The 216,561-nt window shown below is 42.4% G+C and overlaps 3 protein-coding genes, 2 non-coding genes and 2 pseudogenes across 7 annotated transcripts; 2 read left to right on the top strand and 5 right to left on the bottom strand.

Annotated features, from left to right (window-relative positions):
* The first annotated feature begins 3,854 nt into the window (after positions 1-3,854).
* On the top strand, positions 3,855-22,731 carry TRAFD1 (TRAF-type zinc finger domain containing 1). Its single transcript, XM_068989774.1, has 12 exons — positions 3,855-3,941; positions 7,024-7,082; positions 11,202-11,337; positions 11,450-11,503; positions 13,564-13,966; positions 14,791-14,997; positions 17,239-17,315; positions 18,742-18,972; positions 20,008-20,128; positions 20,765-21,104; positions 21,664-21,736; positions 21,963-22,731. Exons 2-12 carry the CDS (start codon positions 7,036-7,038, stop codon positions 22,020-22,022), a joined length of 1,749 nt encoding a protein of 582 aa, XP_068845875.1. The 5' UTR covers positions 3,855-3,941; positions 7,024-7,035; the 3' UTR covers positions 22,023-22,731.
* A 2,757-nt stretch (positions 22,732-25,488) lies between these two features.
* HECTD4 (HECT domain E3 ubiquitin protein ligase 4) lies at positions 25,489-191,725 on the bottom strand. The gene is made up of 76 exons (XM_068989575.1): positions 191,549-191,725; positions 140,451-140,968; positions 136,839-136,928; positions 136,078-136,208; positions 132,603-132,711; positions 131,780-131,918; positions 128,770-128,940; positions 119,001-119,193; positions 115,400-115,558; positions 109,169-109,282; positions 108,335-108,475; positions 105,994-106,226; positions 105,477-105,622; positions 104,609-104,679; positions 103,886-103,991; positions 103,175-103,295; positions 102,391-102,519; positions 100,339-100,463; positions 98,670-98,823; positions 97,791-97,891; positions 95,810-96,008; positions 93,588-93,707; positions 92,374-92,478; positions 91,082-91,245; positions 90,271-90,504; positions 88,940-89,132; positions 88,578-88,682; positions 87,921-88,009; positions 87,367-87,542; positions 85,395-85,530; positions 85,160-85,301; positions 84,746-84,912; positions 82,458-82,604; positions 81,584-81,768; positions 79,121-79,274; positions 77,947-78,227; positions 77,543-77,732; positions 76,229-76,310; positions 74,500-74,702; positions 73,525-73,660; positions 72,548-72,730; positions 71,921-72,085; positions 71,363-71,532; positions 70,340-70,455; positions 67,117-67,220; positions 65,815-65,976; positions 65,549-65,697; positions 65,084-65,163; positions 62,402-62,565; positions 60,012-60,249; positions 58,693-58,829; positions 58,092-58,218; positions 56,350-56,487; positions 54,620-54,756; positions 52,261-52,421; positions 50,332-50,513; positions 48,765-48,970; positions 48,008-48,138; positions 47,513-47,718; positions 45,588-45,767; positions 43,231-44,537; positions 42,006-42,213; positions 39,351-39,574; positions 39,113-39,264; positions 37,657-37,763; positions 36,858-36,981; positions 35,163-35,353; positions 33,937-34,083; positions 33,674-33,793; positions 32,817-32,972; positions 31,086-31,189; positions 30,753-30,974; positions 29,491-29,657; positions 29,060-29,255; positions 28,281-28,503; positions 25,489-27,755 (listed from the first exon to the last, which is right to left on the bottom strand). Exons 1-76 carry the CDS (start codon positions 191,723-191,725, stop codon positions 27,619-27,621), a joined length of 13,257 nt encoding a protein of 4,418 aa, XP_068845676.1. The 3' UTR covers positions 25,489-27,618.
* Positions 109,944-110,091, bottom strand: LOC138094177 (small nucleolar RNA SNORA79). The gene has a single exon (XR_011146213.1). It is a non-coding gene; the product is annotated as a small nucleolar RNA SNORA79 (small nucleolar RNA).
* On the bottom strand, positions 110,609-110,884 carry LOC138094025 (large ribosomal subunit protein eL36 pseudogene; annotated as a pseudogene).
* On the bottom strand, positions 130,117-130,188 carry TRNAY-AUA (transfer RNA tyrosine (anticodon AUA)). Its single transcript has one exon. It is a non-coding gene; the product is annotated as a tRNA-Tyr (tRNA).
* An 11,799-nt stretch (positions 191,726-203,524) lies between the features above and the next one.
* Positions 203,525-208,541, bottom strand: RPL6 (ribosomal protein L6). Of its 3 annotated transcripts, none has more exons than XM_068989777.1 (7): positions 208,526-208,541; positions 207,365-207,598; positions 207,177-207,275; positions 205,694-205,837; positions 205,149-205,197; positions 204,168-204,352; positions 203,525-203,709 (listed from the first exon to the last, which is right to left on the bottom strand). In XM_068989777.1, exons 2-7 carry the CDS (start codon positions 207,596-207,598, stop codon positions 203,557-203,559), a joined length of 864 nt encoding a protein of 287 aa, XP_068845878.1. In that variant the 5' UTR covers positions 208,526-208,541; the 3' UTR covers positions 203,525-203,556. The 3 variants fall into 3 exon arrangements, with proteins under 3 accessions (XP_068845878.1, XP_068845877.1, XP_068845879.1); XM_068989776.1 differs by lacking the exon at positions 208,526-208,541 and adding an exon at positions 208,366-208,497; XM_068989778.1 differs by lacking the exon at positions 208,526-208,541 and adding an exon at positions 208,008-208,030.
* Positions 207,780-210,555, top strand: LOC138093562 (endogenous retrovirus group K member 13-1 Env polyprotein-like; annotated as a pseudogene).
* The last annotated feature ends 6,006 nt before the right edge of the window (positions 210,556-216,561 follow it).

Below are 216,561 nucleotides of genomic sequence, written 5' to 3'. Positions count from 1 at the left end.
ACCGCTGAGCCCTTGCGCGGCAGCTGTTGAAGCCTGAGCACCCTCCAGCCTGTGCTCCACAAAAGAGGCCACTTCAGCGAAGAGCCCTCTCACCGTGGGCTGGGCGGTCTTACACCTTCACTGTTCTGTTTCACCCCCAGGTGGGTGTAGCCCCTGCCTCCAAACATGAACAGACTCAGTCCCTGTGACATGGTGATAAAATAAGAAATATTTGGTCTTTGTCCTAGTTCCTGGCCTAAGAGCTTCTGAGACCCTTGGAAAATCCCCTGAGTGTTAGTGGTGAGAATTCTTTGTTGCTCATATAAGCTCCTTTCAACCACACCTGAGTTTATACTAATGAGGTGACTCTTGGTGTGTCCCTAGATAGCTGGTTACCAGGTAAACCAACCAGGTGATTAGAGCATTAGAATTCTTGGTCTCACCCTTTGCCCACCTCCTAGAGAAGGGAGAGGGGCTGGATATTGAGCTTATCACAAATGGCCATAATGATTTAATCAATCATGCCTGTGTAATTGAACCTCCAGTGTTGTGTCTGACTCTCTGCGACTCCATGGACTACAGCACTCCAGTGTCCTTCGTCCTCCACTCTCTTCCAGAGTTTGCTCAAACTCACATCCATAAAAACCTCTAAACTATGACCTTCAGGAAGGTGCCACACTTGAACTCCACAGGGACAGACATTCCTGTGCTTGGGACCCATTCAGACCTTGCCCTGTGTACCTCTTAGTCTGGCTGATCAACTAACTGTATCCTTAATAACACCCTTTATGAGAAACCAGGGGTCACTAAGTCAGACACGACTGAAGCGACTTAGCAGCAGCAGCAGCAGCAGCAGCAGCAGGAAAATTGAGTAAAGTGTTTCTCTGAGTTCTGTGAGCCAATATAGCAAATTATCAAATACGAGGAGGGAATTGTGGGAATCTTCAATTTATAGCTGGTTGGTCAGAAGCATGGTGACAAACTGGGCTTGTGACTGGCAGCAGAAGCTGGGGGAGGAAGAGCAGTGTTGTGGGACTGAGCCTTTAACTTGTGGGATCAGGTAGTTAGTGTGAGTCTTGAATTAAACTGCAGGATATCCAGGTGAAGACCAATGGGTTGGAGGATTGGTTGTCAGTGTAAGGAGAAACTCTACACAGGTGTTGTCAGAAGTTAATTGCTGTGCATGAAAAACAGATCTTACTAATCCTCAACAAGATGGCACTCATGTCAATTACTGGCCACACTTCAGGGGTCCCCAGATTAACCAGACTTCTGACCAATTGGCTTCAAATTTAGGGTTTCCCGTGACTCTCTTAGGCTTTTCACTAGAATGAAAGCAGGCTTCCCCAGTGGCTCAGGGGTAAAGAAGCCGGCTGCAATTCAGGAGCCGCAGGAAACATGGGATCTATCCTTGGGTTGGGAAGATCCCTTGGAGGAGGGCATGGCATCCCACTCCAGAATTCTTGCCTGGAGAATCCCAAGGACAGAGGAGCCTGGCGGGCTACAGTCCCTAAGGTTACAAAGAGTTGGACATGACTGAAGGGACTTAGCACAGCACAGCACAGAATGACCCACAGAACTCAGGAAAGTGCTAACAACTACTGCTTGATTGTAAAGGATAGAGACCAGGAACGGCCAAATGAAGAGACACATAGGATGCAGCCTGAGGGACAACACACAGCTTTGGTGCCTTCTCCCTGTGGAGTCAGGGTATGTCACGCTCCAGGCACACTCTAGCCTAAGTGCCAGAGTTCTTATTGAGATTTCATCACTAAAGGCAAGGTAAATGAAATCACTGGTCACCTGACTGAACTCAGCCTCCAGACCCCTCCCCTCCCTGGAGGTGGAAAATTCCAATTCTCTAATAATGGGATTGGTCTTTCTGGGGATCAGCCCACCATTCTTTTTTTTTTTTCCAATATTTATTTGTTTAGGCTGGGCCAGGTCTTATTTGTAGCATGTGGGATCTAGTTCCCTGACCAGGAATTGAACCTGGGGCCCCTTGCATTGAGAGCATGAAGTCTTACCGACTCAACTACCAGGGAAGTCCCCAGCCCACCATTCTGAAGCTATCTAGGGGTTCACTTTGAGTCACCTCACTAGCATAACATAGATGCTCCTATTTGCTCAGGAAATTCCAAGGTTTTTCTGTGCCAGGGACAAAAATCAGATACATTGTGTTCTTTATTATACCACAGCAGTATCATAGTTATTGTCATTGCCATTGTGCCTGTCTTCCTGGCAAGCTTCTGGGAAGGCAGGGAGCTTGACATGTTGTTTGCCAGTAAAGCTCCAGGATCTCATCTGGGGCCTGGCACATATGGTACCCTCTATAAATACGCTGAGCAAATCAATGAGGCTGGTGCTGATGTAGTTGTGGACTTCAGGTATTGGTTATGGTGTATTCAAAAATAGCATTTTGGGGCTTCCTTGGTGGCTCAGTGATAAAGAATCCTCCAGCCAATGCAGGAAACATGGGTTTAATCCCTGATATGGGAAGATCCCATATGCTGCAGAGCAACTAAGCCTGTGCGCCACACCACACCTGTGGAGCCTGTGTAGAGAGCCTGGGAACCGAAACTACTGGGCCCACGTGCCTAGAGCCCATGCTCAGCAACAAGGAGAAGTCCAGGCATTGCAGCTGCAACTAGACAGTATCCCCCTGCTCTCCTCAACTAGAGAAAAGCCCACGCAGCAATGGAGACCTAGCATAGCCATACAAAAATAAAAATTTAAAAAAGCATTTTGTAGCTGAAATGTCTATCCACAGGGAATTGGTTCAATAAACCATAGCACATCATAGAACGGAATGACTGCTGAAAAAGTGTAAAGACGCTTCAGATACAGGAGCTAAAAACGAATAGATCTTCAAGACTGAATGTGTAGTATTACAAAAAAATAGTCAAGGTGCAGGACAATACAGAATGGTATGTTATCTTTAACATATGGTGAAAAGTGTTTAAATCCTAACTGTATAGCCTAGTGACCATTTACTAATTAGTACATGTGTTTACCACTTTGCAGATCAAGTTATAGAACACTTCCAGTACTTGGAAATCTTTTTCATATTTTCTTGCAGATCATACCCTCCAAATGGGAACCGTTATAGTAACTTCTCTCACCTTAGATTAATTTTGCCTGATTTTGAACTTTATATCTTGGGAATCACAGAGAATTTACGATCCATTTAAGTTAAGCATTCTATCCTGTTATAAATAAACAATGCTTTGTGACCTGCTTCTCCTGCTTACCACTATGTCATAAATATCTTGCAATTATAATCTGCAAAAAATAATTACTTTGAATTGCTATATTGTAAATAATATGTTCTCTTCTATATTCAACTATTTTATATATATAATTCATGAGGGAGGAGGAATTCAGAGAATCTATTCAGGCGGAAAGTGGAGAATCTGAAACTGAAACCTGCCTGTCATGCACTCGCTCTTTCACTGTATAAAGCCAAGTGCTCAAATATGGGCAGATCCTTGCAGATGTCTTGGCACGAGGGCATTATAATAGCAACAAGAATGACTAATAAGTATTAATGGCCCATGACAAGAGAACAAATGCCGTTAGTTATCTTGATATATAAGGAATATTAGTAATGTTTGTACAGTTTATTCATGCAAATATTATTGGCCCATGTCAGCAGGGTCTAGGCTCATAGCTCAGGTCTCTGCCGCTCCTTCCAGATGTGCAGGGGTTGGGACTCCTAGGAACACTCCCCCGCAGCCCTGCGGAGCCAATCGGCACGGAGAAGGAGGGGCTCTGAGAAGGACACCAGTGCCGTCCAATGGACAGAGAATCGGGTCCGCTCCTGGCCAATGGGCGCGCTCCTCCGTGACGGTCGGAAGTGGTGAGGCGGCTTCGGGGGCCGTTGTTCAGCCGCGGTGGCTCACCGTAGAGGCTCAGTGTCGGCGACTTAGCGGATTTGCTTGGCGTCTCTCGTCTCGTCCCAGGTGAGAGAGGCGGTGGCCAGCGTCTGGGGAGCCTCCTGCGGGCTCCAGTTTTGGGAGGAGGCCGGCATCTCGAGGGTGGGCTTTTGTGGGCCCCTGGGATCGCGGGATTTCTCGTTAAAAAAAAAAAAAAAGAAAGATGCCCGCGTCGCGGAGTCTGTCCTGGCCAGTGGGAAAGGCCGTCCTTGCTCCTCTTTAGCGGAGCCTCGACAGCTCCGGCGGTACCGCCCCTTCCAGGCCTTGGCCCCGCGGGGCTGGGAGTCGGCCGTAGTTCGGAGCGGACGGTGGGCACCGCGCCCCGGGCGGGGCGGGGCGGGGCCCGAGTCCAGAGCTGCCAACCTGAGAGGGGCCGCGGGTGGCCTGGCGTGGGCTGTCGGCGGACGGACCTGGTTCGAGGCCCGGACTCAGAACCGTGCAGCGGCTGTCTTCCCCGGATTTCCTCTTGCGTGGTCTCTGAAATGGGGGTGATGACTTTTTCACCTCGTCGGATTGTGGTCTGGATGAAAAGACTGTCCACGTAAAAGCGTTTAGCCATCAGTAGTGTTAGTTGTTCAGTCGTGCCCGCCTCTTTGCGACCCCATGGACTGCAGCCCATCAGGCCCCTATGTCCGTGGGATTCTCCAGGCAAGGATACTGGAGTGTGTTACCATTTCCTTCTCCAGGGCATCTGTCCAACACAGGGATCGAACCCGGCTCTCCCTGCAGTGCAGGCAGATTCTTTACCGCCTGAGCCATCAGTAAACAGCCGGTAAATGTCGATTACGATCGGCGAAGCTGGTGCCCTCTCCACTCCCCATCGGGGATCACCCCTCCCCCTCGGGAAACTGCCTCCTGGCCTGTGGACCCTGCGGTGGTGTCCCCACCCACCTCGGGCACAAGGAAGTCCTGGGAGTCCTGGCCTTCGCCTAAGAGGGGCCTCCTTCTAAGGTTTAAAAGAAACTTCCTCTACCAAAGCGCTTCCATGCATTCGCTCCTTCACTCCTCCCAGTGACCCTTTCTGCGTGAGGAATCCAAAGGCCCAGAGAGGTTAAATCACACCGCTGCTGAACTGCAGAAGCAGAATTGACCCTCGGAGGGGACCAACTCCGAGCCCTGCGTGCCGCCCCAGCCCCCCTGAAGCTAGAGAACCGGGTATTTGACTCTTCAGAAGCTCTGACCCTGGCTTTGGTGGGATGGAATACAGCATGCCTAGGATCAGTCAGACAGCCCTGAGAAAAGTTATCAGGCTTATCCCTTTTGGGAACATGATTTAGTTTCATAGATAGGTGCTTCCTGTCACTAGTTTACATCACATCAGAGTGGATGTCGTTAATCTCCTCACTTCCTAGTTTAAAACGCTTCTGTGGTTTATTACTGAACCTGGAAAATAATCCAGTATTTTCTCTCCTACAGGATAAGGGCTTGAATCATCCCCCGTTCGTTATGCTCTTTCAGATCTACCTGTACTTTCTCTCATTGCCTGTTAGGCCCAGTGCCTGAGTGGGTTTTTCTCTGTTCCATCCTCTTATCTTCCTCTGCATGGATGGATCCTTGTGCTTCAGGTCTTTTTTTTTTTTTTTTTTAAATGTCATGTCCTCAGAAATGTCTTCCTTGACCACCCTTATCTAGAGTAGATTCCCTTCATTCAATCTCCATTAGTCTACTTAACTTTAACATCAAAATACTTGTCAGTTTCTTTGCTTATTTTCCCCTATCACTCAATTGTTGTTGTGTTAGAGATTGGACAATATATTTTGTTATTTTGTATTGTTAGGACTAGGGTACAAGTGGCACACGGTCTTAATTATGTTGAATGAACGAGTAGGTGTTTTGAAAAGTGTTAGTTTGGAAAGGTGTAAACCATTCAAGAACCCTACTAAGGCAGTATTTTAGACCATTTTTGCGTCATGGAAAGGGGTAATCTGAGTATTGTAAATACTGGTATTAAAGTTGCCAAAACTTTGCTTTCTGCGTTAACATCTTGTTTAGAAAAACGCAAAGACTTCATAGTGGCAAAATCTGGCAGACACTATTTCAGTGAAGTGATCAAAGTTAGCCTCATCTGTAATAATGACTGTTGACATCATGTGGTTTCTGATATAAATGCCCTGAGATGAGCACAACATCACTTCTGTGGTATTTTTGTCAAAAATGTATTAACCACAGGAAAACATCAAATAAATTCAACTTAAAGGATATTCTACAAAATAACTAGCCAGTAGATTTAACAAGGTCATGCACGATGAAAGACTGAAGGAATTGCTGGCGGTCTAGTGATTAGGGCTCCGTTCTTCCACTGCAGGAGGCATGGGTTTGAGGGTTTGGTCCCTAGTTGGGGAACTAAGATCCTACATGCTGCTCAGTCAAAAAAAAAAAGAAAGAATGACTGAAAAAATATCCCTGATCAAAGATGATTAAGGAGAAATAACAAATAAATGCAATATTGGACTCTGGATTGCATCCTGAACCCAAGAAAGGGTATTAGTGCATGATTTGTGAAATTAACTGATTGTAGATTAGTTATTAGTATAGTATTAGTGTTAGTTTCCTGCCCTTTGGTAATTTTACTATGGTTATTTATGATGTACTGGGTGAGAGATATGTGGGAATTCTTTGTGCTGTTTTTGCAAGTCAAATTACTTTTATTTTTTGTTGGTAATTGTTTCTGTTTGGCTGTTCTGGTTTTTCACTGCTCTGTGGGCTTTGCTCTAGTTGGCAGAGAGCGGGGCTCCTCTTTGGTTGTGGTGTGTGGGCTTCTCACTGTGGTGGCTTCTCTTGTTGCTGTTCCCGGGCTCTAGAACACAAGCTCAGAACTTGTGGCACAAGGGCTTGATTGCTCGGCACATGGGAGCTTCCCAGACTGGGGATTGAACCCGTGTCTCCTACACTGGCAGGCGGATTCTTTACCACTGAGCCACCAGGGAAGCCCTGCAAGGCAAGTTATTTTAAAATGAAAATAATCAGACCCAAGTGTGTTGGGTATTAAATGAACTGGCTTTGGTGACATTTTCTGTGCACTGGTGTGTGTGTGTGTGTGTGTGTGTGTTCATTCTTAAAACAGAAATGAAATGGAAAGATCCTACTTCTTCCTTTGTTGTTTTTTTAGGAACAGCTCAAGATGGCTGAATTTCTAAATGACCAGGACACTCGACTGTGTGACAATTGGTAAGAAATCGAAGAAATATTATTGGAATGAGGACAGTTCCGTAAACAGTTGGTTTAGTAGTTGGCAGGTTAAAATTGGAGCCATATAACATGTCATGCAAATATATGGGATTAAAGTTTTTTTAAAACAATTTTAGATAAAATTGCCTGTCTTAGAAATTCCACAAGGTGATTGGTTTAGGTAGCATAGAGCAGTGACAAGACTGATGGGATGGAGATGAGAGTTAGGAGTCTGGTTCCTACCGTGAATTAGTTAATGACTTTTGGCAAGTCACTTGACTGCTTTGAATCCTCACTTTTCTGACCTATAGGTTCAGGAATTTGTTTTTTGTCTTCCTGAAAAATATCATATGTTTTTTAAAGATAATAAAAATATAATGAAATGTTTGGACTAGAGCAGTGTTTTTCAAAGTGTATTGCAAGGACCTCCCTGAGTGGTTGCAGCGGCTGTCTTGAGGTTGAATGGGATCATGGTTTAGTGTGGACTTGGCTCTATGTGTACAGCAGAACAGCTCAGCTGTTTTTGTAAAGGATTTTACTGGAAGAATGTTCCATTGCTTTAAAAAAAACTTCAGTCAAAGTCTTTCAGCAGTCCCGCATGATTCCAGAACTGTTAGGAGAAGGGCTGGGTGCAGACTGGAATGTCAAGCTTTCTTATATTCGTGTGTTTAACTGACAAGAGTGACAAGAAAGAGCAACTCCTTTTCTGCTGAAATGAAACTTAGGAGTGCAGCTTGTAATCAGCTGATTTTCTGGTTGGGCTTTCTCAAGAACTTGGCATTTTAGGGATATCCAAGTTCCCTTACTGACAGCAAAAGAAAAAAGCAAAGCAGAACTACCTGTGCTATATTTAACTTACCAAATTGTGGTAGAAGGAGAGGCTGTTGAAAGATGAGCCTGATAACATTTTTGCTTTCTTTCTTCTTTTTTTTTTTTAATTGCCTTTTGCTTCCTCCTCAACTTCTCGGCAACATTAGGATACAATCAGAGCAACTGCTGGTCACAATATTCTTTCCCTGCATAAAATTAAGATTTTATTTCTGTGAGAATGTCTTGCCTTATAGGGTATTTTTTTGGTACTGTGCCAGCCTTATAGGGTATTTTTTTGGTACTGTGTCACTGTCCCTTTCACCTTTAAAAAAAACTATTTTAGCTCTGTTTAGGTTTTATGTATACAGTTTCTGATGCAAGTGTAATAATCAATTATACAAATAATCACAAGAAAACCTTGTGTTTTTAGAAAGAAACAGACATATTGGCTTTAACATCAATTAAGAGATTCTTATTTTTTCAGTCCACTACATTTTGAAGGAATCTCAAACCTAGGACAGTATATAAATGTCCCTATGCTAAGGGACTTTTTTTAAAAAAAAGAAAGGGTAAGTTAATGGAAAGCTAATGAAAACAAGGTTATTCAAAGCCAAAGCAATTTAAAGAAAAAAGGTAGATTAGCATGGAAACCTGACCAAGCCAGTACAATCTGCCCATCTAAGTAGCCCTGTTTAAATTCCAGGTTTTAAAATTCTGTCTTTAGAGCCATATTCCTGTTGTTCCCTAAGAAAAGTTAAGGTGCTCATCAGAGTATGCACTGTAGTTAAACTTCCTGGGCCAGGAAAAAGAATAGTTTGTTGTGATTGAAAGTGGTTGTTGTTGTTGTTGTTTTGCATGTTACCTCTTTTCTTACTGTTTTGTCCATTGATGGGAGAGTTTGAATCTCAAAAACAGAAGCTTCAGTGTTAGAAAACTTTGACTTCTTATTTTTGCATGGTTCTGTGTCATTTGGAAGCTTGCTGGGGACTTTTCTGGAAACCTTGGAAAATAAAATTTCCATTTTTTGGAAACCTCAGAAAATGAAATTTCATCTCTAACTTGGCTAGTTCTTCCTTGGGGCTTTTAGCAGTTTTATCTAGAATTGAATGTGTTCTCATTTAAAACATCTTAATTTTATCTGTAGGTAGGAGGCAAGTATATTAGTATTTTGTCTCTCTTTAGAACTTTTGGTGGGACTACCTTGGCAGCTAAATTGTAAAAAAAGTAACCATCAGGTAACCATTTTGTGTAATTATTGCAATTGTCTTTTATCTTCTTTCAAGGTTTCCCAAAAGGTGACATTGTAAATGCTCTGTGATCTTACCTGACAACTGCTTTTGACTCTTGCTTCTTTATGTCATGGTCCTTAATATTTTTAACCCTAAAGCTTTTAGTGGCATTATACATGTAGAATGAATGCTCTGTGCCAGTACATTGTCCTGAAGAGCCCTGTAAAATAAAGGCCAGACACTTACTTTCTTGACTTTGGCTGTTTAAAGAAAATTGTTGTCAAAATTACCAAAAAAGAATCTAGACTCTCAGCACTGTAAGATGTAATTGCTGGCTTTAATTTTTTGTGGCATCTGTGAACACAGGATTTGCAATCAGGACATGGCTTTGCTTCCTGCGCTTTGTCAGTATACAGTATTTAACTGTTGACTTATAGTTGAGGTATTTTTAATGGTTTTCAGTTTTTTACCATTTTATGATACTAATGAAAATCTTCATAATCCCAAGAGTGGAATTACTGGTCTTTAACAAGTAATTTAATGACAGGGTCTTTGTTTTATTAAACGCACTTTAACTGTTAATGGTCCTAGAAATAGAAATGCAGTTTTAGACTGTTTAAAAGCAGTGGTTTTATATTACCACCAGCAATCTGTTAAGAGTACTAGTTTCATAACATCTTTAATAGTAGGATTTAGTAATTTTGATATTTATTAGTTTAATAGATTTAGATGATAACTTTGATTTATAGCTCCTTCCACTGTATATTTTAATATTCTTCAGTTTTGAAAGACTTAAGCTGAATTAATTTAAAACTGACAATTTCCTTGGAAAGCTGGGAATTTTGGTAAAATAAGGAGACGTTAAGGGTGTCGAAGCGTTGGTAGTTTCCCTCTTATCCGTCTGAGTTTTCTTCCTATCTCTCACACTTGATTGTTACTCTGTGTCCCCTTCCAGTTTTGTTTTGAGAGCTGCCTCGATGACTAGGGTACGAGTGACATCAAGGTACATGCCTTGATGGTTCTACCTTTGGATGAAAATGAATTTATATATATATTTTTGGTGTCTTAGTCTTTCAGATTGGGAGTATGACTAGCTGGAGGCACACCTGTCATCCTACTTTGAAATGTTTCTTAGACTATGTCTGAAGATGAAAACTATAAAAGAGAAACGATCTGCAGCTTGATGTGGAAGAAGGTCTCTGTAGTATTCAGCTTCAGGGGTGAAACAGGTTATTACAGATTTGTTGTGTAACTGTCTGTATTTATCCTGTTCAGTGTTTTGTTTTCTGAAAATTTATCCTAGGTGACATACTTACAGGTACATTCTTTTCATGTTTCCTTTAGTTAGACTGAAACTGGAGATTTCTAATGGTCATAACCGAATGAGTAAAAGGAAGGCCTTTGAATGTTACGTGCCTCTAGTTTGAGTGTATGTGTACTCTGGGGGAGGGGATTCAGGATTTCCTTTTGGTACATCTCTGCAGTAAAGTTTATACCAACCCAACCAGAGAGCTTGTTCCCAGTTCATGTCCAGCCTGCTTTGAAAGACATGTGAGACATAAAGGGGGCAGGATCCCTTCCCCACTGACTGTCCCAAAGCTGGCGTCTGCCCTTTTTGGTTTGACTTTAGTGGCATAAAATCTAATGTGATTAAAGGTAACTGAGACTGAAAGTAAACGGTAGATGTTGTGGTTTTTTTTATTTATTAAAAAAAAGTAATCTTAGAGTGGATCGTTGTGCTTTGGAGCATGGATGGTTTTGGAAAAGCCTAGCTCAGCTAGCTCCTCATGGCATCTGACTTCATGTTGTTGGTTGTGATGAACTCTGACGTCTAGAGAGTGAGGCTGAGCTTTTAGAGGTTGTGCACAGCACTGAGAACTCAGTGTTGCTTGAAAGACTGAAAACCTCCAGGAGTTAATTCTTGGAAAGCAGGGGCAGTAACAGTCACAGAGCTTATTTGTTAGGTCCTCACTAAAGAGAAGTAATGGAGTCTGAAGATTGGACCAGACAGATTTCCCTGTGATTCCTCTGGGCATAGATATCAGTAATTCTTGCCTTTTTCTTTGATCTATTTCTGTAGCAAAAAAGAAATTCCTGTGTTTAACTTTACCATCCATGAGATCCACTGTCAAAGGAACATTGGTGTGTGTCCTGTCTGCAAGGAACCATTTCCCAAATCTGACATGGAGACGCACATGGCTACAGAACATTGTCAGGTGAACCACCACGCACTCAGATGTTCAGAAGCGGATTAGACTTGCTGTTGTGTAACAGCAAGTGAGCGTGTTGTCACAAAGCCCATTTACTCATTCTTGCTTCCTACCCTAGGTGACCTGCAAGTGTAACAAGAAGTTGGAGAAAAGGCAGCTAAAGAAGCACGAGGTTGGTTTCCCTGTACCGTGAAGGGAATCACCATGGGGCCAGTCCTGGGGAGATTACAGAGCCGCCTGCAGAGCAGAAAGCCAGGCTTGTGGAGTCTTTGTTCTCCGCCAGCGCCAGGCACACTGCCTCTCAAAGCCTGTTTGAGCCCACTTGAGACTTCAACTGTCTGCTGCCAGATCTGACTGCACGGCCGCTGTGCCTCAGGCTCAAGCCCCAGAGCCTTTGGAACCGAGTCCTTCCTGCTGGGGTTTGACTGTTGGCAGGCTCACTGGGTGCTAAACCAAGCCTGGGATGGCCAGTGTGGTACAGCCTCTTTAGCACACAGCCTGCCTTCTTTCTTCTAATTCCATTTTGACTTCTTGATCGCTTGGGTGACATGCTATTTACACCCAAACAAATTCGCAGTATTTGACAAGAGAGAACATAGTATCATTTGGTCTCTAGTTGAGATAAAATTGGGCATAGTTGGATAAGTGTGGTTTTCTTAAATTAATTTTTGGCTGTGCTGGGTCTTTGTTGCTGCACTCCGGCTTTCTCTAGTTGTGGGGAGTGGGAGCTGCCCTCTTGGGGTGTGCAGGCTCCTCACTGCCGTGGCGTCTGTTTTGGAGCATAGACTCTAGGACGTGCCCACTTCAGTAGTTGCGGCCCATGGGCTCAGTTGCCTTAAGGTACTTGGGATCTTCCTGGACCAGGGATTGAATCTGTGTCCTCTGCACTGGCAGGGCGATTCTCCACCACCTGACCACCAGGGAAGCCGTGTGTGTGTGTACGTGTATATGTGCGTGCGTGCGTGTTTGTGTATGTGAAGTCACTCAGTCGTGACTTTGCAACCCCATGGACTGTAGCCCACCAGGCCCCTCTGTCCGTGGGATTCTCCAGGCAAGAATACTAGAGTGGGTTGCCATTTCCTTCTCCAGGGGATCTTCCCAACCCAGGAATCGAACCCAGGTCTCCCGAATTACAGGCAGACGCTTTACTGTCTGAGCCACCAGGGAATTCTGTGTGTGTGTGTGTGTGTGTGTGTGTGTGTGTGTGTGTGTGTGTGTGTATTTTGAATGAACATAAACATATTCACCAATTAATAAATCCCAACAACTGTTTAGTTGGTGGTCATGCAGGAGTGTGTATATATATGTAAAAATTCATTAAGGTATGTACTTACGATTTGTGCATTTCATTCTATGTACCTGAAAAAAGCTATTAACTTATTAATTTATAATTTTCAAAGGTGATTCATAGTCAATGTAGAAAACTTTGAAAATATAAAAACAACTACTTCAAGACCCCAAAGCTCAGAGATAAACATCTTATAAATAATTTGGCACTCTTTCATTGCTTTTTCTAAGCATTTGACCTACATTTTATTAGGCTAGGGAAGTCCCTTTGTTGATGATTCTTGATTTATTTGGTTAGTTTAAAGGTAATATTGGGACTTTCCTGGTGGTCCAGTGGCTAAGACTCCACTCCCAATGTAGGGTGCCCAGGTTCGATCCCTGGTCAGGGAACTAGATCCCATATGTGGCAACTAAAGATCCTGTGTGTGGCAACAAAGACCTGGTGTAGCCAAATAAATAAATGAATAAATAAATATTTTAAAGAGAACCAAAAAAAAAGCCAGTGCTACATACAAATGTGCAGATTAGAAAAGTCAGTGTCTTTTTAAAGGACAATCACTTTTCCTCGTTGCCAGGTACTTAAATCAGAGTACTAAGGGGAAATTGGTCTGGGGGAGCTTTGACAAGCATACGGGAATTGCTCTGCTTTTGCTGTTTGCCCCTGGACTTTGCTGGCTGATTTTGGGTTCCTTTGTAATGTGTACACAAGATGACGATAGGGTGGCTTTAAGTAGTGAATAGTTTCCTCATAAGATTTTCTTTCCCTTTGTAGAATCTGGTGGCAGGACAAAGAGGGAAGCTGTGACTTAAATACATAGAAAACCATGGCAGGCAAAGCTAGGGCTGGAAGAGAATATTTTTGTAAATACTTTTTGCTTTCCTTGCCCTATGCAACAGCATGACCTCTCTTAGGAATATTAACTGCCTCATTATTCTGTTTTACAGGAGACTGAGTGTCCTCTACGGCTTGCCCTTTGCCAGCACTGTGATCTGGAACTTTCTGTTCTCAAACTGAAGGACCATGAAGATTACTGTGGTGCCCGGACGGAGTTATGTGGCACCTGTGGGCGCAATGTCCTGGTGAAAGATCTGAAGACTCACCCTGAAGTGTGTGGGAGAGATGTGGAGGAGAAGAGAGTCGAGGCTGCCATGCCACCTAATGCGTATGATGAATCTTGGGGTCCAGATGGGATCTGGATTGCGTCCCAGCTCAGACAGATTGAGGCTCTGGACTCACCCATGAGGCTCCCTCGAAGGCCCCTGAGAGCCTTTGAATCAGACCTTTTCCAAAGTAGAACCACCAACCAAAGGAGCATGACAGCCCAGTTTCCAATTCAGAATAATCTATGTGAGTTGTGTCTGGGAATAGAAACCTGGAATGGTCTCAGGATCTGGGCAAATGGGAACAGGGCTTTGGAACCAGATAGATCTTAATTATAGAAACCTGACTGTAACATGAGGAAGAATACTTAACTTTCCTATAGAACCTCTTTGCTATTGGATTATTGTTGGGTGACAGTGCTGTTCATAGCTGGCATTACTGAGTGTACCCTTGTGTGCCTAAAGGCATTTACAGAGTGCTTCACTTGTGTTAATTCATTTAGTTCTCGCAACAGTTTTCTGAACGTAGGTAAGTGGCAGAGCTGGGGTTTGAATTCAGGCTGTCTGACCTCATGCTTTAAACCGTTCTGCTATCATGTAGAAAGTGTGTTAGTCACTGAGTTGTGTCCGACTTTTTGTGATCCCATGGACTGTAGCCCATCGGTTCCTTGGTCCATGGGATTTTCCAGGCAAGAATACTGGAGTTGGGTTGCCATGCCCTTTTCCAGGGGATCTTCCCGACCCAGGGATTGAACGCTGGTCTCCCACATTACAGGCAGACTTTTTACTGTCTGAATAGAAAATACATATAAAATGCTTAGCACAGTGCCTGTTTCATAGTTACAGCTTATTTATACTACTTACTAATAAAACAATTAGAATAATAATTGAGCCTTTTATCATGGCAGTCTTAATGTTTGGATTCCTGTGAGCACTGTAGGGCTGGGCCTCTTTTGTTCCTGCACAGATTCCTGAAAACCTTAAATATTTGCTAGGCCTGGACTTGAACTAAGGGATGGGAGCATCTAACATTTCTTAAATACTAGTTGTTGTTTCTTTTTCCCCCCTCAGTGGAAGAACAAGAAAGGCAGGAAAGGAATAGAAGCCGGCAGACGGCCAAAGAACGTGGTGAAGACAGTGCAAATTTGGACTTCATGTTGGCCCTCAGTCTGCAGAATGAAGGCCAGGCCCCCACCTTGGCAGAGCAGGACCTCTGGAGGGTCATATATGAGGCAGACCAGTCCCGTGAAGGTCCCAGCACGCTGAATGACATCAGGGGTGTGTTTGTTTATTCTGCACTAGCCTCTGTCTCTATGTCACAATTCATATAAGATTGCAAGTTTTTCATGAGATAGATTTTGTTTTTTTTAATTTCATTTATTTGCTTTTCTCAACTCTCTTTTTAAAAAATTGTCAAGAATAGTAAGTACAGTGACTATCTATTAATATATGCCCCTCATTTATATTCATCAATTTTAGCATTTCCACTTATCTTTATATTTCTTTCCCCCTGAGCCATTTGAGAATAAGTTGCCGACATAACATTTTATCCCTAAATGGTCATAAGATGTATTTCTTTAGAACAAGGGCATTCTCCTATGTGAACACAATACAAATATCACTTTCAGGAAAGTTCCTTACTTATACATAGTGTCCTTGAGAGCTGTTTAATTTTGTTTTGAAATCCAGGATTATGCATTATACATTTAGTTCTTTCTAGGTTCTTTTAGTCTGGCTTCCTACCCTCTTGCTCTTTTTAAAGAACGTATCTGGTTGTGGCTGTGCTGGGTCTTTGCTGCCGCGTGTGGGCTTTCTCTGGTTGCAGCGAGCAGGGGCGACTGTGGTGGTGGCGTGTGGGCGTCTCTCAGCGGGAGCTGCTCTTGCTGTGGCGCACGGGCCTCAGTAGTTGTGGCGCACGGGTTTACTTGCTCAGCGGCATGTGGGATCTTCCTGGACCAGGGATCAAACCTGTCTACTGGTGGGTGAATTCTCAGTCACTCTGCCACTAGGGAAGCGCCCCTCCTCCTCTTTCCTTTCTTTCGGCATTTTTGAGGAGTCCAGGCCTGCTGTTTTGTAGACTCCTCCTTTCTCAATGAAGATGTGTCTGATTCTTTTTCCACGTGTAAGTTCATGTTACAGTTTTGGCAGGAGTGCCATACAGGCCATGCTGTGTCTTTCTCAAGACGTCAGTTTGTCCTGTTTGTTAGAGTGGAGTCTGTCAGATATCTCCACTGTGCAGGTAGCCTTTTTGCTTCGTATTAGCTGTGTGTAGGGTGCTGTTTCTAGATTGCTGGGGAACAGGATACTCATAGTCCTATCCAGCAGTTTTAGAATTCATTGATGTTTCTTGCGTGAATCAAGTAGTATTATGGCAGTTGTAAAATGGTAATTTTTATATTTCCTCTGTTCTGTATTTATTAGTTGTCCTTCATCTGTAGAGAACTTTGGTCCCTCACCCCCATTTAAAACCAGTTCTTTTTTTTTTAGTATCATTGGATTAAAACTAAGTTTTTAAAAATAAAAGTTGGATTATCAGCAGTGAATCACCCTTTGGGTCTCTTGTTTAGAGAACAATATGTTTGAGAAAGGCATGTCGTATTTAAAATGCTCAACTTACAAGATTTTAGGGACCTGAAAATTAGGCAGCTCTCAGTAGTGGTTTTTCTTCATGTCACTGTAAGAATAATGACCTTAAGGACAGTAGGATTAACTTTGAACATTTTGTTGATTTAGAATAGGAATTGGTCCTGGATCCAGATATTTAAGTTTGAGTCTTTCTTTTTCTTTGGCCAAGCTGCATGGCATGTGAGATCTTAGTTCCCCAACCAGGGCTCGGACCTGAGGATTTAGATTGGTGAAGAAAGTAACATTTTAATAGCGCAGTTGTGACAAATGAAGACTCTGGATTCAGTGTGGTTTACTTTCTCCTTTCTTGCTCATTTCTTAGATTGCCTTATTGACTTTGTTCTTTGTTTGCATGTTTCATTCTGGAAAGATCCTGCGTGAATGAATGGTTTGGAATTTATATTCTCTTGTAGTAGTTGCCCTGGAAATTTCAACATACTTATTTAACTTAGTAAAGTCTAAATTCAGTCCACCTCCTCACACTTCTCTTGGTTGACACAGTAAGCTTAGAATGTGGATCATCCCTTTATGACTTAAATGCCACTGATGGATGTTAGTGTTCTCTGTTGCTTTCCTTTTAACATCCTGATGTAGAGTTTTCTTGTTTATATACTCATATTTATCATTTTGTGTATTATGTGTTCACCATTTTCTTTGCTCACCCTTGCTTCCTTGTTTCTTCAGATTTCCTTTTAGGATACATTTCTTCCTGAGGTACATTCTTTATAAGTTCTACTGCAAGTATCTGTTGATTATAAAGACTGTTTGGGTCTGAAAATATATTTTGTCTTCATATTTAATAGTTTTAAGGAAATCAGATTTTCCTGTCGACCCCTCCTAAGGGGTATAAAAGGTTGTGGTTTTCACTTTGAATCTGTGTGGCCTGATACCTAGGTGCAGTTGACGAGACCATGTTGCCTTGTGAATTTTGTGAGGAGCTCTACCCAGAGGAACTGCTGATTGACCATCAGGTGGGTTGTGAGTTACTTGAGGGCTTTAAGCTTTAAGGAAGAACGTGTGCAGGCCATATTGGTGTTACAGAACATGTGAAATCTTGAGCAAACTGATACAACTCTTGTGATGAGAGGAGCAATTGTGTTTTTTCTTTTTCTTTTTTTTAGTATTTTGGTTTTTTGGCCCGTGCTGCACAGCATGTGGGATCTTAGTTCCCCATCTAGGGATTGAACCGGCACCCTTGGCCACTAGTGAAAGCATGGAGTCCTAACTACTGAACTCCAGGGAAAATCCAGTAGTAATTGTGTGTGCCTCACATGTGGGTGTGAGAATTCGGCCTCATTCTCTCTGGGCAAAGTAACGTTCATGCCAGCAGGCCCAGTTGCTGCATCCAGTCTGTGGAGATACTGTACGTTTCTTGAGACCATCTTGTAATCAGCTCTCATCTCATGCCATGTTTGATTTACAGGAGCCCTGCTGAAGTCCCTGCAGTTCCTGGGAGGGCTAGGGGTCTGTTTTGCTCTTTACTTTTTCTGCCTGGACATGTGTGGCCTTTTACCCGTCTCCTTAACACACCCAGCCACACAGACCCCTCGCTCACACACTTGGTTCAGACACGACTCTCAGGAAAGTATCCTAGGGAGTGAGTGCTCTGAAAGCTAGGCCAGAGGGCCCATCAGTGTGCTCCCCAGACGTCCTGCGCCCATCTCTCTCTCAGCCCGTCACCCTCACCCTGTGGCGTGGCCTGCTGACCCCGTTGGTCGGTACCACTAGGTGGAGTTCCTAGAGGACAGGAACTTGGTTTCTTGGTTTCTGAATCTCTTACTACGTGGTGTATGAAAGGTGTCAGGTAGTTTTTGAATGACTGAAAGTTCCTGTGCTATTTAGGAAGGATTAGAGAATAGCCTTTGTGCTGGAAGAGTGGCTCCGATGGGGGAGGGAGCGCCTTTCCCTCTCAACGTTCTTACTCTGATTTGGTTTGACCTAGTCTGGTACTTCCACGGCTAGTAAGTGGTCCCTGTGCTCTGGGTGGAACACGCATTCCCCTATATGTGGAACAATACAGCATTTGAATACATCTAGTATTTGGTTTGGGAGCAACATAAGAAAATCCATTCACAGGGATAACAAAGAATATATGGGCCTCTCTTACTGTATGTCTGTGGAAAGAATCTTGAAGCTTTTCAAATTAATTTAGAGAAAATAATCACATAAAAACACACTTAAAAAAATTAAAACAGTACAGAAATGTTTAAAGTAAAAGCAGAGTGAGTGTTTCATCTGTGTTCCCCTGACCCTTTTTAGTCCTTTTCCCAAATATTAATAAGCATTATGAAAATGTTGGGACTTCCTGAAAATATTTTTGGAATTTAGTTTGTTCCTTACCTTCTGTTTTTGTTTTTTTTCCCTTTGTTTTGTTTTAACCTGTGTTTTTTGAGACAGACAAGCTGTAACCCTTCATGTGCCTTACCTCCGCTCAATGTGGGCAGCACTTCCCCCCAAGGGGTGGAGGACCCTGATGTTATCTTCCAGAAGCTGATGCGACAGTCTGCAAGTGACCAGTTTGAGTCTTTGATGGGCTTCAGCAGCTCTCCTCCTGTGGAGGAAAGCGTTGTCATCCCGTGTGAATTCTGTGGGGTCCAGCTGGAAGAGGAGGTGCTGTTCCATCACCAGGTGAGAGTCCCTGAAGAGCCGGGCACTTGTCTTGTCCCCTTCATCCTGTGGGAGTGAACCTGAGGCCTTCAGAGCCGAGAAGGCCTCTCTGGCCTTGAAGTTGCATGCATACCTGATCTGGCTACTGGCCGTGTCCTGTTTTGTGAGCTGAGGTACACAGTAGCTCAGGCCTTTGGACTTTGCCTGCCTTCTGGCAGTGGAAACCGTTGTATCACGAGCTGCAGCTGCGGGAGCCAGGTAAGCAGGTATGGAGGGCTTGCCAGAGAGTTTAGAGGAGTCCCCCTCAGGTCCCTGACAGTTTCTGCTCTTGACCATGTGTGTTCTTCCTGTTGGGGCGGCATTTGTATCTTGGCATTCCAGGAATCTGGAAGCTGATTCTAGCTTTGCCCTAATGGTTGGCCTCCAATGGGTCCCAGCCCCTCACAGGGGATGCCTGTGAATGAGGGAATTAGACTGGATGATCTGAAGTCCTCTTTCAGCTTTCCCAGTCTGGGATTCCAGTGTCTTAGTGGAAGATATGTTTTCTGCCCAGTCTTGTTTGTTATGGGAGTGAACACTGAAGGTATTTCAGAGGCGTTTGTGTAATTGATGCCACAGAGCTGTTGCTAGAACACCACACGTTTCATTTCTGAAGTAACACTTATGCCTTTGGATCAAGCAGTAGATAAGTAACTGCTATTGTCCCCTAGAAGAGACCACAAAATAAGCAGTGGTGCCAACATTCCGTGGTCAAAATGTAGGCAGACCTTTCTGGGCTCCCAGGATCCGCCTTCCTTCATCCCTGCGCAGATCAGAGTGCCTCCTGATCTTCCTGACCAGGCAGTGCTAGCAGGAACGACTGCTCTGTTCCAGATCGCTTCCTCTTGCTCCCAGGCCCTTCCTCTCGGTGGTTGTCAAAGTCATCCTGTCCCATTGACACCACCCTGCCACCCTCCTACCCACCATCAGGTGTTTTCCGCCAGCCCGGTGTTCCTTTCCTCCCAGTGCTTCATCTCATAGGAATGACTGGGTACTAATTCTGGTTTTTCTTGTTAGGACCAGTGTGACCAACGCCCAGCCACAGCAAACAACCACGTGTCGGAGGGAATCCCTAGCCAGGATCTCCAGCCTCGAGAGACCTCATCAGAACTGCCCAAGAGGCGTGTCCGACACCAGGGTATGGGCCAGGGCTGTGCCAGGGCTGCGCCAGGGCTGCACTTCTCATCAGCTACTCTAATGGGGTTTACCTGCACCCTGAATTAGCAAGCGCAGTACAAGTTCACTGAGGACTCCCTTGGGGCTAGTTGTGGTCCTGGGTTAGACTCGGCTGCTTTGGGGACAGCCATGAGATATGCTTAGCATCAATACTTACTCAGCTGCTGGTCCCTGTCAGTACACTTAGTGGATGACTGGGAGGTAATTTTCACACCTTACCGTGGCTGCCCTGGGCCCCTGCTTCTGGTTGAAATATGCTCACCTAGAGTAGGGTGATCAAAATTATCCTCAGTATTCTTACAGTCTCGAGACTAGGCAAGTAAACTGTTTTTGAAACCCAGTCACTATTAGAAACCCAAAGCCAGTTAGAAGTGATTTGTCAAAGTTTGCTTATGCACTGCTGTTGACTAGTTGGTGAGGACTTAGGTGGTAAGTGTACAGTGTGGGTTAATGTTCTCAACCCTGTCCTGCAGACACGGGTCTCAGCATCCTTTAGGGACGAGGCAGTCATCTTTTACCCAGGATCTTTTGTTCTTGCCCCGAATCCAGCACTAAGAGCAGCCTTTCCCCTGAAGCTGGTGCTCTTTTCTCTTCTCAGGAGACTTGTCTTCTGGTTACATGGATGATCTCAAGCAGGAAACGGCTAAAGGGCCTGCCTACCCTATCCCCTCTAGCCGACCCCCTAACAATACGACAGTTCCTCCTAACCGCCTGTCAACGTCCACATCAGGCCCCAGGCCTGGGTGCCAGCCGAGCCCTCCTCGCGCTCTGAAGCTCAATAACTTAGACAGCCAGGGTGTCCGGGGGCACAGTCGAAACAGCCATAATGGGGCTCTGGCTCCTGGCCACGTCCCAGCGGCTTACCCTGCTCGGAGTCTCTACCCAGAAAACCTTGTGCCCTCTTTCCCCCGTGGGCCTTCAGGGAGATACGGAGCAAGGTAAGAAACACTGCTTGGGAGGAGAGCTTGGGGGTAGCTCAGGAGAATGGAAGCGTGGATTTCGCTTGTATCGTGGCCTGATTGATCATGTCCGTTTGCTCGCTGAGGCTTTTATTTACTCTCGGCTGTGCTGGGTCTTCATTGCTGCACAGGCATTTCTCTAGCTGCAGTGAGCAGGGGCCATTCTCCGGCTGCGGTGCATGGGCTTCTCACTGCAGTGGCGCCTCGTTAAAGGAGCACGAGCTCTAGGAGCGCAGGCTTCAGTGGTTGTGGCGCGTGGGCTCAGTAGTTGTGTCTCCCGGGCTTGGTAGTTGTGGTGCACTGGCTTAGTTGCTCTGAGGCATGTGGGATCTTCCTGGACCAGGGATAGAACCCGCGTCTTCCTGCATTGGTAGGCGACTTCCACAGAGCCACCAAGAAAGTCCCTTTGTGGTTTTTTATTCATTCCTTTTATCTTCTGGAGAGCTGCTTTTGTCTGTCTCCACCTGTTTCTGTCCTGAGTTTCCTGACTTTGGCTCAGGGGCATCTCAGGAATGAGTTTCCAATCCTTTTCTTTCAGCGGTAGGAGTGAAGGTGGCAGGAACCCCCAGGTCACCCCCACAGCTGCCAGCTACCGCAGCAGAACTGCAAAGGTGAGAGGGGTCCAGCCCGTAAAGCTCAGTGAGGACTCCGGGGGGGTGGGCTGGTGTGGTCCTTGAAGTCAGAGAAGCTGCTGGGCCTCAGGCTGATGGCAGCTGAAGGACCCCTCTCTGGCTCTTGAGGAGGTGGCTTCATAGAAGCCTGGCATTCTGGCACTCTTCAGGAGGATCGTCCTTCTTTCTTTCTGTGTAAACCTTGTTTTGTTCTGTTGTCCATCAGGCAAAAACCCCCAAGCAGCAGGGAGCTGGGGATGCAGAGGAGGAAGAAGAGGAGGAGTAACAAGTGTCCACAGAGAACTCGCGCGCTGGCTCCATCTTCTCCGCACGACTTGTCACGGTGCAGCCCTGCCCCTTGGGCTCTGTGGGCAGGGGCGACCTTTCAGATTTTAACGTTTTCTAGGTTATGGCCATTTTGTGTCTTTTGAGATTGTGCTGTGGGAGTTTGGGGGTTTGAGGGAGGGTTGGCAGGGAGGCTGTTGAGAATGTTTCAGCTTTAGCTGCTGCCTTTGACAGCACAAAAATGTACATTAGGGCCCTTTGCCCCACCAGGGCTTCATCTTTTGACAAACTGTCACCGTCGCTTCATGGTGCTGTGGGGTCCTGGGGGGAAAGAGGGAAGGTTCTGGAAAGCTGGTCCCACCAGTGAGGTGATGCTCTTCCTGTGCTGGCCTGATTTGGGACCTTGGGGGTAACGTCTCGTGTGTCCTGCCCATCCCCACTCTAGAATTTGGGCTCTGGGGTGCGTGGAGGAGCTTTGGTAAAGTGTTCAGGCCAGTTGTAGTATGTGTTAGGAACAAGGCTCTTGGAGATGAGTTTCAGGTGAGTGGACTACGGGCTTTGTTTTAATCTGCTTCTTTGGCATCTGGCATCACTGCCTTCTGTTTCTGAGGGGAGCACGACCTCTTTGTCTTCACTGCCTTCTGCTGGAGAAGGCCAGGGGCTCCCTGTGCCCTCCAGAGCCATGCTGGGTTCTGCCTTAATCAGGACTGAAGCCTAAACTCGTGGTTGGCTCTGAAAACCAAGAATCAGAGCCCCCTCCCCTTTTTATTTTACTATTACTGTTATTATTAACATCCTTGTAATAGAAATAAACTTTGTACTTGGAGTTCAGCTGAGTCGTGTGGTTCCTTCTGCTCCGCACTCTTTGGAGTGCAGGCGGACCAGGGCGCCTGGAGTCAGCTCTGCGGAACGAGGGAAGGTGCGCCTTCTCAGAGAGGGCCAGTCGAGATGCGGCTCTTCTGCCTCTTCAGAGTTAGGGGAAACTGACAGGTGGCTGCAGCTCTGGGCTGATTGGGGAGGGCTGGGGGCCACCCCCAAACAAAGGGGAGGGGAGGTTCCTCAAAAGCCTCAATCCCGACTTGCTGAGCCTTAGCAAAATTATCCATCACCCCTGGCACCTCATACTGTGCACCAGAACATCTAGCACTGTAGGCCATTTTGACCTCATTTGTTTTCCTCTCAACAACCTAATAGGAGTGGGAAAAGTAGGAAGAATTGCTCCAATTTCACATGTGGAAACGGGTGACTTGTATAAGGCTATGCCACTATTAATTCGTGGCAGCCAGGACTCATCTGGATCTGAGTTATATCGAGAAAAAGAAAAAGGAGGACCTCCCTGGCAGTTCAGTGGTTAGGGGTTGTGGGTTCCATCCCTGGTCCGGGAACTAAGACCCTGCAAGTCGTGTAGCATGGCCAAAATAAATGATTTTTTAAAAAGGTTATTCCCATATAGCTTTCTGGTCTGCGGTTACCATGAGGTTTTGATATAGTAGTCTGCATATATACAAGACTATTTTAAGTTGCTGATATCTTAATTTCAAATGCGTTTTCTATGTCCTGCATTTGTACTTTCCTTCATACTTGCTGGTTTCGAAATTCTATTTGTTCATGGATGGTTTTCTACCCTTACTGTAGGTTTGCCTTTGCCGGTGAGCTTTCCCATTCATCATTTGCTGTTTTCTGGTTTTGCCCTTTTCCAGCTAGAGACGTTCTTTTAGCATGTTATAAGGCTGGGTTGGTAGTGCTGAATTCTCTGAGCTTTTGCCTGTCTGTAAAGCTTTCAATTTCTCCACCAAATCTGAACGAGAACCTTTCTGGGTAGAGTATTCTTGGTTGTAGGTTTTCCCCCTTTTCTTCCTGCAGTGGAAGCCCGGAGTCTTGACTGCTGGACCCCTCGGGAAGTTTGGTGCCGTGTTTCTACTGGATTTACACCTAGGAGTGGACTTGCTGGTCTCAGAGGAGGAACCAGAACAACTAAAGCAGGTGTAGGGTCCATTCCCCCCACAGTGCACGAGAGTTCTCTTGGTTCCACGTCTTCCCCAACCATGGTGCTGTCTTTCTAGCCCTCTTGCTGGTGGTGCAGTATGCTCATTGTGATTTTAATTTGCATTCCCCTGATGTAACTAATGAGACTGGATATGTTCTCATTGTTGGATGGTGTAATTCTGAATATATTCGCGACAACTTTTTAAAAAGGAAATGGCCTCCACCATCCTGGCCAGCTGAAACTGCAATACTTTGGCCACCATATGCAAAGAACTGACTCATTTGAAAAGACCCTGATGCTGGGAAAGATTGGAGGTAGGAGGAGAAGGGGATGACAGAGGATGAGATGGTTGGATGGCATCACCAACTCAATGGACATGAGTCTGAGTAAACTCTGGGAGTTGGTGATAGACAGGGAGGCCTGGCGTGCTGCAGTCCACGGGGTCATAAAGAGTCAGACACGACAGTGGCTGAACTGAACTGATCCGGCCAGCAGGAGAATCCTAGATGTGACAACGGAGGTGTCTTAGTCTCTAGCTTCGTGTGTCTGATAGTCTTCTCTCTGCTGTGAGTGGCTGTGTTTTGCTGTTTCTAGCACCCTGAAGCAACAAACTGAAGAAAGGAAAGTTGCTTGTTCCTCATCCAATAGGGTTCTTAATCTTCGTATAATAAATACGTAGGACACAACCACTGTGAGCATTTATTGAGTTCAAAGAAGGTGGAGTCAAGAGAATGAGAATTAAGTGGGTCTGGTAGTCTCCTGAATGCAAACCAGAGGGCATGTATGTATATGTGCGTGTGTGTGTAGGGGGTGTGTGGTGTGGCGGGGAGTATGTGTGTGATGGACACGGGACAAGAAGGCAGAGCATTGATCTTGGATGGTAGTTCTGAGCTAAGTCTTTCCCTCTTCCCTGCATTTTCCTTTTGCACAAAGTAGTTCTAAACCCACTGCCTGTGCCCAAAGGAGGACATGTGGTCTAAGAGGGGACCAGACTCTTCCAGTGCAACTATCCACTTGAGGAAAATCCTCACACCAGATGAGAGTATAACCAGCTCCAGGACAAGGAGTGGGCAAGACCTGCAGGGGTAGGTTTACCTTTGACCTTGGATTTCCATCCCTTCGATCAGACTTCCTATATGAAAACCAGAGAGACTTCCCTGGTGGTCCACTGGTTAAGACTTCATGTTCCAATGCAGGAAGTGCAGGTTCCATCCCTGGTTGGAGAGCTAAGATCCCACATGCCAAAAACCAAAACATAGAAAAAATATTGTGACAAATTCAATAAAGACTTTATAAAAAGGTCCACATCAAAAAAAAAAAAAGCCCACAGATTTAAGGGGTCGAGTCGGGGAGCAACAGGTCGTTTATAAGCATAATGAGTTAAGAATCACACCAAGTGCAAAGAGACCATAATAATTAGAAACACTTTTAATTTCTAGCCTCTTGGTGACCCTCAAGCATCAGAGCCATTCAAGGATGTTGGCCTTTTTGAATGTTCTCAGCAAGAGTAGATGACCACACAACTCTTAAGGTAAATAAAAATTAGATGAAGGTTATTTATTGGTGTGACTTTTCCTGTCGTGAGCTTCCTTTACACAGCAGTGGTGTAAATAGCATCAAATTGAATGAAAAGTTTGTTAGATGCAACCATAAATAATTATAATAAATATACATCAAGTAACTTTACAGCACACATTTTTTAGGGCCAAGGTTTGGATCTGTCTGGACCTTAATGTGTTCTCTGGGAGAAGCAGTCGTGTTAGCAGCAGATACCTTACTCACAGCTGTCATCTAGTCAAGAGATGGGCCAACAAAAGCTTCCTCTTGGGGAGGTAGCTGACAATTCAGAGTCCATTCAAGGGATGGGAAGGATTGGGGGGTGGAGAGACAAAGATTTAAAAATACAGGGAGGAAAAACCACTTTTAGTAAATCTAAAGGCTCTTTCATTATGCAGAAATGAAATAAGAGGATCCTTGTTGTCAGGACTATGTCCTGGTGAGACCCCCCCAAGTCAAGGGGGCTATTGCCCCCGGGAGGCGGTGGCCGACCGTGTTCCTTCCAATCAGGGAAACTGCTGGCAGGCATCTCCAGACGTGACTGATCCTGCATCAAATGTAACTGATGCGACTGGAACAATTCATCCAGGTTTATCCTTTCCTTAGGTCAGGGAATCATTTCTAAAATGGTCCTTAATGCATTTCCTAAGAAGAACAGGGAGGCGGTGGATGCTAATGCTTTTAACTCTAAAATCCATACCTTTCCAACAGGCCAGGGCCACAGCCGAGAAAGGAAGAGCAAATCCTGTCTCTCACCAGCATTCACACTCCAAAGCCTTCTAGACAGCACTCACGCAGAACTTCCAATATTCACAATATTTTACAATAAATACAGTGATGTGATTTTGCATGAACTGGCAAGGTCCAAAAATGACAGGGTCCAAGAGGATGGTGTATGCTGCTCTCGAACAAAGTACCACTGGACAAGAGACCTACTAGGGCACAGATGCGCTGGGGCTGCGGCAGCTCAGCCCTGGTACACACTCACGTGGGGAAAGGAGAGGGTGCAGGGTGGGCCTGGCCAGAGGGCCGGAAGGACCCTGGTGTCTCCATCTGGACTTGAAGGTCTTAATCACTGAAGTAGACCCCAAATGGAGCAGAGCACCTCAGACAGCTCTTTTGAAAATGGGGTGTGGCCTTTCTGCTGCTCCTCACATCACTAAACACCGTAGTGAGGAAGGGCCGTTTCTGAGGACGGAAGGGGTCGGGTGGGGTAGGGGGGCAGGCCAGAGTCATGTGCTTTCATGTTCAGAGTCCCGGAAAAATGCCCCCACTTGAGCTCTGTCCCTTCAGCTCCCGGGCTCCTCTCAGCTCCTGAGCTGAGATGTACCTGGCCTGACTCTGTGGACTAAGGTCAGGAGGGATCCCTTCAGTTGTCCGCTCCTAAGCGGCACTCAGTGGGAGCCTGTCAGACTGGGTCCAGGAGAGTCGGAGAGCAGAGGGTTGTCTGGGTGGGAAAGGAAGGGCAAACCACGGTGGGCTTTTCCTTAGAAAAACCCAGACCGTAGACAAGTCTACAGCCGGAAGATCAACACACAAACCTCCCTATGTGTGTCTCCTATGTTTGGGTCACTGGCCCAACCATTTCAAGTTGGAAGGAGGCCTGCAGGAGCCATGTCTGGCAGAAAAGCCAGCTCGAGGTGGAAGGCAGGGCTGGCCACAGACTTGTCTGTGGAGACGCGAACAGGGTGCTCTGCGGGCTGAGAGCATCGCACTACTAGCTTCCTGCTGGGCGGTTCTGTGACGCAGCATCAGAACCCGGTGGCCACGAAGGAAAATGTCCAGGAAGATCAAATGAGACACGAGCTGTCTGGGAACTAAACTATCCTACAAACATACCACAAACAGGTAGCAAAAGAACCAACCCATCACGAAACGTACAAATACATAAGGTTAAGTCTTCCAGGAGGCCCTGGAGTGTGGACAAAAGTTTGGAAAAGCAAAATGTCGCCAACTCCTCACGCAGGGCCCCAGAGGGGTGTGCCCGCAGCAGCAGGCTTCCCAAGCCGGTAGAGCAAAGCCTCGGTGACAGCCTAACTTTGGCTTCCTCTCCTCAGCCACTCAGGGGGTCTTCGCGGTAGTGAATGGCACAACGTAGTTTCTCCAGCATGATTTCCAGCGAGGAGTACTGGGGAAGCTTGATCATGAACATGCAGGTCTCCACTCGGATGTAGCGAGAATCTGGGGAACCTACAGGAGAGACCAGCGTTAGAGCGAGGACCCCAGGTTTGCCTCTCTGGGCAGCTCTTAAGACAACCCCAAGGCCCAGTTATCGGCGGGGGGCGGGGGGAGGGTCTGGGAGGCTGGGGTAGGGCAGGAGGAGATTCTGGGGGAAGAAAGAGCAGCACAGGACCCAGATGGCTGACCTGTGACAGGCAAGTCTGGCCAGCAAAGAGTTTTGTTTGGAGTTTTCAAAAATTAAATTTTTTGCTGCATTTATAAGTCAAAAGATGACATTTCTGGATTTTAAGCTTTTGAAAATCTCAAAGGATATGTCAACTTTGGGCCTGTACTGCCACTTGGCGAAAAGTCAGGTTTGGGAAGCACATGACCCCCTCCCACCCCCACCACCCCTGCACCTCTCATTTACATTTGGGGTGTGGTGTTCGGGGGTACCTGTCCATTGTCCTTCCCCCTTCGTGCAGGGCCTAGCAGCCCCAGCTCCAAACAGGGCCCGAGTGTCCTTGCTTGGAATGTGACAGGGAAGGCCAGTACCTGCTGTGCCATCTGGGGGGGCAATCTTCATGGGGTACGGGGGCACATGGGCCGTGTCAGGACCCCCGTCTTTGCAGGGGCAGGTGAATGGGATGCGCTCCTGGTTGCAGGCAAACTTGATGAACTTGCACAGCTCCTCCTGGGCAAACATCTCCAGTGCCCCCCAGAAGAACTCGATGTGCTGGTCGGTCTCCATCAGCCCCACCTGGTACATGGTGTGGGCCTGTGGAGAGAGGCCCCAGATGTGAGCAGGCCCGAGCCTCTGCTACCCCAGCCTCCCGCCCAACCCCAGGCTGGGCCCAACCCCAGGGCGCGGTGATGACCGCAGGACACAGGGAGATCACAGCTATGACAAGGACTGCAAAGGCAGTGGTGGTAAGAGTCTGCGTGACTCTGGCCCACCCGCCAGGCTCGGCAGCAGGGGTTCTACCTACGTTACCCCACTGACCCCACTGGGTGGGTCCTGCCGCTGCCCGTTAGAGGTGAGGTCTCTTGGGCAAGGTCTCCCAGCTGGCATGGGTGAAAGCAGGCCACGCTGAGCAGTGGAGGGGCTTCGCCTCTGGTTGGTGGCTTAATTCACAGGCTCTGGAGGCAGGTGACCTGCCATTTCCTGGCTGGGTGACCCTGGGCAAGTGACCTCTCTCAGTTTCCGTTTACTCAGCAGTGAGATAGGGATGAGCACGGCTCCTCTCTTACATAAGGGGTACAGAGCGCCAGGACACGCAGTATTGTATAGATGACAGGCCGCATGCACCCACCAACCTGGCCCGGCCACCAACCTTCAGGAACTCGAGGTTGATGTATGGCAGGCCGCAGGTGCGCAGCTCCATCTCCAGCGGGCTGAGCGTGGTGAGCAGCTGCAGGGGGATGATGGCCCCAAGGCCCGCGCGCACAGCCGTCACACACTCCACGTTCTGCAGCTCACGCAGCCGCAGGCTCCGGATGGCGGCCGCATAGATGTCCTTGTTCTCCCACCTGGGGCATGGGCAAGGGATGACACTCAGGAGGCTGCTGGCAGCATTTCCTGGACCTCCCAGGCCAGGCAGCTCAGGGAATTCCTCTCCTGCTCTGGGTGTCACCCGCCCCAGAGCCAGTGTTCTGAATACAGTCCTTCCACTGAAGATACTCCACCATCTTTCCCGGCGCCCCGTCCTGCCTCCTGTCTTCCCCCGGGAAAGCCGCCTGGCCCCGTCCGAGGCCCTGCACTCACGCCACGGGGATGTGCCGGCCGCGGCTGCACAGCTCCACCTCCTCGCCGGTCATGGTCAGGTAGGTGAACCGGCAGCAGGGCTTGTTGGGCCCCTCAGGGCTCTCAGTGGCCAGGTGCTGGGAGGCGATCTCGGCACACAGGGCCTCCAACTCCGTCTCGTCGTTGATCTGGAAGGAGGGCATGGCAGAGCGGGGCTGACCACTGCCCTGCTCCCCAGATCCCCAGTGATAGAACCTCATCCCCGTTTGGGGACAAACATTGGGTATTTTGGGGTGGGGCTACCCTGGCCACCATGAACAGGTAGGTGGCACTGGCCTGGACCGTCAGCCATGCCCTCGATTCAGGGTTGGGCACTGACCAAGGCCTGGCTAACAAGACCAAATTACACCCTCCCTTTCACTGGTGCGGGCACGGCTGAAGGAGGGTGAGCCTTGTACTGCTGGGGCATCCTGAGACGAGTCATTGATGATGTTATTTGGAGCACCTGGATTCAGCTCTGTCTGAAGCCCAATCTATATCTATACTTTCAGTTTTAAGGTCAAATCATTTTTTAAAAAAGTTTTCCTAAGCTGGTTTGAGCTGGGGTTTCCTGTCACTTGTCACCAGAGAACCCTGACTTAATCCCATCTGTGGAAGGTACACAGGCCACCCTCCACCGTGCGGCATACTGAAGTGCATGCGGGGCCACCCAGAGAACAGCCCTGTGGCTCTGGGGCGGTGAAGGCTGCGGGCACCCCAAAGGAGGTTCGTCTGCTTTCCCCGCCAACCCTGGGGTGGTTCTATCTCCCGGCACCCTCTGGGGCCTTGCCTATGCCCTCTAGATGGAAGCCTTGGCTGGACTGTCTGCCTGGACACCGTCTTACATCCCTTGCCTGCCTCAGGTTCTTGGTGCCCACCCACGGCTCTTGGGAGGGCCTCTCAGAGCAGCGCCTGGCAGTGACTCATAACCCCCAGCCCCTGGGGGGTGTCCTGCTTTGACCCTTTAAGCAATGCATTGTGGGCCACTTTCTGCTGAGAAGTCAGCCGCCATCCCAGCCCTTGGGTTTGCAGCTCCTGTGTACCGGCTGCCCTCAAGTGGCAGCTAAGGAGATTACAGAGAACCTGGCAGCAAGAACCTGCCCCCTACCCTGCCAGGGACCTCAATCTGTGGGGGGGAGGGGTGCGGGGGGGCTCAGTTGACGCCTCCTCCAGCAGACACGGGGCAGGGGCACTGTTCCAGAGCCCCGCGGCCCCCCAGAAAAAAAAATGCGCTTTTCACTTACACTCTCAAATTTCTTGACGTAATTGTAGGTGAGTACGTCTGCTTCCTGCAGGTCTTGGTCAGGGTCCAGGGGCTCGCCCACCAGTGTCTTCCAGAAGGAGGGCAGGAGGTCCAGGGGGAGGGGGACATCTGCTCGGATGGCGATCCCTAGCAACTGGCCCAGGAAGTGCAGCAGCTGCTCCTCCCCGTAGGTGATAGGGCTGGGGGTCAGGATGTACTTGCCCTGGAAGCCGAGGCAGGGGTGAGGGATGGACCACAGCGGCTTGTGGAAGGCGCAGAGCTGAGCCCCCGCCCCTCAGGGAGCTGCCCGCGGGGCTCAGGCCCCATGTCTCACCTTGTTTTTGTTGACGGAGGAGCTGGGGCACAGCAGGAGAAGGGAGAGTGAGGAGCTCTGCAGCTCTCTGCACACCTGCCACAGGAAGTGGCGGAAGGAGCCGCCTGTGGGACAGAAGGGGACCTCTCAGAACCCCTGCCCGCAGGCCCTGTCCCCACTGGGACACCCTGACCCCACTGGGACATCAGCCACTCTGCCCCCCTGCACCAGGGCTTCACTGAGTGGAAAGAACCCGCCCAAGGGCTGAGGGACCTGGGTTCAAACCTGAGGGACCACTAACTGGCTGGCGGCTCCCAGGGAACCTCATCACTGCTGAAGCCAGTCTCCATCCCTCCACCTAGCAGATGGGGGCCATCACTACACCCACCTCCCAAGCTAGTTCTGGGGCATCCATGAGATCAAAGTCAGATCCTTTATGGGTCAGCTGTCATGGCTGCAAGCTGACACTGATATGAGGGCTTGGGGGACCTATGTCCATCCCCTGCGCTGGGCCAAGAGCAGGGCCCCCGGCTTCCTCAGCACGGCCTCCCGCCAAGCCCAGGGCTCGGCATGTTCAGTGAGAACACAGATAAACGGACGGACATACAGATACAGTGTGATGGGCAATGGGCAGTGAGCAGCTCCTCTTCTGCTGCCATTTCAAACGTGCCCCTGGGTGTCTCATAGAACTCCTGTCTGTGGCCAGGCTCCCACATCCTCCCCTGGGCAGCCAGTCAGTGCCCTCAGGTCTGGGCGTTGTGAGGAGAGCTGTGTGTGCGGAGGACTTGCTTGGGGGACAGACGCCAAGGCCTGGCCCTCGGAGCTTCCACGGAGAAGCAGGAGACTCCTGCCTGCTGAAGCCGCCAAGGGCTGGGACAGAATCGGACAGCCCTGGGTTTGAACCCCAGTGAGCCTGCCGACTGGGGAAGCCCCAGTTTCCCCATCTTTAAAGCAGGGCAGTGCTGGTGTCAGGAGGAGTATAAGCTGTTGAGCCTGGGACTGGCTTGTTCTCTCAGTGAAAAAAGCTGTCCTCAGACAGCCTCCGAGTAAGGTGTACCCAGGGGAGGCCACGGCACCGTCTGGAGGGAAGGCTGCTGCAGGAATGTCTCCCATGATCAGGGCGGGCATGGGAGATGGAGCCGCTGAACAGCTTTCCTGCCCAGGGTGCCCAGTGAAAGAACGTTATTCTCCCACCCAGGGTGGGAGGCATTTTCAGAATGTCTGAGCTTAACTGAGGACCATGAGGGAGCACTTTCTGAGTGGCTGTCCCTCATCCCTGCAGTGTGAAATGGCAGAAGGTGCCATTTTTATCGAGGGTTCCCCAGACCCCTGTCTCTTATGGGGCACATACAAGCTTTTAGCCCGACCAACCCCTCAGTCAAGGGCTCTTCCTGGAAAATAAGTCCAGTCCACACTGAGAGCATCTCTCCACTGAGGGTCCACTCTGCCAGAGATGCAACCCTAACACTGATCAGAAGCCGCATCCCTGAGCCTGCATGGCTCAAGGCTGAAGTCCCAGACCAGCAGTGGCACCACTCCCCAGAGGACAGGGCCTAGTCCAGGGCGGCTGGGTTTGGAGAACCTGGGACCACTGGTCACTTGGGGGCAGTCCTGGCTTCTGTAGAGAGCAAGGTAATGAGTATGTGGCTTCCCTCTGCTAATGGGGAAGATATTGGCTGTTTATCAGGAACCCTAGGAATTTCACACTCTATACATGGCCTCCAACCTGAACTGGCTGGGGACTCCACTTACTGGTGCCATGGACCTCCTCCCCCGTGAAGCGGATGTTGAAGGCATAGGTAGGGTCGCCGCCACTCGCCAGTTTGACGCAGAGCTGGGAGGAGGGCACTGAGGCCAGCTGCCTGGCTGCCTGGCAGAAGTAGGAGTTCTCAGAGGCTCTGATTTCCCCTGGAACAAGAGAGAGGAGTTGCTGAAACCTCTCAGCAGCCACTGGCCGCCTGCCGCCTGCCGCCTGCCGCCTCCCGCCTCCCAGGACAGGAAAGACTCCTGGCTGGGCCGTGCCTACTGCTCCCATACCCCCACCCCTGGAGCAGCCCCTGCCTGCCCTCGACTCCTGGAACATCTTCAGTCGTCACGTCTCTGTCATGGGGGCGGTCCTCTCAAGGAGCCTACGGCCCTGTTCTCCACGTGGTCAGCCCCTCCCATCCTGCCACGTGTCCCGGGGATACACCCAGGCTCCTCTCACTACCCGGCTCATGCCCCTCCTGACATCTCTCTGGTCATGTGCTGTAAGGGAGACTCCTGGCTGCCTCCCCAACATCCAGCCTCCCCTCTGCTTTGGTGCCTGAGCCTGGAATTTGGCAGGTCCACGACCAGAGTGAAGCCCACCTCTCCCGCCGTGCCCTGCACGGAGGTGCGGGCTGTGCTGCTGACACCCCTCCTCCTACCTCCCGATAACAGTGAGCTCTGGACAGACTAGACGGGGAGCCACAGGCTGGGATTCAGAGCAGGGCAGCAGGAGCACCCCCACCCACGAGGGACTGTCGAAGCAGCTCCCACATCCTCTTCTAGAGGCTTCTTTCACGTGTGAGAAATCAACTAGCCAGGTGCCGCTGCGGGCATCTTCTGGTTTGCGTGGCTCATCTCACCTCCCACGATCTCCAGCGGGTCCAGAGTGATCTCTGGTGCTGCGTGGTCGGCCGTCCTCTGCACCGTGGCATTCAGCACCCGATTCATGACGGTCACCTTTGTGTCATAAAAGATCAGCCCTGGAGGGAGGAAGGTGGGAGAGAGGCTGGGACGGGGTGGGTGGCTTCCCCCACCCCAGTCACCCCGAAGCTGTCCCCTTTGCACTGTGCAGTCTCTTCTTGGGGGGCGGGGGCGGACAAGTTGCTGGCGGCCGGGCACTGACCTTTGGCCTCCTTGAGCAGGGCGGCGATGCTGTGCGTGTACATGGGAGTCTGGCGCAGCTCCACCAGTGGCAGGAAGAAGGTCTCGAGCGTGGTGTTGAGGGACTGCAGCAAAGCGAAGCGCAGTCGCAGGCTCTCGATGGGCACGTCTGTGGGGCATAGTTGGCAGGGGTGGTCAGGCGGGGGCTTGGTCTGGTGAGCCTCAACTCTCCGTCTATCTGTGAATCCCTTGAGGGGTCTGGTCACCGGGAGGGGTAGGAGGCTGCCGGTGAGGGAGTGAGGCCAGGGGGAATCAAAGGGCAAAGCCTGGATTCTCAAGGAACCCACAGGTCCCCTCGCCCAACTCTGGGGCTGTGCCAGGGCTGCATGCTATACTGTTTTTAACTTTTAATTTTCAAATAATTATAAGCTTAAAGGAAGTGGCCAAAAAAAAAAAAAATGTAGAGTCCTAGGTACCTTTCACCTAGCTCCCCTCAGTGTGACATCACACATCAAGACCGAACTGTGATGGGGGCACACTGACTTGTACTTGTCCGCCCTCACGTGCGTCCCCTCTCTGACCGCGAGACTTATGTCGGGACAGCTTCTTGCTCATGTTCACGGTCGCAGTGCCCGCAAGAGAGCGAGGGCTCGGACATGCGGCTGATGGGAGTGAGCGGGCTGAGGGGCCTGAGGAGCAGCACATGGGCACCAAAAGCCTCGAAGCCAGCCCAGGGCTTACTGGGTCGTGGCAGGGCACCCTCTCCAGGGGTGGATTTCTGGAGTGTCTGTTTTTGTGTGTGTATTATTTTTCTGTGCATTCCTGGTTTCGATAAAAAATGCTGTTTTCCTGTCATTAAGGATCGTGCCTCCAACACAGGCTACCAGATGGCCTCTTACCCCCAACACCAGGCTGGCATCCAAAGTGGCCTCTAGGCAGGGGGGGCCTGGGTGTGATGGCGGGGGTCTTGCCTCCCAGCCACCGCACTCCTGGGTCTGCTCCTTGGCGTGGTTGCGAGGAGCAAGTAATAAGTCCTCGAAAACTTTAATTTGGCCACAATCACAGCCTCCTGTCTTTCTCTCTCTCTTTCCTTACCCACTTGGTTCACAGCAAGTGTTTCTAAGGGTTTGTTTAATGGATGTGTAAAGGGCTTTGAGTCCTGCACACCCCCTGTGCCATCATGGGTGAGGCCCCCACAGGGCAGCCCAGGCAGTGGTCCCTGACTGGCATCCCCCTGGACCCACATACTCAAGAGACAGGCCACTCTGGGGTCAGCGGCATCTGCAGGGTCCAGATACACCTCGTGGGGATGCAGACGTGCGGGCGTGATGGCCAGGTGGCGGCACAGCCGGTTGATGTACTGCACGAGCGCCACATCCATCTCCAGGGTCCACTTCCTGGAGGCCTTGTGCGCGTGCCGGACGTCGATGCAGGCACACCTGGGGGCAGGGATAGGCAAGATAGGGTGGCGGCCACAGGGGGATGCTGGGTTCCTCCACAGTCATGTCCCAGCTCCTGTTTATAAGACAGCCTTGCCTTCCAGGTGTTTCTTGGTGCTCAGCCAAGTGCTGACTGTAGACGGAGGGACTGCTCCTCTTGAGCAGAAAGCGCTCTTCAGAAGAAGCAGGCTGGGGGTGGGGTGCGGGGAGGGCAATATGCATCCCCATGTGCCTCCCTCATGTCCATGGATTACACGGTCTGAGGGTTAAAGATATGAGTGGAGTCCTTGGGTGAAATCTAGGCTACAAAGCACACCTACTTCCTGGGCCTCAGTCTTTCCCATCTATAAAATGGAGCTGGTGATAGCATGACCTTGTGCCATCAGGAGGACTAAGAACACGCCCATAACGTACACGACACGGTGCCCGGCACCTCCCAAGGGCGGTGCCAGTCACAGGTGTCCTTTACCCTGTGACTCTGCCCCAGGTCCACTTACGCAGCTCCTTGAACAGGCAGGCAAAGGTGTGTGTGTGAGGGCTGCCTCACTACTGCCACATAAGATGTAAATTATAGTTTCTAAAACCAACCAGAGAACTTGGCCCTGCCACCGTGAGCCAAGGCCCATCTGGGCATTGACTCTGAGCCTTCAATGAAGGCACAAAGCGCTGGTGCCAAGCAGTACACAATTTCTCAACTGTTTGGAAAACGGGGCTTTAGAAAAGCATGCTTCTGGCAGCCATTCCTTCTCTGAGGTCCAGAGCCTCTTGCTGTGGGTCGGGGTGTGTAGGCCTGTGTGGTGGAGCCAGAGGGAGAGGGCAGGGAGGTTTCTTCCGGTTTGCAAACATCTTGTCTGTTTGGGACTCTCTTACAGAAAGGGAAAACCATATTTAGTTTGACCCTGGAGCCTTGGTGACTAGTGACCCTGCTGTGTTCCCGCCTGGGAGGGAGAGACGGGAGAGGAAGTGTGACGCCAGACAAAAAAAGACTCTTTGGAATAAGTCATCCCTGTAAGGGACTGACCTGTCCCCTCCCACCAGTTCCTATGTTGGAGCCCTAACCCTTGCAATGTGACTGTGCTGAGACAGAGCCTTTAATGAGGGGATGAAGTTAAACGAGGTCACAGGGTGGCCCTCATCCGACAGGACTGTGATCCTCATGAGAGGGACAGACACCAGGGATGCAGGCGCAGAGGCAAGGCCAGGTGAGCACACAGTGTGCAGGTGGGGGTCCGTGAGCCAAGGAGAGCCCTCCGGAGAAACTAACCCTGCAGACACCTTGATCTTGGACTTCCAGCCTCCAGACTGTGAGGGACTGGATTTCTGTTGTTTAGAGCACTGTTTCAAATGGGTGAGAAAACCCACTTTAGCAAAATTAGAAAATAACTCAATAGGCATTAAAAACAGGCCAGATGGAATGGCTTCCCAGGAAGTCATCTCTTGGGAACTGTCTAGTGGTTGAGGACAAGTTTTCACAAGGAACTAACTGGGCTGACGGCCTCTTTACCTCTCAAAGTGAAGATCGTAGCCGCAGGATAAAATCGCTCTCCAGACACTGCGGATGTCTTGCTTGGCTCGGTCGATCACAAACTTGTGAAATCCTTCTAAGGTCAGGTACTTCTCCTCTGGGACTGACGAAAGAGTGTTCACAGAGTTAGGAATTTGGCGAGAAAAGGGGGCCCCACATGATGCTCTCAGTGCACCCTCTATTTCAGGACCCAATTCATCTAGCTCCTCGGTCTCCCGCTGTCACTCCAGGGTCTATTAGCAGACCGTCTCCACCCGCTGCTCAACTCACATAACCCCTCAACCTGACAGGTGGTCACCAAGGGGTGGGGCGCTTCCCCTCCAGTCCCATCTTCCTGTATCTCAAACATTCCTGACTAAGCAATTTTTAAGACAATAACAATTGTTTATGATAATAACAATTGTCAGCTTTCTCCAACTCTGCTTGGACCTTTAGGAAGATGAAGCTCTAATGCTCAGCTAAGTGCCCTCTGGGAAAAAATTTCTGAGCAGATTGCCAATCTTTACTTTCAGTCACGATCATCAGTTCTCTTGGGGATGTGGTGTTTCTGGAGCTACTAATCTGACCTCCACAAGTTCAGGTCAGCAGAGACGGAGGCCTGGAGAAGTAACTGGAGTCAGCCAAGGATGTGGTCTGTGTCGGGAGCAAGGCTGCCCTGCCTAGGCTAAAATGCGAGGGAGCCAGGCAGGAAGGGAAAGGCAGGGAGACTGGTTTCCAAGCTGAGCTGCCTCTGTCCAGGGTGAGACAAGCCTGTCTCAGGCCCCAAGTGCTTATTTACCTTCCTGTTTCTTGGTGGGTGACTTTTCGGGGTCCTTTTCATCTGGCTTGCTCTTTTCGGGTGACTTGGGCTTCACGGTGGGCTTCTTCTCACTCAAGGCAGTCCTGCTGTAGACCAAAGCACTGGAGTCGGGATTCCTCATGCCCTCACCCTCTCCTGGCAAGGGGAACGCAGAGCCTCACCAGGCAATGGCTCATCCTCCCCCAGCTACGGCTGATGGTTCAGGGGAGGCTGGGGTCAAGACCAGCTCTGTTCTGATCAAGAAAGCTTCCTGAGCAAATTATGGGGACAAACGGACAATTTAAAATGTGGACAATCTTGAGGTGACGCTTTCCAAACATTCTTTCTGCTTACTTCAGAGCTGCACTGCCCAAGACAGAGTCACTAGCCACATGTAACTACTGAAGTTTAAGTCGATTACAATGACAAGTCCAGTTCCTTGGCGGTGCCTGCACAAGTGAAGTGCTCCGAAGCCACATGTGGCTAGGGGCTATTGTGCTGAATTGAATAGCACAGACAAACAGCACATTTCCATAGTCACAGAAAGCTCTACTGGACAGTACTGATTCAAATGCACCATTTGCGTATCAGTAATTAATGGACACTCTTTTCTCTGATGATTTAAAGGATTCCTCTAGAGACTCTTGCTAGGTAGAGCTTTACTATCTGAATTTTAACTTGGGAGCCATAAACTTGCATCTAAAGAAGATTCTATCAGATAAGTGTACAGATCCACACATGGAATATTATCCAGCTACCTTAAAAAGAAATGGGGAGGGTCTTTTTGTGCTGATACGGAATCATCTCCAAGATCAGGAGTAAACAGAAAGAACAAGGTACAGGCTTTCTGTCAAGTTGCCAACATCTGGGTATGCTTACACTTGCTTGTGTATGCCTGCACTCACTTGTGTACACCCAGAAGGGTTTTGGGAGGCTATGTATGGGGCATTGCAGCCTCAGGGAGGGGACCAAGGATGGAAAGGAAGAGGAGTGGCTTGGATACTTTTGAATATTACACTATTTAAAATATAACAAAATAATACATATGCACAAACAAAACCTTTTGCATTTGAATGTTACAAGCAGTGGCTATCTGGGGGTACTTCAGTATCTTCCAGTATGCATGGGAGCACTTTGCAGTCTTTCTACAATAACCATGTACTATATGTGTTGGTAAAAGAATTCAGGCTTTTTAAAGAATTCTGTACATTTTAGACATTTAATTAATTCAGACTGGTCTGCTTTCCAGCCGGCATGGTCCAGATTTTACTATCCCTGTGTATCAAAGGAAATGTTCTCTTCTAACTGATGAAGGTGAGGGCAGAAAGGCCCCCGGCAGTAGAGCAGAGTCAGAATGTCTGGCTTCCCTGAGGTGCCCACAGCCTCCCAGGAAGCCTGCTGGCAGGGGGCCCGCGTCCTCCCACCAGCCTGGCTCTTGTGCTCCTCGGCCGCCCACCTGACGCTGTTGAGCACTGCCTTGTCCTTGGTGGGCGGCTTGGTGATGGGCCGCTTGGTGCTCACCACCTTCCCGGGGTGCTGCTCCTTCCCCGCCTTGCTGTACTTGCTCTTGTCGAACTTCGGCTTCGGCACACCGTACTTCCTCAGGATCTGGGGCAACCAAGAGGGAGGGCCTCAGGCTGAGCCCAGGGCACGCCTGAGGCCCAGCACAGGAGTGGCGGGGACGGGGTGGCTACCTGGGTGAGCTGGTCCTCCAGCACCTTTTTGGGGGGCCGGACATTGGTGAAGAAGAGGTGGAGGAGGTTGCCTGGTGTCTGGGAGTTGATCTGCTCTTTGCTAAGATAAATGTCCGACACTTTGATGGGCTTTGCTGGTGTCAGGCTCAGCATCTGCTCCGAGTGGGCACAGCTCTTAAATATCTCCGTCAGCACCTCTCTGGCCCCAGGCACCAGCTTCTCACCTGTCACAGGATGGAGGGAGGCAAACGATTCTGCCGTGAACACGCTACGTCGGGACAAGCCCTGCAGCACCTGATTTATTTTTCATCAGCAATTTACTTGGAAAGTGGGTACCGGGAGGTTAGTGGTGATGAGGAGCTGTCCACTGAGACCTGGTGTCCCTGCTCTGTGAGCACACGTCAGTGACACACCCAGCCTTCTCTGCCACGAGGTGTGGCCCTGGGACACGGGCCCCTCCTGGACCAACCTGCTCTCTTCGGTGCCTGTCCCCGCTGCTGGCTGCGTGGAGATGACAAGCACCCTGAATGGTGGACCTCAGGGCTTACGCTGGACTCTTACATGTGGTAAGAAATAAAACTTCCACTGGGTCTGAGTCACTGTACTCTGGGGTCTCTTCATTATGGAGGATGAACCTCCCTTAACTTCAAGAATGTGTCTATGACAGACGGACCCCAGGGAGCGAGAGGATGTAGAGGCTGCAGGAATTTTCAGTGCAAAGTAGTCAATACAGTTGTTCAATAGTTATTGTTACAGGATACATTTCAAACCTGGCACAACCAGCAGGTGGAAAAGAAAGTTCTCTCAGATACAAGAGGGACTTCCCTGGTGGTCCAATGGTTCGGACTCTGAGCTTCCAATGCAGGGGCCTGGGTTCGATTCCTGGTCAGGGAACTAGATCTCACATGCTGCAAAAGTTTGCATATCGAAACTAAAGATCTTGCCTGCTGCAACTAAGACCTGGTGCAGCCAAATGAATACTTAAAAAAAAGAGAAAGTTCTCTCAGAAACAAGAAAACTGTCCATGAGTATGAGAAAAAAAGACTTAGTTTTTTGGTCCCCAAACTTATTTTTTTGGTCCTCCTGAAGATGCTCTTATCTTTCCTAAGGGGCTAGTCAGGATCCACCCACGCGTTCCTTGTGGCCAAGGGTCCCCCCATCTGGGGGCGGGACTGACTGCTCTCTTCATCCCCTCTCTTTGGGGTGTGGTCAGGGCCACACCCAGTTCAGGGGGACGGGGCTGCGAGAACCAGAGCACAAAGGCTCCCTGGGCATCTGGGCTGAGGGTGAGGAGATGGGTGTATGGAAGGCATGACCAAGACCTAACAGGCGATTCAGTACAACCACAACTCGAAGGAACTCAAGCGAGACGAGTGCGGCTATGATGTGGCAAATTCGTTTTCGAAAGACTGAGCACCGCATGCGGAAGGCAGTTGGGAGCTAGAAGTAAATCCATATTGAAGCATGAAAAGACCGGTATAGCATTAACTGCAGCAGGAAAAGACCCAGGGTTCCCACAGATCTTACACTAGCCAAGCCCATGTGGCAGATGAGAGCTGAGGGGGCAAAGTGCCACCGAAAAGGGCACAGGGAAGAGAAGCAGACCCTTGGGAGCAAGAGTCAGACAGACTCACAGACCGAGATACACAGTTCAAGGCAATATTAAAAAATACCAAAATTAATATAGAAAACCCATGATGAGCAAAATAGTTAAAAGTTCTGTGCTGAACCATATTAAAGCCTGATGCAAAAGGAAAAGTCTTTAATACTGATCCTGTCTGTATTTAAAATTTTAATGGTTTGCTCACCATGGATATTTTACATTAATTTTGACTTCCATAAGTACTGTATTAAAATACTACTTCTGAGTTTCTTCACAGCCCCATTGAATTCTGTGGCCTCACTTACCTCATTCTGGTCCCAGCCTTGGAGCAGTATTTCAAAATTTCATGACTAGAGGATAATAATTTGGAACAGCAACAAAAACCCATACCCAATATTACATGTCCTCAGCAAACATAAAACAAACTCAACCACTCTATTGTGAAATTTCAATAATGTTAAAGAGTTGGAAAAAAGAACATAAATTAAAAAATTTGAGAGAGACTGATACAAAATAAAGACAACCACACAAAGAACTACAGTTACAAAAAGAAAGGAGAAAAACTGCTGTTGCTTCTGATGCAAAGCTGGGTCGGGGGGAGATGAGTTCTCAGCCTCAGGACCTGCGAGACGCAGCTCTGTGGGTCCTGGGTGAACAATAGAAATGGGGAAGCCAGACAGAGACACTCCCACCCCCCCAACATACGAGCCACCAAATGACAAAGGACTCTGTGGAAAAGAAACTGGGACAGTTTCTTCCTCAATAATTCATTTTAAAGGATGAGGCGTCAGCTGTCCTCAAGCATACAAGCTAAATGACTACCAGTCATGTACGCAGCACATTCTAGCTCCATAGGACACAACAGAAGAAATACACTTGAATTCAAACAAGGGGAAGCCTGACCAGACAAAAAGAGAAAAAACGACGTGAATGCAAGCCCACATTTGAAGCTGACGCAGGCTGTGGCACAGTCATTCCCGGTGGTCTCTTGGCTGGCTGAACCCTGAGGGAATAAGTCTATTCGTTTAAAAAAAACAAAATCTGTAACCCACCTTTAATTGACTTATCATTGAAATAATCTTCTAACCCTGGGCTCCCCTGAGTATCGAATAGACTCTGATTCACTACAGACACCGTGAGGATCTCTTCCGTTGACATTTCCATCAATTCATCCTCACCATCCAAGCTTGACAAACCTATCAAGTCATTGTTGTTAAATAAACTTGCTCGAATTTTCTCAATTTTGGCTCGGGACCTTATCTGTGTGAATAAGAGAAAGAGTCAGGATTTAAGTGGAGAAACCAGTCATTCAGCTGTATGACTGACCTCTCTTTCCCTCCTGTCTGTCCCAAAGCCCTCTGCTAGTCTTCAGCGTTCTGAGCGCCACCTGACCAGGGCGAGCTGGCCTTCCTGACGGAGTCTCTCTCAGGTGCCAACAGCGGTTACTTGCAGAAGATTAACTCAAGCAGACACTCCTGCTGCTAAACCCTGGCCAGGTCTGTGGCTTTACTGAACGCCCAGGTAGTTAAAGGCCATGCTTGGTCCAGGCTCTGAGAAAATCTCCAGGGAGAAGATGGACGGATGAGAGGTGACTCTGGGAGAAAGCCAATCCCTGAATCCTTGAGCTTTCCTGTCAGAGCCCATGGGGTGGGGAGCGAGGGGGTATAGGTTCTCTTCCCAGGGCCTTCCTTGCCATATCCAGTAAGGGGGAGGACAGTTTTCACTTTGCACCTGACTCCTGTTACAGAGGGTGCAGCATTTCTACACAAGGAGGCCCATGAGACAGATGGCATCATGAAGTGGAAAAGGAACCTGGCAACATGCACAGCACCTGAAACTTGGAGTCACTCGGAACAGAACAGCAAGTCTGTTCTCACATGCTCGATGGAGATCCCTCCTGCTGATGGCAATGATTAAAACAACCCAAGGCCACTCAAAAAGATGCTACTGGGGCCGGAGAGGGAAAGCACTCAATAAAGCCCACCCCTCAGGAAAGTTGAGCCCCTGGAGCCCCTCGGCCTCCCTCCCTCCCACACCCAGCAATGAGCTGTATTTCCTTCCTGACATCAGACTTGCCATCACGCTCAGAGATGTGACCTCAGACACAGATAACTAACATGATAAATCATTGCTGTTGCTAACAGCTGCCTCAGGCAGCCCCATAAGTGCTCCGACGTCACCTATTAGTCCCTAGGAAACAATAATGGAAGGCGTAAAGAGGCTGGGGGATTCTAACTGCTCATGATTTAAGTGGTGGCCAAGGCATGAGGTGCTGACCTCCACGACCGCAAAGCCTTTGATGGGGCGTGCTGCAAGGGGCTGGTTGTCCAGGGACGTGACTGTGTACATGGAGCCCATGTCTGACACTGAGGCCGTTTCTGCGTTGTCCAGTGGCTCGCCCAGGCTCCCCAGGCTCCCCAGGCTGCCGGTGCTACACAGGGAAATGTCCAGGCTCTCCTGGCTGGACACCACACGGGGCTCCAACAAGCCTGCAGGGATGGGCAGCTCCAGGCCTGCAGGCAATGGATCCGCAGAGAGGTCACTGACTGTCTGCGAGATGCCCTGGGAGCTGCAGATGGAAGCCTGGCTGGTGGACGCGGATGCGCTGATACTCATGCCGGGGGTCAGGCTGCTGGATGTGCTGACCTCCAAGCTGTCCGTGCTGGGGAAGCCGAGGGTCTTTTCCGGCTCGGCTTTCCCATCACCCCCCTCGGCCTTATCTTTTGGCTTCTTGGGGTCTTCGTCCTGCAGGGGGATGTAGATCTCGTCCTTGAAGACCCCGCCGTGGGCATTGCAGGCCTTGCGGATGGCACCCCTGACGATGCCCTCGTCCAGGTGGGTGGGGATCCCAGAGATCACCAGCAAGCGGCTGTGGGCGGTGGGACCCACCAGGGCCTGGCAGGCGTCGGCGATGGCGTCACTTGTCACGCCCAGCCCCTGCGGGTCCTTCCTGGTGAGGTGCCGGAGGATGATGAGCAAGGTCAATGCACGATGGAACCACAGCATGTCCTCGGGCTTGCTGCCCCCAATGCTCAGCACGGCGGGGTCCGAGTCCACAGAGCGCGAGGACTGGCGCTTCCCGGAGGAGGAGGCCTTTTCCCGCTTCATCTTGACTTTCTTCCTCTTGGACAGGAGGCTGGGGCTCTGTGGCGTCTGTCCTGGGGAAGACGACGAAGAGGATGATGAGTCGCTGAGGTTTGGGGCGGTCGCTGAGGTCACCCCGCTGGCGGTGACACTCATGTTGGTGGGCAGGGTCACCTCGGCCACTGCCAGGCAGCCCTCCATGAGTGCATGGAAATACGTCGAGAACCGGCCCTGGTCAGCAGCTGCTGTGGCCCCCGCGCCTCCGCAAGCACTGCCCGAGACCCAGCTCTGCGTCTCCTCGTCATACAGCTTGTGAAGCTCTGACTGCAGGGCCATCAGCATGGCCAGGCAGGGGTTCAGCTGGAGGGCGATGGACGAGGACAGGCCGGCTGGGTGCTTCCGCTGCTCTAGGCTGTGCACCGTGCGCAGGAGCTCTGCCAGGAGGTGGAAAACCAGCTCCTTCACGCAGGCCGCCATGTCTGTGGTCCAGAGGAAGTTGCCTGAGGCAAATGAAAGCAGTCATAACTTAAAACAATCACCTATACAGAGCTTACTATGTGCCTGGCACTGCTCTGACAGAGTAGACCCTCACAGCAACCACATGAAACAAACATACATCCTTCATCCTCATTTCACAGATGAAGAAACAGAGGCTCAAAGAGCCAAAGGACTCACATGGCTGCTACACAGTTACACGATCTCACAGGGCAGACCGACGCCAGGGCTGGTGGCCCTAACCCCTGTGCCACCTGACTACATGGAGTCAGTTTCTACAGCTCTGACCTCCCAAATCAGTATTTTATTTCTCATAAAGTTATTAAGTAGGTTGGTGACAAACCACTTTCCTCTCATATCATCTGTCTGAACCCCTGAGGGCATATGAGTTTGCAACATGGTTTTCCCTCTGACACTATATTATAAAAAAATACAGAAAAGTCGAACAACTTGTACAGTAAATATTTAGATGCTCACCACCTACGTCCTACCATTAACCTTTGCTGTGTTTGCTTTATTGCACATCTATCCATCCCTCTATTCATCTATAGACTCACCCTAGATTTTGATTATTTCAGAATGAATTGCAGGTATCAGTATGTTTTATCCCTCACCACTTAAGCAGACACATCATTAAAGTTCAATATTTAGAAAACTTTTGAGGTCAATTTATAGGCTAATTTCACAACTCTTTAAGTTTACCATTCCATGAGTTTTGCCTAAATGCAATCTCTCTTTAACCTTTCAGGAGCTGTTACCATGTTTGCAGGTGACAGGGGGCATGGAAGTGAACACCGTCATAGAATCAAAGTTACAATGATGGCATATGTTTGTGTTTTAAAGCAAAGTAGGATCAAATTAATCTTGTTTTCCTAGTTAGATGCCACCCTTCAAAATAACGACAATATCCTGCAGATCATGGATGTGGAAGTCTAACTTCCACTCAGTTCTCCAGGCCCACTTGACAGCAGCTCGTGAGAGGTATCGCTCCCCCAGGCCACTGTGGCCACCCCCAAGCAGCTTCCCTGGCCAATCCCGGGGATGGTGGGCCTCACCGAGCAGCTCCACCACTTGCAGGAGGACGGACGTCGGGATGGTGTCAGGCTCGTCTTCAGCTCTCCCTTCGCCATCCTCTGATTTCCAGGACAGCAGCTGCTCGGCGAAGGCCATCGCCAGGGGGAACTCAAGGGGCAGGGAGTGTAACACCAGCACGGCTCCGGGCGGGGGAGACACCCCTAGAAGAAGCACCCGGAAGGAAAGCTTGTGATTGGCAGCACCTGATCAAAACTAGCTTGTGAGAAAGACCTGCCAGGTGTGAGCAGAGAAACAAGGCCTGTCCACTCCTGCGCTGGGGTGAGAAGAAACCTCACTCCCCACCTGCCAGACAGAGTCCGCTGCAGGCAGAGGAGCCGTGGAGGATGACCTCCAAGGAGTCCGCTTGCTAGTGTGAGAACAGGACAGAGGGGATAGGGAAGGATAAACATCCCTTGGTCAGTCAGATTCCACCCAGCCCGATGGCCTGGTGTGGAGACAGAAGTCAGACTTTAAGAGATGCTTCACTGGAATGGTCCTGGCTTGGTAAAGAAACAACCAGCTCCTTGGTGTGGCTGCAAGCCCATGGGGGCATCAGCTTATCTTAGGCTGACAGAGCAGACCAGGGAGGAGGTTCCCAGACTTCAGGCACTACCAGGGCTTTGATTCTTTTTTACTGCCTTGCATTACTGCGATGATCTAAATCTGACTGAAGCTGTTTACGATGAGAGAGAAAGGCTCTGAGGCCGGAGCCCCATCATACCCTGAACTGCACCCCCACCCTCTCTGTAAGCAATGGTCACACGTAAGCTGAGGGGGACTTCTCTGGCAGTCTGGTGGTTAGACTCTGCACTCCCAGTGCAGAGGGCCGGTCAGGGAACTAAGATCCTACCTGCTGCACGGTGTGGCCTACAAAACATTAAAACCAACAAACAAATAGACAAAAACCCATAAGATGGGCTACCAGGGGTCTCTGGCCAGATCAGGAGGAACCATGCTGACGGCTCTGTACTTTGAGATGAATGTGTATTTAGGGAGTGATAGCAGGACAGAGATCCTCTATGTTTACACACAATTTCAAAACCAATGTGGGCAAAACACAGTGAAAAAAATAGACCCTAAAAAAAAGAGATCATAAAGTTGTTTAGCATTGACCAAATCTCTTAAGAAATGTTCTTTCACTTTATTCCCTAAAGATGCAATGTCCCCGGGACTGGGGCTGTGCAGAAGCCAAGGCCCAATTTTGGCTGAAAGTTCACAGACATCTTTATGACTGTCACCAGCAAGCACCTGTCTGTCTTTTTCTGTCCAACCTGCCAAGGACACGCAGTGGAAGTCTGAGAGTAGGTTTTCCTTCCTCTGTGTGCTGACTCAGAAACAGAGTCAGCTGGCCCTGGTATATAAAGTAGACAGCCAGCGACAGTTGTTAGGACTTACAGAGGAGGAGCCCTCAGCTCAGTCCAAATCTACAAAGACTTAACAAAGGATGCCAGGGAGACATGGGCCTCCCAGCCTGGCCACTAGCTTTTGTTTATCATTTACGTGGGGAGCGGACAATCACTGAGGCCCGTGCCAAAGGGAGCCACAGTATACCCGAGAGAACTCAGTTTTAATGAGAACTTGAGGAAGGGCAGCCAGGATGGTTATAGCTAAGTGATGGGACTGCTCTGTTCAGGTTATTCTAAACAGCATGTACCCAGCACACACTTGTGAAAGGAGACGAAATCCCCCGTCATCCGGGCAGCATCTGCCAGGCCTTCCCTGGGCAGGAAAGGGACAACTTTTCATTTATTGTCTCTGAAGTACCCTGCCCCAACCAGTCTTATTCTTCACCCATAGGAAATGGGAACATAGCAAGGTAGAAAATCCTTTCAATTTTCACAAGGAAGGAAAGCAGAGAATGACTTCAAATCTGTTCGTATTACCGTGAGCTAATTCAGAGACTTACCCAGTTTGATGTGGACTTTGTCCGTGGAGAGGATCACAGAAGGGTACTGGTTGGTGGTGGGAGGTGGCGTGAGCCCTGTGTTGGCCGGAGATGCATCCCGTGGGTAACAGACGGCCTCAATGAGGTTCAGCTGGCCATTTCGCTTCACTTTGTGGCCCAGCCCGTACACCAGCACCCGCGCCCATGGTGCCTTGTATAGAGAGGAACTGAAGAGGAGGTATGAAATTGACCAGAGTTCAGCCAGATCAACAGACACTTTGTTGGGAGAAGTGGGGTGAGAACTGGGCACACATGTCATCCCTACCACGTTTTAGAAGGTCATTCTTCATACAGACTAATTTCTAAAACATGGAAATTAGGGAAGAAGTGTAAATCATTTTCAAATACAGTATGCATTAAAGAATAAAAGCAATGAGTTTTCTTTTTCTGTAAGTTTCACCAGAATCTGCCTGACTTTCTCTCCCTGTCACCATCTGCTGGAGTCAGGTAACTTACTCTTTGCGGAATCCAGACTGACTTTCTTTGCAAGATACGACGACGAAAGCTGCCCCAGGAAAATTGACGTCCATGTTGACTTTGGACTCAGAAATTGGAAACTCTTCGGAGGGGAACTGCTCTGGTGCTGTCTGCAGAGACATTGAACAGGGAAAACCACAGATTCAACACAAGAGGGCATTTCACCTTCCCAGCTCCCAGGCAGGGGAGAGCCGATACATAATACACGCACTTTAACAAGATCAGGAGGACAAAAGAGCCCTCTGGGAGGAAGGACACATGGATTGGACAAGGTAGGGGAGCTGCAGAGAAAACGAGGCTAGTGAGGTGGGGGCTTGGGGAAATTAGTGTTATGTTTTAAAAATTATTTATTTTTGCTGTGCTGGATCTTTATCGCCAACGGGGCTTTCCCTCTAGCTGTGGAGAGCAGGGGCCACTCTCTAGGTGTGGGCTGCGCGGCTTCTCAGGGTGGTGGCTTCTCTTGTTGCAGAGCAGAGGCTCTAGGGCACTCGGGCTTCACTAGCTGTGGCTCCCGGGTTCTAAGGCACAGGCTCAGTGATTGTGGCGCATGAGCTTAGCTGCTCCATGGCACATGAAATCTTTCCAGATCAGGAATCAAAACCACGTCTCCTGCATTGGTAGGCAGATTCTTTACCAATGAGCCACCAGGGAAGCACCAAGAAAGTGTCATTTTTAGTGGATTTCCAATTGGAACCTGTAATCCCAGTTCAGGGCCGTCAGAGCTTTGGACTTTCACCTGCAGGAAAGAGCAGATCTGTTTGGTCAGCTCCAGAAGGCTCTCCTCGCCCTGGTGCAGGGTCCGCGTGATGGCCACGTTGAGCCACTCTCGCACGGTCTGGGAGCTGCCCTGGTAGAAGAGGTCTGTGGCCGAGCAGTTCTGGGAATGGACACAGTGCTGCAGGGACTGCGCCAGGAGGATGGAGCTGGAGCTGATGGTGCCATCTGGGGACGGGAAAGGAAACACAGGCAATGAGGATCACAGCAACCTAGGGCTGTGAGATCCTGAGTAGCAACGAGGCGTGACCCATCTGGAAAACTGGGATGAGTTAGCTTGGCCTTGCTGCTGCTACTGCTGCTAAGTCGCTTCAGTCGTGTCCTACTCTGTGCGACCCCATGGACTGCAGCCTACCAGGCTCCTCCATCCATGGGATTTTCCAGGCAAGAGTACTGGAGTGGGGTGCCATTGCCTTCTCCAAGCTTGGCCTTCAGTTCAGTTCAGTTCAGTCGCTCAGTCGTGTCCGACTCTTTGCGACCCCATGAATCGCAGCACACCAGGCCTCCCTGTCCATCACCATCTCTCGGAGTTCAGCTTGGCCTTAGGTCTTGGATAATAGATGTTACCAATCAGATCCTCCAGGGTGGGATTCAGGAATTCAGTGGTCTTTAAATGTTTGCTTTCTTAAGCTACAAAACTGTTTCCTAACATAATTATTTGAGTGGAGGCCCAGGTCTATCAAGCATGTAAAAGAGGATTCAGGGGTTCCCATAGCCTGACCTACTGAATGCCCAGGTCCACCCTTAGGAATCGCCAGCGTAGCTGAGAGTGGATTTTATAACCCAAGTTAGTCATCGTGATAAAGCTTCTTCCACAGCACTTGGAAGTTTTTCAGGTCTGTTTCAGAGCCTCTAAGTTCTTGGGGGTGGGCCAGTGGACCCCACGTGCTAAAGTCGGCTTGTGGAGATGTTGTTCACAAGGGCACTGGCTGGGACCCCAGGGCTGTGAGATGTCCTCTAGGTTTAGAATGCTATCTGCCCTCTCACTCCTGCTCCCACTGCAGTTGCTAAGAGGTCAAGGGGAACAGGCTGGAGGCCAACATGCCAGAAGATAGAAGGGGCCCTCTGGTCTTCAATCGGGCTGAGAGCAGAGTCGTCAGTGTTCACCAGGGAGCACCGCACCACAAGGGCCCCAAGTTGAGCTGATGCACACAGGCTGGCCCACCAAAACAGCTCTGTTTGAGGTTACAATGAATCAGTTAGGTCTCGGGTGGCATTTGATGGCAGGGGCATTTTCTTTTCTTTACACGGCAAACAGAACGTCTGTGACAACACTACAGTGACTAGATTTCATAGCTCTATTATTTTCCTTGATCCATGATTAGTTCCGGAAGCTCAATGAATGCTTAACAGGTTAGCAATCTTTTCATGCTGTTTATCTATATTAAGTCTAAAGGTCCTGTGATGGGACTCCTCACATGGAGGAGGAGGACACCACACACACCTCCTGCTCAGCGCCTGGCTCACCCTTAGGGCTATTCTGTCCTGGGTCTGGTGTTTGCGGTGACAGTGGCAAAGCCAAGGTTTACCTGGGAGGGGAGGAGCGAGGAGCTGATTGGACAGCAGCTGCAGGTGCTCCAGGGTAATGTCCCGGATGGCGGGGATGTGGAAGAGGCGGGTAAACAGGTGAGGCAGCTTGGGGGCGAAGATGTTGAGCAGGGCCATGCGGCAGTACAGCCTGGCCAGCGCGGCCTCGCAGCGCAGCAGCTCCCTGCAAGGGAAGGGCGGGGGGAGGCGCTGAGCTCTGACGCTCCGGCCACCACGTCGGGTGGGCCGTGGGCTCCTGAAGAGAAAGGGCCACATCTCAGGCTTCTCTGGCCTCATGTTCTGTGCTCCAAGTTAGATACTTGTGTTTTAAACAAAACAAAAAGCCACATTTAGTTGCTTTTTTTTTTGGTCATACCTCACTGCATGTGGGATCTTAGTTCCCTGACCAGGGACTGAACCCGGGCTTCAGCAGTGAAAGCACTGTGTCCTAACCACTGGACTGCCAGAGAACTCCCGAATATCAGCAATATTACCAGGCACCCTGTTTACGGTCACAACAAGCCCCCATTGGCAAGCTGCACTGGGAGGACTGGAAGAAGAGCTTCTTGGTGGGAGGTGATGGTTTCAGGGCTTTCCAGAAAACAGTGACTCTTAACAATGGGGCGTGCCTCTTGCTAAATCTCTGGAAGCTATGCTTGTGGAGTTGTTACAAAAGATGCTGGGTTCTATTTGGGGTGTGGGGCTGTTTAGTCACCACGTGAACATGGCCATGTGACGTGTATTCCTCACACCTGGGTTGTGACTGGGTGAGAGAAGAGCCCTTGAATTTCTGTGCGGGTGACTCTGACTCCTGCTTAAACACACGCACGCCACTGCCCTGTGGCATGCTGTGTGGCCCATCCTGGACCTAGGTGAAGCTAGTGCCAAGTACAGCCTATCTGGGTCTCGTGAAGTTGACTGTCCAGCTGAAACTTCAGACCACCCACATGGGGTGATGAAATATCTGAGTGGAGATGGCAAGGAGGCAGCTGAATACGTGTATCTGGTGTTCCAAGGAGAGGTCCACTCTGGAGATAGATTCAAGCTGCTTCAAAACTGACAATAAAATCAGAAGTTATAATGTTAACAGATGAATGGTATGAAAACAGCTTATGGAAACTTTTATCAGATAGCTCCATTATATTCTCTTCTGAACTGTTGTGAGAATTTTTACAGCTGAAAGAAGGAATTCATAGGTGTATGTGAGGGAATTCTGCCAGGTTTCTAGGTGTTAACCCACAGAGGGCAGACACTCTCTCTTAGAGACCCCTACAGGGCGTTGGGCACAGTGCAGGGTTCAAGGCTTTCATTGTCAGATTAACGAAAACGAGCTGGCTGCTCACCCAGTGTCTGGACTCCTCTTGGCTGTCTCTCTTTCTTCTTGGCCGTGTACCATGAGGGATCTTAGCTCCCCTACCAGGGATCGAACCCATGCACCTCGCGCTGGAAGAGTTTTAACCACTGGACCATCTGGGAAGTTCCTAGGTGTCTCTTCTTGACTCGCTTTAGTCTTTAGACTTTTTCTACACTCTTCAAATCTCCAGACGTGCTTCCATCATCCTCAGGCTAGGGGACACTGGATCTTGCACCTCTTCTTCCTAACCTGCCATCTCACTATTATCTTACTACTACTACTTACTTACTACTTACTACTACTACTTACTACTACTAGCTGCCTCTGACTTGCCCAACTTTGAAAGAAAAGTCTTCTTTGTCAATGATGAGTAACACATGTGACAAAACACAGTAAGTGGATTTCTGTGACTTGCTTAGAAAGAAGGGCTCAACTTTACCTATGCTTTTAAAAAAAAATTTTTCTGTCCACACCACATGGCTTGTGGAATTTTAGTTCCCTGACCAGGGATTGATCCTGGGGCCTTGGCAGCGAAAGTGCTGAGTCCTAACCACTGGGCTGCCAGGAATTCCCTTACCTGTGAATTTGGAGGTTGGTATTGTCCAGTGTGACGAGCCCATTGGTGGCGGTCCTTCTGTAGCCTGCAGGGGGCCTTTCCAACATATCAATAGGATACCAGTATCGGACCAGCACACCTTCACTTCGGAGGTACGTTTCTACCTGAACTAGTTCATTGACCTACAACAGAAAAGAGAAATGTCTATTTGTTTTTTGAGCACTGGTTTGTTTCCCAATTTAAAAAATACTTATGTATGTATGCGTATCAGTACCAAACTTTTATAGAAGTAAATGCTAGTTTTGTTTCATTTATTGAGCCTAAAATGCGAGTTTCATGTCATTTATTGAGTTTAAAAGTCCAAAGACACCTGGATAGTGTGTTTAGCTTCTTCATACCAGTTGGCAAATTTTTAAAAATTGTTATTGGAGTATAGCTGCTTGAGAATTTTAATTGGGCCAATAAATTAAAGAACTTTAATGTAACCATGAGTCAGAAATTTAAAGAGAATAGTGCTATATTTCTGTGACAGTTCAACATACATTGTTGCCAGGTAAAATTTATATTCATTGGTTTTATGTTAATTTTATAAAAGCAGAGAGTAGTCTGATAGCTTTATTTTATTGCTAGTAATTTAAAAAAAGTAAGCTCATGCATGTGCATTCTGGATTCCAATAGCAATGTAATCTTTCTTTGTGTGTGTTAATCATTCAGTTGTGTCTGACTCTTTGTGACCTCAAGGACTGTTGCCTGCCAGGCTCCTTTGTCCACGGGATTCTCCAGGCAAGAATACTGGAGTGGGTAGCCATTCCCTTCTTCAGGGGATCTTCCTGACCCAGGCATTGAACCTGGTCTCTCACATTTCAGACAGATTCTTTACCATCTGAGCCACCAGGGAAGCCCAATCTTTATTTAGAGATTACTATTATATTTAAAGTAATAACAAACAATACTATTACTTTTTAAAATAATATTTCTGGTATTTCTTAAGTAGTCTGATTCCCTCTGTTTTAATCTTTATTTAGGGATTACTATTAACACAAAGGGAATCAGACTACTTAAGAAATACCAGGGAGAAGGCAATGGCACCCCACTCCAGTACTCTTGCCTGGGAAATCCCATGGATGGAGGAGCCTCCTAGGCTACAGTCCATGGGGTCGCAAAGAGTCGGACACTACTGAGCAACTTCACTTTCACTTTTCACTTTCATGCACTGGAGAAGGAAATGGCAACCCACTCCAGTGTTCTTGCCTGGAGAATCTCAGGGACAGAGGAGCCTGGTGGGCTTCTGTCTGTGGGGTTGCACAGAGTCAGACACGACTGAAGCGAGTTAGTAGCAGCAGCAAGAAATACCAGAATTATTACTTTAACAAATTTCTATTTTTGTAATTTTCCTGGCACACATTTCCACTGCTGAAATATATTGTCAGTTACATACTTTCTAACAACCAGAGTCAGAAGTTTGTATCAGAAGGGAATGGGAGATATTATTGATGGAATTTTCTACTTGGAAGTTCACCTTAGTAAACCACCAGTCAATAGCTTCTCTTTAAAATGTCATGATTTAAATTATGGTAAAATGGAGTGAGTTAAAGATGTAAAACCTTTCATTTCAAAGCATCAGTGATAACTAACATTATCTGTATCTGTAGACAGACAGATAACAAAACTTATCTATGTGGTGATAGCTACTTCTTTATCTATGACTTTTAGGCTTGATCTGTGTATTATTTCTTCGCTTTTTCCTGAATGGGAAGCATAAATGCAAGCACATATATGTAACCTAAGGATCACAGCCTTCAAAGAGGACTCTGTTCTCAAAAGAAAGCTTTGGTACGGCCCTTACTTTCTTCTATTCCTTCTTCCCTGCCACCTCCAACCCCTTGAGAGGGTTCTGCAAAGCCAAGAAGAAAACAACTGATCTAGTTTAATACACACATTTTATAGACGGGGAAATCAAGGCTTGAGAGAACCAGTAACATGATATAATCAACATAACTATTTCTTCGAATCTGTATAACAATTGTGACAATGACAGATCATCCATTCAACAAGGCCAACAGGAGAATTCTCCCTTGGAACTTGGTAGATATAGGCAGGGGCAGACTGAACATGGCTGATGGAAAAAAAAACCCCAAAAAACCCTGCAGTGGCAGTGTGGTCTGAAGTTACAGACAGCACTGAAAGTTAACAGCTTACACTCTACCATCAACTCTGATCTGGGCCCCTGAGAAAATCTCAGGCAAGTCATCTGGCATGACAGCACTCAGTCTGGTTTCTTTATCCTGACTCTGAAGAGTAATCTACCTGTATAATCACTTTTAAGGTACTTGGAGGCCTGGGCATGAAAGTCTGTGTATATAAAAGGCTGTTCACTCACTGAATCAACATCTAAGACAACTCCATGAAGCCCAAAGGTTTTCAGCATCCCTCGGATAGCAAATTTTGGCAGGGCAGTTCCAACAGTGGTGCTGGCTACGTTATTGCTGTCTGGAGAGCGTGTTACTACTGTGAGACCTGAGGAAAGTAGAGGGGAGAAGATTTTTCAGGAGCAAGTAGCATTAACATGTTGGGACTCTATATATTTTAGGATACAAATAACTCTCCAGCATTTACCAATACCCTCAATTTAGTTATAGCCCCAGAGGAACACAGCTTAGTCTGGAAGATAGTAAAACAAAATGCTGTGAGAACTCTGGCAATTCAACAATAAAAAGACAAGCCAATTAAAAAACAGGCAGAAAATCTGAATAGTTTTCCAAAGAGAAAATATATGTATGAAAACATGTTCAACATCATTCGTTTTTAGAGAAATGCAAGCCAAAGCCACAGTGAGATACCACACTTCACATCCATTAAGATGGCTATCATCATAGACAGACAATAGTAAGTGCTGGCCAGGATGTAGAGAAATTGGAATCCTCATACGTGCTGATGGGAATGTAAAATGGTGTAATCACTTCGGAAAACCATCCGGCAGCTCCTCAAAAGGTTAAACATAAAATTACTATATAACCCAGCAATTCCACTGGGTCCATATATTTTCCATATATACCCAAGTGGAATGAAGACACGTCCACACAAAAACGTGTACACAAATGTTCACAGCAGCATTATTCATGATGGCCAAAAGGTAGAAATCACCCAAGTGCCCATCAATTGATGAATGGACAAACAAAATGGAGTATTATCTGTACAGTAGAATATTACTTTGCCATAAAAAGGAAGTACCAACATGAGTTATAACAAGGATGAATTTTGAAAAAGAATTCCATGTGAAAGAGGCCAGACACAAAAGACCACACATTGTATGATTCCATTTTTTTATGAAATGTCCAGACTAGACAAATCTATAGAGATGGGGAGGTAGAAAGTAGATCACTGGTTGCTAGGGGCTAGAAGGAAGGAGGAATGGGAGTGGTGAGAGTACAGGATTCGTTTCAGGGGATGAAAATGTTCTGGAATCAGAGGCAATGGTTTGGAGGCTGCACAACTTTGTGAGTATACTAAAACCACTGAAAGGTATACTTTAAAAGGGTCTGTGAAGTTTTTCTCTCAAACGAAGAAGAATCAAACAGAAAAGTAAATACATATGCCTGCCCCTGCCCATGAGGTTCTGATATTTTTGTGAAAGTCTAATAATGAGTGGCTTTAGATTTTTTTTTGTGCTTTTCTGTATTTTTGTTTCCTCAAAATCTGCAACAGATTTTAAATCAAATGAATATATACCTTCTATAAAATTCTAAAAAGCATAGTACAACTACATATTGATGGTTCATTAGCTGGGCAGCCAGGATTAAGCCTGAGAGGCCTATCTACAAACCTCCAGCCATGCCCTATTTCTCTGTCTTCAAGTGTTCTGTCTCACCCTGCTCATGCAACAGGTTCTGGGAAAGTGCAAGAGGCCCCTAGAGGCCAGACAAGCATCCAGTTTCCCCACCAGGAGCCAAGGGCCTCACGAGGGAGAGCTCAGGAGAGCTCAAATCACTCAGAGTGAAGAGAGTCACCCTAGGAGAACCAGCAGCTGCCTACTCAAACTCAGGTGGGGGAAAACTCAACTTCTCACTTCAGGGTAAGTTTCAAAGAGAAAGGAAAGGGGGGAAGCAAAACCTTTTCGAACTTTATCAATCGTGAACTTGTTCGCTTCATCTTTAATGTCTTCAATGGTGGGAAGATAAAGGTCTCTTGGGATGCCACCATTCTCCTCGTAGAGGAATTCAACTGTCTGCCGGGCAATATCCACCATGCCTGAAAGACAGAACAGAACTGGTAACCCTCCAGAGAGCACACGATCTTCAGTCCAATCATGACACTGACTCGTACCTAGCATGAAGACAGAAGGGGAATTCATGGGAGTAGGCGGCCTTTTGGGAATGGTAATTGTACAGTGTCTATCGAGTTTAAAATACTCAATGCCCTACTTCTAAGAAACTCTCAAGCCTCTCCCACAGAAACACAAGCTCAAGTGTGTAAAGGTACAAGGAACACTCCCGGTAGCACTGCTGCGAAGTATAACCAGGAAAAAAAAATGGGAAGAACGAACACAGTCCTCTTAAAAATGATTGTACATTATGAAGCGGTCATTTCATTTTAGTTAAGTCAAGAGAACAAACTACAGGACAAATGGAGAGGAAGAAGAAAGTGAGGGTAATGCTGTATTTTTTTCTTACTTTATACCTTCTTGTACTGTGTTTGATTATTGCTACAACTGACACAGGTTGCTTATTTAAGAGCAACGGGCAGCTCCATCAGCTTCTTCTATCCAGTACTGAAATTTGCTCTGTTCCTCTTTCTCAGTGGGAGAGAAAACAATAATCAAACCACCCCCAAAATACACACACACACATACATATACTGATTAGTCCTGGCACCAATCTGAGAAAAAGGAATTACTTAACTATCACTGGAAATCAGGGATTCAGTGTATTAGTTGGTCAAGCAATGAAGGTCTTTTGGTGGTTTTTCGCCTTATTTGTTCCTAGTCTCAGTCAGGACAAAAGTTAAAAGAGAAAGAGCAAGTACTGTCTCCCTACACCTTCTCTGACTGCCACGATGATGATAGGAAACCTGATCTGATGCTCCGAGAGGAGGGCGGCTGGGCCTCTCAGGAAAAGGCATTTCTGCATCTCACAAAGCAGGTGTTTCACAGATTAGAAAAAGCCTTAAAACAGAAACCAGCTATCTGCATTTAAGCCTCACTAATAATTCACTGTCTGCAGTCAAACTCTGTTGTATTCTATGTGTCCAGTAGACAAAAAATTTCTCACCATCATCATTACCGTGACATTTAATTTTGGTCAGACTACACGGCCTGCAGGGTCTCCAACCAGGGATTGAACCTGTGCCCCCTGCAGTGGAAGCTCAGAGTCCTAACCACCAGGCTTCCAGGGAAGTTCCATGGATGCTTACTATGTGCCAGAAACTGTTCTTAGGAGCTTTATCTGTGTCAGCTCTTTAATTTTTCATACCATTATTGGTTCCATTTGAAAGGTGAGGGAAGTTGAGAAAGGTTAAGTAACTCTCCCAAGGTCACAGAGCTGGTAATAGCACAGGCATGATGTCAGAGCCCAAGCTATTAACCATCAGGCCATCCAGCTTCCTGGTATAACAAGGCCAGCTTCATTCTAACAGGCCATCAACTCAAAATACTGAGCAGAACTGACAAGCAAAGAAAAGCCTGGCGAAGAAAGCAAAAGACCACAAAGTTCCATAAAGGTCCAAGAAGGAGATACTATTAAGTCTGGCCCAACTTTAGATGAGCCCCTCTTTTCTGATTTATTCCCTGAGTTTCATGTAAACACATCTCTTCAAGCCATGAAGGGGATTCCATAGGAAAACATAAAGCACCAGACCTAGTTGTAAAGCACCCTTTATCTGGTCCAGTCCTGATTTCCGCTCTGCTTCGTTGCGGAACCGTCTTCGGATGGTAGGAAAAACCTTGGTCTCCCAGGCTTTCACCAGCAGGGCATAGTGGTCCTCCTGGAAGGAGAAGACAAACGCAAATGGAGAAGGAACACCTTGTGTCCTTTCCTGACTTACTACGGCTTTCACCCCTGAGGTCTTCACCCCCCTCAAATGCCAGCAGCAGAAACACACTGTGCAGACCATCAAACTAACTACACCCTCAGAGGCCAGGGGAGGCAACAGCTGGCTTGGGGTGAGCTCTTCCTTTCCCTCTAAAGCCATATAAACACTTCACATGACCCCAAACCTCACTGCTGAATTACCATCAAAGCACTTCTTTCTCCAACATCCGGATTGCTGCTGGGCCACGGAGCCAAACAGATACAGCTATTGATATATGGTTTAGGAAAATGAATACCCCAATTACTGTCCAAACACAATGATATAACTGCACGCATAAAGACTTCAGTTTTGCATGCTCAGATCAAAATATTCCTCGTGGCTTGATTTCATCACCAGGGAGTTAAGCGACTGCTGTGGGGCTCTTACCTGTGGGATGTCGTCATCATCATCATCATCACTTTCATCATCTGCAATGGGGGGCGGGTGGGGGTCTGGGCCAGAGGTGATGAAATTCTCATAGCTGAGCTCCACTTTATAATGACAGGAAGTATCACTATCATATTCTGTAACAAAGCACAGTGACAGTGAATTCTAGGCAAGGGAAGATAAACTCATACATGGACAGACCAGATTCTCTTAATTTGTGAGAAATGGATGCGAGAGTTGGACTGTGAAGAAAGCTGAGCACCGAAGAATTGATGCTTTTGAACTGTGGTGATGGAGAAGACTCTTGAGAGTCCCTTGGACTGCAAGGAGATCCAACTAGTCCATTCTGAAGGAGATCAGCCCTGGGTGTTCTTTGGAAGGAATGATGCTAAAGCTGAAACTCCAGTACTTTGGCCACCTCATGCGAAGAGTTGACTCACTGGAAAAGACTGATGCTGGGAGGGATTGGGGGCAGGAGGAGAAGGGGACGACAGAGGATGATGGCTGGATGGCATCACCGACTTGATGGACATGAGTTTGAGTGAGCTCCGGGAGTTGGTGATGGACAGGGAGGCCTGGCGTGCTGCGATTCATGGGGTCGCAGAGAGTTGGACACGACTGAGTGACTGAACTGAACTGAAAGACTCTCAGTTCTTGGAGGAATTTTAAACCACAGAGTCAAGGAATAACTAATCATCTACAATTCCCTTGAATCCTAAAATAGTTTATATGGATATAATTCATTCAACTCAAAGAAGACTTTGGATGGTCCTTCAACAAGATACAGAATTAAACAGACTCTTAAAACAATTTTCAAACCAGTATCCCAAGGGCCAAATATGGCTGCAGACATCTCATTTCTTGAAGATCATTTTTATTCAATCTTATTATGAGATTTTTCAAATAATCAGGAATGTTTTTAGTGCACACCTACACATCTAGCACTTAGATTCCACAACTAACATTTTATTATTCTTTGATGGCTTCCATTTTCAATCAGTTTAAAAATGATTAACATTTAAAATTAGGAGATTTTATATAAAATTTGTGGTTCTTAGCTGTCTCATAAAAAGTGGACAATCTTTCAGGCCTGCATTTCCATGTGGCAATATTCTGTTGGTTCTGAGTAGTGGCAGACTTCCTCTATGTGGGGGAAGGACTCTCCAGACCACCAGGCTTCCTCCTGGCTCCCTATTTTATCTGGGCCTATTACCCCATTACCAGTGGGCAATGGAGTATGTCCAAGCTAAATGAATTTATGGAATTAACAGCATTCCCATTTCCAGGAAGCAGGTGCACCCTGAGGGGAGGCAGCTTACGTTGCTGAGCAGTGGCTACAGCAGCAATTCGGCATGGTGGCCCGTGAGTGCCCGGGTCTGACGCAATACTGGTGCCAGCATCGTTATCACTGTCAGAGGCCATGGCAAAGGGCAGGGCCTCGAAGTTAGCACTGATTTCCTCAGCCAGGTCAGTGCACAGGTCAGCAGCGTTGCGGTGGGCCTGCCCTTCAGCGTAGGCAAACGGGCGGGAGCCAAAGTTAGCGCGAGTCTTGGTGTTCTGGAAAGGAAACCAAAGAAAGGACTTGAAAGGAGTTAGGTTACTTATGTTTTCACTTTTAACACCTCCAAGTGGACTTCATTCACTGTCCCCAGCTATGGAGAGTCTGTAACCCCGGGAGAAGGGCTGGTGCAACTATAGACCCTGGTGCTTCGAGCTCGGCAAGGCCGCCCTGCCCCTCCCCTCACACTCATGCTCTTTGCTATTCAAGCTCAGTGACCCTTCTTGTTTCCAGCACTGTTCCTTTCTACCTGACGCCACTGCACATGCCATTGCCTTCACCTGCAACATTCTTTCCTCCAATTTTGTCCATTTAAACCAGTTAAAATTCCAGATCTGGCTCAAACATCACTTCTTCAGGGTAATACAGATGTGACCAGATTGGCTTGGTACTTGCTTCCCTCAAGTCTACGATTCAATCATATTGTGATGATTAATTTTATATGCTGATCTGACTGGCCAGAGGGTGCTAGATTAAACATTGTTATTGCTGTTGTGTCTGTGAGATTAACATTTGAATCGGTGGACACAATATGTCCCCAATGTGAGTGGGCACTATCCAATCCATTGAGGGTCTGAATAAAACAAGAGGTGGAGGGAGGAGGAATTCAACCCTTTCCCCTTTCCCCCTGCTTGAGTTAGGATATCTCACTCCGTCTTCTCTTTTCTCTTGCTATTGGACTGAGACTGAATCAACCCATGCCTCTCCTGGGTCTCTGGTGTGCAGATGGCAGTTCATCAGACTTGTCAGTCTCCACAGTAACATGAGCCAATTCCTCAAAAGAAATCTCTCCCACCTCTGTCTACATACACACACACACATTCTTTCTCTCTCATATAGATGTATATATGTATATACATACACATATATTTATGTGAATGTTTGACTAGTATCTGACTCCTGCACACTGGATTTAATTGCACAAAGACCATATCTTTTTTGCTCATTGTTATTGTATGTCCAGAGCTTAGCATAGTACTTGAGATACAGCACTCAACATAGGTGCTCAATAAATAAATATTTATTGAATGAAAAGAACAGGCTGCCTAAATTATTGACATCTTTAATCAGTTCACTGAAGAAAGAGAAACGATGTTATCAGAGACGTGGTACAGGGGCACATCCTACAAGATCTTCTAAGTCATTCTAAGATTTGGGCTTTCACAATATGTGACACAGGATGCCACTGACCTGTTGAAAGAAGAAGAGTAACATGACCTAACCAACATTTTTAAGGGATCATTGTAGCTGCTGTGTTGAAAAGACATGTAAAAGGGCAGGAACTCCGGGGACGGGAGGAGAGGGAAATATAGGAATACTGTAACACGCTTCCCAGAAGGTGAGGGTGGCTGGGCCATCAACTCAGTGGTCAGATTCTGGATACATTTTGAAGGTAAGTCAACAAGGTTTGCTGACAGACTGGCTGTAGAGTGGGAGGAAGAAGAGAAGTCAAGAAAGAGGCCAAGGTTTTTGGCCTTAGCGACTGGAAGAATGGAGCTGCCATTTCCTGAGACAAGGCAGGCTAGGGCAGAAGCAGGCTGGGGGTGGGGAAGAGTCAGGCTCAGTTTCAGACACGTTAACTTTGACACGCCAGTGGAATATCTATTTCTAAATGTTGTCTAGGCTGCTGAATATTTGTGTCTAGAATTTAGGATGAGATCTAGACTGGATATAAGGATGTGGGAGCTACCAGCATGTAGTAAATAGTAATGTCCCACAGAACATTAGTTGTTTATAGGTGCTCCTTAAAAACAAGAGTTCCATGATTAAGTATAAGTGTAGGGATGCTGGGTTAAATAAAGTTTAATTTTTAAATCTTTACTGAAGGATACCTCTGAGCTTTTGGTATACTAAAGCAACCCAAGAGGGCCATGTTCCAAACTTATTTAACTCATTTTCTACTGGCACTGGAAGAACACCAGTGTTCCTTGCCTTGTTGTTTAGGAAAGATGGCCAAAAGGAGATCAAAGCATTTAAGCACTCAGATTCAATGCAAAGGAAGGACCCACTTCTTCAGCTTTTTTGAGGTTCTGTCATCAGGTACCACATACTATGTCAACCAGGCCACGTCTAGTGTCTTTAATTTTTCCATTCTCGATGGGACAAATTGCTGAGGAGAATTTGGTTTTCGTTCTCAACAAGATAACCTGCCTTTTTCTGAATATGAACCACCGGCCACATCCCACCCGAGACATCTTCGAGATACGGTGAGAGGCGCTGCCCACAGTATGTGAAGTACACACGGCCCTTGGCAGGCTGCCCGGGTGGAGGAGGCGTCCCCTCGGTTCTCTCCCAGCCAATCCCTGCCACGTCACCTAGGGCAGAAGGAGACAACACTTTTTTTTTTTCCTTTTTATTGACTATTAAAATTCCAATATGTAACTGGCATGCGGTCACATACCATTTGACTATCATGGTTTTTATTTATTCATGCCATCAGTTACAGTTGAAAAAGACATGGAATACCTTGTATTGGGTTGGCCAAAACATTCATTTGGGTTTTTCCATAACATCTTATGGAAAAACACAAAGGAAATTTTTGCCAACCCAATATTTAGATACATATAAAGTAACATAGTTTCCCTGGTGGTTCAGACAGTAAAGAATTCACCTGTGATGCAGGAGACCCAGGTTTGATTCCTGGGTCAGGAAGATCCCCTCAAGAAGGGAATGGCTACCCATGCCAGTATTTTGGCCTGGAGGATTTCATGGACAGAGAAGCCTGGCAGGCTGTAGTCCATAGGGCCACAAAGAGTCAGAAGACTGAGCGACTAACACTCACTCACTCACTCAAAGTAACACAACAGAAATAAACAATTTTAAAAAGAGAAGTCAGAAACTGTTCAGAAGAACGAAAATAGTAGTGTCTACATAGTTATATAATTACACATGAAATTGAACCTTTATTTTCCAGGCAGCTAAGACAAAAAGGAAAAATATTGGATATGATTTTTTAATAGAGGAATACAAGTTTTTCTCTTTTGACATGTACAAGATTGCTTACGAATAAAGGTAAGAAAAGTAGTATTTTCTCAGCAAGTTTGCAGATGACTTAGAAAGGGTCTAAAAAATATAATTTAAAACTCCACCTACAATGTAAGCTAAACATACATCATTAACTCATATTATGACTCCTTACTTATATTTATTTACGGCATTTTTCAGGAAGTGAAGATAATACAAGCTAAGCTGCTTTCTGATGAGATGACTAGATACTGGGATGAATTTAGAGAACCAAGGGGACCATGTCCACCACATCAGCACTATAGGCTGCCTCAGGCAAGCTGCTAGTGCACATAGCTTTAGAGTTAACCCATTGTAAACTCTCCAGTCAGTGCATGAAGTTCTGTGATTCTGCTTTCGATCAGTCTCACATGCTTTTTTTTTGGCTGCACTGCACGGCTTTCAGGATCTTAGTTCTCCAAACAGGGATCGAACCAGTGCCCTCAGAAATGAAAGTGTGGAGTCTTAACCACTGGACTGCCAGGGAATTTCCAGTCTCATATGGTTTTGATACCACTAGGCTGGGTTTCCCAAGGGCTGGGGACTTGTCATTGTTCACCACGGCATCTGCAGGGCCTAGAAAAGGGCCCAGCACATAGGAGATGCTCAAAGAGTAACTGTTAATGAACAGACACTGAAGGTGTTGGTACTGAGGTTGGGATCCTGTTGTTAAAAGTAGGTTCTTAATTCCTAGCACTACACAGACACATTTCTCTAAGAAAAGAGTAGGTAGCCAGCTTGCTTGAGGTCTGATCCAAAATTTTCTCAAAAACTAACGTATGATCAAACAAAACAATCAACTGTAACAAACAAATAAACCACCTAACTATGGGTCCCCTGCTCTCTACTCCCCCTCCCTCTGTGCTTAAAGCACTTAAGTACTCAGCAGATCACAGAGTTCTGCTCCATAGAGAGAGAAACAACCTGCCAGGAAGTAACTTTCCAAGGCATAACTTGACCATAACTGAAAATACCATGCTCACTGGTAAAGTACAATTTAATAAGCAGCTCCCTCAAGGAAAAGTGATGACCAAATTACCCCCAGACAGCTACAAGAAGTTATCTGTTGGGTTCAGTGACTCAGGAATCCCTACCTAAGCATCTCAGGTCATCTATCACATTTAATAATTTCAAGTTTCATCAGACATGATGCTAAGATGTACTGTCTGAAAATAAGTCACCAACACTTTTGGCTGCTTCTAATGTCAAGAGGACAATGTCTGTATATGCTACTTCTGGAGCATTTAGGACTATTCCTCTACTATTACCGATCAAGTTATTATATGCAGGCTTAAAAAGACGAGGGGAAAGATTTTCTCTTTATTGAACCGACTATGTGACTGAAACACCTGGGCGGAAGATCTGCTGAAGCTGGACTGGATGTTTAGGCTACTGAGAGCAAAGTCTATAGCACATTGTCTTACCTACCGATAATGGATTTCTTGAGCGCTTCAAGCTGACTGGTAGGGGTGGGGTTTTTTTTTTGAAGCTATTTATATGTTTATTAATGAAAAGCTAATTAAAGACCAAACTTCAAAGTATAGCAAAATCTCAGATTTTTCCAGTGATGGAGGAATGACAATTACTGTAACTCCTACGTTACCAATGGAGGCTTTAATGACAACAGTGCCTCATAAAATGAAAGGTTCAGTGTAAACTAGGGGACAGCAATGACAAGTATTTCATTTTCACTAGAAGACAGTGTTCATTTCCATTTGTTGAGTTTCATTAATTTTGACCTATTCTGGCCCAAACCTGGGAACAACAGAAATAGATAAGGTGCAAAAAAAAAAAAAAAAAACAACCCAAAAAACCGCCCACCATACTCACCAGGAGAGAGAGTTACATCTAATCGAACGCTCTTCCACTGTAATAAACTGGAGCCATTGTAATGCACGGCTCGGCCATTGCTATTGAAAAGAAAACACAAGGAACAGTCAGAGACGAGGCTAATGGGCCAACACAGAGGAAGGTAAGCAGTGAATGGTTGGAGGAGTTTCAGTAGCAGGAGAGTAACTAGGAGACAAATCCTAAGAGCTCTTCTCTTTCATTGAACATGAGTATATTTCCAGCTGGTATTGTCTATATTTTTTAGGGTAGAGACTATAATTATATTACTATAGTTTTAAAATACCCACATCCATGTTGGGGTTTTTTTCCACACTGTGTGGCATCTTAGTTCCCTGACCAGGGATTGAACCCATGCCCCCTGCAGTAGAAGCACAGAGTCTTAACCACTGGATAGCCAGGGAAGTCCCTATTGTTTTTCAGGTAACAGTGATAGGAGCCACTTACTTATGGAAAAGACAGGTGCCCACTGGATTAGTCCATGCCCCATCTCTTTTCTCTGCTTCTGTAGCAAAGCCAAAGGAAACTATTGGTCCAGTATCATCATCTGTATCTCCATAGGAAACAATTTCAATTTCCCAGTAGAAAGACGGGGCCTGAAGAAACACCAGGAGTGGGCAGACAATCAGGGCTCACCATGGGCCCTTGAACTTCCTCTTTCTCTCACATTTGAAGGACAGAGGCAGAAGACAAGGGGTCCTGTGATTTCTCACCTGAACGGGCAGTGGTGAGGTGGCGTAGATAAATGTGCCCCGGGGCAGACCGCCCCCCGCACTGGGGTCTGCTAGGAAAGTGACAGAAGTGAGGTGCGAGGAGAACATGCAGGCTCGGACAGGTGGAAACACTCGTGAGGGGCTCCATGTAATCTCTTTGGGCTGCATTGGGGAAAAACATTTTCATTCAATAGCATTGTGAACACAAAATGGAGATATTGAGATTTCAAGTGATATTTTTTCTCTTATATATTTTTAACTGTCTTATTTTGAAATGACTTCAAATCCAGGCAGAAAATTATAAGAATACAGCAATTTTTATATACTCTCACCTAGTATAAATAAAATTTTTTGAGATAAAATTCACATGACATGTAACTTTCCCATTTAAAGTGTACAGTTCAATGGATTTTAGTATATTCACAGAATTCTACAATCATCACCACAAACTAATTTTAGAACGTTTTTGTTCTCCTTAAAAGAAACTGTACCCATTAGAAGTTAATTCCCATCCCTCTCTCCTCCCAGTCCCTGGTAACCACCTCTATGCTTTCTGTCTCTCTGAATTTGCAGGTTCTGGACATTACAAGAAATAGAATTATACAGTGTGTGGTCTCTTGTGACTGGCTTCCTTCACTTAGCATAATTCCAGTTTTATCCATACTGCAGCATGTATTAGCACTCCACTACTTTTTAAGGCTGATAATGCTCACTGTATGAACATGCCCATTTTATGCATTCATTCATCAGGGGATGGACATTTAGGCTGTTTCTACTTTCTGGGTATTATGACTAGTGCTGCTAAGAACATTCACAGATATGCCAATATTGGACATTTCTGCCTCTTTTGCTTTTGCCCCTCAAGTGAAATTTGTTTTTTCCCTGTGAGTCTGCTTTTTCGTTTGTTTTATTCACTAGTTTTAGATTCTATGTATAAGTAATATCATACATTAAATGTCTTTCTCTGTGCCACTTTTTCTTTTTAGTCACTCTATGTATACTTTTTAGTATTATTACAAGATGAACTACAGATCTAAAATTTTGAAAAGTTTTCTTTTTCTTTGTTATCGAAAATGCACAAATTATTTACAGACTGCCGAGTTCTGCTCCCCTGCTGTAATCTTTCAATATTCAGAATGTCAAGTTGATGTGCTTTGACATTCAGAGATGAGAGCATGTCACTGCAGAGCTTATACCTCCAAATGGCTCTGCAAACTTTACCCCTTCTAAAATCATGAATGTGCTGCCTGGCATTCTGTAATTCTCTCATGCTGCATGCTGCAGACACAGCAGAGGGCTCACCTGTCTCCGGTCAGCCTGCAGCGGAGGTGGCGGGGGCCGAGCACAGTCCCGGTAGAGCATCCTCAGCCGTTCACACTGCACTTCCACAACTGCCAGCCGCTCTCCTGGAGGGGAAGATGTCGAAGATGTGCATATAAATCCTACAACTCCTGAGAGGGCTCCAACTTTTTTGAAGTTGGACCCGAGCAATGAAATACTTATAGAGATTATTCAAATTCTTACGAAGAGCAAACGCCCTGAGACATCTTTGTCTCCTGTGTGTAGCTCAGCAACAAACCAATGTTGTCAAGTGCACGGACCCTGAGGTTGGGCTGCCTGGATCCAGAATCTGGTTCCATTACTTGAAATTTAACATCATACTGCCAACATGGGGGTAATAACAGTACCTGTGCCTCGCAGGGTGGTTGTGAAGATGAGACAATGCAAGTTAAAGCCTTTAGCCAAGTCCCTGACACATGGTCAATACTCAATAAATGAAAGCTATTATTATCATCTAATGAATGAAAACTATTATTTTTATCATCTAAATTGATTTTTTAAGATTATAACCTGCGGAACATCTCCCACAAAGCACAGGGCGAGATGTTGGAAAATAGAAAGTTAATATGAGCCGAAGTCCTTAATCTGGGAGGAGAGATAAGACATGTATGTGCACACACGCATATGACAAAGAACATAGTGCAAGGCTGAAGTGTATTATTATGTGACATAAGACACAAACATGGGCAAAGATGAGAGACAGACCAAAGAGGGAAGCATTACAATGGCGAAGTCTGAGGCTTAATTTATCACAGATGAAGTAAAATAATAAGAGGAATTCATTGAAAAATTTTTCACTTTAGAGAATCAATATATTATTGCTTATAAATTCTATGACACATTCATTTACGAAATTAAGAAACCTTGATATATTAAAAAGTAAAAATCAAAGAACTCTTTCTCTTTTACATGCTACTTTGAATCTCATGTAGTAAACAGCATTAATTCTCTAGTAGGCTATAAGAACCTACTGCTGTGTTGGAAAGTAATTCAGACATAGTTTTCCTTTTCTTTTAAATACAGGTAAATCAGCAAACTTAGATATCTACTTTAAACCTTAAAATCCTTTCTGGTAATCCAATATGTGAGTTATTAAGGACTGTTAAATTTGACATGGATTTCCCTGGTGGCTCAGATAGTAAAGAATCTGCCTACAATGCAGGAGACCTGGGTTCGATTCCTGGGTTGAGAAGATTCCCTAGAGAAGGGAATGGCAACCCACTCCAGTATTTCTGCCTGGAGAATTCCGTGGACAGAGGAGCCTAGTGGGTTACATGAGCCTAGTCCATGGGGTGGTAAAGAGTCGGACATAACGGAGCTATTAACACTTTCACTTTCTTGACATAGGACACTATATTAGAATATAAATTCCTGTGTATAAGCTCATAGTCTTCTATTTTGTAGCAATTAATAAGAACTTCCCACATGTTTCTTTCAACTCTTTGTTTCTATAGGGTTCTTTTCCACAGGGGGGAAAAATGGGTTAGATGGGTTATTATTAAAGCTATTTGCTCTAAATTATGATGATTTCTGGCTTATACACTAAGTACCAAAGTTAATTTCACAGAGTAAGATAAAATGTATTCTATTAAATGTATAAAGGAGACCCAGAATGAGTCCTAGAGAAAAGCAAGGGATTCATTCAGAAGGTTATATGTTTGCTAAAATAAGTCAAATAAGTCTTAGGATGCAACCTAAGCCAAGAATATTAAAAAAGCAGAAGCAGGGAACTACCTATGACACATACAAAATTAAACAACGAGCAAGTGTTTAGTCACAAGTAATTTCACTTGAGAAGCCGAGCAAGCAAGCTCCTTGTCTTTCGTTCTTGCTGCTTCTTTTGGAGGGATCTCTCTGAGGCTTTTTAATGGTTGCTGGCCCCAGACAGCTATACTTATTAAGGGAAGGAGATCTGAGAAGTGAAACAGATATAAAAATGAAGATGAATTAAAAAGCAAAAACAAGCCAAAAGAAATCACTGTCACATGAAAAAGGACAAAAATTTAAGGACAGAAAAAATTAGAGAGTTACCGAAAAAAAGGAAATAGCATGCGAGACAGTAAATAATACAGGTAACAAAAATGACCAAAAAAACAGATGAGATTAAAACCATTAAGGGAGGTAAAGATATCCATTTTTTCCTTAGTTTATTAAAACATTAGTACAAGAGCACTGGAGAAATGCTAATCTAATTGTGAACAATGATAAAGGGTAAATTTTCACTCAGAAAAACCCAGGCCAACCATCAATGTACAAGAAATTCAAGAACAAAAGAACATATTAAATGACACCATAAGATATACAAAATCCAGACTATGGAAAACTCTTCAACAAGTAAGTTGTAAGGGAAAAAAAGATACTGAGGGGAATCTGTATTTTAAAAGCTGTATTCAATAATGAATTACAATGGATGAACTCTAATTGGACTCTGATTCAAATAAACAAACGTAAAAACAAGTATGACTTTGAGAAAATTAGAAAGTTGAACACTGACTAGATATTAAATAATATTAAATTATTGTAAATTTTTTACATGTGAAAATGATATTGTGGTTTAAGAGTCCTTACTGAGATACACACTAAAATATTTATAGATAAATAAAAGGAATATCTAAAAATTTGCTTAAAAATAATCCAGGAGGGTGCAGTGTAGAAGAAACAGGATTGGTTATTAGTTGATAACTGTTCAAACTAGATGATAGAAACATGAGGGTTCATTATACAAAAATAGTCTGTTTTTGTACTTGTTTTAACTTTTCCATAAGCACACATACAGACACATAGAAACACAAACACACAAAGATGGATGTTAGTGCAAATTTCTGGACTCTGAATTCACATGAGCCAATGACAATAGTCAGAAAGTATCCAGAGCCCTAAGGGCAGGTCACAAAGAATTCTAATACAGAGATGAAACCCACTTATTAATATGAATGGGGCAAAGAAAATACTCTGACATCATGGTCCTAAAGTTAAAATGAAAAATGCTGATTTCCTAGTTGGCATATACTGCATCTTTTTATTTACATTTGCAGATTTGAAATGAAAGTCAGTTGTGTAAGTGCTGTGTCTAGAGCTTAGCTGTTGGACATGTATGTGAAAACAGTCAATATTCCATTCCAAATTGTCAGTGTGCTAACAAACCTTGACACAAAGGGTAGAAAGGAAAGCAACAGGTACTTACCAGCACTGCATTCCTGGGCTACTAGGTTAAGAACTTCAACAGCTGCAGGACACTGCTGTATGAATTCTTCACAAAATAAGCTGTCTTCTAAAAGCTGGGCCATGACCAGGCATGCTCTTAATGTTAAAAGATTTACAATATTTCAAAGTCATCAATGGTCATTCTCTAAAAAGCCAACTGTGAAAAACATTTCAATCAATTTTATCCACTAATTTAAATAAGGTTCCAACTCTCCATTCCTCTTGCTTTTTTACTGAGCTGCATTGGTTTGAATATATGTAACTAGCTTCTCTTTTCCCGCACAGTAACTGCTGACACTGCATGGACAACTGGAAAGGGGTAAATGGTTGCCATCTCCCTCCATGAAGACACCAAGTGACAGCTGTGAAATAAGCACTGTCTCCTAATACTTTTTCCTAAACTTTGCTTTGTAGGCAATATTAACGTTCTGAGAACAAGAGGGACCCAAATGCGTGGAAAATCTGTATACTGATCTCTCTCACCAGATTCAAAACATATATTAGAACTTTCTGGCAAGTTTCATTGTCAAAAGAAACTTGTTGCTGTTGTTTAATTGTAAATAAATGTGTTTTCTTTCCAATTCTGACACTTGTGAGCATTCCCTAATTCTCTCCTCAACAGTTTGGAAAGAGACCGGATAGGTACTGATGTGGTCTGAACTACTTTAAAAAGGCCAAGTGACAGAAGACTTCCTGTGATAGAACAGAGCTCTTTGACCAAAGCAAATCAGTGGGGTCTATGCATGCACCCCATATAACACTCATATTTTGATTGTTTATTTCCTTAGGGAAACAGCTAAACTTTATTTCAAGGCACAGAAGTTGGGGAATGCAACAAAAACTGTAGTAAACGCAGCACAAATGGATGGCTTCTGTTACTCAGTTTGGCATGAAGTTCATGCTGTGGACCCAGTAAACCTGGCACAGAGAGGCCCACGGAAGACGCCTGTCCCTCTGGCCTGCACCACCTCAGCACATTAGGGGGTCTCTGGAGGGCGCTCACCTTGTTCTTATTTCAGCCAGGAGCCGAACGACTGCCATCACAGGAGCTGACCCATCTCCTGTTGCAGGAAGTGAGGTATGAATAGAGAGACTTCCCTCCTGAGGAAGCAACATGGACTGGACTGCCTGTACTACCTTCTCAGTAATGGACAGTTTATGAAGAGGCAATGCCTGATGGCGGTGGGGGGGGCATGGCAAAAAGTTAAATTCAAGTAGTTAGTTTATAAGAAATGAGGGTGTTATTATCATCTGGAGTCAATTCTCAAAATTTCAATTAAAAAAAAAATTCACCGTACAGAAAACTGCAAGCTAGACCAAAACAATTAAACATACAATATACTGCAGAATATTCCTCACCAAAGAAATGAATTTGGTCATTTAGGTAAAAATCTTCACATCAACGTTACTATTAAATAATTACACCCAGTATGTAAATACATAAGTAAAATTTAAGAAAACCACGTATTTGTGCTTTAGCACTGTGCGCGTGCATATTATTCATTACAGGATGGTTACCATTTGCAGTGACATTTGAGGATACATTTAAAAATCACCTTACCTCTGATCTTGGAACACAAAGTCTAGACAATGGAATAGTCAGTGTGTCTGATGCTTGCGAAGTCTTTCTACAGTCTATGGGTGGGAATCTGACCGTAGCTATACCTTCCTGTTCGTTGATAGAAGCCACCACTCCGATGCTTCCTGATATTCCTCTCCCTAGAACCTACAGACACAGATGGGTTAGCACTACTTACCAACTCTGACGGTGTGAGCAGCGATCTGATGTGACAAGTGGGAGGAGTAAATCTACAGCTGTCATTACCGGCATTACAGCAATAGGTTCTTATAATGCAGACGCCAAGCCCTGAATGTGAGTTAAAATAATAGGTCCTAAAACCTTATATCAAGGTGATCACAGTATGAAGCAAATTCAAGCCTCAATTCTAAAACACCCCCAATATTAACACCACCACAGGACACAAGGGTTTTAGCTACTGTGCAGTACTGTACTGATGTCTGATTAATCTGCAGCACTGTGTGGATGAGAAGCCACTTGTTTCTTAGCTTGAAAAAACAAGAATTTTTGTCCAACTGGGAGGATGATATTTGTCTTACAGCTGATAGATGAATCAATGGACTTATACACATGGGAAAGCGATGACTTGGGGAAATGGTGGCTGGTTACCTGGACCTCAGACCCGATCTTGATTGTCTCTTTGAAGCCTCCAAGTGCACACAGCGCGGCCACAGCCTGGCGGGCAATTCTCTGAAGTTTGGCAAGCTTTCTGCCACTACTGCTGCCATTTTCCAGAATGCTTTCTGCATATTTCCCCAACTGTGGAATGTACATCAGTGCACGAGACAGAACCTAAACATATGAAGCAGCCCATATGACAGGAGTTAGAACTTTGGTCGTTTTGATACTAAGGGTGGGGCAGTGTTGACAACAGGGCCCCTGGACTAAAGGAACTCTGGACACGGGAGGGGTGCAGTAACGAGCAGGAATGACCACTGATGTTCTTGCCATATTGGTCTTACGTAATTGGACAAAACTGGAAATGCACAATCTTGAAATATGAGCAAACCAAACACAGTTAAAAAAAAAGAAACAAACCTAAAAAAAAGCCAAAAATTTATCTGAAGAAAGACCATAATAGCATATCACCGACCTTGGAACACCCAATTACCTTTAGGATATGATATAAGGTGTTCACAGGATGAATGACTCGGAATAGGGAAACTGATGACCAAACTCTCGTTTTTGGGAGACTGGACTAGTTTGTCAAGATGAATTACTGAAGAGCTCAGGAGTGTGAATCCGACAGAGGCCTCCTTAATACTCATCAACTCCACTTAACAAATCCAATAAACCAAGGATGCATGACTTCCTAATGTTAGTACCGATTGAACACAAGCAAGGAGGAGAAGCAAGGTGTGCCATTCTTTCCCTGAGAGTATTAGCCTGCCTTCTGTGAAATCAGAACTGGCAGTGATAGGAGATGTGGGTTAACAGAGTTGAAACCACTAAATCAAAGGAGATTTCAGGGGAAACGCAAGTCTATCTGGCTCAAGAGGGAACTCTCTCTGTTACAATGTCCCTTGCTAGAACAAAAAACTGACTTCTGTCCTGCTTCCTCCTTTAAGCAGTAACAGCGTACTAACCTTCTCTGCTGTCGTGGTCCATATCTGAGCAGCATTTGACTCAGGTGCCATCAGCAAGCTATGAAGCAAGGCGATCACCTCAGCGGCCATGCTGTTTGCTACGTGCCCACTGATGAAAGGTCGGACGGGGTCGGTCCTGCAAGTGTCAACAGGGAAAAGTGTCAAGGCCCTGTGATGGTAAAGAAGCCAGAAGAGTGGCTTTAGACTTGGCACCAGATGGAAACATTTTCTAATTACGGTGGGTTAGCCAAAAAGTTGGTTTGTGCTTTTCTGCAAGATATTGCTGAAAAAACTTAATAAACTTTTTGGCCTGCTCCATACTAGAAAAGTGGATTTTGATGACTTCTCTGCATCTGCCTCTGGCCAGCAAGCATAGAATCTCACCCAACTTATCAGGGGCAACACGTGTTCATCCTTCTGTACACAGCTGGAATGGTGACAAGTACCGTTTAGATGAAGTAAAGGAAGCAAGGCCAGAATTTACTACTGCTGCTCAAAAAAATTGTAGCTGGTGTTCCTGGTGGTGGCCTTTCTCAGAAAAACAGTCCTCCAGCTTCAGATGCGCACTCAGGCTGGAGGGCCTCCCTCTTCGTCCCTCACAGCATCAGATCCACCAAGTGAATGGTCATCACTGGTTGACTCAACTTTGAGAGAAACTACTACGAATGGCTGGGTATTTTAAGCCTCAATTCCTCACTTCCAGCAGGTCAAGGGGAGGATATAAAATTAAAACCTTTAGGACTTCCCTGGCAGTCCAGTGGTTAAGACTTCTCACTCCCAATGCAGGGGGCATGGGTTTGGTTCCTAGATGGGGAACTAAGATCCCACATGTGATGTGGCAAGGCCAAAAATAAATACATATATAAATACTCTACAAAATAAAATATAAAAAAATAAAATTGAAACCCTCAAAACAAACCCTTCACACAGGAAGTCTGAGAAGAATAGACAGCTTCTTTCCTAGGAAGGCTTTACCTGGCGAGTTCAGAGTTCCTCTCTCGGCAAATGGAGGTTTGGGCTGTCTTCTTCTTGTCCCCTGTGGACAGCCCGCTCACGGTCTCTGCGTTGAGGGACTCCACGGGTGGCCCAACACTGACAATGAGGCCTGACTGTGCCCACTTGGTCGCTTTTCGCAGAGCAGCTGCCGCCTCTTCCGTAATCACCTCACAGCAGCCACCCTGGGGGTCAGTTTAAAGATTCTCATGATATTCTTTTCACTCTTCTCAGCACTATACGTTAAAAAATCTGTGTCCTCCAATCTAGGCTCATCTTTATAAACGCAAATATTAAAATATGAGAACTGTACAAAGTTAAATCTCCACACGCATCCCTCATCCTCAGCCAGACAGAGATCATTGCTAGTCTGCCAGAATTTTTTCCCTGCAGATTCTGACATACAGAATCATAGGTCATGCTACATGCAGTTTTGAATTCTTTTTAACAGTTATCAAAACATTGTGAATTTTGATCATTGATATGAATCTGATACCATAAAATATCATAAATATCCATGTCAACATAGACATATCTGGTTACTTTTATGGTTATACAGTATTTCGTTGTTGTTGTTTAGTCACTAAGTCATGTCCAACTCTTTGTGATCCCGTGGACTGTAGCCCACCACGCTCCTTTGTCCATAGGATTTCCCAGGGAAGAAAACTGCAGTTGGTTGCCACTTCCTCCTCCAGGGGATCTTCCCAACCCAGGGATCGAACTTGAGTCTCCTGCATTGGCAGGTAGATTCTTTACTGCTGAGCCACCAGGGAAGCTCAGATCATTTCGTCAAATGGGTATAATAATTTCTTTAACAAATCTCCTATTTATGGGTACATGAATTCTATTTTATTTTTTACAAACATAACTGCCAAGAATAAGCTTGTCTCTGGATACATGAAAATGCCCTATTTACCCTCACCTTGGCAATAAAGGGTATCATCAATCTTAACATTATCAGGGTGATATGGTAAAAATGACACAGTACTATTATTTTTATTCTTTCCCTTTATTTATTTACTGTGTAATTTGTGAGACTGGACATATTTTTTATGGGCTATTTGTCTTTATTTCTTATTATCCATTATTATTACTCTTTTAACCTTTCACCCTATGATCACTTTTAAACTCTTTTTATGCTATAGAACTTTCTTAACAGAGCTAAGAAAATTTCTAGGTCAAAATCAAGAGTTTTCTTCCATATTTTAATATTAATGATAAATTGATCTTTTTAAATTTAAACTTTTTATTTTCTATTGGGGTATTAACAATATTGTGATAGTTTCAATATGGGTAAACCTATGGCTGATTCATGTTGATGTTTGGTAGAAACCAATGCAAAACAAATGGTAAAGCAAATTATCCTTCAATTAAAACAAAACACAATACTGTGATAGTTTCAGGTGAACAGTGCAGGGGACTCAGCTATACATATACATGTGTCCATTCCCCCCCTAACTTCCCTCCCATCAAGGCTGTCATATAACATTGAGTAGAGTTCCATGTGCTATACTGTAGGTCCTTGTTGGTTAGATGATAAATTGATTTTGACTAATCTTCTTGAAAATAGCCTCAATGACTTCAATTTCTCACCCTGCTTCTTTGTGGTAACGTGAATGTTTTAAAAAAAATTTCTCCTGAAAACCTGAAGCCTGGCAAATGTTCTCAACTGTGGTTCTTGTTGGAGCAGGTTCCTCCACGTTGGGGTTACCTTCGTCATGTCTCGGTCCATTTTCACAACTTTCTCCATGTTGGCACCAGTACCAAGTCGGAAGGGCCGTCCTTCTGAGCTACTGAAATGGGAAGTCAGAGAGAGGCAATGATTTTACAGGATGGTTACAGCTGGGGACTGCAGGCCATGAGGCAACCTGGTAATGGTCAGGCCACCATTACATGCTGTAACAAAAATCCACAGTAAGACTCAATTTTTCAAAAGGAAATGCTCTTTATTGCTCAATTATAGCACTTTTAGGGATCAAAACAACAATTTTTTTTAGAGTTATAATGATAATTAAAAACCTGTGTGAAGATGATAAACTAAGTGACAAGCTGATCCTAAAATAAAGAGAAGGCCAGGCCCATGGGAGGCCTCAGTGAGGGATCTAAATCTGCAAGTGAGGCGGTTTTAATAACAGCCTGGACTGGTGCCTGAGTGTGAATGATTGGATCTCCGTTTCTAAGAATTTAGTTCCCCCTGCCTCCTCAACCTGGCTCTCAAAAAAGCTTTCACCAAGTTTGCATGATGACATTTCACAGTGCCCAGGAACGTTCCTTGGAAATTTCTTCATCTGTGTGCTGACTTCCCCTGACTCAGCTTACCCTATGCAGTAGCCCACAGTGCTTTTGATTTCTATGATGGCAGACAAGGAACCCGATTATGAGGATGACACCATCATTCAGTCATTTATTTGAAGAGAGGACTCTTCCATCTGAGACAAACATCTCTTCTAAATTCCCTAAATTTCTCCCATATTTAGGAGTTTGTATTCTGTGGAACCTTCTCATTGTCCTGGATTCCACTAAAAGGGCCCTGCCGGTTTGTAATCTTTGGACAATAATTATATTTTCACTTCTTTGTTAAGCAATCATATTGTTCATACTTCCAATTAATTATGGCTTTTGAAAAAGTTTCTTACTTCTTTATCTCATAGTCAATGGTATCCCTAATTTTACTATGACTGAGGGATGCCCATAACTGAAAACCAAGCTGCATTATTCCTTCTCACAGATGAGGTCACACTACAGACTTGGTTGGACACAAATGATACATACTCAATAGGACTTTCACTCTGTCGGGTCCAGAGAGACAGTACAGAGTTATGGTTAAAAGTTCAGGCTCTGATGTCAGGGGGACCTGTGTCTACGTTTCAGCTCTGCCTCAGTTTGTTCGTGTGTAACGACAGGGATGATAGTAGCAGTGATTACTTGTGAAGAGGGCTGAGATGGTTGACATCGGTAAGGGGCTTACTCAGCACAGTGTCTGACATGGCTCATGCTTGAAGGCATGGACTATTACGATCATCACCTTAGTAATGGCTGCAGAACTTCATGGGATGACTGGTCTTCCCGCTTGTGGATGAAGATAGAGAGCTTGCCATCCACTGCTTCACTCTCTTCTCCGGGATCTTTATCGCCTTTTAAGGAATTCTTGGGGCTGGTTTTCGTCAACGTGGTGTCAGGTTCGGAAGCGGTTGGAGACAGGACTGTCTGACATCCTTTAAGCAAACAGAAACATTGCAAAGTTGTTTGTGCAGCTCCCCTGGATGGGGAAGCACTGGCTTTGGAATCTCTCTTTCCTCCCTCTCTCCTGCCCTTTCCCCCTTTCCTTTTATCACAGGAAGCACAGCTGCGACTGTGGACAAGGGAAAGCCTGGTCTGATCATCCACAGGAAGTGACGGTGCCTTTCTCCCGTCCTGGAGGTGACTCACCTGGGACCACGTAGTCTGCCAGCTTTGCCAAGAGCAGCGAGGCGATCTTGGACGCTGGATCACTGGGATCCTCCTGCTCGCTGTTTAGGGAGGGGACGGAGTAGCTCCAGGGTGGGAGCTCCACGTTCCCACAGTCTTCTACGCTCATCAGCGGGAGTGCTGCCCGGCACAGCTGAAGAATGATAAGAACCAGCTTTGGGGATGGGCGTTGGTCAAGTAGCAGGGAGAGGAGTTTGGACACACAAGCTGGCTGGCTCAGGATGGCTTTACCTATGTGACTCCTGCAAAGAGAGGAAGAAAAGGGCCACAATGTTGGGGACGTTGATCTATAGAAATTCAGAAACAAAGGTTCCCTCAAAGGTTAAACAAACTGAATTCAGATTTCATGCGAAGACACAGATTTTTGGCAATCTGTTTTTATGAAGGTTTTTTTTAATAACCATCTGATGAAGGCTCATAATTGACCAGTAATACTTTAAAAGATTTTTGAAAATTCTTTGATTCCTTATGTTTAGTTAATTGAGATCCTCTAGTTCAGCATGATTCACAGAGCATCAAGGCTTAGAAATCCAAGCTAGGAGGCTTTTAGTCTAGTCTTTTATTCCTTTTCAAGAAGTGCTTCAAGACCAAAGAGATAATACAGAGCTGTACAGACCTCAAGAGTCTGGGCTCTGCCACAGCTGAACCTGTTACATTTCAGCAGAAACCAGAGAATAAGCAGCCTTAGGTGGACAAACCTCTGTGGGCCTCACAGCTCACACATGATTAAACCTCCAAAGAATATCTTCTTTCAAAGACACAGCACGAGAAGGTGAATTAATTACAAGTCCTGGCTGGTTAGTCTTTAATCTTGCTATAATGAAGGTTAAGCTATTTGGTTACTGAATGCAGTGGTACTGACCTGAAAGGCTAGCAGCTGTTACCAGCAAAGTATTGGAGCAAATGATAATATGTTATTTTATGGTATAGATATTCAAATAAATAATTTCCACATTTTGGAACTAAATGCTATTTTTCAACGACTGTATTCTCTACTATTTTTCTTGAGGCAGGAGCATGTCATGACGGCCTAGTAAATTAGATGTTTCTAAAGACAGCCACCCTTTCCCCAAAGGAATTCCATCACTCAGAGGAAAAGCCACCTCCTCCCATAGCTCCAGGGGGCCTTCCATACCTCGAGAGATCATTGAGGAGACTGAGGACATCCTGGAGGGCGTCGTTCCCAGCAGCCTGGTTGCCACAGCACTCAGTCGCTCGGGCAAGGTGATTCGTGAGAAGGCTGGACACCTGACGGGCCAGACCTGAGTGCACAGCCTCTGTGGAGCCGCCTTCAGAGTTCCAGCAAGAAAAAGTATGGTGAAAACCCCAGGAAGGCATGGTGGGTCTGCAGCTGTGGCGGGTCTGCACTAAAGCCTCCCTTTGCCCAATTTTTCTTTAACCTGCTCAGTATTTTGTCAGCCATCCGATTACTGTCTCTCATTAGATAACAACTGGGCATGGCAACTCACTCCAGTATTCTTGCCTGGAGAATCCACATGGACAGAGGAGCCTGGTGGGCTAGTCCATGGGGTTGCAGAGCTGGACACGACTGAGCGACTAAGCACACACAGAAACATAAGGAAGGTAACAGTAACTTGAAAAATGATTCAATGTTGGGGAAATATGCAATTCTTTTTTTTTTCTTTTATCTTCAGCAGTTGTAGCCTGCAGGCTCAGCTGCTTCAAGGCATGTGGGATCTTAGTTCCCCAACCAGGGATTGATCCTGCATTCCCTGCATTGCAAGGTGGATTCTTAAGCACTAGACCACCAGGGAAGTCCCAGGAAAAGAGATTTTTCTTAATTAAAATTGAATATAATTAATCCACACAAAACCTAGAAACATACTTTGGATAGGGAAGAATGATCATTTTACTGGGATGAAAACATCTTTTTTTCGTGAAGTAGTTGATGTACAATATAAATTACAGGTGTACAATATAGTGATTCACAATTTTTAAAGGTTGTATTCCATTTTTAGTTATAAAATACTGGCTATATTCCCTGTGTTGTCCAGTATGTCCCTGTAGCTTACTTTATACACAACAGTTTAGGGCTTCCCCAGTGGCTCAGACTGTGAAGCGTTCGCCTGCAATGAGGGAGACCTGGGTTCGATCCCTGGGTCAGGAAGATCCCCTGGAGAAGGAAATGGCAACCCACTCCAGTACTCCTGCCTGGAAAATTTTACGGTCTGAGGAGCCTGGTGGGCTACAGTCCATGGGGTCGCGGAGTCGGACACGACTGAGCGACATCACTCTCACTTTCACAGTGCCCTCCCCTTATATAGCCCCTCCCCTCTCCCTTTCCCCACTGGCAAACACTAGTTTGTTGTCTGTGAGTCTGTTTCTTTTTTGGAAAACATCCTGATAGTTAACTCACACCCAACCTCTTCTCAAACACAGTAAAAGATTTTCTTGGATTTTTCCATTTTCAAGCACCTCTCATAAAAGCCACAACAGTTATTTGCCACTGACTGTTCATTCTACTTGGGAAGTCTTCTTTACCCCTCAAGAAAAATGCTCACCTCACCTTCTTTGGGAAGCTCTGCCTGATGCCTTAGTACAGAGGGTCTGTAAGGACCTCTGCTCCTCCTACAGTACCTTGCGCTCACCTTGGTCACGGCATTGATTGCACTGGAATTATTTGTTCACTGGCCTATTTCCCCCACTAGACCATATATTTTAAGGGGAGGAACAATACCTTAGTCATCCTATGCCTGGCTCCCTGAACAATAAAACGCACAGCGAATGACATGTTATATACCTGGGATAGTATGGAGAAGTTATCCTTCAAGTTTACTTTTTAAGTTGGATTGCTGACTGAACATATGATTTGGAAATAGCATCTCAAAAGCACAACTGAAAAATCATTTCATAAAAGTATCTATTCAGACACCATTAGCAGTGATGGCAAGAAGGAAAAGAAAGATGTCTTCAATTTCCTGGGGCTACTATCCTCTTTCAGGTGGTCATTACTCCTCCCAGCCCCCTCAGCTTCACTGAGGTGTGACTAGCAAATAAAAACTGTATATACTCAGACTGTAGAATGTGAGTTTTTTAAGAGGTATACAACATGACGATTACCTCTCTGTGTGTGCATATGGCGGGCAAAAATACAAGACATCTTCTCAGTGAGTTTCAAGTATAAGTGAACTATCATGAACTTTAATCACAAAGCTGTACATCAGGGCTCCAGAACTTACTCGTCTTATAGCAGAAAGTGTGTCCTTTGGAACAAAATCTCCCCATTCCCCTTCTAGCCTTGGTGACCACTGTTCTACCCTCTGGTTTCTATCAGTTTGGCTTTTTAGATTCCACACATAAGTGAGATCACTGCAGTATTTGTCTTTCTGTGCCTGGCTTATTTCACTTAGCATAATGTCTTTTGCGTTAGGATATTGCTAACTGTCATAGCACAGTGATAAATTTCCACAGGACCATGCTGATGAAGAGGCTCCCATGAAATCATAATTGATTAAATCAACCTAGTTATGTAATCTAATAGTCTTTCTTTTCCCCATCCAGCACAAATACCAAAAAAAAAAAACATCGATAGAAGAAATCAAGAAGCTCTAGCATAGAAAGGGATCCTGCTTCTCACCTTCTTCTTTTTCCCATTCAACGCAGCGGTTGGCAAGCACCTGGAAGGCTGCCCAGGCCATGGTGGCCACCTTCTGCTTCTTGGTTTGTTTCTCACTGGAGCTGGACTCAGTCTGACTGCTCAAGCTGCATAGTCGATCCATGAGCTGAACAAGGCCACTCCGCACCAGGCACTTCTCTTCACTCCTGGCCAAGCAGAAAGGGTTGATTGAAAGAAACATAACTGACCAGCTCTTAGGAACTTCTCACTTAAGATCTAGGTTATCAAAGGGCCATAAAACACGTCAACATAGTCCTTTATTTACAACTTAGGATGCCACCATGTAAAACTCAACACAGAAATTTTTAGAATGATGACTTCCTTCATAAATACTGAATTTCAAGTTCTGGTTAGTTCATATAGGATAGCAAAGTAAAAATCAATGGAATCAACACAAGGTTATCATAATAGAAAAAAATTACATATATTATCATAAGGAGGATTTAAAGACTGACTTCATGAATGCTTGACATCTTCAAACTCTTAATCAAGTAATGAAGAAAGGAAATGTGCAAAGGCAAAAAGTTTTGCCCAATATAGTAAGTAACTTCCTAGGGACCTTTTCTTTCCTTCAAACTTCTCCATTTTGACAATGTAACATAATTTCTAATGGGGATCCACCTTTGATCATGTAGGAACTCAACAATAAGAATTTACATAGTAACTTTAGGTGTTTGTCAGGCGATAGGCTCATTTAATCAGAGTGATAGTGTCACTGGATAATCAAAACCAAAATATCCTTTTTAAAAATATTTTTAATAAATAAAAATATTTCTATTTAATTGATGACATTGTGGTATAACTTACATACACCATAAAGCATTTCTTTGCTTACCTGGTGTAAGGTATAGTACACAAGAGTCCAATGCTATTTGCACACGCAATAGGGTAACGTGCGCACAAAGACACCACAGAGGTCATGGTCTCACCGAAGGCTTCCTGGACCTGCTCGACCATCCCACCACAGGTCAGTTCTTCAATTCTAGGAAACAGAACCAAAGCTCAGGCTTCCTCAACCGTGTCAAGAACAGCAATAGTGAACACGAAAGCAGGAGAGGCCTTCTGAGAAACACAAAAGTGGCTAGATGAATCCATAACTGAAGGAACCTTGGAGACTGGTGTTTCCCAAAGTGCTGGACCACAGAAGGCTGTTGGGCAGGATTCCTAAGAGTGCCTCAGAGACAACGCCCACACTCTAGGATGCTCTAGGAAATCCTAGGTTAGGTAAAGGTAAGCAGGGTTCCTCACTCCAGGACAACTCAAGGCGTTAAAGTCCTTCATATCTCTCAGAGCAGGAGAATGGTACCCAACATTTCCCAAATTTATTTAATAATGAAACCATTCATTTGAGACAGGCCTGCCTCATCCCATGCAGTACTGAATACTGTAAATGCAATTGTACTAATGAGAAAACCAAGACACAAATACATTAGCTAAGTGTCCTTTGCAAGTTCACACTCCAATTATTAGCAGAATATGACAATCCAGTTGGGAAATAAGACTTTCCCAATGTAAAAACACAACCTGGGATAGATTCTACAGCAATTAATTTTAGTTGAAAACTGGAACTATTGAATTTATCTACAAAGATATGCAACATAATATTGCTTATAATAGTGAAATAAACAAAAATTATGATTTAAAAATAGGAAATTGGCTTAATAAAGGTTCAAGGATATGATACAATGCTATATAAGCACTAAAAACATTATAGGAGATCACTAAGGTTAGAATAAAGACTGAACAAATATGCTAAAACATTAATGGGTTTTATTTTAAAATGCTGGATTTACAGATGATTTTTATCTTGTACTTTGGGGATTTTCTGCACTTTTTAAAATGTCTGACAAATGGTGTTAATAATGTCATGAGGGAAATGTAATGTAATGAGGGGAAAAGGAATAATGCTGCCAGTGTTACAGGGAAACTTCTGGAAGTGAACTGTGGTACTCATTAGTGTAACTCACTATGCCTTCTGGGAACCTCTGTGGTCGGGTGGGCATGTGACTAGTCTGGCCAATGAGCCAAAGCTCTGACAAGGGGCCTGACAGCTTTCCAAGATGGTTGTCCCCTCCTCTGTCCCAAGCTCTCTGTAATTACCAGGAGCCAAGATAGACTTGTGAGGGACATGAACAAAAACTAAAATTTAGTTTTTTAAGCTACTGAGATTTTGGGAGTTGTTTGTTTCCAAAGAATAACCTGGCTTTTCCTGATCGACACAGAAATTTCTTAAGACAGTCATGTTAGCTCTTAGTTCACGTTTCCCTCCAGCTATTGCTTCTGCTTCTTGGCCAGAGTTCCTGAGAGCTGTCAGGAGGCACAAGCAGCCTCCAGCAGTTGCAGTCCAGTCTTTGCAGAGAATGCTTTTTCTATTTCTATCTAAGTACTTTTGAAGCCCAGTCGGGCATTAGTATAGAAAAACTCCTCACAAATAAGTTATAAACTGTTCCTCAAAGTTAACATCTACAATTATGTTATTAGAAATTTGACCCAATAAAAATAAGCACAAAGTATACAAAAATATAGGTATATAAGGTTGTTGCCTGCAGCACTATTGTTAATAGGAAAGCAAAACAAAACAGGAAGAAGAAAGGAGGGATGAAAGAACAGATGGAGAGTGAAAGAGAGAATGAATGAACCCATGTGTTCATCAGCAGCTGAAGAGTTAAATAAATGTAGCATATAATAGAGCTCTGTGAAGGTCTTAAAAGCTATAAAGCAGAGCTATACATATTAACATGAAAAGATACAGATGTCCCAAATATATTGAGGAAAACAACTGATTACAATAAGGCATGTGAAATATAATCTGAATTGAGTTAAAAAAAAATCACACACAAACACTTAAGCATACAAGGAAAATGAAATAGCTATTTACGTGTGTATAGTTGATGAAACAAGCTCTTAACAGTGAAATTTAGAAAAGGAAGGTAAGGAGAATTTACTTTTTGTTACGTGTGCTGAATTTTTAAACTATATCCTGTACCATTTTTAGAAAAATATATTATTTTAGGGGAAAACACTAGCAAACACCATGATCTAACATTTGGACCCAAGAGGAATCTTTGGAACGGCCTTTGCCCATTCCAGACAGGACAGGATAAACTAACAGAAACAACTGACCTGGGTCCTCCCTGAAGGACCATTGTCACTGGACCCACAAGGTGTGTCACTCCCCCGACTCGCACGGCGGCCGTCAGCAACTCCCGCATGTGCACCAACGCCTGCTTGCGGGTGTTTCCCCGCCGCCATCTCGTCTGTGCGGCCAGAAGAAAGCTGCTGCTGGACACCTGAACACGTGAGAAGGAAGTACACCTGACTCCTGCGGTCACAGCACCTCTCACGCTACTCAGCTACTTGGCAAAACATGATGTACAGGGACATCCGCAGCGGTCCAGCGGCAGGAGCTCCGAGTTCACAGTGCAGGGGACCCGGGCTCAATTCCTGGTTGGGGAACTAGATCCCACATGCTACAATTAAGACCCAGCATGCTCAAACAAATAAACATTACAGAACAAACAAAAAACATGGACGTACAGCTTGGTCAGGGTTGGTGCCGATGAAAGCAAACAGCTGCCCCAGCAGGACGCTGTAGGTGGGCTTGTCCCTGCTGTCCTCTATGGCCAATGACTGCAGGAGTGTGAAGGAGCTGCTGCGGTGGCTGGTCACGTGGCGCCGCCTGCGGCCAAACAAGAGACCCGCTCAGGGAGTGTGTTGTGGTGAAGGTGCGTGGCAGCATGTGCCGATCCAACCTTGGCCCTCAGCTATTTACCTCTGATTTGCTCTAGTAAATTCCAAATCTTCATTACCGATCATTTCCAGGTCAGAAGGAGCCGACATGCTGCGAAGGAAAACAGGCTGCCGCACAGCATGAGAGATCACCTTTGTTTCAGAGGCTGATTTACAAGCTGGAACAGAAAGGAAGAAGAAGGTTGACATATCTGCTATCCTATTTGTAACAATGACACAGCGACAGCAAAAACCAACAAGGAACCACCAAACTAAGAGTACCTTCGTTTTCAGGAAATTGGCCCCCAAACCAGCCAGCACAACACATAGATGATTTTTAGGCCAATTTTTAAAAAATTTGAAAACTGAGGTTTCAACCTCAAATACCAACGTTAAAAATTACTTCAGCCTGAAAAACCACATTTTTTTATTAAATTGAGTTTCCAAAGAAAACCTGAAAAATTCATTTAATTTCATAAACTAACAGTGTTAACTTTATGTTTTTATTTATTTCGGCCAGGCCATGTGGCTGGTGGGATCTTAGTTCCCTAACCAGGGATTAAACCAGGGTCCTCAGGAGGGAAAGCTAGGAGTCCTAACCACGGGACTGCCAGGGAATTCCCATTGTTAACTTTAATATAAGGATTCTAAAAATCAAGAGAGGACAGAGAAAATAGCCTCTGGAAGCAAATAACCTTAATTCAAATAAATGCAAATCATTTTTTTTCAGAGATGGCCTTTGATTCCCCCTTTGATCCTGGATTTACTTTGCTGACTTACTGCCATTTGGTGAAACCTCTGCTTTGATCACAGCTGGTGTGACTAAATATTACACTTTTCCAAGAATCTGACTGGCCCTTCCTATAAGACATATGGCTCCTCTCCAGGAAATAGGTGTTTTGTAAAAGAATACTTTAATGGAAGCAGACAAAACTGCATGTGCTGATCAGCTAAGAAAAAAAGATGTTAAGAAAGTTGAGGTCATTTTGAATCTGTCTTAAGAACAGTTAGATAGCTTCAATTAAAAAAAAATTATAATTTTTGAAGATATTATCTCTTAGGAAACTACTGGTTCATCATCTCTGGTACCAAGAGCCTCTTGGAAAGCACCACTAGCCTTACTGAGTGGGAAACTTTTGGGGGGGCCTTTAATGAACTCAGGCTAACACAGCCCTCTGGCCGTGGCACAGCAGATCACGTGGCATGTGATCATTATCTCATGTCTGAAAAGCTTTCCCTGATGTTCTCAGGGAGGGAAACCCTATTACTGAGATCAGAAACCTAGGAGTCATCCTAGACTTCTCTCCCTAGTGAGAAGAGCCCTGGGTAGTCAGCTGGGATGAAAACAAGTTCACTTGTTCCATAGTGTCCATCGGGCAATGGGGCTAGACGACATGGAGTCTTTCGTTTAAGAACATGTTTACGACTTATTCTCTTGAGTGAGAATTAACACTTGCTATTACGGGCTCTGCCCGGATCTGACTTAAGTAGAAGACTCATTGATTTCCCTGAGAAATATATTCTCAGGCTAACAATTAAAATGTGACCAGGAAAAAAATTAATAGTGCAAATGTATGCTAGAAGCTTCCACATAATCACTAAAGAGGAAATGCAAACTCAGTTTCAAGAGGAAAATATGATGCAGTACAGGATTCACAAAGTTGATTAATTATATGTTGCTATGAAAATGATAATCTATAATCTGAAAGTGAGGCTCACTGGATTATAAAAATATATGTCACTGCGCTCCTTAGATGCTCCCCCAAAACTAAACAAGGCAGGTGACAAGGCACCCCCCAATGCTCAGATGACTCACAAAGCACCACATGACTTCAGTGGAAAGTATTTCTTGGCTGGAAAAAGTAAAAAGCAAAACAACATTGAAATTTCCTTTTTTTTTCCTTTCTACAAGTACACAAGAGTTATTTTCTTTCTTTTTTTTTTTTAAATAACTAGTATATGTTTTATGAACAGACTAGCGCAGAGAGCCTTGCGGGGCTTGCTGTCAGCAGTACCCGGTGTTTCCGCGGGGGTCCCTGAGATGCTTCTCGTGAGGCCAGACTGGGCCGCAATGGTGACGTGCAGCAACAGCTCGGCTCGGTTCATTAGACTCTTCACTAACGTCTTCGTTTTAGCCAGTGGGTGCGAGGGTTTCTGAATAAGAGAATTCACTTCTTGTAGGAACTTCTCCCTATAAAGAAAGACTGATGTGCATTTAGTCGTCCTCTGGTTTACCAAAACCAAAGTGGTTAATCACAGAGGGTATGAGAAGACAGAGGAGAAATGAAATGGAAGTAACCTGACAAACATTGCCCGCCTTCTCCCTGCCCCTCCAAGGAAGGCAGTGCTTTAACTGTGGCCAGTTTTAGTTCCTCTTGCCCAGTTTTAGATGCCTATATGCTAACTCCTGAAGGTTAAAATCATAATTTCCAAATACCAAAGAAGTTCCAACTCTAAAATATTTAGTGAACGCATAATATTTTTAAAAATATCTGTTAAAAGATGCGATCTTTGCATTTTGAGCATCAAAGTGATAAATTAGCTTTACACAGTTACTAACATCACTAACCTCAGAGATAGCACCATGTTTTCAAGATCATTTCCATCAAAGGAGACTTCCTTCATTGAACACAAAAGTTCTAGTTCTTTCATTTTGTTCTAAAGAAGGAAAAATCAAGAAAAGATGGTATGCAGGATCTGCAAAAACCGAATTTTACTGTACGTGTTACAAGAAACAGAAAACTTCAGGGACAAAAACCTACCTTTGGTCCATGTTTCTACACCAGAAGCACATTTATAAGTTACTACTTGATATTTTAATGATTAAAAATGGCATTGACTACTTTCCAGGGATTTCTTTATTGCTTATAACTCTTGTCTTTTTTTAAAAAAGGGTTGAAAGCAGAATTTGACAATGATAATAACTGCTCTATAAAACTATTAATCAGTTGAATAATTTGAGTAACTGACTCTTTGTATCACTGACATGTTAATCTAATCAACTGTATTTAACCTTTTTTAGAGATTGGGTACATTTTGAGGTATGCAACATTTGAAGAATGACATTTTTTAAATTTCCACATACAGTATACATCATTGTATTGGGCTGGCCAAAAAGTTCGTTTGGGTTTTCTAAAAGAGGTTACAGAAAAATCTGAGCAAAATTTTTGGCCAACCCAATATGACAAACAGCAATGCCCAGTGATGAGTCATAAAACTTGCTCACCTCGTTAAAATGATAATCATAGAAGAAAGGCATGTTGTTCTCCAGTTTCCCCTGCATGGCATCATCAACTTCACTCTGCCATTTCTGCTCCAATTCTGCAACACTCTGACATATTAAAATAGAAAACAACGTGAAACTAGATGCAAAATAAGGAATCTGTGACTTTAGAAATTTTAGTCACAATAACTTTTTAAAATTCAGACACTTCTTTTTCTATTATGTTAGTTCCTGTTACAGAATACAGTCATTCAATATTTTTTCTCTCTTTTTCAGACCACTTTTTAAACATCGTTAAATTTTTAGGAAAGACGTCATTTCCAAAAGTTATAAGAGACATCTAAATGCTTTTAACTTTCACTTACCTGCAGCTGTCTCTCCATGGCATTGAGTTTCTTAAATGTCTCTCCCATGATTTTACACAGTAAATCATATTCCTCAGCATGTTCTTCTTGATACTGGAAATTTATTAGGGACTGCAGTGCATCAACTAAGTTCAAGTGCTTAATAACACATGATACCACCATTTCCTCCATCACATCTGGCTGAATTACTTCTCTGTGATCACAAGGGAAACTAGTCAGATACGTGCCGTGCTCTAGGTGTACCAACACCGTATTTTTATAGATGGAAGAATGTCACTTTAAGCATGTTAAATATCCACCACACGATCTTTAGTACAATAAAGTGGCATGAACATGCTGATGGCTTTCATAACAAGATGGCAATAACTTAACAGGTAAAACTGACACTGGCCAATGAAGCTAAAAATCCAAATTAAACAGACTTGATTTTCTACTATTTGTAAAATTTTGAGCTGGAGTTATATTAAAGTTGGAATAGATCTAATGCTAATAAAAGATTTTTGGCACCATTTATCTGCCAATTCATTTTATGCAGTATTATGGTTCATAGTATTTTAGGCATATGGATGTTAGGCTGAAAACAATGGTGCTTTTGTATTTTTTCACATTAAATATCATCTATTCTTTAAATTTTTCTCTCTGAAATGGCCAATCTTGCCTTGGAAGGCAGAACAGAGGCCTGCAAAGCAGACTTGACTTAAAGCAAGAATACCACAAAGACATTTGTCACTGTGACACCTCATATTCTAAAGACCGTTAGCATCTCTCTGGGCATCGAAAACAAATGAATGCCTGCAGACTCCATGGAAACCATGATGACTACCATGACTCCTTAAAGTAGAATGTTGAACTACCTGAGAAAAACCTAGAACTCATCAAGTGTTAGCCTGTATCAAAATCATATGGAAAACTTGGGCCCCATTCTTCAAAGGTTCTGATTTAGTAGGCGTGAAATGGGGCTAAAGAACTAACAAGTTCTCAAGTAATACTAATGCTGCTGACTGACAGCCCACACTTTGAAGCCTGTTGACTGGGAATACCACTTGGGGTACTCCCCACAATACCTGATTAACATTCATTAAGTACATGTAAAATTAAAGGTTCAAGAATGTCACTAATGGTACAATGGTTAAGACTCCACGCTTCCAATGCAGGGGGCACAGGTTTGATCCCTGCTTGGGGAACAAAGATCCTGCATGCCAGTTGGTAGGGTAAAGATAAAATAAAAATAAATGAAAGATTAATTTGCTAGACTACAAAAAGAAATGCATCCCCTTCACTTGTTTAAACATTTTTTCATTGGGAAAATAAAATGCTATACAGCAACATACTTTATACTTGGTCTAAACTGTGGTCTAGCACGCCCAGAAATTTCCCTGAGCTTTATCATGATTCCTGGAGGCAGCCTGATCCGGGGCAGGTCAAAGTAGTTTCCAACAGGAGGCACGAGGACATCAGATGGGTAAGTGAACTCTCTGTCTTCCTCAATGGTCAGAGGCAGCGGAGATGGGCTTGGAGTAAGGGCAGGGGAGATCACACCGTTGGCCTCTACCTGCCACTGGCACCTGAGCATAAAGAAAAGAGATTCTTCACCTCCTCCTCTATCTGGAAAATTACTTAACATTTGCAGATATATTAAGCACATGAAGGATCATACTATGTGCTAAGAACTTATTCATCAAACCTCCTCCAGAGGCTTAAGAAAAATGAACATTACATGAAATCCCATCTTTGGGACTCTGCCTGCTCCCAACATTATGCAAACTTTTAAATATATAGAAAAGTTGAAGGAAATATATGGTTAATACACAAATACACACAGCTGAGATTCTAGAATAAGCATTTAGCTCTGTTTGGTTTATTATCCATCTGCCCATCCTTTTGGGGATCCTTTAATTTAATTATACAATATTTGGGTTGGAGAAAGGTTTATACAGTTCAAGGCTGCAATTTCACATTTAGTACAGGAAGAACCACAAGGCACTTTGGTGTAATTTTCATCTTATTTCTTAGACACAGAGATACCCACAGGACTGGCAGGCAGTAGGCCCAATCAGCTGGGAAATGTACTAAAAGCAGTTTTTCACATAAAGTTCTCTTTCCTTTGTGAGCAAAACCAGTCTGATTTGAAGTCTTTGTTACCTTTGTAAAAGTTTGGACCGCAACAGCTCCTGACAGGTTTCTTCTTCTTTGGTAATTTCTGGTCCGTTGTATAGGATTCTTAACATGGAACAAGCTAACACAGATAGACCTAAAGCCAGGTCTACCAGAAAAGGTAAGCCTCCTGACACATCCTCCGAAGACTCCTACAATGCAGACAGGGCAAACCGCACTGGTCAGTTACACGGCGGAGCATGTCACCTGCGCTGCATCACGCTGCACTGTCCCCAACCACGAGGGCTCACAGAGCAGCGTCAAGTATCATTGCTACGGGACACAGAGACAGCACCCAACACCATGAGGAGACAGATGGTGGCTCTGGAATGACCACAGAGTGAAGTCTCAACACAATTCTGGAGAGAGAAGAGCCGATAAGACTCCACATTAGATACAGCACAAAACACATGCGAGATTTTTTGGACGGCTTCCTCTCTGCTGAACTATCCAGGCATAAAGCACTGTCGTGTTTTGCCACCTCCATCCTGTGCCTGAACGAAGATGCTGTCAATGATTACACTGAATTCATTCAATAACTATTCACTGAGTGCCTAGTGTGTACCAGCCATTGTGCTAGGTGCCTGAGAGAAAGCAGAGAACAAAATGAAGATGCCTGCCCTCATGGAGCTTACATTCTAGAAGATAATCCCACTCTAGAGAGTCTTGGCTTGGTTAAACTTAAGCAACCTCCCAGTGCTAAAATGCGTTATACAAATCAGTCAACTAGAGGGGTTAGGAGAACTCTTACTACTCTCTCTTCCTCTCTTTTTCCATGTGGGAGAAGAATTTATTTAAATAGATTCCTGGGAGGAAAGTAACTGGCACTATTAAAACGAGTAGATTTAAACTATATACAGAGTGTAACATGAGTAAATAAGCACAGACAGATCTAGACTGGCAAGAAGAGCCTTTGGGAACTGAATAAAAAGAATCCAATTCTACTGCTTTGAAAACCAGAATCCAAGTGCTTACTTCTATCAGGTGTTCAGTCTTCCTCACTCTCTGGAGAGACGCTAGCGGCAGACCACCTCTCTAGGCTTTGAAGCTGGGCCCCTAACAAGGGATTCTTTCTGTGGTGCTACACTGAGTTTAGGTCTTAGCTAGTTTTAGTCCATGAAACTATAACTTCTGTTAATGGTCTTACTACAGCCAAGTGGAAGAGATGGATGAAACAGTAGCTCATATTCTGCCCTGTTTCCAAGGCAAATATGATGTACGTAACCAAGGCACACAGGAAAAAGTACATTCTGCCCACAGCAGTGGTTAGATTCAAATACCTGAGCGCGAACTGTGCAAGCAAAGCCCCACATAGCCTTATCGGGAGTGTTGTGTTCACGGCCACTTCTCATTTCAAAGGAGAAGGTGACTGTATCTCCTTCCACCTTAAAATTTAAGGGGGGAAAATGCACTTTAAAAACAAAACACACAATTTGCAAGAGAGCAATGAATTTTAGAGATTTACTTTCGAAAAGGACCACAGCAATATTTCACTCCTTTCCTCACTTGCTTTTCGATTCAAATTCCATCCCCTCTCAGCTGGAAACCAACCTTTCAGCTGTCTCTCCTGACCAGGGAGCTTTGGGAATGAGGCATCTGTGAAATGGGCCACAATTGCCCAATGGTGGGACCAGAGTAAAGATCAAATCTTGAGACTAACTTCAATAAATTCCCCAGGTTTCTGCGCTTTCTGCCTTCCCCTCTCCATTATTACCACCTTACTTGTGCCAATAAGGTGGGCAAACAGACAATGTCTTGAAGAACACAGAGAGAGTGCTGAAAGACCATGCTCTGTGTTGTAGAACCAACAACGTGAGTAAGAGACAAAACGTAGGAAATCAGAAAACAATTCAGTCTTGTGCTAATCTGATCTGGCTGCATCTGGGCTACCCATCTAGAGGTAACTTGCTGCCTTGTGGCTGAATTAAAGCAGGTATGTAATGTATTTGAGATAAAGGCTATGGGAACAGACTCTGGAGAGGTCTGCAGGTCTCAATGGGCATTTCCATTCATATTTATATTCTAGGTAGACATACTTCAAGTTGAAGCCCACATTACAAAGCATGGCTCCAATCTCATCAGTTTGAGAATGGATCATTGTTTTTGCTCTCAAGTCCCCAGTTCATTTGAAAACATTGATTCCATATTTTAAAAAGGCAACAGCCCTGTGGTTCTAGGACACCCCTCATGAGGGAGTCTAGGCAACAAGTGAGCGGGAAGAACTAGCTGTCCTTTCCATGGCCAGGGAAAAGATGCTTCACCTCAGCCCATGGAGTGACCTATGGAAAAGATCCAAGTTCTGGAGTGGATAGGGGTCTGATGTCTTATAAATGAAAGGAAGCTCATTCTAGTGAGTTTAAGGCCTATCCAAGACCCCCACCTCAATAAAAGTCCCCATGGCAAATTTTCTCTAGAGTTACAGTTAATCCTTGGGCCCATGAGGAATGCAAGGTCATTTTCTTTTCTAGGAAGCGAATGTGCCTGAATACCATACCTTTACCAAGTCTTTCGGCCAACCAGTTCCTAAGACACTACGGCTGCCATATCCCAGTGTATTGCCTCCATACTCAGCAACCTTCCTACTGTTTGTGTTAGGCCCCGCGTATATCACCAACTTCAAAACAGAAAATATACTGTTAGACTGTAAAAGAAAAACAAAAACAACATCTACAAATAAAAAGGCTGCAAAAAAATGTTTGTTTAAAAACACATTTATAACCAGGCACTGGGGTCATTATAACTAATATTTCCTGATTTTTTTTTCTTTAGGTACAACTGATACTGGTTTAGATGCAATCAGCCATTGGTATTTACAGGGTAGCCTCAGAGTAGTAACAAATATTAGCATGATTTAATTGGCTTGGGGACCTCACATTAAAATAAGTTATACTCAGCTACTATACATATTTTTTTTAATCTGTTTTAATTCTAAGTAATGATATATAGCCTATTAATGACAGCTATAGTTTGCCCCTTAAATCCTCCCCCAAATTAATAAAATGAGCAAATACAGATGGTAAGATGGTTATAGCTAACATAACAACAAAAGTCAAAAAAATTTAATGAGTGAATATTTTAAAAGATGCAACAGATTGAAAATAAGCCATGTATTCTTAGAATGTTGCTTAATGGTATAAAAAGAAAATGACACAAATTTGGGTCAGAAAAGGGGCTGCTTCTTCTTGGGTCAATTTTCATGTATCAGTATTTTTCTTCAATAAAAGTCATTCATTTATACACAGTTAACAAACTTTCTATTAATAACATGCAGGAAAAACATTTAGAGGTCATTTGGCATTCAAATACTTTCATAGGAAGAAGGCTCTGGCTTCTGTAAATACCAAATTCTATCTTGTAACGTGTACTCTGACCAGCACTGAGCTCAGTTCAGATCTAAAAGCTGCATTTTAAGCCCTAGATGCTTCATCACTTTGTGATTTCTTACCCTTCTGCACCTTTGGGGGACACCAGCCATGGACCACTGGAAAAGTAAGCGTTACTTTTATCCATGTAGTAAGCCTCCCTGAGCCTCCATTTTAACGCTAATGTCTACGGCAGGTGGAGGTTAGCTTACATCAGAAGATGCAAGTTACTATTTTTTTTAAAAGGAGAAACAAAATGACACCAGCGAAAACGGTAACATCTTCCATTTCCATTTTAAATAGTTATTAAATAAATGTAGGAAATAGGGGTAGCTACTGCCAGGAGCTATAAAGTGGGATAGACTGATACCAGGAGATATATTTTTTGGAAAATCCACTAAAGAATTTTCTAGTTTCTCTTGCTTCTGGCTAAGGTGAGTTTGAGGGGCAAGTCTTAAACCCCTTTAGACATCTGGGAATCATCACTATCCTAGAAGATAAGGGGGGAAAGAGGATACTATAATTTGCCCAGTAATGTGTTTCACCATCTCAGTATTTACAGTTAACAAGTTCTCTATTTTTAACCTAAAACCCTCCCTTCAAGGCATTTAAGATCATTTGCCCTTATACAGTTCACAGAAAAAGACAACAGATAATTAACAATTCACATAAAAACACCCTGTGTGCATACAACACTATCAGATAATCCTTCAGCTGTACCTGTATGTTACATGTCACAATTTTATTAGCCTTTCCACATAAGTTCAACAGAATGGTTTGCAATGCAACAATCAGAGACAAAGGAAAATACTTCAACCCCTAAAATGATTTCTTTTACTTACTATTGTTAAGCCACTAGGTTAAAAACTATAATTCCTCAAACTATGTGGGCTCTGAGGTAAGGGCAAAGAAGAACAAATAATTTAAATAAATATAAACCAGGTCCTAGGCACATCTGAAGCCCTTCTATAAAAAGCCACCTTCTCCCAAAAGATACATGAGAAGCCCCAAGAACTGGGCAGCGAGACCTTTTGAAGTGAATGGACACTCACATCCACAGGAATCCCAAGCACAGAGGGAAGGCAAGAGGTGAACAGCATGCAGCACTTTTGAAAGCTTACAAAAAGTCCACTTTCAACATGTCATTAAAACACTGCTCTTGGACTGCAGAGGTGCTGGCTCTGACTCTGCCAGTCACTACCCTTTAAGGCGTTATCTTAGAAAGTTCTCCCTAAGAGATCTCTGCAGACAGAAATAAGTCAAGAATGGTGACCAGCAGCAAAGAAAAATAAGAAGCATCTAAAGAAAACAGCTTATTAGAGTTGAAATCAACACTAAAGCAGTTCTTGCTTACTTTGTCATAGTCATATTGCGAAGAGCATCTGCTATCAAATCTAAGGTACAGGCAGCGAGCTCCGGGGATGTGGACAGTTTCTTTAAATTTATAGTTGTCTCTGACAGGGTGGACTGTTTCCACAGTCTTCCCAGCAGCCCATGGAGCAGGAATCTTTAAACCAGTGAGAAATCCTGGCTCCTCCTTCTCTTCCAGCATTCTAAAACCAGACAAAGAGAAAGCAATGGAGCTTAACAGAAAGGGAAGGAAAAGGTATACACAGTAAAATACGAAAGGTTAAGAAATTTTGCTTCAATTTTCTACAATATGCAGTACGACAACACTGTAACCAAAAACAAACAAACAAAAAACCTTTTATTTATTATTGGCCGCACTGCACTGTGTGGCATGTAGGATCTAGTTCCCCAACCAGGGATCAAACCCAGGCCCACCGTGCAGTGTAAGTGCAGAGTCTTAGCCACTGGACCACCCCGTAAGTCCCCAGAAATGTTTTTTAAACTCCTATATTTAAGGTTATTTTTCCTTTGTTAGACAGTATATTTGCATTCCCCTCCCCCTTTTTTTTCAAGGGAGAAGCCAAATTCATACCCAGAAGACCACCTTGCCAACTCTCATTTAAAATTCCTCAGGGGAAAAAAAAAAAGATACTGTAAAGGGCCTTTAAGACTGGCTACTTTCCAAAAAAAAAAAAGAAAAAAAGACTGGCTACTTTCCAAATCGCACAGGAAGGGTCCTGCAAAGTCTCCTCTTGTTGATAACTAAAATGCCAACTGTTAAAAACCCCATGAGTCTACATGACTACTTTTGCTATAATTTTTACTAAGGAAAAGTGCCTTTGAAGGTCCTCGTCTCTATTGTAATTCAACTCTCAGGGTCTTCACAGCCCAAGTTTGTATCATGGAATGTAAACTCCTATACCCTAAACTCAGCTGTTGTGGAATTCTTTTTCTGTTTCAGCTTTGTGCTATCCAATGTGGGGGGTTACTTTGTCAAGTGTGGCCATTTAAATTGAATCTAAATGAAACACAATTAAAATTCAGTTTCTTGGCCACACTGGCCACTCAGAAAGAGGTCAGTAACAGCAGGTGGCCATGGGCGACAGCACTGAACAGAGATACAGACTTTTATTGCCACAGAAAGCTCAACTGGATAGCATGCTGCTCTAGAAAAACCAGGAAGTCCTTCCTTTCTGATCAGTGTTCTTAAAGACAGCTTCAGTGAGAAGTAATTGACATATAATAGACAGCACATATTTAAAGTGTACATTTTGATAAGCTTAGCCTTCTGTATACACTTTTGAAGTCTCCTCCTTCCTCATGGGAATCCTGGTGGTCACTTCTTCATTTTCTTTCACTGGAAATTAGTTTGTATTTTGTATCTTATATAAGTAGAGTCATAGTTTGTACTTCTTAAGAGGGCTCTGACTTTTTCACTCAGCCTAAGTATTCTAAGACTCACCTGTGTTGTTGAAAATATCAGTGGTTCATTCATTTTTATTGCTGAATAGGATTCCACTACACAGATATACCACAGTGTGTTACCCTTTCACTTGTTGATGGACATTTGGACTTGTTTCTTATTTTGGACTATTCTAACTAAAGCTGTTGTGTGAACCTTCACATACAAGTCTCTGTAAGAATCTGTGCCTTCTTTTCTTTTGTGTGCATACCTAGAAGTGGAATAGCTGGATCACATGGTAGATATATTTTTACTTTTTAAGAAACTGTCAAGCTGTACATTTCCATCATTAGTATATGAAAATTTTCCAGTTTTGAACTAATCTCTTGATCTGCAGGGAAATTTATTCTAACCTGTTCCTATAATCCCCAAAGCCACTCTCTTAATGATCTGTAAAGGTTTGGCCCTGAAGTCTCTGTCTTTTCCCAGTTAGAAAATCAGAAAGGGAGCACTACAAAGCGAGTAGTAGGCTTTCGCCAGAGGAAACCATGGCCGAGGTTCTGCAGGAAGCAGTGCTCCTTACCTCTCATCCGGCAAAAGCCTGCCCTTCTGGTCTGATGCACCACATGGGGAACAGCTCACCTCAGCAAACACTGGACACTGGGTTTTAAGCAGCAAAGCCGTCTGAAACACAAAAGCATTGTGTCCTAAAGTGCTTACATGTTCAGTTATCTGGATGGTGAAAGTGAAAGTTGCTCGGTCGTATCTGACTCTTTGCGACCCCATGGACTATACAGTCCATGGAATTCTCCAAGCCAGAATACTGGAGTGGGTAACCTTTCCCTTCTCCAGGGGATCTTCCCAACCCGGGGATTGAACCCAGGTCTCCTGCATTGCAGGCAGATTCTTTACCAGCTGAGCCACCAAGGAAGCCCAAGAATACTGGAGTGGGTAGCCTATCCCTTCTCTAGCAGATCTTCCCGACCCAGGAATCAAACTGGTGTCTCCTGCATTGCAGGCGGATTCTTTACCAACTGAGCTATCAAAGACGCCCATCTGGATGGTACTAGAGCCAAACTTAGAATTCTCACTTAAGTCATCTTTTCACAATCCCAGTCTGTTCTCTTTCACTAAGAAATGCTTTGCTACTTAGACCACTTAATATCATTTTAACTCTGGAACATATCATTTATATTCATTACCAATATCCAGCAAGGGCTCAGGAGACTAAATATAATGGAAGGATCTCAGTCGCGCCATAGATAGCATTTTTACAGTTCACTGGCAATTAATATTTGTTAAATGAATGCAGTAAGTAATTTAGTCAAACAAACTGTTTTCCCTAGTTGAACTGTTTACTAGTTCAACTTATTTTTAAGACACAATGTTTTGCTTCATTGCACCTTTATTTCATTTTCTGCTCCCAAAGAGCAGTTCACTTTGGCACACCTTAGGACCATACCTGACTGGTATAGAGTACCAGCTGCACTAGCTGAGGCATCAGGGCATCGGCCATGGTCAAAGTTTGTAAATTTGGATGCATCAGGGAAGTGAGTAACACTGGGAGAAGGTGACCAAGCATAGTAGCCTTAGTAACTTGTTCCAAGCCTTTTAACCTACAAAAGTTCAAGAAAACATACAGCTTCATCAATTCTCAGGCATGAGAAGAAGCCACTATCATTATTCTTTGACACATTCTCTTAAACTGCATCTCCTGGTACTAGCTAAGCATTTATTGTTCCAGCAATTCAGTCTACAAATTTCCCACCTCCCACGAGGGAGAGGGAAAGAACAGAAATCTAGTAATACATTTTACCTTTGAACTGTGATTTTTTTTTGCCCTACCAAGTTTATATGGTGCATTTCATAACACCTTCGAAGCACTTTATAAATGGGTTCTAAAATGCAAACAGGTACTCTAGTTACCACCTGCAAGTTCCTTTGGCTCTGGGGCTGCAGGTTGAAGTGTTGCACTGAATCTCTGATAAGGACACAGGGAATGGCTACAACACTGACTCAGCTGCCTAAAGAAACTGGTTCCCATGTGGGACAGAGGCAAGTAGATTTTTAAATTTGTCTTTAAAATCATGCTCTTCCCCCAGTCCCCTGTGTTTTATTGACATATAACTGACATCACTGTATAAATTTAAGATGTACAATATAATGATTTGATACATGTGTATATTGTGAAATGATTACCTAAAATCCTATTCTTAATAACTCATCCTCTGCTCGAAGAAAGAAGGTATGTGACTCACCCAAAGAAACATGTGGGGTATGTAAATTCTCTAAACTACTTAGGATGCTGGGGTTGGAACCAGAGACATCCCTCACATCTCCCCGGCTCTCGGCCTGTACGGGCTGTACGTCCTCCCCAGGCAGATCTCCTCCACGCGCCCACAGTGAACCTGACATGTCCCAACAAGCCCCAGTGCAATGCCTTTCTGGATCATATTGGTGGCAGCTCTAGCCTGCCCACCTGCCCTCTGGGAGTGGGCAAGAAACAGGGACATGGGACAGACAGCATTACTGGAGAAAAAAGACACTGCAGGGTGCTGTTTCAGATCAGCATCTCAACAATGAAATAATCAAGAAACACAGGATGTAACTCATCTCTGACAAGAAACCATAGCAGAAATCTTAATGGGGAGGACTGAGAAAGAGCTTTAGTACTGGGAAAGAGAGGTTTACCCTCTGAATAGATCACCCTTGTATCTGGAGAAGTAAAATTGCAGTGAAGTCTTGGGATATTGTGTCAGTGTCGTCTCTTGCAGAGCAGTTCTTTATCTGTGTCACTGAGTCACTGCCTCCTCTCTCAAGTATTCACCATGAGGAAACTAAGTGCACACAGCGCTGAGCGAGGCAATGAAAGGAAAGGCCCATGTGTCAGAGAGGACAGTGTCCACACCTTGTGGCCCTCAGATCATGGCTGCCAGCCCACTCCTCCCTAAAAGCACCATTAAAGATTTCAACTGTGTTTGGCTTTGAAACACTTGCCATTCCAACCTGGTCTCACAAAAATGCCTAAGAATTAAGTGAGCATGTGGTAGTTCTATTCTAAAAGATTTCGCTTTCATAAGCAAATTCTTCCTGAAGGGCAGCAGGCCACAGTTCACGACCCAAGTCCTCACCTCTGCTCCCGGTCGGGTATGTCACTATTTATGAGGGTAGTTGTGACCTGCTGTAGCATTTCCAACACTTCATCACATCCAGTCAGGATTTGGGTAGCAAGAGCCAAAATACTGACCTTTAACTCCTAGGTAGGAAACATCATACAATTATTTTTAAGCTCTCTGATGAAGATACACTCACAATGACAACACGAAATGATGTATTTAGTGATGCATTTCCAAATTAAATAGTGAAGTGTCCAGAGTAAGCCCAATGCAGTAAGTTCTGCTAAGGATGGCAAGTAACAATCTGAGTTGGGAAGCTAAGGTCTGGAGTGCTGATAGAAATACGCAGTATTTCACGGGGAGCACACCGAGTCCCTGGGAGAAAAGGCGTTTCTCCCGTCCCCTCCAGCACAGGAGAGCTCCCGGTGACCAGCCCAGAAACTGTCCAGGTGGAAGAATGCCGTGGGCAGGATGAGGATAGCTAAAGAGAAAAACACAACAGCAAAAGGCGCATGGAGAGGCGGTGAATAAAATGAGACAAAAACACAACATTCTGAAACAGTGCAAGTGACCTTTTTACTTAACGTTTTAAACCATTACACTTGAAAACAGGCAAGTTTAAAAATTCAATGAAAGTAGCAGGCAGTTATAGGCTATTAAACATTAAGAATAACTATTAGAGAGTTCGTGGGAGTACAAGTACTGAATAACGTGTTAAGAAACATTAGTTAAGATCATAGAAATGTTTAGTTGACAGTTATTTCCTATTAGGAAAAAAAATACAACCACTCTAACCCTTCAGGTGAAGTGTGTATCCTTTTTTTCCCCAGAATTCCTAGACAAGCCAGCCTATTCTGCTTTTACCAGGAGTATTTCCTTCCAGGAGTTCAGATTTGTAACATTTAGCCTTTCAAATAAAAGCACTGCTTTTTGTTGTTGGAATTGTCTGGGGTCTTTTGGGGGTATTATTTAGACATTTTGATCATTAAGAGAAAGGCATTCTGAACTGACTACATGACATCCTGTCAGCCTTCATGGGCTGACTACTTGCGGGCTGCAGCGCATCTAGGCACTGCACAGGCCTCAGCTCTATTCCTCACAGCAGCCTCACAAGGGAGAGGCTTTGGCTCCTTTATACTGATTAGGAAATTAGAGCACTTTCATATTAAGTGTCATCAATTTAAATGATTAATTCATGTATTTCTGCCTGTTTAAAAACTGATTACATAATGAGATAAAACCCATAAATATGAGCTAGCAGTGAACTCTTTTATATGTGTGTGTGTGTGTGTAAAGGGTAAGAAAAGGGCAAACTATAGTGGTTTTTATCTTTAGCTATAGCTTTCTTGGTTAATTTTTCAGTGCGTTTTGTCAACATTTTAAAGAAAAATCAAGTTCTTATGGATTTCTCTAATTCTCCCATGAAGATGAAATTCTGAAGAACAATGCAAACAATAGCCTCAAGCATCTGTCAAGATTATAACAACCACAGGTATTAAAAAAAGAAATCTGTGGATTGCTATAAATTGTCACGTGGGAACAAATTATTGAGTTTACACAGAAGCTAACTTAAAAATAATTACCAAAAATGAAATGAACTATAGGTTCAGAAATTATTCAATATAAGGAGTATGAGAAAATTATCACCCTTTTAAAGTTATCTGAATCAAGAGAACACTATAAACCAGCCAAGATGTCAAAACTGTTTAAAATGTTACGCTCCCAGATTCATTTGTCTATATTTATTACATATACATACATATATTTAAACTTCTCAGGTGCATATGAGATCACTTGTTAAGTGCCAATTCTTAAAAACAGACGAAAATAAAGCCACAAAAAGACTGACAGGAGCTCATGGATGACACACTATGGGAGTGTCACAAATATGGTAACCACCGTGCAATGACATAAAAATCTATGAGATGAGTGACCTAATATTACCTCACACAAAAATATAGGCCACACGGTGAACTCTGACATCATCATAGACAGAAATTTAGCCAGTTAAGCTGTGCTTTTACACATTGGGTAGGAAGCATCGTTAGAATAAAGCTTGGTGTTTACCTGTACCTTCAATGTCTCTCCCTGCAAGGAGTTGTCACTGTCATCATTCTCATCAGGCTTAATCAAAATAGTGTTACTGAGAAGGTGGTTCTGAACTGCCATCAGATAGCGCAGGCAGGAGGATGCGGCCTTTAATACAAATAAGGGCATTTAAATGATCTAAACTGTACTGAAAGAAGGGCTCACGTTTTTAAAAGATTTTGATAAGGGAAGCAAAAGAGAAAGTACAGAAAACAGACCAAGTTAGCTTCTCAGGTGACTTATTTCAATACATTTATCATAACGTTCTGCCCTCTGCTATACACTGCTCACTAATCACTCTGATACTTGAACTTCTGCCTCTTAATAAGTAATTCCTCTTCCCCCGTCTACCCCTCGCATGCATCTCTGTGACAGAAGACTCTACCCAAACCCTTAAAAGAATCTTTTGGTTCTTATCAGTCTCTGTAAACCACTGCTGGTTTAGAAAACAATGCTAAATTAAAAATTAATAGAAGGAAAATCCCTAGTATTTTATACAAAATCAAAACATCCAAATTCAGTCTAACAATTTATTGCATTAAGATATTTAAGCTGGAGGAATAAAGTCTTTGGAGAAAGTAAGTGGATTTGTCTGGTTCTACATTTCTAAAACAAGCACAGCTGTTCATTGACTTTCATCAATTAAGTCTATCCTTGAAAAGCATGTGTATAAGTATGTGTGTACACACATACTTTAAAATGGTAAAATGAAAACAAGGACACTTGATATAATTTTGCTTTCATTAAACACATTTTTACTTACAGGCACAGTTGAAAGGAGTTTTTGAAAATCATCTTTAGAGACAGTTTGGCACTTGGTGATTAAGATACAGGATTCTCGTACAACAATCTTCAGAATGTAGTGTAAAAGTTCATCATTTAGTCTTTAAAATGTAGGAAAAATGTAACAATAAGATACCGATGGCTAACTAATAGAAGGATAAAACTCATACAATCAGTACAAGATGACAAATAGCAGATACAAAAGATTCATTGGCTCTGTAAGTGAATCATCTTACTTAGTAATGATGCTAACAACTAGATATACTGTCTAAATTAAATTTATGGAAACACAATGGTACTCAAGGACCTAGTTCAAGTATTTTATAAATAGCAGAAACACACCTTCCTCTACTCACCAGCTCTAGCCACACCTCCCAGCCTCTCATAGACCAGCAATTAGATGATGCCCTTAACCAAAATTTCCTAAATAAGCTCCACCTGTTACTTCCGCTAAGTACCCTTTTTGCCAGGCTCAAGCTATTTCACTCATAAAACTGAAATGTGCTATTATCATTTATTAGGGCAACTGTGGGATTTTTTTATCTTTTAGTTGATCCACAGTTTAGACTTAACATGCTAATTATAGCAAAAGATATTACAGGAGACTCAAGATGATCAAACACATTTAAGTGTAAATTAATTACTGAGGAAAACACTAAGAAAAGGCTAGCAGTGAATCACATCACATCACCTGTAATGATCCTCCTCCTCGCTGCCGAATCGGTTGTTTTGAAGTTGTTCAGCTAAATTAGTGAGGATCACATCCCGCAGCTGGGAGAGGCCACTGTTTCTCTCTCCTAGCACAGAACAAAGCTCCATAAACTATCTTAACAACCATGCTTAGAAAACTGATACTATTTTTTTTTTAAGTTTGTAAATGAGAAGACTGTTGACAATTGAGGGGCACCAGGCATATGTACCAAGATAAACAGCAGCAAAAACTATATCACAACCAATCAGACTTTCTTTAACCAGCAAATCCTGATTAAAGTGGAGTTACTATCTTGATATTTCATGAAGTGTGATTTCTAATTCTTTAAACTAATGTTGCTTATAAATGCAGAGTGTCCTTAACAAGGTGAGTTTTGTTGCTGTCATTGAGTCTAACTTTAAAAGTTGAGTTTTAATGCGTGGGGGAATAACTGGGTTAGAAATCCCAAGAAATCATTATCTTTAACGTTCTTTGCACATCTACAGCCAGGTACATTATGCTATACAGTGGGGCTAGAAAGAGGTTTACAAAGCTTGACAATATATAGAATATGGTTTCTGCTTTCAGTCTCATTTAAGTGTTGGCATATGTGCACTTTTTAAAATAATACTAATAGATATGAAGAAAAAAATAAAATTCAGTCATTTCCTTAGGGACAAAAAAAGGATGGTTTTTCAAGGGTAATTAAAGGATAATTCTCACCTTCTGTTAAGACCAGCTTAAGTAAGTTATTGATTTCAGTTTCACCTGGGTACAAGATATTTAAACCAGAGCTGAAATGACAGAAAAGTTGAAAAGTTTGTAAAAACACATGTTCTAGAATATCCAAACTCTAAGTTTTAAAATTTTTATTAAAGATGCCATTCTGAGTACAGTTTCACCACTAAAAAGGCAGTTGAACCTAAATTTACTGTTGTGATTCAGCCCAATGACCTTCTTGATAAACAGGATCCCACTGCTCATATTCATGAATTACCAAAATGAAAACTTATCTGAGGCTAGATGCTGAACCAGTTAAAGAGAACTGAGTTATACAATATCACTGTAGTGAAGCCAGCTAGATGTAGATTGTGGCAGAAAATCATTTGAGAAGTAACTGGCAGGGCAAAGACTAGAATCCAGGTCTGCCTGATGCCAAAGCCTGTTTCCTTTTTTATTTATTTGGCTGCGTGGGACTCAGTTGCAGCATGTAAACTCATAGTTGTAGCATGTGGGATCTAGTTCCCCAACCACGGATCAAACCTGGGCCCCCTGCACTGGGAGTGCAAAGTATTAGCCACTGGACCACCAGGGAAGTCCCCCAAAGCTTGTTTCATAACCACCTTTCCACACTTTGACCCAAATGAGAAGAACATCTATTTGCAAACCACCAAAATATCTACTTATAGGGACTGTTGTTTTCTTTTGCTGTTTTAAGATCCATCATACATGAGGAACGTCTGAGTCCCTGAGGTCCTGACTATGGGATGGGGGAGGAGACATGGGAGGCTAACAGCCTAGAGGGACAATTACAATGAAGCACAGAAGAAGCCTTTGGTAGAGAGCGCTAAGAAAATCATGTGCTGATTACCTGATGGCAAGGCAGACCTCCTTCTGAATTTCAGGGCAAATTTGATCTTTGGGTGCCATCAACAACTGCCAAAGAAGCAATCCTGACCGTCGAATGATGTCTCGATTCCTTTCAGTTTGTGGGCTGAAGAAAAATTTAAACACCACCTACAGAAACAGAACGGGTATATCTGAAAATGCTAATTCTACTGGGAATAAAATTATCCCTATGAAGAAAGAACATGCTGGTTATTCTTATGAATAAATACCCAGGTGTATTTTTAAACACAATCTCTTCTACTGTGTAATGGTATAATTAAATATTTTACATATATTAATTGCAATGAGCTACATATAGCAATATTCCATTAACTGCAATGCAATGAGTATGATGGTTATTCTAATTACAGGATTAGAACATGGTTAAGTTGCAAAACAGGAATGTTATAACATTTTTCTCCTGGTAGAAATTAGCTGACGGAAGCCAGAGTCTGTGTTTCTTTTTCCCTATTTCAATTATCTCAAAACAGTATATTTACCTGAAAGACAACAAGAATGCAGCGTATAATACAGGTGTCTCCATTAACCATGGCCTTCTCCATAATGTCACAAATACTGCTAAGATGGTGTGCTTCAATGGGATGCTGTTTGCCCAAGACACTTGTGATTGGAAGATTGGGGTTGGTAGCAAGAAGATTGAGTTGATGTATGCACATCGCACCAACGTGGTGCAATAATTGGTTTATAACCTCATTCGTGGTTATAGCCTCTTCTAGAAGATGAAAAGTAAAGTCTGTGAGGAAAGACATCTCTGTGGGTGGTCACCACAGAACATACCTCTCACTTACAAAAGGTACACGCACACTGGAAGAGACTGATTTGGCTCCAATCTCTGCCACTACTGCTGGAGAACTCTCTTCCTTGCCACAGAGTGCTGGGGTGAAAACACTTGGGAATTTCCATTTTTAAAAAAAAGCGTAAATAGCTACCACTTCTTGAGCTCTTTCTATATGCTAGACAATTGGCTGAATGCTTTACATGCATTACCTTATAATATTTCTATCAACTGTGATTATTTTAGCCCTGTTTTGTAGAGAAGTGACTCAAGAATCAGAGTCAGTAACTCACCTGAGGTCACACAGAAACTAATGGTAGGGTTGGGATGTGAATTCAGGCCATTTCAGCTTAGATTCCATGCTGGTAACTCTTCTAGAAAAATCTCTATTCACCTATATTCAACTTTGCTGATTATTTTTCTGACCATCTCGAATTTGCTATTGAACCATTCTAGTAATTTTTTTTTCTTAGTCACTGAACTTTTCAAATCCAGAATTTCCAACTAGTTTTTTTTTTTAATAAACTCTTTGTTGAAATTCTCTATTTGTTTATAATTATGATCATTATCCTTTCCTTTAGTCTTTTAAACATGGTTTTCTTTAGTTCTCTGAATTTATTTATAAAGGCTGCTTTAAAGTCTTCATCTGCTAAATCTGAGTTTTGCCTGCAGTGTTCAGCTACTGGTTTCTCTGCTCACTTTTAAAAAAATTCTTTCTATTTTACTATTTCTTTTCTTTCATTTGTTTATTTTTATTATTCTCATTTTTCTTTTTAAAGCTATCTTCCTAGTGGTAGGTAGGAAGTAACCTCGTCTGAGTCACAGGTTGTGCTCAAACACCCTGAGCTAGTACAACTTCCACCCTGGATGGATCCAAGTTTTATGAGGGAAGGACAAAGTTTAGGCAGTTTTAAAGTCTTCCATGGTTTTCACCTTCTGCTGGACCCTCTCAAATTTCTGCATGTGTATGAAGGCTCCTTTTCAGCCAGGCCTATGTGAACAGCTTGGGCCTTCTCTGGCTTCTTCAGATGTTTGGGGGAGCTTATGAAGGTCTTTTTGTAGCTTTCTCATTACCCAAATCTCACCAGTAAATTTCTGGCTAGTTTGCTGGTTTGCTGCTTGCCCTAACCAGGACCACAACCTCAGGCTAGTTAAGCCACTGGTTGTCTCTGTTTGCCACCAAGACCACTACTATTATTGACACTGCTGCTGAGCATGAATTTTTTCCATGCTCCACTCCAAATCAGTTAGCCCCTTCTGGCAGCAAAGCTGTTGGCTCCCATGATCTGTCCCACCCTGCCAGAATTATGGCACTGATCAAGCTTAAAGTGGGGGACAGGGGTATCTCCAGCTAAGAACACCACAGACTTCTACTGTTCCGAGCCAAAGTTCAGTGGGTTGTTTGTTTGTTTGTTTTAATGAATACTGCTTCTCAATCTGTTATATCCCTTTGGTCAATTTCCAGAGTCTAGAAATACTTTTTTAGTTGGTATTTTAATTTTGTAGAAAGAGTTATTTGTGATAATTCAGTTCATCACTGCTTTATCAAGAGAGGATTTGCTGAGCTACTCACTACTCCATACATACCACTGTAGTTGACTCTGAAGTCATGAGATTTTAAATTAATATTAACAATTAACAATTCTTAATATTAAGAAATCTAAAGGTCATTTCCTGCATATTCTATCAAATTCTAAGTCTGTGTATAAGTAGGTTGTTTTTAAAGCAAAACATAACAGCTTATATAATCCCATGCCAAATACAAAGACTGAATTTCTGTACTAAAGTTCTGACAATTCAGAAGGGTTGTAACAATTTCCTTTTAAAAAAAGTCTGTGGACCACCTCAAAAGCTCTATTTATTTACACATTTATTTATTTAATCATAAACCAACCAGATAACAAGAATTCTAAATTCTAAATTTGAAGAGGGAAGGCTGCTGACACACTTTGCTGCTTGGGGTACATTCCCACTTATACTGCTGCTGTGCTGTCTCTTATTTCCCGGAGGAGAATCTCTTCCTATAGGACAATGAGTGCACCCACCTTTGGGCTCAGTGATGATATGGCTGACTCCAAGTCTCTGGCAGACGTAATGGAAGGCCTGATTCCCAGGATTACACCACTGATCGATATAGTCATTCGAGCATGTCCACAGCATGTTGTTCACTGTATCATAACAGGCACCTGCAAAAACAGCAACCTTTATACAACTATCACGTCATTATCTGCTGGATATATACTTCTCATAAGCACTGCTAAAGAGTGGAAGGGCAAGGATGCTCCCCAGAGATGGCAAAGCAGTAGACTGGGGCTCAAAGGATTCAGTCTACTTGGCTTAACTCATATGTGAGAATGGAATAATCGCAAGGAATAGAAAGTTTTTAGTCACTGACTTACATGTGACCTTTTCAACTCCAAAAAGGATTCAAGTGGCTTACATTAAAACCCAGGTACAATAGGACTAGTTAACATTAACACACAGTAAAAGCCTTAGTAACTGAACCCTAAACTCAGAATCAAGTTTCCTAGGTGCCAATGCAAACAGAATATCCAATATATTACATAATGCTCATCTTCTAACAATAAGAAGTATACCAAACCCTTAGGGGAAAGAAGTTTCTTTACGGCATGAACTTGAGAAAAATTTGTTATAGGATCATCATATAACCTATAACGGACAGTATCTTCAACCATAATTTATGCAGAGGAATTTCACATAGGACAATTTATTATATTAATCCTCACAACTAAAAAGTAGCATAAAAAAATTCTTTCAAGGAAACTAGAATACCATAGAGAACCAGCAAGACTTTTTGAGAGAAATTGCTAGAATTTTGAATTTTCCAAGGACAATAAATGTGGGCTTTCAATTCTTACCCAATCCTGGTACAAGAGCACCACGCCCCAAGGAGCTTCCAGCAGCATCTATGAGGTCGGCACGGCTTGTGAATTGACCATCCGAAATATTATACACCAAGCTAGAGGCGAGGACTTCAGAAACAAACAGTTTAGTAAGCCTTGAGATGAATGATGGTGAGTTAAATTTCAGCCTCTTAATATAAAGATATATAAATATGACATATAATATAAAGACAAAAATATGAAGAAAGCTGAGCACCGAAGAATTGATGCTTTTGAACTGTGGTATTGGAGAAGACTCTTGAGAGTCCCTTGGACTGCAAGGAGATCCAACCAGTTCATTCTTAAAGGAGATCAGCCCTGGGTGTTCTTTGGAAGGAATGATGCTAAAGCTGAAACTCCAGTACTTTGGCCACATCATGGGAAGAGTTGACTCATTGGAAAAGACTCTGATGCTGGGAGGGATTGGGGGCAGGAGGAAAAGGGGATGACAGAGGATGAGATGGCTGGATGGCATCACTGACTCGATGGACGTGAGTGTGAGCGAACTCCGGGAGATGGTGATGGACAGGGAGGCCTGGCGTGCTGCGATTCATGGGGTCGCAAAGAGTCGGGAACGACTGAGCGACTGAACTGAACCGATAAAGATTTTCATCAAAATCACATCTTTTTTTGGTTGTCTATTGGTGTAACAGTGAAGAGACAAAAGACACATGTTAAGATCACACACACAAAAAAAAACTGTCATAGTCTCTTCCAATGTAGTGAACCATATTTTTTTCTTTGTTTCCCCAATTGTTTGACTCCACAAAATTCAGAAGGCACTAATGGACAGCCAACCCATCCCCATGGTGCCCAGAGTGAAGACAAGTCAGCTTAGACACATGATGGACTAAAATCCCACTACTCAGAGCTCCAAGCAGTAAGAGGAACAGCCATCAAAGTGAAGTATATTTTTGAAAGTGTTTTTAAAACAGCAACTTTTACATACGGGTTTTTTCAATATAGATTGTCAAAAGGGTAATTGCAAGAGGGGTTATGATCATTAACATCACAAAGTAGCAACATTTACAAGCAATACTTTACATACATTTGGTGCTCAATAAAGGTCAGAGGGTGTTCAAACACAGCTCAGTTGCTATCCTTCCCAGTACTGGCTCTAAAGTTTGGAGAGATTTTGGCCTTTTCCCTTAACAAAGGAGAGTGCAGTGATGACAAGCATGCACTTCAGGATTCTGAATTTGAATTCTAGCTCTACCACTTCTGTGTGACCCTGGCAAATTTACTGAACCTCTCAGCTGCCCCACGTGTAAAGTGGAAATAATAAAAGTATCTACTTTATATAGTTATCGTGAAGATTAAGTGAGTTAAAAAACACGTCAAGGATCTACACCAGCACACATATGCTAGCTGCTAATTTTTCTCCTGAAGGTTTTATTGGGACAGAGGGGAGGGGGCTCAGTACTTCTTGGCTGCTGCTTTCCTCACGGTGGCCGGGACATTACTCAGCTCCTCTCTCTCCCTCTCGGCACGGATGTACGTCCCCACCTTTTTTCTTGATGAACTTGAGGGCCCGCTTGTTCTTGGGAGAACTTGGCATGCCGCTCCATGGCATGCTGCTCCTCGGGGGCAAAGGTGCACACCTTCCGCATCATGTCTGCTGGGGCTGTTCTTGTTCTTGGTCATCTGGTGGCCCTTGCTGAGGCCCCTGGCTAGGGGGTAGCCCAGAGCCATAGTCACTGCTCTTCAATGGCTGCTGTGGCAGATGGGCTGGCTCTATTACTGATGTTATTTTCTTCCCCACTTTTCAACAGAAAATCCGAGCAGTGCCTCTCAAATTTCTTGTTTTTAGCTGCATCACCCTAGTAATCCAGATTCTTATCACGACTGACTTGAGCTGTGATCTAAACGGCACTCTTTGTTTCTTTTCTATTTTCTATTGTTCTGTCCTGCACACCAACAAACAGTCTTCTCCAAATCTCTTTTTGATTGTGTTTCCCATGCATATGCCTTTCCCCATGTGGCCACTTACATGAATAACAGCCATTTTTCAGGACAAATTCAAAACTTCATGAAGTCTCTCCCTTCTACCCCACTCGACAATGACCCTGTCTTTCTCTGATTCTGCAGCAATTACATCTGCTCCCCATGGTTCAGGCACTGAACACAGCATCGTGCTTCGTTTTCCAGTTGTTTCACACACAGACATCATTTCTCCTAACCAGACTATGAGCTCCTCAAGGCAAACACCACTTTTTCCACTTACTGAGTAGCCTCCACAGTGACCACTGTGGAAGAGGGCACAAAAGGAATTTCAGCATTTATCTGTTGGTCTAAAATAGAATCATTGAGTAAGCTATAACCTCATGAAAAAATGGCACCATGAAGACCTGTTTTAATCAAGTGGGGCTAATTTCAATTGAGTGGGGGAAAAAAACCATGCCAAGGAAACTAAAAAAAAAAGTTTAAGATGATTAATGATCAATGAAAAGACAAATAACCCAATTTCAAAATGGACAAAGAATTTGAATAGATGTTTCTCCAAAGAATATACAAAAAGTCAATGAGCACAAGAAAAGATGTTCAACATCATTAATTGCTGCTGCTGCTGCTAAGTTGCCTCAGTTGTGTCCGACTCTGTGCGAGCCCAGAGACGGCAGCCCACCAGGCTCCCCCGTCCCTGGGATTCTCCAGGCAAGAACACTGGAGTGGGTTGCCATTTCCTTCTCCAATGAATGAAAGTGAAAAGTGAAAGTGAAGTCACTCAGTCATGTCCGACTCTTCGCGACCCCATGGACTGCAGCCTACCAGGCTCCTCCATCCATGGGATTTTCCAGGCAAGAGTACTGGAGTGGAGTGCTATCGCCTTCTCTGTCATTAATTGCTAGGGAAATGCAAATCAAAACCACAATGAGATACTACTTCATATCCACTAGGATGGCTAGTAAAACAACAAAAACAACAAAAAAGGAAAATAACAAATGTTAGAGAGAATGTGGAAAAACTGGAACCATTGGTAATGAGCCTCTAAAATGGTACAGCCACGGGAAACCAGTTCAGCAGTCCCTCGAAAAGATTAAACATAGAGGTACCACAGGACCCAGAATTTTCCTCTTACACATACACCCAAGAGAAATGACAACATGTCCACACAAAAACTTGTACGTGAATGTTCATAGTAGCATTACTCAAAAGAGCCAAAAAGCAGAAACAACTCAAATGTCAATGCAGTATATCCATACAATCAAATATGATTTGGCCAAGAAAGAAATGAAGCAATGATTTGTGCTACAGCTTGGATGAAACTTGGGAACATTATGTTTCAGTTAAAGAAAAAGCCAGTCACCAAGTCTGAGGAGGCCTTACAAATAGCTGTGAAAAGAAGAGAAGCAAAAAGCAAAGGAGAAAAGGAAAGATATACCCATTTGAATGCAGAGTTCCAAAGAATAGCAAGAAGAGATAAGAAAGCCTCCCTCAGCGATCAGTGCAAAGAAATAGAGGAAAACAACAGAGTGGGAAAGACTAGAGATCTTTTCAAGAATATTAGAGATACCAAGGGAACATTTCATGCAAAGATGGGCTCAATAAAGGACAGAAATGGTATGACATGAAAGAAACAGAAGATATTAAGAAGAGGTGGCAAGAATATACAGACGAACTGAACAAAAAAGATCTTCATGACCCAGATAACCACTATGGTGTGATCACTCACCTAGAGCCAGACATCCTGGAATGTGAAGTCAAGTGGGCCTTAGAAAGCATCACTACGAACAAAGCTAGTGGAGGTGATGGAATTCCAGTTGAGCTCTTTCAAATCCTGAAAGATGATGCTGTGAAAGTGCTGCACTCAATATGCCAGCAAATTTGGAAAACTCAGCAATGGCCACAGGACTGGAAAAGGTCAGTTTTCATTCCAATCCCAAAGAAAGGAAATGCCAAAGAATGCTCAAACTACCACACAATTGCACTCATCTCACACGCTAATAAAGTAATGCTCAAAATTCTCTAAGTCAGGCTTCAGCAATACATAAACTGTGAGCTTCCAGATGTTCAAGCTAGTTTTAGAAAAGGCAGAGGAACCAGAGATCAAATTACCAACATCTGCTGGATCATCAGAAAAGCAAGAGAGTTCCAGAAAAACATCTGTGTCTTCTTTATTGACTATGCCAAAGCCTTTGACTATGTGGATTACAATAAACTGTGGAAAATTCTGAAAGAGATGGGAATACCAGACCACATGACCTGCCTCTTGAGAAACCTGTATACAGGTCAGGAAGCAACAGTTAGAACTGGACATGGAACAACAGACTGGTTCCAAATAGGAAAAGGAGTACATCAAGGCTGTATATTGTCACCCTGCTTAGGAAAAGGAGTACATCAAGGCTGTATATTGTCACCCTGCTTATTTAACTTATATACAGAGTACATCATGAAAAACGCTGGGCTGGAAGAAACACAAGCTGGAATCAAGATTGCTGGGAGAAATATCAATAACCTCAGATATGCAGATGACACCACCGTTATGGCAGAAAGTGAAGAGGAACTAAAGAGCCTCTTGATGAAAGTGAAAGAGGAGAGTGAAAAAGTTGACTTAAAACTCAACATTCAGAAAACAAAGATCATGGCATCTGGTCCCATCACTTCATGGCAAATAGATGGGGAAACAGTGGCTGACTTTATTTTTGGGGGGCTCCCAAATCACTGTGGATGGTGATTGCAGCCATGAAATTAAAAGATGCTTACTCCTTGGAAGGAAAGTTATGACCAACCTAGAAAGCATATTAAAAAGCAGAGACACTACTTTGCCAACAAAGGTCTGTCTAGTCAAGGCTATGGTTTTTCCAGTAGTCATGTATGGATGTGAGAGTTGGACTATAGAGAAAGCTGAGTGCAGAAGAATTGATGCTTTTGAACTGTGGTATTGGAGAAGACTCTTGAGAGTCCCTTGGAATGCAAGGAGATCCAACCAGTCCATCCTAAAGGAGATCAGTCCTGGGTGTTCATTGGAAGGACTGATGTTGAAGCTGAAACTCCAATACTTTGGCCACCTGATGCGAAGAGCTGACTCATTTGAAAAGACTCTGATGCTGGGAAAGGTTATGGGCAGGAGGAGAAGGGGACGACAGAGGATGAGATGGTTGGATGGCATCACCGACTCAATGTTTATGAGTTTGGGTAGGCTCCAGGATTTGGTGATGGACAGGGAGGCCTGGTGTGTTGCAGTCCATGGGGTTGCAAAGAGTTGGACAAGACTGAGTGACTGAACTGAACTGAAAAGCACATATATTACATAATTCCACATATATAGAAAGTCCATAGTCAGAAAGCACCCTGGGAGGCCACAGGCTGGGTGAGGGGGTGGGGAAAGGAGTGGCTGCTAATGGGTATGGGGTTTCTTTTTGGAGTGATAGAAATGTTTTATAATTAGATAGTGGTGATGGTTGGACAACTCTAAATATACAAAACCACTGAATTGTATATTTTAAATGGGTAAATGTTATGGTATGTAAGTTATACTTTAATCATGATAGTATACCTCCCTCTTTTATATACATTTTTTGCTTAACATTTCAGACACATATGAGTCCTAAAATGGAGGCATTTCACAGACCTTTGTTTTTTACATGTTTTATTTTGTATTTGGGGTACAGCCAATTAACAATGTTGTGACAGTTTCAACTGAACAGCAAAGGGACTGAGCCATACATATACATGTATCCATTTCCCCCCCAAACTTCCTTCCTGTCTAGGTTGTTACATAACATAGAGCCGACTTCCCTGTGCTATACAATAGGACCTTGCTGGTTATCCATGTTAAACATAGCAGTGTGTACATGTCTATCCCAAACTCCCTAACTATCCCTTGCCCCCATCCTTTCCCCCAGGAACCGTAAGTTTGTTCTCTCATAGACTTATTTTAATAGCTCTATGGTGGGTAGAGTTCTTGCTGTGTCATAAATAAATAAAGTGATGACAGATTATTTTATTTCCTAAGATCTTTCTGACCTCATTATTATTTTGAGTAATTTTACAGGACAATAGTTTTCAGAAGTGTACTATTATATCATCTACAAAAATTCTATTTTTCATTCCTCCTAGCCTCTGATGATACTGATAGGGTGTTTTGTTGCTATCAAAGAGCTTTTGCAAACATTTAAGAGAGTAAGTGCAAAATCACTATTAGGAAAAACCTTAAATTTCAGAGTTGGAGACAAATTGGGAAAAGAGCCATAAATAAAGTTCACTTACTTTTCAAAGACGACAAACCACTTGTTCCACCAAAAAGAGATCGGGTGGCAGAGCTGCCTGATCCCCCTGGAGGTGGGACCAGCATCACCAAATATGTACCACAGGTATAAATGGGTGTCTTCCGAAGCATTTTTAGAGGAAGTCCACAGCTAGTATTTGCTGGTAAAAAGAATGAAAATGGTGAGTAACAGCAGTTGACACAGATTAATTTGATTACCAAACCAAATTAGAGTATGACAAGGGGGCCCCAAATTCTAGCAAGGATATACTAAGATTCAGAAAATAGAGCAAAAAATAATACGCTAATGCAAAAATAATGATCTTCTAGCTCCATAGCCTGGCCCCAAGCCCCCTGGTTCTATGATCTGAACATTTCTCAAAGGTGTTCCCAGTACTCAATACGCCCTTATGGCTCTAAAAAATCTTTCAAAGGAATGAATCCTCACATGGACTAAATCTCAAAATAAAAGAAGAATCCTATTGTTTATATTTCCCCCTAGGAAACTGTGCTCCAGTAGAAATCTTTTCATTTTATACAGAACAAATTATTAATAGGCTTGTGATATTTCATTCATTATAAACAGCTTTAAACATGGAATCAGCCAGAAATTTCAACCCATAACCAGTTAATAAAAGCTTTCACAGTATCGACCACAAAATAATTTTATGCCTGCAGGATTTATAACCCATGATGCCTTTTCTTTCTTTTTTTTTTTTTTTAGGATCAGTGACATAAATTATCATTAAGAAAATAATTATAAAGTAAAAATAAAAATTTTAAAAAATAATTATTATTATTGTTTATAACTAAAAGGTATAAAATGTACTTTAATTTCCCTTACTCACTGGCAGATATGAAAACGTAGGGTGAACTGAAGGATTTTCTATGTATTCGTTTAGTGAGGATTGATGATGGCAGCAGAAAGTCAATCAGAGTGTTTTACCTAGGAAGCTGTCAGGGTATAAAATATAACTGCCTACATAGACATAAAATAATCTTTAGATGGTTTAGATTAGAAAAGTGAGACAAGTGAAATCTAATCTGTCATTGCTTTGAATGCTTGTGTTTCTAAATTCCATTTTTTAAAACTTCAAGCCTCCAGCAAATATATTCTTCATTTAGGACATAAATCCAGTAGCATAAATTTCCATAAGTAAGAAACCCTAAAAAGCTAGCAACTTTGTGAGCATAACATTTTCACTGAGATTTTTTTTAATAGACATACCCTTATTAACATAGTAAGAGGTATTAGTTTACCACAGAATAAAAAATCCTAGACCTTCTGAATGTTGAATAATTGTCAAAAATTCACTTAGCCTATTACTGGTGAATTTTTATGTAACAACAGCGTGTTTAAACGAATACATCAAGAATGTACATAGAAGTGCAGTGATTGAGATCACATATTTAGAATACAAATAATAGTTTCAGAGGAACTAAATATACCTCGCCTACTGAGTCCTCTTTTTGATATCACTCATATTTTCTTAGGTAACAAGAAAATAGCATTTCTATTGTGCAGGTAGGATTCAATTTTATTCCAAGGGACAAACCCAGATCAAGCCTTTAGCTTATCGAGAAAACATTTATTTAGGTAATAAGGACTGCTCTCTACAAAGTATTGCCTATAACTCAAATTATCCAAAGAACCAAGTTATAATAACTATTAATAAATTTCTAACTTGTATTTGATATAATAGAGACCTGTAGAAGTAAAATATTATCCTTAAATTTTAATATGGGCTAATAAATATTTAAAATTTGATAGTCTCACAAAGAATTAATCACAAATATTTTTCTTAACATTTCAATATATAAAAGAATGAAAACATAAACTTGCATTAAATTCATTAAACATGTATTTATTCAGATCATTTTTCTCTACATGGCATCTTTTTCTAGCCTTATCTTTTACTACAGGTCATGATTTGTTATAAATTCATGTAGTTGATATGTAATATGAAAACTCTCCAAGATTAATGGTTCTTGACTTTTGGCGGGGGGGTCATAAGTGACCATGAAACTCTGATGAAAATTATGATGATACACATACTATGTTATTTAAAACTTTGGGAAAGGATGCTTATGAAACACTGAATTCTTACCCTAGTTAAGGATTCCTGCTTTAAAGATACAGAACAGTGTGTTTAGAAGGCTACCTTTTACTGAAAAAAGAAGAACAATAAAAAATACATAAATGTATCTTTCTACATGAATTTAATTTCTCTTTGCATTAAAGAAACCAACAACTCTGCCAGGATAAATAGAAACTAATAAATAGAGCTACCTATAGGGGGCAGGGTGGGGCAAACAACAGAATACACCAGGATACTGGAGTAAGATTTTTCTGCATGTACCATTTATATTGTTTTCACTTTCAAACTCTGTAAACACGTTATCTATTTAAAAATATTACAGTGCAAACACTAAATCCCAAAGTCCAGAAAAATCAATCTCTGTCGGAGAGGGTTTGCCTTTTATTTGCTTGGTCGAGAATATGTTTAGTGAAAGTGGAAGTGTTAGTCGCTCAGTCCTGCCTGACTCTTTGCAACCCCATGGACTATAGCCTGACAGGCTCCTCTGTCCATGGAACTCTCCAGGCAAGAAAACTGGAGTGGGCAGCCATTCCCTTCTCCAGGGGATCTTCTTGACCTGGGAATGAACCCAGGTCTCCTGCACTGCAAGCAGATTCTTTACCCATCCGAGCCATCAGGGAAGCCCATATTTAGTGAAGATGATGTTAAATGTGAGTTTTTTACGTTCATGAAGCATATACTAAACATGAAAATAATTTATTCTAACAGTACGGACAAAGTATTTACAATTAAGGAGAGAGCTGTGTTGAATTCTTACAGATTCTTGCTAATTCATGTTCGCAGCCAACAGTATGTATTAGCTTGGAATAAAAAAAATGAACAATGACTGGAAGGACACAAAAAGGTGAACTATGTAAAGCAAACTGCTTTGTAAGTCTATAAGAGCTCAATAACAAGTACTGCCTGAATTCCACAGGCAGCATGCACTAACCACAAGCTGAATCCATCAAGCCATGGAAAGGCATGGGGGAATTGTAAAGGCATACATTATTAAGTGAAAGAAGCCCATATGAAAAGGCTATATTCTGTGTAAATCAGATTATATGATATTCTGTAAAAGGCAAAACTATGAAGACAATAAAAGATCAGTGGTGGCCAGGGTTTGGGGGGTGGAGAGGGATGAATAGGTAGAGTGCAAAGGATTTTTAAGGCTGTACAACTACTCTATGTGATACAAAAAGGATGCACACAGGTCATTATGCATTTGTCCAAACCCATGGAATGTACAACACCAAGAGTGAACCCTAAGGTGAACTGTGGACTCTGGGTCATTATTACGTATCTCGGTGGGTTCATCGATTGTGACAAGTGCACCACTCTGGTGGGGGATGCTGATAATAAGGGGGGCTGCGCACATGTAGGGGTGGGAGGTACACAAAAAATCTGTACCTTCCTTTAATTTTGCTGCAAACCTAAAGCTGCTCTAAGACAACACTCTCAAAACATATATGGAGCTGAATGAAGCTGAGCAAGGTAAACATGAGATAAGCGAAGGGCAGCCAACCTGCTTGGTCCTCTTTCAGGGTGTTGGAGATGGTGGAGCCGGTGAGGGCAGCCAGTGTTGCGGACGGCGAGGCTCGGTAACGGGACAGTCTGCTCAGGAGCATCTCATTAATGCTTTTTGCAGACTCACCCTCTTTTCTCATTAGAATTGTGCGTTCCTGAAGTGGGTTGGCTACGAATACACCATTTTCCACCTAATATTTAAAGAAAAAGAAGTTCTTAAATGGAACCTGTTTCCATTCAGTGAGTGAACTTCTCCTTCAGAAGTGTATTATTGTCACCTGGTTACTCAAAAACATTTCCCAAAACTGTACCTGAGTAGGTGTACACCTCAAAACCTAATTGCTCTACAGAAGCTGAGAACAAAAGGGAAACTATGAGATGTTTGAGAGCTTTCATTTTTAATAGCCCAGATTCTTAAAAGCAATGAGCCAAGTTTAATAGGTCCTACGAAAGGTTGTTGATGAAAATTCCTCATACTGAATTCCACAGGCAGCTCTCACTAATTACAAGCTTCTGACAGGTACAAGTAAGATGAGAGAAAAACAAATCAATCAGGTCTTGATTTACTATTAAGTACAGCTATGAGGATTATATCTTCTTGAAATATAATTAGTGGCTAAAATCCAAACTCTGTAATAACAGCAGTCAACATTAGCCCCAGCTGCTCAGGGATTGGCAGTGGAGAAAGGCAGACTTTGTCTGCTAAAAATATATGCCAGCTTCAACTGGATCCTTGCTGGTACTTGGCAGTTCTCCTTCATCGTTTGATTATAACCCAGCAAAAGCTCTGAGGTGGTGATTCCAAAATTCTTCCACCAAATTTTCAGTATGGCTTTAAGCAGACCACCTGGCTTTTATTATTACTGAAAAGATCCAGACCACTTACTATAAGCTGCTCCCACTTGTCTCTCTTCCCACTCAAGAATCTTGGTGTTCAGCCTCATTTAATCTTTTTCTCTTAATTCAGAGGAAGAAGCATTTCCACCTCCTTTCTAACTGCCCCCTCAATTATCTCCCATCTGCCCCCTTCACCCTCACAGTCTCCCTCTTTGATCTCCTTCTTTTTGGTTTCAAATATTCACAGGTCTCCAAGATCTTAAAGAAAACACCGGTGGCCCATTGCAATGCCATCCCTCTTCTCAACTCCCATTCACTGTCAGATGTCTTAGATATACCTCAAGCAGCCTCTTCACCCACTGCCTGCCCCAGACCAGGCTTCTGGGTCTGGCTGGAGTCTCAGAAACTGGTGCCATGAGTGAAGAGAGGTAGAAATAGAGATAAGAAAGAACAGGAGTGCGAAGTGGAAAGGCTTCCAGAAGCAAATGAAAAGCAGTGAAGGAGTCCTAAGTGAAAAGTTGGTAACAGAGAAGAGGCTAGAGGAAGCAAACTGAGGAGCACAGCCAGGCAAGGTTCCCGGAGGGGGATGGACCTGCTGAGGGAGGCTTTTATGAGACGTTCACAAAAGAGAAGTAAAAAGGCTTCTCAGAGTTTGCAAATGCTGTTTCTATTTCCTCACTTCTGCCTCTTAACGCTTTACAGCTACTTAACTCAGTTCCCTCTAACAACTGAACATTCTTGATGGTCAAGAGGAATCTAAAACCAAAATCATCAAGCTTTTCCTTGTCTTCTGTGTAGCCTGTGCCATGGTTGCCAGAAACCTTGGGGTTGTCCTGCCTCAGTCTCAGCGGCAGAATACAATCCTGGTTTCTTTTCAACATGAACACGTACCTATGTGTAAGGGACTCCTTTAATGAGCAAAGCCATGACAGTTCCTGCCCTCTGTGTGCTCCTCTTATCTGCTGGTTCCCATCTCCGCTTACTTAAACGGGAGCCTGCTTAGGATTAGACCCCGCCTCTGGTTCTAAAACCTTTGCTGGAACACCCTGTCCCTAGATCCTCCTGTGTGTGCCTGGCTCTTTCCTATCATTTAGGTCTTACATAGAATGTCACCTCCTCAAAGAGGCTTTCTATGATTACCAAAGAAGAATCCCCTCCACCCTCTCCTACTCACCCCCACAAGCCAGAGCACAACATCCAGTCATGTTACCTGCACAGCACTTACCATTCTCTGAAATGATCTTACTCATTAATTTATTTATTATTTGACCTTCTACCTCCACTCCACCTTAGCTGAATGCTGGCTCCCCAAGAGCCAGGATCCTGCCTGCCTTGTTTGCTGTCTCATTTCCAGCACTCATGAAGCAGACAGTAAATACTTGAAGCTCTGCTGAATAAACAGATCTGTGTCCTGACTCAAGAGGAGGGAATGCAACCCACTCCAGTATTCTTGCCTGGAAAATCCCATGGACAGAGGAGCCTGGCGGGCTACATCCATGGGGTCACAAAGTCGGACATGACTGAAGAGACAGCATGCACACATGTCCTGACCCAAATCCAATGCTACCTCTCCATGGCAACTCCTACATTGCTATATACAGACCCATCCTTGCTACTGGGATTGAGCACAACTTTTCTAACTGCCTCCCACTCCCCAGCACTTCAGCTGGAATAGCCTCTGTCGCCTAAAACTGAACACATCCACATCTTCCCACACTGTGTTACCCCCACCCTTCAGCTAGATTCACGTTTACCAAGTGTAGCTCTATTTATGTTGCACAACTCTAAATATGACCCTTCAAAGGCATCCAGACTAAAAAATCAATCACTTGGCATTCAAAAGCACTGCCCAACCTGGCTCCATAAGAAAAACAATGGCTAAATTAAGAAAAAAAAAAGTCATGCTATTGTGTTTAAGTACTTTGAAAATATTGAAAAGAAAACCTGATAAAGCACCCATGAGAAGCAAAGAGGACTCAGCTTTGGTGCCCAAGTAGTAAATCTGGGAACCTCTATACTTAGCAAAGTATCTCTTTGGGACGAAAAAGCTACTAGTGATTTTGAAAGGAGGGGACGCGCCTGGGAGGAGTGAGAAGCAGCACGCAGCTAGTGATGACAAGAAGCTTCCCTCTGGCTCCCTTCCTGGCCCAAGCTACCACCTCAAGTCCAGTGACCATCCAGCCTCTCACCTTGGGCTCCCCACTTTGACCCCGTATGTTTTACTACATTAGCCAAAGATTCATTTACAGATGAAAATAAAATTATGTCCTTCCTTGTCTGAAGCCCTGCATCAGCTTCCCAATAAATTTAAAACAAAACTCAAATGGCTGGTAAGGCCCATGGGATCCAACATCCACTGACCTCCGTGCTTTGGTTTCCCCTTCTTCCCACACTTTCAGGGCACTGCCTTCTGTCCCTCCTCTAAAATGCCTGCATGCTAGGCCTATACTTGGTGATCCCTCTTTCTGGACTGGACTAGTTCTGATTTGCCTGAGACTGTCCTGGTTTTAGCACCAACGGTCCATGTCCTAAGAAACGTCTCAGGTCCTGGCAAATGGGGAGGGTTGGTTGCCGTCTCTGGCAGGATAGATGGCTGCTTCTCATCACTCTCATTTCAGCTCAAATGTCCTTCCTCAGAATGGCCCTCTCTGCCAGGCAAACCGGAGTGGCTCGCCATCTCTACCCCCTCACTCTCTATTGCATTACCCTCTTTTATTTTCTCCCCAGCATTTGCCATAGCTGAAATTATTTTCTTCTTGTGTTTCCTTTCTTACTAACTCCCCACACTCTGATGTAACTGCCTTGAAAACAAAGGCTTATTACCCTGCTACCCCGACAAGGCACTGGATTAACACTGAATGAATGAAGATCATCTCAGCTATCTGAATCATAATTTAAAGAAAATCATAAACCGATGGAGTTGAAGGGGGAGAGGCACCTAGGGCATCCCTTATTATACTGACCATATAGTTAAGAACAGACCTAAGAAAGAGACAAAACAGCAGTAAAACTGTCACTGAATCTATCTGAAGAACAGCAGCTTACAGAAAGCACATGGGCACAGGAAGAGGTCTCAGAGCAAAACAGAACTGAAGATGTAAAACATGTGCCCTGAAAAGGTAAAAGAGAGCCATAGAAGATTCTCAAGCAAGGATGTGTCCAGTGCACAGGTAATGAAATCAGGCAGAAAGAGTTCATGCCTTGGTTATTCTATAATCTTGAAGGAAAAGGTTAAAATTAAGAATAAGCTATTTCCTGCTGATCAACATGTTGGTACCATCACAGCTGAATTCTGCACCAAAGCAAAAGGGACAAAGAGGGACAGGATTATGTTTTACATAAAATAATTTAAAAAGGATGTTAAGAAAGGTCTTTTTGATAAGATGATATTTGAGCAGAGACCTAAAAAGAGAGAACGAGCTGTCTGTTTATCTGCAGATGACACTGCACAAGGCCCGGAAGGGAGAACACGTTAGTGCCCGCGTGTCAGCCAGGAGGTCAGGTGGGGCTGGAGTGGAGTGACAGAAGCCCCAAATCACACAGTACTCTTACAGAGGTGAAGGGGGCTGGGAGACACTTTGAAGGTAAAGCAGGCAATATATGCTGACTGGGCAAGGAATCGGGGAAGGCAAAAGAGGAGAGAGAGGGACACAGAGGTCTCTGGCCAGCACTGAAAGGACACAGATGTCATGAAGTGAAACGGGAGAGCCTGAGGCAGAAGCGGATCTGGGGTAAAATCAGGAGTTCGGTACAGGGCATATCTAGCTTGAGGGAACTATCAGACTTCCAACTGGAAAAGTCTCATATCCTGAGCATATACAAACACCCACCCACATCAATATGCATGCAGAGCCTCAGGGACAGGTTTTGGCTGAGAAGCAAAATTGAGCATCATCTGTACAGAGAGGTGTTTAAAGCTATAAGACAGGATGAGATCAACGAGGGAGTAAGAGCAGACAGAGTAGACAGAAGGGGTCCTAGAAATAGGTCCTGGCACCCTTGACTGTTGAGAGGTTAGGAAGACAGCAGATAGGAAACACCAGTGACGAGAGAAGCCCTAAGAGTGTCCCAAAGTCCAAATGAAAACAGTTTCAAGAATGGGGGGGAGTGAGATCATATTAAATACTGCTAGAAGGTCAAGTAAAAAGAAAAGAGAAGTGCCCTTGAATTTACTATTGTGGAAGTCCCTGGGAAACGTGGGAAGAGCTGCTATGGTGGCATGGTGAGACTGCAGCAGGTTCAAGAGCGAACAGAAGGGAAGAAAGTAGAGCAGTAAGAATAAATTATTTCAAGCATATTGCTGTAAAGGGGAACCAAAGATAGGGAAGTGGAGGAGAATGAGGGTCAGGGGAGCTGGTTCTGCTTTTTCAAGACTGAATATCCTCTCCTGTATTTATATGCTGTGGTGAATGATCCACTGAGAGAGGAAAGCTAGTATCATAGGAGAAGGCCAATTCCAGAGAGAATCCATACCTGCCCACCACAATTTTTATCACACAGTAGGCAGTGATTGATTACACACAGTGCACTGAACCAAGCTTTCTATACTAAACAATGTAACTTGGAAATTAATTTACTTCTGTCCAGAGACCTGCCCCATGCTTTTTAATGGCTACACAGTGTTCCTTTCTGTGATAGTATCATAAGCAGAAAGCCAGGTAGGTATCTTTGTTTAGCTTCCCAAGTCAGTATGTTAGAATTTGCTAAATTAATGGCAGGTGATGCTTAAAATTTTTTAATCTTACGATGAAAAATTTCAAACATAGGTAAAAATTGGGAATAGTATAATGAACTTTCATATAGTCATCATCCAATTTCAACTATTATCCGGATATAGCCAAATTTGTTTAACCCACCTATCTCTTTTTTACTCCATTTTAAACATGTCCCAGACATCATGAAATTCCACTTCTGAATATTTCACTGTTGCTGCTGCTGCTGCTAAGTCACTTCAGTCATGTCCGACTCTGTGTGACCCCATAGACGGCAGCCCACCAGGCTCCACTGTCCCTGGGATTCTTCAGGCAAGAACACTGGAGTGGGTTGCCATTTCCTTCTCCAATGCATGAAAGTGAAAAGTAAAAGTGAAGTCACTCAGTCATCTCCGACTCTTCGTGACCCCATGGACTGCAGCCTACCAGGCTCCTCCATCCATGGGATTTTCCAGGCAAGAGTACTGGAGTGGGGTGCCATTGCCTTCTCCACACTACTCATCTCTAAAAATATGGACATTTTCTTATATAATCACAATGCCATTATCATAACTTTAAAAATAAGAATATACTCCTTAGTTTCCTCTAATACTTATTTTATATTCAAATTCCAAATTGTCTCCAAATTTTCTTTTCTACAATTGGTCCATTGGATTCAGACTCCAAAAGTAACTCAAAGGTTACTGTTTTAACCTAGAGCAGGCCCTTGAGCGTCTCCCCAACTTTTTATTTCATGCCACAGGCAAAGGCTTGTAGTTGTTCTATTTCCTCCAGGGCAGGTATGAGCTTTTGATCCTATATGTCTAAAAATATCTTTATGCTGTTTTTAATGACTGATTGATATTTTGGTTGACTGTCTGATTTCTGGGTTAGATATTGATTTCCCCCAGAATTTTTGGAAGTATTGCCCCATTTTTACATCCAGTAATGACACTGAACAGCCTGGTGTTCTTCTTATACCTCATTATTTGTACATGATTTTATTTTACATCCAGAAGCTTTAGAATCTTCTTTGCTCCTGATAATCTGAAATTTCAAGATGAGGTGCCAGTGTGGACATTTTTCATTCACTGTGCCAAAGACCTTTTAATCTGGACATCAGTGTCCTTTAGTTTGACATTGTCCTTCTATTATTTCTTTGATAATATCTTATTTTCTGTTCTCTTTTGGGAACTGCTGTTACTAAGTATTCAGAAGGATTATTTCTTTATGTCTTTTATCTTTTCATATTTACTGCTCTTTACTTATCCTACTTTCTAGATTTCTTATCTTTAATTCCCTTATTAATTTTTAAAATTTGACAATCATAAACTCCTTCTCATTCTGAGAGTCCTTTTTTCATGACATCCTGCTCTGTTTTATGAACGTAGTATCTTCTCATCTGTCTCACAGAGTAGTAAGCGCTAATGAGGTCTTTATCTTACTCTATTAGCTGTTTTTCTGATTTCTTTTTCTTATTTTTAGTTTCCAATCTAGAGACTTTCCTAGTTTGTCTAGAGTTTCTCAATGGTCTGCTTTAAATTTTTTTAGAGAACTTTATTAGTGTCATTTTAAAATGTACACAAAAGAAGAAAGAGTAGTATAATGAGCTCCCCATGTGCCCGGCTCCTGGCTTCAGTAATTATCACCACCTTGCCAAACTTCTAAAATCTATTCCTCTCCCTCCACACACACAGCTCTCCAAAGCCCTGGCCTTTGCTTGTTTGGGGTGTTTTTGTGTCTGCTCTTTTTAAAAACAGTTCACCACTAGAAAGGAATGCTATACACATGGCTGGGGACGCTTACTTACTAGAAGACATCACTGTGGGTGATTCACTGGGGCAGCAAGTCCTTAACTTATATGAACCCAAATATCAGTACAGTGGGGTCTTTTCTCCAGGGTCATTTGGTTTTTTCAGACAAACATCAAGACTTTTGCCTGGACGGCTGGCATCTGAGCACAAATGTAGTGTGTACCAGGAAAGGAGACGACAGACAGTTCCTTTAACAAACTTGCAGTCTATACCCCCGTCTCACAATAGTTCTGTGCCATACCTGATGCCACCAATCCTTAAGACTCTCTAAGGCTGGATGTTGGTGAATCATCTCTCTTCCTCTTGGGAATTCCCCTGAATGCATACTTTTAGTTTTGGCTTTCCCCATACTAAAGGACAAGAAGAGACACTATTATCTATCTCCATCTCCTAAGGTCAGGGGATAAGAGATACTACTTAGAGCTGAGGAACAAGTAATAAAGGTTTAACTATAAGTTACAAAGATATCCTCCTCCAAAGAGGAGTTAAAATGAATCAAATAAATACACTAGAAGGAAGGAAGAAAAAAAGGAGGTGAATTGAGCGAAATCCTCATCTGTCATAGCAAAAAACCAAAACATAAACACATAATATATGGAGTTAGTAAATCAAGAAACAGCAATGTAAGCCTTTCACTTAGAGACATGAAAGTAACCACTAGAAGAAGGAAAAGCTGACACCATTAAAGTAACTATCTATAAGGAACATGCCAGGGATGGGGCAAGAGACTCCCACTTTTCATTATGAGCCCAGATGTACTAGATGTACTACCTCAAATTTTAATGCATGTGCATGTTTTTCTTTGACATGATCTTTAAAATTCAACCAAAGCACATCAAGGAAAGGGGAATTCTTTGATGTTTTTCCATTATTTTTAGGTGGTGGCGGTGGTGGTTTATTTGCTAAGTCAAGTCCGACTCTTGAGACCCCATGGCTATAGCCAGTCAGGCTTCTCTGTCCAGAAAAAAGATCTAAATCCTTTAACCAGCTGGTTAAGTTTGTTTGAAAACAATTTTCTTTTTTCTTTTTTAAAAGAGACATTCCTAGTTGTACAACCTCTAGCAGATCAATTTGAAGGCTCACTCTGGCTAAGACATTTTATAAGAAAAGATCATTTTTGGAGAATACTGTGAAACTAGATAATAGAAAAAGAACAATGTATACTGAAAGGTTACTAAACTGATAGTTAGCTGGCAGGATGGATGACTGATTTTCCAGAACAAGTTATAACCTCATTAAAGTTTATTAGAAATTACTTCAGTGTCTTTTCTCCCTTTCCAAGAAGGCTAAAATTCTTCCCAGAAGGAGGCTGTTAAATTACATCATGAAAAAAGGTTTTGTTGAACCTGGCTTGGAGCAATTTTTTCTTTTACAAGTCTCTACAAATACTATCTTGACGTCTCAGTGCTGTCCAAGAGAACTTTCTTTAATGATGGAAATGTTATCTTTGACATTCAATATGGTAGCCACTAGCCAGCCACATGTGGCTACTGAGCACTTGAACCGTGGCTAATGTGACTGAGCAACTAAGGTTTTAACTGTATTTATTTCTGATCAATTTAAACTTCTGATTAAATTAAACCACAGCTTCATGTGGCTACTGGCTATTGCACTGGACAGTGCAGATCTGGACTCTCATAGTTCCCCGTCTCTGCTCGCCTCAAGCTCTGCTCTCTGCACTCATCCACTCTGGCTCACTGTCATTTCCTACAACACACATGCCTGCTCCCACCACAGAGCTTTTGCACTTGTGGTCTCCTTTTCCTAGAATGTTTTCCCCTCCCCTCCCCCCAACCCCCTCATCTGGTTAGCTACTACATTTCCTTCACTACCTCAAATTATGCTGTCCATTTATTTGTTCACTCGATTATGGGTGAAGTTTTGTCTCTCTCCCACTGCCACTCAACCTACCCACTAGTCAAGATACAAGCTCCATTTGAGCAAGGATCCTACCCCCTTGCCCATCACTGTATTCCCACCACCTGAACACCACTGTGCCTGGCTCTCAGGAGATACCTTGCCAATATCTCATGAATGAATGAATGATTGCCTTTCACAGTTTCAATCATCATCTCTCTCGGAGACGCCATATCCATGTGTAGACACAATCTTGCTACTGTAATCTAGTTCCAAATTTCTAGCAAGCTCATGAGCATTTCTCCTTAAAAACCCCACTGTCTACATATTAACTATTGTTGTCTCCATTCTGTTGCTAGATTAACCTTCAAAAAGCCTGCTTTACTTGTGTCATACAACTCCAAATAAAGAAGCCTTCAAAACACATCCAAGAGAAAAACCAATTTTGAGGCAAGAGTGAATATACTGCACAAGTACTCCAGTTTCTTAGGTACCTTGTACATCAACATAAAAAGAAAGCAAGTGAAAATGTCTCTGCAAAGACACAGGATGAGAAAGTGAAACTCACCACAAGTTCAAAAGTGTCCATGAAAACAGAATGTCCCTTAGGTGTTTTCTCATTCAGGCTGGCCGGAGACCAGATCCAATAGAAGTAAGTGCCGTCTGAAGAAAGGTGCACAGTGCTCATAGTGCTGCCAACAGGGAGGTGATTGGCTGGCATTGGCACCACCTGGCACACCTGGACAAGAAAGGGAGGAAAATTTCATTCGTGTGACATGTAAATTCTGTTCCTATCAATTCATCATTAATGCCATTAAATCCAAGAAGAGAATTCGGTAGGCTTCCTGGTCAAAATAAAACTGATATTTATCTCTAAGAATAATATATGAAAATCACATGACAAATATATAAAACTTCATACAACAAACCATGCAACATATTAAAAGATCCTTGAGATTAATTCAAATTACATTTTAATAGGAAAAAAAAGTATTTGCTAAACACTTTAAATCTGCTTTGCATGTGTGTTTTATCAAATATTTATTTTTTAAAAAGTCTTAGATAAATAGTACTTTCTGAAATTTCCTTAGTAAATATATTTAAGACTTCATTATATGTAAAGGACAGGAACCATATGTTATTCATCTTTATACTCCCAACACCTAATTTAGAGTCTAACTCAAAAATTAATAATTATGGAAGGAAGCAAAAAGAGAAGGCAAGAAGAAAACAAGAGGGAAAGCAAAGAAGAAAGAGGAGAAACGCCTCAAAAAAAGAAGGCACACATAAGCTCCTAACGTAGAACACGAGACGTTATTGAAATTTACCAGGAAGAAAGAGACAAACAGCCATTCTATACATTAGACATGAAGGCATGTGTTTCTAATAGCAAACATCCTTTGGTTTCAGTATAATGAATAAGTTCTTATACTAATTTTTATTGCCAGAGGAAAGCACTTAAAATAATAGAAAATAAGAATCAAGAAACCTGCTTTTTTTTTTTTAATCCAAGAATAGGAGCAGAACTGAAAATTCCCAAATAAAAATAATTAGAGATGGTCAGGTGCCTTCAGGGAACATTAAGAATGACCTTCAGTTACTCCATTTCTTTGGGTGCATCACTAGTTTTCCTCAGGTTACTTTTGACCCCTGAACTCATGTTATGAACTTTTTTCCAGACTTGTTTTGTCTACCTCAAAAGTTTAAAAGTCATGGAGTTGCTGTAACTACACTTTGAAATATGTAATGCCAATAAGTCTATAAAGTTAACAGCTACTGATGGCCTAAGTAAAGTCACTCAGTCGTGTCCAACTTTTTGTGACCCCATGGACAGTAGCCAACCAGGCTCCTCCATCCATGGAATTTTCCAGGCAAGAATACTGGAGTGGGTTGCCATTTCCTTCTCCATGGGATCTTCCCAATCCAGGGATTGAACCTGGGTCTCCCGCATTATAGGCAGACGCTTTACCATCTGAGCCACCAGGGAAGTCACTGAATGGCCTAAGCCACCCCAAAGTTGTTCCAATGCAGATATCTAGTTAGTGAGAACACTGCTTTCTTGGACAACAGAGTTTTTACAACAACACAGGATACTAACATTACTTCAAGTGTAAATCACATTCTAAGATTTAACATCTGTTTAATTCCCTAGCTTATAACTCCATTGCAAATAAATACAGGCAGTGTTCTCATCTATATGAATTACTGATAGGAAATGGAGTTAATATGGCCTCTATTTATTCACTTTTTCAATTCACTTTCACAATTTCTGAGTACCTCCAATCTGATCTGGAGACGCAATGGTGACAACTCCAGGAAAAACACAGCTGAAAGGCAGACAAGAAAAGGTGTAACATCTCACTTAAGCCCTGGCTATGACTACTCTCAGGGCACTCACTCCACAGATGGCAACTATAACTGTTGTGTTCGAATTTGGTTGAAAGGCAGACAGCTGTAGCATAAAGAACTCAGACTCTAGAGTGGATGGGTTCAAGTCCTCTTGCTGCCATTACTGTGTGCCAAGATACTTAATCTCTCTAAGCGCACTCTACCACTGAAGGACAAACACTGGACGCTTACAATGTGCCTAGCCTCAGGTGCCTTAACTTTAAGATGAAACTGCCATAGTTATACCTCCCAGGTAGGACGTGTCAATTGCCCAAACCAGGGCCTGGCACAGAGAGACAAGCTTATTATCATTACCATCAATCAAGTGCTGTGGCTACATTCTAGGGACACAAATATGAGTAAGACAGTGTCCAAAACTAAAGATGCGTGTGGTCTTGGCGAGTAGTTCCATACGAGAGCAGGTGATCTCAAATAATGTGGCAAGTGACATCACAGAGTGCTACGAGAGCACCATGGATAAGTTCGATCCTGGGCACATGATGATTTTATCTAAACTCACTTCAAAGCTCCCGTTCCCACAGAAAGGCTGTTTAGAACAAACTGAATAAGGGAAATACTGTCTTTTCAAAATAGATCTAGTTGGGAAAAAAAAAAAAAAAGCTGGTATTTATACCATCTTTGACTCTCTAGAATTTTTTTAAATCAAAAGTTTGTTCTGGGATGATTTGGGAGACTGCAATTGATGTATACACACTATTGTTACTATATATAAAATAGATAACTAATGAAGACATACTATATAGCACAGGGAACTCTACTCAGCGCTCTGTGTAGTAACCTAAATGGGAAGGAAATCCAAAAGAGAGGAGGTACATGTACACATATAGCTGATTCATTTTGCTGTACAACAGAAAACTAACACAACTGTTGTAAAGCAACTATAGTTCAATAAAAAGGAATTAAAAAAAAGTTTGTCTTTGGCCTTAGAAACTCTAACAGAGCACATTCACTCAGATCATGTAGGAAAAGTTAAGACACTAGAGAAAGAACAGAATGCCCAAAACAATGACAGTTAAAAGGATGTCACTCCGGCAGGAAACTGCTGTAACATCTTACGGAAAAACCCAAACGAACCCAAGGTATCAACTGTGTTATTGCTTCTGATCATGTCATGAACTTTGCTTACCATCTCCAAAATATAAAACACAAAGCCTTGGTGTTCTGTTTACCTGAAGGGTATTCTGGTCAATGACCTGGAAAAGGGAGTGAGGTTTATTGTCAAAAGATACAGGCCGGTGGAGAAGACTGCCACTGCCAAAAGCAAGCCATCCTGGTTCCAGCTCCTCGTTCCGGCAGTACACAAAACCTCTGCGGGGGGAAAAGGCACACAGGCTAAGTCAGCAGGTCAGGTCTGACACCCGACAATGAGCTACCACAGACAAAACTATATTTTCCTCCTCATTTCTTTTCAATGACTAAGTATACAAAACATCTGAAGGAGAATAACAATATTAACTTTGAGACTGACAAACTACGGCAAATATTAATTTCCCACAACAAATTGGAGAGTAGAAAAGGTTGGGGAAACAATCTAATTAAATATACATAAGGATCTCAAACTGCGGTTTCTTTTGGCAGCAATTCATAGATCTTATATCTCAACTGAAAAAAAAAAAATCACTGCTGATCCAATGTCAAATCCAAGGACAAACAGACTTAACTAGAAATATACCCACTTTTCGACATGGAGAAGTCACTAATATAGAAATTCTGATCACGGAGGGATTTTTGGCTAGAAGCTACAAACAATGATCTTAGGGCTACCAAACTCAATTTTTATAGAGTCAAAAACAAAGCTGAAACGCATTAATAGAACCAGGAAAAGAAAGTGACAATAAGAGAAAACCAGAATCGTATGAAGTCATTCAGATTTGTTTAGTCACTAGTCAGTCTACAGGGAGTTAGCACGCACTCCCAGGGGTCTTCACCACAGATTTACATAACGAGGAAAATGTTCCAGCCAAATTATTCAGCAAGTTCCATGCAACTGACCTGAGAGTACCATGTAATCCAGACCCCAATTTGCTTACTCCTCTTCCAACTGAGTTAGTAGTATACAGGTAAAGACCATCTGCCGTGAGACAGCGTCCCAAGTCAGCATCTGAAATCGTTTTTTCACAGGTAAATTATATACATGCTTTTTCTAATGAAATTATAAATGTGCTTTTTCTAATGAAAAAACCATTAGGAGGCTGAGTGAAAGATAATTTCCCACTTTTAAAATAAGTGCTTCTTGAGAACTCCCTGGTGGTCCAGTGATTAAGACTCAATGTGTTCATGGCCAGGGCCCCAGGTTTGATCCCTGGTCTCAGAACTAAGATCCCCACAAGCTGTGGAGTACAGCTAAAAATAATAATAATAAAATAGTGCTTCAGTGTGACTTCCAGGGAAGACAGCTCGAACCCCTACATCAAACTTCAAAATGCATATAGGGTTAGGGACCAAGATCAGGGAAAGAGGTCAGATAGTTATTATCAGGAGAATCTGGTTCAGTCTGCCAAAGATTTTTCTTTTTTCTTTCTGAATAGGAAAAATTCATTCCTAACTCTAATCTGAAATGACTAAGAATACAATACTTTCCCTAAGGAGTGCATAATAAAAAAAGGTAGAAGGTTCAAGAGTTTGGGACACTTATTAGTTGACTTTGGACCTCTCTGAATTTCAGTTTCTGCAGCTCTAAGCTGAAGATAGTATGTACCTTAGTGTGCACAGTATAGTGCATACTGAGATATGCAGATAGCATGCACAGTAAGAGTGACTGTGACGTTTGAAGGAGACAATATAAGCACACACCACACTGTTCTCTGGTACAAAGCCAGTGCCCCTTAAATGGCAAATGATATTATATTGATAAACTAATGATAATTTGAACTAGAATCTGCTCCTTGTGGATTTTCCATCAAGAGATCCTAAGGTTAAATTTCTGGAGTGTTGTGCTCAGTTGCTTCAGTCATGTCTGACTCTTTGTGATCCTACAGACTGTAGCCCACCAGGCTCTTCAGTCCGTGGGATCCTCTAAGAATGCTGGAGTGGGTTGCCACGCCTTCCTCCAGGGGATTTTCCTGATCAAGGGATTGAACCCACGTCCCCTGCTTTGTGGATGGATTCTTTACTGCTGGGCCACTGGGAAACCCAAATTTCTGGAATGACACAGTACAAAAATATAATATTGCTTCTATTTAAAAACAGCAATTATATTTCCCTTTTGGTATATCTTCCCCAAGCTAAAACAAAGTTTCTCTCTGAATGATAGTAAATGGTTTACTAAAACATCCTAGAGAATTTACCTTTAAAAAAAGAACATATAAATAAAATGTTGGGCTTATTTTCAAAATCAATCTACTTACTATGTTTAAGTGGAGTTTCTTTACTACTTGATATATTAGAGAAAATTCAGCATCACAGCACTCAAATTGGCACTGAGCATGTGGTTGGGAAGATCCTCTAGAGGAAGGACACTGCAACCCACTCCAGTATTCCTGCCTGGAGAATCCCACGGACAGAGAAGCCTGGTGGGCTACAGTCCAGGGGGTCGCAAAGAGTCAGACACGACAGAAGCGACTCAGCACACGTGCACATCCACATCCACACGTGATTATCTTAAAAATTCAGTCTGCTAATCCAAGACAACTGAGACTTGTTCCTACTGGTTCTTCAAAAAACAGTTAAAGTAGGTCATCATTTTAAAAATACTAATTTCATTCCTTGAACATTTTAACTTACAACTTATAAACAGACACTTATTCACCACTATTGAGATTAAGGTCAAGGCCTTATGAGTATGGATCTGACAGGGAGCGGGAGTGAAGGGGACAGAACAATAAATAAGATGGGCCAGAGCTGACACTTGCTGAAGCTGAGTGTTTACTATATTATTTACTATAGAATTCTTTCAACTTCTGTGTATGTTGAATGTTTCCAGTATTAGAAGTTAAATAAGATTACATTTTAAATTTTTATAAGAAAAACATCCTCTAGCCAGAAGCAAAACCAAAGGTACAAGAGACTGAAGGGCATACAGATCAGCTTGATATCATCATCCTCCGTGAGAAATTACACGTCTGTGAGATTCTCTAGGCAAGAATACTGGGGAGAGTTGCCATGCCCACCTCCAGGGGATCTTCCCAACCCAGGGATCAAACTCATATCTCTTATGTCTCTTGCATTGGCAAGTGGGCTCTTTACCATTAGCACCACCTGAGAAGCCCAAAAGGACAAAAGGAGAAAGTGAAGAAAAGGGTTTTGGTTTTGTATGAATTTGTTTATTTCTGCCCATAATATTTAAGAACTTCTTGGGCACTGCAGGTTTTCACTTTTCCTGTTGACTCTAATTGAGTCAGTGAAGGTGGTAATTCACATCCCAAAGTCTTGCCTGCTCCTCTCATCACTTTAGCATGACTATCCGGAATAAACAGTGGACCATGAAAAGGCACAGGCACCAGATGAGAGATGGGGGGTGGCCCATCGCTGAGACTGCACCCCATTCCCGTACGGTTATCTGAGAAAGTTGCCCCCATCAAGAGAATGAAATGAAAGGGCAGGGAGAACAGACTCTGAATCCCGTCCTAAATTCTTAGAGAACATCAATTTCTTAGAGATCGTTCTAAAGTATTCTATTTCTAAATGGAAATGATTTCCTAGGGTTTTAAAAAAATTCTTACTTTTATCAGTTATGCAACATTTAATGATATAATCACAAGTACCAACTACAATAACAAACAGGTTTGGAAGCAAGGCAGACTCCTTGCAAGGCTGCAACTCCAGATGTGGAAGCAGCAGGGCACAGACTATAAAAAGAGTGTATTGGCCTCACGGGTTGTGCGTGCCATGGCACACTAGTCAGTACATCCACCAAATGAAGAAAGAGGCCTAATTCATCTGGCAAGTCAGTTAACTGCAGGACATTTCAGAGACCTTCTGCCATTTTCACTGAGATCACAGAGTAAATAGATACGTAATACTCGTGAAACTGTGTAAAAACATTTTAATCTCCTTTGTTTAAAGGAGATACTTCACAATTCATGCTCCTTTGAACAATCTTTTTTTTGTTGTTGTTGTTTTTAGGACAAGAGGGCTCACCAACACACACACACAATAAATTACTCAAAGAAACAGAATCAGGCAGCAAGACCTGATACTCTACTCGTGGATATAAAAATTCAACTTAAGGTTCCCATGCCCAAATTTAAATACTCAGGAGTCAATTTAAGTAACTCACGCCTCGTTTGCAGGACTGTACGGATGATCCTTTTCCCTTGCGATAGTAAAACCTATCCATTTTCTTACCTCACTCAGTATCAGCTTTTATACTTTTACTGATAAAGCAGACAATGAATGCACTGTATAGGAAGCTTGAGCTCTTAATTAAAAGGAACACAGAGTTATATCTAAATAGTTTGCCACAATGATCTAAAACCACTCTTTTCATATCTTAATTTCAATCATAGGACCCAAACCCTTGCATTACCTTTATTTTCAGAACTGGAGCCAGTGTTGCTATCTGGTGCGGGCAGCATGTCTTCATACCCCCAGGATACTATATGTTTGCCACCAAGCAAACAGGAGGGGGATCCGGGCCCCCCTTCCAAAAGCAACAGCCTAAAAGAAGGAGGTAGAGAATCATAAAGACACTGACACTATCCATTCCAGCAAGAAGATAAAAGTCAATTTACCATCTCAAAGAGCATAAAACTACAATAGTTCTACACAATACTATGTATCTGAAAAGACATTCATGAAACTTATATTTTTACATTAAAAAAATTACGAAGTAGTGCTTATAATAAATTTTCAGCTGTGTATAAAAATGTATATATTTTACATGTATACATGTATGAGAGAAAGGAAGGGATGGAGAGAGAGGGGGTATGAACTAGGAAATACATACAACATTTGGAGTGGTTATCTTTGAGGAGCGAAATTATGAACAACTTTCACTTTTTCACTTTATGTCTTAACATATTATCATCTTGAAATCCACAATAAAAATTTAAGACAAGCTGTTGCATTTTTTTAATCCACTAAAATTAAAAAATGAAAAACAACATGCTTTTTTAAGAAGGAAAAAACAAAATTCTTACTTACAATGATTAGAATAGCACACTTACTTAAAAGCATGAGTCATTAATTGATTAAAAAAAAAGTTTACCAATTTACTTATTGGAAGAGTTTTAATTCTCAAGGCTCACTTGTGTAGAAGGAGGGTAAGGATCCAAAGTGACAGCTTACCTATACAGCACATCGGCTACAGGCAGAGACCCTAAATCAGTCTGTTTCTGTAATAGATGGACTGTATGAACAAAAGTTTTCAATGAGCCCCTAAAAAAAGAGGGAACAGAAAATCATTTAAATTGAAATGTCAAATAATAAGGTTGTTGATGCCAATATTATTAATCACTTGGGAAGCTTCCAAAATAAGTCTGTGTCTGCTGAGCAACTGAGCATGCATACATGCTGCCAATCAGTAGCTGTGCTGTACAAAATATCAGATATACTTGCCTCTTACCGTGCTGGTTCTTCTTGTATTTGCAAAGGTAAATTATCTCCCCCTAACATGAAAGTTCAAAACAGAAAGCTCAAGCACAAAACACAGGTGGTGATTATGCCTGGATACTCTTGCATCAAGTCAATCTCTAGTCTAGAGGAGAGATTTCACTGGAAGAGGTTATATTTAAAGTCTAGCAGTATTTCCAGGCTTAAATTTTTTAATATCTTTGTTAAGTTCATCCATTTTACATCTCACCAATTTCCCATCACATTAAATATGACCAAAAAGAAAAACATTCAAATAATATTTTGTGCTGAAGGGTATTCCTTCTGCTTTCCCCTGCTGTGAAGTATGTGATTGTAATGCTTGCAGAGCTCACAAAGACCCGATTTCCTTTTGGTTCCAAAGGCTTGAGGCCCTGGGAAGTCTGTAATACGGTCAGCAGGATCTCAAAGAAGGTGCTTTTAAGATGCACAAGACTTACCTGGCCAGATTCCAAGTATAAATCACCATAAGAACATTTCCTGAACTAAATGATCATGGGTATCAGATGGGCTGACTTCAGAATGCTGCCTTATTTCTCTTAGCCAAGGCTTTAATTGCTAGGTATCATGTGCCTAAACCTCACAAGAAATGGAATATACCCAACGGAGGATCAAGAAGGCCTAGAGTCCTCCTCTTAATTATCCCCTTCCCTATCTCTGGTGTTCAAAAGAATCAAAACCAAAGAACCATACTGGCAGGGAGGCAGCAGAGAGAGTGTAAAAGCACAAGCTGGGAGAAAAGACCCGTAGGCTCTGAAACCAGGCTCTGGCACTCACCAGCGGCACCATCTCAGTCTTGTTACCAAACTCCTATAGGTTTTTACTTCATCATCTGTCCAACAAGGATACCTCCCTGTGTTACAATGAGGTTAAAATTAATGGGCAAGGGCACACTGGAATATTTAAAACCAGTAAGCCAACTGTAAGATATTACTGGCTGCCAGATTCAGACATTAGAGTAAAATTTAGACTCCGTCCATGGCTCCTAAGCCCCAGCATGGTCTGGACCCTCCTCTCCCACCTCCCCTTCTACCACTGCATTGCAGCCCCCTGCTCACTTTGCTGTCCCCCAGCTACCCCAAGGGCAGGAGGAGGATCAGATTTGTGCTGCTTGATGCTCCTCTTGCCTGGAATTCCCTGTTACTGGGTCTTTTGTGTGGCTGGCTCTTTGTCAACTGTCTAGGCCTCAGCTCAAATGTTATCTCTTCAGTAAGGTCTTCCCTGGCATCCCTAGTTAATGCTGGCCTCCACCTCCTCTTAAGTTATTCTCTATTAGTAAAATATCCTGATTTGTCTTCTTTCTCTGGAAATTATCCTATACATTCATTCATTGCCAGTTGTCTGTCTTTCTCTCACGTAAACTTTGCAATCTTAGGGACCATCTACTTTGTTCACTGCTATGTTCCTACTGCTGAGAAGAGTCCCTTGCCTGTGGTAAATGAGCAATAATGATTGACAAAATGCAATCTACTCAACTGTAAAATTAGAGATCATGAGTCACCCACCATGAGTCACTATTTCTCTAAGACCTAGCAAGGTTCCTGGCACATCAGAAGTGTTCAATAAATGTTAGCTAATTGAATGAATATCTTCAAAATTATTTTTTGGAAACACTGTTCTATCTTTGAGAGCATCAGTCTCGAAAGTTAAATAATATGCTCCTAAACATGTCATTAAAAGAGATGATCCAAAAAAAAAAAAAAGAGATGCTCCAACCCTGAAAAGCATATGACTTCTGAGGTAAATAAAGTCCAGACAAGGTGATAATACTAGCAACAGAATGTAGGCACAAAGACAAAAACAACACACACACACACCCACCCAAGAAGAAGAAAATAAAAACACTCATTTCTTCAGGATGGACTTTGGAATCTCAAGTACATGAAGCAATTTCAATACCCATCTTTTGGTTCAGACTAAACTAGGGCACAATAAAAAAGTGAGTTTTATGACCCCATGTTTATTAAAACATCTGAAAGTAAAGAGTTGGTAATTATTCCAAACATCCTAAATCTGTCTAAAGATAGACAGAAAAACTTCCCAAAGTAGGACTTTTGCATTAATAACAAATCTATTTAGGGCTCAAAACTGTCTTCTGCATATCCAAAAATTAATAAATCAATCCAATATAAAGCCTTTACAGGGAAACTTATTTTGGTACCACCCAGTAATGTCTCCAGAATTAAGCTCATGTCAGGATTTCCATAATCAACTACAGTCTTCCAGCATCTAAAAGTAAGCTATGACAGATTGCTCAGGGGAAAGAAACTGACAATAAATGTTGGTGCCATTTTGCCTTAAAAACCACTTGAGGTTGAACCATTTGAAGGTCAACTTTGAAGCCATAAAAATGGAGGAAGGAGTCTAAGGACTTCGTAATCCTCCAAGAAGTTATCCACATTTGCTTTGCTAACAAAAGGAAGAACTCAATCAAAGAAAAAATTTTGAAAGGAGAGGGACAGATTAGTAGCATTAACCTGTCAGACCATGGTCCTAATGGTCCCTAGACAATTAGGTTAGAAGAAAGCAAAGGCAGTGAACCTTTTCTTCACAAATATGTTAGAGGGATCATACAGTTTACTGAGCAGGAGAATGTAAGAAATCCTCTCCTGGAAAAGTAAATCCAAGAATATTTCTTTTTTTTTTTTTCCCAAGAATATTTCTTATTGACGGTTATCAAAAACATCAACTTACATGCGAAGTACAGTACACTATTAAATCCTATGCACACACACACACACACACACACACACACACACACACACATACACACATACACAGAGAGATCTTTCAATCAGATTGATGGAGCCAAGCATCAAGGTCCAGAAATATAATTTGTGACCATATCTGTGTGACCGAGTCCAGGTGAGTAATAACCCCTTCACTCGCTGACACACTCCTTACAGACATGTGTCACAAAAAAATTTAAAAGCTCTACACATTTTTTTCACTGTCCTTCTGGGAGAAATACAGATATAACATCTTCCACTAACCACTTGATGTAAAACACAAATCATCTAAGGGTAAGTAGATAATGGCAAGTGTTAATTCTCCATTTTAAACTGATTAAGCTGTTATCATGATATAACACAAAGCAAAACCTTGAACTTTGGTTCCAGCTCCAACTCCTGGTGCCAAGTTTTGATGAAAACATCTTAGGCACTGTCAAGGCTGTGAAATTCAATACTGAAAACAAAGAACTTCAGAATGTTAAGACATCCATCAAATACGCTTGCTCTCTCATTCACTCACCCAACCCAGGCAGCAGCTATGACAAGGTCACCGGGGAGTACCTTTGATTTTCCTTACCTGGCACATGCCAAAGCCACGAGGGCAGCAGCAGCATTTTCTTTTTGCTTATGTGGGATATGTCGGCCTGTGTCAGAAGTCTCCTCTAGCCAGGAGCACAGCAAAGTTTCAATTCCATTGAGACAGTCAGCAGGCTCCTTGGTCAGGCTCAAAGGCTGGCAGTCGCGAAGGCAGTTCAATAGCACCTCAGCAGTGATGTTACAGAGAGAGGGGTCTGTTCTACTCTGGGACTGAATAAGGGGGAAGACCAGCAGGAGCCCCATCCTCGATGTGAAGGGAGCTTGCTCGGGTTGCTGCAACAAGCCCTGGCGTTTGAGCAAGGCCAAAGTTTCTTCATCACCTGAACTCTCCCTTTCATGCTGTTCTTCCAAGGCCAGCTGGCGCTGGGCATTCCACAGTCCTCGCAAGGCATTCAGGCGGTATTCCAGCAGGCGGGCATACGCGTTGCTCTGATTCCCACAAACAGAGCGTAGACGTTCTGCTAATTCCGTTGGGTTCTTGGTCTCAAATGTTAAAATCTAAGGAAAGAACCAGTAGAGAAGAAGTTGGTATGTATTGCTTCCACCACCACTCTCATCTATGATAAGAGTAAATCTATCCACTGGTATCTAAAAATGGCCCACATCATGGCAGCCTGGATGGAAGGGGAGTTTGTGGGAGAATGGATACTTGTATATATATAGCTGAGTTCCTTTGCTGTACACCTGAAACTATCACAACATTGTTAACTGGCAATACCCCAGTACAAAATTAAAGTTTAAAATTAAAATTTTAAAGTTGAAAGTTAAAAAAATGGTCCACATCAAAAAATCTTCTGTGACCAAATATGAAAATGTGTGCTATAAAGCCAGGCTGCTGACAGAGATTTTCTTTTCTTGGCATTTCTGCTAATGTTACTATTAAAAGTTAGAACCTGAATCATGAAAATAGTTAAATGTGGAAGCCAAAGTTAATTTGAATAACTTAGAAAGCTGAGGCATAAATATTTACTCAATCAATTTATAAATCTGTCTCTAACTTCTACTACCAATTAGATTGTCAATGAAAACAGAACAAGTTTCATCTTCAAAATCTAAAATACCTACTAATAAATGATTGCATATTATTCTCTCTGTTTGAGAAGCATTCCACTCTTACTACTGTTAATCCATTATTTCAATTGGTGGCATCGTAAATAGATTTACACAGTTCTCACTGATAGCAGAACCACCACTATTTTCTTTCCCAAAACACACAATTATCAGGAGACCTCCTTGAGATTTTCAGCAGCTGGGGAAATAATAAAACCTCAATCAACTAAGAAATAGATACTAAGATAAAGAATCAAACTAAACTTATGATGCAAAGAGTTTATACACGGAAGTTTGACTAAGTTAAGGTGAATAGACTGGTATAACCAACAAATAAAGGCAGGCACTCCTGAAGCAAGCATATTAAAATAGATTATCAGCCACTAGAGTGTCTGGTTCTCAGTAGACCAGGAGGACAGAGTGGGAACAGGCTTGGAACAAAACCAAAGAAAATTCTGTCAAGTCATTGGCACTGGCATTTTAAAGGGTCATAGGTCATTCTATTTCACTCATAAACTGCAAAATCCTTTTTTTTAACCTCAAATTTTGCCCTTAAATCCTGTAACTGACTAGCTTAGCTATACATGCAAGCCACTAAACTAAAAAAATGTTCAGTTTAAAAAGACATTCTAATTCAGAAAATTAACTACATGTGTATCTCATTTAACTGATTAAAAAAATTAGTCAACCCAGTTAAAAGCAACCAATTCAAACTTCAGTGCCAGTGTGTCAGATCAGAAATAATATCCAAATGCCATAACATTTCAACCAACAACTTGGCAATAAAAAAAAAATGAACTACTGATCCCCACAACCTCAGTGAATCTCAATGGCATTTTGTGAGTGAGAGAAATCAGTTTCAAAAGGTTCCGTCTGCATGATTCTATTTATTACTTTCTGGGGAAAAAATGTATAGTGATTTAAAAAACAGATCAATGGTTGCCAGAGGTTGGGATACACGCAGGGTGTGACTATTTAGGGACAGTATAAGAAGGTTCATGAAGACAAACTGTTCTATATCTTGGACAGCACTGGTGGTTACATGAATCTTACATGTGCTAAGTGGTTGCATGAATCAATACATGTGTTAAATGGTTACATGAATCAACATATGTGTTAAGAGTCATAGAACTGTACTTTCCCCCCAAAAAATGTCTACTTGATAATTTTTAAATAAAATTTTAAAAAGTTCTAACCAGGCAATAGTTGTATTCAACTAGGTATCATTAAGTAAAACTATATTGCAAACCATATTATTAAAAATAAGAACTAGGGACATTTCCATTTAGTTTTTATTAAAGAGTATCAAACAGATAATGATTATAATGTCCTTCACCATCAAGTCATACAAATTCAATCATCCCACCCTTTTGTCTAGATTCAAACACAAATTACACTTTTGATTATTTTTCACAAATGGTAGCAGATAAAATAACTACAAATTCCTACAGAAAGGATCACATTTCAGAGGCAACTATCTACCCTGAAGTAATAGTACCTAAGGAAGCTAGATTGCCTATTTTTTTTTTTAAGATCTCCCCTCAAAAAGTCAGTAACCAGCTTCCACCGTCATGGTCAACAAAGATACTTTTAATGTGAAAAACCACAGAATTTTAAATTTGGTCATCTCAAGTTATGAAGATCTAAACAAATTTTGTTACATTTTTAAAAAGCTTTCAATATTGATTTTGTGATTTCTACCCAGTACAACCCTTTGATACACAATGCATATGCACTCCAGATACATTTTTACTTATGCTACACTGAGCAGCTACTTATGTTATATGAAGCAACTCCTGAAAAATTCAATATAGGCTATTATTGGACAAAAGAATCAAACAACAATTCAGTATCATTCAGTTCAGTCGCTCAGTTGTGTCTGATTCTTTACGACCCAAGGACTGCAGTCCCTCAGGCTTCCCTGTCTATCACCAACTCCCAGAGCTTGCTCAAACTCATGTCCATCGAGTCGGTGATGCCATCCAACCATCTCATCCTCTGTCGTCCCCTTCATCTCCTGCCTTCAATCTTTCCCAGCATCAGGATCTTTTCTAATGAGTCAGTTCTTCACATCAGGTGGCCAAAGTATTGGAGCTTCAGCTTCAGCATCAGTCCTTCCAATGAATATTCAGGACTGCTTTCCTTTAGGATTGACTGATTTGATCTCCTTGCTGTCCAAGGGACTTTCCAGAGTCTTCTCTAAACACAGTTCAAAAGCATCAATTCTTTGGCATTTAGCTTTCTTTACAGTCCAACTCTCACATCCATACATGACTACTGGAAAAACTATAGCTTTGACTAGACAGGCCTTTGTCAGCAAAGTAATGTCTCTGCTTTTTAATATGCTGTCTAGGTTGGTCATAGCTTTCCTTCCAAGGAGGAAGCATCTTTTAAATTTCATGGTTGGAGTCACCATCTGCAGTGATTTTGGAGTCCAAGAAAATAAAGTCTGTCACTGTTTCCATTGTTTCCCGATCTGTTTGCCATGAAGTGATGGGACCAGATGCCATGATCTTAGTTTTTTGAATGTTGAGTTTTAAGCCAGCTTTTTCACTCACCTCCTTCACTTTCAAGAGGCTCTTTAGTTCCTCTTTGCTTTCTGCCATAAGGGTGGTGTCATCTGCATATCTGATGCTGATATTTCCCCATGCAATCTTGATTCCAGTTTGTGCTTCATCTAGCCTGGCATTTCACATGATGTACTCTGAATGTAAGTTAAATAAGCAAGGTGACAGTATACAGCCTTGATGTACTCCCTTCCCAGTTTGGAACCAGTCCATTGTTCCATGTATGGTTTTAACTGATGCTTCTTGGCCTGCATACAGATTTCTCAGGAGGCAATTAGGGGCTTCCTTGATAGCTCAGTCGGTAAAGAATCCGCCTGCAATGCAGGAGACCCCAGTTCAATTCCTGCTGGAGAAGGGATAGGCTACCCACTCCAGTATTCTCAGGCTTCCCTTGTGGCTCAGCTGGTAAAGAATCACCTGCAATGCGGGAGATCTGGGTTTGATCCATGGGTTGGGAAGATCCCCTAGAGAAGGGAAAGGCTACCCACTCCAGTATTCTGGCCTGGAGAAGTCCATGGGGTTGCAAAGAGTTGGACACAACCAAGCAACTTTCAATAAGGTGGTCTGGTATTCCCATCTCTTTAAGAATTTTCCATAGTTCGTTGTGATCCACACAGTCAAAGGCTTTTTAGCATATTCAATGAAATTGAAATAGATGTTTTTCTAGAATTCTCTTGCTTTATCTATGATCCAGTGGATGCTGCCAATTTGATCTCTGGTTCCTCTGCCTTTTCTAAAGTAACATTGCTGCTGCTGCTGCTGCTAAGACACTTCAGTTGTGTCCGACTCTGTGAGACCTCACAAATGGCAACCCACCAGGCTCCCCCGTCCCTGGGATTCTCCACGCAAGAACACTGGAGTGGGTTGCCATTTCCTCCTCCAATGCATAAAAGTGAAAGTGAAGTCGCTCAGTCGTGTCCGACTCTTAGCGACTCCATGGACTATAGCCCACCAGGCTCCTCCGTCCATGGGATTTTTCCAGGCAAGAGTACTGGAGTGGGCTGCTGTTGCCGTCTCCGAAAGTAACATTAAACTCAACTATTTACTTTTACTACTAAGTGCTTCTGAAATTTGTTCCTTCATGGTTCATAAAATGATGTATATGGCAGAATCTGAGGTTAACTTCAAATATTAAGATTATCTGAAAAAATACATACTACTGCGTTTTTCTGATGGTTCTATTTTTTACAAGCACTTTAGTTATATTTTTAGCATTCCACTTGAAAGACAAATACTCTGAAAGGATTTGAATTATAATTAACCAAATAATACATAATATACACACTTAAGTGACTGTTATGTTTATTGATTTAGCAGTATCTAAAGCACCCTATGCTTTCAGAAATCCATTAGGTTACTCAGCATTATCCATTTCAATGGCCTCTTATGAAAACTAAGAACTGTCTGATATGCTGCTGTTTTTAAGGATTCTAAAGTTCAAAAGTCATGGCCTAAAATCATTTTATAAAGAGAAAGAGATCATACCTTTGGGTTTTAGTGAGTCAGCTATGGAGGATCTTTTCTGGTACTTATGAATATTAAATAATTTGTCTCTGATGCTCATATAAAACCACTACTGTTAGTAAAGATCTTGATCAAGACCAAAATATCATTAGAAAATTAAATTTTTTTTAAAAAAGGAAAAAGGCTATTTGAGGAAAAAGGAAGATCCTTGACACCTTTAATCAGAAGACAGGTTTACTAACTGTACTTTGGTGACAATGCTGACGTCACCAAAGTATTAAGGGAATGACACTCAAAATATTAACTTAAAGTCTTAATGTAATTTTTTCATCATACATGACACATATGTTTTGAAGCTAAAAAACAATCATTCTGGAAAGTTAAGAGAAAGGAAGCAAAATATTCTTTACCAGCCATATCTAGCTTTGAACAAGACTCCAGTAGCGACAGAAGAGTTAGAGAGGACTGTATCATTTTAACCAACTTTTTTTTCATTTGGAAAACACAGAACATATACCTACCAGTCATGATGCTAAATATGGTAGGAATAATAAGCATATAGAGGCTTTTTGGGTAACAGAAAATATTATATATACACATTAGGAAATTAACTAGACTAATAAATCATTAGAAAAATCAAGATTAGGGAATGAACTACTATACTCTCCTAAATGTAAATCTCAATTTCCATCTACTTTGCTGTTCAGAATACTAGAGATGTAATCCTCTAAAAGGGTCAAGATGTAGCTAAAACATATATAATCTCCTACCTCTGAAAGAAACAGAAAGCACCCCATTTTCTAAGAATTTATCTGAAACATTCCAGAAATAAAAACACACAGAGAGATTTTCACTGCAGTCTTATCACAGTGGAGAAAGTAGAAGCAATCTCAAAATTCAGAAGTGTTCAATTAAATTATATCATAATGGAGTATTGTGGAATAAATTAAAAATAATTAAAACTATACAACAATAAAAAGCAGTATAAAAATTGTATATGCCCTATAATAAGGTAAAATGTACTTATTCAATTTTGAAATGTCATTAATATTTGAGGCAATATAAACAGGTGGGATTTTTCCTCTATTAAAAAAAAACTGTGATGACAAGTTAAATAGTTTATATTGAAGAAAAGTAGTCATAACTAGAGCTGGTATTTTACAGCAGCAAGCACTGTCTTTAATAACTCCTAGTCAAACAAATGGTAACTGATATATCAACATTTGGGGGATGTATCTGACAAAGCACAAGCATAAGGACCCCAGGGAGTGTTTTCTTTAAATCAATTCATTAGTCCCATCTATTGTACTTCAGCAGCAGTTTTTCTCACTGTAGGGCTCATTAGGTGGAAGACTGTGGTGGGATGGGGGAGACCACCACAGATGCTGAGAACTATCAGTGAACAGTAAAACTGTTCATTCTCCAAAAAGAAATGAGATTTAAAACTCAGGATCACGGAAGCTCCAAATAAATTATTACACTCCCTATTATGAATAAATTATTATACTCCCTAGTAAGGTTCATTAACTGATTCAATTCATTATGTGAACTTGTCAGCATTAAATGAATTTATACCTGAATTATTCCAAAGCAGATTGAACTGGCCCGACTTGCAACCCCAGGACAAAACTTTTCAGTAGAGTCAACAGAATACCAAAATTCTCTCAAATGTTAGAGTGAGTTTTTAAACCCTTTTACAGATTTTCCTACAATTTTTTTTACATTATGAAGATGGCAGTTATGGTCAAATTGAATTGCATCTGGCAACTCAAAGATCAGAAAGATTTCATGTGAACCAAGTAAATGAATCAAGAATGAAAGGATGGAACTCTATCTCTAATACAAAAGCCTAAATCAAAAGTGGATCCGTTATCAATTAAATTAGACCCTGAAGCTGCACAACCTTATTCAGTCTTGTATGTATGCAAACTCTCATCAGCATCTATTTTTTAAAATGATCTTAACTGATAACCACAATTAAATTTCACACTTTAATTCATGAGTTTTAGCCCTTAGCTTGGTGCCAAAACTAGGAATGGACTCTGCCTTGTTACCACGCTAATTAGCTTTGGCTCAGTTCTGGAACTCCAGTATCCAGTGATTTCTCCCAAATCGCTGGATAAACTGAGAACAGTTTTTATTGACAGCACAACTGTTAGAACTCTGAGGACTCCCATATGTAAGAAATCACTGTTCAAATTCTTTTTGCATAAAAGTTCCATCTTATCCTAATCCTTGCTTAGTTTTCATCTCTGTCATGTTCTATGACCAGGGTTCTATTTTGCCATCTCTCTGCTAATATGGCCTGAATGTCCTATACCACTAAGTTTAAATCCTACCTATCATTCAGAACTCAGCTCTACTCCACCATCAACTTTGAAATACACTTTTCTTCCTCTCACTTCCCCTTCTGAGAATAATCTTTTATTACTAGTTGCTTTATACGTTTTGTTGCTAAGTCATGTCCAATTCTTATGATCCCAGGGACTATAGCCCACCAGTCTCCTCTGTCCATGGGATTTCCCAGGCAGGAATACCGGAGTGGGTTGACATTTCCTTCTCCAGGGGATCTTCCTGACCCAGGGATCAAACCTGAGTCTCCTGCATTGCAGGCAGATTCTTTACCTACTGAGCCATTAGGGAAGTTCCAGATAACCTTTTGGTATTCCCATATCATCTAGAACATACCTCTATCAAAGGGTCAGATACCAACTCTAAGAGAAATTGTGCCTGCTATTTCAACAGATGTATCAAAGATTTGTTTTTTAATATTTATTTTTATTTATTTATTTGGCTGCAGCTGTGTGCAGGCAAGTGAGATCTTTAGCTGAGGCATGGGAACTCAGCTGCAGCATGTGGGATCTAGCTTCCTGACCAGGGATGGAACCCTGCATTGTGAGCATGGAGTCTTAACCATTGGGCAACAAGGGAAGTCTCTCAATGAATTTGTTTTTCTCCCTTTCAGCTCACTTCGGTCACTCAGTTGTGTCCGACTCTTTGTGACCCCATGAATCGCAACACACCAGGCCTCCCTGTCCATCACCAACTCCCAGAGTTCACTCAGACTCACGTCCATCGAATCGGTGATGCCATTCAGCCATCTCATCCTCTGTCATCCCCTTTTCCTCCTGCCCCCAATCCCTCCCAGCATCAGAGTCTTTTCCAATGAGTCAACTCTTTGCATGAGGTGGCCAAAGTATGGGAGCTTCAGCTTTAGCATCATTCCTTCCAAAGAACACCCAGGGCTGATCTCCTTTAGAATAGACTGGTTGGATCTCCTTGCAGTCCAAGGGACTCTCAAGAGTCTTCTCTAACACCACAGTTCAAAAGCATCAATTCTTTGGCACTCAGCTTTCTTCACAGTCCAACTCTCACATCCATACATGACCACTGGTAAAACCATAGTCTTGACTAGACAGACCTTTGTTGGCAAAGTAATGTCTCTGCTTTTCAATATGCTATCTAGGTTGGTCATAACTTTCCTTCCAAGGAGTAAGCGTCTTAATTTCATGGCTGCAATCACCATCTGCAGTGATTTTGGAGCCCCCCAAAATAAAGCCTGACACTGTTTCCACTGTTTCCCCATCTATTTCCCATAAAGTGATGGGACCAGGTGTCATGATCTTCGTTTTCTGAAGGTTCTCCCTTTATCACTTCATATTACTTTGTTTTTAAATTTTTAAACTTGTTTTAATTGGAGGATAATTGCTTTACAATGTCGTGTTGATTTCTGCTGTACAACAATGTGAATTAGCTATAACTATACATATATCCCTTCCCACCCCCATCCCAGCCTCAATGATTTGTTTTTAATAAATGATGTCCATGAAGGAAATGTAGTGAGTGGTATGTAGAGTGACTCTTCAAAGTTGATCTGAGGCATAGAGTCCAAATCTAAAAATTTCTCCATGTTACAAAATCATTTTTTTTCACCAAAGTATTGACAAAACCAATACAAATCATCCTTCTATGCTTAGTAATCAACAGAGTAAAATTCGGAGAAAGATGTAGAAATGAACTCTCAAAATGGTTTCAATGCTATTATAAATTTTATTTTTTTTCTATTTAAAGAAAAATGATAACTATGCAAAGACTAACTTTACTTGTTATTGCTTGAATTACATATTTAATGAAAAGACTATCATTGTGACATATTCACTAAATGCTTAGCATAAATATCTTAGTAAGAAAGCCACTGATGACAATTTAAAAATACAAAAATATAACAACTTATAAAAGGAAATTATGCAGCCCCCAAGATGTGTAACACACTCTACTATAACGTTATTTAAATCTGTACCCCTATTTTAACTGTGAACTCTGAAAGAAGGAACCATGTCTTACTCATACTTGTATCAGTGTCTGGCACATAAATGTTTGATAAATTAATGAATGAGAAGATACATAAATTCCAAGAATAATGCTCTTAGGATGTATAGCTGGTTCCCACTGTTACATCCAAGTAAACTTCCCTCACTTGGACTAATTATATTTCTGCCTTCTGGAGCAATGGAAAATAACTATTCCTCTTCCATGTAAGAATCTTCTAATTAGATGAAGAAAATATATGTGACAGAGGAGGGAACATGAGATATGCATTAGGGTAGTTGCTTTCAACCCTGGCTAAACATTGAGAACTGCCTTGACAGCTTTCACATAATATTTAATGGGCCCCACCCCAGCCCGATTAACTCAAAATATCTAGGCATTTGTTTTGCTTAACTCCAGAGGTGAATGAGATACACAGCCAAGATTACAAACCACTGAGTTAAGGAAACTAAGTTCTAGCTGAGCCTCTGCAAGTAATTCTCCACTTAGGCATTTTACTTAAATTCTCTCAGTCTGTGTTTCTATATTTATAGAAATGAGGGGTTTACACTGTTAAGATCAAAGGAAATCATGTACAGAGAGTGCTCTGAAAAACCTAAAATCTGATGGAACCCTGATCTAGAAGTGAGATCCAGAGATAAAGTTACAGGAAATTTAGAGGACAGAAAAAGACATGTTAAACTATACCAGGCAGGTACAATAAGCATAAACTCAGCAGTGGCCACAGGACTGGAAAAGGTCAGTTTTCATTCCAATCCTACAGAAGGGCAATGCCAAAGAATGTTTAAACTACCATACTATTGTGCTCATTTCACATGTGATAAGGTTATGCTCAAAAATCCTTCAAGTTAGGCTTCAGCAGTATGTGAATCGAGAGCTTCCAATATGCAAGCTGGGTTTAGAAAAGGCAGAAGAACCAGAGATCAAATTGCCAACATTCTTCAGATCATAGAGAAAGCAAGGGAATTCCAGAAAAACATCTACTTCACTGACTATGCTAAAGCCTTTGACTGTGTGGATCACAATGAACTGTGGAAAATTTTTCAAGAGATGCGAATACCAGACCACCTTACCTGTCTCCTGAGAAACCTTTATGCAAGACAAGAAGCAACAGTTAGAACCAGACATGGAACAACTGACTGGTTTCCGACTGGGAAAAGAGTACAACAAGGCTGTATATTGTCACTCTACTCATTTAACTTCTATGCAGAGTACATAATGAGAAATGCCAGGCTGGAGGAATCACAAGCTGGAATCAAGACTGCCAGCAGAAATATCAACAACCCCAGATATGCAGATGATACCACTCTAATGGCAGAAAGTGAAGAGGATCTAAAGAGCCTCTTGATGAGGATGAAAGAGGAGAGTGAAAAGGCCGGCTTAAAACTCAACATTAAAAAACTAAGACCATGGCATCCGGCCCCATCATATCACAGCAAACAGATGGGGGAAAAGTGGAAGCAGTGGCAGACTTTATTTTCTTGGGCTCCAAAACCACTGTGGACGGTGACTGCAGCCGCGAAATTAAAAGACACTGGCTCCTTGGAAGGAAAGCTATGACAAACTTAGCATACTAAAAAGCGGAGACATCACTTTGCCAACAAAGGTCCACATAGTCAAAGCTATGGTTTTTCCAGCAGTCATGTACGGATGTGAGTTGGACCATAAGAAATGCTAAGCACCGAAGAATTGATGCTTTCAAATTGTGGTGCTAGAGAAGACTCTTGGACACAGCAAGGAGATCAAACCAGTCAATCCTAAAGGAAATCAACCTTGAATATTCATTAGAAGGACTGGTGCTGAAGCTGAAGCTCCAATACTTTGGCCACCTGATGTGAAGAGCCAACTCATTGGAAAAGACTCTGATGCTGGGAAAAATTGAAAGCAAAAGGAGAAACGGGTGGCAGAGGATGAGATGGTTAGATAGCATCACGAACTTAATGGACAAGAATCTGAGCAAACTCCAGGAGACAGCAAAGGACAAGGAAGCCTGGCGTGCTGCAGCCCATGGGGTTGAAAACAGTCAGGCACAACTTAGCGACTCAACAATACCAAAGGAAACTCAACAGGACAAAGAACCAACTTTCGGCAAGGCAGAGGAAGGAAAAAAAAAAAGAGAAGTACCATGTAGTTCAGAAACATCAACCTGGGACTTCCCTTGTGGTCTAGTGGGTAAGACTCTATGTTCCCAGTGCAGGGGCCCAGGTGTGATTCCTGGTTGAGGAACTAGATCCCACACGCATGCTGCAACTATGAGTCCACATGCTACAACTAAGACCCAGCAAAGTCAAAATAAAATAAATATTTAAAAAAAATCAACCAATGTCATGCTGTGTCCTATTTATATCCTGATTCAAACAGCTTCCCTTGTAGCTCAGTCAGTAAAGACTCTGCCTGCAGTGCAGGAGACCCAGGTTTGATCCCTGGGTTAGGAAGATCCCCTGGAGAAGGAAATGGCAACCCACTCCAGTATCCTTGCCTGGAAAATCTCATGGACAGAGGAGCCTGGTGGACTGCAGTCCATGGGGTCACAAAGAGTCGGGCACGACTGAGCGACTAACACTAACTCAAACAATCAATCTTTTTAAAAATATTAGCACAATCATAAGACAACTAGAAATCCAAATGCTGCCTACATATTTAATTATATTTTAAAAAGTTAAAGATATGAAAGATTATGATTGTTTTTAAGGATTCCTCACCTCTTTAGATACATACAGAAATACTTATGGATAAAGTGATAGGATGTCATGTATTTACTTTAAAATAATATGGGAATAATATGAGAAAGAGAGAAAACAGGTGGCAGTATAGCTGAAAGAAGACTGGCTATGCGTTGAAAACTGGTAAAGTTGGTGATAGGTACCTAAGGGTTTGTTATGCAACTCCGTCTACTTTAACATTTGGGGATAATTGTCCAAATTTTTTTTATAAGAAAAGGGTTTTGGGAAAAAAAAAAAAAAGCTTGTCAAAACCAAAAGCTGAAGAGGTTATAAGAGCCCCACCATTGGGCACAATCAAGAAGAAACTAGATTTTATTCCAGTTCTTATAAATGGCAGGTAAGAATTTCCTCTCCCAATGGTAGGGTTCCATAATCTCAATTTGCCACTTAATTTTGCTAATAGAAACTTTTTCTTGGGCCTCTCAAAACTGTTACAAACAACTATGATTCACCCAGTTTCGTAAGTAAATATATCTGGTTAAATGTGTACCCTGAAGGAACCCAAAAGAAACAAATTAATCAAATGAGGATATATGTTTTAAAATTAGTTTTTAAACTGCCAAAAGCAATTCATCCCTAAGGTATTTACAATTATTGTTAGTATGGGCAATATGTTTATCATCAAACAATATAATTCATGAGACAAAGGAATGGTAACATTTTCTGAGATTGATGACTAAACATCTGTTCGCTCAAAATACATACAGAAATACACAATTTTATTGAGCAGATAGTTTATAATTACTGCCCACTGCCCATCCTTCACAAAATACTATTTTACCAATTTATGTTTAGCCAAAAAGATTTAACATGGGATAGAGTAAAAACAGAAACAAACCAAACAGAAACTAAAGGGCATGCCAACTCATGTAATGAATACCAAAGAATCAGTAGATATTTTTTTAAAGTTAAGTCCAGACAGCTTATATTTTAAAATATTTATTCATTTGGCTGTGCCAGGTCTTAGCAGTGGCACATGGGATCTTTAATTATCGTTTAGTTATGGTCTACGGGACCTAGTTTCCTGATCAGGGATCGAACTGGGGGCCCCCTGCATTGGGAACATGGAGTCTGAGCCTCTGGACCAAAATGAAAGTCCCCAATCACTAGATTATTTTCAAGAGAAAGAAGAGTGTGTAGAGAACATACTAAGTTCAGTGGTTAGGAGATAAGCCAAGAGAAATAATAGGTATAATACAGCGTCTATAGCATATTTATCAATTTAACCAAACCCCTTATCTTCTTTATTATAGTATTCAATATCAACATTTTTACGTTATTAGCATATTCAGTTTTTTGCTTGTTTTTGCATTCTAGACTAAAAATTTCAAAGTTTACACCAAATTTAATAGACTTGCTTAGAAAAATTTCTTATTGGTAAAATGCAAAAATACCTAAGTGCTGAGAAGAATGTCAAACAACAGGAATTGAGACACTTCTAGTGGAAACAGAAATTGGTACAAACACCTCAGAAAACAACTGGTACTGTCCAGTTAAAATGAAAATGCATTGTTTTAGTTCGCAGCAGCTGCTATAACAAATCATCATACTTAGTGGCTTAAAACAACAGATATTTATTTTCTTACAGTTCTGGAGGCCAGAAGTCCAAAATCAGTATCAGTGGGCCAAATTCAAGGTGTTGGCAGAGCCGAACTCCATCCAGAGGCTCGGGGAAACAGTGTGTCTCTTGGCTGCTTCACCTCTGGCTGCCGCTGGTGCCCTCAGCTGCGGCTCCATCACTTCAGTTTCTGTCTCTGTGATTACATGGTCTTCTCCACTTGTACTCTGAGGAATCTCCATCAGCCTTTCCTTTACTAAGGACACCTGTGATTGCATCCACGGTCCTCCTGATAATCTAGGATAATCTCCCCAGCTCAAGATCTTTAACTTAATCACATCTGCAAAGATCCTCTTTCCACACAAGATAACATTTACAGGTTCCAGGCATTAGGACCTGATATCTTTGGGAGCCATCCTTCAGCCTGCTCCATAGATACAGCCTAAATACAGCCATCCACTTCTGGGTAATTCCCTGCAGAAACTCTTGCACATGAACACCAGATGACAAGTACAAGAAGAGTCACAGAAATGTTGTTTACAGCCACAACAAAACTGGAAACCAGGCAAACATTCAGCAACAAAATGGATACGCTGTGATGTATTCATATAATTACACATCAGTGAAAATAAAAGTACAGCTACACACATAGGTATGGAAGAATCCCAGAACACATGTGGGACAGAAAAAAGAGCAAGTCACAAGAAACATAATATGGCATGCTACGTTTATATAATAAGGTCTTAAAACACACAAAACTGAGCTCTGTAATGTTTAGAGTTGTGTGCATAATATGAGAAAACAATAATGAAAAGCAAACACAAAACTCAGGACAGTGTCTCCTATGTGGGAGAGAGGGAGGGTTGGATGGTACAGCATTGCAGGGGTCTTTAAAGGTATTGGTCAGGACCCACTTCTTAACTGGGTGGTGGAAAAACAGAATACATACTTTAAAAAATTATTTTATGTATAGATTCAAAGTTATACCTATGTATTTATACCTCACATATATATTATTCAAATTCATAATAAATTTAATAACAAAAAATGAAATTCCCACTGATTATTCTAGCTCTGAAAAGCAGATCAAGATCATTATCCCCACTGCTGATAAGCACTTAGTGACACCACAGAGACACTGTCACTGTACATGATTGTATTTCCAGTATAAGGTGTGAAGAGCCCAAGCAGTTCACATTTGTAGGAAGAGAGTGAGCTGGTGGCACAAGCTAAATGTTGGGTGATGCTGCGGTTGGCTTTGCCTCCTGGAAGAGCTGCTGAATGTCCAGGGAGACTAATGCCTAGAGCAGAGACTCTCTGTGCCTCCCAGGGGATGTTCGGCAATGTCTGGGAATATTTTTAGTTGTCACAAGTATAGAAACTGACATCTACTGAGTAGAGACCAGGGATGCTGCTAAACATCATATAATGTACAGAGAAGCCCCCACAATAGAGTTATCTGGCTGAGGTTGAAAAACCCTGCTCTATAGTAAACACTTGATTGAATGTATGCCTAACTAACTACTAACTAACTACTACTAACTACTGTAGTTAGCCTAACTAACTACTGCCACCTGACATTAAGTGTGACGAACAACTTCCCATTAAGGACACAGTCTGGTTTGCAAAATCTGTCAATCCTGAGTTGTGCATTAGAGGGATTCTAACATGCTCAATTAAGTTCTATAGATACTGTTACCTGGAGAAGGCAGTGGCACCCCACTCCAGTACTCTTGCCTGGAAAATCCCATGGACAGAGAAGCCTGGTAGGCTGCAGTCCATGGGGTCGCTAACAGACGGACACGACTGAGCGACTTCACTTTCACTTTTCACTTTCATGCATTGGAGAAGGAAATGGCAACCCACTCCAGTGTTCTTGCCTGGAGAATCCCAGGGACGGGGGAGCCTGGTGGGCTGCTGTCTATGGGGTCGCACAGAGTCAGACACGACTGAAGCGACTTAGCAGCAGCAGCAGCAGATACTGTTACCAGAGAGATTCTGATAGATTGTAAACTTCTTGAGGCACACACTTAGATTTGTTCCTCTTTTTATCCTCTGCACTTAAATCTCAGCATGTTTTGATGGCTTCCCCTGAAATAAAGCACTGAGAAAGCACTTGGCAGATAGCAAGCACACAGTAACACTGCGTGTGTGCTCAGTCGCTCAGTTGTGTCTGACTCTTTGCCACCCCATGGACTGTAGCCCACCAAGCTCCTCTGTCCATGGGATTCCCCAGCCAAGAATACTGGAGCAGGTTGCCATTCCCTTCTCCAGGGGATCTTACCCACCCAGGAATGGAACCTGTGTGTCCTGCATTGCAGGCAGATCCTTTATGGCTGAGCCTTCAGGGAAGCCCCTTCAATAACATTAGTTCATATTAATTGGGAAAAAAAAGGTTTTTCTCTGTCAATATGGATTACAACTTTGTCTATCCTGTCCCTTAATGTATACCAAGCACCAGAGAACCTGGCAGGTAACAGGTGCTCAATAAATATTTACTGAGAAGAAAATGACTAAAGATGCTACCCAAGACTGCACACAGTTCAGTTCAGCCACTCAGTCGTGTCCGACTCTTTCCAACCCCATGAATTGCAGCACGCCAGGCCTCCCTGTCCATCACCAACTCCCGGAGTTCACTCAGACTCACATCCATCGAGTCCGTGATGCCATCAAGCCATCTCATCCTCAGTCGTCCCCTTCTCCTCCTGCCCCCAATCCCTCCCAGCATCAGAGTCTTTTCCAATGAGTCAACTCTTCGCATGAGGTGGCCAAAGTACTGGAGTTTCAGCTTCAGCATCATTCCTTCCAAAGAAATCCCAGGGCTGATCTCCTTCAGAATGGACTGGTTGGATCTCCTTGCAGTCCAAGGGACTCTCAAGAGTCTTCTCCAACACCACAGTTCAAAAGCATCAATTCTTCAGCTCTCAGCCTTCTTCACAGTCCAACTCTCACATCCATACATGACCACTGGAAAAACCATAGGCTTGCCTAGACGGACCTTAGTCAGCAAAGTAATGTCTCTGCTTTTCAATATACTATCTAGGTTGGTCATAACTTTTCTTCCAAAGAGTAAGCGTCTTTTAATTTCATGGCTGCAGTCACCATCTGCAGTGATTTTGGAGCCAAAAAAAATAAAGTCTGACAGTTTCCACTGTTTCCCCATCTATTTCCCATGAAGTGATGGGACCGGATGCCATGATCTTCGTTTTCTGAATGTTGAGCTTTAAGCCAACGTTTTCGCTCTCCTCTTTCACTTTCATCAAGAGGCTTTTTAGCTCCTCTTCACTTTCTGCCATAAGGGTGGTGTCATCTGCATATCTGAGGTTATTGATATTTCTCCCAGGAATCTTGATTCCAGCTTGTGTTTCTTCCAGTTCAGTGTTTCTCATGATGTACTCTGCATATAAGTTAAATAAGCAGGGTGACAATATACAGCCTTGACGTACTCTTTTTCCTATTTGGAACCAATCTGTTGTTCCATGTCCAGTTCTAACTGTTGCTTCCCGACCTGCATACAGATTTCTCAAGAGGCAGGTTAGGTGGTCTGGTATTCCCATCTCTTTAAGAATTTTCCACAGTTTATTGTGATCCACACAGTCAAAGGCTTTGGCATAGTCAGTCAAGCAGAAATAGATGTTTTTCTGGAACTCTCTTGCTTTTTCCATGATCCAGCGGATGTTGGCAATTTGATTTCTGGTTCCTCTGCCTTTTCTAAAACCAGCTTGAACATCAGGGAGTTCACGGTTCACGTATTGCTGAAGCCTGGCTTGGAGAATTTTGAGCATTACTTTACTAGCATGTCAGATGAGTGCAATTGTGCAGTAGTTTGAGCATTCTTTTGCATTGCCTTTCTTTGGAATTGGAATGAAAACTGACCTTTTCCAGTCCTGTGGCCACTGCTGAGTTTTCCAGATTTGCTGGCATATTGAGTGCAGCACTTTCACAGCATCATCTTTCAGGATTTGAAACAGCTCCACTGGAATTCCATCACCTCCACTAGCTTTGTTCATAGTGATGCTTTCTAAGGCCCACTTGACTTCACATTCCAAGATGTCTGGCTCTAGATGAGTGATCACATCATCATGATTATCTGGGTCGTGAAGATCTTTTTTGTACAGTTCTTCCATGTATTCTTGCCACCTCTTCTTAATATCTTCTGCTTCTGTTAGGTCCATACCATTTCTGTCCCGCACACAAGTGCCCCTCAAACAAAACATGCAGAAGGCAATGGCAACCCACTCCAGTGTTCTTGCCTGGAGAGTCCCAGGGACAGGGGAGCCTGGTGGGCTGCCGTCTATGGGGTCACACAGAGTCAGACATGACTGAAGTGACTTAGCAGCAGCAAACAAAACAAAACACAGAGAGCTACAGACACAATAAGGCACCAGGTGCAAATACACTCCAGGCCAGTAATTTTTTAAAAAAATGTGTTCATTTGGCTGTACCAGCTCTTAGTTGCAGCCCGCGGGGTCTTTTGTTGTGGCATGTGGGATTCAGTCCCCTGACCAGGGATCAATCCCAGGACCTCAGATTGGGAATTTGGAGTCACAGCCACAGAGAAGTCCCTAGGCTTCTAATGAGACTCCTGACCTCATCTTCCTCTAGTCAACATGAACAAAGAAGCTGAAATCAGTCATCCATATTTTGACTATAAGATCAGAGATGTTAATTTCTAGACCCATAGCCTGTAATTGTTTGGCTGGGTTAGGTAAAAACATAAACAGGCACCCAGCAACTATTCAAAAATGACCGATGACCATGGCTGACCACTAAGTACCTCTAAGAAAATGAGAAACATTGTATCTTCTATGCCATTGAATCTTGCCCTTCTCATCAATTCCTGCTCACAGCTGTGCCTGACTAATTAGAACTGCCTGGAATCCTTGTCTATCACTTTACTGGTTATTTCTTCTACTAGCTCAAAAGACCCCACTTTAGAATTCAAATCCATCTGTCTCCCTCGGTCTACAAAGAACAAATGTTCAGAAAAACTATCCAACTAGCTAAAATTAAATGTACCTTTTGTAGCTAAGACTTAATATGTTGTTGGGGGCAGGAAGCAAGCAGTACATGAATAAATCTATGGATAAAAAGAAGGTGACACAAAGCTTAACTATATTACTTATTCAACTCCTATCTTAGCAAAACAGGGATAAATCCAGAAACTCATGGGTAAAAAAGGTTTGTCTAAAGGCAACTTTCTGGAGAAATGAATACTTGTCAAACGCTGCTCTTCCAAAATAACTACACAGGGCTATCAGCTCCAAAGGTTTGCTCATCCATTTTCTTCTCATCTGAACATTCGAAAACCTAAATAGGCTCAAAATCTATAGCTTTACTCTTGAGATCTGAAAAACAGATGATTCATTGCTGAGCTACTGGGTCCTGTCCCATGATTAGAAAAAAAAAAAATCCACTTTTTATGGCCTCTATCTGGAACCTATAACTTTAAATGTCTAAGAGTTTTATAAATTATGACAGCAAAATACATAAAATTCCCCCTCTTAATGCAGATTTTACTTCACTTCTGAGTTACAGAGTCCTTCCCTAGGTATGATAAAGGAGGAAGACATGAAAAAGACCTATTTCATTATGGATTTTAACTGTGAGACTGTAGATTGATTTTTGCTGCCCAAACCACATATACCAAATTATACCATGTTATACCTATGTCCTTAAACATCACAAAAGGTCTAAAGTCCAGTTTCTCTTTGCAGTACAATTTTTTTACCAAAGAAATCCTCTCTCTATTAAGTAATGCAACAGACAACAAAATGAAACATTAAAAATTTTACATTTTGGAAATTTATTTGAAAAACACTACAATTTACCGCATCAATGTATATTTAACTTACAACACTCTGTACCCAGGAGTTACAGCTCCTTATTTTTCTTCAAAATCATATAACTGCAATTTTAGAATTTCACTAAAACTCTTAAAACTACAGACAAAATCACTTCCAAAGACATATCTTTTTTTTTCATGGCACAGGAAATATGCTGCAACAAATTTAACAGAAAATAAATTTCCACCAACTAGGTTAAAAACATTTTTGTTACATAGATTTATTGTACAGGGGTTCAACTAGCATGAGCATATAGGTAGTTAGTGATAATGATATTCTCTCAAAACTATACTTCAAATTTTTTGATAATATCGCTACTTTGACAAATACTACTGAATTCCATTTATAAATAAATAAACCCACATTCTTCAAATTCAGTCAACAAACTTTATTTCTGATGTGGCTTTTCATGTACAAAGTACTGATAAGCACTGTGAGTATTCAGAAACATTTGGAGGTATAAAGACATTAAACATTGTACTGGAGAAAAATTGGAATCAATCTGAAATGTCTATTAGCAAGAGAAGGGCTAAATAATCTCTGAGGAAGTTTAAAAGAATGAGGCTGAGCAAGTCATATAAATAAATAAGCAATTTGTATATATATATAATTATATACAATTCATATGAATTATGTAAAACAGTTATATATAATCCATATGTCATATATATACACAGGTCATATATAATTATATATAACATAATATAGTTCATATTCATATATATAATTCATATACACACACATGAATCAAGCTCTAAGATATACTGAGTATAAAAAATACAAGTTGCAAAAACATGCATATAACAACACTGATACTAAAAAAAAGGCCAATACTACCTATCTTCTATAGGCAGAATCTACAGGCTCTGTGAGCAAACAACCCAAGAGCTGAGACGAACATACTTGGAAGAGACCAATAATGGTGAGGGACAATGGAATGGGATTTGAATAGGGCAGAGTGTGAATCCTCAGTATCTCTCCAAAGAATTCCTCAAGCAAGCGTGCAGATCACTTAAATTTTTGTAATAATTGATTTCCATTTACTTAGAACTGTTACTCTTGGGAAAACTCAAAATTTTAACTCCAAAGCATTTCCAACCCTTAATGGCTTCAAGGAGAAAAATCAACCACCGCAGAAGTATCCTATAATGTCCTGTTTTAGTGAAACAACTAAAGCTGTAAACCAAAAACTGCAGGGGTGTTATAATTGGCTCAGTGATTTCCGGAACAACTTGGAGGAGTGTTCAGCATAAAGAACACAGCCTGGTAAACAGCCACACTGTGAGAAACTAAACAAAGCGGCAATGTCTCTGTTCAAAATACAAATCCAAAACTAGCTTCACTCAGAGTTCATAAAAAGCTTGACAAAGCAGAGGCACAAGGGTACTAACAAAAAAGTAAGGAGACTGGAAACAAAAATGGCTGTAGGTCTCTGGACTATCTTGAGTTTTCTTATTGCATACAAAATGTTTGGATTAAGAAAAAAAATCATGATCAAACAATACAGAAACAATAAACAAGGCTCTAAACCCTATCTGCAAGAACAACCAAAAACTAAGCAACCAGAATAAAGAAAGAAACAAACATAAATAGCAAAATAAGCAATTTGAGAACAATAAAGTATTTTATAACAGAAAATTACTAGTTATATATTAATCGCATTATAACACTTGCCTACAAAGACTGGAAGCAAATTCATGAAATTATGGAGTACAAGTAATTTATATTCCTTTTGCTTTTTCAAATTTTTTCCAGAGAACATGCATTACTTTTACAAGAATTACTTTATTTTTTAAGATTTCTTCATTTAAAAAAATTGAAGTATAGTTGATTTACAATGTGTTAATTTCTGCTGCACAGTAAAATGATTCAGTTATGTGTGTGTGTGTGTGTGTGTGTGTGTGTGTGTGTATAGATTCTTTTTTTCTATTCTTTCCCATTATGGCTTATCATAGGATAATGAATACAGTTCCCTATAAGAAACTATTTTAGAAAGAATGCAAAGCAAATATCTTCCCAAAAGGCACTAGAAAACTGTAGTTCAGGAGCTCACAGAATGGAACTGTTTAGTAGTGAGGGAACTACATTTACAAAATTTACCAAATGTTTATGTGCCAGAAGCTGTGCCAAGAAAGTTCCATTCACCGTGGTTCTTAATCTGGAAAAGCATAGCATGAGGCGGGTAAGCAATAGCGCTGTTAAGTAGTGCAACAGCCCCACTAGATAAGAAAATGACTGGTTTGGGAGGGAGGGATAAATTGGGAATTTGGAATGAACAAATACACATTACTATATTTAAAACAGATAAACAACAAGGACCTACTGTACAGCACAGGGAACTATATTCAATACCTTGTAATAACCTACATAAGATTATAATGGAAAAGAGTCTGAAAAAGAGTGTATATAAAAAAATATATAACTGAATTCACTTTGCTATACACCTGCAATAGTGTAAATCAATCAATAGGAAATGGCTGGTTTACCAGGTTAAAGCAATGACCAAAATCACTTCACTAGTAAATGGTGAACTTGGATTAAAAGGTAGTCTGTAAACTCAAGTCCACATTCTGAACCACACAACCAGTATTTCCACACATGTTCAGAATAATCTTCAACACTAGTTTAAAAAACATGCTCCCCTACACCTTCTAACATGGACCTGGAAATCTCTGTATTTAACAGGTGTCCCAGTAATTCTTACAAGCTATAACTTGGAAGGTCTGTCCACCCTCTGCTATCACCCAAACTTTTTGTTTAGGATGAAGCTTATTGCTGCATACAAACTGGCCCTAGTTGGTATGAACTGTTTAAATGCCAGATACTACATTCTGCAAAACACAAAAGAAAACCAGGTCAATCTACTGGTTGAAGTCACCCTTGGATTTCCAAAGAGAGAAAAAGACTATACAACACAAAGCAGGAGATAAAGCTTTTGTATTGAGGCTGTCATAGATGCTGAATTTCTACAACCTCCACAACTGCTCTGATGAGAGTCACTGTCAGCTTGTTTTCCCGAAACACAAACTGGGGAAATCATGGTTGAGGAAAGGAGGAAGGAGTAGGAGAATGAGTTCAGTGACCTCCCTACTCTGTTACTCTCATTTTGAAAATCCTAAATAAGATTTCCCAGTAGAAACAGGTTATCAATTCTTGAATTAGTATTTCATCTATACATATATGGGGCTTCCCTGGTGGTTCAGACAGTAAAGAATCCACCTGCAATGCAGGAGACCTGGGTTTGATCCTCGGGTCGGGAAGATCCCCTGGAGAAGGGAATGGCAACCCACTCCAGTATTCTTGCCTAGAGAATTACATGAAAGAGGAGCCTGGCGGGCTACAGTCCATGGGGTCACAAAATAGTCAGACAAGACTGAGCAACTAACACTTCCATTTTCACTTTCACATACATATGCACAGGCAATGGTGAGGTCCACCACAAACTGGAAAATGGGAGTTCCTCTTAAAGGCATTCAAATATTTCGTAAAACTCTGCATGCCAAACAAAGCCTATGGGTTGAATCTGACCTTCTGACTATAGTTTGCAATCCTTGTGGGCCCAAATTTCTTCTTACCTCAGTGTCTTTTTCCATAAATACATATCATTCATTATACTCCTCCTGTCTTTTTCCGTAAATACATATCATTCATTATACTATGTGTGTGTGTCTGTGTGCGCGTATTCATGGAGAGGACAAACGTTGCATTTAAATTCCTTGTTTGTCAATCATACTTCAATAAGCTGAAAAAAACCTCTGATGATAAATGACTTGGCATCTGTCAAGTAGGCTCTTTAAAAAGTGAAACTCAGGATTGGTAATACTAAGTCAGCTTAAATAAGGAACTTATTTGCACTTCACTTTCTTACCATTAATCATCAATATGCATATTGATATAAGGAATAATATCAGACCTAGTGGACGGAACTTGGAGCTATGATTTACCACCCTCCTATTCCAACAGAACCAAAAGATGTATCATACTCTTTCTCAGTCACCCTGATTTCCTAACACAGTGATGCTTGGGGCAGAAGGAGAGGGGGTCCCCATGGCAGGTGTTAAGAATTGCTGATTGAGAACATAAGGACAGTATGTTGGCCCAAGCTGTGCTTGTGTTCATGCCAATTGCTTGCCATATGAACTATAAACACATTCCATTTATATGGATGACGTGTAATAGGACAATACAGAGAATTCCCTGCTTGAGCTTTTTCAGGCTGTCACTTCCTTGGCTCTGCCAAGTCCTCGCCCCAGGCTTGAGTAGATAGTTCACGTCTTAGTTTGGACAAACCATAGAGAGACAAGGGTGGGACACCGTGAACGTAAAGGTTGAACGTTTTCAAAGACCAAGCTTTGATATTAAGAAATAAAGTAATATATATAATTATGACTGATTTGCATTGCTATATGGCAGAAACCAACACAAACTTGTAAAGCAATTTCCCTCCAATTAAAAAATAAATTAAAAGAAGAAAGAAATAGAAATAAAAAAGTAAATGAAAAAAATTAAACGGGAAAAGAAATAAAGTAGATTAACACTTTAAATAAAGTGCTCTACAAGAGGATGCATTGAGAGGACTATATATTTTATCTGGGCGACCCTAGCCTCTTTCTACTTTTGTCAAAAACCTCAAAAGGAAGATGTAAGGAACTGACCAATTTTAGGGCTGAGAGAAATAAACCTCATCAAGAAGATTCTAGACTGTCTTTGAAATAGGCTTTATGATGCTCCTGCTTGTTTTATCAATCAGAACAATGGATCAAAAACCTAAAATTTACATTCACTAAAATGTTAGATAGAGAATGATCTTATTTTTCAAATGTGCATGTGTGTTTTACGTATGTGTGTATATATTATGCGTATATATGGTGGGGGGAGGGAGAGGAGGAACAGGTTCAAAATCCTTAGAGTGGAGAAATTATGGTTGACTTCTATCTTTTTTTATTTTCCAAGTTGTGTACAATAAGCACAAACTGCCTTTGATTTGGGGAGATGGGTGGATATATGATATCATGGGAAGAACACTTAAAATACAACATCAGGTAAATAAATAAAGCAGGTTACAGAACAAAAAATGTTTTTACTAACTTAAAAAAATTATAGAGATGCCTAGAATGAAATACCCCAAAATCAACATTTAAAAACTGCTTGCATGATATTTCCGTGTCAAATTGTTCTCCAGTGAAGACTCTAATTGGCAAAGATAAGCCTTGCTTCTTGGGGAAGAAGTCAGGTAAAACATCTAGTTTGGCTTCTCCCTCATTGAATGAATCTCAACTTCTCCATGCTGAGAACAGATGGCAAAAGAAACTGGCGCAGCACTCAGCTGTGGCAGCACCAATGTGGTGGTCAGCGGGAAATACATTATTCTTAATTTTAACCTCTTCCTAGAAACAGTGCCTGGAATGTTATAGAGTAAAACTGGTTGAGCCAGTGTAGGAGGATTTTATTTTGGGCAAGGTCTGCGTGCAAATGAAAAAAAAAAAAAAATACTGATTAAAGAAACCTACTTAATTCTAGAAAAGCAATAATGTTGAGAATACCTCAAATAATGTTATATTCCTGAAAATTTTTCTGTGGACGTGGGGGGCTGGTAATAAATATACAGCATTTTTTATTTTGGTATCAAATGTCTTTTTAGGCTTACATCCCCAAATAAACATGCCGTTCTCAAAACATGCTGCAAGGAGGAGGTAATGATCATTTCTGAGGAAACAGCATGTGCTATCAGAAAAAAAAAATTATCTTGTATAACTTTTCTTGTTTTGATTTCATTGATTTAGGAAGCAATACTGTCATATCCTCCTAACCTTCTAAGTAGCCCATCAGGCAAATTCCAGGCTTTGCTTCTTAGAGGTTTAGTGTCTATTTTGTTTTTCTTTATTAAGGATATAAAGCCAATGAAGAGGACCCACCCCTCCAATTTCTCAGTATATTTTTATTTAATAAAATTTTACGCTTTACTGTTCTTGGATGAAATCATTTTTCAAAAGAATCCCTCAAGTGTCCCTCAAGTGAATAAGTGAATTTCATTGTAAGAAAATAATCCAATTTTAAAAGCTTAAGGCTGTCAGCAAGACACACCCCTCAGTTTTCACCGTCCACATGCAATCAGCTCTGATTCATGATGCCAAAGCTCTGGCCGCACATCATACCATCCTTTGCTCTCCTGGTTATTAAGACCTTTCAGTGAGAGGGCTGGGTCAGCTCTTTGGGCTAATACAACTAGCCCAGTCAGCTGGAACCAAATACTAAATTGTGGTTCAATCTACATTAAGGGCCTTTTAGTATCCCTAAGAAAGAGCTTCATTCTGTGTCAGAAATCCAACAGAGTGTGAATGGCAGCATAAACCATCACCTTCGTTTCTTTTTTTATTTTTATTTATTTATTTATTTTATTTTTTTCACCTTTTTTAAATTTATTTTTTAATTTTTTTTACCTTTTTATTTTATTTTATTTTTTTACCTTCGTTTCTTAGCCACCTCATTTCCCGTTATAGCCATCAGTTCACTTCGGGGATTATTTTCTATACTTTGGGGTTATTTTCTATATCTTGCAGATCTAAATGATCTGAACCCAGCTTTCTGTGTAGACGCATCAAGTAACCAGCCCTTGCCCAGCCTATCTGCCTCACTTCATTAGTGTTTACAAAGAATTCAAATCTCTTTGCTTCCAAAGTAAATCAAACTTCCTGTGAGGACAGAGGTCCCCAGCCCAGGGAGGGACCAGAAGTCATCATCAACTAGGACACACTATCGCCTCTCACCAAATATACCAGGGTGGAGTTCATTTACAGTGTCTGTCAGGACACAGATAAGGACATACAGCTGGCCCTCCTTCTGCTATCTCAGAATATGACTCACAACACCATGGAGGTCTCCTCTAGGTAACCAACTTACAGAATCTTTTAATGGTAAAAAAAAAAAAACAAAAACAGGTAGGAGGTTTAAGAAAGATGACAATTTAAGCAGGTACCCCAAAAAAGGCAACTCTGAAGAGTTCTAGATCTATCAGCTACCCATAGAGACAAATGGAGAGATAGAAATGAATCTCATGCTTTAATAAACAGACATTTCTAGAGAAAGGGATAAAAATGAAAGTTTTAAATTTAGCATGTTTAGTTGTTTTTTTCCCCTGTTAAAGCTACAGATAAATCATTAGAGATCATAAGAGAATATTTTTACCCATTTGTACGCTACGTGGCCTGACTTAAATTGGACCAACGCACTGGATTTCACTACCTAAGGCCAGCCGTGCATGCTGACTTTGTAACACAGCTTAACAAAGAAAACACACTTAGTGTGTTAAGAGGCAAAAAGTCTAACCCAAGTTATGACAGTCACTAATCTTTCTGTTCCTCAGGTTCCTAGTCTTTAAGACAAAGACAGAATGATTCCTATCTAGCAACCGCTCAGAAATGTGACTAAACCTGTTTTAATACGCCCATTCTCTCTCATATATTGGTGCTTTCGTTCAATTTAACAAATATTCACCAAACATACCATACTGTGGATAATAAGTAGGCTGAGTGGCTCTCATTCACAAATGTACATGCAGTCATAGGGAAATTGGGAAATTTCTGATTAAGAAGGTTTTTGTTTTTTATTTTACAGAATGCCTGGCTCTTAAAATACATCAGGAAATTTAAAATATGTCATTGTTTCCATATGACTTAGAAACAATAAAATCATCAATAAACATAAGGCATCTGTTTAGATTTGGCTACTTGAGGTCCCTTAAAAGTAAAAACACGGAAAAAAGAAAGAAAAACCCAAAATAAGATCACTAGGTACAACTCTTGCTAGCCTAAGACTAGGAGGCCAACAAGCCAAAGGAAAAGCCTAAGAATAAATCAGAAACATCCAACGGACACCTATGTTAGATGAAATACTGTCACTGAATATTCAGTTCAGTTCAGTCGCTCAGTCGTGTCCGATTCTTTGTGACCCCATGAATTGCAGCACGCTAGGCCTCCCTGTCCATCACCAACTTCCAGAGTTCACTCACACTCACATCCATCGAGCCGGTGATGCCATCCAGCCATCTCATCCTCTGTCATCCCCTTCTCCTCCTGCCCTCAATCCCTCCCAGCATCAAGGTCTTTTCCAATGAGTCAGCTCTTCGCGTGAGGTGGCCAAAATACTGGAGTTTCAGCTTTAGCATCATTCCTTCCAAAGAACACCTAGGACTGATCTCCTTTAGAATGGACTGGTTGGATCTCCTTGAAGTCCAAGGGACTCTCAAGAGTCTTCTCCAACACCACAGTTCAAAAGCATCAATTCTTCGGCGCTCAGCTTTCTTCACAGTCCAACTCTCACATCCATACATGACTACTGGAAAAACCATAGCCTTGACTAGGCGGACCTTTGTTGGCAAAGTTATGTCCCTGTTTTTGAATATGCTATCTAGGTTGGTCTAGAAATGGGACTGAAACTCCCATTTCTCTTTTGGAGGTTTAAAAAAAACTTGGGCTATAATATAAAAAACACACAAAGTACTTTCTGACTAGAACTGCATCTTTTATGCTTCTATAAAAAAGTAACATTAATGTTAAGTTTGAAGGCTCATTTTTAGATAAACTGGATTGCAGGTGAATTTATTTCAGAAACTGAAAAGGAAGTGACCATCAGGATAACCCTATCAGGACAGGGAAGCTGAAGACTTCTCAGTAAAAGGTTTCCTATCTATTTTACTAACATTTCAAATCCCAGACAGGGAATAACAAGCTGTAATCACTCAGATATAAAAGCAAGCTGGAGAAGTTGTCTTTAAAAGTCAGTAAAACATTAGCATCACCTAGCCTCCCTCACAGCTATTTAAAAAAAAAAAAAAACTTCTAAGGGAAATAAAAAGGAGGCTGGGATGAAGAGTGACAGTAAGCAGGGAAGGGCACAACCCAGCCCACTGCAGGGCTGAACCTCATTCACATCATCTGTACTAAAATGCCAAGGCCCCACAGGGATATGGCCATGGAGTAACACCTTGTCACAAACACAGTTTTTTCTCTGCTTTATTTAGGCACTTGAAAATACAGGAAGCAAAGGGAAAAAAATTTTTAACTGTCAATCTGAGTTTTAACCACAGAGAGCATAATTCTGATCCTCAAAACCTGCAGAGCAGAAACTGGGGCAGAGCAATGAGGAAACCTTGTCTACAATGAAGAAAACACCAGGATTCCAACAAGTCAGGCGCCAAACAGCTGGAAGCATACTCGTTTTCAGGTTAACAAACGTTGGTGACAAGGATGAAGTCACCAAGGATTTCATATGAATCAGACTGGGCAGCCCCCTAACCAGCAGCCACCATTAACCAGGTTAAAACAATGCTGACCTCTCTAGCAAGATTATATTTTTGTTTTTGGCTGTGACACGTGGTTTGTGGGATTGAACCCAGGCACTCGCAGAGTGAGTGTGGAGTCCTGACCACTGGATCTCCAAGGCGTTCTCTCTAGCAATATTATCTTGACAGCTTTGCAGTTCTCAGGACCAGCGTGTGGTTTTGTTACAGTCAAGGAACAACTTAATAACTGGTGAGGGTTTCTTACTAGGAACCTTTGTAGGCTAATGAAATTTCCATTAATTTCCATTAATTCCAAACCTGGACTATTTCCTTAAACTCTAAACATGGTATGTGGGAGAATGGGCTTCCTTGGTGATTCAGTGGTAAAGTCCACCTGCCAACGTAGGAGATGTGGGTTTGATCCCTTGGTCGGGAAGATTCCCTGGAGAAGAAAATGGCAACTCACTCCAGTATTCTAGCTGGGATAATCCTAAAACTGAAGGAGCCTGGTGGGTAATGGTCTCTCTGTGTGTGTTAGTTGCTCAGTTGTGTCCAACTCTTTGCAACCCCATGGACGGTAGCCCACCAGGCTTCTCTATTTCCCAGGCAATAATACTAGAGTGGGTTGCCATCCTCTCCTCCAGGGGATCGTTCTGACCCAAGTACTGAACCCAGGTCTCTTGCATTGCAGGCAGATTCTTTACCATCTGAGACACCATGGAAGCATGAGTAACAGTCTATAGGCCACAAAAGAGTCAGACATGGAGCAAAATAAACAACAACCTGGGAGAAAAGACTCTCCAATTATTAACCCACTTAGAGACTATTTAGTGTTTTCCAGCTCTGTCATAGAAGAACATATTATACCACTACAAGAGTTCCAGTTTCTTCTCTTTCTTATTTTCCAACACATAGCTTTTCCTTGAATTTCAACACAACTGCTAACAGAGATAAATTGAGTTATTTAAAAAAAATACTACAACCAGATCCTCTCATGCATCAAAGCAAAATCCCAAAATAAATTCTAAATTTTGAAAAGTTAGGGTGAAAGAACATTCATTTCCTGTCCTCCTAGGATCTACCTGCTTCTTAGTGACATTACAGAACTGTAACTTTTAAAATGTGAAGGGTAATCTTCACCTCATCAGCCAGACGTACCAAAATGTAACATGTGCTCAACAGGATTAGTAAGGGTGGGTTTTTTTCCTGAAGTTCTTTAGCCTGACTCCTAAAAGACACAGAAAGAGAGGAAAACCTGGATGTGTTATTCAAATGCTCCTAGTAAAACCAGGGAGTGACACTTCAAATCTCAAATCATTTTAAGTCATCACTTCAAAAATACTCTCAAGCATGGTATATGCTGGTTACTTCAAATTCTAGCTCAGTCTCAGACACCACGGACATTAATAATTTGATCTTTTAAAAGAATGAAGTTTTGCCATTTGCACAACATGGATGGACTTGGAGGATGAAATAAGTCAGACAGAGAAAGAAAATTCTGTATGGTATCACCTATATGCGTAATCTAAAAAAAATAAAACAAACTAATGACTAGAACAAAATAGAAGCAGACTCACAGACATAGAGAACAAACTGGTTCCCACTGGGGAGTGGGAGGTGGAAAGGGGCAATAGGGGATTAATAGGTACAAACTATTATGTATAAATTAAGCTATAAGAATATATTGTACAGTATGGGGAATATAACCAACATTTTATAAGTATAAATGGACTATAACCTTTAAAAATTGTGAATCACTACATCATACACCTGTATAAAATACTGCATGTCAACTACACTTCAATGTTTAAAAACAAAAAATAAATTAAAAAAAAAAAAGACGTAACCAGGGGGCTCCCTTGGTGGTCCAGTGGTTAAGACTCCATGTTTCCGGTACAGGGGGTGTGGGTTCAATCCCTGGTAGGAGAACTAACATCCCGCATGCTGCATGGCACAGTCAAGAAAATTTTTTAAATAAATTTAAAAAAAAAAGAAAATTTGAGCCTTGTCCAAATAAAATTGAAACTCAAAACAAACATATTTGATCTGCCCTACAGAGCAAATATTTATTCCAACATTTAAATAAGCATAAGATTAAGGATGTTCCAAATAGGATTTTTTTTAATGTGTCATTCCACTTCATTTTATGGACAAAGATTTATCCTATTACGTTATGTGTATGGTATTACATGGAGGTAGATGGTACTGCCAAGGAAAGAGCAATCCTTTAAGGTTTCTCAACATTCAAATAACTTTTTCAATTTGCCAAAATGAAATCTCATAAATCCAAGGGATTCATTTCTAAGGATTCTTGGTTATAAACAGAATTTTAAAGGGGTGACATTTGAGGAGAATCACCTGACTTAGTCATTGACCTTTCTTTACCCTTAAATAGGGAGTGGCAATTTCAAGATCTTGAGTAATATGAAAAATGTCCCTCAAACCTGTAAACCAGGATAAGCTAACAACCTCTGATACTCTATACTTACTATAAGCTCAACTACAATTTAATTCAATTAAAAAATCAGGACAAGACTAATTTCAAAATATAGTCAAGGATTGCTAAAAATAAATATAAAGGCTATCATATGTGGCATTCAATTGCTTCAAAATGGGAATGCCAAATAATATTACAACTGTGTACTTTCCAAAAGCTGAATGATGTGAGAAAACTGACAAAAGCCCCAGTGCTTCTCACTAGATCTTCTCCTTTTATCCAAGAAGATAATATATGCATACTGCCGTGACGTATTCAAATATTTATGGATATGGCTTGCTACCAAAAAGTTTAAGTTCCTTCAACCTTGCTGAGCTGAGGGTTTAGTAGCACATTAAATGTTATAAAGGAACTCCAAGAATCAATGCAATTATGTATTACAGTTCTACCCTGTAAAAATCTCTCTTCAAAGCACAGGCTAAATTTAAACAGGAAAAAAAACCCCGAGTTACTTGTATTTGAAAACAAGCAATGTCAACTTTAATCACCTCATTTCTATAAAGTAATGTTTCATTATCTACTACTCAGATCTCTAGCATCCTTACCCAAAATAAATGCAAACTTTTACAAAACAAGGAAGCATTTGTTTTTTTGAGAGCCTGCTGCTGCTGCTGCTGCTGCTGCTGCTAAGTCACTTCAGTCGTGTCCGACTCTGTGTTACCCCACCAGGCTCCCCAGTCCCTGGGATTCTCCAGGCAAGAACACTGGAGTGGGTTGCCATTTCTTTTGAGAGCCTACTGTATGCCAAACATTATGTTAGATAATTCTATATCAGTTGCTTCTCAAACTATCTTGGGTGATCCCTGGATCGGAAAGATCCTCTGGAGAAAGAAACGGCAACCTACTCCAGTATTTTTGCCTAAAAAGTCCCAAGGACAGAGGAGCCTGGTGGGCCACAGTCCAAAGGGTCCCAAAGGGTCGGACATGACTGAGCACACATGACGAAAGTTTTGTTAACAAAAAGTGAATAAAAGTGAACAAAAAGTGAAAAAAGGCACAAAATGCAAGTCCCAAGTTTTATTGCTACAGATATAAAACTAGTCTAGCAATCTGCTATGAAGTTTCTGAATGTTGACTCTCAGCTTCTGTATTTACCTTGTTGTTACAGGTAACAGTTCGTGTTATGTGGCCCACACTTAAATATGCAACCATTTAATTTTTCAAAGTAATTTTCAAAAGTCTCCAAACTCTTAGTAATGATCACAACAGGCTAAAGGAACTCAGCGTCTTCTGAAAAAAGAAAGCTAGATTAAATGATCTCAAGATCCTCTTCAACCCCACACATCCTATGATTCTGAATGCTGAAGATGTGACATGACCAGCAAATAAAACCCTCACTGCCTAAAGACAGCCAATTCTGTCGCAGCAATGGAGTGACTAAACGAGGAAAGGCAATAAAGCAGGGCACTCAAAGCTGGAGCTCTGGAACAGCCCAGAGGGATGGAGTGGGGAGGGAAGTAGGAAGGGGGTTCAGGATGGGGGGAAACATGTGCACCCGTGGCTGATTCATGTCGATGTATAACAAAAACCACCACAATATGTAAAGTAATTACCCTCCAATCAAAATAAATTCATTAAAAAAAAAAGAGGAAAGGCAATAAACAGGGAGGAAGAGTAAGCTCAGAAAAAAGGAATAAGAATTTACTGGGAGGCAGATACTGCCAGTGAGATGCAGCTGAGTAAGGATAAACACCAACCACAACAGCATTTATCTGGGAGAATTCAGACGGGGTGGGGGCGGAGTGCAACTCTCCTACAAATTAGTTCCTAAAAATTGGACATTGCAAAAATTAAATCTAAGTCATGAAAAAATAAGCTTAAAATATAACCAGGAAATGGAAGTTTGGACAGGTGACAGAATGTTGGCTAGATGTGTGGGTTAATGCCAAAGTCTATTGGCTTAACCACTGGGCTCAACATTTGTGTCTTCACATCCCCTGAAGACTCCTATATTTAGAAGTCCCAGATCTGTCACTGACTCAGTATACCACCATTCTTTAAATCCCAGAGGGTACCGTATTCTGCATAGCCCCATATATTAACATGCCTTCTAAAAACAACAGGCAAGAAAAGAGCCATACAACACAGTACTTGATATATATTTAAAAACCCATCCTGCGCAAGATATACAGTTGCTTATCATGTAGGTGCCTGTCTGACTCCCGTAGCAGGCAGGGAGACATTTTAGCACCAAACAGAAATACTTAGAGGAAGATGAATCTGTAGACCAGAATTTGGGAGAACTGTTCTAGTTCTGGGTAACGCTATATGTCCCAATTATGTGGAATTACCACACAGTCCTGCAACCAGAGAACCTCTGAACCAGGAAATCCTCTGTCTTCTTTGCCATGCATGGCACTCAAAGCAGGGGTTTCTATCTCAGATCTCTAGAACTGTTACACATTTGACTGTTTGTATCTGTTTGAAAGATTCATTGTTTAAGTTGTTTCAAAGTTTTTCCCACTGGTCTGCTATCAGAGCTAAAGCTGCCCTTAGTAATATGGCTATCTTTGTTTTCTAATATGTTTAAGTTTCTACGTTTTTCATACTGTAATATTCACAAAAGTACCACCTCTATCTCCTTTGTGGATTGCTGCCTTGTAGAAGCTAATTTCATCCAGAGGGAAGAGCAAAGGTTCTGAAGGGACCCACCAGCCTGACCTCGAGGAACACCAGGAAGCCCAGGTAGCTGCAGGGGAGTGAAGGAAAAGAGGGGGAGCATAGTGGGAGCAGAAGTCCCAAGGAATCTGCTAGGCACTGGCTTGTATGTGTATTAAATACCTCTGTGGGCACCACTGGCTCCTGCCAGGGAAGAGAGGCTAGGAAGGAGACTTTCCCCTGAACTACCTTTTGGCTAAGTCACTTCAGTCGTGTCCAACTCTGTGCAACCCCATAGATGGCAGCCCGCCAGGCTCCCCCGTCCCTGGGATTCTCCAGGAAAGAACACTGGAGTGGGTTGCCATTTCCTTCTCCAATGCATGAAAGTGAAAAGTGAAAGTGAAGTCACTCAGTCGTGTCCGACTCTTAGTGACCCCATGGACTGCAGCCTACCAGGCTCCTCCGACCAGGGGATTTTCCAGGCAAGAGTACTGGAGTGGGGTGCCATTGCCTTCTCCGAACTCCCTTTTGAACCCTAATAATTTTAAACCATGCGTTGCTTTCCTAAAATTTTTAATAAAGCACCTCATGAAGTCACAGATTCACATGTAATTTATATATTACATAATCAAAAACATGAACCTGACTATGCATATAAAAACACACAAGGAAACAATCCTATTAATTGATACAGTTACAGCATAGTTCTGAAGCCTCTCATTCTGACTTATGGTAAATAAATGTAGATGGTCATATATCTGTGTTTAGCATACTTAGAAGAATCTCACTATTTATAAAAATCATTTCCCTAATTTTAAAAACCTTTTCAACAGAATTGGCCAAATATCCAACAATTGAGGAATGGGTACATAAATCATTGAATATCCATATAATGAAATGCCATGCAGACTGTAATATCTATGCAGGTATTAAAAATTATATTCTCAACAATACCGAAAGTTTTAGAGAAATGCCCCCCAAATAACATCAATGTTAAGTGACAAAAGCAAGATACAAAATGCATATAAAATGAACCTGATTTCTTAAAATATCTCTGAAGTGTACATGCATAGAAAAAATTCTGAAGGGAAACACATGAAATTATAAATTAATCTCATCTCTAGGGCAATATTATTTTCTTCTTTACACTTTTTTTTATATCTTGCAAGTTTTCTAAAATTATATTTTAATTTTTTTAATTGTAAGCATTTTATAATATTTTAAATAAAGTATGATTAGTAGCCTTAGTATGCTACCTAGAGACTAAATCCTGTAAGATAACTTTTGTGACAGTTCAGTCCTCAAGGCACCACTGCCACTCAATAAAAGCTGATAAATGGTCACAGTTGAATGAAAAGCCTGAAAAATAAACAAAAAAAGCCTCTATGTGGAAATGTTCAAAATAAACACAATAATGCTCAAGTTCACTACCTAACCACAGAACAACTAAGTTAAATAAAAATTCATTCAAATTCATTAAGAGTTTTAGAATTATGAGCAAAGCAAAGTATTTTTAATTAACTCCCTTTAATCTAGCTGTTTTCAGAAATCTCTTGTGAAGTGAAAGTCGCTCAGCATGTCCAACTCTTTGCAACCCGATGGACTATACAGTCCATGGAATTCTCCAGGCCAGAATACTGGAGTGGGTGGCCTTTCCCTTTTCCAGGGAATCTTCCCAACCCAGAGATTGAACCCAGGTCTCCCACACTGCAGGTGGATTTTTTACCAGCTGAGCCACAAAGGAAGCCCAAAAATACTGGAGTGGGTAGCCTTTCCCTTCTCCAGGGGATCTTCCTGACCCAGGAATCAAGCTGGGATCTCCTGTACTGCAAGTGGATCCTTTACCAACTGAGCTATCAGGGATATCAGAGAAGCTGATAGCAGGGAAGAGATTCAGAAACCTCTTGGGAATGCATTATTTCTATGAAAAACAGCACCGTACTCTACACAAAATGAAAGATGTTAACCATCATATTACCCATATTCCAGCATTACCAACATGTATTAAAACTGCTGGAATGTGTTCAATCTTATCTAAAATGCAAAGCACAACCACAATTAAAATTCCTTAAGTCTCACCTGAACTATTACTTCAGTTCATCAAAAATAACTACCTATTCTTATTTTATTCTCTATTAATGAATTTTTCCTTACCTGTGTCCTCAACTCGTGATGGTGGTAGTGGTTTAGTTGCTAAATTGTTTCCGACTCTGGCAACCCCATGGACTATGGCCCTCCAGGCTCCTCTCTCCATGGGATTTCCCAAGCAATAGTACTGGAATGGGTTGCCATTTCCTTCTCCAGGGGATCTTCCTGACTCCAGGACTGAACCTAGGTCTCCTGCATTGCAGGCAGAGTCTTTACAACTGAGCCACCTTCATTAAATCACACTTCTTCACACATTTCAAATGCACCTTTTAAAATTCAGTTCAATCAATATTCAATTTTGGAGCTGCTGTTATATTAGCAGGTACTTGATGTACAATATGAAATGGCTGTTCTCAAAGAGCTTATAGTAAGATAACTTTTACATATATGTAAGCAGTGCTACAGAGATACAGAAGAGCGTGTGACTACCTCTAACCATAGGCATCATGAAAATTTCATGGACAAGTAGCATTTGATCTGCCCCTTGAAGGATAAAGAGTAGAGTGTCAAAGGTGAAGATGGGGTACCCCAGGGCAATGGGACCACATGACCCAAGACTGTAGGAGTAAATGTGGTCAATTTATAAAATATGGGGGAAGGCAGGGCAAGTATTAATGATACACGACTGGAAAGCTAGATGGAGCCAAGACATAGCTATGTTGAATTATTATTTTATTTTGTAGGAAATGGGAAGCTGCTGAAGATTTGAGCAAGGAGGTAACATAACTGTGCTTTAGGAAGATTACTCTGGCAGCCTGTGTAAGCTGTGCTATGTAGTTATTATTTAAAATAGCTTCCATTAACTCCTGTCTCAGAGATAATAGGTTATTAGGATCAAGTGCTACCTAAAGCAGAGTTTTAGTGGAAAATCACTCAAGAAATGAAACAGAGTCCTGCTGCTGCTGCTGCTGCTGCTGCTAAGTCGCTTCAGTTGTGTCCGACTCTGTGAGACCCCATAGACGGTCTCCTACCAGGCTCCTCTGTCCCTGGGATTCTCCAGGAAAGAACACTGGAGTGGGTTGCCATTTCCTTCTCCAGTGCATGAAAGTGAAAAGTGAAAGGGAAGTCGCTCAGTCGTGTCTGACTCTTAGCGACCCCATGGACTGCAGTCTACCAGGCTCCTCCATCCGTGGGATTTTCCAGGCAAGAGTACTGGAGTGGGGTGTCATTGCCTTCTCCGAATTAATTATATTACCTTGGACAAATCATTTCACTTCTCTTAGTCTTTTTTCCTAAAATAATAAATATCTCCTCTACTGTCTCATGAAGCCACTGAAAGGATGAAATGAAAATAGTATGTACGGAAGCCCCCGGAAGGCTTGCTGGCCATAAGGTCTCTGTCACAAACACTCAGTTCTTCCTTGTAGCATGAAGGCAGATACTACGTAGAGAATGGACTGGGTATGTTCCAATTAAACTTTATTTATAATGACAGCTGGATTGGCTGACCTATGTATACAGAAGCACTGTCCAATAGGTGGAACACATATGGAATTTAATATTTTTCCAGCAGCCACATTTAAGAAGGTAAAAAGAAATTGATGAAATGAATTTTAGTATATTTTAATTTAAATAATATATTTAATTTAATCCAAAATACTATCATTTCTACATTTAATCCATTTAGATGTTATTAGGGAGATATTTTGGGCTTCCCTGGTGGCTTAGCTGTAAAGAATCCGCCTGCCAATCCAAGAGACACAGGTACGATCCCTGGGTCGGGAAGATCCCCTGCAGAAGGAAATGGCAACCCACTCCAGTATGCTTGCCTGGGAAATCCCACGGACAGACCCTGGTGGGCTACAGTCGCTGGGGTTGCATAGAGACAGACACAACTTAGCAACTAAACAACAGCGAAGGGAGATATTTTACAACATTTTTGGATGAATCTTCAAAATCTGATGTGTTTTTTACACCTGCAACACACTGCACTCTGACTAGCCACATTTGCAGTGCTCAATAACCACATGTGGGTAGTAGCCACATGTCCCTCCCGGACAGCATAGTTCTGGAGGTTATTTAAATAAAACTGCTAAACTTTGATAATACAAGCATAAAATAACATTTTGAACCATAAAAGAAACCACAATCACATAACTGTACTCTACAGAGATGAAAATAAATGACTTTTAAGCTTAAAAAAATAATGTTCTCCTGGGATACCAACAGTTACTGGTTGAGGCCATTTGTTTAAAATGGTTCATTATTAGCAGTATAAGATACCAATATAAAGTATGTTGATTAATTTTTATTTCCATAGTTTCTGTTGACCAACATTCTCCCCAGATAAGAGGGAAAAAACCCAAAATATTTGGTTAACAAAAAATTATTCTATTTCAAAAGAACTGCTTGTTATTTTTTAGCAAGTATTCAATTTTCTTTTTAAAAAAAGTTTCCTTTTTTAATGGTACCATATTTAGCAAATGGGCAAAAATCAGATCACCCAGGAAAATTATTATAGCTAAAAGCTTACAATTAGTCGGTAATGGAAAAAACTAGGAGATTAACATTTGAAACCACAGAAAACATTAAGGATTTTCCAACATGTGGTCACTTTTATTTCAAACAATTGCAAACTATGCTGGTCTTCAATAAACTGTGACCAAAAAGGGAGAGATGCTGGCAGAAAGAGAGTCTATCTCTGGATGGCTTTTAACCCTCACATGTTTGGTGATGCCGACAACCCTTCTCAGGTAACATTTTTAAATGCATAAAACAAAACACATGGAATTATAAAAAACCAATTACAGTATACTAAAATACAGTTACCAAAATACTTTAAGAAACAAACCTGTGATATCAGAAACTTCATTATTAGTTCATACATTGGAATAACAAGATCTAACACTTGCCATAATTTCCAAGTGGTGGTGAGGCAAGCATAAACAATACTTCAAGATATGTTCAACAACCATAAGAGCAATATGATCTGGAAATATTCACGATTTCTACGGACTTCCTTGGCGGCTCAGTGGTAAAGAATCTGCCTGCCAGTGCAGGAGACTCAGGTTCGATCCCTGGATTGGGAAGGTCCCCTGGAGAAGAAAATGGCAACCCACTCCAGTATTCTTGCCTGGAGAATTCCATGGACAGAGGAGCCTGGCGGGGTCACAGAGTCGGACACGACTGAGTGACTAAACAACAACCGGTTACAAGGCCACAGGTACTGCCAATACTAGGGTTTGTTGACTCCATTCATAACTGAAGGAAATGCTGGGGAAATGGGTGGGAGGGAGGCTTCAGAGGAAGGCGATATATATATATACACACATATATATGTATATATATATAGTTATGACTGGTTCACGTTGTTGTACAGCAAAAACCAACACAGCATTGTAGAGCAATTATCCTCCAATTAAAAATTAAATTTAAAAAAGAAGGAAATGCTGAGTTCTAGCTAAAGGTGTGAGTAAATAAAGATATAATTTTCCCCATACAAGTTCATGGGACTCCCCCCGTCACCCATCGAATTCTCTTCAGGTTCAGAATCCCTTTCCCCTGAGGGAAAGCAAACTTTTATTATAAGCTCATCAAAAAAGAGAAAAAAAACTTCCTTCAAAGTTCCCCAAATGTATATTTACCTTTCTACCACATATTTTGCTCCTTTTCAGATTAAATAAACCAGTAGTTTTCTTTCAGCCACACCACCACTGGATAATCAGGAAAGAATTCATATCAAGAACTAAAAAAGGTAATTACTCTATTAGAGGCCATTGTTTTGATAAAAATATGCTGACACAGATTCTCCTTTAACATTCTTAATGACTTATCTCACAAGTAAGAAAAGCAAATATATCTAAAGATAGGAGGTCCAGATTTTCTAATCTGTCCCATAAATAGCTATACCTTTTATATTAGACTTCGTTCATTTGAAATCAGTCATGCAAACTACAGAGCTCAAAGAAAATATAGAAAACCCAGAAGAGGTCCATTACAAACACAAGTTGAAAGTTCATATTGCTATTTTGTTGGTATAAAACCACCACTTGAACCATGAATCTGTAGTTATTAGGGTTGCTAAACCTACAATTTGCATAAAATAGCCTGCAAATACCATATCTCTTTATTGTTAATCTAAAATTGCTACACACTGTGCTCTGACCTAATAATTCAGTCAACTGCAGGTTTCAGTAGAAACACCAGGGATTCAAGTGTGTCCACTTGAAAGTGTCCCATCATGGAACATTAATTAATTATTCTACAATTGTGCTTTACTAGCACTTCATAAACTCAAAGCTCCACACAAATATTCAACATTACTGGGAGAGGAATCATATAGCACTATATTAAATAAAAATCTCCTTCAATTATAACTGCTAATAACAATGGGTTGCAGAAACACACTTTGTTGTTGTTGCTGCTTTTCCTTTTTTAATTTTATTTTTTACTGAAGTATAGTTGATTGAAACATACTTTTAAGTTACCACAAATTAGCAATTTACCAAATTTTGTCGATAACACTCAAAAAAAAAAAAAGAAAATTACACTCCAAACATTAAAAAATTTTGGATTTACAATAATATATATAAATGTGAATTTAAGAAGAAACTACTAAAAAGTGAGTTAATATGGCTATTTCTGGATAGTGCAATCAAAGGATATTTCTTTTCTCTCTTATACCTTTAGAACTCCCTCTAAGCAATCAAAGGATATTCTTTTCTCTCTTATATCTTTAGAACTCCCTCCAATTTCTATGACATCCATGTATTCTTTATAATCAAAAAAGTTTTGATAGCATAAAAATATAATGAACTTACTATCAATTATTTTCCATACAGGTTAAAAAAAGAGAATTACTCCTTATATTGGCATGTATGAGAGAAAAATTTAAGACAATCTGAGTCCAGACAGTCTGCCTAACAGCTACTACGCACTCTGCACTCACTGGGGGCCACTGCATCTCCTCCTAGGGTGGGCAGCTCCCTGCCTCTGCTGGCCTCTGGCAGCATCCCCAGACCACCAGAATACACAGCTGGTGCTCTCGCCTGCCCATATATGGACACAGTCCGTATTCACTGGATTACTGACTAACATGAGTACATGCCAGGAGCTGAAGGCAGTCGAGCCACCAGAGAAGTTCTCTGAAGTGAAGTGATAACAGCTAGGCACCCTCACAGAAAACTCGGGCTTCTTTCAGCTGACTAGGATTTGGCACGCATGTGCAGGTAGCCAGTTACATCTATTGGACTCATCTTTGGGAGCAAAAGCCACTGGCTTAAGCAAATGATAAATTTAAGCAAATCCACACGTTCTACGAGGGTGTGAGGAAGAGGCCTATCAGAAGCCCTGTTCTTTGGGTGCATGAACTGGGATAGCCACTCTGGAGAGCAACTTGGTAGTATCTATTCTAATTTAAAATGGTCACCTGTGACTCAGCAATTCTACTTCTCAGAAACTGCTCTAGAGAAATACTCCCACATGTGCACAAACAGGCATACAAGGATGTCCGCTGAAGGATCATTTCCGTATGTTTACATATTTACTTGGCTGCACCATGTCTCAGTCGTGGCACTCAGGATCAGCATATGGGATTTAGTTCCCTGACCAGGGACCGAACCCAGATCCCCTAAATTGGGAGTGTGGAATTTTAGCCACTAGACCACCAGGGAAGTCCCTGAAGGACTGTTTTAAAGAGAGAAAAACTGAATTCAAACAAACAAAAAATACTCATTGTGGGAAGCCAAATAATGAACCGCCCTCAAGATGGACATACCCTAATCCCTCAAACCGGTGAATGTGACCTTAGAGGGCAAAAGGGACTTTGCAGATGGGACTAAATCAAGGACCCCGAGATGGGGAAATTACTCTGGATTTTCTAGGTGGGCTCTAAATGTAATCACAAGGGACCTTGTAAAAGGGAAGGAGTCAGTCAGAGCAGAAGGTAGGATGACAGATCAGAGACGAGGGTGATGTACTTTCAAGTTTTGAGGAAGAAGCCACAAGCCAAGGAATACTGGTGCCCACTAGAAACTGTGAAAAAGGCCAGGGAATGCATCCTCCCCTAGAACCTCTAAAAGGAAGCAGATCTGTCAACACCTGACTTTAACTCAAGGTGACTCATTTAGGACTTCTGATCTCCAGAAATGTAATAGGTAAGTTTGTGTTGTTTTAAGCCACTAAGTTTGTAATAACGTGTTAGCATAGCAACAGGAAACTAACACACCCGTCAACAGAACTGCTAAAAAAACTATGGTATTTCTGGAGTCTTGTGCAGCACTTAAAAAAATGTGGTAGATCTATATATATGGAGACACAGAAAACCAAAACATTGAGTTGTGTTTTTTTTTTTAAGAAGTGTGTTATACAAAGATATGTCTAGCATCAAATCTTTCATGCAAAAGAGAAAAATAATAAAAAGTGTCATGTATACACACACACACAAACATACACATTCAACAATGGTCTTGAAAAGTATATTAAAAAATTATCATTGTCTTAACTGAGCTGGGGAGTAGACGAAGACAGGATTAGTGATGGTAGTCAAAAGGAAGTTCAGTTTCCCCTGCATTTTTTATAAGAATGTACTCATGTGCTCGTTTTTAAAAATATAATGAACACATAAAAATGTTAAAAATGCAGGATCAAAGTAGGAGTTATACAATTTCTGCAGGTTTCTCTCCTTTCGAAGTAATTCTGCATTCGTCCCATAGTTGATCACCTGCTGTTATTTACATTTGTCTACAACCACTGACTAAACATCTTGCAAAGCAGACTACACTCCTTGTGTTCACCCCACCACCACCATTGTAAAAACAACCCAGAAAGAGGGGCAAAGGGGAGAGACAGCATGGGGTATATGCAGGAACTGACAGTCCCTTTATAGTGATCACCACAGGCACCTTACCAGACTTAGGAAAGAACAGGTGCATGACAATTCACCCAGCAGCCCTGGTGGTATTTTGCGATAGCCAATATGGAAGTCAAGAAGACAGATAATAATCAGAACTGATTTATTTAGCAAAAGCCTGGGCGTACAATTGGAGGAAACCTGAATGAAGACTATTATCTCATCTGCCAGCCAGATTCCAAACAAACTGGGAAGAAAGAATATTCCAAAGGGATCATAAACACACCAAAAAAGCACTATACCCACTATTCACTACCAGAAAAAAAAAATGTTGATGGGATAGTTTTGCTTTCATATACAATAGGCAGTTAATTTAATATACATAAAATAACTTCAGCAGCATAGCACCTTCCAAAGAGAATGTATACACTGTAAGTACATATTCACATCCATCCTTATTTAATCCTTACATTAGCCCTATTATTATCTCCCTAGTACAGATGACTAGGCAGTCTAACAATGGTTTTCAAGCCTCGACCCTGTGCTGGAATCAGACAGATCTATTTCAGCCTCAGCATTACTAGCAACTGTATGACCTTCCTCAAGTGACTTCATTTCTGTGCCATGGCTTCCTTATTCGTAAAATAAATAACAATAATACCAACCTCATAAAGTCTCAGTGAGGATTAAATGAGATAGTGGGTGGGAAGTGCTTAGCACAGAGCCTGGCCTGCAATATGCTGACACTGTCGTCCTCCTGGTGGCAGAGGTGGTGACAATGATGACAGAGATGTTGCAGTGGAAGAAATCAGGGATGAGCAAAGGTAACTGAACTTGCCCAAGATCACGCAGCTAGTAAGAGTGCAGAGCTGGAATTTCAATCCCAGTCTGACTCTCTGAATCTGATTTTAACCTCTAGGCAATACTACCTCCCAAGGTCTTCAGGTACTTCATCCTAACTTTGTAGTTAGCCAGCCAGGCCTGAGAATGTTTTTTTAATTCAAGTATAGCTGATTTACAATGTTGTACTAATTTCTGCTGCACCACAGTGACTGAGTTATACACGTGTAAACATTCCTTTTTATATTCTTTCACCTGAGAACTTCTGAGACATTTGCTGAACTGAAAGAACTGTACCAAAATTCAGTGACTCTTATTTCAGTGTTCATTAAATACCTGATAATTAATTCTCTTGGTGAACAAAGGTAGTTTATTCATTTACTCATTAACTCTTCCAAATCTAGAATTTGAATTTCTCTAAAAGTACATAAACACTTTCCAAAGATTTCTGACCAAAGGATAAACAGGTGGTAGTATCCTCCTAGGAGAATAGATCAACATTTATGAATTTAAATATCATCTCAAAGATTTTACTTGAGTGTAATATAAGTATTCAAAGCCTTGTCTATTTCAGGTGACCACCTCCAAGCCCAAAATGTTCCTTCCCTTATATGACAGGACAAAACCAAATCAAAGAGCTATTTAGTCTTTTTCACTTTTTGCTGCTGCTGCTGTGTTGCTTCAGTCGTGTCTGACTCTGTGCGACCCCATAGACAGCAGCCCACTAGGCTCCCCCATCCCTGGGATTCTCCAGGCAAGAACACTGGAGTGCGTTGCCATTTCCTCCTTCTCCAATGCATGAAAGTGAAAAGGGAAAGTGAAGTTGCTCAGTCGTGGCCGACTCTTAGCAACCCCATGGACTGCAGCTTACCAGGCTTCTCCGTCCATGGGATTTTCCAGGCAAGAGTACTGGAGTGGGGTGCCATTGCCTTCTCCGTTATCACTTCCTAAATAATATCAATAAAGTATTCTGGGCTTCCATGGGTTTTGTTTTATTGAAGTGTAACTGGCATGCAATAAACTACACAAATTTGCAGTGTACAATTTGAAGAGTTTTGACATATGTACACATACAACATGAAATCATCACAATCAAAATAGGGAACATTACTATCAGCCCAAAAATTTCCTCATGGACCTTTGTAATCCTTTCTCCCAACCCTTCCTGCCTGTCTCCATCCCCAGGCAGCCACTGATCTGCTTTCTGTAACTACAGATTAGTTTACATTTCCTAGAATGTCATATACATCTTACAGTGTGCACTCTTGTAAGACTGGGTTCTTCCACTCAGCATAAATCCATGTTGTCAGTATCAACAGCTCATTCATTTTTATTGCTGAGTAGTATTCCATTATATGGGTGTACCACATCTGTTTACCTATTCACTTGTTGATGGATGTTTTTATTATTTCCAGTTTTTGGCAATCACAAATAAAGCTGCCCTGAACATACATGTTGAAGTCTTTGAATGGTGTTGGGGGTTGGGAGGGGGGTGGCAATGAAGAAAGGGGTCCTAATAAACAAACACAATGAAAAATGAGAAACACTAAGCAAAATGCTTGGGTTCAAAATTAAACTACAGAGTAAAAAATAACTTGGCTACCTTGAGCAAGTCAGTTATTATCTCTACCAATACCCATATGTATGCTGCTTGTCCTCACTTGGAGTTTGTAAAGTGTGACAGGAGGCTGAAATCTTTTGCAACTCCCACAAAGAAACTGAGACCCGGGTTCAATCCCTGGGTTGGGAAGATCCCCTGGAGAAGGAAAAGGCAACCCCCTCCAGTACCCTTGCCTGGAGAATTCCATGAATGGAGGAGCCTGGTAGGCTATAGTCCACAGGGTCGAAATGAATCAGAACTGATGCTTTTTCCTTGAAAATTCCCTTTCGTTTAGAAGGACTAATGTACTATGAAATGTAATGCAAAATATTTTGAGTTCAATAATATTTGAGTTGTCATTTTTGAGCTATTGCTTTTTTATTTCTCTTAAATTTATATTTATTTCAACACTTAAAAATAACTTCCTGCATGCTTTCACTTTTTGCCAACAACATAAAATGAAATACAGATGGCTATTTTCAGGGGCTTCCCTGGTGGCTCCGTGGTATGATTCACCTGCCAGTGCAGGACACGTGAGTTTGATCCCTGGGTTGGGAAGATCCCCTGGAGGAGGGAATGGCATCCCAGGCCAGTATTCTTGCTGGGAAATCCCACAGACAGACAAGCCTGGCAGGCTACAGTCCACGGGGTCCCAAAAGAGTTGGACAGGACTTAGTGACTAAACAACAGCTATTTCAGAGGCCAAGAAAGAGCTTCACTCTGCATCTTTAATTCACTCAGAGTAGATTCAAAGTTCCTATCTACCAGGCCCTACTTGATCTGCAGCTCCCACCTCCATCCAATCATTCATTCTCCTCTCCCCCGTTGCTTCCTGGGCTCAGAGATCCACACTAAGGATGCTAAGGCTGCTTCCCTCTCAGTGACTTGGCTCTCGCAGTTCTCTGTCTGGGATGCACTTCCTCTGTTAGCTATACGGTACACTCTCACTACGCCAAAGCCTTTGACTGTGAGGATCACAACAAACTGTGGAAAATTCTTCAAGAGATGGGAATATCAGACCACCTTACTGGCCTCCTCAGAAATTTGTATGAAGGTCAAGAAGCAACAGTTAGAACCAGACATGGAACAGACTGGTTTCGAATTGGGAAAGGAGTACACCAAGACTGTATATTGTCACCCTGTTTAGTGAACTTATATGCAAAGTACATCATGTGAAATGCTGGGCTGGATGAAGCACAAGCTGGAATCAAGACTGCCGGGAGAAATATCAATAACCTCAGATATGCAGATGATACCACCCTTATGGCAGAAAGGGAAGAGGAACTAAAGAGCCTCTTGATGAAAGTGAAAGAGGACAGTGAAAAAGCTGGCTTAACACTCAACATTTGAAAAATGAAGATCATGGCATCTGGTCCCCTCACTTCATGGCAAATAGTGGGGAAACAATGGAAACTGTGACAGACTTTATTATCTTGGGCACCAAAATCACTGCAGATGGTGACTGCAGCCATGAAATTAAAAGACACTTGCTCCTTGGAAGAAAATCTATGACCAACCTAGACAGCATATTAAAAAGCAGAGACATTACTTTGCTGTCAAAGGTCCATCTGGTCAAAGCTATGGTTTTTCCAGTAGTCATGAATGGATGTTGAGAGTTGGACCATAAAGAAAGCTAAGCTCTGAAGAATTGATACTTTTGAACTGTGGTGTTGGGGAAGACTCTTGAGAGTCCCTTGGACAGCAAGAACAAACCAGTCAATCCTAAAGGAAATCAACTCTGAATATTCACTGGAAGGACTGATGCTGAAGCTGAAGCTCCAAAACTTTGGCCACCTGATGTGAAGAACTGACTTCTTAGCAAAGACCCTGATGTGGGGAAAGATTGAAGGCAGGAGGAGAAGGGGATGACAGAGGATGAGATGATTGGATGGAATCACCGACTCGATGGACACGAGTTTGAGCAAGCTCCGGGAGTTGATGGAGAAGGAAGCTTGCCGTGCTGCAGTCCATGGGGCTGGAAAGAGCCGGACACGACTGAACAACTGAACTAAACTGACACTGTCACTTCTTTCAGGTCTCAAATGCCATCCCAGGCTTTCATCTGTTGCCCACTGCATAGAGCCCTCCCCCATCCCCATTATCCCCATCACCCTCCATCCCTCTTACCCAGCTACACTTTTCTCCATAGCACTTATCATTTGACATAATGTATACACGTCTTACGTTTAACAATATTTGTTATTGTCTATATCCCCCACTAAAATAAAAGCTTTTTTAAGAACAAGGATTTTGTCTGCCCCCTGCTATGCTCACTTCACAACAGTTGGCTCAGCTTACCTCTGAATTCCACAAACACTTGAATGAATTTGTTGATTAAACACTATTTACTGAAAAATAAACAAACCAACAACAAAAATACCCTTCTGTTTAGAATTCACAGGGAAGAAAATTTTTTTTAATTAAATACTCTGCTACTGCTTAAATTAAAATGCTAAGTTAATGCTGATCTACTTTTCAGGATGGGTTCTTTTTTCAGATTGACATTTAACTTTAAGCTACACTTACAGATGAAAAGAACACTGGAATTTAAAGACAGGAAAGCCAGGGTCTAGTCATTTGCCTTGCCATAACTAGCTATGTTGTTGTTGTTGTTCAGTCACCCAGTAGTATCCGAATCTTTGCAACCCCCTGGACTGCAGCACGCCAGACCTCCCTGTCCCTCACCATCTCCCAAAGTTTGCCCAAGTGCATGTCCATTGCATCCGTGATGCTATCCAGCCATCTCATCCTCTGACACCCTCCTCTCCTTCTGCCCTCAATCTTTCCCGGCATCAGGGACTAGCTTGCTCCCAGCCAAAACCTTTCCTTATCTCAGATAACTTCTCTCTAAAATGAGGGGAAGGAAATTCCCTGCCTGTGCTCTCACTGCTGAGGGGCCTCGGTTCAATCCCTGGTCAGAGAACTAGGATCCCACAAGTCACACGGTATGTCCAAATTAAATAACGTTTTTTAAAAATGAGATTGGTATTTGACAGAAAACAACAAAATTCTGTAAAGCAATTATCCTTCAATTAAAAATAAGTTTTAAAAATGAAATTGGTTTAAAAAAATTTTTTTTAATAATAAAATGAGAGAAACAAATATCTCTAAGGTTCCTCCTAAAATTCTGAGACTCTGTTACAGCTAGTGCAGTCTTATGAAAGTTGCCAATCATAAATCACTTAACTCAGCTTGAATCTCATCTTTCTAATCCAAAACTGAAAGATTCTATATAACTATAAAACCCTGTAAAAATCGGTCATTTTTACCCAGGTGTCCACTAGAAGGTGTGACCTGGAAGAATATACTACATAGGGGTGGCAGCATTTCAAAAGTTAGGTGTTTTGTTTTGTATTTACCTAGCTGCTCCATGTCTTGGTTGAGGCATGTGGGAGCTAGTTCTCTGACCAAGGACTGAACCTGGGTTCCCTATATTAGGAGCGCAGACCTCTGGCCACTGACTGCCAGAGAAGTCTCCAAAAACTAGTTTTTAAAAAGTTAATGAACTTCTAATCTTCCTCAAAAATAAAAAGAATAAGTCACTAGACAGGAAATAAAGATATCTGTTTATTACCCTATCTTTAACCAGTTATTGAATTTAAAGTAATTACAAACATGAGCATCATACATACATGATTAGTAGCAGGTATGTTTGAGACCAAATAGAGCTGAGTTAATGTCAGGCTCTCTTTTCCAGTTATGTGATCCTGAGCAAATTGCATACCTACTCTGCAGTTTATTTGCCTCATCTGTACACGGATACAATATTTACAACTGTTAAAACAGGTAACAATATTTAGCTACCAGGATCCTTTTTTAAAAAAACCAAGATCCCTTTGAGAATTTAATAAATGCTTGACACATATGACATACTTAATCAACATTATTATTAAGTAAATAAATGTGAATACACCCACACAAAACACAAATCTAACAAAACATTCTTAGCTGCTTCTTCTGATACTATGTTGCCTGTATCACACATGGAAAGAAATGAAAAAAGTTCTCACTATAGTCAGAAGTGTTTATCACTCATACACATATTGATTTCTGAGAGGTCAGACAACATAAAAATGTTTAAGAGTTTAAAAAAAAACTTCCAGGCCAGAGAGGTTCCTTCTTTTAAAATCATTCTTCTGTGGAAATACCTGGCAAATACTCAGTACATTTATACAGTGAACATCTTAGGAAAGCCAACTTCACATATTTTTAATGGAGCCTACACTTTTTAATCCTAAAAATAAATAAACTACATACATATAAAAATTTTGGATCTGTGAACTTAGTCTTGAGAAACAAAGAGCTTTCCACATTTCACCTACAAGAGAGCCAATTAAATCCAAAGATTCCACCATCATAGCATAATGCCCCTTGAGCTTTCAAGCAGATAAGACACTCAGACACACCTTGCTTTTTATAGGAAAGGCCCAAATGAGACATGATAAACCTCTAATTCCATGTTAGGAATTCCCTATCAATATGCACTTGCCTTTTTTTGGTAGCTAGACTGTAAAATAAGTCATTAGGAGTTCACAGTGGAAATGCTGCAACCTCAACCTCGAATCCAGACACAAAAATACAGAGGTCGGTATTCCCATCTCAGACACATCCAAATGTCTCAGCCAATGGGATCCCGTCACTGCCCTTTCCAGAAACACACAGTAATGGGATTTAATCCGTTTCTATAAATGTTCGTTGTGTTGAAAGCCAAAGTGCCTGCAAAACCGCAAAACACAAAAAGATTCCTCGCATTCCGTTTATAGCCAACAGACAGGCCAGCCTCTCTGCGCCCTACCCCTGAGAGTCCTCCTTGCGACAATAAGAATTTCGTGCCACCGGATGCTTCCTACACGTCAAAATGTCATCCCGCAAAGTGGAGGTGGGGAGGGGGCAGTGCCTGGATCAACCGATCCTGCCGGAGCTCCCACCCCGGGGCAAACACGGGAACCAAGTGAAGTCGGTGCAAAGTTCCCATCCATCCAGCATATTTGGTTTCCTTCTGCCCCCAAACCCAGCGGCACAACTGCTGAAATTTGCTTTTGCACCTGCCACGGCTGCTAAGCCTGGGCTTCTCCTTGACCCCCGAGATCATAGATAAGGCCTTGCGGCCTAAAACGTTCATGACCCTTGCGGAGAGCGCATTGAGGACCGCCGCAGCATCCCCCTTCGCTGTCCACACAGCCAGCTTGCTTCCCTGACAAAGGCCCCGTGCCAATCCCCGGCACGACACACAGTAGTTGCTGGAATGCCCATCACCGACTGGCAGCTGACACTACCTTCTCCCGAGAAAAATAAACAACACACACACACACGCGCGCGCGCGCACACACACACACACACACACACACACACACACTGGGGTATAACAACACGGCGGGAGATGTAAAGCATTAAAATTAAAAAGACCCCAAAGCTAAGCATCCTGGGTGTGCCCTGGAAGTGCGTCCGAGGGGCCCGTGGGGGAGGGGAGATAGGGCCCGGGAGGCGGAGGCGGCTCCTCTGGGGCGTGAAGGCCGGGCCGGGTGATGGTCTAATAAAATGCTGGGAGTCGGAAGGTTCAAAATGAAACCACAAATGAAATCCCCGGCGGGCCTGAGGCCCCGGGTGGTCTGCAGACCAGCGGCGCGGCCCGCACCTGCCTGCCCAGCGCCCACCCACACACACACCTGCCATGGCAGCCTTCTGGGGCCCTCGGGGTCCGGGGTGAAGCGGAAAGAAGGCCCGACCCCAGGGGTGCGGGCCGGGTGGGCTAATCTGATGGCGGAGGCCAGGGGGCAGCCTCGCTCACCTCTAGGTCAGTGTCGGCGGCCTCCGGGGCCCCGAGGATCTCGCTGGGCAGCTCGGCCAGGTCGGTGACCCGGATCAGCCCGTCGTGCAGGAAGATGGTCTCCTCCTTCACCGAGAGCCACTGCGCCGAGTCCGCGGCCGCAGCCGCCGCAGCCGCAGCGGCCGCCGACGAGCCCATGGCCCCAGCTGAGGGGTTGGCTGTGAGGAGCAGCCGCTCGGCTCGGCGAGATGCGAGCAGGAGCCGCCGAGTTCACCAGTCCATGGCAGCAGCCGCCGCGCCCGCCTGCAGCGCCCCACTCGCCACCTCGCCCGTGCAGCTCCGCCCTAGGAGGTCCGAGCTGCCATCCTCCCACCCCTGGCCCCGGAGACCCCGGCCCCGCCGCCACCGCCGCTGCCGCCGCCCTGAGCAACAGGATCCGCCTCTGCCGCTAGGCAGCCAACTGTCAGTGAGGCGCCATGTTGGGGGCGGGGCTCCCGGCATGCCCCGCGGAGCGGACAATACCGGCCCCGCCCACTCATCTGGCCCCGCCCATCTACCGAAGGCCCGGGGACAGCCAGGTTGGCTGGATCTCTGCCTAGCCTTTTTCTGCATCTTGCCCTCAGAGTGACCTCCCACGTCCTTTACACTTCCAGGGCGCCCTACGTCTGCATTACTCCAGGAGAAGAGGGCAGCCTTCCTCTACTGTCCTCCCCTCTGCTCATGTGTGCACCCCTCTCTGGCCTGAGTCCCACCGTGGGCACCTGGGCAGACACATGGAAGTTCATGGGCTGCTTACACGTTTAAATAAGATATATGCAAAAATATGGCTCACAGTAGGTGCTGCAGTTTGTTCATAAGCACTTGGTCGAAATGCACAGTAGGTGCTACATATTCACCACAAATTCTTGTACCCAATAAGCACTCAAAATCTGGTGAAAATAAAGCACTAGTCACAATGTCTGGTGTCTGGCCCTTAATAAATGCTCCAAGAGGGAGTTAAAACTATTCTTATATTCTATCACTATTTAACACTGATTGACATACACCTTAAAAATATGCCAGCCATCCCACTTTTATTAAAAGAAGAAAGGAAAGAACTATGTGTTTAGAGAAAAATGTGTGGGTGACTATGTACTAAGTTGTTAATATGAATTGCCACACAGAGCAGGACTAGCCTGGAATGGCTGAAGCAAGATTATCTTTGTATTGCTTTTATACTTCCAAAAAAAAAAAAAAGCACTCTTTGGTATCAAAGGACTTGAATGCATATGTCCACCAAAATACCTGCACAGGCCTAGATGTCCATCCATACATGAATGGATAAAGAAGTTGTGGTACATAAATGCAATGGAATATTACTCAGCCCATAAAAAGGAATGCATTTGAGTCAGTTCTAATGAGGATGAACCTATAGCCTGTTACACACAGTGAAGTAAGTCAGAAAAACAAGGATTGTGTGGTAACCATATATATGAAATCTAGAAAAATGGTACCGATGAACCTATTTGAAGGGCAGCAGTGGAGACACAGACATAGAGAACAACCTGTGGACACAGTGGCGGGAGGAGAGGATGGGACAAACTGAGAAAGTAGCACTGAAACGTATTTATTACCATAAGTAAAATTAGATAGCCAGTGGAAACTTGCTGTATGAGGCAGGGAGCCCAAATCAGCTGCTCTGTGACAGTCTAGAAGGGTGGGATGTAGAAGGGAGACTCAAGAGGGAGGGTAAATATGTATACCTATCGCTGATTCATGTTGGTGTATGGCAGAAACCAATATAATACTGTAAAGCAATTATCCTCCAATTAAAATAAATTTAAAATTTAAAAAACCTGCATAGGGAAGTTTAGCAGCTTTATTCATAATTGCCAAAACCAAGATGCCCTTCAGGAAGTGAATGGATAGATAAACCGTGGTACATCTGGACAATGGAATATTATTCAGCACAAAGAAGAAATGACTATCAAACCAGGAGAAGACAACACCCTGTATGATTCCAACTATATCATATTTTGGAAAAGACTAAACTATGGAGATGATAAAAAAGATCATTGGTAGCTAGTGGATGCAGAAAGGAAGGGATGCAGAAAGGCAGAGCTCAGAAATTTTTAGGGCAGTGAACAGTACTCTGTATAATACAGTAATGATGTATACATGAAATTATACATTTTTTCAAAATCATAGAACATACTACACCAAGAGGGAGCCACAGTGTAAAATATGGACTTTAGGCATTATGATGTGCCAGTTTGGTTCATCAGCCATGACAAATGTATCACATGGTGGGGCATGTGAACACGGGAGAGATCACGCATGCATGGGAGCAGGGAGTATGTCTGAAATTTCTGCATCCTCAGTTTTTGTGTGTGTGTGTGTGTGTGAACCTAAAACTTTTCTAAAAAATAAAAGTTTTCATAAAGAATGAATGAGAGCATTAAAGAGCATACTTTTTGATCCAGCAATTCAGCTTTGAGGAAGTTGTCTGAAGGAAATGATCAGATTCACAGTCCAGGATGAACACACAGGGATGTGCAGCTCAGTATTGTTTATAAGAGGAAAAATTATAGTCAGATTAAATACCCAACAATGTGAGACTGGTTAACTATTATAATGGTATATCTGAAACATGGAATATTATGATGCCATTCAGAATAATGCTTATGAAGAATATTAATACAAGTGAATGTTGAGGTATTAGTAAATGGAAAAAAATCAGGCTAAAATAGTAAAGAAATTTTGAAATTTAATTGTGTTTGTTGTAAGACTGCATTTTAAAAATTACATACATGCATGACTGTAGATGTAGAAGACAGGGAAAGTATCATGTCTGATAATATTTTGGTAAATTTCAGCAGTGCATTTACAGGAGATGCACTACATTTACAGCAGTGCATTGACTGGGAGATGAGTGGTTTGTGCTTTGCAATGTTTTCCAAATTTTCTTTCTCAAGCTTGCATTACTTTTGATAAAACCAAAAAAAAAAAAAATCTATTGAACCTCTAGGAATGGACGTACCTCCACTCATATATCTATCATACTATCCTTCTGAGTATTCATTAATATTTGCATTTTATAAGGAACTGAAGCTCAGAATTGAGTGACTTGCACCCACCTAGAAATTGGCAGAATTGAGATTTGAATCCCTGACTGGCTCTATCCTCTTCTGCCTCCCTCCCAAATAAGCAATTCATATACACTGCACTGTAATAATCTCATGTGCCTTACAACAATTGTTAATTTCATTTTCAGGATATTTATCCCCCATGCATGTGTTAAGCTTCTAGCAAGTGTCAAATCCTGGGAGGTATACAGAATGGAGATATTATTACCCCTGTTTTCAGCTAGGAAACCAAGGCTCAGTTGAATGCTTTAATCAATATCTCACACACAGCAAACATCAAATCTCAGATGCGAACCTAGGTTTGTTTGAATCTATAATCCCAGCTTTCTTTTTTTAAAAACTTTCTCTATTGTATAGGTGTATAGCCAATTAAGAATGTTGTGATAGTTTCAGGTGAACAGCAAAGGGACTCAACTATACATACACCAAACTCCCCTCCCATCCAGGCTGCCACATAACATTGAGCAGAGTTCCTAGTGCTATGCAGTAGGTTCTTGTTGGTTATCCATTTTAAATACAGCAATGTGTGCATGTTCATTCCAAACTCCCCAACCATCCCTTCAACCCAGCAACCATAAGTTTATTCTCTAAGTCTGTGAGTCTCTTTCTGGTTTGCTAGTAATTTCATTTGTATCATTTCTTTTTAGATTCCACATATAAGGGATGTCATATAGTATTTCATCTTCTCTGTCTAACTTACTTCATTCAGTATGACAATCTCTAGGTCTATCCATGTTGCTGCAAATGGCATTATTTCATTCTTTTTAATGGCTGAGTAATATTCCATTGTATATATGCACCACATCTTCTTTATCCATTCCTCTGTCAAAGAACATTTCAGTTGTGTCTGGCATCACAATTTTTGAACGCTCAGGTTTTGGAATCTAAATAGCCTTGTGTGGCTCAAAATAATTCTCCTCCTCATATTGTTTATATTTCAAGATAAGGAGTCAAGATGCCCAGGAATTACAGATCTTTCTTGACCTATGATGGGGTTATGATCTGATAAACCCATCGTAAGTTGAAAATATAAAAAATAGAAAGCCTCACTGAACTTCATAGCTTAGCTTACACTACCTTGAAGGTGCTCAGAACACTTACATTGTCTGTAGTTGAGCAAAATCAACTATATCCATTTTCCACCACTGTAAAGTTGAAAAATCTGTAAGTTGAACCATCCTAGGTTGGGGACAGTCCGTATTGCCCTTCACTTCAATGAATTAAAACAGCACATATCCACAGCTGAAAGTCTTTAGACTGCATAATGAATAGTTATTTAATATTTTAGCAACAGTAATTAATTAGTCACTGGACTACATGGCTACCACTGTACCATGAAGAGGCAGCTGATGAATTAATATTTATAGAAGCCCTATGGAAAAAGAGACCATTTACGGGAAATCTCTTAGAACAGATCAGCAAGATGGAAAAAGTCCCTGCTCAAAAGAATTTTATAATAGAAACCTGGATACAGAGAATCCAAATTTAGTTAAGATCACACACACACACACACACATACCATGCATACAGGAAACAGCCATTCATGGAAGCATATAGAAAGGTTTATGATTTATGACTTATTTTCATTGGAATTGTCCTCTCCACTCTTCTGTTTGAGAACGGGTGCTTGGGATAGGAAAAGGAGCAGGAGAAGGTGTTGTCTGGACAACCCTCTGTTGGAAGCAAGGAAGTCTGAACAAGAAGGAAGAAAAGCCATGAGTAGATTGGACTTCAATTTCCCCTGGGAGGCATCTCCCCAAGAGAGAGTGAGCTTGTTGGTAGAGACTGTCTCCCTGCTGCCCCAGCTGCTGACGTGGTGTTCACTGGCCTTGCCTTGAGCTGGGGCCCCTCTGGGATTTTTCAATAGCTCTCCCTTCTGCTAGCTTTCCTGTACCAGCTGACTGTCTAAAATTGAGTCTGTAAGCCTTACCGGGCCCACAAAAATGCAACTGTAGGGTGGGGATAAGTGGTCCTTGATAAGCCTTAATAGAGCTTGAAATAGCTTTAAACAAAGCAGCCATGTTAATTTTTAAGGCCTTTCAAAACACCAAGGGAAAAATACATGCCTACATCTGCTACATAACTATATGCACACACATCGACAGAATCTGTGGGGGAGATTGATTATTTCCATCTCGCTAATCACAGTCTCAAAGAGGAAACACACACACCTACTCAAAATCTTTTTTCCAAATGATATGGTTGGCCGTGTTTTCTCTTTTTTTTGGAATTTAAGGAAAATTCCTTCAGCTCATAGGAGGGTCTATGAGGCATCGGAGAAAAGAATTTGAAAGAAAAGATATTTGAAAATCAGAGGGAGAAATTCTCCTGAGAGCTCCCTTAATTACGGTTACCAAGGGAAGAGCCTCCACATTGATGAAAAGCGTCAAGAAGTGCAATTGTCATTGGAGGAATCCGGCACCTTGGAGTTCCAAAAGATGCCACGTCCTCTCTTGCCCCCTTGTGGATACCAGAGGCCTTATTCAATAGGGAGGGGATATGTGTACACATGTAGCTGATTCATGTTGTTATACAGCAGAAACCAACACATTGTAAAACAATGATCCTCCAATTTTAAAAAGCTAGTCCCCACAAAGGAAAAGCGGGCAAAAGGCACAGTCCTAGAGTCTGCACAAGAAAAAAGGCAAACACTGTTATCTTTTCATTCATTCAGTATTCCGAGTGCCGGCAAAGCGTTAGGTTTGGCACTCCTCCCCTCTAGGAGAAAAGCATCTTTCCTCGCTCCAGCTTAGAATGGGAAAATGACTGGAAACAAGTAATTCCAAAGGGGATGAGAAGGCTAGGGACCTGATCTGAGAAATGAGGAAGGTTCCCCTAAAGGTTTTCCTTTTTTTGTAATCTTGTCCAGGGTGTTTTTGCTCAGGTTTTTTTAGTGTTGTTTTTTTTTTTTTGAGATATAATTGATATAAGTTTGGGCTTTTTTGCTGGCTCAGATGGTAAAGAATCTGCCTGCAATACAGGAGACCTGAATTGGATGCTTGTGTTGGAAAATCCCCTGGAGGAGGGCATGGCAACCCATTCCAATATCTTTGCCTGGAAAATCCCATGGATGGAGGAGCCTGGTGGGCTACCGTTCATGGGGCCACAAAGTCGAACACAACTGAGCAACTAAGCACAGCACACAGTTGTGTAAGTTTAAGGTGTACAGTATAATGATTTGACTTACATCATGAAGTGATTATCACAACGAGTTTATCAAACATCCATTCATTCCATGTACAAACAAAAGAAAAAAAAGAAGTTTTTTCCTTGTGAAGAGAACTCTTAGGATTTACTCTCCTTAGGCCAGAGCCAATCTTGATCCAAGAGTTACCCAGGCTTCTTCCGGGTTCTTTAGCCCTTGTACAGTTGTTCCTGCTCAGGGTCTTTGCACATGGTAGTCCCTGGCCCAGATTGTACTTCCCACCTGTTTCACTTGACAAACTCCTATTCATCTTTCAGGTCTCAGCTACCTCAAAGAGAAATTCCTTGGCTCCCCCAAACATGACAAGTCCTCCTGTTTCTCAATCTCTTTGCACAGCATACTTTCTCAGTAGTACCTATTTTGTGCTAAGCCGTGTCAGTCGAGTCCAGCTCTTTGTGACCCCATGGACTGTAGCCCACCAGGCTCCCCTGTCCATGGGATTCTCCAGGCAGGAATATTGGAGTAGGTTACCATTTCCTCCTTCAGGGGATCTTCCTAACCTAGGGACTGAACCTGAGTCTCTTACAAATCCTGCATTGGCAGGCAGTTCCTTTACCAAGAGTGCCACCTGGGAAGCCCACCTATTTTAACTGCAATTAAATAATTATCAATAAAAATTTAGATGCCCTTGTTAGACTGTATACCTTAAATACATTTTAAAATATGTTAAATATTTGCATATTTAATCAAATACCTATATATTAATACATATACAAATATATATTAAATGTGCTGTGTTGTACTATGCTTAGTCACTCAGTCGTGTCTGACTCTGCGACCTCATCGACTGTAGCCCACCAGGCTCCTCTGTCCATGGGGATTCTCCAGGCAAGAATACTGGAGTGGATTGCCATGCCCTCCTCCAGAGGATCTTCCCAACTCAGGGATCAAACTCAGATCTCCCTCATTGCAGGTGGACTCTTTACTGTCTGAGCCACCAGGGGAGCCCAGTATATTAAATACATTAAATACTTAGTGCCACTGTATATTTACAGTAGTACCTATACAGGTGGGAACTGTATATTAAAAGTGTTTAAAATGGTATGTTTTGTTATATATAATTTACCACAATAAAATAATTCTAGTACTTCCCTGGTGGTACAGTGGATACGAACTCGCCTGCCAATGCAGGGGACAAGGGTTCGATTCCTGGTTCCGGGAAGATCCCACATGCCACAGCAATTAAGCCCGCATGCTGCAGCTACTGGAGACTGAGCATCCCAGAGCCCATGCTCCACAACAAGAGAAGTGTGTAGCAAGAGACCCAGCGCAACCAAAAAAATAATAAGATAAATAATTAAAAATACAATTCTAAAAAAAAAGTATACACTTTAACTGCTTGGCACATAGTCAGGACAATAGCTTTTGTCATTAGGACCACACTGATTACCTGAAAGGTAAAGGAATAGCAGCAAAGTTAGGTTTCAAATCCAAGTCCATTGGCTCTCCAAAGCTACAACTTGAACCTCTATATCATTTTCAATTGACCTGTATTCAATGAACAGTTTTTGACTGTAGTCCATACCTTCTTTGCCCAAGAAATTCCAATTTTATACTTGTACTATCTATGGGAAATTCAGAACACGGTTGCCTTTCCTTACTTTGATACTGTTTTTATTTTGAATTACATACATGGAGCATAGCACTGAGGTGTGTTCAACACTTTGGGCTGCTAAAGGTGGTAATCAGGCTCTGGACTAGAGTAGGAATCCTCCCCAAACCCACGTAACCAGAGCTTGGTGCTTGATGCAGGCTACATAATGGTCCCAAAAAGTGTCCTGTCTTAATCCCTCAACCTCATGCATATTACTTTATATGGCAAAGAGTACTTGGCAGATGTGATTAAGTGTTTTGCTTGCAGGATCTTGGTTCCCTGACCAGGGATCAAACCTGCCATCCCTGCAGTGGAAGCAGAGTCCTAACCACTGGACTGCTGGGGAAGACCCAGATGTGATAAAGGTAAAGATCTTGAGGGACATCTCTGGTGGTCCAGGGGTTAAAAATCCACCTTCCCATGTAGGGGATGCGGGTTAGATCCCTGGTGGGGGAACTAAGATCCCACATGCCTCAGGGGGTAACTAAGCCCAAGAGCCACAAGCAGAAGCCTACACCAGAAAGATCCCATGTGCTGCAACTAAGACATGATGCAACCAAATAAATAAACGATTTTTTAAGAAAGACCTCAAGGTGGGGAAGGCAGTATAACACGAAAATATATTTGGTCTTTGTCCTGGGTCCTTGGCACAGAGCTCCTGAAGCCCATGCAATTTCCTGAGAGATGGAAGTATCTTTTGTTATTTGTAAGGAGCTCTTTTTGATCACTCTTGTGATGCCATGGATTAGGGCCTGCCAGCCTCCTCTGTCCATGGAATTTTCCTGGCCCGAATACTGGAGTGGGTAGCCATTTCCTTCTCCAGGGGATCTCCCCAACCCAGGGATTGACCCCAGGTCTCCCACGTTGCAGGTGGATTCTTTATGGTCTGAGCTACCAGGGAAGCCCCTTTTTGACCACACCCAAGTTAATGAGCTGACTTAGGGTCAGCCCCTAGCCTCAGGATAGGGATGGTCACCAGAAAGACCAAGGTATTAGAAGGCTGGAAATTTCAGCCCAACCCAGACTTAAGGAAAGGCAGGGAAGTGGTGGTAGTGCTAGTGACCAAGTTCTATGTAAAACTCTTGAATAAGATTTGATGAGCTTCTTGATTGATGAACATATCAAGAGGTGCTGGAAATAGTATACCCAGAGAGGGTACAGTGCTCCCAGCACCACCCTTATTTACTTTGCTCCATTTATGGCTTCCTGAGTTGTACCTTTTATTGCAAACTGGTGAATGGAAGTGAAGTGTTCCTCTGAGCTGAGAGCCGTTATAGCAAACTATCAAAGCTGAGGATGGATTTGTAAGAATCCTCTATTTGTAGCTCAAACAGAAGTATGGGTCTGACCCAGGGACCCAGTACTTGTGATTGGTATCTGACGTGAGGGGCAGTCTTGGGTACTGAGCCTTAATTTTTGGGTCCATGCTAATTCCAAGTAGTTGTGTCAGAACGGGACTGTAGGACATTCAGCCGGTATCTGCGGAGAACTGGAGAATTGCTTGGTGTGGGAAAATCCACACATTTTGGTGTCAGAAGTATTGTGAGTGGAGAAACTATCTTCACAAGGAGATACCCTGGATTTTCCAGTTGGGATGTAATCACACTGGTCTTTTAGAGATCAAGGGTCAGAGAAAGCTGATATGACTTAAGAACCTGGGCTGGGGCACCTGGGAGAAGGGATCCCAAGTCACGGGAGACGGATGGACACTCACTACCGTAGGCTTGACACTAACCCACTGAAACTGGCTTTGGACTTCTGACCTCCAGAACTCTGCATGGCAAATGTATTTAAAAAAAAAAAAGAAATATCAAAGAATCTGGAACCTTGCAAAGGAGCTAGTAGAGTGGTACTAACTATGATTTGGGAATCCTTGGTGTCCCTGATATTTTAAAACGAATCTGTGAAGTGAAAGCCATTTGCCATGTTGCTACTGAGACGCTGTCTTCACGTTCATTCTCTGGTGAGAGAAAAATGAAGTGTCCAGAGGGTGCAGGACATATTTGACACAGCAGCACGCTGAATGTAGAAGCACGCATGAGAAGCCAGCTGTCTTCCATAAACCCAGAAGTTCAGAAATTGGCAAAACCATGAAACAATGCCATTTTGTTTTGGAAATTATTTTGCACAAAAATATTGCATTAACATGGAATGGTTTGTCATTTAAATACAAATATTTTAATAATTATTTGGTCTTAATATGGTATGCTATCAACAGACATAACTCACATGAACAAAAAACTCTTATCACTAATAATTTAAGACCATAAAGAGCTCTGGAGACCAAAAAAGAACTCAGTCTTTAATGTACGTAAAAATTTCTTGTGGCGATTTTTATAATCACATTTTATATTAATAAAATGATAACATTTTTTCCACATGACTTTTGCATATTTATGATTATTTCAAGACTCTTATGTTGCTCTCTTGAATATTCTACCCATCTCTCTCATAAACTTTCATGGACTTCCCTGGTGGCTCAGTCTACAATGTGGGAGACCCGGGTTCGTTCCCTGGGTCGGGAAGATCCCCTGGAGAAGGAAATGGCATTCCACTCCAGTACTATTGCCTGGAAAATCCCATGGACAGAGGAGCCTGGTAAGCTATAGTCCATGGGGTCAGAGAGAGTCAGACTTCACACGACTGAGCGACTTCACTTTCACTTTCTTTCATAAACAGCACATGAATGTTCAAACAAATCAACACAAAGTATTAAAACATATTTCATAAATCTTAATAGATGAACAGATTTTTCTGGTAGTGCAGTCGCTAAGACTTCTCGTTCCCAAGGAAGGGGACCCAGGGTCAGTCCCTGGTTCAGGAACTAGACCCGGTGCAGCAAAACTACCACCACCACCCTGTTATCAAAAAAAAAAACTTGTCATTTTTCACCTATTGCTAAACTGAAGTCTGACTACTTCATTTAGTGAGTCTGTAAGGTAACGGGCACTCTCAAGTTGGTACAACCTTCGTGGAGGGTAGTGTACTTTGGCACCATTTACCAGAACAGCCTATGGCTTCCCAGGTGGCTCGGTGGGTCTGCTGGCAATGTGGGAGACGTGGGTTCGATCCCTGGATCAGGAATTGGCAACCACTCCAGTGTTCCTGCCTAGAAAATCCCATGGACAGAGAAGCTTGGCAGGCAACAGTCCATGGGTGAGACACAGACGGACATACCTGAGTCGGACACAAATGAGGGTAACCACAACGGCTTAATAAGTTCTCTGACTAAGCACTTTTCCTGGTACTTGCTCATCTGTATGCATATTTCAGATTGTAACTCTCAGGCACCCACTGCGGAGTCTACTTTAACCAAAAAAAGGAAAAGTGGGGAAAAACAGCTGTTTTACAAAGCCATTACAGAGGCGTGTCTAGGCTGTGGGAATGGCATTGCCAAGCTCCTTTCCTGGGAACTGCATTTAGCATTTCAGGTAAAGAACCATTGCTGTGAACTGTGAGCACCTGTGTTTTATATCATTTTATACCTGTTAGCAAGATATGTCATAAGGTAATTTCACTTTATGCCATTTTAGTTTACAAAAGGTTTCAGAGGACTACTCTACTTATAGATAGCAGTGAAAACCTATTTAATTAAAATGCTAGAAACCCAAATACCCACAGGACGCCAAGGTTACACTATGCAGCAGTAAAGATGAGCACTTCCTATGGAACAATCATAACACACTTACCTGTGTAACGGCATGTACTGCACACGAGGGAGAAGGGTATCTAATTACACTAATTTGTTATATATGCTTTAAGAAACTAAGCATACAAGAAACTGGAAAGAAGGGAAAGTCTGCAAGCTGAAAAGCCCAGTTCTTATCCATGTAGTACATACAGACTCATTCAGTGATGACTGGGGAAATCCCACTGTTTTGTATTGGTACGTGCCTGGCGAAAAAGCTGAAAAGACACTAAGGAAGCTAAGAATGCTTATCCGAAAAGACTCCTCTGCAGTTTACAGCCCCCAATCCCACTCTTTTTAATAGAGGCTAATGTCCCATTAAGTTGGCTATAAGTCATACCACACCTAGAGGCAGATCAAAAAAAAAAAGACACAAAGGAAATGACAAGTTATTTAATTAGGTTCTTTGCAAGAAGTTCAGAATACTACTTTGTGAGGATAAATTCCATTTGTGAGAGCAAACACAGAGCGGAGGTAGCCCTGGAGCTGAGGGACAGCTTTGATTCTTCGCAGAATTTGCGAGTCCACAGCTTTCTGGTCAACCTTGCGCTGCTCTGTGATCTCGTATTTCTAAAGAAAAAGAAAAATCATTAAAAAAAACTCGGCCCAAGAACCAAACTCCTCATAAGAAATCCTCTTTCACAAGTACTCAGTCCTGGGGATATTCAGAAGGCAATTCTGATAATCCTCTTTGGAGAGCTGTGAAACATAACCTATTTTAATACATAACAACCAGTTTTACCCTTTTGCCTACTTTAATATAATATAAAGGGATAAAATGATCGATAATTCCCAGGAAAACAGTAGTTCACAGAGTTTCATCAAAACCTCAGGCTTCTGAGTTGAACTTCCAGCTGCCAACTAGGAATCCAGCACACTACCATTTATTATTATTTAATATTATTTCCCAGATATTCCTCACTCATTATTTACAGCCTTTCTTTTTAACAGTTCTTAACCTTATTTATTTTTACTCCCAACTAGAGGAGCCAGAGTTACCAAAGGCAAAGACAGAAATAGCAGCTTACCTCTCTCTCTGTGTCGAAGATCTCACCCTCCTGGTGTCTGGGTTTACGCAGCTTCTTCTTCTTGAAGTAAGTGTCAGTGAGATAGTCTGGAATTTTCACACCACTGATATCGATTTTGGTGGAGGTGGCAATGACAAATTTCTGGTGTGTTCTACGCAGAGGAACTCGATTGAGGGACAGAGGCCCTGGGGGTGGGGGAGGATCGATAGAGTGAGGGAAGGAGGAGCAAATGGTCGAGACCTGACTGGATTTGAAAACACTATCTGCTGACAAAGGTTCCAGCTTTTTTCTAGGTCAGAAGAAATTCCAAACTGCTTTCCACTGCCAGCACCAAGGCTTTTTTCAAGAGGTGTGGCTTCCCTCATCCCTCACACCTTAAGTTACACAGACCACCCCTCCCATCTTAAAGTTACGCAGACCAGGAGAGAGCCGAGTTACTCATACAGGTTGGTTAAAAAAAAAAATCACCAGTGCCTCATGAAAAATTCAAACTGAGGACTTCTAGGAACTCCATCCTGGGGCCAAGTGGCAGACCAATCACAGGCCTTGTACAGTATTCCTTGGAATTAGCAGACAAACACTCTGCATTACAGGCGGCAATTACTTTATGATATGCCACATTATCATAAAGTTAAATACCTGCTCCCTTAGAATGCATTTGTACACAAGACAATGAAATAGGCTGAAGAATCTCACGGCACTGAAACCTCCACTTAGGTTCCCACCTAAGCAAAATGTACACTTCAGGCATTTAAAAACACAATTCAAGAGAGTAGTTTCTAAGAGTTTTCATCACAAAGAAAGAACTTTTAAACTTGTCTACTATGGTAATTATTTAATAATATATATATTAATAAATCAAACCATCATATTGTATACCTTCAACTCCTAAGAGTGATGCATATAAGTTATTTCTAAACAAAACTGAAGATGGGGAGAGCAGCAAATTTCAGAGAATATTAAATCCAAGGACTGACTTACCAGTCACAAGTAGCAAGCCACTGCCCAGCTGCTTCAGGAAAACGACCCTCTGTAAATTAAAAAGAAATGCTACATGGCTTCACAAATAAAACCTGACTTCTAAATTAATCAAATCACAGACTAACTTTGTTAAAGCAAATTTCTACCTATGTATAACTACAACAGTTCTGGAAGGAATTATACCAAACTACTAACAGGGGTTAGTAGTAGGATATAAGCAGTACCCTTAACAATAAAAATAAATATCCTTCAACTCTAATTCTATCCCTGCAATTCCATTCTAAGGAAGTAACTCAAACATATTTTTTGAGTACAGCGACACCTGAATGATTTGTAACTAGTATTACCAAAAACAGGAAAAGGTAATCACTTATCTGTTATAGACTAGACACATGATGCTAGGGACTGGATTGTTGGTTCTGTTATGGAGCATCCCATCTCGCCCATGGGACCTCCTGCTGCTAGATGCAGTTAACACAGGCAAACCAATCCCATCCCAAGTGCCAGCGTATTCAGATGCAGTAACTCCGGGCAGCTGAACTTACCTTGCCTCTGTGGCGCCCAGTGAGGATGATCAGAATGGTCCCAGGAGTGATGCTGGCACGCAGCCTCCTCACATGCTTACTGAAGGGTTTTTTGCCATGACTCAACAGTTTCCGAGGCACATCTTCCGTAGGGTAATACCTAGGCTGGAGAAAAAGCCCATAGGTCCAACTTATTAAAGTAAGCTAATCAAGTCAGTAGAGCTGGTTCTTGGGTAGGTAAAACCTTTACTACAGTCTTGCAGTTAGTTGAAACACTTTTATTTACACTATTGCATTTCACTTCTAAGATTTTAAAAGTAGAAAAGGTCAGTGCTGCTTTATTAGCTTTTCATGTAAGAACACAGGGTAGAAACTGAGAGAGCTGTGTGTTCAAGCAGAGGGAAAGATCCAGCAAGTAAATCTGGGGTCAAACCAAACTTTAGTGTACTGCATGGCTTATGCACTGTCGTGCAGCAGCCATTCTCAAGCTTTTCTAAGGTTTCTGACTCTGCTGTAAACCACATTTCAGAAAACAAAGGCCTGACACATTCTGTATGCTATGAAAAAACCAAGGCTTGTTTTCCAATTAAAATATGTTCACACACATCACACTAACATGCATGACTTCCACATCATTCACAAAGAAAAACAAACTGTATAGAACCAAAGATACTAGCTTAGATCATCAAGACTGCCAGTTCATTTATTATAAAAATAAGACCCCACAGACAAGTAACAGACCCTATGACAAGTAACTCACAATAATCTAATTCTATCATTTTAGTGGACACTTCTGCTTTTACCACAAACATGAATGGCTAACAGAAAAATCAGCTCACAAACCTTTGATAAGAAGAAATCAAAGAGCCATTTTTGCTCTTGAGCAGTAATATTCAACTGTGCAGAGTGAAATACCTCTGGGAATAGTCCCATAATGGAAATCAGAGCAAACCTTTCTTTTTCACAGAGAAAATGCTGTGTCTTGTGCATGGTAAAGAGGGGCCAAGAAACACAGCTTTAGTGGACAAATGTTCTATAGGTCTGGCCGCATTTCTAGGCTCTGTGCAGGGTAAATTTCACAACCCCGAGAGGCGAAACTTTATTCCAGCTTTATAAAAGCGCAGAGAAGTAACTCTGCTGAGGAATAGTAATAAGTGAAAGTGAACTCGCTCAGTCCTGTCGGACTCTTTGCGACCCCGTGGACTGTAGCCCACCAGGCTCCTCCATCCATGAGATTCTCCAGGCAAGAATACTGGAGTGGGTTGCCATTTCCTTCTCCAGGGGATCTTCCCGACCCAGGGATCGAACCTAGGTCTCCCGCATTGCAGGCAGATGCTTTAACCTCTGAGCCACCAGGGAAGTAATAAAGCCAAGTCATAAACCCAAAACTTGCTACCCTCTATTAGTAATCCTCTGGTAAACACAAACTTTGAGAACCTTGAGCACACACAAAAATGCTCACAAAATACAACTCAACTCCCAACTTAAGATCTCCAAATCTTACCATTTTGCGAAGTTTGACCACTCGGGTACCACCATTCTTGTCGCCACCAACTGGTTTTGTGACAGTAGCAAGAGCACGAACCTTCTTTTTCTTTTCGACCTATGAGGAGACAAACACATCACAAAGTCAGAGGCAGACAAACATTTTAAGCTTAAGAAAATGCCCAATGAGTTCCCCTCATCCCTTACCTTGGATTTAGGTGCTGAATATTTTCTCTTGTACAAGGCCTTTCTGGAGTACATGGCTGATCGGGAATATCTGCCAATTCCTCTGACCAGGACAGGATTTCGGCTGCAGTGGGGCTTCCCCTTCTTAACCTTCTTCACCTTTTCCACCTTTTTAGCCTTCTTGCCAGCATCAGCCTTCTTGGCTTCAGGTTTTTTCTCCTTAGTATCTGGCTTCTCAGCCTTTTCACCCGCCATCTACCAACACATGTTTTTTTTTTTTTTAAAGGCATTTCACCAGTTATCCCATAGCTATACACTGACAGGCCTCCCAAACTACAAGTTCTCATCCTCCAAGTAGCTAAAACGTCCTTTTCATTCTTCCCACTCTTAAGATACAGGCCTTCCTCCTAATCCCACCTTTGCAACAACATCCGTAATGGTGTAATTTTTAGGTTGTCTCCCACAATACACTATAACCTCTTCGACGAGCCGAAGACACCTCACGCCCTTTAAGTGTTCGCTGCATATTCTGATGTCACAGGTCCTTATTCCATTATTTCTATTTTGCAAATTAACAATTCTAGGCACAGGCCAAAACAATTTCCAAAGCCAGGAAGCAGCGAGACTCTAACTCGAAATCGCTCGCTTTCAGGACTGTTCTTACCAGACTGCCTCATTCAAGAAATTCGGTTTAGGAGGCGAAGACACACACACACTAACTCCAAACTAAGCCCAGAGAGAAAAAAACGCAAAGCCCCGGAGCCGACTTCCGGCCCGCGGACTGGGCAAGAGGGGAAAGCAGCATTTGGCCTCACCCTCAAATCCACAACGTGGCAGAGACTAACTAGGTTGTGTATTCTGGAACCCAGATTGGGGATTCCGGAGCGCGCGCCGCCGCTCTAGTCCCTGCGGCCCCGCTAGTCCGCTACGAATCCCTGGAAGGGCCCTGTTTCCCCAGTACAGGAAGGTGGCGAGCAACCGGAGCCTCTACAACCTTCCACCTCACCCTCTTCGTGCCCTACCGTAAACCCAAGAGAGAGAAATGAAGCGTCCGGGAGGCCTCTCAGAAGGTCCCGAGGGTGTCTGACCCCTGCAGATGTCGACTTGATACCCTCTCGGCTAGGATGGCGAAGGATTGGGATCTTGAAATCTAGTCCTGAAGAGACATACCACCATTCTTACCTTGCAAGATGGGAAAGAGAACTAAGGCCCTGGCTTCCGGTCTATAAGGAATGAGTTTCACTTCCTTCCGGGTCTGAGGCATTATGGGAAATGTAGTTCAGCCTCTTTGGTACTGTATACAGGACTGATTTTCTCAGGAGGCGAAAGTGGAGAATACGTTTTCTGAAAATGCTTCATTTTATAGACTAGTAGAATTCTCAGAGTACTTTTGGGAACGGGCCTAAAGTTGAAGCTTTTATTTTGCCTACCAAAGACATTAGAAAGCATTACCATTTTATATAGTAAGAAAGTATAGATAAATGGGTATATCTTTCCTTTTGTCCTCTGCTTTTTGCTTCTCTTCTTTTCACAGCTATTTGTAACGCCTCCTCAGACAGCCATTTTGCTTTTTTGCATTTATTTTTCTTCAGTTCAGTTCAGTCGCTCAGTCGTGTCTGACTCTTTGGGACCCCATGAATCGCAGCACTCCAGGCCTCCCTGTCTATCACCATCTGCTGGAGTTCACTCAGACTCAAGTCCATCGAGTCCGTGATGCCATCCAGCCACCTCATCCTCGGTTGTCCCCTTCTCCTCCTGCCCCCAATCCTTCCCAGCATCAGAATCTTTTCCAATGAGTCAACTCTTCGCATGCGGTGGCCAATCTTAATCCCTGTCTCCTGTACAATGTCACGAACCTCCATCCATAGTTCATCAGGCACTCTGTCTATCAGATCTAGTCCTTTAAATCTATTTCTCACAGCCACTGTATAGTCATAGGGATTTGATTTAGGTCATACCTGAATGGTCTAGTGGTTTTCCCCACTTTCTTCAATTTAAGTCTGAATTTGGCAACAAAGAGTTCATGATCTGAGCCACAGTCAGTTCCCAGTCTTGTTTTTGCTGACTGTATAGAACGTCTCCATCTTTGGCTGCAAAGGCCTCCAGATGGCATCGTAATCAATTTGTCCCTTCTATGCTGTCTTATACAAGTAAAAATAGAACCTTTTGGCAGCCAGAAATATGGAGAGCCCTCGCTGCTACTGCCGCTATCACTTTAACACACCCGAGTAATGACACTACGTATTCTGCTTTAGCTTGCGTGCCCTCTCCTTATGTATTTCTTTTTGCTAATGATTCCAGAAAACTTAATGTTCATATGAATTTCACGGGTGGACCTCATGTAGTGACTTGTGAGCAATGTATGCTTTCATCTTGTTTAACTCCTCAGTACAATGTTTGCTCTTTTGTGGTGTTGAAACGCCCGCCATATCTTATGATACCTGTAACTGTAACTACTCACTTGTATGACAATTATGGTCTTGCTGTGTTGCAGCAACTGCAGGATTTGATGCGAATGCGACGATTTGTGGGCTTACTTATTTTGGGGATATCAGCTTTAATAGCCATGATCACCTCTGTTACTGTAGCAGCAGTTTCATTGTCTCAACAGGTGCATACTGCTCAATATGTTGATACTATGTCTAAAAATGTCTCTTTAACGCTGGCAACTCAGGAAATTATAGACAGGAAACTAGAGATGAGGGTAGACGCCTTAGAAGAGGCAATAACGCATATTGGGACTGAGTTGCAAGCTCTTAAAGATGGCGCTGTCATGCCACGCTGATTACCGGTGGATATGCGTGACATCTTTGAAAGTAAACGAGACAGATTATGAGTGGGAAAAGGTTAGAAATCATATTTCAGGTGTTTGGAACAGCTCTGACATTGGCCTGGACTTAGGAAAACTTCATAATCAGATACAGACCTTGGAACACTCTCGTTTGGATTTTACTGCTGCTGGAGCTGCTAATGACTTTTTCCACACCTTCTCTAATTTTATCTCTGGAAAAAAGATTCTGTCTAATGTCTTCAGTTATGTTGCCATTGGTGCTCTAATTTTGCTTCTTATAATCATTCTTCCTTGTATTGTCAGGATTCTTCGGGAGAGCATTCAGAAGCTCTCAACTGACCTGCACCTGATTAAATTAAACAAAAAAGGGGGATATGCCGGGGGCCAGCGTGAGGAACTCCGCCCATGGCAAAGGTCTTGAGGAATGAGGCTTGGCATACGCAAAGGCGTGATCAAGCCTCAGGAAACCCCCTGTTCCCGAGCATCTAACCCCCAAACCAGAGTTTGTTTTATGCTCTCACCTACACCTCTGACTTTACAGGGGGCTCTCCCCCAAAACCGTTTCTCTCGGAGAAGGAGTAAACATGCAGCTCCAAGGCAATAAAAATTCCTGGGCATGACAAGAGTGTTTCAGCTTACAGACTCCTCTGAAGGTTATCTAGCCCGCCTGTTGTATAGGTTCGTCCGGCCACATGTGATTGTTTATAGCCTCCCAATCTGAGAGGCACGAGATGTTTTAGACTTACTAAAGGCAAATTCTTTTGGGGAGTTAGAAATTATTAGTATAATGGGTTGGTTAGGAATTATATTGGTGAAGGGTTTTTCATTTGTTATGTCAATAATTGCTGCTAATTCCCTGCTCTGGGTGGGACAAGGATGTCTCAGGTCAAACCTCTCTGGTGACAGACTAGCTTGTGTGACAGGATTATCCATACTCTTGCCACATGATTGTTTACTACCTCTTAACCATAAACAGCACAGAGAGTTTTGGATTATTTTGAGAGTCTTAATTAGCATAGGGCTTTTTCTTCTTGTTGAGTCAATGATTGCCGACAGGCCTCCATATCCTTAGGCACCTGGGAATATGTTAATCAATGTATTTGGAATATAGCAAAGGAAATATAGTAGTTTTTGATGTTAGCAATACTAGACTTTTTGAGTTAATGGATTTTCTCTTTTGTAATAAATCACTGTACTTTGTTATAAATCACTGTGTCCTTGTTATGTAAAAATGTAAGTTTATCACTATCTTAAGACTAAATAGATCTTAAGGGGAACATTGGTGAAAGGATTTTCATTTGTTGGGCTGATGTTTGCTGTTAAGTCTCCATGTTCCCTACCCTTATAATGAATATAACTAACATATAGGAGAAATAAGTATTAACCTTTAAGATTAATCCTGTTAACCTTGGGTTAAATAAATTCCTTTCTTGATTGTAACACACTACACCCTCACCCTATAGGAATGCAACTTTATTTGGAGGGTGGTTCCTGGTTTAAGAGAAAACACCCTTGGAAAAAATAAGATTTTTGGTTATTAGAAAGAAAGGATCATAAAATGTCAGCAGGTCTCACTCATGGCCAGAATATGATGTACCTTTTTTATACATTTATGTGAAGCACCTGATTTTGATAAAGGTCAGGACTGCTGACTCCCGCGTGACTCTGTATTCATCCCTATGTGTAACAAAAGGTATATAAGCAAACCCAAAAATAAAGAAATGGGATTAGTTTCCAGAAAGACTGATTCCCTCATGTCATTCTTTTCTGCTCCCCGTTTTTCGGGCTGAATTCCCATCTGGAGCGTGGATGCCCTCCAAGTCTACTTATTTGCCCCGGTTTTCAAGCCCATGCGAGAAGGAGCCCAAGGAGGGGCACCTTCCGATATTCAAGTGGCACCGGTGGCCCAATGTAGATGGTGCAAATTCCTTGTCTTGGAATTTTATTGGTATCCCACGTAAACCAAGTTATTCAGCCCCTTTTTCTCTCCTACTATTTTCTGGCCGAATTCCCATCTGGTGCATGTGTACCCACCAAGCCTATTAATTTTGCCTGGGCTTCTAAGATCGGACCGGGGGGGCCTCAGTGCCTCCTCTCCTTCGGGAGAACGGGAAGACGACTGCGGCCTGCGTAGGTGGTGATTGGTATTCCATGTGAACCAAGTTATTCAGCCTCTTTTTCTCTGCTAATCTTCTAATCCCCTTCTAAGTCATTTCCAAAGACTCCGACGCCGTCCCCACCTTCGAATTCCCTGGATCCACTGGGGCTGGACCCCGGCAATAATCAATCTGATTTTGGTGTCGTCCATATGGTGATGTTCATGTGTAGAGTCTTCCCTTGCATTGTTGGAAGAGGGTGTTTGCTATGACCAGTGTGTTCTCTTGGCAGAACTCAATTAGTCTTTGCCTGGCTTCATTCCGTACTCCAAGGCCAAATTTGCCTGTTACTCCAGGTGTTTCTTGACTTCCTACTTTTGCATTCCAGTCCCTTATAATGAAAAGGACATCTTTTTTGGGTGTTAGTTCTAGAAGGTCTTGTAGGTCTTCATAGAACCGTTCAACTTCAGCTTCTTCACCATTACTGGTCAGGGCATAGATTTGGATGACCGTGATATTGAATGGTTTGCCTTGGAAATGAACAGAGATCATTCTGTCGTTCTTGAGATTGCATCCAAGTACTGCATTTCGGACTCTTTTGTTGACCATGATGGCTACTCCATTTCTTCTAAAGGATTCCTGCCCACAGTAGTAGATACAATGGTCATCTGAGTTAAATTCACCCATTCCAGTCCATCTTAGTTCGCTGATTCCTAGAATGTTGATGTTCACTCTTGCCATCTCCTGTTTGAGCACTTGCAATTTTCCTTGATTCATGGATCTAACATTTCAGATTCCTGTGCAATATTGCTCTTTACAGCATCAAACCTTGCTTCTATCACCAGTCCCATCCACAACTAGGTGTTCTTTTTGCTTTGGCTCCATCCCTTCTTTCTTTCTGGAGTTATTTCTCCACTGATCTCCAGTAGCATATTGGGCACCTACCAACCTGGGGAGTTCCTCTTTCAGTATCCTATCATTTTGCCTTTTCTTACTGTTCATGGGGTTCTCAAGGCAAGAATACTGAAGTGGTTTGCTATTCCCTTCTCCAGTGGACCACATTCTGTCAGACCTCTTTACCATGACCTGCCTGTCTTGGGTGGCCCCCCACAGCATGGCTTAGTTGCATTGAGTTAGACAAGGCTGTGGTCTGTGTGATCAGATTGGCTAGTTGTCTGCGATTGTGGTTTCAGTCTGTTTTCCCTCTGATGCCCTCTCTCAGCGCCTACGATCTTATTTGGGTTTTGCTTATCTTGGACGTGGGGTAGCTCCTCTCTGCCGCTCCTGCGCTATTGCAGCCACCACTCCTGCGCCATGGACCCATCTGAAGGACCCATCTGAATGTAGAGTTCCAAAGAATAGCAAAGAGAGATAAGAAGCCTTCCTCAGAGATCAATGCAAAGAAATAGAAGAAAACAATAGAATGGGAAAGACTAGAGATCTCTTCAAGAATATTAGAGATACCAAGGGAAAGTTTCATGCAAAGATGGGCTCAATAAAGGACAGAAATGGTCTGGACCTAACAGAAGCAGACGATATTAAGGAGAGGTGGGAAGAATACACAGAAGAACTGTACAAAAAATATCTTCACGACCCAGGTAATCGTGATGGTGTGATCATTCACCTAGAGCCAGACATCCTGGAATGTGAAGTCAAGTGGGCCTTAGGAAGCATCACTACAAACAAAGCTAATGGAGGTGATGGAATTCCAGTTGAGCTGTTTCAAATCCTAAATGATGATGCTATGAAAGTGCTGCACTCAATATGCCAGCAAATTTGGAAAACTCAGCAGTGGCCACAGGACTGGTAAAGGTCAGTTTTCATTCCAATCCCAAAGAAAGGCAATGCCAAAGAATATTCAAACTACCACATAATTGCATTCATCTGACATGCTAGTAAAGTAATGCTCAAAATTCTCCAAGCCAGGCTTCAGCAGTCTGTGAACCATGAACTTCCAGATGTTCAAGCTGGTTTTAGAAAAGGCAGAGGAACCAGAGATCAAATTGCCAACATCTGCTGGATCATGGAAAAAGCAAGAGAGTTCCAGAAAAACATCTATTTCTACTTTATTGACTATGCCAAAGCTTTTGACTGTGTGGATCACAATAAACTGTGGAAAATTCTTAAAGAGATGGGAATACCAGAACAACCTGACCTGCCTCTTGAGAAATCTGTATGCAGGTCAGGAAGCTACAGTTAGAACTGGATATGGAAAAACAGACTGGTTCCAAATAGGAAAAGGAGTATCTCACGGCTGTATATTGTCACCCTGCTTATTTAACCGATATGCAGAGTACATCAAGAGAAACTCTGGGCTGGAGGAAGCACAAGCTGGGATCAAGATTGCCAGGAGAAATATCAATAACCTCAGATATGCAGATGACACCACCCTTATGGCAGAAAGTGAAGAGGAACTCAAGAGCCTGTTGATGAAAGTGAAAGAGGAGAATGAAAAAGTTGGCTTAAAGCTCAACATTCAGAAAACTAAGATCATGGCATCCAGTCCCATGGGAAATAGATAGGTAAACATTGGAAACAGTGCCTGACTTTTTTGGGGGAGAGCTCCAAAATCACTGCAGATGGTGATTGCAGCCATGAAATTAAAAGATGCTTACTCCTTGGAAGGAAAGTTATGACCAACCTAGACAGCATATTAAAAAGCAGAGACATTACTTTGTCAACAAAGGTCCGTCTAGTCAAGGCTATGGTTTTTCCAGAGGTCATGTATGGATGTGAGAGTTGGACTGTAAAGAAAGCTGAATGCCAAAGAATTGATGCTTTTGAACTGTGGTGTTGGAGAAGACTCTTGAGAGTCCTTTGGGCTGCAAGGAGATCCAAGCAGTCCATCCTAAAGGAGATCAGTCCTGGGTGTTCATTGGAAGGACTGATGTTGAAGCTGAAACTCCAATACTTTGGCCACCTGATGTGAAGAGTTGACTCATTTGAAAAGACCCTGATGCTGGGAGGGATTGAGGGCAGGAGGAGAAGGGGACGACAGAGGATGAGATGGTTGGATGGCATCACCGACTCAATGGACGTGGGTTTAGGTAGACTCCGGGAGTTGGTGATGGACAGGGAGGCCTGGCGTGCTGCGGTTCATGGAGTTGCAAAGAGTCGGACATGACTGTGCGACTGAACTGAACTGAACTGGTAGATAGATGAATGAGCTTCCCAGGTGGTGCTTGTGGTAAAGAACACACCTCCCAATGCTGGAGATGCAAGAGACATGGTTGGATTTCTGGGTATGGAAGATTCCCTGGAGGAGGGCTTGACAACCTGCTCCAGTATTCTTGTCTGGAGAATTCGATGGCCAGAGAAGCCTGGTGGGCTATAGTTCATGGGGTCCCATAGAGTTGGACAGGACTGGAAGGACTTAGCACATAGATGGATGAAGGACTTATCCCAAATAAAGTGAAACCTATCTGATGAAAGGATAGATGGGAACCTTCCAGGGACATTTTCTCCACAATTACCTAAAGCCTGCATCGCCTAATCAGACTACAGCCTGTGCTCAATGACAGCAGGTCTAAAAAGCTAGAATTTGTTTTACCATATTTACTGAAATATAGTTGATTTACAATGGTGTGCCAGTCTTTGGTGTATGACAAAGTGAGTCAATTTACACATAGATACATTATTTTAAAAATATTTGTTTTTCATTATGGTTTATCCCAGGAGATTGGGTATAGTTCCCTTTGTAATACAGTAGTAGAAAAGGCTAGAATTTAAAACCAATGAAGTACATTCCTGCCCTTGAGAACACATATTCAAGGAAAAAACAAACAGAGAAATGAATAATTATAAGTTACTTCTTCTGGGGCATTTAGGAAAGTTTTGCAAAAGAGTTTGGTTTTGCATTGGATTTGGAAGACTAGATACAAATTTAGCAGATGGAAGTGGCAATTGGAACAATAAATGCAGGGGGCATGGAGGCATCAAGGGGCATGATTGTTCGTTCCCTCCACATTCCCTCCCTGGCCACTTTGCCCTCTGTTTCTTCATTTCTAAAATGGAAAAAAAAAGGAGATAACCATAATATGTACCTCACAGAATTGTTGGGAAGATTAAATAAGTTAATATATACAAAATCACTAAGTATGGCATTTTATGCATGGAAAGGGCTAAATAAATATCTGTTCTTGTTGTCACTGCCACCAGCACCATCATCACCATCTAGGTCATAGCTGTGAATGATGTAATGGAGCAGGACCCTGTGGGGTCTTACTACGTGCCAAGTATTCTGCTAAAAACTATACACCAGAGGTGGGAAGAGCAATGCTGTATGCTATGTGCCTAGCACTGCTTTATGTATCTTGCCTTATTTCATTGAA

Source organism: Capricornis sumatraensis, chromosome 17, assembly GCF_032405125.1.
Source record: "Capricornis sumatraensis isolate serow.1 chromosome 17, serow.2, whole genome shotgun sequence".
NCBI classification, from domain to species: Eukaryota; Metazoa; Chordata; class Mammalia; order Artiodactyla; family Bovidae; genus Capricornis; species Capricornis sumatraensis.
The sequence above is the reverse complement of the archived record's forward strand: the minus strand, read 5'-3'. Positions and strand labels throughout refer to the sequence as shown.

Excerpts from the sequence above, each read along its gene's own strand:
- TRAFD1 (XM_068989774.1), top strand. The coding sequence starts at position 7,036 with ATGGCTGAATTTCTAAATGACCAGGACACTCGACTGTGTGACAATTG. Across the intron at positions 11,338-11,449 it reads TGGCTACAGAACATTGTCAG|GTGACCTGCAAGTGTAACAA; the intron begins GTGAACCACCAC and ends TTCCTACCCTAG. Across the intron at positions 20,129-20,764 it reads GAGGCGTGTCCGACACCAGG|GAGACTTGTCTTCTGGTTAC; the intron begins GTATGGGCCAGG and ends TTCTCTTCTCAG.
- HECTD4 (XM_068989575.1), bottom strand. The coding sequence starts at position 191,725 with ATGGGCTCGTCGGCGGCCGCTGCGGCTGCGGCGGCTGCGGCCGCGGAC. Across the intron at positions 48,139-48,764 it reads AGATCTGCTCTTTCCTGCAG|ACAGCACCAGAGCAGTTCCC; the intron begins GTGAAAGTCCAA and ends ATGTCTCTGCAG. Across the intron at positions 27,756-28,280 it reads CCCCCCAGATGGCACAGCAG|GTTCCCCAGATTCTCGCTAC; the intron begins GTACTGGCCTTC and ends TCTCTCCTGTAG.
- RPL6 (XM_068989777.1), bottom strand. The coding sequence starts at position 207,598 with ATGGCGGGTGAAAAGGCTGAGAAGCCAGATACTAAGGAGAAAAAACCT. Across the intron at positions 207,276-207,364 it reads ATTCAGCACCTAAATCCAAG|GTCGAAAAGAAAAAGAAGGT; the intron begins GTAAGGGATGAG and ends GTCTCCTCATAG. Across the intron at positions 204,353-205,148 it reads TGGCTTGCTACTTGTGACTG|GGCCTCTGTCCCTCAATCGA; the intron begins GTAAGTCAGTCC and ends CCCCACCCCCAG.